This window comes from Magnolia sinica, chromosome 4, assembly GCF_029962835.1.
Source record: "Magnolia sinica isolate HGM2019 chromosome 4, MsV1, whole genome shotgun sequence".
In the NCBI taxonomy this organism is placed as follows: Eukaryota; Viridiplantae; Streptophyta; class Magnoliopsida; order Magnoliales; family Magnoliaceae; genus Magnolia; species Magnolia sinica.
In genome coordinates, this window is record NC_080576.1 from 114725192 (window position 1) to 114995313 (window position 270122).

Consider the following 270122-nt stretch of genomic DNA (forward strand, 5'->3'; position numbering starts at 1 on the left):
GGTTACTCGAAATCTGGGATCCATCGCTAAATCCGATTGCTCTTGAGAATTTTTGGAAGTTATGGATCAGACTGGACCGCGTCGAAAGTCCGATAGCGATGATCTTAGTATTATAGTCACCATGTTGGACTTGACCATCACCTCAAAAATCAAGTCCAGGATGATGTTCGGGTCAATTTGATTGAGTCGGAGTGAAGAGTGTGAGAACGGTGAGAAATTAATGTGCTTTTATGAAATCTGGTCGTGTCGCTTTTGCGACGATTTTAAGCAATCGACCGTTGGATTCTCACCCAATTTCACCCTCGGATCGGGGAAGATGGCCTAGGTAGGTCATAGTGCTTTTGGTCCTGATCGAGATTCGGTGGCCGTTGATTTGTGTGTTGTCCGACACTGATGATCAGTAAAGCGATCGGAGCGAAAACTCAGCCTGACCAAGATCCATGGTCGGTGAGCTTAAGTCCGACCTCGTGGAAAAAGGCCCACCGGAAGTGCTCGTTGGATCGAGAGAGACCTTTTTGGTTATAACCTAAGTATACCTTGGCCCTGGGGCTATTTTCATCAATGTTAGGCCTATATATAGACCTTAAAACCCTAACTCTCTTTTCCATACGAATTTCCTAACTCTAGCTAAGAAAGAGAGAGGAAAAGAGAGAGAAAGTGAGAGAGAAGTTGGTGAATCATCTTCAGATTTCTTTCCTCTTACTCTACATCCTTAAACCATCACCTTTGAATCATTTTTCCAGCGATTCTAAGTTCCTTCTTGGGTAAGTTAACCTAACCCTAATCTGTTTTAAAGCTTAGAATAGTCTATGTGTTGTAGTAGCTCATTTCTATCCTTGTCTTAGGTTATCTTGTCACCGTTGATGAAGACATATCGTCTGAATCAGTTCGGTGCTCTATTTCTTGTTTAAGGTGCGGACTTTAATTGTATAGGTTATGGTTTTCAAGGCTTTCAATGTTGGCTAATGGTTTATTCTTGTTATGGATGGAATTCACATGTCAAATGCTATGTTTATTTTGCATTCCTGATATGTATGTGTTATATTGAGATTTGCGTATTCTATGTATGTGTAGAAAGTACCGTATACGTATAAAATATGAAACTGTGCTTGCCATGATTATCAGTCGTGTACCTATGCTAATTGTATGTGTGATAACTCCTTGGTAAAAGGAATTGTCCAAATGCGTGTATTTCAACATACGTCATGTATGTTGTACTATGTAGTCTAAGTGTTTGTAGAAATGTCTGAATGGTTTAAAGTGTAATATATCAACCTAGTATGGGCGTTGAGAAGCGATTCTCAACTCTCCCATTAGTGTGTATGATTTCCTTCATGCAAGTTACATTCCTTGTTGTTTAATTTCAAGTATTACTTATGTGAAAATCCATGTTAAGTTGATATTCTTTAAATGCTCATGTACCACATGATTTGAGTTGTTGTTCCATTACTATCCTAAATTGTTGATATGAATATCTGTTGTAGTGGAATGTGTTTGGGACTATGGAATAGTCCAGGAAATCGGTAATCAGTCTTGAGTTCATGGCTGAGGTTGCTTTCGCCACAAAGGACGTGATTAGACGAACCCGAGTCGTATTAGAGTTGTCGGCAGTGGTTTGGCCACGCGGAGTGTTTGCGCACTCTATGTCGTTCAACCCAACGTGCGCTCGTGCTAGTCGAGTTCGTCAAGTAACCCGATTGTCCGATGTATGTTCACCATGTATGGACGCTATTGCTTGAATCTAGGGTACCGAACTTACCAATGAAATCCTGTTAACCATGGTACCTTGATCCACTAAGACTCATGAGCCGGACATAGTGGTATGGGACACCGTGGTCGAGCTGTCGGCCTACGCTGGGGTGACGAGCCTCCCCGTAGTGACCAGTGAGCAACCAAACTCGTGAGCTGACTATGGTGGTATGGGATACTATATTCGTACTGTCGGCCTACATTGATTGGTGACGAGCCATTTGTAGTGACCTCGAGCATACCTGGATACCGCATTGAGGTGACGAGCCTTATTGTAGTAACGAAGGTATGATAGGCGTGCATTGATTGGTGACGAGCCCTTTGTAACGACCTGAAACCATATGATCGTATGAGATGATCTAGGATTGACGACCCTAGAATGGATCACTGTTTGGACATTGATATGAGGAAGGTATCTTAGCTTTCCAATCCTACTGTATGAAAAGGACTAATAACAACTTGGTAATCATGTTCATGCACCGCATTTACATGTGCTTTGTAGACGTGGCGCACTTTGAGGCGATGTTATGCGTAACGTAAGATGAAGACGCTGAGGGTGTACGCGTGAGGGCACGCATCATTCTACATACATCCTTGCATTAACATGAGTACTTAGGACATGTTTGATTATTCTGCTTTATCATTACTGCTTGATTGAATTGATAACATGTTAACCTTTGCTTTATTGTTCCACTGAGTTGATCACTCACTCCCACGTTCGGGGCGATGTTTAAACACCCACCGGACTCTGTCTTAGTTGCAGATGTTGATGCGACCTCCGAGGCAGAGCAGAGATCGAGGATGATGAGGCCGCATTTTCTTTCATGCGGTTTTAGGCGGGTTCTAGTGAGCCTGTTCTGATGCATGGGATTATGGGATTTCTTTTGGAAATAGATATTGTCATTTGATACTTGTAATTTTGATAGCAACACTCGTAAGTACGAACTGGTATGTATATGTATTTCGGATTTGCACATGTACACATATATTTCTTTAAGTCTTACGCTTGTGTTCTTCACTTATCCCTGAATTATGTTTGCATTTTGGCTTAATCTATTCCATGTTCTATGCACTTATACAGACAACATACATCCATCATTCAATATGTTGCATAAGTGATGTTTTGAAACTCGGGAGCCGAGTTATGCTCGACCCCCGAATTTCAGGGCGTTACAAGTTGGTATCAAAGGTTCAGGATGCCCTCATCACTCAGTACTCGGGGTTTGGAGCCCCACCGAGCACGTGGAGTCCTACCGATCATGAATGCAGATCCAGTCCGCCTCAGACGCAATGATGTGTCAAGCCTTTTCCATTACTCTTACGGGGGATGCAAGAAACTGGTATCGATAGCTCAGGCCGAGGTTAATCAGTACCTTCACCGAGCTCAGTAGATCGTTCCTGACTCAGTTCATCATCGACAAGAAGAGTCGGAAGCCATCAACTCACTTGTTGACCCTCAAGCAGAGGAGTGAGGAGTTATTGAAAGATTACATCTCCTGGTTCAAGAAGAGGCGCTGCAGGTGGACAACTACTCGAATAAGATGGTGTTGTCCGCGATGATCAGTGGACTCAAGGAGGGCAGCGCTCATACATTTTACCAGTTCATTTTAGGGCTTAAAAATGTGCCAGCTACAAATCTCAGTTATACCACACCATATGAAGGAGTGGTGATTGAACGGACTATTGAGGGTTGAATATTGCATATTAGACCCCAATTACTACTTGAATTTATGAACATAACATCGCTTAACGGTTTATTTTAATCGTGTTTGTAATGCAAGGTGAATCTAGGAGCGTGGACTGGAAAGGATGCTAAAAGCATGGATTTAACGCTCAGGCATCACGAAGGCATTGGATGGGACTCCATGGGACCAAGATCAAGGATTTACGCGCCAGAGATCAGAGAAATTCCAGCCACTCACTTCAAACAGGCCTGAAAAACTTTCAGAATGCAAGATCACAGGGTTCCCACTATCTGTTTGCCTCGAGACTTCATATATGGCCTGAAGACCATAAATTAACCATACATGAAAATTTTGAGTCATTGGATCCCTGTGGAAATGGCCCAACGGACAGATTAGCCCCTTAAATCCTAACATGGGGCCCACCTGATGTATGGACATGCTTCAAGTTTGGTTTCAACGCTTACAATGAGATGGATAAACATATGGTCGGTGTGGATTTTATAAAAACATCAAGGTAGAACCCACCTTAAGTGATTGGCGTGCACATAGTGGACGTCCACTCGCATTGCACCGAACTAATAACGCAGTCAAACTGCGTTTGATCGATCCTATTCATAAACGGCAACTGCCGTGTTTTGCTTCTATGAACAAAGGGTTGCGGGTGATTTTTGTGGGCCACCACCTTGACGCAAAGATTTGATCTGTACCGTCCATCAGAATTCTACGGCCCATATCACCAAGATCTAGGTGATAGAATTTCAAAATACAAGCGAGGATTAGTCCCCAACCGTTCAAAAGCAGTTAGACGGCCGTAAGATCCAAAAGTTGGGCCATATCAAAAGCACTCCAAACCATCTATCTCCCCCAGGAATTTCGTCACGAAGGTAATGGACGAAGTAGATTTCTAAATAGATGCTGATTATGGGCCCCACCAAGCATCGACGCGCGCTCTGTTACGCATGTCTAAGACTGACCGAGAAATTCGGGAGGTTGTGGCCCATTGTCTTCGATTATCCATCGTGTAGGCCACTTAAAAACGTCCCAAGGGACAATATTCTTTTGGAAAGAATCACAGGAACAGGGGAGTTTGGAGGATCCGATTTTGGCTGCGAAAGGAGGGTGCTGCGCAAGCCTTCTTCACCGCGTTTGCTTTCGCACTCCAGCAAACAGGGTCTGTTCTTCCACCTCTAGCCGACCTCAAGGCTGCTATAAAAGAGAAGTTTAGAGAGAGAGGGGGCCAGAAGGAGGGAGAGAGAGTAGAGTTGTTTTTTATTTTTCTTTTTATTTTTCTTTTGTTTATTTTATTTTTGTTTAAGAGATTTAGCCTAATCATGTTGCTAGGCTAAACCTCTTAGCGGGATGAGAGATTCTTTGCTTATGCCTTGTGTTTAGATTGAACTGATGTTGATTTAGGTTTAATTAAGGGAATCTTTATACTTATTAATGGTCTCTTGTGACTAAAATTACAATGGGTCTGCGTTTCCATTTTATGTTTATGATGTCAGGAAGCCCTGTTGTTCACCATCGTCTCCTGGGCATGGTCGGATGACAGTACCCATCCTAACTTTTATGCATTGTTGATTGGTTGGTAATTAGTTTAATTCTGTTGTTTACTTTGTCTCCTGGGCATGGTTTGGTGATGAAATCCATTCTAATTCATATACCTTTCATCTCTTTAAAATTATATCAGAGGAAGTTCAGTTTAATTTTTATGATTTTTTGAAGCAGGCATAAGATCTCCCTGATCTCTACAAGTGGATCCTCTAAATCCCTAGTTTCTTATCTCTGATTTCTCTTAAGTTTTACATTAACCTCTCACCATTATTCATCAATTTATATTTAATTTAGATTTCATCTTAGGCTAGTTCTATTTCTACCTAGTTTCAGATAACGTATAGGTTTCAGTCCCTTAGGATTCGACCTCGGTCTTACCGAGTTTATTACTACATCACAACCCTGCACTTGGGGAGTGAACAGTCAGCAATGACATTAATGCATTACTCCAATAATGCATGACTAGAGTTATGCCTAGTGCACGATCTCTGGGTAACTGCCAAATATTGCGCCCGCGTAATCCACGCATGATGGCTATGACCGAGCCGAGATTGTTGGACACATTCACTACGACTCTCAGGTATAAATACAAGTCATTTCTATAGTATAAGGTACACAATCTCTCAAACCCTCACCCATACTCTACTCTACTTAGGCCTAGTTCCTTAGCCTGACTTAGGCATCAGAGGGTCCCCTGCTTGAGACAGCTGGGTCTCCTGTGTCTGTTCCTTTGTGCAAGACCAAGGTTCACTCTGAGCACTGAAGGCTCAGCGAAGGGTGGTATAGATTTTTGCATCAACATTTTTTGACACCGTCTATGGGAAACATAACAAAAAGAGTAGAAGAGCTTTACCATGGTGAGCGGAAAGAAGAAGATACTCCTAGTAGTGACCACGGAGCTCGAGTTGAGTGGACAATGTCACTCGTCCTCACTCCTCATACCAAGTCAGCTCCGAGCAGACCGTCTCAACGGATCCAAAGCTGAGGAAGTAAATACTGGGCCCTATAGAATGAAGTCCAGATGTTAAGGGATGAGATTAACTGAATGAAGGAATAATAGGTGCCTCCCAACTAAGAAGAGGTGGCCCCAGAAGCAGAGGAGCCGTTTCTTGTAAGTTCTCGAGCCAAAACGTCCCAAAACTAGTCTGCTTAGACTCCAAATCCTACGCAGCATGCTGAGCCGACCTACATCTCTCCAACCTCAGCGTTAGTCCCGATTGACCTCCACCATGAACTGGAGAGAAGGAGAAAGGGAAAAATGGCCGAGGCCGAGGCTCCTCAAGAAACCGTGGTAGAGAACCGGAACCCATGGGAAACTCAGTTGGATGAGCTCCTGAATCAAATCAAAACTCTACAGCAGAACCAGCAGACTCCCGCCTCGACCGCAGTAGAAGTGATGAAGGAAGAAACTGAACCCCCTTTTACTAGTGAGGTCATGATTGTAGAGATGCCTCTGAGGTTCAGGATGCCCTCATCACTCAGTACTCGGGGTTTGGAGCCCCACCGAGCACGTGGAGTCCTACCGATCATGAATGCAGATCCAGTCCGCCTCAGACGCAATGATGTGTCAAGCCTTTTCCATTACTCTTACGGGGGATGCAAGAAACTGGTATCGATAGCTCAGGCCGAGGTTAATCAGTACCTTCACCGAGCTCAGTAGATCGTTCCTGACTCAGTTCATCATCGACAAGAAGAGTCGGAAGCCATCAACTCACTTGTTGACCCTCAAGCAGAGGAGTGAGGAGTTATTGAAAGATTACATCTCCTGGTTCAAGAAGAGGCGCTGCAGGTGGACAACTACTCGAATAAGATGGTGTTGTCCGCGATGATCAGTGGACTCAAGGAGGGCAGGTTCCTGTTCTCGATCGAAAAGAACCCGCCTTCAACCCTTAGTGAGCTCATCAGCTGCACGTAGAAGTACACTAATGCTAAAGAGTTCTTTATCTCACGTAAAAGCAATTAGACTACCTAGTCCTTATCCAAAGGGAAGAGGCGGAGAGATGAACCACCACAGCATGCGGACAAGAGAAGGTCAGATGAAAACGCTGCTCAGGATAGAAGGTCGAGTAGGAAAACTGAGAGGAAGTTTAATACATACACCCCTCTCAACACGTATCCTGAGTAGATTCTTCTGGACATCTGAGACCAGAGATTATTGCATTGGTTAAACTATATGAAGACCGATGCTGGTCAGTGGGACAAACGCAAGTACTGTCGCTTTCATCGTGACTATGTCCACAATACCAGTGACTATGTCGACCTAAAAGATGAAATTGAGACCCTCATTCGCAAGGGTCATCTGCGGCAATATACGAAAGAAGAAAGACAGGCTCGGAAAGACGATCAGCCTCGCCGAGTCAAGGAAGAAGCCACAGAGATCCAAACAATCTATGGCGGCCCATTTAGGGGCAAAGATTCGAATCGAGCTCGTAAGGCTCACTCCAAGAGCACCGACCCCAAGCATTACATCCACTTGGTCGAAAGGCTGAGGAAAGAGCTCCGAGTAAGCCCTTGTAGTCTCACGTTTATGGAAGATGACGCGCTCGGAATCCAACATCCCCATGATAATGCCTTAGTCGTGGCGATGACGATAGCCAATCGCAAAATCTACCGTATCTTGGTTGACACCGGGAGCTCGGCCAACATACTCTACTCTGAAGCATTCGAAAAAATGGGGATAGACGGATCGCCCGTCCGACAAGTGAAGACCCCGTTACATGGATTATTCAGAGACAAGATGATCTCCGAGGGTACCATTTCCCTCCCGGTGACAGCGGGAGAAGGGTAGAATGAGGTGACCATCCCTTACTGTTAGTGGATTTCTTGATAGTAAACGTGCCATTTGTGCACAATGTCATCCTAGGGCGGCCATCCCTTAATGCAATGAGGGCAGTCATCTCCGCATATCATCTGATGAAGAAGTTCTCAGCCAATGGAGGGGTCGGATATGTCCAATGAGACTAGCGCGAGGTGCGAAGGCGCTACTCGATAGCAATAAGGAAGGGCTCGACAAAGCAGGCCCTCACTATAAATATACTCGACCCCACGGACTCTACAGAAGACTCCCTCACCGAGGACTTGGTGACTATCCCACTCGAGGATATGGATCCGAATAAAACAGTTCAGCTCGGGTTGTTGTTGAATTTCGAGTAGCGAGATCAGATGCTGGCTTTTCTTCGAGAGCACAAGAATGTCCTTACATGGTCACATGAAAATATGCCAAGCATCCCTTTGGAGATCATGGTTCACAGGCTGAATATGGACCCAGAACACAGATCGGTGAAGTAGAAGAGGAGAACGTTCTAGCCTGAGAGGTATGTGGCCATAGCTGATGAGGTATGTCATAATCGAAGGCAAAGTCGAAATACTTCTCAAGGATGACTTCATCTTGGTTAAAAAGTCCAATAGGAAGTGGCAGGTCTATGTTGATTATATTGACCTAAACAAAGGCTGCACTAAGGACAGCTTTCATCTCTCCAGGATCGAGCAACTCGTTGATAACATAGTCAGACATGAACTCTTGAGCTTTATGGATGCGTACTCAAGCTACAATCAAATTTCTATGCACCCATATAACAAGCAGAAGATGATCTTCATCACAGACAAGGGACTATACTACTACAAGGTTATGCCATTTGGCTTGAAGAACATTGTTGCAACATATTAAAGGTTGGTGAACTAGATGTTTGCTCAACGGATTGGTCGAACTATGGAAGTCTACGTCGACAAATGCTCGTCAAGAGTACGAGAGCATCCGATCACATCTCAAACCTCGGAGAGACCTTTTTAATCCTCCAGAAGTATCTCATGAAGCTGAACCCCGCTAAATGTGCCTTCGGGGTCGGCTTGGGCAAGTTCCTTGGGTTTCAGGTTAGCTAGAGGGGCATCGAGACGAATCCCGATAAGATCACGGCGTTGCTTGACATGAGCTCACCTCAGACTATGAAAGAAATCCAGTGCCTCACGGGATGAGTTGCCACGCTCGCATGGTTCATATCCAGAGCCCCTGACAAGTGTCTCTCCTTCTTTTAGTAGTTAAAGGGTCATAAGAAAGTGGAATGGGCCCTGGAATGCGAGCAAGCTTTTCAGTAGTTGAAGTAGTTCTTGGGGTCATCGCCTCCGCTGACCAAGCCTGAGGAGGGCGAGCACCTATTTCTCCACTTAACAGTCTTAGCCTCAACTGTCAGCTCAACGCTCATTTGGGAAGTAGAAGGTAGACAGCGTCCTGTCTACTACACGAACAAAGCGATGGTCCTTGCCAAGACCAGGTACCTGTGCATGGAGAAACTAGCCCTCAGCCTAGTAGTTTTTGCTTGGAGGTTGTGCTCGTACTTTCAGGCACATTCCATCATCGTCTTCATGGACTCTCCTCTTCGACAAGTCCTTTAGAAGCCTGAGGTGTACGGGTGACTCACCAAGTGGGCGATAAAACTTGGAGAGTTTGCCATTCAGCATCGTTCCAGGACTGCGATCAAGGGCTACGCTGTGGCCAACTTTATAGCTGAATTTAATGTTCCAAATAGTGAAATCAAAGACGCAAGTTTAGAGGCCACCCCTGTGGCTCCCCCAGCTCTTCCTCTTCTCATAAGTACAGAGTCAGGAGAAAGTAGATGGACTCTTTTTGTGGATAGGTCATCCAACTCGAAATGAGTTGGGGCAAGGGTCATCCTAGTTGCTCCTGACTCAACCACCATCTAATACGCAATCAAGCTTGGCTTCAGGGCCTCCAACAACAAAGCAGAGTATGAGGCTCTACTGCCTGGACTCAAACTAGCCGTTAGTCTTGGAGTTCAGCTCCTCGATGTGCATTGCGACTCTCAGCTCATCGTGAACCACATATTAACACAGTATGAGGCCAAAGAGGCAAGGATGATAGCTTACTTAGCCAAGGCCTGGAAACTGACAGGGAAGTTCAAAGACTGTCATAAACCAGATCCTAAAAGCCGAAAACTCTTGGGCCGATGTTCTCGCAAAACTGGCCTCAACCATAAAGGGGAAGATTCCGAGGATCGTTCCCGTGAAATTTTTTGATAGTCTGAGCATCGACCGAGCTGACCGAGCCGACCAAGGGATGATCAACCCAGTGCAGACAACTCTGAGCTGGATGGATCCGATCACCAAGTACCTCACCACGGGTGAAGTTCCTCAAGATAAATTGGGGGCTCGACATTTAAAAGTTAGCAGCATGCTACGTGATACTAGGCGACACACTGTATAAGAAAGAATACTCCCAGCCGTACCTCAGATACCTCCCAACCAACGAAGCGGATTACGTGATCCGGAAAATCCACAAAGGCATTTACGGAAACCATTCCGGGGGCCGAGCCTTGGCTCAGAAGATATTTTGTTAAGGGTATTTCTGGCCAACGATCCGAGAGGATTTCAAGAACTTCGTCTAAAGATGTGACAAGTGTCAGAGATTCACTGTTGTGCCGAGGCAGCTTGCTGAAGAGCTGACCCCTATGAGCAGACCGTGGCTATTCACGCAATGGGGGATCAATATCATTGGGCCTTTGCTTCTCGGAAAGAGGTAGACCAAGTTCGCAATCGTGGCTGTCGATTACATCATGAAGTGGGCTGAGGCCGAGCCGGTTGTTAAGATTACTGAGCAGAAGGTGACAAAATTCATTTGGAAGAACATCATCTGTCGGTTCGGAATCCCACGCACCATTGTGCCCGACAATGGGAGATAGTTCGATAATGACAGGTTCCGATGCATGTGCCGGGGGCTCGGCATTGCCAACGCGTATTCATCGCCTTGTTATCCCTAGTCCAATGGGCAAGTGAAAGCTATGAATAAGGTCATCAAACATCACCTTAAAATAAAGTTGGAAAAAGCTAAGGGCAATTGGGCCGATGAGCTATCGTTTATGCTTTGGGCATATAGGACTATACCTCAGTCATCCACAGAGGAAAACCCCTTCTCATTATCATACAGCTCAGAGGCAATCGTCCCAATTGAAATAGGGCTCCCCATTGCGTGAATAAGAAGTCATCATGAAGAGCAGAACGCCGACCAGATCGCGACGAACCTAGATCTACTTGAAGAATTATGAGACACCGTCAAACTCCGAGTCGTGGCTTGGCGCCAATAGGTGGCTCGGTTCTACAACTCTAGGGGTAAGACGAGGCGATTTTGATGAGAAGATCTAGTCATTCGTCACACCTTCCAAAATATTGCAGAGCCTGGAGCAGGGTCCCTCGGGCCGAACTGGGAGGGACCATATTGGGTGGTCAGCTCGGCTAAGCCCGGGTCCTACCGTTTAGAGGACTTGGAAAGACGTCCATTGCCTCACCCGTTGAACGCCGAACACTTAAAGATCTACTATCCCTAGGGAAAAAACTTTATTTCCTGTATAGATTGGACCTGCTAGCCATGATGGCTCTAATAAAAAGCTCATTTGCTCTTCTATTCTACTCTTCTACCTAGTTTACTACGTGCTCACGTGTAGAGATGATGTCCTTCGATGAACCCATCCCCAAACTCGAAAATCGGGCTCACAAAATTCTCGATCGCCGAATCCGGTGCCGACGGCCTCCGTAGTACCCCATTCTCGGATCCTAGCATCCATACACCAAATTTCAATCCTGATATCCTACAAGGAGGATTTTTCAATGTACATTTATAATGAGTATAACCAAAAGCATAACCCACGAACAATAACCACAAGAACACCATCACAAAATTCACTATGATAAAAAAACTTTTGGATACAGTGCGTATGAAAGGGAAATATAATTTGACGAAAGCAACAAAAGAAATCAGCTACATACTCCAAGTTCCACGCTGCTGCAACCTAACATCACCTGCACGCATCTATCGTGCATAAGCTTATAGAAAGCTTAGAGGGTGGTGTAAGTGTGTGCACAAGTAAGTGCCAAGTATTCAATACAATGTCATAATCATACAATATCGAAAATACTAGTAAGATCATGAGTCAAACAATATCAGAGTACGTAATACAAATCAGTTATGCAAATGAGAAGTCATAAAGAACCAAATATCAAATGTCAAGAATGCAATATAATATACAATTCCTTAGGAGTTCACAAATACCGTCAGCCATTTCTAAACCATATAAATGCAGACAAGAGCATGAATTATCATAGTAAATGAATATTGACAAGATCATAAATCATACGATAACAGAGTAAGCAAAAATACGTAAAAGTTCATGAGTCAATCAATGTCAAAATATGCAATGTAGAACAACTATGCAAATGAGGAATCATAGATAGCCAAATATCAGATGCAATACAACATACATTCCTGATGAGTAACACAAATAGCGTCAGCCGTACCTAGGCCATATAAATGCAGAGACACAATAACCCAAAATGCCGTATGCCGCGGATGTTATGCAATATGCGGTGCGAATGGAATGACCATGCAGGAGTGTGAAGTCGGAATGATGGTACGTAGTATCGCAAGCTATGAGATCCACTACAAGGGACTTTTATCCAAACTAGTCCCATACGTAAATTTGGATAGTCAAACTCAATGTGGTAAACTCCTTATCTCAGGTTAGTCACGCGCCTCAACGAAATCTTGGCCATTGCGACATAAAAAGATTACAACATTCTTCACAATGCATAAAAAGGAAATTATAACATCCACACAATCCCACAATCAATCAATCACCATAGGATCAGAAATGTAACACCCCGTACTTTCAGTACTCAGGTGTTACCTTTTAAACCCACACTAAACTAAAAATTATTTGGGTTAACCAAAACGTGAACTCGACATACGCAGGATGGGGATTCCCATCAACATTAGAGCCATCCATCAGGGTCTCAAGGAGCCAGAATACTCCCTACGACAATCAGGAAGGTGAGACCACTCGAACACTCAAAGTTGAAGCCATTATGCTAGTTAATTCTGGTGCAACACACTTGTCACTAACACTTTAGAATTCGTTAGCTACAAACGAAGCCTTCATCATAACTAATACCCTATATTAACCGTTGAAAAAGTTTGTCAGGCCCACCTGATCGGTGGATCACGACCTATGGGCCAATGATGGCCCAAGGATGTATGGAACGGGCCACCCAAGACTCACCATCAACCCAAGGTGAACCAGGATCCTTGGGTAATGTCCCCTAATACAAATGAACGGAGTAGATCATGGTAATCTCACTTCAGTGGGCCTCTACGCAATGCATATATACAAAGAATGCTTGGGCACGAGGTGTACTAAACCCACTGGCTCGGTCAAAGTAGCGCTGACCGAGCATTTCTCAAATATCTTCCGCCCTTCCTGTCTCTGTTTTCAAACCGACCCACTTCAAACCTGTAAGCGGGCCACCACGATTGTTTTCCGAACATTCTAAACCGTTCAAATCCTTCATGGGACTCACACGATCAAAACGGTATAGCCGTTTGATCACTTGTAAACGGACGAAGGAGATTGAATGCCACCGTCCAATCCGTGCCAAAAACCACCCGACCCGAGCCTGTGGTAGAAGGGAGAAAAAGAACCGCCCTTCCCCTTTAAGAAGGATGAATCTTAGCCATCCGTTGGGGAAACAATCCCAACCATTCCCTCTCTCTCACTCCCTCTATAAGATGGGCCCTGTAGCCCTAGGAAATTCGTATCAAGAGGAAGAAAGAGAGAGTGTAAGAGAAAGAAAAACAGAGAGTTGTTCTCTCCTCCACAGGTGACCATTTCTCCTTCCATTTCTTTCTTTCTGTTTTAGTTAGGTTGAGGCCATAGTGATGGTTATATTAGGATGAAGGATGGCCAATCAATGGCCAAGCTTTCGGGTAGAAAGCAGACCGATAAATACCCTTGTGTTGATTAAGTGGTCCATTTCAAGCCTCTGTTTAGAGCTGGGACTGACCAAATGATGGTCGGGTCTCAGGCAAACACCAGGCCTGAATGTGGCCATAGATGGGTTGAAACCAGCCAAGTAATGGCTGTGTTCACACCTAAAGCAAAGCATTTATGTAGGTCCCTGTTTTTAGGCTAGAACGGAGCCAACCGCTGGGTCCCTGTTTGAAACCGAAACTAAGCCAATCCATGGCTCTGTTCCGGGTTAAGAACCACCCCATCTACAGCATCTGTTTCGGGCAAAAATCTAGCCAAATTATGGCCATGCGTCAGGCCATGGACAGGGTGGAACGGAAGCTTCGTTTTGAGCTCTTTATAGAAGCTCAAAATCAGCTCAGCTTCGACGGGAGACCAGCTAATCAATGGCTGAGAGTCAGCCCGAGAAAATAGCAAGTTTAGTCCCTGTTTGGAGCTGAACACAGGCCGTCCATCAGGCCATCAAATGTCCCTATTTCGGGTTCTGTTTAGGCTGGGTATGGGCCCTGATTTGAGCTCTCAGACCGGCCTTGGATCATCTTCAATCCGGCCTCAGGGCTGATCAGAAGATGGGCCATGAGTGGGTCCCAAACCGGACCTTAAATTGCAGCAACCAGGCCGAGGGAAGGAGAAAAAGATGCTGCTTGTGGGGGGAGGACTGTCCACGTAGGCTGATGGGCTGACTGCTGGCTTGGGCCTGCATAAATGCAAGTGGGCCTCAGTTGTGGGCTGCCCTGACCACAGGTCCTACATTGACCGTGGGCCCCACCAACTAATAGTGGGTTGCACCATGGTAGGCCACCCCGAGCAGCATGATTTGGACCATCCATCAGGGACGATGGCCCAGCAGCGAACCATGGGCCGGACGTCCTTCAATGACGTCCAGCGCTGGATGCCCCTTTTTAAGAACACATGTCTACGTGTGTAGCGTGTGCGCATGCACCGTCCGTCCACACAGTGGGACGTAGGTGGGGTACATTCAGGCCGTCCATCCATTTCGGCTTCGAACTTAGGGCCCACCTTGAATTGTATACGTGGAAGGTCCACGTAGAACCCACCTGGGAAAAAGAAAGAGTGGTGTACGTACACACCAGGACGTGTAAACAGTACATACCGCTCCTCTTCCAATCAGTTCACGTAAACTGATTTGTAAAAAGTTGAGATCTCATAAGCTATGATGAGTCTGGGAAATCCGAATGGTCCACATGAAGCAGCACCTCATAAAACCCCTTAGTTTCAAATTTTACTTTAAACCGAAACTTCGGTGGGCCGCAAGGAATGAAACAGTTTCTTCCTTTAAAATTGAAATTATTCTTGCTATGGCCCACCAGAATCTTGGGTCATGGTGAAAACTCACGCCCTGAGGTTTCTTGGGATTCTACATCTTATGGACCGTTCGGATTTGACACCCATGTTTACGCGAGACCCACACGTGAAGTAAATTGGTGGTGCATGCATGCACCAGGGAGTGAAGATATGTCAGCTCACGTAAGCCACTGCAAAATTTCAAGATCTCCCCATGGCTGATGAATCTGAAAAATCCGAATGGTCCACTTGGAGCAGAACCTCATAAAACCACCTGGTTCCCATTTTTAGGTTGAACCAAAACTTGGGTGGGCCATGATTAATGCAAACAGTTTCTTCCCTTGAAAGTGCATTTATCTTTGCTATGGCCCACCAGAATCTTAGATCAGGATGAAAATTTACCTCCTAGGGTTTCTTGAGATTCCACATCTTATGGATCGTTCAGATTTGACACCCATGTCACAAATATGAAGGTGCGCAAGTGCCTGGGTGCCTAGGTGGGCGTGCCTCATATATTTATGCATGGTGATTCCTGCACGTGTGGAACACGTGCACACTGAATATAAACCGTCTAAGGTCGGGATGCAGTGGCCTGGACACACATCCACACCGTCCACACAGAACTCGTGTGATACATGTATAATATACATATATATGTACATACGATACCCTAGGTTACAAATATCATATACATGACGTATACAGGGATACACTGTGTGATGTACATGAGATAGAAGTAGTGTGCTAGCTCACCCATATGACGGTGGGCCATGTATGTGGGCCCCACCATGATATAAATGCTTGTCTGCACAGTCTGTGCAATGGACCCCACCAACTAAATAATAGTATATTACGCCCACTTATTGAGACAAGTATTATTAGGCTTGTACCCTCTCAAATAAACACCAAACCATCATGATTTGGGCCATTCGACCAACCATGGCGTCCTAGAATCTTAGAACTTATTAGCTAATGCAAGGAATTTCTCTAGGAATCTGTTCAAGTGACGTAGAGACGCTAGCTTCTCAAGAGGGCTCACACCAAAGGATGCCCTACAACTTGTCTGGTGATGATTCTTCCCCTTGAGCTTTCCATCTTCTCATTAGCTTAAGTTATAGTTTTTATTTAAATTCATAATTGATATCTCTCTTATAATCACATGTGTTAGCTGGTGGAAATTGAATTGTTGTATTATATTTTTTATGATTATCTTGTATAATTGCTCATGCTTGTGGATTGCTTATGGAACTTAAACTGGTACATTAGTGGAAAATTTTCATATATGAATGTACACCCATACTTGGGTTGTAACTTGACTAGTTGTGATCGTAATGGACCTTCAACTTGGTTTTTATTGAGTGATGGTCTAGATGGGTCATTGATGTGGGCCTACCATCCAGGGTTGTTGTGTCCAATGGCTTTCAAGGATAGTCTTTTATCGCACAGTTCTGATACTCGCCCTATGTGGCCTACTTTGATATCGTCCTATGTGGCTTTGTTTTAGTATTTTCCTTATATGGGTTCGATGTTTTATATTGTCCAACCATGCGATGGTAAGCCCCATATATTGTAATATGATTGGCCACTAGTCGATGGGATTCCATTAAACATCCTAAGGTGGTAGTCTCATGGGTCGGGGATGGTGGCAATGGGACACTATGCCCGAGCTGTCGGCCTACGCTGGGCCATGTGCTCCCCGTAGTGACCTTTGAGCTTACCTAAATTGGCTGGTTGTAAATGGACTAATAATGACTTGGCTAATCATGCATACATGACATATTTCGATGACTTGGATCACTCTGCCCTGCGATTCGCTGAATGTTGCGCTTATGACCAGTCATTCGATGATGATATTGACTCGGATTATCATGCTCTGCGATTATGCTGAATATTACGCTGATGACCAGTCTTATCCCTGGGTGACGACCCCAATGTCTGTCCGGATGTTTTTCTCGGGACATTGCCCGTTCGGATGTTTTACCCGGGGCACAGACCGTCTGGTTGTTTTACTCGGGTCGATCATTACATTCATGCATCCATGCATCTAATAAGACTGCATTTACTCTGTTTTGGTTGTCTGTATGTTTTATACTATTTCTTACCTAATGCGGCGGTGTGTAATCTTGAGGGGAATTCACACTGAGTTGGTCACTCATCCATCAAATATAAAACCGTACAGGTAGTACAGGTGGCTTAAGTGATTTACATGTTCAGACTTGATAAGGAGCAGGGTACAATCACCAGGAATGTATGACTGTATGCTTGGAGGAGTTATGTGATCTTGCGGCTTATATTTATATGCTTTCCATTATTTCTCATGTAATTAGATCATGTAATTCTTGTATTTGTAAATTTTGGAGACATTGGTTTGTATAAGTCATTATGGGCATATTTGAATGATAATGAAATTTTTCTTTATGTCGATTTGTTCACACTATGCTCATTTGCTTACTCTGATGAAAGAAAAAATATATATACTCGAATTTGACCATCCTTTAAGGTTAACACTCGGGTTTTTAGGAAACGGGTCGTGTACTCGGGTCCTGAAAAGTTGGGGCGTTACAGATATCACCGAAATTTAGTACACTCCAAATAGCACTGCCCCTCTCCCAGCAGCACAGTCCAAGTGAGTGTAAGAAACCTTACTATCCGCCTAGCCAATAGTCTACCAATACCTATCTGGCATGTTGATAGCGAACTCATTCACGAGCTGGTCAAACTCAGCCTAGTAATGCCCCCTACCCTCGGGCGGGTAAGGCCACACCTTCTCCCAACCGACCACGACACAGTGAGAGACGCAGCCTCCTGGTATTCGGCACTCGGGCGCTCATGTATCCACTTGGTCTCAACGTTGGGGCGTCCTTTGGTACCAAGAGGGTTTATGAATTTTCACCTAAGGCCATCTATGGTAACCCGATGCTAGAACAAATTTTCGGTGTCCCATCTGACCATCCACCATATGCCTGTGGAGGCTACGGCCTTGATGTCGCTAGGGCACACAATACAAGATGCATGAGTCATACAATCCAGTCATGTATCAATCCTGCGCATACCGTGCGCTCATGTGAGACCATCTCCACCTATCAGGGAGTCTCATAACAACCTGCCCAATGACATATGAAATAATTAACCACATCTCATAACAAATATGTAGATGATGCGTATGGGCATGTATCATGGTGCTAAGCTGTTATACACTCATAATCGGTATCAACAACCGGTATCGACAATCGACCTCGATAATGTGGACATTTAACCAACATTGCCCTTAAGGAATGACCCACATAGTGCCAAACATATAATGGGCCCACGGCCTCACACAAAGGCCTGATATACAACACAGTGGGCCTTAGTCAAGGGCCACATATACATAATAGGTAGGCCCTGCTCATGGGCCTCAAATACACGACATGTGGGCCCTACACATGGGTCTCGAATACATCAAATGGGTCATGCATCATGGGCCACGAATACATCACAATGGGCCTTTCTCATGGTCCTAACATACATCATAATGGGCTCCATAGCCTGGTCCTCAAATGCATACCAATGGGCCTCATCGCATAGGCCTCATATACATCATATTAGGCCTTAAACACGGCTGAATGCACATCACAACGGTCCTCAAATACGGGCCGCATATACATCGCATTGGGCCTCAACAATTGGCCTCGATATTCGGCCTCATTAATCAGTACCGATAATCAACATATATAAACAAGGCGGGGTCCATAGATAGACAACCAATCAATAATAATGTAAAGATCGGCTCTCGGCCGTGGTTATATCAATCCGATAGCATGGAGCCATCTGTCTATGGCGAATGGGCTGTGGCGAATGGGGCCCACTTATTTGGGTTAACTCACGAAGAGAATGGGCCTAACAAGGCCTAAGGAAAGGTTACAATGAGGACATCTAACCGTCATTGCCCATCAATGTGGATATTCAACCAACATTGCTCCCAAGCAGAGGCTTATGTAGAGTCAAACATAAGGTGGGTCCAAATATCCAACAGGTGGGCCTACACATCACGGTGGGTCAATACATTGGGCCACACCATTAGCCTAATATGCACATCACGGTGGGTCGCATCATTGGGCCGCATCAATGGGCGTCAATCCAATAAGTGGGCCGCATTAATGAGCTGCACTAATGGGCCTTATACACATTAAGTCGCACCTCGATAACTGGGCTGAAAACATGTCATAATGGGACACGACATACGGGCTGAAAATACGTCGCAATAGGCTTCGACCCATGAGCCGAAAATACATCTCTGTGGGCCTTACCAAATGGGCCATAAACACATCCTAATGGGCCTTGCATCAATAGGCCGTACTAATGGGGCTCATGCATATTAAGTGGGTTGCATCAATGGGCCGCACTAATGGGCCTCATACACATCAAGTGGGTTGCGTCAATGGGCCGCACTAATGGGCCTCCTACATATCAAGTGAGTCGCATCAATGGGCCGCACTAATGGGCCTCACACACATCAAGTGAGTTACATCAATGGGCCGCATAAATGCACAATAGGTAGGCCCTGCACATACAACATATGGGCCCCACCAGATGGTTAGTGATATAGAAGGCATACATCTAGTGGGTCACACATCCCACGGATGTTGTGAATAAAACGTACATCGAGGCTGGCCCTATATGACCTGGACGGTTAGGATGGAACATATGAGGTGGGGTTTGCTCACGGGTTCCAAATACATTACAATGAGCCTCAACTCATGGGCCCCAATACATTACAATGGGTCTCAACCCATGGGCCCTAAATACACTACAATGGGCTTTACCATATGGGCCGAAAATATATCACAATGAGCCTCAACCCATGGGCCCTAGTACATCACAATGGGCCTCATCACATGGGCCTCAAATACATAACAGGTGGGCCCTGCACCTGGGCCTCAAAACATGTAACAGGTGGGCCCCGCTCATGGGTCAAAGATACACCATGATGAGTCTCCATTTATGTCAAAGTGGGCCTCTCGATTAGGCCACAAAATACATCAAGTGGGCCTCATGGAAGGACTACAAAAAAATACATCAAGGTGAACAATCTGCCCACATGTTCAAATAGTGGACGATGTCGATGTACATCAATGTGGGGCGTGCTGCCAACAAAGAAGCAGCTAGATGGCTGTGCAGCTGGCTGCACTTAGGAAGGCAAAGTTGGGTACCACGTAGGGCCCACCACCATGCATATATTATATAGCATATAATATATAATATATAATACATAATATATAATATCTAATATAATATATTATTTAGTAGTGGGACCCATAGCACTTGCTGTATTCATATGGCAGCAGGTCCCACCACCAAACATATGGACGGCATGGAGGGGATACATACATTATTGGGGTCCCACCGTCTAGTGATGTGGACGGTGAGGACAGAACACATGCACCATGGTGGGTTCCACCGTCCCACGCTGTGGATGGTGGGATAAAACACATACATGACAGTGGGCTCCACTATCCGCCTGGATGGTGCGAATGAAATACTTGCATCACTGTGTGTCCCATGTGAGGCCTGCCATAATGTTTCTATGCCATTCAACCCGTTCACAAGGTCACACATACCTGGATGAAGAGTAAACATAAATTTCATATTGATTCCGAAACTTTTGTGGTGACCCAAACGGGTTCCAAGGGCAGACGTTCAATCAACACTGTTTCCTATGAGGCGGGCCACCTGAGTGTCATATCGGCCTGAGCTTTGGAGGGGGTCCACTGCAAGAAGGGGTCCATCACATGAACGGCGTGGATGAAGAATACACATCATGGTGGGGCCCACGGCTGGGACCGTGGGTCCCTGGTCGTCCGCCAGCCAGCACAGGACGCCTGCGCGTCCTCTCTCTCTGTCAGCAGCAGCAGCAAAGCTACTGTGTTTTTTTTTTTTTTTTGAAAATCTAGAATTCCCGAGGTTTTTCCTACGCGGGGCCCGCTTCAAGTGAATCCAACTCAGCCATTACGTCCCATGGCTCAAGACAAGCCAAACAAGTCCAATATTGAGTATTTTTCGGTGTATAGAAACATCGGAGTGAATTTTAACGGTGAAGGCCACTGTTTTCTATGTTTTGGCCCGCCAAATAATCAGATTGGATTCATTTTTCGGCTCAACGCCTAAAATGAGCTGTAGGATGGAATAGACGGCGTGGATTAGATTGATGCATCAAGGTGGGGCCTGTAGGAATGACCCTCCCAAAAGCCTTAAGAACCCTTTCCTTCCCCTTTTTTTTGCTGCTATGAACCACGTCCAGCGTCCCTAGACGCTAGACGAACAATGTTGATATACAATCCTTCAAGGTGGGTCCCACATGGACATGGCCCACCTGATCAATTAATATTTGTATTTTCCCATCTCTCTAAGGTAGGGCCCACGTGGTTTGGACGATTGGATAAGACATACATCAAGATGGGGTCCATCTGAGTGGACCACACATACCAAAAAAAAAAAGAAAGAGAGAGATAAGCACCCACCTCTAAATCGACTCCTTAATTCCTCGGGTCCTCAAGTCTTTTAGGATCTTTTTCAACGGTGGAGATGAGCTTCTAATGGCAGGATTGAAGGGGATCTAAGGTGAATATAGATAGAAATGGGAGAGCTGTCATGGACGTTTTCAGCTTTTCTCTTGCTAGGGGAGAAAATGCAGCTTTTCTCTTGTTAGGGGAGAAAATGAAGAAGAAGAGAGAGAGAGTAATTAATTCATGTAAGGCCATAAATGCTAGGGTTGACTTATAGAAAAAATAAATGCCATAATTACTTGTAAGCATTTATTACTTACCATGGGGTGATGACATCACCCCATTATAACCTAGGAAATGGTGCCATTGTGATATGTGGGCCCCGCAAATGTGTGGTCCACAGCTATTACAATGTGCAAGCTACATCTTATGACCTAAGCGTCGCATTGACGCACGAGACGCGGCGTTGGAATCACGGCGTCGGCACGGTCGCAATGGTGTAAGTCTCGGGTTGATCGGACTCAGATCAATAGGACGTGACTTAAGATTACGCGCAAACGCCGATAAAAAGCTCATTTGCTCTTCTATTCTACTCTTCTACCTAGTTTACTACGTGCTCACGTGTAGAGATGATGTCCTTCGATGAACCCATCCCTTAAAGAAGGGGTCGGCTCGTCATTCGACAATAATCTACAAATCAGTTGTGCTACCAAGGGCCATCTCTCATGTGCAAAGGTAAAACCTTTCGATGAACCGATCCCTCAAAGAAAGGGGTCAACTCATCATTTGACAAATTCGATAAAACATTCATACGATAAAACAAAAGATGTCTTTTCATTAATTGGATGTCCGATTACAGCTTGTCCATTACAAAAAGATAAAGATAGAGATTTGGATGAGTCAGCCCAAGGTTAGATCCACGGGGAGCTCGGCTTCAGGAGCCTTCTCGGCCTCGATTGGAGCCTTCTAAGCTTCGACCATTACGGGAAGGTCTTCTGCCTCTGCATCTAGAGATTCTTCAGCATCCTCTATCGCCAAGACATCAAAGTCTAGCTCGAGGTAAGCACCTCGAACTTCGTCCATGCACGCTTTGTAACCAGTGTTGTAGGCAAAGTTATAGATCTTCTCCAGATCATCGTTTCGCTCCTTGGAGGATTTGAATTCCTCCACGGTCGCAGCGGCCTAGGAAGCAGCTAAAGACTCGACTTCTGAGCGCTGTTTGGCAAGACCCTCAGCAGTTAGGGCTTCTAACTTGGAGCGTTGCTTGGCAAGGCCTTCAGCAGCCTCGCGCTTAATCGCTTCAAGCTCGATAGCCAACCGATCATTGTCCGCCCTCGAATCCTTCAGGTCGGACTCAGCCGAGTCAGCATGAGCCTGCAGCTCAATGATCTCCCTTTAGAGCCCCAGCTCCCTCAAATGGCCCTCTCCCGATTGGACCTTCAGCTTCTCAACCTCCTCGGCTAAGGCCTTCAATCTCTCCTCCAGTTCGGCCTTCTCTCCCTCCAATCGAGTTACTGTCCTCAACCTCTCCAAGGCAAGGATGAGTGACGACAGCACCTAAAAGGGTTCAGAAGGTTAAACCAACTAGTAATCGAAAATTGATAAATAAAAGATGAGAGAATGAGGCTAAGAAACTTATCGTGTAGCAACATGACGCAAACTCGTTTATCACCTATCCGAGAGGACAGGTCAGAGAGCAGGCGATGGACGCCTCTGTCACGTGCTTGGCCACTCACTCGGTCAACAACGACATATGGTAGCCGGGCGCAAGCTTTTATCCCTTGGAAGGGACCAGGTCTGCAGCGCGCCCAATGCCGCTAGCCACAGAGGCCTGATCCTTAGCCTAGGGCACAGTAGGGCATACCAGCGCGTCAGTCCCGCCGGCCATCAGCTTCGGGACGATAAAGACAAGGTTGGGGTTCTTAGCGTCAACCAACGAGTTGTGAGAGAAACCCAGCACTGCGGATTCTCCCACTATCTCCTTTCACATCCCAGGAGGTGGGGAGAGGAAGGCCTCGGAGGCTTGCGCTAGTGCCGGTGCTGGTGCTGGCGCTAGTTCTGGTGTTGGCTCTAGTGCAGGCGCTTGCGCTGTGGCAACCTTGGCAATAAACAGCTCGGCCATGATGGGCTTGGCTGTCGAAGTCTTCTTCTTCCGGGCCGTTATCTTGACCCAGGTTTCTGGCACTGCGGCCAGGATGACATTGAATGAGGGGCGGGCTGACCCCACTGCCTCGGCCATACCTAATTAACAGAAGGGGTTAACTTTCGCAACTCGGGATAAAAAAGGATGAGTAAAAAGACCAAGTCGTGAAACCTACCAAGGCGATGAGGAAATGTTTGAATCTACAGAAACAGGACGAAATGAGATTGTCCGGGCTGATTTTATAATGCCAGGTGCAACCCTCCTCGCTGAGCAGCTGAGCCCTGGCAATCTGAGTTTGGAGGTGGGAGGATAGTTCTGACGGCCCCTTCAGATATTTTACAAGTGAGAATGAATGTAAGAATAATGAACGAACCAAAAGATGAGAAAATTCAAGACTACGCAAGTCTACATGGAGTTACAAACTCTGTCGGTACTCGGACTCGGAGGTGTTTGAGTTTGGACGCTGGATGCTCCCACTCCCCCGAGGCCCAAAACCATTTTCCCTTCCAGTCTTTATTGGAGTAGGGTAGCTTGGCGAAGAGGCCCGAAGTGTATGGAGCCCTGGCCAAGAAGTAGTACCAGTATGGCTCGACCTTGTCGTGCTTTACCTGATACAACGCCAGGAACTCGTTCGACGAATGCTCCTGGCTTTTCATCTGTCATCAGATGATGTACGGCGATACCAGGATGCGTCACGCGTTCGAGACGAGCTGACTCGGGGTCAGCTTCAGCCACGCCAGTAACTCGCGCACGAAAGGATGAAGCAAAAACTGAAGTCCGCACTAAAGGGCGTAGATGAAGACTGCTACTTCCCCACCAGAGGGGGCTCTGGGTCCATCCAGGGCAGAAGGGGCTTTGATGTGTACTGAGTCTAGGATCTGATACTCGGCTCGAAGTTGAGAAATTTGGGACTCTGTCAAAATGGAGCCCCGTGGGACTCTTGCCTCGGATTGGCCCCCTGAGGGCCCTACCAATGATCTCCTAACAGGGTCTTGAGGGACCCTCTTTGCCCCCTTTACTAGGCCCTTAGATTTCACTTTGGTACTCTTCTTGGGTGGGGGATAGAGTGGGACAACCTCGAGAGTACCCTCCGAGCTCCGGCGCTCGGAGTCTATGCTCTTGGGCTCCGACCCGTTTTGGACCTCGCAGACTTCGTCCGAATTGCTTGACATTATGAAGGAAAAAGGGAAGCGGTGGAAGACTCACAGAGCTCTAGGTGACTTCCTCCGACAAGAACTCTCCTTTCCGGTAGACTTATCCGAGTAAAAGCCTCTTCTCCGACAAGAAAAACCATTTCTTTGGTAGTAAGATGTCTTAGACGGAAGAGCAGAGATCAGGAAAACTCGGGAAGATTAAAATGCAAGAAATGCCAAATGATAGCACCTCGGAATTTTTATAGCCCGAGCCCGCCGCCTGCAATCATGACTTACAACTGTCGCTGAAGTTGAAACTGCTTGGGTCCGAGTCCAATAATACACGGGGTGAACCGTGATACACGCAACCAAGCGACATCCCGACTCGTACGCATTCGACAATCAATGTGCCGACTGCCTCTTCGCATCTCTCTGACCCGTAGGCTGTCAGTACTTAATGCGACATCGTCTCTTTGCATTTCCAAATCCACGTGGCACCTTCCGGTTCTCTCAACCGAAGCGCCTTGACATCATTGTCCATGTGTATGACACTCAGCGGCCCAGGTAGAAGAAACAGATCTCTGGGCATAGACTTCGAGAAGTATAAAGGCGATGTTGTGCTCGAAGCTGATGCTATGCTCGAAGTTCATCATTGTAAGCAAAGCAACAGTTCGCCTCTTCATAGTTCGATGCATTTCTCCGGGCTTCGGCTTGTTACCCCATATTACTTTCTGAGTCTGAGCTTGGACTTAGAGTATGGGGCTTCTGTTAGGAGTAAATCTGAGCTGAGCCGCAGTGAGGCTAACTGCAACATTGATGAGTTAGGCCTCGTACTAATTAGAGCCCGAGGCGAGGCATGCTTTCGGCTCGAGAACTCTTATAAAGTCGCAATCTCGATGCAGAGAGCACAATCAATAAGTGCCTCGGAGCAACAATCATACATCCGAGCCGATCCGTTCTTCATTCTTGACTGACTAGATCCTTCTACTCAGCGTATGAGAGAAGTGATAAGTTCACAGGACTTGGAGAATATGGAATGGATCAACTCTACTAACATAGCCCGGACTTGCTAGGTGCCGAGCCCTGAGCTTGGGTCGATGGGTAAGATACGAGCCATGAGATCAACTCGGTTGAGAATCTAGTCAGCAGTGACATGAATGCATTACCCCAGTAACGCATGACTAGATTAGTTATGCCCAGCGCACGATCTCTGGGTAACTACCAAATATCGCACCCACGTAATCCTCTCGTGATAGCTATGACCGTGCCGAGATTGTTGGACATGTTCACTATGACTCTCAGGTATAAATACATGTTATTTCTATGGTAGAAGGTACGCAATCTCTCGCACCCTCACCCATACTCTACTTTACTTAGGTCCAATTCCTTAGCCTGACTTAGGCATCAGAGGGTCCCCTGCTTGAGACAGCTGGGTCTCCTATGTCTGTTCCTTTGTGCTGGACCAGGGTTCACTGCGAGCGCTGAAGGCTCAGCGGAGGGTGGTACAGATTTTTCCATCAACAAGGTATGTATTTTAAGTGGGACCGTAGCTATTGATTCTTATATTATGTTTCAACTTTCAACTTCTAATCACCCATAAGCTACCTGCACGATGACCTCACCATGGACGGGAAATCTAGAAGAGAAAAGGAAAAAGGAAAAAAGAAAAGAAAAAGAAGAGAGACTGTTTGCATGGTTTAACACTTCTCCTTTAAATATAGAAGATCTACTTTAACCATTGTTTTGTGGGCCATCAAATGCAATCTTTCGATCTTGGAATAGCTCTGCGTCTCATCGGTTACCAACGACTATCATCAAATAATCCAATGGCTATAGTCCCGACCTAAATAATGGCCATGCATGAGGATATATTATAGCGCTATTGATACAATCATCCAATTTGGAAGATTTTCCTTAGGTGTCGCCCATCCACGGGGAGGCGCGCGCATGATCATATAAAAGGTTTAGACCGCTGCAACATGACTTCAAATTAATTCTCCGGCTACCATGCCAACTTTAAATTTTTTTTTTCAAAAAAACGAGAAAAAAAAAAAAAAAAAACACACGACCAATAGACGAGGTTGAATTGAAGCAAACCTCCTCCGGAGAGGGGTTTGATTTGGATTTGGAAGGTACCGGCAATAGGGCTTATGATGGAGGAATGCCAATACCATTCATTAATATCAGATGAAGGATCTATTTATTCGTGCACATGTGGTCCACTTTTCCATGGATAGATTACGAACATTCAAGTAGAATACGTGCATGTCACCATCCAAATGTGATGGCAACATTAAACATTAAACAAAGGCACCATGCACCAAACATCGGGCTTATCCTGTATGTAGGTGGATGACATTAATCTCACGTGTCTGATCGTTTGTGGCCAATCCAATATATGCATGCTGACAAGTATAATACCTGTTGTATAAAAGCGAGTTAAATTAGTCTTTACTTTTTCTTTTTTTTTTAAAAAAAAAATTATTCTATTTATGAAAACCCCTCTATTTTTCTACACAGTAAAAAAAAAATAAAAATAAAAATAAGAAGGGAAAAGAAGAAGAAGAAGAAGAAGAAGAAGAAGAAAAAAACTAGAGAAAATTGCGGTCAAACACTTATATTTACGGTGTAATTATAGTTATCCACTTATATATTAATCATGTAATTACAGTTATATATTAAGTATTTTTTTAATGCTTTCTTTTATATGCCTGGTTGCAGATTCAACCGAGATCTGTTTGGATACCACCAAGTTACTTTTTAACTTATGTTAAGTCATTAAATTACATTTTCATTTAAGTTAATTTCATAAGCATGATTATAAAAGTAATTAGCGTGCTTAAAGCTACTTATTCCCATTAAGTTTTTTTTTTTTTTTTAAATAACTTTTTAACTTTTCACATCTCTCTCCATATCAAAAGAGGCCCCACGTGATGGACTGTCCAAACTGAGGGTGGGGCCCACACAATGGACGCTTCACATCGAAGGTAAGTCACACATGATGGAACACCCATATTAATTGCAGCCCACATAATGGATGGTCCACTTATTGGGTGGCCTTTTGTACACATTCAATGTAAACCATTTGTAAGTTCTTTTATTGGTTGAATGTTAATCCTTTGTAAGTTCTTTTATTGGTCCATTATTTTCACACAAGGGGCCTGCTTGATGAGTGGACCAACCTAAGCTTGATCCAGGTCTTCGGTAAGGACATCTAATGAATGATTGAAATGTACCAAAAATAAATAAAATTGTTTTTACATCTCATCATGTGTAGATCATGTGTCAGTGCACATGCAGCATATGTTGCTCGTGAATCTAATCATGCATATTTATTTTTATTTTATTCTTCATTTTTTAAAATTAAATTACCATTTTAGACCACAGGCAAAGTACCAATTGCTACAAATGATCGTAATGGTTCGATCTAAGGACATAGAAAATCAAATAATAATCAATGATTTATATTCAATTCCATTTTCTAATGTCTATATATAGCATAATCTTTATAGGAAAAAAATGACCTTACGTTGGTACCCTGGCGGTGCCTTATAACCCATGCAAGACAGTCTTTGACACGTCATGTGGTCTTGTCGGTGAACCATGAATTCATTTCACTAATGCAAGGACTATCTGCCAGTTTGGATACTATTGAAAGTTAGCGCCACATGATATGGACAATGACATTGATGGTGTGCCTCACATAATAGATGACCAACATCAAAGATGGGCCCTGCATAATGGACGGTGCACATTAAAAATTGGCTAACAATGAATGACCCACATCCAAGCTAAACCCCACATGATAAATGGCTCACATCAAAGGTGAGGCCCACACAAATGAACAGTCCATATCAAAGGTTGGACACACACGATGGACTATGGATATAAGGGGTACCAAACAGACAAAAGAGTAAACACTTATGATGTTAAAAATTCTACTTTTTGGCTGATAAGTACATTGTTTATTAAATATATTTATTTATTGAATAAGTAAAAAACCAAGATAAGTTTCCTGTGACATTAAGTTTAGAGTCTAAACATCCTCCTAAATGATGAAAATACACTATTAATAAAACCTAGATTCTTTTAGGATGCCAGCATCTTTCTGCCGGCCGGGGTCGGGCATTGGATGCTACGGCAGATCTGAGCCGTCTTAGCTGGGTGGCATTTTATTTATTTCTTTCTTTCTTTTTCATTTTTAGGCAGCCCCTGTATATAGGTGAAATGGTATGTTTGTTGTTTTGTTTTGTTCGTAGAGTTGCCATGGTTAGGTATACGATAGACGGGAGCCTTCATTTTATATGTGAGGCCATCCAAAAGGAGTATATTTGGATTTTCATCATAAAAGTAAATGGTGGTGCGCTCCTGCCTTTAAAATAAAAATAAAAATAAAAATAGAGCCCTGGACAGTAAATACATCCTTCTAGAATATCTATCTGGCAATGGGAGGGATGTTCGGGGGTGAGTCAGAGTCACGCTCACAGGCCGACCCTGAATTGAAAATGCGAGGTCAGAACATGAGCCCGGGCCGACCCAAGGCCAAACACAAAATGGAGCTAGTATCTTAGACCAAGTTTTTCAAGTCTGAGGCTGACCAGATTGAAAGTTTGTCAAGCCTGAGCCCAGCCCATTAATCAATTTCTTCATAATTAGGGCTGGCAATGGAAGATCGACTGCTGGCAATGACTGTACATTAGAACCTTTCCAATACTTCTCTTTCTTTTCTTTTTCAATATGGGCCTGGTTGGACTGTGCTTGGGCTCAAGAATCTGCTCCCTGGTTGGGCCCGGTCCATCATGTTGGCGCTACCAGGAGTGAGCTATCGTCCAACAGTTCACCAAAATGATGACCCTAACCATTAATTTATGGAATTGAAAATGTGATGCATCAAAAATTTTCCTTTTGAAGGTCCAAATTCAGCTAGAAAAAGGATCAACTATCCCAAGGACAGGATCTTTCAATTTGGCATATTCATGGATCATCCACCTCATATAGTGGGGCCATCCATTGAACAGTTTGAATCATAAAGGGTTAAATATTATGACATAGTGAAGCTGAATGCGCTTAGAAGACCAATTTATCCTTTGGGTCCACTCCCATCTTAGAAATATCTTGGGTAGATGTTATAGCTTACCTACCATCTCTCTGGTAAGAGGAAAACAGGATTTCTCTGCTTGTGGCAAGCAGAGGATCCAGATTCCACTGGTAAACATGGCTGATTTTGCCTGTTGATTTTGGACCGCACACTATTTGCTTGTACCTGTCCATTCAATGGCCACTAATTAGATGATTGAGACTGCTTGATTAGTGATATCCACAAATGTGGCCACAATTTGGATGGACTAGACAACCATACATGTGTGCGATGTGTAAAATTCATTCAATCATGTAGCATAGTCATATGAAATATAAACACAATAAACTAAGAAATAGATACTTTGAAACTCAAGATTACATGCCACTAAAACAACAACGACGACGATGAAGATGACAATAATAACAACATTGATAACGATAAGGACAAACTCTTAATAGGATTGAACACTGCCAATGGTGGGTGTCTGTATTGCACTCTTATATTTCCCCCAAAATAACCCATGACAACCACACTGATGAAACACATCAAATGATTGACAGTACAATTCCCATTTCTTACCATATAATTAGTAATAGTAGCTTTACAATTATGGAGGTAAGATTAACCTTCACTTAATAATCGGGCCCTATTTCGTCTCTCTCCATGTATCCCAACGCCAAGAAATATGTCATGGATCACTTGCATTTCTCGAACAACCTCTCTCATCTCCATCCGTTCTCTCGGTGATTCTGTAGAACACGCCACTCCAATTTGAATAACTGAAACCAAGCATTCCTGAATTCTACCTCTCATGGCTCTCCTAGTTTCAATGTTGTTGAAAGCTTCATCATCTAAGAGAAGTTGTGGATCTGTAATCTCCATCACTTGCTCTGGCAAAGCCATCTTAGCAAATTGATGAAGGCTGAGACTGTCTATGAACATGTCGTCAGTAGGTCGCTTCCCCGTAAACAGCTCCAACAAAAGGATCCCATAACTGTACACATCCCCTTGGGTAGAAGCATCGCCACCTAGCCCATACTCTGCAATTCATACATCTACTTCTTTTATTATGAGGGTTAGCGATATGGGAAAAGTTGAAGAGGCTAATAAAAAAATTTAATCTAGCAACAACAGATTTTGTAGCTTATATTCATAAAGACTCCAATCCATGCATAGCACTTCCATAATCAAGAAATTACTAGCATAACCAGAAGCTTGTTGGAATTATAGCCATGCAGGCCTGTTACAATTGGTAGATTTGTAACTGTTATCACTTGCAATCTTTTTGGGAAGGTGATTATAATTCACTAATTAATGTAAGACAGAGCCATTTTGATTCTTGGTTCCGTAAGTGAGCATTTGGAAACCCATGAAAATTGATCCAATGTCAAGGATGCAATATCTCTTTGGAAGAACTTAATTGACTGTTGGTGATTAGCTATTACCAGTCTCACAATAACAGTCGCCTCTCCAGGTTTAATTATAGAAAACCTAAAAAAATTATCAATCCATCCAATGATTAGATGAGGAAGGATTCCTAATTAGTTAGAAGAATTCAAAGGGACAAAAATTCATTTTAACCGAAAGAATATTTGATTATTTTTTTTTTTTAAATTTTTTAATAGCTTTGCATCATTCAAGTTTGCTTTTATTAAGATGTCTTCTGTTTTCCTATTTATTGTTTTGAGGTTGAATCATTTGGACTTAAAATTGTTAATCATTATTTTAGCTGTCAATAGACTAATTTAAGCTTCATAATGGGACTTGGTTACATAATAATCAGGGCCACTTTTGATGCATGCAACCCTTTACATTGTGTTCCATTTTCTTTGCTGAAAGAAAACAAAATAAGAAGGGTTTTATCTTCAAAAAAAAAAAAAAAACAATAGTATTCATTGTAGCGAAAATCTACTTAACCGTCTTCCCAATGGACGTAGTCACTTCAATGACAAACCACTTAAAATCTATTGTTCTCTTACTAACACATTTTCAATGACCTTATAATAGTGACCCTACAACTGTGATCTTGCATAAAAATTTACAATTAAAATGTATTTGTTTGAAAAATAAGAGAGGTGAAAATGAATATGAATAGGGACTTTACCTGGGGCAACATACCCAACAGATCCTTTTATTGCAACTGAGCTGCTTTGGCTTTGATTAGAGTTGTTGTTGATTCCAGGAAGGATTTTGGTCAACCCAAAATCACTTACACGGCCAGTCATGTCATTGTCGAGAAGAACATTGCTTGGTTTTAGATCGCGATGAACGATTGGTGCGTGGCCATGGTGATGAAGATATTCCAATGCAGAAGCCACATCTATGGCTAAGTTTAGTCTTTCAACAAGGTTCAAATTCCGCAATTGATGCTGCCCGTTAACACTTGGATGCAACCATTTCTCCAGGCTCCCATTAGGCATGTATTCAAAAACTAGAGCTTTGAAATCATTACCTTGGAAATCGATGCTGGAACATGCGGTCAAGATCTTGACGAGATTCCGATGTCGAATATGTCTCAAGGCATTACATTCAGCTGTAAAACTCTTTAACGCACCCTGTTGTTGAAGGCTGAGCACCTTCACTGCAATAATCCTTTCATAGCAATCCAAGACTCCTTTATACACAGAACCATAACTTCCAACTCCAATCAAGTTGGATAAAGAAAACCCATCTGTTGCTTTAAGGAGATCTTTGTAAGAAACCTTTAAATGGGGGTCATCGAGGGAAGACATGGAGGGAGATTTCTCTCTTGACTTTCTTATCCAACAAATACTTGCATACAAACATGATAACAGAATTAATAAAAGCCCCGAACTAATCACCGGGATTATGACCTTGAGACGAATAGACTTTCCCCCTTTCTTAGAACTTTGGTCGGGGCATGTAGGCAGGTGGAATGTTGGAATGCCCCCACAGAGATTTTTATTTCCAATGACCGAAACAGCACTCCTGTTTTTGAAGATACCTTCTTTTGGCAGTTCACCCTCTAGATTGTTGAAAGACAGATTTAGAGACTGTAAGAACACAAAATTTCCTAAATATTCTGGAACATGACCAGATAAATTGTTAAACGAAAGATCTAAATCTTCGATCCCTCCCAAATTCCTTAATGATGAAGGAATCCCTCCTTGAAAGAAGTTGCCCGCCATATAAAGCTCTACCAATTTATGATAATCGCCAAGCGTGGTAGGAATTTCACCTGACAATTTATTCTCTGAAATATCCAACCCTTTGAGATTTTTCATGCTACCCACTTCTGCTGGTAGAGACCCAGTGAAAGAATTATGCGACAAGTTAAGGTATGACAATCGGGAGGAAAGACCAAGAAGAAACTGTTTGGGTATACCACCGACGAGATTATTTTCACCAAGGAATAGGTCTTCCATGTGTTTCCAGCTTCCAAGACTTAAAGGTATGCTTCCATGTAAATTATTGTCCTGTAAATGAAGTCGGCTCAGATAAGTGATATTTCCTAAAGAAGCTGGTATTTCCCCTGAGAAATTGTTCGAATACAATGACAACTGCTCCAGATTTCGCAATTTTCCAATACTGAAGGGAATGTGACCGGCTAAATGATTACGAGCCATTGTCAAGACATTCAAATTGATTAAGTTGTCAATTCCTATTGGGATGCTTCCATATATTTCATTACTCCCAAACCACAATTCAGTGAGGCGAGTCGAGAAATTAGCAATGGAGCCAGGCAACAAACCACCCAGTTGATTCACTCCAAAGCTTAATACTTCCAGACTGCTGCAATTCGTGAGAGAATTGATGAATCCCAAGTCATCCTTTTCACCCTGACTTCCTAACTGATTAGACTCGACATTTAGCAGCATCAGATCGGTAAGGCTTCCAAGATATATTGGCACGGGTCCGCTAAAACTGTTATTAGAGAGATCAAGTTGCATGAGGCTTGAAGCATTTGCTAGTGAAACTGGTATAGGCCCTGTGAATTCGTTCAACCCCATGTAAAGATTTTGGAGGTTGGGAAGGGTGAGTCCTAAGTTCCATGGGAGGATTCCACGCAGTTGGTTTCCTACGACTGAGAGGGTAGTGAGAGAAGAGAGGTTGTAAAGTGAGGGCGGAATCTCACCTGACAATTGATTCAAACTAACTCGGAGTACGTTTAAGTTCCACAGCCAGCCAAGTTCGTCTGGGATGTTTCCTCCCAGACTGTTTCTGCTCAAAATAAGATGGGTGAGAGATGAAAGGTTTCCAATGAATGGTGGGATTCCTCCTGTCAGATTGTTAATGCCGAGGTTCAAAATACGAAGTTTTGACAGAGAGCCGAGCTGAACAGGAATAATACCTTGGATGTTGTAGTTACCGTTTAAATCGATAGCTTCGATTTCCGAACAGTTTATTAGACTGGTCGGAATTTCTCCGCCAAGAGAATTATAGCTGAGATTGAGATACCGCAACCGGAACAAATGGCCTACTTCCTGTGGGATTCTGCCATTTAATGCATTGTTTGAGAGATCAATTGCTCTGAGGAAGCTGAGATTTGCAGTGGAAGAGGATATCTGGCCCACCAAGCCACAGCCTGTAAGGCTCAAGGCCGTGACCCTTTGATGATGCCTACGGCTGCAGGTGACCCCACTCCACTCGCAGAAATGGAGTGAATGGTTCCAGGAGGTGAAGACATGGAGAGGATCTCCAATTATTGCATTCTTGAAGGCAAGCAGAGCGAGTCGATCCGTTTCATTCCGCATGGTTGGGGTGATAACGGCAGCTTTAGATCCTACCAAGTGAATCCAAGACACCAGAGAAAGAGACAGAACTACCCATAAATTCATTTTCTTGAAGATCTCCCCCACTAGCTATCAGAGAATAACCACACACAAGCAAGCGAAAAAACAAAAGAAGAAATGATCGTTAAGTAGCATGACAAAATGCATAACATGTATTCCTATTTATACAGTGCGGAGACGTGTGTGGAGGGTTAAGAAAGGAACGGTAAACAAGATAGACACAGGAAATGAAAGGGATTTTTACATAAGGCCGCCTGCCTATTCGGCTATGGACAGAATAACCACACAAAAGCAAATGATCACGACTCATTTGCAACCATTAACCGTTGTAATTAAAAAACCAAACAAGCCCAAATCATCGCATTCACATTCGCATTTTGAAACTGTTCAATAGTATCTGTCATACGTGGCAAAATTGAGGATGGTTTTTCCATGTTTTCACATTGGCATTTTAAAACTGTTTAATAATATACAGTACCTGTCATTGTATGTAGGAAAAAATGACGACGACCATTTGTCCATGTTTGAGTCATTGGCTGAACTTGACTTACTTAATCGTCGGGTGGTACACGCATGATGTGATCATATTTCCTAACTTTTTTCACACGCCTGTGAAGTAATAGTCATCTGATTTTTTATTTGGCTGAGGAGAGATAAATCGATTTGGCAGACTTGGGGTGGTGTGTTGAGGTCACCAACTTCTGTGGCCCCATCATTATGTATGTTTAATATTCACATAGGTCATTTATTTTGTGAGATTATTTTTGGCCGTGAGCCCAAAATCAAAGCAGATCAAAAGCTCAAGTGGACCATACCATAGAAACTAATGGACACCGAATGCCAACCATTGAAAACTTTTTGGGGGGATTAAGCTGATATTTGTGTTTTCCATTCATCCAGCTTGTGCGACTTTATGAACAGGTTGGATGGCAAATTAATAAACATCATGGTGGGCCCTCGGAAGGTTTCAACGGTGAGTGTCATTGTCTTCACTGCTTTCTGTGGTGGGGTCCACTTGAGCTTTGGATCTGCCTCATTTTTGAGATCATGCTCTAAAATAATCTCTCAAAATGAATGGATGGTGGGGATATAACACATATATCATTATGGGCCCACAGAACTTAGTGACATCCACGCACACCACCCAACTCTTCTAGAAAGATTGCCGTCTAACTCTACGCCAAATGAGTTTTCATTGCAAATACCAGGCTTTGAAATTATCTCACATGGTCAGAGGTGCTTAAATGAGAGGTGGTAGGGTGGGAATGGGCAGGTTTGACGCGTGCCATTAGGGGTGTCAAGGGTTAGTCCAGGCGAAACTCAGCTCTGTCCAGTCCCATATTTTTCAACAGAGATCTGACCCAGTCCGCTTATATAACAAGCCAAAATAGTCCAGACCAAGTTCACCTTAAACTGTCTATGCTGGGCCTGAGCCCAAGCCCGAGGGGTGGTCCCACTGGGAGAGAGATGGGGCATGGGTTGAACCAGTAACATCAATGAAGATATTTACATATTGTATATCTTACAAAATTGCCTCTCCAAACTTTAAAAGGCCAGCCTAACTGATTGCTGTGCACAGTCCAAAATTGCTGAATCTTAAGCCTGAGAACTGCCCTCGGGCTTCCTACTCCAGGCGAAGCCCTGTCCAAGGCGATCCAGGAAGGAAAGCCCGATGGGTCAGCTAGTCCCGTTTGTGGCGTGGCACTTAAGGTCTAAGGCCCAAGCATGGTCAAACCCTTCGTGGCTATAGCACAACAGGCCCAAGCCCAAGCTCAAAATTATTGCTTGGGCCTAAGCTAGTGCTCGATCCGCCCGTCCAAAAAAATTGATAAAAGGGGTAAGGAGGCCATCCCCTCTTTTCTATTTCTGTCCCAAAGAATACTTCAGATTTAAGAGAGCGTCATTTTCTTTTACATTCCAACTTGAGCTTTTGTCTTTGAACGCGGATAGTGTAGATAGAAGCATGGTAAGTAAACTCTCTGGGCCCACTGTGATATATGTGTTTTATCTACACCGTTCATCCATTTTTCCACCTCATTTTAGGCCATGACCACAAAATTAATGAATATCCGAATCTCAAGTGGACCACACCACACGAAACAGTGGGAATTGAACGCTTACTGTTGAAAGCTTCTTAGCGGCCACAAAAGTTTTGGATCAAGCTTATATTTATATCTTCTCTTCATCCATATCTATATGACATTATGAACGGGTTGGATGACATATAAACATCATTGTGGGTCCAAGGAAGGCTTTAATGGTGGATGTGCTTTAATTTTGGGCTCATGCCCTAAAATGAGCTGAAAAACGCATAGATGGCATGGATAATGACACATACATCACAGTAGGCCCTACAAAGTTTACTCACGACTCTAGAGCCACACAAACCACGTCCTTTTTTCTTTTTAGTTGGCTGGGTTCTTTACACCTAGGGGTTTCAATATTGGGCCAGTTAGAGCCGGGCCCAAGCTCTGTCCAATCTGAGCGCGGCTTTGGTGGATCCCAGGATCCACCTAGGTGGGTGTGATCCCTGACCGGTTGTGATATGTGTCTTATATCCATGCTGTCCAACGGTTTTGAAAAGTCATTTTAGTTCATGATCCCAAAAATGAAGCAGATCCAATTCTCAGGTGGACCATAATACAAGAAACGTTAATAATTGACTATTAAAAATTTCTCATAGGCCACAAAAGTTTTGGATCAAACTGATATTTGTGTGGTCTCTTCATCTAGGTCTTTGTGACCTTATCAACAGGTTGGTTGGCAAATAAACATTCAGGTGGCCTCCATGAAGCTTTTAATGGTGGGGATTTAATCACTACTGTTCCAAGTCACTTGGGAAGAATATGGACTCTTGGAAAGGTCTTACTCTTGTATCTCTTATACAATCACCCTTTCTCTGGAGATGTAAAATTCTGATCTTGATCCATTTCTTTCATTGGATATGCTAACTGCACAACCTGTTCTCCCACTTACCACTGACTACCATTAACATAATATATGTACCTTACACTGCCACACATTTGTACTTTTCATGTTAATACAGTCAAGTGTTGTAAAATCCCAAATGAGTGGATGGTTGAACCACCACAAAATGGGTAGAGGTCTGGTATAATAAGTAAATGAGTTCTTTTTATTTATCAAACATAAGCTCTTTCATTTGCTTATTTGGATAGAAACTTCCCAGCCACTACCCCTTCTTGACTCTGTTTAGTAACCAATTACTCCTGGCTCTTCATCTTGCTGTTGTCTTTTTCTCCCATTGTTACTTTATGCAACAAGTGCAGCCCTTAGAAGAACACAGTACAGAATGTCAATTTCTCTATTCCTTCTGCTCCCTTTGTAAATCCATTTGCTCTGAATCAGGAAGCTAATTAAAGCTTGATGCGACTTCTTTTTACTGTCAGTTTATGAAGGGGAAAAATCCTTTTACAAGGAAGAGGACAAAGTGGTTCCTGTAAATATGTATGGGGAATCAAAAGTGGCAGCATGAATAGTTTGTTTCATGAAACTGGGCAAACTATGCAATTTTGAGTAGTATCATCTATGGGCTGCAGAAAATTTCACATGTTGCAAAGTCTCTTCCAATCCAGGTGCACAAATGATAATTCCCATGCTTTCTGTTCTTGAACTAGCGTCTGCCCAATTGGAGTTCGAAGTGTTTGAGAGCTGGCTATTGTTTCAACTAATTTAATTATATGTGTAGGGTTCTGACAAGCATCTGATGACAAAGGCAGCAATATACAACAATCATATCCAGATCTTCCAAGTAGAGTAGCATGAGGCCTTCGTTCTTCCACATGCTCGTGTTATTGAGGGAGATAAAAATGTTGGCTTGTCTTAAATGTACTATTATAAGTAGCACTAAATTATGTTCTTTAATTGCATTAAAGTTACTATCATGTTACTTCTACCAAGTTTTTCGCTGTTAAGAATGAGATGATCCGAATAAATCTCATAATCAGAGTTGGGAATGACATCAATGTAAGGTCGACTCTTCTTCTTCTTCTTTTTTTTCTTTTTTTTGTTTTGTTATTGTAGCAGAATACATGATCATGAGAAATGCTTGTGTTTTTTATTTCTATCAGGTGAAAGAAACCAACAAGAAATCTACTGCTGGTTCTAATTTAAAAACATTTCCGGCGGCTTCAGACCGTCGGGAATTTTAACTGGTTTATGTTGCGACGGCTTATAAGCGTCGGTTAATCTTTACGACGCGGCAAAATAAGACGTTCCTAGCAACCGTCCGGAACAGTCAGATTGCTATTTGAGCAGTTTTCAACTGTCGTTTTTTCACTGTTTTGCCTTAATGAGCCCCATGAATGTTTCAACCACGGCAATTTAATTCCCAATATTACCTATTAGTTTGGCTTATGTGAGCATTGGATCAGCCTCATTTTTCGGCTAATTTCCTAACATGAGATGGAAAAATAGATGAACCATGTTCATATGGGCTCACCTTGAAATGTGTCATCTATTATGTGAAGCCCACCATTAATTTCCACCACCCACCATGTGAAGGCCACGTTTGATGTGGACCATCCATCATATGGGCCTCGCCTTTGATGTGGGTCGTCCATCATGTGGAGCCCGCCTTGGATGTGGGCCATTCATCATTAGGGGTCAACCTTTGATGTGGGTCATCCATTATGTGAGGCCCACCTTGACATGGCCATAAATCATGTGGGGCCCACTTTCAATATCCACCGGCCATCATGTGAGGCCCACCTTTGATGGGGATTGTCCATGGTGTGGGTCCCACCCTCAATGTGGGCCATCCATCATGTAGGGCCTGCCTTGGATGTGGGCCATTCATCATTAGGGACCAACCCGTGATGTGGATAGTCCATTGTATGAGGTTCACCTTCAACGTCCACTGCCCCATCATGTGGAGCTCATCTTTCATGTGGACCATCCATCATGTGGGCCCCGCCTTCAATGTGGGTCATGCATCATTCAGGGCTTCCCTTTGTTGTGGGCCATTGATCATTAAGGGCTGACCTTTGATATGAATCATCTATTGTGGGCCTATGTTAATATGGGTCATCCATTACGTGGGGCCCACCTTTGATGTCCACCATTCATCATATGTGCTCCACCTTTAATGTGAATCATCCTTAAGGTGGGGCCTCCTTTGACATGGTCATTTATCACATGGAAAGATGAGATAGGGAGGGAGAAGAGTAGAGAGCAAAAAAGTTAAAAAGCAAGAACAAAAAGTTAACATAAGTAACTTTCATCACATAAGGTTTTTTTTTTTTTTTTTTGGTTAGCTTGTAAGTACACCTCACATGAGTTACTTTTACAACAACACTTAACAAACTAATTTAACTTTAAAAAGTAATTAATTTAATCTAAGCTAAAAAGCTACTTATTGGGTGGTATCCAAATAGGACCTAAATGACTAACAATGGAAAGGCTCTTCTTTTTTTTTTTTTGGAAATTGCCCAAAACATAGGTCACTGCACAGTAGTCTCTAAAACAACTAGAGTAAGGTCAAACACTTATATTTATGGTGTAATTATAGTTATCTATTTATTAATTATATAATTACCATTATACCTTAAGAATTTTGTAATGCTTTCTTTTATGATTCCGGATCCTCTGCTTGTCACAAACAGGTTTTTCGTGTTTTCCTTCATTGTGATTGGTCCACATATATCATTACTGACATTGTCAAGCGTTAAAAGTAGTCTATGATGATGTGGCCCACTCACATTGCAACAAAATGGTTTTTCCTGTTTGTGGCAAGTAGAGGATTTGGATTCTTCTTTTATATGCTTGGTTGAAGATTCAACAAAGAAAATTTATTAAATGATCGAAATACACTTTTAATAAAAATCTAAGTTCTTTTAACTTTGCTAGCATCCAAAGCACCTGCACAGTAAATACTGTTTGGAATTCATCATTCTAGTAGATCTATCTGGCAACCGTGGGGATGTTAGCGGATGAGTCACAGTCACACTCACAGCCTGAGCCTGAACTGAAAATTCGAGGTCAGAACTTTAGCCCGAGCACTAATACAAAATGAGGCTAGTATCTTAGGCCTGAGACGAACACAATTAAAAGTTTTTCAAGTCTGAGGCTGACTATATTAAAAATTTGTCAAGCCTGTACCCAGCCCATTAATCAATTTCTTCATAATTAGGTCAGGCAATGTTGGGTCGACTGCTGGCTCACTGACCCGACGAGACACACATGCCCTCACAGGCACGCGTATAAAAACATTCCATTACAAGAGTGCTTGATACAGTGGCAGAGATGGGTCGATGCCTACTAAAGCTCTTGGAATTGAACCTTCCCAATGCCTCTCTTTCTTTTCTTTTCTTTTATTAATATTATTATTTTTAATATGGGTCAGGTTGGGCTGTGCTTGGGCTTAAGAATCTGCTCCCTGTTCGGAAATGGTCCATTATCTTGGCGCTACCACGAGTGGGCTATCGTCCAACAGTTACACCAAAAGGATGATCCTGGCCATTAATTTATGGAATTGAAAATGTGATGCATCAAAAAAATTCCCTTTTATAGGTCCAAAATCAGCTAGAAAAAAGATAAAAAACTATTCCGAGGACAGGATCTTTCAATTTGGCAGATCCATGGATCATCCACGTTATACACACTACACCAAAATCATCAATCTGGTACAGTTGAGAATTTGGTTCAAAAACGGCTCTAAGCCGTTCCCGATTTGACACGGTAATCTTCCGTACTAGAGTCATTGTGTTATGCGTTGTTCTTTCTACTATTTTGTTGGTGTCTCCCAATTGAGTGTTTTATTTTCTAATTTCTTATTATTTTCTTTTATTATTTTATTTTGAAACAGATGGACGGAATGGATTCGATTAAAAAACTCTGAGTGGACCCCACAAGGCCCAAGACGCACGTTGCTCTATCTGCCACAGACCACCGATGGGTTTTAAACGCTTCCTTGCGCCAAAAGCCCTACAATGCCTCATTTCGCATCTCCATCTTTATACGTCTCCGTCTCCGTCTCCCTGTCTCATTCTCCATCTCCCTTCCGATCTCAACCCTCTCTCTCGATCTCCCTCTCGTTCTGTGTAACAGGTGTGGAGCCTCTAGCACAAGTGGTGAATGCGCCAACTGCTGCAGATCAGGGCTAAGCTGCTACTCCAGCAGTGGTCGCAGAGGTCATTGCTCTAAGCCTTGTGCTAATCTGCTTGCAGCCGCTAGGACGAAGAATCGTGGCCGTCGAGTTCTGTAATGGCATCAATGACCTCAACAATGTCATCTTTCCGGAGGTCCGTGGAAGCTCTACTGAGGTATTTTTGTAATTCCGCCATCTTTCCTGCCTTTTTGTCGTTGTAATCGGTGATTCAGGAGTTAGGAAGTCAAATCCGCTCTCGAGGTTCACCAGGAATGAGTTTAGGTCGACGATTGGGGTCAAGTTCGCAACTCGGAGCTTGAACGTCGACGAGAAGGTCACCAAAGCTTAGATTCGGGGTACGACTGAGCAAGAGAGGCGATCTTCTTCAAAACCCCTCTGTTTCTAGTTTTCTAATCAGTGTGTGTGTGTGTGTGTGTGTGTGTGTGTGTGTGTGTGTGTGTGTGTGTGTGTGTGTGTGTGTGTGTGTGTGTATCTTGGCATGATTTTGTCTATGTGAAGTTGTAGATGCTGATTTGGGTTGGCAAGAAATGCTCTTTCTTTTATAGTATTTAGAGTTTGAGATCTGTAGCATTTTCCTGATGTGGATTTTTGGGAGTATATTTTTTCTTATTTTTTAAGTTATAAAATGGTATAGATCTGGAATTATTAGTTGATGCTTCTTCCATGTGGATTTTTTGGAGTATATTTTTCCTTTAGTTTTTTCTTTTTAGTTTTTTGATAGTTTGTTCTATCAGTTCTTGATCTAGGTTAGTTGATTTCATAGACACATTTACATTTGCTAGGTTGAGTTCCTCACCTTTGTGACTTTTTTCTTTAACGTACTTGATAACTCATGTTTGATCTGTATGTTGGGACCTCTTTGATTGATATGTATGTAAAATGTTGTTAGATTAATGATGCACACATACTGTTCGATAAAATGCTCATGAGAGATGTTTCTTCCTCGAACGCTCATCCGATCAAACTTTGCACGTCTTTATCATGTTATGGCCTTTAATCCGAAGTGTTCTCTGGAGCAGATCTTTATGTGGGTCCCATTTGCCACCTAATGATGAGTATTTGTAGCTAGATCATTAAAGCATGATCTAGCCCTAAGCTTACTCCTCGACACAACACAGCGTAGGTCTATAGGTGGGTCCTGCTGAGCATCAAGTCAGCGTACTTAAGTCATTCTCAGCTTGGAGCTTCTTTTCAACTGGGCGTCATGAGATCTCAATTCCGTCTTTCATAAGTTGTTTCTTACGTGATATCACTTGAGTCTTTCAGGAGTTGTTTCTTGACAACAAGATTCTATCTTCAACAATATGCAGTTCATTGTCAAACGGGTGCTCCTGGAACAATAATTTTTTTAGCTTGTATCAAAGGGCCCTAGCCCTACACTGACCCTGAGTCTGTGCCCCCAGAATGGGTCAATGTCTATATTAAAGCTCAACTTGTGGCCATTGTCATGCCTTAAATCAAACTGTCCCGATTAGATTGATCATCATCCAAGAATCAGAGTGGTTGTAGAATCCTAACCTTTGGCTAGTGAACACCAGTTTGAAGTAGTCAGATCACTGGATAACATTTGCTTTAACAGGCCATTAAATTTCCGTCTGCATAATTCTCAGTTTATTGTCCATCTATCATAATTTGGACAGTTTCGCCGATTTGGCTACTAGTTGCCATGAGATCTCTATGAGTTGGGGCTAGCAGATTCCAAACTTTTTTCCATTTGAGTTTTTTTTTTTTTTTTTTTTTTTAAATTTATTTATTTAAATCTTAGTTATCAAAGAAAAAAAATCGCATTTGATTGAGAATTTAGAATCAAGCTTAGGTATGCTGAAAGCAACCCACAATATGCTGAATCCAGCATTTTCTTGGTCAAATTCCTACAACTTCAGGTATCTACCTAACAATAATAACAACCAAATTATGAAAGAGTTGATTGTATGAAAGAGTATTTGAAGAATCAGTTTGTCATAAGCTCCTTTTTATTTTCTTTTTCAGGTTTAGGCAGCAATTCATGGCAGTGGTGGTAGTAGAACTTCTGTTTCTGAGGGCGTGGAAGCATCTGCCATTTATATTCACTTTAAGGCAGCAGCGGGTGAGGTAATAGATCCTCTGTTTCAAGTTGACTGCTTCATGTACACATTAGCAGGATACCACATGCTAACCATGGGATGGCTGCTTAAGTTATACTTTTCTTTTCCTTTTCTTTTTCCGTTAGCTATTTGAGCTGACTTTATTGTTGGTTGGTTTTTGTCCTTCACAATTAGCTTTTCTTTGTTGAGTTTTATACATTGTATTGAGATCATGTTTCAGATTAATGAGATTTTTTTCCCACCATTTTTTATGATTTCTATAGCTAATTGATTACACGTGTGGATTGAGCAATTTTCTTACCTTGCACATTTCAGATCTCACTTCCACGAGGCACATTGGCACGTGCAGGAAGGTAGAATTCAAATTTGTACTTTTGCAACTGTATGTAGCCAGGATAGGGTTTTGCACTTCCAAAACTATTTAGTATTTATTGGTTGACCTTTCCAAGCTCTGAGTGATCTCATGACAAGTGAATTATCTGTTGGTTTTATGATATTTATAAGTGGGAGTAGGATTCAATCTTGATAAATCATATTATTAATTATAATGTTAAAAAATGGATTATAAGTGGGAGTAGGATTCAATTTTATGATATTATGTTTTTGGCACCAAATATCAGTTTGTAAAGGCAATATTGACAGGTAAAAGAAAATCATTAAAATTGTTTAGGTAGTACATAAGTTTTCCAAAAAGAGAGAGAAATTTAGATTTTTTGCTAATGGTTTGTGTTTTATGTTTTTATGCAGCCCTGTATGAAGATTCAGTTTAGAGTCTCATCTTTTGCAATTCACTTACTTGAGAAGGGAACACAGGTTAGTTTTTTCTTCTATATCACATGATTCTACCCATAAAAAATCAAAAAAAGAAAAAAAAAAGAAAAAAAGAAAAGAAAAGAAGACAAGCTGATACAGATGCACTCAGAAATTGTATGTGTCATATGTAGGCCCAAAAAATTTCAATGACATCTAAATTCAAAAAAAATTTAAGGTCTAATGAACTTGAGCACACTATCTTCTTTCTTGTTGGCCCGCTTTTAATCAGCTGTGCTGTTTTTTTTTTTTTTGGTAAATGGGTAGTAGGCAAATCATAGAATGGGGCTCTCCTGTTCCTGAGTACTTGCACACAACCTTTCTTGAGGTTATGCCTCTGGATTTTTTATTGGTTTTTCATATAAGAAGTTATTTTTCTCTAAGATTCTTAAATTTGTTGGTTTTGGGTTTTCTATGAAAATTTTTGTTGTGTTTTGTGTTTACTTTCATTTTGTCTTCTAGTGGCCATCCTTTTCTTTTGATTCTTGCATGTTTTGTACATGGGATTTCAGGTTTTGGTTTATTTTTATTTTTATTTTCTTCAAGTTATGGGCTTTTGGATATTTGATGGGTTTCTCAAACATTTTGGAGAGTAGTCATAACTTGATTTCTTTTAGTATCACAACTTGCTTTTGCTATCCATCTGATTCCTCCTGGATATGTGCATGCCTTCTCATGTCTTTATTTTTAATTTTATTTTGTTTTGGTTTCGCAGGTATTTCTAGCTTTCAGTCCTTGACCAATGAATCATCAAGCTTTGCTCGTATGAGCATGAGGTTTGAATATAATGCTCTGAAGTGATGAGTCATAGAATTCAAGTATTGAAATGAATGGTTCTCTAGTTTGACATATTGATGCCTGCTATCTATTGAATTAATCCTCTATTGGATTTGATGAATTGGTAAAGTAGTCACACCAATTTGGTTCTTGTTCATACCTTCTTTTTTGTTACTTAATTGTTCTATTGAATTTGAATTTCATATAATATAATTTTTTGTGTGTTTGCATGATCCATGTTTGGCTTCTTTGACATGGACCAGTTGCCTGTACGACTTTGCTGATATGCATGAGTCTTTGGTACATGCCTGAATTGGCCATGGATTCGTCGCTTCTAGGGCCAGTACTGATTGCAACTGGGCAAGTCTACTCGATATTGCATGATATTTAAGCTATTCATCTCATCTACTTATTTGCATAGCTGTTGATACAGAATGTACATGTTTCATGTATTAATTTTCCCTTTAGACCTTGATAGAGATATTTTTGCTGCTGATCTTCTTTTATCTGGTATACTCGTATTGTGTATTACTTGGAGTGGTGCATATGCAGTATTCCATCAAGTTCTGTTGTCATATTTGCATTCTGTTTTTAATTGTGATCCAATCTAGCTAACATATGCTCATTTGAATTCTTTATCTGCCATTTTTGCAGGATTAAGAAACACATCATTTGCAGGTTAGTTCTCATTACACAAATTGTATACGTAAGGCAGTAAATTTTGTTAACTTGACATGTTCGACAAAATGCCAATCTTCTACTAGTTGTAATAAATAAAGGAAGCTTGATTGTGAACATTGTACGTTTATTCTTCTATAGACATGAACACATAATTATATAAAGTTTGCTACTAGTATGCTTATCTGTGTCCTTTTTTCTTTTTTCTTTTTTCCTTCCACAGACAAGCACACAAATACATATATATTGTATATTGAAACCTCTAACAGTCTGTCAACGATCACAATACATGTTTAGACTGTCAGTCCACAATGTATGCTTACCTAAGAATGGGTTCCTTCTCAGCAAATCTTTTGCTTTAACATGATTTTTTTTTTTTTTCAGTCGGTAAATGTCATTCCTAGAGTGTACTGCTCCACTTCTTACTAGAATGATAAGGTTCATTATTTGCACTGCAGGTAGGAAATGAGTGCATATTATTTGGAGCATGCTACAGTTAATCATATCCAAAAACACTTCAAAATTTTGAAGAAGAACCTCGCTCCTTACTTTCATTGGGCTAAATCGGGTCAGGATACTGCTGAGAATGTGCCATGTGTGTGCGAGAGACCTAGGGCATTCCTCAGGTGGGCCTGCCATGTATGTGCCGAAGCCCAAATTTCCGGTATGTATGCTCATCAGATGGGCCATGTGTACAAAGAAAGGATGGTTAGGAGAATTGATCAGTGGTCCACACTTGATGAGTGGATTGGTCTGATTTTCAGGTACATTTTAGGAAGTTGGATTGAGATCCTACTTTCATGGGTTGCCATAGGAGCACTTAAAACCATTGCACTTAATGGAGACAGTTTCTAAATAATTATGTTTGTTCTAGGGCTGATGAATGGAATGTCAACAAATGGGCATGGGAAGGGGCATTAAAAGTAATCAGCAGACGGGAGGAGTGCATTATCAAGCTTGAAGATAAAACCACAGGTTCAATAATCTTTTAGTTACAATTAAGAGGAAAAGAAATTGATGCAGTCTTAGATGATACCATTATTTCTATTGAGCACATGGAATGTTTTAAGCAGGAGAGCTTTATGCTCGAGCATTTCTGAGAAACGGGGAGCCACATCTGGTGGAGCCTGTGATTGACAGCAGCAGGTTTGGTTCCGTTTGTTATTGGAACTGGGGTTAGTCTATGATATCTCAATACTCAATCAGATGGGAAAATTACAGTTTCCTCAATTATGTGTTTGCCTTAAGTTCAAATTACTGATATTTTAATAGGGTAAATGATATCGTCAGTTAAATTGTAGGTCAGCAAGTCTTTTCTCACACGCTCCACTCACATCCTTCTGGGCCTTCCTATTGCCTTTTTAGAGCCTTGAACCAACTCTCTCCTAACAGGTGCAGGAGAATCTTCCCATGGTGGGGCTGATTTTGTAGCCATGGACACAGAAGAGGGGCTGGGAAGGTGGGCCAGAAGCAGCCAGTTTATAGGAAAGTCCATTGATACATTTGGGCGGAAAACATCACAGTATAGAGGTGTTACAAGGTCTATAGGAGCCCTCTCTCCTCTAGTTTTTTGGTAGAGTTTTTTGAACAAAGGAATTGCATTTATTTATGATATGCGTCTAAAATCTTCTGAAGGGCTTTTTTTTTTTTTTTTCTTTTGGCAGTGGCGTTTTCTTTCTGTTGAAGATTTCTGTGCTTCCATAGGCGGTATTTTATAAGATAAAGAGACGAAGGGACGGAGGTAATGACAGGAAAAAATGGAGTAAAGAAATAGTTGGTTTTTGCTCTGTCGCGATTTAGGTGCAGTGTTTGTCGCCGCCCTCGGAGGCCCACAAGATGAGTGTTTCAATCATCGAAACCATTCATGTTCTGGAATGTATGATAAATGAGCCAGAATGAGTGTTTGTGACTGTCCATGTCTATTTTTGAGTTCAGAACAATGAAAAAATGATTTTCAATTGGTCGCATTTAACTCCAAAACTCAGGAAGTGGATTGCGCCCTGTCCCCTCCTCGAAGATTATCCATCCAGACAGGTCTCTCTGTGGCCCACCGTGATGTACGGGGTTTTATCCATGCTATCCATTTTGTCGGATATGAGCCCAAAATTGAGAGGATGTAGATGGTTCCAACTACATGAGGCCTCAGTTCGTTTTGCGTGACTCATGACCATCGTCCATCGCCGCCAGTGGGCCCATATGCTGGGTGTCACGATGATTGGAACCGCTGATCTATTGTCTTGTTCTTCTATTTGTGTAATTATCTAGCATATAGTACAAGTAGATTACATACAACACACTCTCTCTCATACAATGAACAAGGGTTTAAAATTGTTCTTAAAATTCTGTCCTAAAATCTGACCGTTGGCAACATTAATAAGCATTCAAAACTTTCGAAAATTGTGCCTAAAATGTGACTGTTGGCACCAGAACGGTTTAAAACCGTTCCTAAAATTCCGTTTCTAAGAATGGAAACGGTACCCAAAACGGTTTTGAACCGTTCCTGTTTTTCTGCGACGCCTCATTTAGAAACGGTTTGATGCCGTTCCTGAAGCATTTAGGAACGGTTTTAAACCGTTCCTAAATGACGATTTTGGTGTGGTAACAATGGGGGCCTACCAATGAATAGTTTGGATTAAATATTTTGAGATAGTGAAGTTGGATGCACTTAGAAGACCAATTTCTCATTTGGGTCCACTCCTTAGAAATATCATGGGCAGATGTAATAGCTTACCTACCATCTCTGCAAAACATGGATGATTTTGCCTGTTGAGTTTGGACCGCACACCATTTGCTTTTAGCTGTCCATTCGATGGCCACCAATTAGATGGATGGGACTGCTTGATTAGTGGTATCCACAAATGTGGCCACAATTTGGATGGACTGAACAGCCATGCATGTGTACGATGTGTAATTAGGCAATTTGATAACAGTCACAGATGCTAGCATGATTTTGCATCTACACCTCAGTGGGACCACTCATAAGATCCTCTGCTTAGGATAGATCTGTACACGAACCGAGTTAGCTCGGTTAATTCGCTTGACTCAACTTAGAAAAGCTCGACTCAACTCGGCTTGAAACTAGGTTCGAGCTGATTTTGAGCTCAAAAAAAGTTTGAGTGAGTCCGAGCTAGACTGAGGTCGACTCAACTTGGCTCGAGCTTGACTCAGTTCTAATCGATTCGACTCAGTTCGGGTTCACTTAATATAAATATTTTGTAAGTATTTATATATTTATATAAATTATAAATTATATATTATATATATTAAAAACCTTAACACATAAACTCGAACTCGAAGACCAAGCCAAGTTCGAGCTGGGGTAGTTTGCTAGCTGAGCCTAGCCGAGCTAGGCCAAGCTCGACTCGGTTTGGCTCGTGTACAGCTCTACTTGTGGATACACCACTCACTGTGCTCCCATTTTCCTTTTGTGCAAGTGAAGCCCATGAATTAGTGATCCAGATCATTGGCGGCTTGCGTTGGGCTGCATGTTGGATGGTCTGCGCTATAAAAAGTCCCAGACTGCATGCATGGTCCGTTCAATCCCTCTCTTGAACCTTTTTTTTCTTAAGTTGAAAGGGGAACCCTACTGTATTTTTCTTTTGATTTCCATTACAAGGCCACAAAATAGAAGTTATTAAAGTGATTTGAGGCGTGATCCACCTTTTGTAATGGTGTCATTCTTTGTAGTAAAATTCATTCAATCATATAACGTAGTCATGAAATATAAACACGGCAAACTCATAAGTAGCTACATTGGAACTTAAGAATACTTGCCACTAGAGGTAAAACAACAACAACAACAATAACAACAATAATGACAAAGTCTAATTAATAGGATTGAACACTGATAATGGTCTCTCTCTCTCTCTCTCTCTCTCTCTCTCTCTCTCTCTCTCTCTCTCTCTCTCTCTCTCTCTCTCTCATATTTTCTTCAAAAATAACCCGCGACAACCACACTGGTGAAGCACATCAAATGATGGAAACACAGCTCCATTTTCTGACCATAACTAGTAATAGTAGCTCAACAATTATTGAGGTGAGATGAACCTTCACCTAATAATAGGGCCCTATTTCGTCTCTCCATGTATTCCAACACCAAGAAATATTTCACGGATCACTTGCATTTCTCCAACAACCTCTCTCATCTCTATCCGTTCTCTCGGTGATTCTGTAGAACACGCCACTCCAATTCGAATAACCGAAACCATGCATTCTTGAATTCTTCCTCTCATGGCTCTGTTATTTTCGACGTTGTTGAAAGCATCATCATCTGAGAGAATTTGTGGATCGGCAATCTCCATCACTCGCTCTGGCAGAGCCATCTTTGCAAATTGATGAAGGCTTAGACCGTCTTTAAACATGTCATCGGTGGGTTGCCTCCCTGTAAACATCTCCAATAAAAGGATGCCATAACTGTACACATCGCCCTGCGTAGATGCATTGCCACCTAGCCCATACTCTGCAGTTCATACATTACTTCTTTTGTTATTAGGGTTAGTGATATAGGAAAAGTTGCAGAGGCTAATACAAAAGCTAGCTAAACTTGCTACAACAGATTCCGTAGCTTACATTCCTAAAGACTACAATCAGACTCCAATCATAGTGCTTGCATAATCAAGAAATTGATAGCATAACCAGATACTTGTTGGAATTATAGCCATGTAGACCTGTTACAATTGGTAGATTTGTAACTGTTATCAGTTGCAATCCTTTTGGGAAAGTGCTGGTATTTCACTAATTGCCATCAAGGTAAAACAAAGAGCTGGTTTGGGTTTTGGTTCCATAAGTGAGCAATTGGAAACCCATGAAAATTGAACCAAGGATAAAGTTGCAAGAGCTCTTTGGAGAACTTAATTGGCGATTAGCGATTACCAGTGACACAATAACAGTCGCCTCTCCAGGCTTAATGATAGAAAGCCTAACAACAATTATCAATCCATCAAATGATCAGATGAGAAAGGGTTCCTAATTGGTTAGAAGAATTCAAAGGTACAATAATTAATTTTAACTGGAAACATATTTGAAATTGATTTTTTATATAGCTTTGCATCATTCAAGTTTGGATTTATTAAGACATCCTCTGTTTCCCTATTTATTTTTTGAGGGTTGAATAATTTGGGAGTTAAAATTTTTAATCACCTGATTATTTTAGATGTCAGTAGACTAATTTAAGTTTTTTTTTTTTTTTTTTAATAATTCAAAATTATTTTTGTGTAGTTACATGATAATCAGGACTACCTTTGAGGCATGCAACCCTTTATACTTTATCATTTTGTAGTAGTTTTAGACTTTCCATTCTGTTTGCTAAAGAAAGCAAAATAGGAAGGGATTTATCCTTAAAACAAAATAGTAAAATATTCATCGTACCAAAAATCTACTTAACTGTCTTCCCCATGGACGTAATCACTTCCATGAAAAACCACATAAGTTCTATTGTTCACTTACTTACACATTTTAATTGACATTATAATTGTGATCTTGCATAAAAAATTACAATGAAAATGTATTTGTTTGAAAAATAAGAAAGGTGAAAATGAATAGGGACTTTACCTGGGGCAACATACCCAACAGATCCTTTTATTGCAACTGAACTGCTTTGGCTTTGATAAGAGTTGTTGTTGATTCCAGGAAGGATTTTCGTCAACCCAAAATCAGTTACATGGGCAGTCATGTCATTGTCGAGAAGAACATTGCTCGGTTTTAGATCGTGATGAACGATTGGTGCATGGCCATTGTGATGAAGATATTCCAATGCAGAAGCTACATCGATGGCTAAGTTTAGTCGTTCAGGAAGGTTCAAATTCCCCAATTGATGCTGCCCATTAACACTTGGATGCAACCATTTCTCCAAGCTCCCATTAGGCATGTACTCAAAAACCAGAGCTTTGAAATCATTGCCTTGGAAATCAATGCTGGAACATGCAGTTAAGATCTTGACGAGATTCCGATGTCGAATATGTCTCAAGGCATTACATTCGGCAGTAAAACTCTTTAGCGCACCCCGTTGTTGAAGGTTGAGCACCTTCACTGCAATAATCCTCTCATCACGATCCAGAATTCCTTTATACACGGAACCATAATTTCCAACACCAATCAAATTGGCTAAAGAAAACCCATCTGTTGCTTTCAACAGCTCTTTGTAAGAAACCTTTAAATAGGGGCCATCGAGAGAAGACATGGAGGAAGATTTCTTGCTTGATTTTCTTATCCAACAACTACCAGCATATGAACATGATAACAGAAATAATAAAAGGCCCAAAGTAATCACTGGGATTATGACCTTCAGACGAATAGACTTTCCCCCTTTCTTAGAACTTTGGTCGGCGCATGTAGGCAAGTGCAATGCTGGAATGCCCCCACACAGGTTTTTATTTCCAAGGACTGAAACCACACTCAGGTTTTTGAAGATGCCTTCTTTTGGCAGTTCACCCTCTAGATTGTTGAAAGAAAGATTTAAAGACTGCAAGAATGCAAATTTTCCTAAATATTCTGGAACATGACCAGATAAGTTGTTGCGCGACAAATCCATATCTTCGATCCCTCGTAACTTAACGAGGAAGGAATTGCTCCTTCAAATAAGTTGCCTGCCATATAAAGCGCTAACAGGTTCTGGCAATTGCCAAGCGAGGTAGGAATTTCACCTGACAATTTGTTCTCCGAAATATCCAACCCCAAGACATTTTCCATGCTGCCTATTTCTGTTGGTAGAGACCCAGTGAAAGAATTACGTGACAAGCGAAGGTAGGACAATCGGGAAGAAAGACTAAGAAGAAGCTGTTTGGGTATACCACCAGAAAGATTATTTTTATGAAGGTATAGGACTTCCATGTGTTTCAATTCTACTAGGCTTAAAGGTATGCTTCCATGTAAATTATTTTCATATAAATGAAGTTGGCCCAGATAAGTGATGTTTCCTAAAGAATCTGGTATTTCCCCTGAGAGTTTGTTCGAAGACAATGACAACTGGTACAGATTTTGCAATTTCCCAATGCCAGAGGGAATTGGACCGACTAAATGATTATTGGCCATCATCAAGACAATCAAGTTGATTAAATTCTCGATTCCTATTGGGATGCTTCCATATATTTGATTATTCCCTAACCTTAAAATGGTGAGGTGATTCGAGAAATTAGCAATGGAGCTAGGCAACATACCACTGAGTTGATTGAGTGCAAAGCTTATTCCTTTGAGACTGGTGCAATTTGTGAGAGAAGTGAGGAAGCCCAAGTCATCGTTTCCACCCCGGCTTCCTAGTTGGTTAGCCTCACCATTTATGCGGATCAGACCCGTAAGCCTTCCTAAATTTATAGGCACCAGTCCACTAAAACTGTTATTAGCGAGATCAAGTTGCTGAAGATTTGTCGCATTTGGTAGTGAAACTGGTATAGGCCCTGTAAATTCGTGTGCTCCCATGAAAAGATCTTGGAGGTTGGGAAGGGTGAGTCCTAAGTTCCACGGGAGGATTCCGTGCAATCGATTTTCTGCGACAGAGAGAATAGTGAGGGAAGAGAGGTTGTAAAGTGAGGGAGGAATCTCACCTGACAATTGATTCGAACTGATTTGGAGTTCTTTTAAATTCCACAGTCGCCCGAGTTCGTCTGGGATGTTTCCTACGAGACGGTTTCGGCGCAAAATAAGATTGGTGAGAGATGAAAGGTTGCCAATGAATGGTGGGATTCCCTCCGTCAAATTGTTAACGCTGAGATCCAAATAAGTAAGCTTTGACAGATAGCCGAGCTCAACTGGAATTTTTCCTTTGATCTTGTAGTTACCGTTTAAATCGATAACTCTGAGTTCCTTGCAGTTTATTAGACTAGTCGGAATTTCTCCACCAAAAGAATTATAGCTGAGATTCAGATACCGCAACCGGAACAAACGACCTACTTCCAGTGGAATTTTGCCATTTAATGTATTGTTTGAGAGATCGATTTCTCTAAGGAAGCTGAGATTCGCTGTGTAAGAGGATATGTGGCCCACCAAGCCACGGCCTTTAAGATTCAAAGCTGTGACCCTCTGATGACGCCTACGGCTGCAGGTGACCCCACTCCACTCGCAGAAATGGAGTGAACTGTTCCACGAGTTGAAGACTCGGAGAGGATCTCCATATATTCCATTCTTGAAGGCAAGCAGTGCGAGTCGATCCGTTTCATTCCGCGTGGTTGTGGTGGCAGCGACTGGTTCGGATCCTACCAAGTCTATACACGACACCAAATAAAGTGAGAGAAAAACCCATAAATTCATTTTCTCAAAGCTCTCCCCCTAGTTGAGAATAACAACTAAAAAAGAAAAATTGAAGACAGTTTATGTAGCACAATAAGAAGCAGAGCATATATTCCTATTTATAGGACGCAGAGGCGTGTGTGGACGATTAGGAAATGAATGGTAAAGAAGAGATCGACAGTGGGAACATGAATACTTCTTACACTTAAGGCCAGTTTGATTTTCCCAATTGAATGCGGATCGTCTGTGCTGAAGGCGGGAGCGGTTTGGGTGTATCCCTGGATCCGCCAAGATCGTTGGATACATAACTGTGGGGTCCACGTTGATGTATGTGCCTTGCATCCATACCGTCCATCCATTTTGACTACTAATTTTATGGCCTGATCCCAAAAAACAAGTAGATCCAAATCAAATATTAGGTGGACCATGTCACAGGAACCACGTGAAACAGTCGTGATTGAATCCCACCATTAAAAGTTTCATGGGGGCCACCAGAATGTTTATTTCCCATATGACCTTTTGATAAGATCACAGGGACATGGATGAAGAGACCACACAAAAATCAGCTTAATCCAAAACTTTTGTAGCTAACCAGAAGTTTTTAATAACCGATTAGCACTGTTTCCTATATATTATCGAAGGTCCACTTGAGATTTGAATCATCTTCAAACAGGATGGACAGCGTGATTATAAGTCACATACATCAAGGTGGGCCCCACGGACAGTGTGATTATAAGTCATGAAGACCTGATGAAGGTAAAACAATATCAATTTGATCCAAAACTTGTACGGCCCCAGAATTTTCAACAGTAGGCGTTCAATTCCTTAGCTTTCTGTGGCCTGATTTACTTGAACTTTGGATATCCTTTGATTTTGGGATCATGCCTTAAAGTGAGTTGACAAAACGTATGGACAAGGTGGGCAGGAGAACACATACACTACACTGGGTCTCACAGCATCCTTACACCCTGTGGCCTCGGTGGGTCTCACAAAGTCCTTCCACCACGGTGGATCCAGTAGAATCCTTACACCACCAAAACCTACTACATGGTTTAGCCAAGTGACCCCGACACCAGCTGGCTAGCTGGTGTCAAAGCTCTGTGAGACCCACCATGATGTTTGTGGATTTATTCACGTGGTCCATCTATTTTTTCAGCTCATTTAGTGCGTGAGTCTAAAAATGATGTAGATAAAAAGCTCCAAGGGTACCACACCATAACAAACAGTTGAGATTAAATTCTTAATTATATCATCTTCTGGCCATCAGCAAAAGTTTTGAATCAAGTTGATACTTATGTTTTTCCTTTATGTAGGGTTATGTGACCTGATGAACTGGTTAGATGACAAATAAATATTACAGTGGCTCCTAGGAAGTTTTTAACGGTGGGAGTTTAATAACCACTATTTTCGACTAATGTGGTTCACTTGAAATTTACATCCACATCATTTTTGGGCTCATGCTCAGAAATGAGCTACCAAAATAGATGGACAGTTCGGATAAAACACATGTTGTATTAGATATCTTAAATCTTGTTTGATATGGAGTTTGTCAATGTCATCGACTAACTATTTGATGTCACCTTCGATGACATCAAACAGAGCTCGATGACATCGAGTTTATTCTGAATTTCTTTAGTTGGTCGCTGGATATATTGGTGTCATTTTTCAATAACATTGAGGGGTTTTTGATGACATTGAAAACATGTGTGATGCCACTGAAGCTGGGACAAGGAATCGAGATTTTCTGCAAAATTCATGTCTAGTCGTTGGACTCTTTTAATGTTTCTTTGATGACATTGAAAGTTTACACAGATACATTTGCAAAAACGTAAATTTTGTGATTTTGGTTTCTTATTCCGATTCTATTTCTTTCTAAACCTATATAAAGGAGTGTATGCGGGATTGAGAGGTATTCCAAGATATTTTAAGAGGTTCTAAGTGTTTCTAAAAGAGTTATAGGGTTTCAAGAGATGAAGAAAAGATGAGGTTTGAGGATTGCTCAAGTCGGATAAGTCCTCTATCTTTGTAATTTATACTTTTATAGTAGAATTTTTTGTCGCTTTGTGCCGTGATTTTTTCCCGCAAAGGTTTTCCACGTTAAATCTCTGTGTTCTTTTGTGTTTGCTTGGTGCTCTTTGATTGTTATTTTAGATCTAAATCTGTATGATTCCGCAGCACAAATCCCAACAACACATATATAATAGTGATGCCTAAATAACTTTGACAATAGCTAGTTGGCTAGGGGTGGGGTCATCAGCCAAACCCCGTCCAAAACGAATGCCCTGAAATTGAGTTGGCAGCACCCAATGCGATTCCAAAGAGAGAAGAAAAGTGGAATGTTTTGCCGTGTGGAATTTCAATGGACCCCACCATGATGTATGTGTTAGATGCACATGTCTAATTTTCTACGTCATTTTAGGCATGATCCGGTAAAAGAGGCGGATGCAAAGCTCAAGTGAACCACACCTCAGGGAAGACTGGGAATTGGACGTCTAGCGTTGAAAACTTTTTAGGGCCAAAGATGGCACAAATCAAGATAATTAATATTTGTGTCTACCCTTCATTTAGATTCGTGTGACCTTATGAATAGGCTCTATGGAAAATAAATGTCAAAATGGGTCCTAGAAAGGTTTCAATGGTAGTTGTTCAATCTCCACCTCTTTCTCAGTCGTTCGATCTCCACCTCTTTCTCCATTATAGTCCACCTGAGCTTTGCATCTGCTTCATTTTGTGGCTCATTCTTTAAAATGACTTGGAAAAAATAAATAAAAAATGTGGATCTAACACAAATTATGGTAGGTCCCATAAAAATTCCACACGTTAAAACATTTAGTTGACGCGTCATGCAGTACTATTGGGGAGAGAAAATCGGTGTATGGAAAATTGGAAATACATTAAATGTCCCCCTTGGAAATTCGTATGTATATTCATTTTTGTTCTTTTTAATTTTTCTCTGACTGATGTCAGCGATGACATCAACACTGATGTGGACTAATAAAAAGGAAAGGCACATTATTTCCCTCTACCTTCAACTATCTGCACTCTTTTGCAAATGTGCTATTATTACTTTTCAATTATTGTCTCCGAAACTACGTAAATCATATATGAATTTAAGGTATTTCTATATGCCCAAAAACGTAGTGGCCCATCATTATGAATATCATATGTGAATTTAATGTATTTTTATATGCCCCAATGATGATGAATATGTTTTGTTAATAAGGCTGATAAGGTCACAAAGATTTGGATGAAGAGACCACACAAATATCTGCTTGACCCAAAACTTTTGAAGCTTACCAGAAGTTTTAAATAGTCAATTACCACCATTAATTTCTTATATTATGGTCCACTTGAGATTTGGATGTGCATTTGTTTTTTTTTTTTTTTTTTATACAATGCCTTAAAATAAGCTTTCAATACAGATGGATGGTGTGGATGCAGTCATATACATTACAGTGGGCCCCACAATTAGGGGTCCCACACACCACAGTGGATCTAGGGACTCCCCTAATAGCTGTCCGATTAGATGCGGCCCTTAACCTGGGGCGCTCATTAATGTATTTATTCTATACCCATGCCATCCATCAATTTTTTCAAATCATTTTAGGAGACAAGCCCAAAAATAAAATAGATCTCATCTAGGTTTATGCGACCTTATCAACAGGGTGGATGGAAAATAAATATTAATTACATAAACATTAAGTGGGGCCTTAGATTTGGATCTTCTTTATTTTGGGGGCTGTGGCCTAAAATGATATAAAAAACAGATAGACAACATAATATAAAAATAGATAAATCAAGGTGGACCCCATGGAACGGGCCCGTCTTGGGTGAGTACGGTGCCATACCTAAGCTGTCCTGGCCTTCACATGTGGGATGTGCGTTGTCTATCGAAACTATCCTTTTTAATGGGGCGTTATAACTGTTCACGTCCGATATAATCAAATGAATGGGGCCATCCATCTTAGCGCAGTTTAGCTGCCAACGAGTCGGTCTTACCAGAACTAGGGTGATCAGGGTGCGGGGTCCGGGTCTGGGTTTTAGGATCCGGATCTGATCAAGCTCGGATTCTTTTCAGGTCTTTGGACGTTAGCTTTGAGTCGAGTCCAAGTTAAGGGCATTTACAAGCTCAGTATACACACGTGTGTCACTCTGACACATTTGTGGTTTACACGAGTTATCATACATGCGCGTGGTTTAATAAACCTTTGTCCTTTGTTGGAATAATTTATATATTAATTTATGTTACAATTAACATTAATTTGTCTGGACGCAACGACCGACCTAGACCGACCTTGTCTTAATATGGTGGACCCCACCCAAAGATGGAATCTCACCCAAGCAAGGGTAAGCTCATAATTTCAGTCCGACAGCGACATGTATTGCCGTGTTAGAGGAGTTATTAATTACTTGACTGGACTCGAGTAGGCATAATTAGCCGTGTGAGCGGAGTCATGGACTTGACCGTACTCGAGTAGACTTGAATGGCCGTGTGAGTGAGGTCATTTGCTTGAGAGGATTCGAGTAGGCTTAATTAGCCGTGTGAGTGGAGTCATTGACTTGACCCTACTTGAGTAGACTCGAATGACTATGTAAGTGAGGTCATTTGCTTGACAGGATTCGAGTAGGCTTAATTAGCCGTGTGAGTGCAGTCATTGACTTGACCCTACTCGAGTGGACTCGAATGACTATGTAAGTGAGGTCATTTGCTTGACTGGACTCGAGTGGACTTGGGTGGCCGTATGGGTGAAGCCATTGAAAGCCGATTGCGTCCCACCCGCCCCTCCATTGGAACGTGCAGACGTGTGGGAGCCCACCATGATGTACAGGGAATTATCTACCTTGTTTACTCCTCTTCTCGTGTCATTTTAAGGTATGAACTAAAAAATGATGCTAATCGAAGCCTTAATTGGAAGACACCACACATGACTCTTGCTTTTAATGCAACGTAGATGATTTGTATTTGACGCAGGGATGAACGTGAGGTCGAGCACCGTCTTCCTCAAGGGATAAAATGTTCTGAGTCCATGGAACTTTTTTTGACTCCTCACAGTTACTTCTCGAATGCACAGGAAAGAAAGCAAGTAAAATAAAAAATAAATTATATAAATTTCGAAATTGAATGATGATTGAATAAAAACGAGTTCACAACCCTTTAGATATGAGTATCAAGCAATGGTAAAAAAATCAAAATCAAACTACAGCTAAAACTCCTAGAATTCGCAACTTACTATAAATAGGAAACATAGTAAACTTACTATTTATATTTATAGACGGTTGTGATGTCTACTAGTGTGTAAGGTTTTTTGCCAAAAATAGTAAGTGTCCTATTTGACTTCACCAAACAGTTGTCCTAATTATTCTAAGCTCTTTTTACGTTGGGCTCAACTTCAAAAGCCCGACGGATGAAAATTTATAATGAAACTAAAACTTACTATTTGTAGTAAAAAAATAAAATTAAAATAGGGAAACGATCATCGATACAGGGGTATTTCGCAAATCCAGCTTGCGCAACCCAGCATAGCGGGGTTAGTTGGCTAAAGTAGCTCATTCTACCCAAAAATTATATATTTTATGTCCGATAACTCATTCCGGATTACGAGATACACCTGATTTAAGGTCCAATGGTCCGGATCACTTATATTGTTGACCGGGCCTTTTCTGATCCACCTTGGCCATGTAACTGTCTACAACCCTCTCTACATCAGTATTTAATGCAACTCAAGCTTACCTTTTGGTGTGGTTTACTTGAGCGTTGGATCAGCCTTTTTTCTAAGTTTATATCGTTAAAATGATACGAGAGAAAGGATAGCATGGCTAAACATATACATCATGGTGGACTCAACACAAATCTGACTTTCTTAGCTAGATACAGGCAAGGGTAGCGCACAATCCATGCATCTAAAGTCATTGGCTTTACTTGAATGGTGGATTAGGTGTTATCGGGTAATATTTTATTGGGTCTTGCCCAATAAGTGACACTCACCTTGATATGTATGTTGTATATTCACACCATCCATCAGTTTTACAGCTCATTTTAAAATATGATATAAGCCTAATCCAAGATCTTCAGTAAGCCCCATAAAGGTTGTGATGGTGGGTGTCCCCATCCTCGTGGGTCCCTTTGGTGGGGCACACGTGAGTTTAAGATTCAGCACGTGTCCCAGCAAAAAATGGTGGATGGCGTGGAGGTCACAAAAACATCACAATGGTCTCATAGAGCTCGTTGCGTGCACCCTTTACCGTGTCAATTATTATGGTCTGGCCACATAACAGTGGGCCGCTTCCGCTGGCTATGCATCATTTATTAGTGGTGGTGACTTTTCCAATATACAAATGGCATCAAGAATCCAAACCATCTAATTTGCTAACCCAATTGTGGATGGTCGGGTACATTGGCTTATCATTACGTCGTCATCGTAGTTAGAACTTAGAGAGAATGTATAAATATGTAGGTCAGATCAGCTTAAATGGAAAATATTTATTGTTGCTTTTGTTGGAGAGGAGCGCTCCGCCATTAGCATTATTCTTACATATTATTTATAAGTAAACAAGACATACGACACAAGTAGGATAAAAAGGTATTGTACTAACTAGTACTTCCTGTCCTCGTCTTCTTTCTTGTTTCTCCTTGCCTCACGTTAAGTGTTGAGGTACAGCTGTTTCTCCTTGCCTCACGTAAGTGTTGACGTACAGCATGAGCAACACTTGCAGGAGCTTCTAATAAGGCAACAACTTCCTTGGTCTGCCCACTGCGACATTCGGTAATTTTTTTGCCCGTCTTACAATATAAAGCAAAGTCCTCACAATTGTTCTTAATGAGGTGGTACACGTCGAAGCCTTCCTCAATTATTGATTTGGCACGCTCAAGGACTTTCTCTGGCGGGTCTGAGTCAGCCGTGGTACATGTTCCGGCTCTCGTGTTCCGGCTCTCATGTTCCGCCTCTCATGGTCTGAAATGGAGTATCGGTAGCGGTAGATTTTGCCTCCGGCAAGGAAACAATCTAAGCATGTGATTAGAACTCCATTGCTTGTCCTGTTCAACAAACCTCCACACTTATTGCATGGTTTTTTGCGGATCAATAAGTGGATAACAGCTTCAAGTACTTCAGGTATTTGTCCTCTTGCAAAGCTGAACTGAATGACCTTTTCATCGCCCATATATATTCCTAGGTAACAATTGAGAAGTGATAATTAGATAAGCATCGGTTCTAATGAGGAAATGGGATCCTTTGATATGCTATGAATCGCTGTGGACGGACCAAAAATCAGATTGGTGGCCGATAAATGCTTAGATAGATTGTTGAGGAAACTAATGCACATTCATGTGGTTAAAACAAATAATAATAAATAAACAAAAAATCGTCACTAAATCATTCCAAGATGAAAACATTTTAGGGCATGCTTCATCCAAGATGAGAATCAACAGAAAAATGGTCTGGATTACTGAATCGCAAGCTCTATAATTTGTTATGAATACAAAATACAGGCTGACTCGGCTCTACTCAGTACTCAACTGAGTAGGTCCCGACTCGTCCAATAGGACTAGACTCGAGAATCAGTCCGAGTCATTGAGTCTGAAAACCATGAAAAGGGCCTTACGAGTATTAAGTAAAAACGGACCATGATGGCCGTAGACGAACGCCCTCCATGTATAGATGTGATCACCAGGTTTGAGCTGCCACCTTTGGATCTCCTGTCCGGTGAACGGTTCAATGAGCGAACTCATCTTTCTCTCCTATAACTCTGTAATTCTTCTATTGGATCGGTATTTATAGAAATTAGTGGCATGTTATAAGGTATATCTTTCAGAGCATACAGATAGAGACTGTAGACCTTCATAAGGAACATTTTGATACTGTCCATTGATTGTGGCCAAGAATCACCGTCCTCAATTCCTTCCCACATTTTGGAAAGTTGGGAGGGAATCGGAATTCATATGTGGATAAGATTGCACATTTGATAACGGGACACGCAAATTCATCTGTGGCAGTAAGAACACGAGATTCGGTATTTGGGTCTCCCACCGTCCATGGATGCTAGGCGGAAATCCAGGTGACAGTCACAGTAGGAAAGTAGCTTGGGTGGTAATGGGCCTTGCGGCCTGACCATCCAAACCCAGTTTTGGCTTGGGCCGGTATCTCCCCCCGCATGCATGGCCCGATCATCTTTCGATTTGGGCTTGTGCTCAAGTCATTTCAGCCCAACCCAAGGTGACTTCACGTGTATATCCTACAAATACTCCACCCGAATCCTCCGTACGAACCCATTCATCTCCAACTTGGACCATTTGTTACGTTCTACTTCTTTGTGCACGTGTGGCTCACTTGATCAACTGATAAATTAAGGGCATTCAAGTGAAAAAAAAAAACTATTTTATGGAAATGGATTGGCTACTCCCCCTGCTACCAGCCAATGGCTGGTAGTCGGTCTTCTGTGGGCCCCACCATGATGTATGTGTTTCATCCATGCCGTCCATCTATTTTATAGATCATTTTATGATATCCCAATCTCAAGTGGACCACATTACAGGAAACAATGTTGAATGAACGTTGACCATTAAAAACTTTTTGGGGACCACAAAAGTTTTGGATCAAGCTGATCTTTGTTTTTCCCCTTTATCTGGGTACGTATGACCTAATCAACAGATTGGATGCCAAATAAACAGTACAGTGGGCCTTAGGATGATTTTCATGGTGGATATCCAACCACTATTGTTTTCCTGTGGTGTAGTCCGCCTAAGATTTATATCCCTGTCAATTTTTTTTTTTGGATCAAGCTATAAAATTATCTGTAAAAGTAGGTGAAACACATACATCATGGTGGGGCCCACATAGTACCGACCACCAGCCACGGGGCTGGTGGCAGGGGGAGTAGCCGATCAGTTCTCCTATTTTATGCACTTTCAGAAAGTGCTAGATCAGGCCTAGGCCCATGTTAGGCTTGTGCCGAAGACCTACTGTTGGCCTTGTCCGGGCCTTTCCTTTGCCAGCCAAACTGGGACCATTTCCAACTCTAGAGGTACAACATCTCGAGGGGACAATAGGCTAGGCTGCCTGGTGGGCCGAGCAGCATAGCCATGTAGGGCCGGGGCTTGGGCCACTTAACTTGTCCCGGTCCCGGGCTGGTCCCAGTCCTGAAAATTAATTTAGGTTGGTACGGTCAATGATGAATGACCTAACTTAAGATAAAGAAAGTGCCACACATATATCATGACCTTAACGGCGTCGTACTATAGGCATATCAACAGTTGGCCACTAAAAATAAAAAAATCCTAGAACTATCTTAATCATTTACTAAATGCTTTTTGTAGCTGAATGTAAGCCATTACTGACCTTTTCTTTTGGTATCCATTTGTTTGTTTGACACAGTTAAAAGGGATCTAATTATCAGAACAATGTGGCATTTCAATTATGATCCGTGCACTTCCTGGCCTATCCAACGAATGGTTTAGATATATTCCATGTATGCCAGATAAGCAGCACTGATTTGGAGGCAACGTTATTTACTATGCCTCCACAAGCACTGGATCCGGTCCCAAATAGAAATCCCTGCCTATGTCAAAAAGAAGAAGGTTTCGAAATTGAATTCGGATAAAGGCTTGGATGATCGTTTTATATCATTTTAGTGACGCATTCACAATGCATGTAACAAAACTAGACAGCAATCTGGGCAGTCTAAATCGTGAGCCCAACTAAGCACACTTGTCAGTTGATCTTAACCGTTCAATTCCTCCAGCTAAATTCGTCATACTGACCAATTGTATCTAACTGTTCATTTCATGGACATCAGTTGGACGGTCGGGATCATGCATGCAGCTTTTCTTTGATGGTGAACTAAGACAGTAGTATCGTTTTTCACGAGTAGTGTTGACCTGACGACAGAGTATAAACCGAATGAGAAACTGATTTGGTGGGCCTGGGAATCGGTTCGAACTTATCATTAGGGAATAGGGGAGCTATTCGGTACTCTCGCAGTCACTGATATTTGATGTGTGAGCACTAAAAAACTGTATATTTGGCCTGCACTAGCTCAAACTAAAATGTCCTAACCGTGAGATCCACTATTGATAGGCCATCATCCATGATATAGACCGAGTGGACAATCCCAACCTTTGATTAACATGCATCCGTTGGTTGAATCTGGACCTTTGTATTCATTTCCACTGGACGTCCACTAAATGCTCACTGATGAGCCAGATTAGAAATTAAATTAATTAATTTTAGATTTACAAGCCATATAGATTGGGATCGGTGCTTTGTACAGTTTAATTTGAGTTATGTCTATGTGGACTGTTCAATTTCTCAGTACTCGCATATCTAACCTGACACTCTCCTAAAGTTTCTAAGTTATTCACGTGCAATAATTGAGTCAAAGATTTGAAATAAAAAACTTTACAAAATATTATATGATTAATACGATGAAATTTACATTTCAGTGCTATTTTCTCAAAAGTTTTCAAAAAGCTGCACCACGGAATAAAGCCATGTGGGTGGGACTCCGACCGTAGGGCCCACCTAGATGTATTCATTTGTATATCTATGCTGCCTATCTGTTTTTCAAGTTTATATCAGGTCATGGTCCTAAAAAAAAAAAAAACATATACAAATTTCAAATGGACCACACCAACAGAAACAGTTGTCATCAACTATTAAAAAACTTTTGTGGGCTACAAAAGTTTTGGATTAAGTTGAAACTTGTTTCTTACTTTCATGAAAGTATGTATGACCTTATCAATAGGTTGGATATTAATAAATATTATGGTGGTCCTTAAGAAGTTTTTAATAGTGAGCATTCAATGTCCATTTTTCCTGTAGTGTTGTTAGTGAGGCTGGGCACATGGGTGCGCTTACGTTTTTTCCCAAGGGGCTGAGATGATGTTTAATAGATACATCTTGCATATAAACACTTGTGCATATAGGCTTGTGATAATTTTCATCATCAGGTTTGAAAATGTAAGCATGGACTTTAACCACCCGTCTATGGATGTTCTACATCATGACGGGTGAGAGATACATCAAACTCGCCCAGGGCGAGTTCTAGGATTCTCATTGCCAGTATGAAACCCAAAAAAGGAAGGATTGTATAAGAAGAAAGCCCGGATAAAACATTTGCCACTTTCTTATCACATAATGATGAGATGACATGACCATGACAAAGATCATCATTGTCGAAACTTCAATTGAAAATATGCTTATCTAGGTCTCAACTCAAATAAAAAATATTTATTGATTCTCATGTTGGAGATGCATGCACCATCACTCACCATTACTCTTTCATACTATTTATGAATAGACATTACAAGGTATACGACATACATAAGATAAAGAGCTATTATCATATATTTCTTAATGTTCCTAGCTAGCCTTATTAGGCCACGTCCATAGACCTACTATTCAAGGAAAAAGAGCCTGGCACTTTTTGCCCCTGTGAAATTCGGCGCCTCTTTTTGCCCGTTTTATAATAGAAAGTAGAGTCCTCACAATGGCCTAGATGATACTTTCTTATCAAGCCAGTATAAATTCTCTTGATCGAATCAAAGAGGAACGTCGTCGGTATTCGCCACCGACCATTGGCCTTTGTCATCCCAGCACATTTAATTAGGAAGTGATTCCTCTTCACACAACGCAAGTTGTAACAGTACATGCAAAAACAGGCAGTGTACAAACAATGATGTCAGCATGCATGACATACACTGCCTTCGTCAGCAGCTCGTCTCATTCTAGTTCCTGAGGTGAACAATAAGGTTGATCCAAGACTTATGTGGACCATGCCATAGGAAACAATGGCAATTTGATCACACACCATTGAAACCTTTCTAGGTCCATGAAAGGTGTTTGCATTCCATACAACCACCAGTTGATGCAGTGAGTCCAAATACGATGAAGGGACAAACCAGATATAAGCCTGATCCAAAACCTTTAGTAATATGCCCAGAAAGGTTTCAATGGTGGGTTTCTCCATCCTTCGGTGGGGTACATGATTTTAGGATTAGTATGATTTTTGGGTTTATGTTGCCAGCCGAAATGATGGACGGCCTGGACATCACAAAAACATCACAATAGAGCTCTTTGGTTGCAAGCTTCCTTTATCATGTCAATTATTATGGTCTCGCCACATAACGGTTGGCCTCTTCTGCCAGCCATGCAACATTTATAAATGGTACCCCAAATAATAGTCCAGCAGAGATGTCACCGTCCATTGAAAATTTGAGCCCCAAATTGACCTTTCGCACACGTGTTTCTAAGTCAGCTTTGTTGGACCATAGGATCCCGATCAGTGAGATTTTTGCCTAGTAACCAAAATACTAGTTGGCCTTCTAGATGAATGGCACCGATCATCATGTGGCAGGGCAGAATTGCCAAGCCTCTAAATAGCGATCTGCCTCAACATATCTAATTTAGAAAAAAACCGTGACTAAGGAAGCACACCTTGTGGTTGAGTTCGTGAATCAGTCCATCTAACTCGGTTTCATTTCTCTCCTGATTTTTATTATTTTTTACTTTTATGATTCCACCTAGGTTTCTTATCAACTATATAACTATCTCAAGCGTACGAGCAGTCATGCATACTCGATTATTTGGAGGCCAGAAGAATTCCAATGAGTTTATGAACATGGTCAGTTGGGTTGGGGCACATGGGCTTGTCCTGAGATGATGTTTAATGTACATATCTTGCATATGAGTGGTTAGATAGCACATAGAGGGTTGTAATATTTTCATCAACGGGCTTGGAAATGTAAGTGTTATGGGAAAATCCGAGCCGATCTAGACAAAAGTCGATGAGAAGAACCTTGGACTGATAGTAGTTCACCCACATTGACCTATTCATAACAATCTAGGTTAAGCTTCCAAGTTCTCTTGTAGAGCTTTGACATCGACCTAGAACCCAGAAGATGCCATTACACATCCCATCCATTGGCTCTGACCAGGATCAACTTGCCCATAAGCTCGGACGGTCGTGAGTGAGGCTTAGATTTCAGGGTCAACTCGGATGAGAACATGGTCGATTTCTAGGTAATAGCTTACATCAGCGAACGCGTAGCTCTCACCTAATGGCAGAAATCATGCCGAGATTGACAGGCACGTTCACTCCAATCGAAAGGTATAAATAGGAAACATATCTACAGGAACAGGTATGTAATATCTGACACCCTAAGCCTACTCTACGCAACTTAGACCCAGATTCCTAGCCCGACTTTGGCATCGGAGGGTCCTTTATTCTAGCCAGGGTTTTCTTTATCCTTCTCTTGTGCAGGCTATAAGGGTCGGTTTAAGTATTCGGAGCTCAACAAAGGGTGAACCAGATTTTAGCATCAACAATGAGCATGGACTTAACCATTAGTCTATGATGTTCTACATCATGATGGGTAAGACATCCATCAAACTCCACTACGGTAGGTTCTAGGATTTTCATTGCCGGTCTCAAATCCAAAAAAGGCACTACAGGAAATTGCTCTTTTACCGATGACATAATTCGTCGTTATTTTATCTTTTTTGTGGGTAATGATTATTACCGACGAAATATGTTGTCGGAAAGATCGCCGCAATAAGACCGTGGCTAAAGGCTTTTCCCGACGAAATATGACTTCGTTGACAGTGATAAAACAAATACCGACAACTAAAATCATTGGCAAAATATGTTACTTTTGGTAGGAAAAAATAATATATTTCATCGGTAAATACAACTTATACTGATGTTGAAGGTCGAATATACATGTTAGACCCTAGTTATTACCTGCTTTTATGAACATGATACTGTTTAATGCCTTATTTTAATTGCAAGGTGAATTTAGGAGCCTGGACTGAAAAACAGGTACTAAAAGCATGGATTTAACGCTAAAAAATCACTAAGGTAAGGGATGGACTCCAGGGGACTAAGATCGAAGAATTTACACGCCAAAGATTCGAGAAAATCCAGTATTTCATGCTAAAGAGGCCTGAAATTCGTTTAAAATGCAAGATTAAAGGGTTCCCACCATCCGTTCAGTTCGAAACTTGATATTTGGCCTAATGATCATAAATTAACCGTACATGTCGAATTTCAGCCATTGGATCCTTGTGAAAGTGGTCCAAATGTCAGATCAGCCCATGAATTATTGATTTGGGACCCACTTGATCTCTTGATATGCTTCAAACTTTAGGTCGACCCCTTAAATTAGCTGGAAGAACGGATGGACAGAGAAGATTTCTCATAACCATCACAGTGGACCCCACTTTGCATGGTCTGTGCATGATGCGCACGTGCACTAGCTGTGCACTGCACCTCTAAACAGGTCAAACCTACGTTAACCCGTCTCATCTTCAAAAACAAAACAGAAGAGAAATTTCTAAATTTTTGCTGCGCAAAACAGTGCCGTTTGAAAGTCGGTGGGCCTTCATCATGGCCCACGCGAATGATCCAAGCCATCTATCATGCAAAGGGGATCGAAAGAGTCAAATACACGCTGACCTTTGTTAACCATGCACACGCACGTGCCAGCTACAGAGGTCACAAGCAAGCTATTCTGCATCATCCAAACCTGTTGCAGCGTGATTTCTTCCATGGGTCACGCCGAATCTAATCCAAAACCATCCGTTCCCAATCGAAATTTCGAGGAAAATTCAATGGACGGAGTGGATTTCACTTTTGATGCTTACTAGGGGCCCACCAAGCAGCGCAGTAAGGAGCAGCCCTGTTTTCGCGTCTGGACGCTGCCCGGCTTTTGCGGCCCACTGCGTGATCTTTGGGGTGATTGGATGGCCGATCTGGACCGTCCATTCGTTGTAACAGGTGGGCACGACTCCATCCATGAAGGGTGAATCAAAGGCAGATTCTCACCATCCGGATACACAAGCTATTCGCATGAGTTGCGTAAACAAATCCGGAAGTTTCTAAACACGCCTTGCTGCATAAACTTTTCACAATCTGTTGTTGTGCGCAACTGGACACCTTTCCACCTACTCTTTCTGCGCATGCCATCACACTTATCCACTGCTTGCATTGCCTATAAGAAAGAGAGAGAGAGGACGTGAGACTGCGACGTTAGTGAGAGAAAGAGGGAGGGAGAAAGAGAGTATTTTTAAAGTTTTTATTTGTTTTATTTACTGTTTTTTTATTTTAATTATGATTTTTGAGAGATCCGTCCCAATAATGTTGGGCTAAGAGGTGAAGCTTGTGGCGTGATGGGACTGATTCTACGGCTTTGATTCATGTTAAACTGAATTTATATTGATTTTAGTTTGATTAGTAGGAATGCTTTCAGTTTTTAATGGTTTGTTGTGACTGAAATTACAATAGATTTGCGATGGCTTTGAGTATTTTATTTTCATTATTTTGATTGTGAAGTTAAGAAACCCTATTGTTCACCATTGCTCCTTGGACATGGTTGGATGATGGAATCCTTCCTAACATTCATACATCTCTTAGGTGGTTATGGATTGGCTAAATTTTGTTGTTTGCTTTGTCTCATGGGCATGGTTTTGTGATGAAATCAATTCTAATTCTCATACATATCTTCTATTTAATAATTAGATCAAAAGGAAATTTATATTTGTGTTTTAATGGATTATCTTCCAACTTGATGAAGATAACACTCTAAATCCAGTTGTGTTCTTAAATCAAGCGTAGATTCCTCTGAATCCCTAGTTTCCCACCTTTGAATTCTACAAGTTTTAGAGTAATGTTTCACCATTATTCCCTCGTATTCACTTGATTTAGATTTCATCTTCTTCTAGTTCTGGTTATTTTCAGATTATGCACAAGGTTCAATCCCTATGGATTCGACTTCGGTTTTACTGAGATTATTATTACATCACAGCCCTATACTTGGGGTGGTGAACAAGTTTTTGACGCTGTTGCCGGGGATTGATGGTTACATTTTTCTGAAATTAATTGGTTTTAGAATTAGGTTAAGATTAGGATTTTACTGACTTTAGGTTAAAGTTTTTCTGTTTTATTTTTAGAAATTAACCTAACTTTCCTCTTTTATAGGATTCTGAGATAGATCTTCTAAATTGGTAATCTCTTTCTAATTTCTTTACTTTTTCTATTTTTAGAATTAGAGTTTTATTTTTAAAAATTTTCTAATTCTAAGATTTTTTTTAGAAACTGACTTAGCTTTCTATTTCTAGGTTCAAAACCTTTCCTTTTTAGAAACTAACTTTCTATTTTTATTTTTAGAAACTAATTTCTTTTGTTTTCTTTTATAAGATTCTAACATATGAACTTCCAACCAGGTAAGTTCTTTCTAATTCTTTTTCTTTTTATTTCTAGATCTCTTATTGCTGTAGAATTTTTTCTTTTATTCTTATGATTAGATTTAGAGTTAGGGCTTTACCATGTATATGCAAGAGTGGAAACGTCAGTATGCTGAGAAGAATAATATATATTGGGATGATGATTATGATATAAATCAACCTATGTCTTAAAACTTTTCTGAAACCATCATCGAAAACCGACTGGAATATAATGCTTCACCAGTTAAAAAGTCCTTACGCGATCATATGTAGGAGAACAATTACACCCCACGGATTAATAAAATAATACATGAGTGTTGGGGTTATCATAATTATGGGAGTGAGGACTATTATCACTCATCAGATAAGAAGAAAACAATACGTGATTATATTATGAGTGATAATAAGTATTATCAACCATCAGATTCTCCCACCTATGATCCGTATGACTATAACCAATGGAAGCATCAATGTTGGGCAGATGAATCAGCAATATATCATAGTGATAATTCTCTTGAGTCCTCTACCTTTGAAACCCAATCAGAAACAATTCAAGAGGATTCACTTCAGAAACTCATGAAAGCACAAGGGCAGTTCAATCAAATTTTTAGATAATCATGTGAATTACTCAAATCCTCAATTCCAATAATTCAGTACCACCTTATGAAAAAGGAAATGGCTAGGTTACCCCAGCCTCATCCCAATATAGAAACACAATGCGAGGAAAGTGATCCTAACTCACTTGTGGAAAAAACTAAAATTACAAATGAGGAGTTGGTGTCCATTAATGAGCATATGGTTCAATTTCCCGATGAGTCGATCTCAATGACGGTCCAAAGGAATGGTCAAGAGACGTGGGTGTCTTTAAAATGATAGTGACACACTGCACTCACATGACACACGAGATTTCAATGATGAGGTAGAGGTTAGTTTATTCGAACCTCAACCGAATTTAGGAATAAAATGTGAGGAAAGTGATCTCATCCCAAGAGTGTACTGCATTGAACTAGATGATGATAAGTATTGGGATAAGATTCATATCCAAGATTCACTGGATTCAATCTCAAGTTTGGCCCATATTAATGATCAAAAGGTTCAGGAAGCTGTCGTCCATGGTGATTTACTCCACCTATCTGACATAACTGATTTAAATGTGGAGGATGAACCACTTTCAACTAACCCTTCTAACATTTGTGATGCATGTTTGGACCACTCCCCTGAATTGAATGATGATATGATTCGGGAGATGGACGATTTGCTTGATATGACTCTGGAATTTGAAACTACCCAGTTGAGGCTACAATCTAAGCTGTATACTCTAGACGATTCAATGCCTCTACTGAGAAGCTTCAATGAACAGAGTCTTTACATCAATTCTTCTGCTATTGATTTTCAATTTGACTATGCAGGGCAAGAGCAAGAGAGCATGCGTCCATCAACTTCCAGAGACGATAGATTCCTTAGGCAAATCATCATAAGCTTCAATATGGAAAATAAGCCACTCTCAGCTGAATTTCCTAACTCTTTGAATGAATGCTTGACACACTTTGTGGATCTCGACAATCCTATGATAAAAACAAAAGTGGATTCCGTGCAAGACAATATCTTGGTAGTTGTTACTAACTGAGAGAACCCTTACTCTGAAGCCCCTTCTTCCATAGATCTTGATCGTTTACCATTAAATGAGGAGGAGCTGCTAGTGGAACCGAAGTCTAAAACTTCAAAATGAATCGAGACTACATGACTTTTTGAGAAGTTTTCTGAGTTTTATTTACTTGTAGTCTCTGATTCACCATGGGATACTAACTTTGAAACTTTTTCTGTCATAGGTGAATCATATATATTTTGGATACCTCAAGCAAATTAACGACAAATTTTTGATGAGGTCTATAAATTTCTCTAGACATTCATGCTCCAGAGTATCCAAGCCTATTGCAAAAAGGACTTTTGGATGATCCCGTTAAGAAACTTACTGAGAAATTTATCCAGATATTGGCCAGAAGAGGAACCTTGCGGCATGACTGAGTAGTTTTTTTCCTACTTTTGTAGGACTAAGATAGTTTTCTTGATGCAGTTCTAGGATAGTCGGCTTTATGCCGTTAGTATAGTTTTCTTTTCTTTGGTTTCACTCATGTGCTGACCCGTTCTCACACTGCGTTCGCTTTGGAAAAAGCTTCTTGATTCCTTCGTCCACTTCTCCCTTATTTTCGTTGTCTCATGTGCATTACATGCTTACATATTTTACATTGGGGATAATATAGATTTTAGGTTGGGGGTGGGAGATTAGGTTACCTAATCAGTGTTTTCTCGGTCTTGAGAAAAAAATTGTGAAAATTTTTAAAATTTAAATTTTTCTAAAAATTCTTGTGCATTCGAAGTGATTTTGACGGCCATCGTTGATTTAGAATTATAAAGATGCGGAGTGTTGGGGATTTACATCTCTTGGATTTAGCTATCCAATAGATTCCACAGTTGAGTTCGAATTATCAATCCATGATTAGAAGTTTTAAACATTGATTGAATCATGATTTCACATGTTACATCTCGCTTACATATTAAGGTTTTAGTACGATATTGAAGGATTAACTTGGTAATCACTAAGCATGAAAGGAACCGGCCTGAGAAATTTTACCATCATGTTTATAAAGAAGAATTGAAAGGGTTGGTCGAATAATCTTCACCATAGGTTTACTCCTTATAAATGAAGATTTGATTTCCCAAGGTTGACATTTGGAAAGGAGTGGGCAATGGTCTTCACCATAGGTTTGCTCCCTATAGGTGAAGATTTGATTTCTCTCATTGACGTTATTTTTAATGGAAAAATTAAAAGTTGGTAGAATAAAAGGATGATTTGTGAGGCAAGTTTTGGTTTGGGTTTTGGTTGTCCTAAATACCCGTTTTGATTATCAATGTTATCATGAAATTGACGATTAGATCTCTTAATGATGATAAGCCGAGATTATAGCGTACACCCACGGAACTTGATATTTAGAATTTTTCTAATTGATGGATTAATACTTTGAATTTGATTATGAAGTTTACCGTGCGCTTGATTCTATGAAAAAGTAATACCCAACATTCATGAATCTTAGAATTCTCATATTTGGATTATTTTTCAAAAATCACTCGAGTTTATAGAAATTGTCCTGTAATTCTAAACTTATATTTCGCATACTTTGCTCGGGACTAGCAAAATGCTAGTTGGGGGTTGTTTTGAGGGTCGAATATTGCATATTAGACCCCAGTTATTACCTGCTTTTACGAACATGATACTGTTTAATGCCTTATTTTAATCGTGTTTGTGTTTCAAGGTAAATTTAGGAGCCTGAACTGAAAAAGGGTACTAAAAGCATGGATTTAATGCTCAAAAGTCACCAAAGCTAGGGATGGACTCCAGGGGATCGAGATCGAAGAATTTACAGGTCTGAAATTCGAGAAAATCCAGTATTTCACGCTAAAGAAGCCTGAAATTCGTCTTGAATGTAAGATCACAAGGTTCTCACCATTCGTTCAGTTTGAAACTTGATATTTTGCCTAAGGACCATAAATTAATTGTACACGTTGAATTTCAGCCATTGGATCGTTGTGGAAGTGGTCCAACGGTCAGATAAGCCCATGAATTATTGATTTGGGGCCCACTTGGTCTTTGGATATGCTTCAAACTTTGACTCGACCCCTTAAATTAGCCAGAAGAACGGATGGACGGAGCAGATTTCTCATAACCATCACAGTGGACCCCACTTTGCATGGTCTGTGCATGATGCGCATGTGCACTGCACCTCAAGACAGGTCAAACCTACGTTTACCTGGCTCATCTTTAAAACACAAAACAGAACAGATATTTTTGAATTTCTGCTGCGCGAAACAGAGTGCCGTTTGAAAGTCGGTGGGCCTCCATCATGGCCGACGCGAATGATCCAAGTCGGCTATAATGCAAAGGGGATCGAAAGAGTCAAACCCAAGCTGACCATTGTTAACCATGCATACGCACAGGCCCGCTATAGAGGTCAGAAGCAAGCTATTTTGCATCGTCCAAACTTGTTGCAGCGCGATTTCTTCCGTGGGTCACATCGAATCCGATCCAAAACCGTCCCTTTCCAACCGAAATTTTGAGTAGAATGCAATAGACGGGGTGGATTTCACTTTTGATGCTGATCAAGGGCCCACCAAGTAACGCAGCAAGGAGCAGCCTTGTTTTCGCTTCCAGAATATTAAAGGGAGCTCTTCCTGTCGACAGTCGGGTTCAAATCAAAGGAGTCCACCTTACTTCCAGATGTTCCTGTGTAAGATTGGCCCCACTTTTAGCCCGCAGGAGGAATCCATCCCTCATTTGTTCTTACTTGGGTAGCAGGCAAGGAATATCTGGCGTTATTTCTCGGTTCAATGTGGTATCACTTTCTACAATCACCTCGCTGTAGAGGATAAGCTTCGTCACTGGAAGGGCGCTGATGCGCCTGGGGCAGCTTCTGCTATTGTTAGGCGTGTCATTCCAATTCTGATGTTGTGGGAGCTCTGGTCGAGCGGAAATGGGGCCAGATTTAATGAGCATCCTATGGTGGAGCACGCCGCTATCGCCCATATCAGGTGGTGGGCATCTCAACTGCTTGAGGGAAAGGTAGACTCTCAACAGAGGTTCTATGAGGCCAGATCTGTTGGCATTCCTTCCACTCGCCTCTCATGTGACTTTCAAGTCATAAAATGGAATAGACCCGCCGCAGGATGGGTGAAATTGAATGTTGATGGTTCGGCATGTGGAAATCTTGGACGTTCAGGGGAAGGGGTGGTCTGTAGAAATGAGGATGGCAAGTTGTTGTTTGCCTTCACCGCGGGCTACGGGGTGGGCACAAACAATAAGGCGGAAGTTCGAGCAATTTGCGATGGTATTGTTCTCTGCTTGGAGCGTCGTCTGAGACAAATTGTAGTTGAATCAGATTCTACGGTGGCGGTAAGCTTCATTTCCTCCATGTCGCCTGTTCCCTGGCAATGGCGACTGTGGATTATCAGAATCAAGAGGCTGGGGCAAAGCAGGTCCATTGTGTTAACGTCGATCCCAAGAGAGGGGAATGGTCCGGCAGATGGCATGGCTAGGGAGGGCAGTCAGAAGCAGGTTACAAGAGTGATTAAAGATGTCAGGGATCTCACTCCTCTGGTTCGTGGCCTTCTTTTTCTTGACCGAGTTGGCCTCGGCTCTGTTCGTCCTTCCCACTCTTAGTTTTCTGCTGACCTTTGCTGGTGGTACTTTGGGGGGGGGGGGGGGTGTGCGGGGAGGGGCCCCCTGTTTAGTGCCTGCTAAGGCCAACTGTCAGTAAAGGTCCTGGCCGTCGGTAAAGCCTTTACCGACTGAGGCTTTACCGGCAGTTAGCTAACCGCAGGCAAAGGTTTTGCCGGCAGTTTTATTGGACTTTACCGGTGGTTTTGGCTGCCGGTAAAGGACAGTTTTCTTGTAGTGTTTTACCCTAACCCAACATGACTCCATATGTACACTTATATAGGGAGCTGATAATAAGAGTACTCATGCACACTTATAGGGAGCTAATAATATACAAGAGTCTTTAAATTGTCCTTTCTTTCTTGATGGCGCCCATTTTATTATTTGACTTGCTTGACGGGTCTAGCAGGGCTATTCAATATTGGCCCACGGCAAACCTAGACAGCATGCCTTGATTTGGAGCTGGATTGGGCCCCCGGGCAAGCCCATACCCTGCCCTCATGTGTTGAATGGTGATTTTGATGGAATATAATATCATGGGAATTTGCTAAAGACGATTGCCCTAAATCATCTCTTTGCTTTTAATTAGGACCTGATTCCTCCTCGCACAACTGCATGCATGCAATAAAAGGCAGTCGACAACCAAGATGCGTACGTGACATCTACTGCCTTCATCAGCAGCGCCATCTCATCCACTGCCTTCGTCAGCCACTCACCACTGGTCAGGCCCTTTTTCTTTTTTTCTTGTCCGAATGTATGTACAGCCAAATTTCGTATCTCTTTTTTGCTTCTAAGCTTTAAATAAGGCTGATTGAAGACTTTTGTGGACCATGCAGACCAAAATGTTCAATTAATATTCTGTTTGTACGTACCGTTCCCAATCTTTAAGGCTGCCAAATTCAACCAATCTCCAGCATTAATTTAAGATCCTATTATTTAGACCAAAAGCTTGCACTGAGAATATCATATTAACCATCAGATTTTTTTCCCTTCAAAATTTGGACGAAGGATCAATTTAATCCTATATTTATTCTGCATCAAAATGAAGTTCCACAATTTGGATGGTATGGATGGTTGTAAGCTCCTGCCATATAAGGAGATGAGGGACCACCATTTTTCTATGATGGTGGGAAGCTATGGACTGCCTTAACATGATGCAAGGCACAAGGAGGCCTGATTTGCGCTAAATCAAGCACTAATTACACAAACATGCATGAGATCCATCCATACATCATTAGGTGCGCCAACACAATTTCACAATGGGTCCTAAAAATCAGTAAAATTCAAGATCTAGGTGGGCCACAACATAGGAACCGTGAAATTCACATGGCACGGGCCACATGAGTCATGGAATGTCCTGATTTGTGAGGAATCCATTCATACTTGTGTGGTGCATCAGATGAGTGGTTTGGATGATATATACACACACCACAGTGGACTTCACACACAATTTGGATGATTTTAATAGTGGGACTTATCTTCAACTGTTTCCCATGGGTAGCTCACCTGATTACTGAATCTAACCTCTTTTATTTATTTATTTATTTTATGTGCCACTGGCACAAGGATGGACACGATGAGGTTGATCAACATCTTCCTCAAGGGAATAATTACTCCGAATCCATGCAGCTTCGCAGAACTCCTCACAGATATACGATAAAAACAAATTTACTCCTTTTAAATAGTGATATCAAACAAACTTCAACACAAATTGCCTAAAAACGTTGCTTACTATAAATAGTAAACTTACTCTTCATATACTATCATGATTTCTACTAGACTTCATGGGTCTCCTAATTTTTCTAAGTCATTTTCATGTTGGGCATGACTCCTAAAGCTCAAAAAATAAAGAGTTGTGATCCAACTAAAACTTACAGATTACTATAAATGGTAAAAATGAAATTAAAATGGACTTTCGACCGTCAATTTGACAGAATCTCGCAGTAGGGTTGGTTGGCCAAACTAGCTTCTCTTATCCCAAGATCATATATTGCAAGTCAGCTAACTCATTTTGTTACGCATGCTTTAGGGTTCTGACGGTCCTTCTCACTTCCGCCTCCAATCGGGCCTTCTCTGGTCCATCTTGGCCATGAAATTAGTATCCACAACCCGCTACATCAACCACCACCAAGGGTTCCATATCAATGGCTATATATACATATCAAGAAATGAGCAGTCATATTCAATTATTTGGAAGCCGGAAGAATTGCAATGAGCTTACTGAATATGGGCAGTTAGGTCGGGCACATGGGCTTATGATTTTCCACCAGGCGATGCTTATACTTTAGCTTGCATGTGAACGGTTAGATGGTGCATATAGGCTTGTGATATTTCCATCAATGGGCTTGGCAATGTGCGTGTGGACTTGAAACCATAGCTCAATGGATGTTGTATTTCTAGCTCATCTATCCATCACTCCATATACACATGATAGACAACCATCAATAAACTCCACCCGAGCTAGTTCTTGGATTCTCATTGCTGGTCCCCAAACCAAGACAAGGTAACTAGCAAGATGAGATGATCATCCATCATCATCATTACCACTGTCATCATGGGAGCTTGGAATAGAAAATAGTTATTGATGCTTATGTTGGAGATGTACACCCCACCACTTAGTATTATTCTATCATATAATACTACTTATTAGTAGACATTATAAGGCATACGAATAGAAGTAGGATAAAAAGCTATTGTCATCTGCTATTAGATGTTGTATAGACAATCATCTTGATGTAGCTCACTACCTGCAAGGACGGGGCATTCCACACACGTGATATGTTGGCAAGAAAAGTGGAAGTACCATGACTTCCGATACAGATGGATTATCTGATCACACCAATAATTCAAAATCTGTAATACATAATTACTGTTAGATAACTAAAATGAGATGCATGAACTCATTTTCAAGTGGCAAATCAAACATAGCTATGGTTTTAGGAGTTGTCTGAGTCAGATAATCCACTCGGATTTGTACCAGACCGGCATGGACCACGAATCTTAATGTTGACTGAGTAGCCTCCGGCTGGTCCGGTACTACTAGAGACCAGATGGATCGGTCTGAGTCGCTTAGTTTGAAAAAACATGAACGCAGCCTAAGCTTACAAGAAAAAAGGGAACCATGAACGTGACCAAAGAGTAAGAAAAAAGGAACCATGATGGGTGTAGAGGTAGCACATCCTCCATGTATAGATGTGATCACTAGGTTTGAGGTCTCCGGACATTGCGTCCGGTGAGCAGATTCATTTCTCTTCAAATGTGGATAAGATTGCATCTCATCAACCCTATGGATAATGGGACACAGAGATTCATCTCTGAAATCTAGGCATGATGCTAGGACGGGGCTGGGCTAGGGCTAATGATGAATGGCCCAACCTATCCCATTAGCCTATTAAAATCTTTAATCACTCAACTCATTTCCTTATAGGACTAGCATCAGAGGCAATGTATTTTCAACCTGCTAGGGCTAGGACAGGACTAGGACCAAGGCTTAAGGTATTAGCGCTGGACCAGAGCCAACTCAGTCCCCGGCCGTTGCCAACCTACAACATCTTCACACCTCTAAATGGCATACCATACGCACACCACATTAGGGTAGCAATGGGCCTCAGCCTTAAACCCTTAGGCCTTATCCCTGGCCATAATGGGGCATAAAACGCCTTCGCTCCATAGGCCCATTGGGCCGGTCAGGCCACGGCCAACCCTTTTAAGGAAGAGAGTTAAATGATCAAAGGTCTAAAGTAGTCCAATCTAAGAATAATTTTGATATGCGGTCACAAAGATTGATCATGTAAATATTTTAGATCAAGGACACTGAGCTCAACAAGCATTTTTAAACCATTCGTACACCTTTATTTCAAGCTGATAACAATTGCCTTTAAATTGTCCTTCCTTTCTCTGCAACAAGGGCCCACTTGATTATTCGACCAGGCCAATGGGTTGTCAGGACTATTCAATATTGACCTTTATTTCAAGCTGATAACAATTGCCTTTAAATTGTCCTTCCTTTCTCTGCAACAAGGGCCCACTTGATTATTCGACCAGGCCAATGGGTTGTCAGGACTATTCAATATTGACCTAGCTGGATGACACAAGGAAGGTCTTGTAGAGGTCAAATACTATCTTCATCAAGGATAACTACTCTAAATCCACGGAGCTTTTTTAGACTACCCACGAAGATACTTCGAATCTAAGAGAAAAAATAGAAATTAATTCTATAAAATTGGAAATATTTTTATTGATTGATAATTATTTAATGTGTATGTGTCCCTATTATACCATTAATATAGAAAAAAATAAATTAAAAATAAAATTTGTAATTACCAAAAATTTCAAAATTCTAACTCTAATAAAAATCATAATTCTAGTAAAACTCTTCTAAAACCTAATTTCTAAAAATAAAAATTCCAAATAAACTTTTACATACTAACATGATTACAAGTTATTTTTTAAAAATGAAGAAAATCTAAAACTCTAAAAATAAGAAAATATTAAAAAAAAATAGAATTATTAAAAATAAATAAATAAAATTCCTAAAAAATCGTTTTTAAACTGAAAGTGCACATTTTCTGACAAAACGGACAGTTGCGACACATTTTATGGGTCGAGTCACCTCACATGGCCTGTTTCAGTAAAGATCAATAGGTTGTGAGCCCTGTAATGATACTCAGATCAAAAGTTAAGGTCAATTTACCGTCTACCTTCTTTTGGCCCAACCATGAGAGGAATGTAGTGATGTAGAGCGGGTCGCGGACAGTTTCATGGCTAAGATGGATCAGAAAAGGCCCGGTCGACGACAGAAGTGATCCGGACCATCGGACCTTAGATCGGGCGTATCTCGCAATCCGGAATGAGTTAGCTGACGTAAAATATATGATTTTGGGGTAGAACGAGCTACTTTAGCCAACCAACCCGGCTATGCCGGGTTGCGCCGCCCGGAATTGCGAAAAACCCCTTGATTGACGGTCGTTTCCCTGTTTTAATTTCGTTTTTACTATAAATAGTAAGTTTTAGTTTGATTATAACTCTTCATCCGTTGGGCTTTAGGAGTTGCGCCCAACATGAAAAGAGCTTAGAATAATTAGGGGAACGGTTTGGTGAAGCCAAATAGGACACTTACTATTTTTGGCCGAAAACCTTGCGCACTAGTAGACATCACGACCTTCTATAAATAGTAAGTTTACTATTTATAGTAAGTCGCGGATTCTAGGAGTTTGAGTTGTAGTTTGATTATGATTTCTTTCCCATTGCTTGATACCCTTATTTAAAGGGTTGTGAACTCGATTTTATTCATTCATCAATCAATTTCGAATTTATTAGAATTTATTTCTATTTTTCGCTTTCTTTCCTCGTGGATTCGAGAAGTCTCTTGAGGAGTCCAGAGAAGTTCCGTGGATTCAATAGTTATCCTCTTGAGGAAGACGGTGCTCGACCTCACGTCCTCCCTGCGTCGGTTTGGTATCAAAGCGAGGTTTCTCCTGGATTGATGGCTTCTAACGACGGTCGGCAACAATCCCATGGGCGGTGCTCAGGGAATTTACCTTTAACGGCGGCTTTTCAAGTAGGAACGAGAGAATCAACAAGCCATGCAAGGGCTGCAGGCTTTCATCGACCGCATAGCGGATCTCTTGGCGGAAAACCTAAGGCAACTTTGTGTTCCTGGTGGCAATCCTCCACCCCCAATTAATCGCCCTGATCGCAGGATAGTACCGATAGTGCATCCAAGGGTCATTCCTGAGGAAGGAGGCTCCAGTGAGGAGGAAATCGACGACATACTCTTTCAACACCCCAGACATGGCGGCGATCGAGTAGATCGAACGGATCGAGAATTCAAGATGAGGGTTGATATTCCTAGCTTCAATGACCAACTACACATTGAGGATTTCCTCGATTGACTTTCTGAAGTTGAGCGATTTTTTGACTATATGGACATCCCTGAAGCAAAGAAGGTCAAGCCTGTGGCCTACAAGTTGAAATGAGGAGCTTCAGCTTGGTGGGAACAACGCAACTCGCGCAACCAGCAGGACGAAAGCACCAATCCGCACTGGCAACGGATGCAGCTACTACGTGCCCGATTCCTCCCTAGCGATTACGATCGTATTATTCCAACAATACCAAAATTGTCGCAGGGTAGTCGGTCGGTGAGAGAATACGCAGAAGAATTTTACCGCGCCGCGCGTAACGATTTGGTCGAGACCGAATCGCAAAGTCGCCCGATTCAACGGTGGATTGCGTATGGCTATCCAGGATCGGGTCCAGATGCAATCCGTCTGGACGATGAATGATGCGATCAAGTTGGCTACTCGTGCAGAAGTACAACTTGAACGTCCTAACACACGGACCTATCCTACTGCAAGGATTCCTGTGGCAGGTCTGCCCCAGGGAACTGCACAGCCTAAGGGGAAGGAGCCCGTAGGAGCACGCACTCAACCTCCTACGTTTGAGAACCGAGATCAGGGGAGTGGGCAAGCTAGACCCCAAAGGGGCGTATCGACTGCTGCTGGTCCAAGTAGAATCCCGAACCCCTATGCTCGGCCAAGGCCCGATAACTGCTATCGTTGTGGCCAACCGGGCCACCTATCAAATACTTGTCCCCAGCGAAAAGTGGCAAACCTCGCCATCAATGATGGTAGTGCTGATAACGCTTATGAAGATCCAAATATTGAAGAACCGGAGCATACCACCGAGGACGAGGCAGATGATTCAGGTTGAATTCAGGAAGATCACGGCGAGTCGCTTGTCGTGAGGCGACTATTATATGCGCCAAGAAAAGAAGTGCATCCACAGCGGCATAACATCTTCCGCACTAGGTGTACGGTGAATCGAAAGGTTTGCGACGTGATCATTGATAGTGGGAGTAGCGAGAACATCGTTTCCAAGGTCATGGTGGAAAAATTGCAATTGAAAACGGAGCGTCATTCCTCTCCATATACAATCGGTTGGATCAAGAAGGTCAGCAAAACAAAGGTAACTGAACGGTGCACCATATCCTTTTCAATTGGCAAACATTATAAGGATGAAGTAGTATGCGATGTGGTCGACATGGAAGCATGTCACATACTACTCGGTCGGCCCTGGCAATCTGACCGTGATGCCACTCATAAAGGGCGAGATAATATATATATCTTCGTCAAGGACGGACGGAAGACCATATTGGCCCCTATGGATCCAGAGGGACCACCTGAAACTTCTAAAGTGGAGGGCCGTTTTCTCTTAACCATACGGGACTTCGTGGAAGAATCAAAGGAAACATGGCAGACTTATGCATTAATTGTAAAAGGGGAAGAACTCGAGCCTACCAACATCCCTGAAATACTAAGGCCCTGCTACATGAATTCAAAGAAATCTGGCCCGATGACCTTCCCGATGGGTTACCCCCCATGCGGGATATCCAACACCATATCGACTTTGTCCCTGGGTCCAGTTTACCGAATCGTCCCCATTATCGAATGAGTCCGAATGAGTGCGAGATTCTGCAGGGACAAGTAGAGGAGTTGATCCGTAAGGGTCTTATTCGGGAGAGCATGAGTCCATGTGCTGTACCAGCTCTATTAACTCCAAAGAAAGATGGGAGTTGGCGCATGTGTGTTGACAGCCGAGCCATCAACAAAATCACCATAAAATACAGGTTTCCTATACCACGGTTGGACGATATGCTGGACATGCTAGAGGGTGCAAAAATATTCTCTAAATTGGACCTAAGGAGCGGCTACCATCAGATTCGAATACGGTCGGGTGATGAGTGGAAAACAGCCTTTAAAACGAAGGAAGGATTATACGAATGGATGGTCATGCCCTTCGGGCTTTCGAATGCGCCTAGCACATTTATGAGATTGATGAACCAAGTTCTGAAACCTTTCATTGGGCGGTTCGTTGTGGTTTACTTCGATGATATTTTGATATACAGTCAAGACGAAACCACCCATATGGAACACCTCAAGAAGGTCCTTCAAGTGCTCACTAAAAATAAACAATATCTCAATTCAAAAAAGTGCAGCTTCATGACTGATAGCCTATTGTTCTGGGGTTTTGTCGTCACATCCACGGGCATTCGGGTGGATGAGGAAAAGGTGAAGGCAATCAGAGAATGGCCGGTTCCTACAAATATTCACGAAGTGCGAAGTTTTCATGGACTAGCGACATTCTATCGTCGGTTCGTGAAAAATTTCAGTACCATTGTGTCACCAATCACAGATTGCATGAAGAAAGGGCAGTTTCAGTGGACTGACGAAGCCGACAGGAGCTTTGCCGAAATCAAGTGTAGACTATCCACGACCCCAGTTCTTGTACTTCCCAACTTCGACAAACTGTTTGAAGTCGAATGTGATGCCTCATATGTCGGAATTGAGGGAGTTTTGTCTCAAGAAGGTAGGCCGATAGCCTTCTACAGCGAGAAACTTAGCGATGCACGTAAGAAGTGGTCTACATATGAGATCGAGTTATACGCGGTGGTCCAGGCACTGCGGCACTGGCGACATTATTTGATTCAAAGGGAATTCATACTTTACACGGACCATCAAGCTCTCAAATTCATTAATAGTCAAGCTAACATTAACCGTGTGCATGCTAGGTGGATCTCGTTTTTGCAGGAATTCACGTTCGTACTAAAACATAAGTCAGGGCAACAGAACAAGGTAGCTGATGCACTGAGTCGCCGCGCAACTTTGTTAGTCACCATGAGCAATGAGGTTCTTGGGTTTGAGCACCTCAAGGACATATATGCCAACGACGACAACTTCAAAGACGCATGGGTTAGATGCTAAGAAGGTCATCCCGGTGACTTATATATGTAAGAAGGGTTCTTTTCAAGGGGAATTAACTGTGCATCCCTAAAAGTTCGTTAAGGGAATAAATCATCTAAAAGCTACATGGAGGTGGACTTAGTGGACACCTTAGGCGAGACAAGACGCGAGCTCTTATAGAAGAGCGGTATTACTGGCCGCAATTAGTACGTGATGTGGGAAAAGTAGTTCAACGTTGTTATATTTGTCAGACTTTCAAGGGGCAATCTCAAAATACGGGCCTCTACACCCCATTACCTGTGCTTGATGGCCCTTGGGAGGACTTATCTATGGATTTTGTGCTTAGCCTCCCATGAACACAACGCGGCATGGATTCGGTGTTCGTGGTAGTAGATCGTTTCTCCAAGATGGCGCACTTTATTCCATGCAAGAAGACTCTCGATGCAACACACGTGGCGAATCTATTCTTCAGAGAAATTGTGCGGCTACATGGGGTTCCTAAGACTATTACTTCTGACCGTGATACGAAGTTCATAAGCCACTTTTGGCGGACTTTGTGGACTCGATTCGATACACGACTTTAGTTCAGCAGCGCCTACTACCCACAGACTGACGGTCAAACTGCGTTGGGAAACCTCCTTCGATGTATTTCAGGAGAAAAACCGAAGCAGTGGGATTTGGCTTTGTCTCAAGCGGAGTTTGCATTCAACAACATGGTGAACCGCTCGACAGGAAAATCTCCGTTCCAAGTTATTTATGGACGAGTCCCTCGCCACACACTAGACTTGGTCCCTCTGCCCAAGCTCCCAGGCATGAGCATTGCAGCGGAACATATGGCTGACAAGATCATGGGCATTCATGCGGAAGTACAAACCAAGTTACATGCCTCGAACGAAAAATACAAGGAGCAAGCCGACAAGCATCGGCGACAAAAAGTGTTCGAGGTGGGTGACCAAGTAATGGTCCATCTGCGCAAAGAACGATTTCCGACCGGAACGTACAACAAGTTGAAGAATAAAAAGATTGGACCGGTACCAATCATCCGAAAGATCAATGACAACGCTTATGTTGTTGATCTTCCAGATGACATGGCGATCTCACGGACTTTCAACGTCGCGGACTTGTTCGAGTATCATGAACCAGCGCATGATGAGAACTCGAGGACGAGTTCTTTTGAAGTGGAGGGGACTGATGTAGAGCGGGTCGCGGACAGTTTCATGGCTAAGATGGATCAGAAAAGGCCCAGTTGACGACAGAAGTGATCCAGGCCATCGGACCTTATATCGGGCGTATCTCGCAATCCGGAATGAGTTATCTAACGTAAAATATATCATTTTGGGGTGGAACGAGCTACTTTAGCCAACCAACCCAGCTATGCCAGGTTGCGCAGCTTGGAATTGAAAAAAATCCCTGGATCGACAGTCGTTTCCCTGTTTTAATTTCGTTTTTACTATTAATAGTAAGTTTTAGTTTGATTATAACTCTTCATCCGTTGGGTTTTAGGATTTGCGCCTAACGTGAAAAGAGCTTAGAATAATTAGGAGAACGGTTTGGTGAAACCAAATAGGACACTTACTCTTTTTGGCCGAAAACCTTGTGCACTAGTAGACATCACGACCGTCTATAAATAGTAAGTTTACTATTTATAGTAAGTCGCGGATTCTAGGAGTTTGAGTTGTAGTTTGATTATGATTTCTTTCCCATTGCTTGATACCCTTATTTAAAGGGTTGTGAACTCGATTTTATTCATTCATCAATCAATTTCGAATTTATTAGAATTTATTTCTATTTTCTGCTTTCTTTCCTCGTGGATTCGAGAAGTCTCTGTGAGGAGTCCAGAGAAGTTCCGTGGATTCGGAATAGTTATCCTCTTGAGGAAGACGGTGCTCGACCTCACGTCCTCCCCTGCGTCATGTAGCCATGACAGGTTCTATATCACAGACCAGCCTCGACACCATACCTAGAATTTGGAGCCTGGGCTGGGCCCTCGGGCAAGCCCATTCCATGGATTTATGGGGCTTGGGATCATGCATGCTATCTCCAATTGAATTCATCCCACTGACCAATTGTGTTTAACCGTTCATTTCATAGACATCAGTCGGACGGTTGGAATCATGCATGCAATCTCCCTTTTATGGTGAACTATCATCTTAGTGTCATGATTCTCAAGTTATGTTGACTTGACAGCAGAGTATATACCGAGCCCGAAACTGATTTGGTGTGGCTGAGAATGGTTTCCAACATATTGGTTGGGGAGAGGTAGTTATTGGGTACTCCCGTAGGCTTTGATATTTGATGTGCAGGCCCTCAAAAAATTTATACTTGGCCTGCTGTGCTGATGTAGAGCAGGTCATGGACAGTTTCATGGTCAAGATGGATCAGAAAGGCCCGATCAACTATAAAAGTGATCTGAACTGTCAGAACTTAAAATGTACTTATCTCGCAAATCGGAATAAGCTATCGAACATACCATATATGATTTTGGGGTAGGATGCGCTACTTTAGCCACCCAATCCTGCTATGCCAAGTTGCCCATGCTGAATTTATGAAATACCATCAGATTGACGGTCGAATTCATGTTTTAATTTTATTTTTACCATTTATAATAAATTTTAGTTTGAGTATAACTCTTCGTCCCATTGGACTCTAGGAGTTGCACCCAACAGGAAAAGTACTCACACCCAGCTCCATAGCTCAACTGGCAGACTGAGTGGATGTACCTCGTTTCAACACTTGAGGTCTTGGTATCGATCCATGGTGGGGGTGGCTAACATGGTGCGTGTGTGTACTGACATGGGAGGTTGGCTTTGATTCACGTCTGTTTTCTTGTGTTGTGGTCCACCTGAGATTTGGATCTGACTCATTTTTAAACCCATGTCCGTACGTGATCTGAAAAGGTAGAGGAATCTGACTCATTTTTAAACCCATGTCCGTGCGTGATCTGAAAAGGCAGAGGAATGACCTAGATAAAATACATACATTGTAATGGGGCTCATAGAGAGCCAACAGATACCAATCTCTTGGCAGCGTCATTGGGTAATCCGAGTCCTTTTGGCGAATCATATCTGAGCCGTACCGGATTGTGGACCCCACATTTTGGGGGAGATGGACGGAACGGAGATGCACCATCTAGATCCGTCTAAAACTAATTTAGACTCTTATTTCTATCTTTGAAGCAGGGACATCCCATCATCGTGTTCAGGTCCCTCCTAGTATTCAGACACGACCAATGTCGACATGTCTTTATAGAATTCGCTGGCACTTGAAATCACTACAGAGTGCCTAGCCATCCAAACAAGCTTTGGAAAAAAAAATATATGGTTTGCAAATAACTACATTGTTAATTAATTCAATTTAGACAGTTCAAAAATTATAATATAGATGTATCATTAATAATAATAAAAAATTAGAATAACTATCAAATTTATTAACATTTATTTAAAATGAAGAAAAGAAATCATCCAATTACTCTCATTCGTAAACAAATATCTATTTGTTCAACTCACCCAGTCTGAGGAATGCAAATAGTGGACTCACATGCGCACTTGAGCTAATGACCTTATTGTTGAAATGGGGTGCGGCTTCAGTGGATCCCTGGATCCACCGAGGTGGGTGGGACCCTGACTGTGGGGCCCACCGTGATGTAAGCGACTACATCGAAGTCATCCATCCATATTGAAAGCTTATTTTAGTGCATAATCCAAACAATGAAGCAGATCCAAATCTCAGATGGACCATGGTATAGGAAACGGTGGTAATTGACTATTAAAAAATTTTTGTGGGCCACAAAAGCTTTGGATCAAGATGATATCTGTGTGGTCTCTTTATCTACGTCTCTGTGACCTTATCAACAGGTTAGATGGAAAATAAACAATCTGGTGGAATAATGAAGTTTTTAATGGTGGGATTCAATCACAACTGTTTCTTGTGGTGTGCGTTACTTAAGATTTGGGTCAGCTTCATTTTTTGATCATGGCCTAAAATGTGCTGTAAAAATGGGTGGACGGTGTGGATTTAATGCACATACATCACTGTAAGCCCCCACAGTCAGGGGTCCCACCCAGCTCGTGGATCCGGGGATCCACCGAAGCCGCGCGGCCGTCGAAATGCGCCCTGCCTACCACGGAGCGGATTAGGTATGACCCTAGGCTCACCCAAGAAGGTGCGGCCCTTACCGTAGGGCCCACCTTGATGTATGTCTTCTGTATCCATGCCGTTCATCTATTTTTTTCAAATTATTTTAGGGCATTATCCGAAACTCCCAATTTTGCCTGGCCTGATCCCAGCCCATTGAGAGGGACAAAGCACAGACGGCTTTTGACAAATGAGGCCCCATATCTGTAGCGCAATAGATGATGTGGCGCCACTGTATAGTTATCCCAGAGGCTATACTCATTATGGAAGGCCTGTATGGTGACTTAGACCTTCTAACCAATAGATCTGACGATGAAAATCTAGAACCTTTGTTTGGTGTACTCCACCCACTTGAAATGGCCCGTTTCTCCCTTACTCTTCTCACTGTCCGTTTGTAGCTGCTGTTTGATAGATTAGCTAGTTCTGTCCAATCAGCTAAATTCTTGGCTATCATTAATCAAAAGTGGGGGCATTTCAAACTAACGGTTAGGATGGGCACAAGATTTTGACAGAGGCCGATTACCTCAACTGATCGTATCCATGGGGCCCACTCACCATATATGTCTTCATGATCAATGGATGCATGCTTAACAATGATATAGAAGCATTTTTCATCATAATTTAGAAAGAAAAAAAATTAAAAGGAGAAAATTACATCTTTTGTTTTTTGGTGAATAAAGCATTCTTATGCAAACAACAACATATGCGCGAATCTGTGGAATATATTTTCGATTTCGTTTGGGATTCTTTCCCATATATATATATATATATATATATATATATATATATATATATATATATATATATATATAGCTTTATTGGGAGGTTTTTATGAGGGTTATAAGGTGTGACAGATCAAGCTAATCTTTGCAGTGACATCAGCAAGACTGCTCATATGATTAATCTCATCTATCTATGTATATTTACATGATTTAGAAATTTGTTTTTATTGTTTACGTTACTGGAATTAGAATCTCGGTCATTTTGTATTATATGCAAATCTGATGTGTGTAAAATCAAAGGATTTACGGGCCTTTACATTGCCTGTCTTACAATATAAAGCAAAGTCCTCACAATTGTTACCGATGAGCTTATACTCTCCAAAGCCCTCCTCGATGCATGCAGTGGCGCGCCCAACAACTATATCTGGCGGGTCTGATTTAGCAACGCTACATGTACGATTTCGGCTCTTGTAAAACAGCTTCCTTGAAACAGAGTATTCGTAGCGGTAGAGTTCCCTTCCATCCAGGAAACAGTCTAAGCATGAGACTGTGACTCCATTATTTGTCTTGTTTTTCAGAGCTCCACATTTGGGACATCCCAAAGAGGGGGATATTGACTTGACAACATATCCAGCCACGCACTTTTGGCCATTTGGTTCAGTGAAATGAATGACCTTGTCATCGCCAATATATATTCCTAGATGACAATAGAACAGTGATAGTAAGTTAAGAAACACTAGTTTGATATGGAATACGGGAATCCCTCATGTTCATCATCTAATGCATTTGGCAGATCTAAAACTCAGGTGAGCCTCAAAACTATTGGAACATTTCTTCGTCATGGTGATTCACATCAGATGAACATATTAGATGGCACATATAAATCATGGTGGGGCCACAACATGATGGTTGCCTAATACAAAGTTAGGCTGATCCACTCATTAGGTGGGATGCACTGGTACACAAATGCTAAGTCGTACCACCGGCTCCACATTGATTTGATGTTGTGTCCCACCCAATAAGTGCATTTGCCTGATTTTTGTTTAAGACAATCATTGTGGTGTAGCCCAAACATGGCTATTGTTTTACGACTCGTCTTAGCCAGCTAGTCCACTTGGACTTGGACTTGGTCAAGACCAGCATCGGTCTGTTTTTTCGAGTCTTGATCTTGGGGTTGACTCAGGGAAACTAGTTAGGATATTGAACCATGCAACCCGCATGGTCAAAACCGTGCACATATGCAATCCCTAGAGTTTAAGATTTTGCAAGTGGGAGCCATGGTTAGGCAATCCAGACTGTTGATATGCTATGGATCGCTGTTGATGGACCACGGTCCAAACAAATTTCGGGTTGGTGGCCTATAAATGCCAAGATAGTTGGTTAAGAAAAATAATGCAGATTCAAGTGAAAAACATACGTCACTCAATTGTTCCAAGCTAGAAACCTCTTTTAAATTTTTTAGGCATGCTCCATAATGAGAATCAACAGACCAACCGACTGGACTGCCAACTTATGAGCTCTATTGGTTAGAATTACAAAATAGGGGCTGAGTCGGCTCAACTCTACTGAGTAGCCCCTAACTAATCCATTACAACTAGACTCGAGACCGGATGAATCCGTCCGAGTCACTGAATCTAAAACCATGAACACAGCCTAAGAGTATAGGAAAAAAAAAAAAAGAACGGACCGTGATGGGCGTAGATGTATAAAGTCCTCCATGCATAGATGTGATCACCAGGTTTGAGGTCTTCCCTCTCGATCTTTTGTCCCGTGAGCAAGTTCATCTCTCTCTCTCTCTCTCTCTCTCTCTCTCTCTCTCTCTCTCTCTGTTATTGTAACTCTCCTAGTTGGATTCGTATGCAACTCGTGGCATCTTATAAGAATATATTTCAGGCTATAGGGCACACACAGAGAGATGTCCATTGATTGAGGCCAACAATCTCCATACTCGATTCCTTCACACGTTTTGGAAAGTTGGCTGGAAAGTGTGGATAGGATTCGATCTCACCACCCATGGATGATGGGACACACAATTTCATCTCTGGCAGTAGGAGCACGAGATTGTGTCCTTGGGTCTCCCACTCGTCCATGGATGGTAGATGGAAATCTCCTTTACAGTCACAATAGAAAGGTAGCTCAACGGTGGCAATGGCCCATGCAGCCTGACCACCTAAACCCAGCTTTTGACTGGGCCGGCTTGGACCCAACATTCGTGGCCTGATCATTGTTCAGTTCAGGGTTGGGCTCAAGTCATTTTAGCCTAACACAACTTGATTCCATGTGTACATCTTTAAACTACTCATGCACACTTATAGGGAGTCGATAATAAGTGTCTTTAAATTGTCATTTCTTTCTTGATGGGGCCCACTTTATTATTTGACTTGGCTAATGGGTCTAGTAGGGCCATTCAAATTGACCCACGGCCAGCCTAGACAGCATGCCTTGATTTGGAGCTGGACTGGGCCCTCTGCCAAGCCCATGCCCTGGCCTGATGGGGTTTGGCCACCCAGCCTTGTGGGTTGCACATTGTCCGGCCTCCTTGTGCCACACATGTATATATCATGACCTTACCGGGCCTACTATAGCCCTATCAACTATCATAATTATCTAATAAATGGACATTTTGTTACCGGACGTGAGCCATTGCTGACTCTCTTTTTTTTTGGCGTTCATTTGTTTGTTTGGTGCAATTAAAGGGCTCTAATGGTCTGAACAATGTGATATTTCAATTGTAGCCCATGCACTGCCTGGCCTATCAAATGAATGGTTTAGATTTATTCCATCTATGTCAGGTAAGCAGCACTGACATCGGAGGCAACAGTATCTACTGTGCCTCCACAAGCACTGGATCCGGTCCCAAATAGGAATCCATGGACATTTCAAATTTTAAAAAAAGGTTTTGATCTAAAAATGGTTTCAAGTTGAATTCGGATCAAGACGTGTATTATAATTTTCCATCATTTTAGTGACCTATTGGCAATACATATAACAAAACTAGAAGGTAAACTGGACCATCTACATCGTGGGCCCAACTAATTAATCACACTTGTCAGGTGATCTTAGCCATTTAGACCAATTTTGTTTAAGCGTCATTACTTAGACATTGATTGGATGGCTAGGATCATGCATGCAACAATTCTTTTATCGTGAACTAGAGTTCACGGCTAGGATATGATGTCATGGGGATTTACTAAAGACCATTGGCGCTTACATGCATCTCTGTTCTCAGTGATGGTGATTTTGATGGAATATGATGTCATGGGAATTTGCTAATTACCATTAGCCTAAATCATCCCTTGCTTTTAATTAGGACCTGATTCCTCCTCGCACAACTGCATGCAATGAAAGGCAGTGTACAATCAAGATGCGTACGTGACATCTACTGCCCTTGTCAGCAGCGCCATCTCATCCACTGGTCAGGTCCATTTTTCTTTTTTGTAGCACCAATCCGAGTGAATGTACAGCCAAATTTAGTATCTCATTTTAGCTCCTGAGCGTAAAATAAAGGTGATTGAAGACTTTTGTAGACCATGATGAATAAATTCCAATTGATTTTTCCGTATTATTCTTCATCTAAAATCAGGTTTAAATAAAGAATATATATGTGTATACAAGGAAATATTATTAAAAAAAATCTAATTAGAATTAATTCTAATTAAAGTATTCCTATATATGGATAATTACAAGGAAAAGGAAGTGTACAATCGTGTTATCTGCGTCACTGCGTGACATCCACTGCCTTCGTCATCAGTGCCATCTCATTCTAGTTCCTAGCTTAAAAATAAGGCTGATTTAAGAGGAATCCATTCATCTAGGTGTGGTGCAGTGTAAAATCATTACAAAGACCTTTAAAATCACATGGGGCTGCGTGAGTTGTGGAATGTGCTGATTTGTGAGGAATACATTCATCCTGGTGTGGCACATCAGATGAATGGCTTGGATGATATATACACACCATAGTGGACCACACAAACAATTTAGACGATTTTAACAGTGTGACTTATCTCCAACTGTTTCCCATGGGGTAGCCCGCCTGATTACTGAATCTGCCTTTTTATTTTTTATTTTTGGCTACCACCAAGGGTTCCATATCAATGGCTATGTCAAGCATATGAGTAGTCATATTCAATTAGTTGGAGGCCTGAAGATTTCCAATGAGCTTAGTGAATATTGGCAGTTAGGTCGGGCACATGTTTTTATGATTTTCCCTCTAGAGGGCCTGAGATGGTGTCTATAATTAGACTTATCTTGTATGTCAACGTCTAAATCATGCATATTATAAGCTTGTTGTGATATTTCCATCAGCAGGCTTCGCAATGTGCCTCTGGACTTAAACCATCGCTCAATGGAAGTTCTATTTCTAGCTCATCTGCCCATCATTTCATGCAAACATGATAGAGGAAATAACTATCAGACTCTGCCAGGGCAAGTTCTTGGATTCTCATTGATGGTCCTAAACCCAAGATAAAGGAGGGTTGTGTTAGATAGCAAGCCAACATAAAACATTTGCCACTTCCCTTTCACATGATGATGATCATCTTCCTCACCACTGTCATGTTCAGAGCTTGGATTGAAAATATGCTTATTTAGGACTTTTCTTTTTCTTTTTCTTTTTAATTATTATTATTTGGGACTAAGCTTGGATAGAAAATATTTATTAAAGCTCATGCTGGATATGTATGCCTGACCACCCAGCATGTTTCTTTCATTGTATGTATTAGTGGACATTATGTCCCTTTGCAATTTCCACTGCCCATTTTTTGTTGCATAATAGTTCCCACACACTGCACCAATAAGTATTTTAGACTTTAGCGGTCTATTTTAATTAGAAAATGCTGACCCAACAAATAATGTCACCGCTTTTGCACCATGTGAACAACCAATAACATCTCTCATTCGTATGTGGACAGCGAGAGATGTCTCCCTTACAAGGCTTTGTTGCAAAATGTGATAGACCTTACTTCTTGCTTGAGAATTTCCCAAATGCCCGTGTCTATATAATTAATGCATTTAATAAACAGGCCAACAGTTCTTGCCTAAACCCAACCCACAACTCATTCCCTTCTAACCTAACTCAAACCACTTAACAATTCATCAAGACTGACCCAAGCCAAGCTAAAATTAGGTTTTGAGAGTAGAATATGAAGCTAAGGCTATGCATAACCTAGACCAAAATTGTAACACCCTGTCCAAATCGAAACAGTGTCCTGAGACGCCCACGTGTGAATTGGAACAGGACCGCATGAATTAATCACACGTACGGGTGAATTACTAGTAAATCAATTCAGATTAAGCCACTAATGTGATTCAATCCAACTACATTCGGGCCGAGCACGGGCTGGTCAAGTCCAATAGTACTTGGCGGCTCCCTGTATGAACCATACACCGCTCGAGGTAGGACAAAATTTCGAAACTTGGGGAGGCCAAGGGCATAACTGGGCTTGTGGTCCATCATAGACATCAAGCTCAGATAATGCCCAGAAATGGACAAATCGTGTCATCTAGTCGACACTTGTAAACCATAAGTCGCCCCACTCAAAACCAAATTGCTGAAATTTTAATCAATTAACCCTATGACTTGAGTCAGTGAATATAGACTTTTCAGCCGTCGGATCTCTTCTAAATTCACACCGAAGGCTAGAAATATTTTCCTTCACTCGCCCACAAAATCTGACCCTTGATCGAGGAACGGTGACCGTTGATCGTAAATTGGACTATTTCGATAAAACACAGCTTCCGTTTGTGATCAAAACTTTGCCCAGCCCTTCATCGGGCCATGGGACATGTGTCCCACAAATCAGATGGGCCAGGGGGCTATCAGGGCAGCCATAATAACCAGAATGGGCCCCACAGGGCCATTGGAGGCAATTACCATAGTGCAGGGCCAACTAAAATAAATTTCTGGATATTTATATCCAGTCCTCTCTCTCACTCTCGTAAACTCCAACAGTTGAGAGAGAGAGAGAGAGAGAGAGAGAGAGAGAGAGAGGTGATAGGGTAGGTGATTGTGGGTCAGTGGTGCTTAGGATTTGGAAAACCCCCGCACCTACGCCTTCCATTGGCCAGAAAACGCCGACCCAATCGCCGTTGGAGTAAAACCCAGTTCAACCTGAGGTAAGATTGAGCTCCAATCCATCCCCATCCAATTTCTAACAACATGCAAGTCACACCCCGAACTCGAAAACCAGGCTCACAAAATTCTCGATCGCCGAATCCAACGCCGACGGCCTCCGTAGTACCCCATTCTTGGCTCCCGGCACCCATACACCAGGTTCTGATCCTGAAATCCTACAAGGAGGATTTTTAATATAAATTTGATTCATAATGAGCATAACCCACGAACAATAACTACAAGAACACCATCACAAAATCCACTATGATAAAAAACTTTAAGTACAATGCATATGAAAGGGAAATACAATATAATGAAAGTAACAAAAACTCCAGAAGCTTGATTGTACGCTCCTACTGCTATTATACTACGGCTGCGACCTAGCATCACCTGCACGCATCAATCTTGCATAAGCTTATAGAAAGCTTAGAGGGTGGTATAAGTGTGTGCGCAGTATAAGCGTACTCATAATGCAAGGTCAGAGTAATGCGGAATCATGATGATGGGTATATGAATGCAATCAGCAGCACCAAGGCTATGCGATGCAGAATATAAATGTTATTGGCCATATCAAGGCCATGCGATGCACGATGCAAGTCAAGCATGCCAATCCACATCCACATATCAATGCAGCTCCTCACTAGAGCATCAAATTAGTACGGTTCTCAGTCTGGATAATCACCGGAGTCTAGTACACTTTACGCCAGCTTGTCGCCCCTATCCGAACGCACAACTGGGAGAGTGGAAAAGACCTCACTATCCACCTGCCAATATCGGGCCCAGCTCGTCGATAGCAGACTGATTCGTCATGCTAGTTAAACTCAACCTAGAAATTACCCCCTTACTCAGGTGGGTAAGGCCACACCCTTTTCCAACCGACCATGACACAGTGGGAAACGCGGCCTACTGGTATACGACCCTCATGCACTCGTGTATCCACTCGGTCTTGACGTTGGAGTCATATTCGGTACTATTGAGTTTAGGAATTTTCACCCAGGGACATCTATTACGCCCCGATGCTAGAAACAGTATTTCTGGTATCCAATCCGGCCACCCATGATGTTTCTATGGAGGCTATGGCCCTGATGTCGCTAAGGCATACAGTAACGACAATCACACAAATGCAAGTACATGAATCACACTACCAGTCATGCAACAGTCCTACGTGTACCACGCACTCATGTAGTGCAACTCCACCTATTAGGGAGCCCATAAACAATCTGCCCGAGGGCATATGCTATGATCAGTCACTCCTCATATCAAGCATACATATGATGCGTATGATCATGAATTATGGATCTATACTAAACATGTTATATAGTGACCATTCATAGCGAAGATGGGCCTAGACAGCCTACACACTACAAGTATGGGATTAACAATGGGCCTTAGGGAGAGTGACAATGCGGACATTTAACTAACATCATCCTACAATGTGGACGTCAAACCATCATTGCTCCTAAGGCATGGCCGCCAAAACATCATTACATAAACCATGGAAGAATCATATATTACAATGGGCCTTAGGTACATCCCGTTGGGCCTCGACCCAAGGGCCTCAAATGCATCAAATGGGCCGCATAGCATGGGCCCCCTATATACATCAAGGTGGGCCTAATCACATGGGCCTCGCATACATCGCAATGGGCCTCATAACATGGGCCCCATATCTATTAAGGCGGGCCCCAATAACAAGCCTTATACAAATCAAGGTGGTCCTCAACAATGGGCCATAAGTATGGTAAGTGGGCCACACCACATGGGTCACGTGAATATCAAATGGGCCACACCCAATTATAAGTGGTGATAAGGATGTCCACCATTAGAATTACTAAGGGTTTAATGGTGGACATTCAAACCCACTACTTTCCTGAAATGTGGCCCACCTAATCCTAGATTTGCCTTATTTTTAATTTCAAGCCTTAAAAGGAGCTTTCAAATGGTTGGACGGGTTGGATGCAATATATGCGTCATAGTGGCTCCGATAGGGATGGATATCATAGATGTTACACATACCTCATGGTGGGGACCACACTGATGGAAGGTGTGGAGCACACACGTCAGTGGGTCCCACGTGGAGCCCACCACAATGTTTATTTTCCACCCAATCCTATTGATAAGGTCATAAAGACCTGGGGTCCCACCGTAATGTTTATTACAACCAACCTGTTGATGAGGTCACACGGACCAGGGGCCCACCGTCATGTTTATTTTCCTCCAATCTGTTGATAAGGTCATGTGGACCTGGGGCCCACCGTAATATTTATCTGTCATCTAAACTTTTCATAAGGTCACGTGAACCTGCATTGAGGAGGAAAAAAAAACAAATTTCATATTTGATCCGAAACTCGTGCAACCCACGAGAGTTTCAATGATAGGCATCAATCCTCACTGTTCCCTGTGATGTGGGCCACCTGAGCACCACATATGGCTGATTTTTGGGCAGCCCACAGCCCTGAGGGGGACCTATCAAATGGACGGAGTGGATGCTCATCACACATCATGGTGGAGCCCACGGCTGGGACCCATGTCCCTGGTCGTCCTCCCACATGGCAACGCAGGACGCTGCTAGCGTCCTCTGTCAGCAGCAGAGCAACGCTGCTGTTGTTTTTTTTTTTTGAAAAACATGTATTTTAGAGCTTTTTCATACGTGGGGCCCGCATCAGGGAAATCCGCCCCACCCATTGGTCTCTATAGCTTGATACAAACCCATCAAGTCCAATATTTGATGGGTTTTAGTGTACCGCAATATCAGGGTGTATTTCAACAGTGAATATACTATTCTCCACACTATGGCCCACCAGAAAGTCAGATTGGGCTCAAATTTCTGCTCAACGCCTAAAATGGGCTAAGAAACGGAATGGACGGTGTGGATTATCTACATACATCAAGGTGGGGTCTGCATGAGTGGCCCACCCCCATGCTTAGTACACCCCAACGTCAGTTTACACTTCATTGTTAGCCATGTCCTAAGCTAGTTCACACTTCTCTGTTGAGCCACTTCCAGTGCCTTGGGACACTGGACGATGTGGAATAACACAAGCATCATGGTGGGTCCCACATGGACGTGGCCCACCATGGATGTATATATATTATATATATATATAATATAAATATATTACATATATTTAGATCTAGTGGGTGGGATTTCCCTGATATGTGGTGGGCCACTCCATCTGATGGATGGAGTAGATCTAACACAATTCGGTGGGGCCCACAACATTTTAGGGAAAGAGAGAGAGAGAGAGAGAGAGAGAGAGAGAGATACGGTGATGGAAGGGGCCCGCCACTATGGGCCCTACATGATATAACTCATACATCAAAATGGGTCCCACCAACAAGTGGGCCCTAAAAATAAGAATTTAACAGTGGATCACCCACCTCTAGGCCTTCTCCTTGGTCCCTTAGTCTCCTTAGCTCCTTGCCTACACTTTTGATGGTGGTTGATGAGGTTTTGATGATGGGGATGAGAGATGAGAGGGTGGGCCACACTTGTTGTTTGGGAGAGAGGGAGCTTGGACGTGAGATGTTGCTTAGGAGATTTTTGAGAAATGAGGGATGATGGGATGATAAGGATGGGTGATGGGTTGAGTGATGGGTTGTAAGAAAGGGATGGGTGGAGTGATGGATCAAGTGATGTAAGGGTTGACTTTGCGTAGCTTGTGTAAGAGAGAGGTAAGGATAAGGTATGGGTTGCTTGTACTTGACTTGATGTGTGATGTATACTTGATTGATGGGATTGATTGATTGATTGATGGGATAGGTCAGAGATTCTCTTGGAATTAGTACGTGCAGCGTTTTCGTCGAATTGAACGCGGGCCCACATCTTTTGACCTGGGTATCGAATCAGTGCGCGAGTCGCGACATTGGGACCGCGGCGACGACGTGGTCGATAAGATATAAGTCTTGGTTCGAGCTGACTTCGGTATGCGGGACCCGGCTTAGGATCGTGCGCAAACGTTGGATTCGGGTCAAGAGTTGCCGAAATTTGACCGGGAGGACCACGGAAGCATACGGAACAGTACGGTCTAGGATACGGGTCTTACAATGCATGCAACTTATCCCCTACTCCATGTAATGAAGGGCTCCTGCACGTCGAGTTTGCGAACTCGACGACGTTAGGATGATTTCAGCGACTTCCGGTCAATAATAGGTGCAGACCATTACCTTTAGGTGGCCGATTATCATGCCTAGTGTAGGTTTAGTGAATGTGTGTGGTGCAATGCTATTGCATTTTGCTGGAATTTCTTTGGAACGCATGATTGGAACTATAGGTATAGGATTTCCTAAAAATGTGGGAAGGAGTTTAGGCCCGAGCATCCCCAATTGCTTGAAATGCTGATTTGCATGTCTAATTGGGGTGTAAGCCTTCAATTTCTCCGAGTATTGCTGTTTTCCTGTTAAATCTTGTTGCATGTTATTTATGCTAGAAATTATAGGAATGAATGTTGACAAATTTCTAGATTGCTGAATTAATTGCATACAATTCCCACTACATGACTGATTTGTATGATTCATGCTAGCATATGTGAAATTAAATTGCTATGAATGGGTGTATGGCTATCCATCTTGTTAAATAGTTTGAATGTGATGAACATGACCCTTACAAATTTAATAGAGTTTAGTGTTTGCTGTCCGGGTACTTTACTTGCTGAAATTATGCTTATCATGTGTGAAATATCCCTAAATTTGATGATACATGATGACTATTAGTGCATATGCTCCTTATGGATTGGTCGATTAACTGGAATCACTTGGATGACCTTCTGTTAGATTAGCCCATGAGTAAATCTAGCCTGACTAGTTAAACTGTAAGTTGTTGGTCGTAGTTGGACTACACGAGACGCCGTTCTCAGGCCGATTAGTTTATGGTTCAGCTTGTCGGGGTATATTAGCTCACAATCGGTCATCCTTGTATGTTAAACTTATTTGAACACACTTGTATAAACCCGAAGTACCCTAAGACCTCCGCACCCACTGTTAATTGTGATTTACGGCCCACAAGACTCATGAGCTGGGGAGGGTGATATGGGACACTATGCCCATGCTGTCGGCCTATGCTGAGGTGACGAGCCTCCCCATAGTGACCAGTGAGCACCTAGACTCGTGAACAGGGGATGGTGGTATGGGACACTGTGCCCGTACTGTTGGTCTATGCTGGGGTGACGATCTCCCCATAGTGACCGCGAGTAGGACATTAAAGTCTCAACTATCTTCGTCTAATCTTAAGAATTTCGAGATTGACGAACCCACGAGGGCTAAGGATCACGAAAGTCATATGACCACGACCCTTGTGTCGCGCGATCAAGTTAGGGCAATACTTCTGCTAAGGGTATTTCGGTTTCCCTAACCTGCTGGGTGAATAAATCTAATTAATCAACTGGACTAACATGTTACATGACATCACATTATCTATTGTGGCGATTCGACAGTTGAGGTCGCAACTGAGAGAGTGTTGGTCATTACAATTGTTAGATGTCGTCGCTTGAGTGAGTATTGATGGTGAGAGGCATGCATCTATTATCAAGCCATGCATGGCATTAATCAATAGTACTTAGAATTCTATGATGTATGTTGTTCACTAAATTTATCCTATGTATGATAATTTTTGTAGCTTATTGCTAATGGTACCACTGATGTAGCTACTCACTCCCACTCTGGGACGATGTTCTAAAACACCAACCAGAATCTGGCGTAAATGTAGGAACACTGGAGCAGGACGTGCTAGAAGATGTCGGTGCAGACGATGAAGATGAGCAGGCGTACTTTCAAACTTTTGGTGGACCCTACTAGCTCGATGGATGGCAGCAGGATTGGGCCAGAGCCCTGATCATTTTGGGGAATGATATGAGGATGGGACTGGATCCCTAGTCGATGACATTACGGGAGTTGGATTTATGTTATGGATGATGGATTTATGTTGGATAGTTTATTTCATTAGTAGTACATGTATCTTTTAATTAGCTTATATGTTAAGCATGCTTAGTTTAATTCTTCATTATCTGCTAATACCTGATATTTATATGCATTTAAGGCTCTTTAGGGCACATGTGGTGCTCGGGAATTCAGCAGCCGAGTTCCTACTCGGCCCCTGAATTTCGAGGCGTTACAAAAATATGGATAGATATATGACGCAGGGATGAACGTGATGAGGTTGATCACCATCTTCCTCAAGAGGATAACTGCTCCGAATCCACGGAGCTTCTCTGGACTCCTCATAGAGACTTCTCAAATCCACGAGGAAAGAAAGCAGAAAATAGAAATAAATTCTAATAAATTTGAAATTGATTAATGAATTCCAATAAACGAGTTCACAACCCTTTAAATAGGGATACCAAGCAATGAGAGAGAAATTAAAAGCAAACTACAACTAAAACTCCTAGAATTCGCGACTTACTATAAATAGTAAACTTACTATTTATAGACGGTCGTGATGTCTACCAGTGTGCAAGGTTTTCGGCCAAAAATAGTAAGTGTCCTATTTGGCTTCACCAAACTATTCTCCTAATTATTCTAAGCTCTTTTCACATTGGACCCAGATCCTAAAGCCCGACGGATGAAGAGTTATAATCAAATAAAAACTTACTATTTATAGTAACAATGAAATCAAAACAGGAAAACGACCGTCGATCCAGGGATATTTCACAAATCCGGCTTGCGTAACCCGACATAGTGGGGTTGGTTGGCTAAAGTAGTTCGTTCTACCCCAAAATCATATATTATATGCCTGATAACTCATTTTGAATTGTGAGATACGTCCGATCTAAGGTCCGACAGTCCTGATCACTTCTGTCGTTGACCGGGCCTTTTCTGATCCATCTTGGCCATGAAACTGTCTGTGACCCGCTCTACATCAATATGTAAGTAAATAATTTTAAAAAAAAAAACACACACACACAAACAAACAAACAAACAACAATTCTTCTTTATGTTGTTTAGAGTTTCAATTACGTCAAGGCGTGTAGTGTTCAATCCAAGCCCAACTCATTACTACATTGGATCCATTTCTATCCCGAGCCCAACCTGCCACCCATTTAGCTGGTCCTGAATCCACCTCAGAAGTGGACCCGGGGGTTAACCTGACCCATTGCCACACCACGTGTTAATATTTATATAGACACATATTTGTGGTGAAAGTATACGGATGGACTTCTTGATCAATGTACCCTTATATTTGTTGGCTGTCTCCATCCAAATGAGACCCCACATACAATTTGGACGTTTGGTTGGCTCTCTGTTACTCCCATATAAAGAGATGAGGCACCATCATTTTTTAAGATGGTGCAAAGCTATGGGCTCTGTTAACATAACTGCTGCAAGGCACATGGAGGCCTAATTTGCACTAAATCAGGCACTAATTGAAACAAATGTGCATGAGATGTACCCTCTCCATCAGGTGCGCAAGCATATTTTCACTATGGACACTAAAACTCAATCAAATTTAATATCTAGGTGGGCCACATCATAGGGAACGATGTATAATCATGCCTAAAACCTCAAAATTCTTGTGGTGCAGCCCGCATGAGTCGTGGAATGTCTTGATTTTTTAGGAATCCATTCATCATGGTGTGGCATTCAGACCAGTGGTGTCGATGATATATACAAAAAACAGTGGACCTCACACAAACTTCAGATAATTTTTAATAGTAGTACTTATATCTAGAGATGGACACGTGCCAAACTGAGTTGAGCCTAGCACAGCTTGTCTCAGTTTGGCCAGCATCCTACCCCAGCTCAAACTCGGCACAATCATTGAGCCTAACTGGCTAACTTGGCTTGGTTCAGCTAACAGCTTGGGCCACTTCGAGCTGAGTAAGTTCAAATTCGAGTTCGATGTTGTACATAAAATGCAATGCATAAAATACAATCCATTCTAATTAACAATCCAACAAATTCACATATATATTTATTTAGAGGAATGCTCACCTGCGCACCTTTGTACACGTGTCTTATGTACAAAATCTGAATGGTCCATGTGATGTAGCACCCCTTGAAACCTCACAAGCCCATCTTTAAGCCTAATACAAAACTCTAGTGGACCATGGAAATAGGAAGGAAACAATTTCCTCCCTTGATTTGCATTTATCCTTGCTATGGCACACCAGAGTTTGGTATTGGGCTGAAAGTTGGGCTTATGAGGTTTCAAGGGGTGTTGCATCACGTTATATTATAATATATAATATATTTAATACTTAAATTGTACTTCCATGGATAGCGGCCGGCCATGCTACCATAGATAATGAGATAGGAGAGCAAGTGTTACTGAGGCAGACAGAGAGGCTACGACGGTCTAGACGGACGAGCGTGCATGATAGTGAGGGGATAAAATGGAGGCAGGGATGGCCGGATGGGTGCACGGGGCGGTGACTTGCTTGGACGGAGGTAGGGACGTGCTTGTGGGTCGAGGCTTACCAGTTTGGACAGAGACAAGAGAAATGGGAAAGGGAGCTAAGGCTCGGGGCGCTCGAACACTCACTTAGGCAGAAAGCGAGAGAGAGGGGGAGATGAAGGAGGCTAGGGGCCACAGAAGTAGGGCTCGGGGCAAGGTTGCTCACACGAGCATTCATTTGAATTCAAAAGGGGGGGAACGGTTAGGATTTTAATTTTTAAAATTCCTACTTATACTAAGTGACCAAGTCACCAAGCTAATACGACCTGAGTTGAGTTCGAGTTGAGGTCTGAGCCAAGTCAAGCTCGGACTTGGCTCAAAAAAATTTTAAGCTCTAAAAACCAGCTCAACTCAGCCCGAACCTAATTTCGAGTTGAGTCAAGTCGAGTGAGCTAGCTAAGCTAATTCATTTCGTGTCTAGCTTTACTTATATCTCCAACAATTTTCCATGGCATAGCCCACCTGAAGCCTGAATCAGTCCAAAGATTGCATATATCAATGGCTATATATATCAAATATATGAGCAGTCGTATTGGATTATTTTGGGCAATGACAATTCCATGAGCTTAGTGAATATGGCCAGTTAGGTGGGGCACATGGGCTCACTATCCTCCCACAATTGGGCCTAAGATGATGTCTAATAGATTTATCTTGCATGTGAACGGTTAGATATTTGTGCATATAGGCTTGCTGTATTTCTGTCAACAGGGTTGATCGAATATCTAAACAATGCATCTTTTATTTATATATATACAAATGGTCAGATATTAGCGTTACACGTGTAGATAAATTCATGAGCATAAGTTTCATTTGAACCATCAAATCTTGGCAATATGCACTTGCTATCACACGTGACAGATCAGACAACCATTATCATCGATGAAGCTTAAATAGAAAATGAAGCTTAAATAGAAAATATTTATTAACACTGGCATTCACTCAGTCCCTCCAACTTATTCTTACATGCTATGCTATTTAAAGTAGATATTACAAGGCATAAACGTGGGATAGAGAGTTATTGTCACCTACTCCAGCTTCTTGTCATTTTATGCAATTGTCATTACTTCACCCACAAGGCCTATCACAGTACCAGGAATGAAGCTTTGTGTTGCTCCATTAGCAATATTACTAATAAGGTTGATTGTCTGCCCACTGCAGCATGGGGCCTCTGCTCGTCCCGTCTTACAATAGAAAGCAAAGGACTCACAATTGTTTAGGATAAAATTATACTGTCTGAAGCCGTTATTGAGGCATTCATTGGCACGCCTAAGAACTACCTCTAGTGGGTCTGATTTAGCCATGCTACATGTCTTGCCTCCAACCCCGAAGACAAACGGGATCCATGAGACAGAGTATTCATATATGTAAAGTTGGTCTCCATCAAGAAAACAATCTAAGCATGAAAGAATGAGTCCATTGGTTGTCTTGTTTTTCCCAGCTCCACATTTATCGCAGTGTCTATAGCAGCCTCCAGATTCTATCTTTTGGCCAGTTGCCGCATTGAAGTGAATGACCTTGTTATCGCCCATATATATTCCTAGGTTACAATAAGAGGAGAGTTAGGTAGGCATGCTTTCTAATATAAACTTTTAAATGTAGCATGAAAATTTTCAATTGGGTTATGCTCATGCATACAAGGTGTGCCGGTTGGCTTTATGGTGCATGAGCTCCTCATCATCCATCAGGTTCACCACCTAGTGTTTGGCCTTGACCTTGAACATCACACTGATCCAAAACTCAGGTGGGCCTTGAAACAATGTTAAATCATGCCTAGAACTTGGTGAGGCCCACCTGAGTTTCAAAACAGTGTAATCTTCATGACGTCTCTTCATCATGGTGATTCATATCAGATGAACAGAGATTGGATGGCATGTATGGCCTGCGACAACATAATAGTCACCTGATACAAAGCTATGATGATCCACTTATTAGTAGGGATGCACCATTATGTGGACACCAAGTCATATTATTTACTGCTCATTGATTTAATGTTATTGACACAACAAGTCCTAGCATGACTTGCCTGGCATACGAAAATAGCCTCCTCAGAGATAATCAAATAATGTGAAAGAGAAAGGAAATTCAAGCAATGACAGAGAAGACCGAAATTTTATATGGAAAAGTTCCTACCAAAAAGATAAATCACAACACAAAGCTATAAACAATTTACTATAATAAAAAAGTTACAAGGAATGAAATAACTTATAAATTTGAAAATCCTAACTTTCTCCCTCTTTAAATGCTATCAAGCTCTCACAATTTTAATCTCTTATATTAACCTTAATTCCATATTAACTCAATTTGTATAATCCACGTATCAAATTAGAAACAAAACCGCACACTCAAGTATTTCAATCGTTCGCACCTTTCATCGATTGAGACATCAACAAAGTATCTCAATTAACCTAAATAGACCTTAGTTGACCGGGAACATCAAAACATACTTCAGTTAAAAGATCAAGAATTCTTCGGTTAACCAAACAGAACTAATAGATTAAAGATGCTCCATTAATAAATGTTGTGTCCTGCACAATAAATAGATTTGCCTAACTTTTATGTAAGACAATCATCGCCATGCAGCCCATTTGCAAGGACAGGGCATTTGACAGGTGATGTGTTAGCAGGAAAGTGGATGTATCATAACTTGTTAGAAGTTGGCATATCCAATTACTCCTATAAATTTCCCAATATCTAAAGCAACAATAACTTTCAAAAAAATAAAAAATAATAAAAATAAAACTAAAAGGCAACAACGTAGACTTAAACTTTATAATGCCAAACATGCCAAAAGAAATCGCGAAGGCCTAGTTTGGTTGCCAACAATTATTCTGTAATACATAAAATTAAATAAAAAAATAAATAAGTAAAAAATAAATAACCAGTTAATTAACAGTACTGGCAACGGAACACGACTATTGTCCTATTACTCGTCCGTGTCAGATAGTCCACTCGGGACCGGCATGGGTCGGTACCACAAGTCTAGATCTTGGGGGTTGACTCAAGCCAACTAGAATGTGTTGAACCATGTGACTCGTCTAGTCAAAACAATCAGCTGCCCATACTTATAGCGCACAGACACCATCCACGTACATAAGTGGAATCCATGGTTAGGCAATCCAGACTGTTGATATGCTATGGATTGCTATGGATGGACTATGCTCCAAGAATGTTTCAAATTGGCGGTCTATAAATGCTTAGAAAGACGGTTGAGAAAAATCTTGCAGCTTCAAGTGAAAAACTTAGGTCACTCAATTGCTCCAAACCAACAGCGGTTTTTTCTGGCAAGCTCCAACAAGATGAGAATAAACAGACCCACCGTCTGGATTGATGAATCATGGGCTCTGTTTGTTAGAATAACAAAATAGGGGCTGATTCTGATCAAGTCGACCGAGTAGCCCCCGACTTGTGTGGTAAGACTGGACTTGAGAATGGACAAGTCCGTCTTAAGTCACTGAACTGAGTCTCAAAAAAGATGAATTAAAACAACCTAAGAGTATGGGGATTAAATATTTAAAAATAAATAAATAAAGACCATGATGAGCGTAGATCTGAATGTTCCTCCATGCATAGATGTGATCACCAGGTTTTGAGTTGCTCCTTCAAAGAAGTTTGACTTAAGGATCTACCTGAAGGATTACCCCCCGTGAGGGACATCCAACATCACATAGACCTCGTCCCTAGGGCTAGCCTGCCCAATCACCCTCATTATCGGATGAGTCCGAAGGAGTGTGAGATACTTCAGGGGCAAGTGGAGGAATTGATCCATGAGGGTCTCTTGAGAGAGAGCATGAGCCCATGTGTCGTACCAGCATTATTAACGCCAAAAAAAGATGGAAGCTAGTGCATGTGTGTTGACAATCGGGCAATCAATAAAATTACCATTAAGTATCGGTTCCCAATACCACGGTTGGACGACATACTTGATATGCTAGAAGGGGCCAAGATGTTCTCTAAACTAGATTTAAGGAGCGGGTACCATCATATTCGTATCCGACCCGGTGATAAGTGAAAAACGGCATTCAAGACTAAGGAAGGGTTATATGAGTGGCTGGTCATGCCCTTCGGCCTATCGAACACACCAAGTACTTTTATGCATCTAATGAATTAAGTTCTAAAAATGTTCACTGGCTAATTTATAGTAGTATATTTTGATGACATATTGATATATAGTCAGGATGAGGCGGAGCACAGGAAACATCTCAGGCAGGTACTGCAGGCTCTACAAATTAACAAGTTGTACCTCAACTTGAAGAAGTGTAGTTTTTTAACTGACAGCCTGTTGTTTATAGGATTTGTTGTAACGTCCACAGGCATTCGTGTGGACAATGAAAAAGTGCGAGTTATTAAGGAGTGGCCCATCCCGAAAAACATTCATGAGGTGCAGAGTTTTCACGGGTTGGCGACCTTCTATCGTCGATTTGTGCGAGATTTTAGTACCATAGTCGCGCCTATAACAGATTGCATGAAGAATGACCGTTCCAGTGGACCTATAAAGCTGACAAGAGCTTTCATGAAATCAAGCATCTTTTGTCTACAACACCGGTCTTAGTGCTTCATAATTTTGACAAATTGTTTGGGGTTGAGTATGACGCTTCATACGTCGGAATTGGGGGAGTATTATCACAGAAAGGCAGGCCGGTAGCCTTCTACAGCGAGAAGCTCAGCGAAGCCCGAAAGAAGTGGTCGACTTATGAGCTTTAGTTATACACAGCTGTTCAGGCGCTGCGACATTGACGGCATTATCTGATTCAAAGAGAGTTTGTTCTGTACACTGACCATCAAGCATTAAAGTTTATTAATAGTCAGACTAACATGAATCATGTGCATGCTAGATGGTTTGCATTTTTACAGGAATTCACGTTCGTTCTTAAGCACAAGTCAGGACAGCAGAATAAGGTGGTTGATGCACTTAGCCGTCGTGCATCACTACTTGTTACGATGAGCAACAAGGTGGTCGGCTTCGACTGTCTCAAGGAGCTGTATACCGAGGATGAGAACTTTAAAAATTCTTGGGTGAAGTACCAAGAAGGTCACCCCATTGACCTTCATATATATGACTATTTTCTCTTCAAAGGGAATCGATTGTGCATCCCCCAAAGTTCTCTGAGAGAGCAGATTATTTAGGAGCTACATGGAGGTGGCCTCGGTGGACACCTTGGGTGAGACAAGGCTCGAGCTCTTGTGGAAGAGCGGTATTACTAGCCACAATTAGTAAGTGATGTGGAAAAATCCGTACAACGTTGTCATGTTTATCAGACCTCCAAGGAGCAATCTCAAAATACGGGCCTCTACACCCCGTTACCTGTGCCTGATGGTCTTTGGGAGGATTTATCAATGGACTTCGTGCTTGGTCTCCCACGAACACAACACGGTATGGATTCGATTTTCGTGGTGGTAGATCGTTTCTCTAAGATGGCACAATTTATCCCATATAAGAAGACCCTCGATGCAACACACGTGGCAAATCTATTCTTCAAGGAGGTCATACGGCTACACGGGGTCCCCAAAACCATTACTTCTGATCGTGACACGAAGTTCATTAGCCACTTTTGGTAAACTTTGTGGACTCGATTCGATACACGACTTCAATTCAGCAGTGCTTACCACCCACAGACTGATGGGCAGACCGAAGTTGTGAATCGCACGTTGGGAAACCTCCTTCGCTGTATTTCAGGAGAAAAACCGAAGCAGTAAGATTTGGCCTTGTCTCAAGAAAAGTTTGCATTCAACAACATGGTGAACCGCTCGACAGGAAAATCACCGTTCCAGATTATCTATGGACGAGTGTCTCGCCATACGCTTGACTTGGTCCCTCTGCCCAAGCACCCAAGCACAAGCATTGCAGCAGAACATATGGCAGACAAGATCATGGGCATCCATGCGGAAGTGTGGACCAAGGTACATGCCTTGAACGAGAAGTATAAGGAATAAGCGGACAAGCACCGGCGACAAAAAGTGTTCAAGGTAGGTGACTGCATTATGGTCCATCTACACAAAGAGATATTTTCGACCGGGACGTACAACAAGTTAAAAAATAAGAAGATTGGACCCATCCTAATCATTCGAAAGATCAATGACAATGCTTATATTGTTGATCTTCCAGATGACATGGTTATCTCATGGACTTTCAATGTCACGGACCTGACCGAGTATTATAAACCAGCACAGGATGAGAACTTAAGGACGAGTTCTTTTAAAGTGGAGGAGACTGATGTAGAGCGGGTGGCAGACAGTTTCATGGCCAAGATGGATCAAAAAAGGCCCGGTCGACGACAGAAGTGATCCGGACCGTCGGACCTTAGATCGGGTGTATCTCGCAATCCGAAATGAGTTACCTGACGTAAAATATATGATTTTGGGGTAGAACGAGCTACTTTAGCCAAACAACCCTGCTACGCAGGGTTACACAACCCGGAATTGTGAAAAAGCCCTAGATAGACGGTCGTTTCCCTTCTTTAACTTCGTTTTTACTATAAATAGTAAGTTTTAGTTTGATTATAACTCTTCATCCGTCGAGCTTTAGGAGTTGCGTCCAATGTGAAAAGAACTTAGAATAATTAGGGGAACAGTTTGGTGAAGCCAAATAGGACACTTACTATTTTTGGCCGAAAACCTTGCGCACTAGTAGACATCACGACCGTCTATAAATAGTAAGTTTACCATTTATAGTAAGTGGCAGATTCTAGGAGTTTTAGTTGTAGTTTGATTCTGATTTCTTTTCCATTGCTTGGTACCCCTATTTAAAGGGTTGTGAACTCGTTTTTAGTCATGAATTAATCAATTTCGAATTTCTTAGAATTTATTTCTATTTTTCTGCTTTCTTTCCTCGTAGATTCGAGAAGTCTCTGTGAGGAGTCCAAAGAAGCTTCGTGGATTCGGAGTAGTTATCCTCATCATGTTCATCCCTGTGTCAGTTTGGTATTCTGAAAAAACTACTTTTGGTGTCTTGCGTTTTAGGGTTCTCTCTCTAACTCTAACTACCCCACTGGATCGGTATTTATAGTAATTCGTGGCATCTTATAAGAAATATCTTCAGGGCGCGCGTTTATAGTAATTCGTGGCATCTTATAAGGAATATCTTCAGGGCGCGCACGCGCGCACACACACACACAGAGAGAGAGAGAGAGAGAGTACACAACGAACATTTCCAGCTGTCCATTGATTGAGGTCAACAATCTCCAAAATTCCTTCCCACGTTTTGGAAAGTTGGGTGGAGTAGGAATTGAAATGTAGATATAATTCGATTTCACCACACATGGATGATTGGACACAATTTCATCTCTGGCTCACAGTCACAAGTAGAATGGTATCTGAACGGTGGCAATGGGCCATGTCCCTGACCAACAGAACACAGCTTTGGACCAGGCCGGCTTGATGCATCTTGAACGTTTTGAGTGAAAATTAGGTATTTCATCACGTTTCGGGCCATGCATGCTGGTTCAGGGCTGGATCCAAACCATTTCGAAGCTTGGGCTTGGGCCTACTGTGCTAGGCCTATGTTAGAATTGGGACCTAGACCTCAAGTGTCGGGCCTAGTTGTCACTCACGTAGCTTTTACTCGTTAATGATTTTATATCGACATACACATGATATAATTATCAATACATTTAGAATTATTTTTCAATAATCCAAACTATTTATAGGCAGGATTTATTATGGATGAAAGATATCTGCCAAAAATAATTCTAAAATTGAGGCTTTTAAAAACATTTAGTTACATAACTCTTTTATTATAGGGTTGACCTTGTGTTGAGTCTGGTCATTTTCAGCCTACTAGGGTTAGGAACAAGTTAGAGCCAAGGCTTAGGTGCGCACACGCATTTTCACTATGGACACTAAAAATCAATTGAATTCAATATCTAGGTGGGCCATGTTGAACGGTGTATAATCATGCGTGATACCTCAAAATTCGTTTGGTGCAGCCCACATGAGTTGTGGAATGTCCTGATTTTTTAGGAATCCATTCATCATGGAGTGGCAGTCTGACCAGTGGCATGGATGATATATACAAACAACAGTGGACCTCACACAAAATTAGGATGATTTTTAACAGTGGTACTTATCTCCAACTATTTCCTATGGTGCAGCCCACCTGACTACTGAATCAGTCCAAGGGTTGCTGGGTTAGGAACATTTAAGCTAGAGTTTTGAGTCATGTGTTCAATTTCTTAATTAGTATCCGTGCATCTTGTATATATCATACTCTCCCAATGTATCAAGGTTTTTCATGTACAATAGTGCAACAATATGGTTAAGATTGAAATTGGCATTGGTAACTGTCAGGTCAAGCATGGAAGACTGGCGAGTCAAAATGAAAATTAAATTAGTTGTTTTTCTTGAGTAGCTTTTACTCGAAGATAAGAGTACAAACTTATTCGGAAACTAATTCGCTATGGCAGAGAATGAACGCAAAAACTAATGCTCCCGTATCTGCTGAGAATTGGTTCCAACACATCATTTGGGAATGGAAGACTGACTAGCAGAATGAAAATTAAATTAGTTGTTTTTCTTGAAGATAAAGAGTACAAATTCGTTATGGTAGAGAATGAACGCAAAAACTGATGCGCCGGTATCTGCTGGGATTTGGTTCCAACACATCATTTGGGAATGGAAGACTGACCAGCAGGACGAAAATTAAATTTGTTGTTTTTCTTGAAGATAAGAATACAAATTCGTTGTGGCTGAGAATGAACGCAAAAAACTGATGCCCCAGTATCCGCTGAGAATTGGCTCCAACACGTCATTTGGGAATGGAAGACTGATGACTAGCGGAATGAAAATTAAATTAGTTGTATTTCTTGAAGATAAGAGTACAAACTTAGTCGGAGACTAATTTGTTGTGGCTGAGAATCAATGCAAAAACTGATTCTCCATATATATCCGCTGAGAATTGGTTCCAACACATCAGTTGGGAATGGAAGACTAGCTAGCTAGAATGAAAATTAAATTAGTTAATTTTAAATTTATGTGCCATATAGATTGGTATTCATGACTTGTAAAATTTTATTTGAGAGCTAGAGTTTGAGTGAGTGTTCAATTTCTTAGTATCCCTTTTTCAATGTACCTAGGTTTTTCACATGCAATAGTGCAATAATACAATTAAAACTTAAATTGACACCAGTACCCATTGGGGCAAGCATGGATGTCTATTAGAAGAATTGCTCCATTTTACATGATAGTTCAAAAACCCAAAAACTCACCCCAACTTGATGTCCAACCATGTCGGCTTCAACCATAGTCTCTTTTTTTTTCTTTTTTTCTTTTTTTTTTTTAAAAGAAAATGATCTATCATTTCATATGATAAAGACATGTACAGGTAAAAGATTTCCCGAACTGCCAGCCTGGAGATAAAACAAACCCAGGTGGAGCACAAGGAGAAGACGAAGGACTTTACAAAAGAACCTACACAAAAAGAAGGCTAACTAATCTCTCTATTGGCACCCAAGCCAACTTTGTCAAGGAAAAATAGGCTCTTGGTAAGAAGAGGAAAGGTCCTTGACCACTGTGATCACAACGTTTAACTGGAGATCGCTACCCGAGTGCGCCAAGCTATCCACTGGAGCATTCCCTCTCTTAGGATGACATTAAACACAAAGGTGCCCAACTGCTTTAAATTTTTTATCCTTTTCAACCAGGGGTTCCAGATCCAGGATGGGTGGGATCTACCATTAAGCATATCCGCCACCAATTTTGAATCCATTTCCACCTCCACCATACTTAACCCAAAGGATCTACAAAGAGAAAGACCATCACAAACTGCTCTTAATTCTGCTCTATTGTTAGAACTGACACTTATCCAACATAGAAAGCAAAGATGAGAGCACCGCTATCATCTTTGCATAGCCCCCCTCCGCCTCAGAGCCTGGGGTTCCCATGAGCTGAGCCATCTATGTTCAACTAGTTTTACTTACATGGCTTAATATTAACTAGCTAGTTGAGTTTGGTTGTACCAAACATCATGAAATTTAATTATATTTTGTAATAAATTATGTTTGTTAATCATGAAATGTCCTAAAATTTCGATATATTCTGCACAACCAAACCTAACCTAAATTATATACGTATATAGTCATCTTAGAAAATTATTAAAGGTAATAAAATAAAGTTGTTCTTTGCATACTCTCTATTGGGATTTATGCTGCGGAATCACACTAATCTAGATCTAGGATAACAATCCAAGAGGCCAATGTAACACCCCGAGTTTTTGAACCCAAGTAAATGACTTGTTTTCTAAAAATTCAAGTGTTAACCTTTAAAAATACAAATTCCACATATATATATATATATATATATATATATATATATATATATATTGTTCTTTTTTTTTTCCTTTCAAAGTGAGCATTTAGGCGGAATAGGAACAAATCAAGCATAAATGGAATCTTCATACACATTCAAACATACGAGCAGTTGCCTATAATAACTTATACAAACCAATGTCTTAATGTTAACAATTACAAGAAATACACAATTTACCACATAAAAAATATTAAAATACATATAAACTAAGCTGCAAGATCACGCAGCTTCTCTTGTTAGATACAACCATGCATCTTTCACAATTGTACCCTGCTCCTTATCAATATGAACATGAATATCATCTAGGCCACCTGCACTACCTGTACGGTTATATATTCGTGAATGAGTACCTAGCTCAGTGTGAATTTTTCTCAAGATTACATACTGCCGCATTAGGTAAGCCTAGTTATAAAAGGAAGACATTCAAAACAATACATGATACAGTCTTATTAAACACATGAGTGCATGAGTGCACATCAACTAGGGATGCTCATCCAGTTGGCTTTTGGGTGAAACTCATGCATATGACCGGTCACCAGTGAAAGTACATAGTACATGCATAGTACCAAACTTACTGAAATTGGGTCATTAGTCGATGGTCTGGGAGCTAGGAAAATGATACCACAACTAAGGGCACGTGTTACAGCATCCAAAATTAATCATTCGTCATCGCCCATATGCTATGAATGCATGATTAGCTCAACCGTTATTATTCCATTTACAACTAGTCAGTTTAATAAAGCGTAAAAGTCACTACGGGAGGTTCATCACCTAGCGTAGGCCGACAACTGGGACATAGTATCCTATTTCACCATCGCCGGCTCATGAGATCTCCACTTTAGGATGTTTAATGGAAGCCCATCGACTAGTGGCCAATAAAATTCAATATATGGGACTTACCATCGCATGGTTATGTAGAAATAAATCATCAAAACCACATATGACAAATACATCGAAGACATGATTTTAATTAGTCAAGGTTGAGTTTAGTTGTACTGAAAATCATGAAACTTAATTATATTCTGTACTAAATTCAACTAGTTAATCATGAACTATCTTGAAATTTCAAATAATAATAATAATAATAAATAAATAAACTAAAAAACCAACCTAAATTATAAAAATATATAGTAATTATAAATATTTTTAAAAAATGGTAGAAGTAATAAAATATTGTTTTTTTTATTCCCACATTAATAATAGGGTATTTGCAAATGACCACATAAAAACAATGTGATTTGCAAATAACCACAATGTTAATTCAATTTAGATTGTCCAAAATCGTAGTTTATTGTTTAGATGTATCATTAGCAAAATAAAAAATAAAAAATCATTAGAATAACTACAAAATTCATTGGCATTTAATTAATGGTTAAATTTTTTTATAAAAAATATCAAATGGTTCTTCCTATCTAATTTGGAGAATGATGCTTTTTTTTCACACGCACACACAGCACACCCACACATGCCCAAACCTATAGTGGCATTTCACCACCTATGGGTATTTGAACCCTTGACCTGATGTTGAAACTCTTGTGAGTCTACCACAAATGGAAAATGACTTGTCAAAGGTAAGTTCAACAACTTAATCAGTTTAGCTTAATTTAAATTATTGCATGCTTACAATTTCAGAGTGTCTGTGATCGAGTGTGCATGCCCAAACAGAGTATCAAATAAATGAAAAATGGGTTCTTGGTGTGTTAGTGCACACATTAAAATATATTAACAGTACTCACTGTGAAAACATTTTTGGATCAGACCTACCTTGCAAGCATCCGACTGTTCACAGATTTTTTGGGACAGCCCGATCTCTGGAAACAACGAGAACAAGAAAGAGCAAATGATATAAGTATTGGATGTCAATTAGAACATCTGGTGTGGCGCTCAAGTTGTTTTGTAGGATAAGCTTATCCTAAGCAGATTTGTTTGTCATTGTTCTCCTTGAAAAGAGGTGTGAAAGGGACAAAGCAGGACGTGGATTATCTGCCACCTGCAACCATAGATGCTAGATGTGGCCAACCATAAAGTTTGTAAGAAGTTCACCCTGTCTATCCATTTTTGCCGGCTCATGTTTGGAAATGTAAACCAATGTTGGGAAACTGTATAACTTTTTCTTTATATATATATATATATATATATATATATATATATATATATATATATATATATATATATATATATAAAAGATTAATAATATAAAAAATACTTCTAACACAAACAAGCAAATCATCAAACATATACTATGCAAGAGACACTAAGATTTTTCGTGTAAAATATATATCCTCCGTTGTGAAAGGAAAAAACCACGAGACCTAGTCCGGCACAAATTCATTGTAATCAAAACAATTGAAGTACAATCATCAAGAGACCTCTCTTGGATATTTCAAATACGCTACTCAAAGATGGATTACAAAGAATATCAAAGAAATGAATTCTCACCAAGGATTGTAGAAAATTCCCAATACAACCCTTAGAGAAGATAATCTTGTAGATGGAGCTTCACCAAGCAAGATCCGGAGATTTCGGTTGTAGAGGCTCTTATTCTTCGTTTCTTACAAAATTTCATTTTCTCTTTTTCTTCTTCCTCTTTTTTTTTTTTTTTTACAAGAAAGGAAACTCCTAATGTTGCTCTCACTATTTTTAAATAAACGACAATTTTCTCTTATTTTAATTGTTTGAACAAAATATCAAAATACTTATCAAACATCCACCATAGGTAGGCATAAGCAATCCAAGTACAAGGTATGCATACAGTCATCTAAAGCATGCCTTCATAAATTAGCATAAGAATTATGTAGATGCATATAGTGCATACTGAATGTCTATAATTTTCACATGATGATGATCATTATCATCCTCACCACTGCTTGGAAATATGCTTATCTAGGACTAGGCTTTAATAGAAAATATTTATTGAAGTTTGTAGTGGAGATGTATAGCTCACAAGTCAGTACTATTCTTCCATTCTATTTATTAGTAGACATCAGGCATACCAACGATGTGGGATAAAAGCTATGGTTACCTACTCTTTTTTGTTCCTCCTCCTTAGTTCAACAAAAGTGTTCACAGCTAGAACAACACCTTTAGTTACTTCTCTGGCAAATATAAGACTTCTATTAGGTAGGAACATACATTATCATCGTTTTTTATCTAATTGTTGGATTATTCAATTTTGGAAATCAGGTGAGCCTCATTATAATTGTAATCATTACAAATAGGTTTGGGGCAAAGCACCTGGAACATAATCTATATACAATTATTTAGGTGGATATGAAATACCATGGTGCACAGGTTCAGAGAAAAATGCGATGGGTAATCTTCTCTAGCCTTCCTTTTCTATAAATACATGCTTGGGTCTCATCACACACAAATAAAATCATAGCTTTGTTGGGAGGTTTTCATAAAGGATATAAGATGTGGAAGATTAAGTTCATCTTCAAGTTCATCTTCACAGTGACATCAACAAGACTGCTGGCGCTGTTAATCTCATCCATCCATGTATATTTACATGATTTAGAAATCCGATTATTGCTTACATTACTTGAATTAGAATCTTGGTCATTTTGTATTATATGCAAATCTGGTGCGTGTAAAATCAAAGGATCTTACAGTCAGCCTGGCCCAGCTTCCCTCTCTTTGCATTGCCCGTCTTACAATAGAAAGCAAAGTCCTCACAATTGTTACGGGCCAAATTGTACTCTCCAAAGCCCTCCTCGATGCATGAAGTGGCGCGCTTAATGACTATCTCTGGCGGGTCTGATTCAGCAACACTACATGTACCTCTTCGGCTCTCCCAAAACAGCTGCCATGAAACAGAGTATTCATAGCGGTTGAGTTCGCATCCATCCAGGAAACAATCTAAGCATGAGACTGTGACTCCATTGTATGTCTTTTTTTTCGGACCTCCACATTTGGGACATGGCATAGAGGGGGATATTGACTCAACAACAAATCCAGACACGCTCTTTTTGCCATTTGGTTCAGTGAAATGAATGACCTCGTCATCGCCAATATATATACCTATATGACAATGGAGCAGTGATAGTTAGTTAGGAAACACTAGTTTGATATGGAATATGGGAATCCCTCATGTTCATCATCTATTGCATTTGGCAGATCTAAAACTCAGGTGAGCCTCAAATCTTTTAAATCATGTCAGATGAACAGATTGGATTGCACGTATAAACCATGGTGGGGGCACAAAATGATGGTTGCCTGATACAAAGTTAGGCTGATCCACTCATTAGGTAGAATGCACTGGTACACAGACGCTAAGTCATACCACCGGCTCTACACTGATTTGATGTTGTGTCCCAACCAAGATGTGCATTTGCTTGATTCTTGTGTAAGAAAATCATTGTGGTGTAGCCCAATTAAACATGGCTATTGTTTTAGCTAGGACTCGTCCTAGCTAGCTGTTTCACTCAGACTTGGTCAAGACCAGCATCGGTCTGTGTTTTCAAGTCTTAATCTTGGGGGTTGACTCAGGGAAACTAGGATGTTGAACCATGCGACCCGTCTGGTCAAAACCGTGCATATACGCAATTCCTAGAGTTTAAGATTTTTCAAGTGGGACCCATGGTTAGGCAATCCAGACTGTTGATATGCTATGGATCGCTGTTGATGGACCACGCTCCAAACAAATTTCAGGTTGGTGGCCTGTAAATGCTAAGATGGTTGGTTAAGAAAAATAATGCAGATTCAAGTGAAAAACATACGTCACTCAATTGTTCCAAGCTGGAAACCAGTTTTCTTTTTTTTTTTAAGGCATGCTCCATCCCAGATGAGAATCAACAGACCAACGGACTGGATTGCCCAATTATGAGCTCTGTTCGTTAGAATTACAAAATAGGGGCAGACTCGGCTCAACTCGACTGAGTAGCCCCTAACTCATCCATTACAAATAGACTCGAGACTGAATGAGTCCGTCAGGGTCACTGAATCTAAAACCATGAACACGGCCTAAGACTATAGGAAAAAAAGAAGGGGGGGAACCATGATGGGCGTAGATGTATAACGTCCTCCATGCATAGATGTGATCACCAGGTTTGAGGTCTTCCCTCTCGATCTTTTGTCCCGTGAGCAGGTTCATCTCTCTCTCTCTCTCTCTCTCTCTCTCTCTCTGTAATTGTAACTCTCCTAGTTGGATTCGTATTTATAGCGCGCAACTCGTGGCATCTTATAAGAATATATTTCAGGCTATAGGGCACACACAGAGAGATGTCCATTGATTGAGGCCAACAATCTCCAAACTCGATTCCTTCACACGTTTTGGAAAGTTGGCTGGAAAGTGTGGATAGGATTCGATCTCACCACCCATGGATGATGGGACACACAATTTCATCTCTGGCAGTAGGAGCACGAGATTGTGTCCTTGGGTCTCCCACTCGTCCATGGCTGGTAGATGGAAATCTCCTATACAGTCACAATAGAAAGGTAGCTCAACGGTGGCAATGGCCCATGCAGCCTGACCACCTAAACCCAGCTTTTGACTGGGCCGGCTTGGACCCAACATTCGTGGCCTGATCATTTTTCAGTTCAGGGTTGGGGTCAAGTCATTTTAGCCTGACACAACTTGACTCCATGTATACATCTTTAAACTACTCATGCACACTTATAGGGAGTCGATAATAAGTGTCTTTAAATTGTCATTTCTTTCTTGATTAGGCCCACTTTATTATTTGACTTGGCTAATGGGTCTTGTAGGGCCATTCAATATTGACCCACGGCAAGCCTAGACAGCATGGCTTGATTTGGAGCTGGACTGGGCCCTCTGGCAAGCCCATGCCCTGGCCTTATGGGGTTTGGCCACCCAGCCTTGTGGGTTGCACATTGTCCGGCCTCCTTGTGCCACACATGTACATATCATGACCTTACCGGGCCTACTATAGCCCTATCAACTATCTTAATTATCTAATAAATGGACATTTTGTTACCGGACGTGAGCCATTGCTGATTCTCTTTTTTTTGGCGTTCATTTGTTTGTTTGGTGCAATTAAAGGGCTCTAATGGTCTGAACAATGTGATATTTCAATCGTAGCCCATGCACTGCCTGGCCTAGCAAATGAATGGTTTAGATTTATTCCATCTATGTCAGGTAAGCAGCACTGACATCGGAGGCAACAGTATCTACTGTGCCTCCACGAGCACTGGATCCGGTCCCAAATAGGAATCCATGGACATTTCAAATTTTAAAAAAAGGTTTTGATCTAAAAATGGTTTCAAGTTGAATTCGGATCAAGACGTGGATTACAATTTTCCATCATTTTAGTGACTTATTGGCAATACATATAACAAAACTAGAAGGTAAGCTGGACCATCTACATGGTGGGCCCAACTAATTAATCACACTTGTCAGGTGATCTTACTCATTTAGACCAATTTTGTTTAAGCGTTCATTACTTAGACATTGATTGGATGGTTTATCGTGAACTAGAGTTCACGGCTAGGATATGATGTCATGGGGATTTACTAAAGACCATTGGCGCTTACATGCATCTCTATTCTCAGTGATGGTGATTTTGATGGAATATGATGTCATGGGAATTTGCTAATTACCATTAGCCTAAATCATCCCTTGCTTTTAATTAGGACCTGATTCCTCCTCGCACAACTGCATGCAATGAAAGGCAGTGTACAATCAAGATGCGTACGTGACATCTACTGCCTTCGTCAGCAGCGCCATCTCATCCACTGGTCAGGTCCATTTTTCTTTTTTGTAGCACCTATCCGAGTGAATGTACAGCCAAATTTAGTATCTCATTTTAGCTCCTGAGCGTTAAATAAAGGTGATTGAAGACTTTTGTAGACCATGATAATTATTGGAATAAATTCCAATTGATTTTTCCGTATTATTCTTCATCTAAAATCAGGTTTAAATAAAGAATATATATGTGTATACAAGGAAATATTATTAAAAAAAAATCTAATTAGAATCAATTCTAATTAAAGTATTCCTATATATGGATAATTACAAGGAAAAGGAAGTGTACAATCATGTTATCTGCGTCACTGCGTGACATCCACTGCCTTCGTCATCAGTGCCATCTCATTCTAGTTCCTAGCTTAAAAATAAGGCTGATTTAAGAGGAATCCATTCATCTATGTGTGGTGCAGTGTAAAATCATTACAAAGACCTTTAAAATCACATGGGGCTGCGTGAGTTGTGGAATGTGCTGATTTGTGAGGAATACATTCATCCTGGTGTGGCACATCAGATGAATGGCTTGGATGATATATACACACCATAGTGGACCACACAAACAATTTAGACGATTTTAACAGTGATCTCCAACTGATCCCATGGGGTAGCCCGCCTGATTACTGAATCTGCCTTTTTATTTTTTATTTTTGGCTACCACCAAGGGTTCCATATCAATGGCTATGTCAAGCATATGAGTAGTCATATTCAATTAGTTGGAGGCCTGAAGATTTCCAATGAGCTTAGTGAATATTGGCAGTTAGGTCGGGCACATGTTTTTATGATTTTCCCTCTAGAGGGCCTGAGATGATGTCTATAATTAGACTTATCTTGTATATCAACGTCTAAATCATGCATGTTATAAGCTTGTGATATTTCCATCAGCAGGCTTGGCAATGTGCCTCTGGACTTAAACCATTGCTCAATGGAAGTTCTATTTCTAGCTCATCTGCCCATCATTTCATGCACACATGATAGATGAAATAACTATCAGACTCTGCCAGGGCAAGTTCTTGGATTCTCATTGATGGTCCTAAACCCAAGATAAAGGAGGGTTGTGTTAGATAGCAAGCCAACATAAAACATTAGCCACTTCCCTTTCACATGATGATGATCATCTTCCTGATCACCACTGTCATGTTCAGAGCTTGGATTGCAAATATGCTTATTTAGGACTTTTTTTTTTTAATTATTATTATTTGGGACTAAGCTTGGATAGAAAATATTTATTAAAGCTCATGCTGGATATGTATGCCTGACCACCCAGCATGTTTCTTTCATTGTATGTATTAGTAGACATTATGTCCCTTTGCAATAGACAATTCTGTAGTCTAAACCTATAAGTTCCACTGTCCATTTTTTGTTGCATAATAGTTCCCGCACACTGCACCAATTAGTATTTTAGACTTTAGCGGTCTATTTTAATTTGAAAATGCTGGCCCAACAAATAATGTCACCGCTTTTGCACCATGTGAACAATCAGTAACATCTCTCATTCATATGTGGACAGCGAGAGATGTCTCCCTTACAAGGCTTTGTTGCAAAATGTGATAGACCTTACTTCTTGCTTGAGAATTTCCCAAATACCAGTGTCTATATAATTAGGGCATTTAATAAACAGGCCAACAGTTCTTGCCTAAACCTAACCCACAACTCGTTCCCTTCTAACCCAACTCAAACCACTTAACAATTCATCAAGACTGACCCAAGCCATGCTGAAATTAGGTTTTGAGAGTAGAATATGAAGCTAAGGCCATGCATAACCTAGACCAAAATTGTAACACCCTATCCAAATCGAAACAGTGTCCTAAGACACCCACGTGTGAATTGGAACAGGACCGCATGAATTGATCACACGTGCGGGTGAATTACTGGTAAATTAATTCGGATTAAGCCGCTAATGTGATTTAATCCAACTACATTTGGGCCGACCATGGGCCGGTCAAGTCTAATACTACTTGGCGGCTGCCTGTATAAACCGTGCACTACCCGGGGTAGGACAAAATTCCGAAACTTGGGGAGGCCAAGAGCATAACTGGGCTTGCAGTCCATCGCAGACAAAAGGCTCGGATAATGCCCAAAAATAGACAAATCATGTCGTCTAGTCGGCACTTGTAAACCACGAGTCGCTCCACTCAAAACCAAATTGCTGAAATTTTAATCAATTGACCCTATGACTTGAGTCAGTGAATATAGACTTTTCAGCCATCGGATCTCTTCTAAATTCACACCGAAGGCTAGAAATATTTTCCTTCACTCACCCACAAAATCTGACCCTTGATCGAGGAACGGTGATCGTTGATCGCAAATTGGACTATTTCGATAAAACCCAGCTTCCATTTGTGATCAAAACTTTGCCCAGCCCTTCATCGGGCCATGGGACACATGTCTCATGAATCAGATGGGCCAGGGGGCTATCAGGGCAGCCACAGAGAGAGAGAGAGAGAGAGATGGACGCTAGGGTTGAAACTTCTTCCTTCATGAATCGTGCACAAAAACACCATGCCAGATCTCCAATTGAGAGAGAGAGAGAGAGAGAGAGAGAGAGAGAGAGAGATAGAGAGAGAGAGAGATTTCCATTTGAGATGGATCCGGTGGGTGGTTCTTGGCCGGAAAACGCCGACCCAATCGCCGTTGCAGTAAAACCCAATTCAACCTGAGGTAATATTGAGCTCCAATCCATCCCCATCCAATTTCTAGCAACATGCATGTCACGCCCTGAACTTGGAAACCAGGCTCACAAAATTCTCGATCGCCGAATCCGGCGCCGACGGCCTCTGTAGCACCCCATTCTTGGCTCCCGGCACCCATACATTAGGTTCTGATCCTGGGATCCTATAAGGAGGATTTTTAATATAAATTTGATTCGTAATGAGCATAACTACAAGCATAACCCACGAACAATAACCACAAGAACACCATCACAAAATCCACTATAATAAAAAACTTTAAGTACAATGCATATGAAAGAGAAATACAATATAATGAAAGTAACAAAAACTCCAGAAACTTGGCTGTATGCTCCTGCTGCTACTATGCTACAGCTGCGACCTAGCGTCACCTGCACGCATCAATCATGCATAAGCTTATAGAAAGCTTAGAGGGTGGTGTAAGTGTGTGCGTAGTATAAGCGTACTCATAATGCAAGGTCAGAGTAATGCGGAATCGTACTGATAGGTATATGAATGCAATCAGCCGCACCAAGGCTATGCGGTGTAGAATATAAATGCTATCAGCCATATCAAGGCCATGCGATGCACGATGCAAGTCAAGCATGTCAATCCACATCCACATATCAATGCAGCTTCTCATTAGATCATCAAATCAGTACGGTTCTCAGTCTAGATAATCACCGGGGTCTAATACACTCTACGCCAGCTTGTCGCCCCTATCCGAATGCATAACTAGGAGAGTGGAAGAGACTTCACTATCCGCCTGCCAATATCGGGCCCGGCTCATCGATAGTGGACCGATTCCTCAAACTGGTCAAACTCAACCTAGAAATTTTCCCCTCACTCAGGCGGGTAAGGTCACACCCCTTTCCAACCGACCACCACACAGTGGGAGACGCGGCCTACTGGTATACGGCCCTCACGCACTCATGTATCCACTCGGTCTTGACGTTGGAATCATCTTCGGTACCATCGGGTTTAGGGATTTTCACCAAGGGACATCTATTGCGCCCCGATGTTAGAAACAGTATTTCCAGTATCCAATCCAGCCACCCATGATGTGTCTGTGGAGGCTATGGCCCTGATGTCGCTAGGGCATACGATAACCACAATCACACAAATGCAAGTACATGAATCACACTACCAGTCATGCAACAGTCATGCGTGTACCACGCGCTCATGTAGGACAACTCCGCCTATCAGGGAGCCCATAAACAATCTACCCGAGAGCATATGCTATGATCAGTCACTCCTCATATCAAGCATACATATGATGCGTATGATCATTAATTATGGATCTATATTAAACATGTTATATAGTGACCATTCATAACGAACATGGGCCTAGACAGCCTACACGCTACAAGTATGGGGTTAACAATGGGCCCTAGGGAGAGTGACAATGCAGACATTTAACCAACATCATCCTACAATGTGGACGTCAAACCATCATTGCTCCTAAGGCATGGCCGTCAAAACATCATTACATAAACCATGGAAGAATCATATATTACAATGGGCCTTAGGTACATCCCGTTGGGCCTCGACCCAAGGGTCTCAAATGCATCAAATGGGCCGCATAGCATGGGCCCCATATATACATCAAGGTGGGCCTAATCACATGGGCCTTGTCTTGAGGGTCAAATATTGCATATCGGACCCAATGCCGGATTTTACGTACACGATAATGCCTAATATTATAATTTAATCGTGTTTTTGTTGCAGGATGTAATAAGAAGCTTTGATTGAAAAAAAGTATTAAAAGCATGGATTTAACGCTCCGAAGTCACCAGAGCAAGGAATGGACTCCAGGGGACCAAGATCAATGGATATACACGCCAGAGATCCGAGAAAATTGAGAAACTGCAGCTCAAGTGGCCTGAAAGTTAGTCAGAATGCAAGATCACAAGGTTTCCACCATCCACTCGGCTCGAAACTTCATATATGGCCTGAGGACCATAAATTAACCGTACACGTCAAATTTCAGCCATTAGATCCTCGTGGAAGTGGCCCAACAGAGAGATCAGAGGACAATAACCATTAAGAAAGCATCTTGGACATCCTTGGGAGATCTGGACCCAAACTGAACTGATGGAAAGAGCACGAAAAACGGTGGATATTTGTCAAATTTCACTTATTTTGGATGGTGCAGTAGGGAGGAACGAACGACGGACGTTTCTAGAAGGCAGAGTGGCAATTCTGTAAATATAATGAAATCCATATGCATGCATGCACGTAAGCTAGAGATTTGCTTCAATGTTCGGTATCGACTCATCACAGGTTGATTGTGTGGCCCACCTAGAGTTTGGATCTACTTCATACTATGACCCATAGGCTTATACTTTATTAAGAAAATGATGAGTGGAGTAGATCTTCGAAAATACCATCAGAAGTGGGCTCCACCTATTTTTTGCAAACTTTCCAAATAGAGCCATGCTGACGGACGTGCCATCCACTAGGTTTTTACAGTGGGCAGTCTGATCACTGATCCAGACCGTCCATGTGACTCACGTGGTTTATCTTCACCAAGAACTAGGTGACGGAATTTCAAAAGGGAGCGAGTATGGGTTCTCGGCTGTTCAAACGTAGGTTGGACGGTGGCATAAAATATCCCATGGGCCACGTGAATGCAAGTCCAAACGGACCATTCTCAATTGAAATTCTGAGAGGAATCTGGTGGATGGAATGGATTTTCCAAAAGTCATCTTAAGTGTGGCCCACCGAGAGTTCAGCGTCAGCTCGCGTACAGAGCCTTCGTCTGTGAAAGACGGCCGCTGTGGGCAGGTTCCATTATCCCGATCACGGTCGGATTAATAATCCAAACCGTCCAATGTGTATCTCATCCAAAAACTTCCCCCCGAACGTTGTGTTTTTGGAAGGATATCAAGGAAAATGGTGCTGTTTTGGCATGGTTTTTGGGCTGCGTAAATAGAATTACACAAGGAATATTTGTGGTGCGCTTCAAAGTCGGTTGCTGTGCATTCCACCGACTGCTTTACGCACAGACTCTCCACCGACTCCAGCGACGGATTGCAACACTTATAAAAAGGAGAAGAAAAGAGAGAGTTAGGGAGAGCTGGGAGCTTGGACGTGAAGCACAGGACAAAGTTTGTTTTTTTTTTTGTTTTTTGTTTTTTATTTTTTTTCCTTTTCCTTTCTTTTGAGATTTAGTTAATCAAAATTATGTTTGGCTAAACCTCTTAGCTAGGGCTAAGAGGTGAAGCTTGTAGTCTGATGGGAGAGACTTTGCTTGTGCCTTTTGTTTAGACTGAAGGGATTTTTGATTTAATTTTATTATGAGAATATTTTTAGTTTTTAATGGCTTTTTGAATGAAATTACAATGGGTTTGCAATGGCTCTAAGTATTTCTTTTCCCTTATTTTGATTATGATGTCGGGAAGCCCCGTTGTTCGCCATCGTCTCCGGACATGGTTGGATGTCGGTACTCTTCCTAACCTTCATAATCATCTAATTGGTTAGGAATTAGTTTAATTCTTTTGTTGACTTTGTCTCCGGGCATGGTTTGGTGATGGAATCCATTCTAATTCATATACTGTCATCCCTTTGAATTTATATCGAGGAAGTTCAATTTAATTTTCATGATTTTTGAAGGCATAAGATCTCCCCGATCTCTACAAGTGGATCCTCCGAATCCCTAGTTTCTCTTCCTTGAATTGTTTAAGTTTTAGATAATTATTCCATAAGTATTCCTTAAATTCTATTTGATTTAGATTACATCTAGTCTAGTTCTAGTTCTACTTAGTTTCAGATAACGTACAGGTATCAGTCCCTTGGGATTCGACCTCAGCCTCACCGAGTTTATTACTACATCACAACCCTATACTTGGGGAGTGAACCAGTTTTTGGCGCCATTACATCGCAATGGGCCTCATAACATGGGCTCATATCTATTAAGGCAGGCCCCAACAACGGGCCTTATACAAATCAAGGTGGGCCTCAACAATGGGCCATAAGTATGGTAAGTGGGCCACACCACATGGGTCACGTGAATATCAAATGGGCCACACCCAATTATAAGTGGTGATAAGGATGTCCACCATTAGAATTACCAAGGGTTTAATGGTGGATGTTCAAACCCACTACTTTCCTGAAATGTGGCCCACCTAATCCTAGATTTACCTTATTTTTAATTTCAAGCCTTAAAAGGAGCTTTCAAATGGTTGGACGGGTTGGATGCAACACATGCATCATGGTGGGTCCGATAGGGATGGATGGCATAGATGTTACACATACCTCATGGTGGGGACCACACTGATGGAAGGTGTGGAGCACACACGTCAATGGGTTCCGTGTGGGGACCACCACAATGTTTATTTTCCACCCAATCCTGTTGATAAGGTCATATAGACCTGGGGTCCCACCGTAATGTTCATTTACAACCAACCTGTTGATGAGGTCACACGGACCAAGGGCCCACCGTCATGTTTATTTTCCTCCAATCTGTTGATAAGGTCACGTGGACCTGGGGCCCACCGTAATATTTATCTGCCATCCAAACTGTTCATAAGGTCACGTGAACCTGCATTGAGGAGGAAAAAAAAAACAAATTTCATATTTGATCCGAAACTCGTGCAACCCACGAGAGTTTCAATGATAGGCGTCAATCCTCACTGTTCCTTGTGATGTGGGCCACCTGAGCACCACATATGGCTGATTTTTGGGTGGCCCACAGCCCTGAGGGGGACCTATCAAATGGACGGAGTGGATGCTCGTCACACATCATGGTGGAGCCCACGGTTGGTACCAATGTCCCTGGTCGTCCTCCCACGCGGCAACGCAGGACGCTGCCAGCGTCCTCTGTCAGCAACAGCAGCAACGCTGCTGTTGTTTTTTTTTGAAAAACATGTATTTTAGAGCTTTTTCATACGTGGGGCCCGCATCAGGGAAATTCGCCCCACCCATTGGTCTCTATAGCTCGATACAAACCCATCAAGTCCAATCTTCGATGGGTTTTAGTGTACTGCAACATCAGGGTGTATTTCAACAGTGAATATACTATTCTCCACACTGTGGCCCACCAGAAAGTCGGATTGGGCTCAAATTTCTGTTCAACACCTAAAATGGGCTAGGAAACAGAATGGACGGCGTGAATTATCTACATACATCAAGGTGGGGCCTGCATGAGTGGCCCACCCCCATGCTTAGTACACCCCAACATCAATTTACACTTCACTGTTAGCCACGTCCCAAGCTAGTTCACACTTCTCTGTTGAGCCACTTCCAGCACCTCGGGACACTGGACGATATGGAATAACACAAGTATCATGGTGGGTCCCACATGGATGTGGCCCACCATGGATGTATATATATATATATATATATATATATATATATATATATTATAATATAAATATATTACATATATTTAGATCTAGTGGGTGGGATTTCCCTGATATGTGGTGGGCCAACAGCATGGATACAATATATATATATATCATCGGGTGGACTGTCAACAATGAAAGAGAGAGAGAGAGAGAGAGAGAGAGAGAGATGGTGATTGAGGGGCCCCTCCACTCTGGACCCCACATGATATAACTCATACATCAAAATGGGTCCCACCAGCAAGTGGGCTCTAAAAATAAGAATTCAACGATGGATCACCCACCTCTAGGCCTTCTCCTTGGTCCCTTAGCCTCCTTAGCTCCTTGCCTACACTTTTGATGGTGGTTGATGAGGTTTTGATAGTAGGGATGAGAGATGAAAGGGTGGGCCACACTTGTTATTTGGGAGAGAGAGAGCTTGGACGTGGGTGTTGCTTGGGAGATTTTTGAGAAATGAGGGATGATGGGATGATAAGGATGGGTGATAGGTTAAGTGATGGGTTGTAAGAAAGGGATGGGTGGAGTGATAGATCAAGTGATGTAAGGGTTGACTTTGCGTAGCTTGTGTAAGAGAGAGGTAAGGATAGGGTATGGGTTACTTGTACTTGACTTGATGTATGATGTGTACTTGATTGATGGGATTGATTGATTGATTGATGGGATAGGTCATAGAGATTCTCTCAGAAATTTGTACGTGCAGCATTTTCTTGAATGTGGGCCTACATCTTCTACCCTGGGTATCGGTTCGGTGTGTGAGTCGCGGTGTTGGAACCGCTGCGACGGCGCAGTCGCCAAGGTACAGGTTTCGATTTGATCCAACTTTTGTAAGCAGGACTCGGCTTAGGATCGCGTGCAAACCTCGGATACGGGTCTAGAGTTGCCAGAATTTGTTTAGGAGGACCACAAAATCATATGGAACGGTACGGTGTAGGATACGGGTCTTACAATGCATGCAACTTAGCCCCTACTCCATATAATGCAGGGCCCCTGCACGTCGAGTTTGCGGACCCGGCGATGTTAGGATGATTTTAGCGACTTCTGGTCAATAATAGGTGCAGACCATTACCTTTAGGTGGCCGATTATCATGCCTAGCATAGGTTTAGTAAATATGTGTGGTGTAATGCTATTGCATATTACTGAAATTTCTTTGAAACGCATGATTGGAACTATAGGTACAGGATTTTCTAAAAATGTGGGAAGGAGTTTAGGCCTGAGCATCCCCAATTGCGTGAAATGCTGATTTGCATGTCTAATTGGGGTGTAAGCCTTTAATTTCTCTGAGTATTGTTGTTTTGCTATTAAATCTTGTTGCATGTTATTTATGCTAGAAATTGTAGGAATGAATGTTGACAAATTTCTAGATTGTTGAATTAATTGCATACAATTCTCACTATATGACTGATTTGTATGATTCATGCTGGCGTATGTGAAATTAAATTGCTATGAATGGGTATATGGTTGTCCATCTTGTTAAATAGTTTGAATGTGATGAACATGACCCTTACAAATTTAGTAGAGTTTAGCGTTTGCTATCCAGGTACTTAACTCGTGGAAATTATGCTTATCATGTGTGAAATATCCCTAAATTTAATGATACATGTTGACTATTAGTGCATATGCCCCTTATTGATTGGCCGATTAAATGAAATCACTTGAACGACCTTCCGTTATATTAGCCCATGAGTAAATCTAGCCTGACCAGTTAAACTATAAGTTGTTGGTCACAGTTGGACTACACCAGACGTCATTCTCTGGCCGATCAGTTTATGGTTCAGCTTGTCGGGGTATATTAGTTCACAATCGGTCATCCTTGTATGTTAACCTTATTTGAACACACCTGTATGAACCCAAAGTACTCTAAGACCTCCGTGCCCACTGTTAATTGTGATTTATAGCCCACAAGACTCATGAGCTGGGGATGGTGGTATGGGATACTATGCCCATGCCGTCGGCCTACGCTGAGGTAACGAGCCTCCCCATAATGACCAGTGAGCACCTAGACTCGTGAACAGGGGACGGTGGTATGGGACACTGTGCCCATACTGTCAGTCTATGCTAGGGTGATGATCTCTTCATAGTGACCGTGAGTAGGACATTAAAGTCTCAACTATCTTCATCTGATCTTAAGAATTTCGGGATTGACGAACCCATGAGGGCTAAAGATCACAAGAGTCATATGACCACGACCCTTGTGCCGTGCGATCAGGTTAGGGTAATACTTCTGCTAAGGGTATCTCGGTTTCCCCAACCTACTGGGTGAATAAATCTAATTAATCAACTGGACTAATATGTTATATGACATCGCATTATCTATTGTGGCGATTCGACAATCGAGGTCACAAATGAGGGAGTGTTGGTCATTGCAATCGTTAAATGTCGTCGCTTGAGGGAGTGTTGATGGTGAGAGGCATGCATAATATCATCAAGCCATGCGTTACATTAATCAACAGTACTTAGAATTCTATGAAGTATGATGTTCACTAAATTTATCCAATATATGATAATTTGTGTGGCCTATTTCTAATGGTACCACTGAGTTAGCTACTCACTCCCACTCTGGGACGATGTTCTAAAACACCAACCAGAATCTGGTATAGATGTAGGAATACTGGAGCAGGACGCTCCAGAAGATGTCGGTACGGACGACGAAGATGAGCGGGCATACTTTCAAACTTTTGGCAGACCTTACTAGCTCGATAGATGACAGCAGGATTAGGCCAAAGCCCTAATCATTTTGGGAAATGACGTGAGGATGAGACTGGATCCCTAGTTGATGACATTACGGGAGTTGGATTTATGTTATGGATGATGAATTTACGTTGAATAGTTTATTTTATTAGTAGTACATGGATCTTTTAATTAGCTTATGTGTTAAGCATGCTTAGTTTAATTCTCCATTGTCTGTTAATACCTGATATTTATATGTATTTAAGGCTCTTTAGGGCACACGTGGTGCTCAGGAATTTAGGAGCCGAGTTCCTACTCGGCCCTTGAATTTCGAGGTGTTACAAAAATATGGATGGATATATGACACAGGGATGAACGTGATGAGGTTGATCACTATCTTCCTCAAGAGGATAACTACTCTGAATCCACGGAGCTTCTCTGGACTCCTCACAGAGACTTCTTAAATCCACGAGGAAATTAAGAAAGCAGAAAATACAAATAAATTCTAATAAATTTGAAATTGATTAATGAATTCCAATAAACGAGTTCACAACCCTTTAAATAGGGATACCAAGCAATGAGAGAGAAATCAGAAGCAAACTACAACTAAAACTCCTAGAATTCGCGACTTACTATAAATAGTAAACTTACTATTTATAAACGGTCGTGATGTCTACTAGTGCACAAGGTTTTCGGCCAAAAATAGTAAGTGTCCTATTTGGCTTCACCAAACCGTTCTCCTAATTATTCTAAGCTCTTTTCACATTGGACGCAACTCTTAAAGCCCGACGGATGAAGAGTTATAATCAAACTAAAACTTACTATTTATAGTAAAAATGAAATTAAAACAGGGAAACGACCATCGATCCAGGGGTGTTTCGCAAATCCGGCTTCGTAACCCGACATAGTGGAGTTGGTTGGCTAAAGTAGTTCGTTCTACCTCAAAATCATATTATATGCCTCATAACTCATTTCGAATTGTGAGATACGCCCGATCTAAGGTCCGATGGTCTTGATCACTTCTGTCGTTGACCGGGCCTTTTCTGATCCATCTTGGCCATGAAACTGTTCGTGACCCGCTCTACATCAATATGTAAGTAAATAATTTTAAAAAAAAAAACACACACAAACAAACAAACAAATAAACATTTCTTCTTTATGTTGTTTCGAGTTTCAATTACGTCAAGTCATGTAGTGTTCAATCCAAGCCCAACTCATTACTGCATTGGTTCCATTTCTATCCCGAGCCCAACTTGCCACCCATTTAGCTGGTCCTGAATCCACCTCAGAAGTGGACTACCACGTGTTAATATTTATATAGACATATATTTGTGGTGAAAGTATACGGATGGACTTCTTGATTAATGTACTCTTATATTTGTTGGTTGTCTCCATCCAAATGAGACCCCACATACAATTTGGACATTTGGTTGGCTCTCTGTTACTCCCATATAAAGAGATGAGGCACCATCATTTTTTAAGATGGTGCAAAGCTATGGGCTCTGTTAACATAAATGCCACAAGGCACAAGGAGGCCTGATTTGCACTAAATCAGGCACTAATTGAAACAAACATGCATGAGATGTACCCTCTCCATCAGGTGCGCAAGCACATTTTCACTATGGACACTAAAGCTCAGTCAAATTTAATATCTAGGTGGGCCACATCACAAGGAATGGTGTATAATCATGCCTAAAACCTCAAAATTCTTGTGGTGCAACCCACATGAGTCGTGGAATGTCTTGATTTTTTAGGAATCCATTCATCATGGTGTGGCATTCAGACCAGTGGCGTCGATGATATATACAAAAAACAGTGGACCTCACACAAAATTCAAATGATTTTTAATAGTGGTACTTATATCTAGAGATGGACACGTGCCAAACTGAGTTGAGCCTAGCACAGCTTGTCTCGGTTCAGCAAGCATCCTACCCCAGCTCAAACTCGGCGCAATCATTGAGCCTGATTGGCTAACTCGGCTTGGTTTGGCTAACAGCTTGGGCCACTTCGAGTTGAGTTTAAGTTCGAATTCGAGTTCGATGTTGTACATAAAATGCAATGCATAAAATATAATCCATTCTAATTAACAATCTAACAAATTAACATATATATTTATTTAGAGGAATACTCACCTACGCACCTTCGTACACATGTCTTATGTACAAAATCTGAATGGTCCATGTGATGCAGCACCCCTTGAAACCTCACAAGCCCATCTTTAAGCCCAATACAAAACTCTAGTGGACCATGGAAATAGGAAGGAAACAATTTCCTCCCTTGATTTGCATTTATCCTTGCTATGGCACACCAGAGTTTGGTATTGGGCTGAAAGTTGGGCTTATGAGGTTTCAAGGGGTGTTGCATCACGTTATGTTATAATATATAATATATTTAATACTTAAACCATACTTCCATGGATAGCAGCCGGCCATGCTACCATAGATAATGAGATAGGAGAGAGAGTGTTACCGAGGCAGACAAAGAGGCTGCAACGGTCTGGACAAATGAGCGTGCATGATAGTGAGGGGCTAAAATGGAAGCAGGGATGGCCGGATGGGTGCACGGGGCGGTGACTTGCTTGGACGGAGGTAGGGACGTGCTTGTGGGTTGAGGCTTACCGGTTTGGACAGAGACAAGAGAAATGGGAAAGGGAGCTAGGGCTCGGGGCGCTTGAACACTCACTTAGGCAGAGAGCGAGAGAGAGGGGGAGATGAAGGAGGCTAGGGGCCACAGAAGTAGGGCTCAGGGCAAGGTCCCTCACACGAGCATTCATTTGAATTCAAAAGGGGGGGAGCGGTTAGGGTTTTAATTTTTAAAATTCCTACTTATACTAAGTGACCAAGTCACCGAGCTGATACGACCTCAGTTGAGTTCGAGTCGAGGTCTGAGCCGAGTCAAGCTCGGACTTAGCTTAAAAAAATTTTAAGCTCTAAAAACCAGCTCAACTCAGCCCGAACCTAATTTTGAGTTGAGTCAAGTCAAGTGAGCTAGCTAAGCTAACTCATTTCGTGTCTAGCTTTACTTATATCTCCAACAATTTTCCATGGCATAGCCCACCTAAAGCCTGAATCAGTCCAAAGGTTTCATATATCAACTGCTATATATATCAAATATATGAGCAGTCATATTGGATTATTTTGGGTAATGACAATTCCATGAGCTTAGTGAATATGGCCAGTTAGGTAGGGCACATGGGCTCACGATCCTCCCACAATTGGGCCTGAGATGATGTCTAATAGATTTATCTTGCATGTGAATGGTTTGATATTTGTGCATATAGGCTTGCTTTATTTCTGTCAACAGGGTTGAACGAATATCTAAACAATGCATCTTTTAATTATATATATACGAATGGTCAGATATTAGCATTACACGTGTAGATAAATTCGTGAGCATAAGTTTCATCTGAACCATCAAATCTTGGCAATATGCACTTGCTATCACACGTGACAGATCAGACAACCATTATCATCGATGAAGCTTCAATAGAAAATGAAGCTTAAATAGAAAATATTTATTAACACTGGCATTCACTCAGTCCCTCAAACTTATTCTTACATGCTATGCTATTTAAAGTAGATATTACAAGGCATAAACGTGGGATAGAGAGCTATTATCACCTACTCCAGCTTCTTGTCATTTTATGCAGTTCTCATTACTTCACCCACAAGGCCTATCACAGTACCAGGAATGAAGCTTTGTGTTTCTCCATTAGCAATATCACCAATAAGGTTGATTGTCTGCCCACTGCAGCATGGGGCCTCTGCTCGTCCCGTCTTACAATAGAAAGCAAAGGACTCACAATTGTTTAGGATAAAATTATACTGTCCGAAGCCGTTATTGAGCCATTCATTGGCACGCCTAAGAACTACCTCTGGTAGGTCTGATTTAGCCATGCTACATGTCTTGCCTCCAACCCCGTAGACAAACGGGATCCATGAGACAGAGTATTCATATATGTAAAGTTGGTCTCCATCAAGGAAACAATCTAAGCATGAAAGAGTGAGTCCATTGCTTGTCTTGCTTTTCCCAGCTCCACTTTTATCGCAGTGTCTATAGAAGCCTCCAGATTCTATCTTTTGGCCAGTTGCCGCGTTAAAGTGAATGACCTTGTTATCGCCCATATATATTCCTAGGTTACAATAAGAGGAGAGTTAGGTAGGCATGCTTTCTAATATAAACTTTTAAATGTAGCATGAAAATTTTCAATTGGGTTATGCTCATGCATACAAGGTGTGCCTGTTGGTATTATGGTGCACGAGCTCCACATCATCCATCAGGTGCACCACCTAGTGTTTGGCCTTGACCTTGAACATCACATTGATCCAAAACTCAGGTGGGCCTTGAAACAATGTCAAATCATGCCTAGAACTTGGTGTGGCCCACCTGAGTTTCAAAACAGTGTAATCTTCATGAGGTCTCTTCATCATGGTGATTCATATCAGATGAACAGAGATTGGATGGCATGTATGGCCTGCGACAACATAATGATCACCTGATACAAAGCTATGATGATACACTTATTAGTAGGGATGCACCATTATGTGGACACCAAGTCATATTAATTACTGCTCATTGATTTAATGTTATTGACACAACAAGTCCTAACATGACTTGCCTGGCATACGGAAATAACCTCCTCAGAGATAATCAAATAATGTGAAAGAGAAAGGAAATTCAGGCAATGACAGAGAAGACCCAAATTTTATGTGGAAAAGTTCTTACCAAAAAGATAAATCACAACACAAAGCTATAAACAATTTACTATAATTAAAAAAAGTTACAAGGAATGAAATAACTTATAAATTTGAAAATCCTAACTTTCTCCCTCATTAAATGCTATCAAGCTCTCACAATTTTAATCTCTTATATTAACCTTAATTCCATATTAACTCAATTTGTATAATCCATGTATCAAATTAGAAACAAAACCGCACACTCAAGTATTTCAATCGCTGGCACCTTTCATCGATTGAGACATCAACAAAGTATCTCAATTAACCCAAATAGATCTTAGTTGACCAGGAACATCAAAATGTACTTCAGTTAAAAGATCAAGAATTCTTCCGTTAACCAAACAGAACTAATAGATTAAAGATGCTCCATTAATAAATGTTGTGTCCTGCACAATAAATAGATTTGTCTAACTTTTATGTAAGACAATCATCGCCATGCTGCCCATTTGCAAGGACAGGGCATTTGACAGGTGATGTGTTAGCAGGAAAGTGGATGTAACATAACTTTTAACGAAGTTGGCATATCCGATTACTCCTATAAATTTCCCAATGTCTAAAGCAACAATAACTTTCAAAAAAATAAAAAATAATAAAAATAAAACTAAAAGGCAACAACGTAGACTTAAACTTTATAATGCCAAACATGCCAAAAGAAATCGCAAGGCCTAGTTTGGTTGCCAACAATTATTCTGTAATACATAAAATTAAATAAAAAAATAAAAAAATAAAAAATAAATAACCAGTTAATTAACAGTACTGGCAACGGAACACGGCTACTGTCTTATTACTCGTCCGTGTCAGATAGTCCACTTGGGCTTGCTAAAGACTGGCATGGGTCGGTACCACAAGTCTAGATCTTGGGGGTCGACTCAGGCCAACTAGAATGTGTTGAACCATGTGACCCGTCTGGTCAAAACAATCAGCTGCCCATACTTATAGCGCACAGACACCATCCACGTACATAAGTGGAACCCATGGTTAGGCAATCCAGACCGTTGATATGTTATGGATTGCTGTGGAGGGACTATGCTCCAAGAATATTTCAAATTGGCAGTCTATAAATGCTTAGAAAGATGGTTGAGAAAAATCTTGCAGCTTCAAGTGAAAAACTTAGGTCACTCAATTGCTCCAAACCGATAGCGGTTTTTTTTGGCAAGCTCCAACAAGATGAGAATAAACAGACCCACCGTCTAGATTGATGAATCATGGGCTCTGTTTGTTAGAATAACAAAATAGGGGTTGACTCTGATCAAGTCGACCGAATAGCCCCCGACTCGTGTGGTAAGATTGGACTTGAGAATGGACGAGTCCGTCTTAAGTCACTGAGTCTGAAAAAAGATGAATTAAAACAGCCTAAGAGTATGGGGATTAAATATTTAAAAGTAAATAAATAAAGACCATGATGGGCGTAGATCTGAATGTTCCTCCATGCATAGATGTGATCACTAGGTTTTGAGTTGCTCCTTCGAAATCTTTTCTCCAGGGTTCGGATTAAACGGATTCAGCTGTTCTTGCTGGGCCCACGTAACTGTCAGTCCTACACCTGGCGTTTCTCTCTCTCTCTGGTAGACGCTGACCCTCCCATTAGTTTGTGATCTAAGGAGAGAAAGAAGAGAAAAGAGAAAAATAGAGAAGAAGAGAGTTTGGGAAATCCTTTCCCATGGATCTACGGTGTCACGCCCCAAACTCGGAAACCGGGCTCACAAAATTTTCGATCGCCGAATCCGGCGCCGACAGCCTCCTTAGGACCCCATTCTCGGCTTCCAGCGCCCATTCGCCAGGTTCCGATCCTGGGATGCTACAAGGAGGATTTTCAACATCAGTTTGATTCGTAATAAGCATAACCAAAGGCATAACCCACAAATAATAACCACAAGAACACCACCACAAAATCCACTATGATCAAAAACTTTCGAGTACAATGTGTGCATAAAGGGAAAATACAATGTAACAAAATAAACAAAACTCCAGAAGCTCCGCTGCACGAGACATATATAAATAAATAAAGACCATGATGGGCGTAGATCTGAATGTTCATCAATCGTGCATAAGCTATAGAAAGCTTATCACCGGGTTTTGTAAGTATGCTGCGCTTATAATCTTTCTCAAAATGCAAGGTTCGATTAATGCGGAATCATGTAATTTGAGCCCACTGAATGCAATCGATCCATACCACAGGCGTTTCTCTCTCTCAGTAGCGCGCCCTGCCATTAGTTTGTGATGTCAGGCGGGTCCGATATAGTTTCACGACCAAGATGCGATGCTAGATGCAACTCAAGCATGCCGGGTTGACCTCATCGAATGTGATTCGGACCGTCGGTGTCTCGCCAATTCTAGATAATCATCGGGTTCACAAATATTTTCGATCTCCGAATCCGGCGCTGACAGCTCCGAAGAACCCCATTTTCGGATCCGGCATCCATTCACCAGGTTAGCTTCACGCGGATCCTACAAGGTCAGGATTTCAACCTTCCATCGATCGGTGTCATAATGCGCATAACGAAAGCATAAGCCACAAATAATAACCACAAGAACACGCACCGACAAAATCGGCTATGATCTAAAACTTATCGAGTCTAATGTGCGAAAGCGAAAATACAGATGTTCCAACGCTCGTGACTTGCGCACCGAACCGATATCCGGTAAGCACAGCATGCAACGATCGTGCGTATAGAATGAAGACAAAGGGGAGGAGGAAGGCAAGGATGAGGATGGTGTGAAAGAGGGTCCGATAAGAGATGTGGCGAGCTGCGACCTTGATCTTCATGAAGTCAATCAGCCCATCATTGCTACTGCCGCCGCTGCTGCTGCTGCACACCCATCCCTCTTGTACTCACTTTTCAAACAAATCCAATGCCCTCATTCAATGTACGACCTCATCTACATCCATCACCGGGGTCATATCACTCTCAAATCGGCTCTGGCACTTTCTCTCCGTCGACCCGTGTCTCTAACTCATATCTCTCCAAGCATCCGCCAAGCCTTCCAAACGTCCAAGCTTTGCGCTCCCTCTCGAATCGGTGGCCCACCTTCCTATGCATCCACGTACGAGCGTCCTCACAAAACATCTCTCATCCTCACCATTCAAGAGCCCATCATCCTCCATCAAGTTGAAGGGCATGGGTCTAAGAACAAACGGTGAAGATGTGGGTGCTCTCACATGTCCCATTATCATTAAATGCAATTATGCCATAGTACACAACCCATACCTCTTCTGCGTGGGACCTCTCATTTTCGACTCTCATTGTGACTCATTTTCAAACAAAGTCCAGCCCCATTAAGTGTGCAGTTCCATCTATCCATCACCGTCATATCCTCCCATTTATCCTCTCATCTTTCTCTCTCATTTGTAATGGTGTCAAGAACCCAAGCAATATGTGCTTTCATCTACCCCAGTGTGCCCATTCATATCATCTATCAGACCGGCGTGGCCCACTCTATCTCACCGGTGATGATCCACATCCATCCATCCTCTTGTTGTAAGGATGGGCCCAATGCATGTCTTAATTAGTCCATAAGAGGATGACTTATAGGTGTTGATCATTATTATATGAATATATAGGGCCCATGATATATAACTTAATATGTATTATATATATCAATATGATATATATATTATATAGTATATATATATATATATATCTTGGTGGGCCACTCCCACGTGTGGGACCCACCACAAGACATGTGTTTATCAACGCCGTCCTGATGGGGTGCAGAAGACGGATGGATTGTGTCTTTAAAAAAAAAAGAGAGTAGGGAGAGGTGGGCCACTCATGCAGGCCCCACCTTGATGCATTTTACGCAATCCAAGCCGACCACCTATTTTTTCGAGATCATTTTAGGCGTTGAGCGAAAAATGATCTCAATCTAACTTATGGTGGGCCATAGTAAACGAGTTCCTACCTTTGATTTACTCCCTAATCTCCTGTATATCTGAAACATCCCAATATTAGACTCTATGGGTTTGTATCGAGCCACGAGGACCAATGGCTAGGATTCACCTGAGGCGGGCCCCACCTAGGAAAAACCATAGAAAAACCGTATTTTCAAAAAAAAAAAAAAAAACGGCGGCGCCTGCCAGCCAGACAACAGACGCAGCTGGCTCTGCGGCTGACGGACGGCCGACGGGCGGCCGTGGGCTCACGGCCCCAGTGGGCCCCACCTTGTGCTTTCAACCATCAACACCGTCCATTTGATAGGTCCCCTGGCCGCATACGTCCACTCCAAAATCAGCCATAAACAAAGCTCGGGCGGGCCATACCATCAAAAAATCATGTGAAGACATTCCTAAACATATAAAAACACTTGGTGGGACCCGTCCGAAATTTGGATGAATCTGAAACTTGGTCTGAACGGTCAGTTAGGTGGGACTCACATATTGGATGGGCTGGATTGTGAATCACAGCTCGGGGGGCCCCAAAACAAAAAAAAAAAAAAAAAAAAATAAATTAAAGCGGCGGCCTGCTCCACTGTGACGGCGGCGAGGCGGGGACCCACGGCTCCATCCGTGGGCCCCACCATGATGTATATTTTGTATCCACACCGTCCATTTGGTGGGCCACTAGTTGACATGGACCCCCCTCAAAAATCAGGTCAATCCAGCGCTCGGGCGGCCCACATCACAAGAAACAGTGTGAATTGAACTCTACCATTGAAACCCTTTCTGGGTCCACAGAATTTTCAGATCCAGCTGAAAATTGTTGTTCCCCTCCTCCCTGGCCCGTGTGACCTTATGAATAAGTTGGATTTCAAATGAACATTTCAGTGGGCCTTACCCAAGGTCCAAGTGACCTTATGAATAGGTTGGATTTCAAATAAATATTATGGTGGGCCCTAGGCCCATGTGGTGGAGCCATATTGATGTAATTATGGCCGTTTATGATATATATATATATATATATATATATAAGGCCCATGAGGTTAGGCCCATTCGACGGATTGGTGGCCCGATGTCGAGGCCCACTCTGATATCTATAAGGGCCATGTTACGAGACCCATTGTGATGTTTTCAAAGGCTCATGGAGTATGACCCATTGCAATGTACATAAGGCCCACTAATGCGGCCCACTTGACTTATATAAGGCCCATATGAGATGGCCCATTTGATGTAACTGAACACTATGGGTCGAGGCCCAATGAGATGTATATTAGTCCATTGCAATGTGTGATTTCCTATGGTATGTGTAATGGTGCTTTATGGCGGGCTAAGCCTTGGGAACAATGTTGGTTTGACGTCCACATTGTAAGGACAATGTTGGTTAAATGTCGCATTGTCACACTCCTTAAGGCCACTGATAGGTTCATACTTATACTCTGCAGGCCGTCTGGCCCATTTCTGTGATATGCAGAGCCCATCCCTATATGCATGTTTAGTATAGAAACATGTTTAATTATCATACTCATCATATGTATGCATGAAGTGAGGAGTGAACGATCATAGCATATGACTTTGGGCAGACTGTTTATGGACTCCATGATATGAGGAGTTGCCCCATATAAGTGCATGGTACATACAGACTGTTGCATGACTGATAATGTGACTCATGCACTTGCATTTGTGTGATTATAGTTACTATATGCCCTAGCGACATCAGGGTCATAGCCTCCACAGATACATCGTGGATGGCAGGATTGGAGACCGGAAATATTTGATTCTAGCATACGGGCACCATAGATGTCCCTGGGTGAAAATCCCTAAACCCGATGGTACCAGAGGATGACTCCAATGTCGAGACCGGGTGGATATATGAGCGCACGAGGGCCGAATACCAGGAGGCCGCGTCTCCCACTGTGTCGTGGTCGGTTGGAAAGGAGTGTGGCCTTACTCGCCCGAGGGTAGGGGGCAATACTAGGCTGAGTTTGACCAGCTCGCGAATGGGTCCGCTATCGACGTCTCCGGATAGGTATTGGCGGACTATTGGTCGGGCGGATAGTGAGGTTTCTTACGCTCATTTGGGTATGCGGCTAGGAGAGCGACAGTGCCATTTGGAGTGTATTGAACCCGGTGATTATCCAGAATGAAACTGTATTGATACATGTTGAGGATTGGCATGCTTGAGTTGCATCTCGCATCGCATGGTGTATATGGCCGATAGCATTCATATCTTGCACCGCATAGCCTTGGTACGGCTGATTGCATTCATGTGCTCATCATCATGATTCTGCATTACTCTGACCTTGCATTTTGAGCACGTTTATATTGCGCACACACTTACACCACCCTCTAAGCTTTCCATAAGCTTATGCACGATTGATGCGTGCAGGTGACGCCAGGACGCAGTCGCAGCCATAGTCTCGCCGTAGTTGGACCGTGCAGACGAGCTTCTGGAGTTTTGTTTCTTTCATCACATTGTATTTTCCTTTTCGATCGCATTGTACTAAAAAGTTTTTGATCATAGTGGATTTTGTGGTGGTGTTCTTGTGGTTATTAGTTGTGGGTTATGCTTGTGTTATGCTCATTATGAATCAGACTGATGATTTGAAATCCTCCTTGTAGTATCCCAGGATCGGAACCTGGTGAATGGGTGCCGGGATCCGAAAATGGGGTTCTACGGAGGCTGTCGGCGCCGGATTCGGCGATCGGGAATTTTGTGAGCCCGGTTTCCGAGTTCGGGGCGTGACAGAAGTTGGTATCAGAGCATAACTCGGGAATAACCAAGAACAACATTACATGTCTGCTATGAATGTTTAAGTCCTAAGTTCGGATAGCCTAGCGATCTTTTATTACAGACCCTTAACGTGCGTGCCTTCGCGAGCCTTTAAGTTGATAGGCACCTTCGCTCTTTCCTGTAGGACATGGCGCGCAGGAGAGTGACTCGATCGACTCCCGCACCACCATCGGATACTTCAGCTCCACCACCTGCGGCTCCCGCACTACCACCTACGACCCCTGCTCCACCACCAGAGATTCCTACTGCCCAGCCTGAGGATGTCGCCCCTTTACAGAGATTCATCTGTCCATCCACGAGATCTGCTCCTCCACGAGGCAGTGCGGACGCCGTATCTGTGAGTGCTTCTCGATTCGGCGAATCTGCGAGCTGTGGCAGCCGCACTCAGGCGAAGCGAGACACTCGGTTGTTTCACCGGCCCGGGCAGAGCAGGAGGAGTGCCCTACTTTGAGAGTTTCGACAGTTTGATCCTCCACGATTCCAGGGCGAGCCAAATCCGACCAGCTGAGAGGTGGCGCTCCGATGTGGAGAAGATTTTTGATACCATGTCATGTACGACCGAGCAGCGAGTTCGGTTGGCGGTGTTTCTTTTTCAGGGCGAGGCCGAGCACTGGTGGACCTCGGTTACCCGCGTCGCAGGACCCGACTACGTCTGGACATGGGATGATTTTGTAGACCGATTCGAGGAGCAGTACTTCCCTGACCATATTCGACGTCAGAGAGCACTAGAGTTCGAGACTTTGGTGCAGGGAGACATGACCGTGGCGCAGTACGCGGCTCGTTTCGTGGCGCTATCGAGGTTTGCGCCATATATGGTTGATGATGAGGGGATGAAGGCCCGTCGTTTCGAGAGCGGCTTACGTTACGGTCTTCGAGGCCGTGTGATTGGGCACGAGCTTCCGACCTTTCAGGCTGTAGTGCGAAGGGATGTATATGAGGCCCAGTGGGGTGGCGCGCAGCGAAGAGATCGAGAGGAGGAGTCGGAAGAGGCGGACCCCCTCAGTAGCTCTCGGCGGCAGCGACCACGAGGTATAGGAGCCACCCACTTGCTAGAGCACAGCACTAGAGGCACCTCCAGCGCCACCCCAGCGACTGTTTAGAGGGACTTGTTTTGGATGTGGTGGGTCAGGGCACTGCCTGTCGAGTGCCCTCGCCCTCATCTGCGGCAGTCGAGAGGATCACAGCAGCCTCACCTACATCCGCCGAGAGCACCACGGCGGCCTCGGCACGGCGGCACCTCGGCGGCGGCCTCGGCACGGCGGCGGCCCCATCAGCGGCGACCACGGCCACCTCGGCCACGAGGCCCCAGCGCGCAGCGGCGGTATAGGCCGCCGCGAGGCGGCAGGCACCGGGGACCTCGAGAGGGGACAGGCACCTCCCGGTTAGATTCTATGCAGCTCAGCAGGACTCGCAGGACCCGCAGTCCTCCGGAGGAGTCGTCGAAGGTATACTTCCCGTCTCTTCATCCATCGCCGAGTATTATTTGATTTGGCGCTTCTCACTCATTCATGTCGGAGGGTTTTTACCGATCGACTGGATGCGAGACGAGTCTACTAGTGAGGGATTGGCCGTATCGACGCCCTTGGGGAGGACCACGGTATTGGCGTTTCTGTCCATCTTGCCGGTTCTTGTCGGTGATATTTTTTTGCCTGCTGACTTGTTTGCTGCCGATGTCAGATTTTGGCGTTATCTTGGGCATGGATTGGCTTGCGAGTATCACGCTATCTTGGATTGCTCCGCGAAGTCACATTTTACATACCAGGCTTGCCACAGTTTCAATTCATCGCCGAGCCTAGAGGAGAGCCGATGTCTTGCTTGATGTCCTGTGCAGTTGAGGAGCCTATGGCCATTTGTATTGATCGGTTGCCGGTTGTTTGCGACTTCCACGTGTTCCAGGAGATTCTCGGATTGCCTCCTCGCCGTCATATCGAGTTTCAGATCGATCTTGGTACTGCGCCTATCTCGAAGGCCCCGTGCGTATGGCACCGATGGAGTTGCGTGAGCTGCATCGACGATTGGACGAGTTGCGTGAGTTAGGATTTATTCGTCCGAGCAGTTTCGCCATTGGGAGCGCCGGTACTCTTCGTTAGGAAGAAGGATGGCTCGTTGAGGCTCTGCGTAGATTACCGCGAGCTCAAGCCGGGTCACGATTAAGAACAAGTACCGTTCCGAGGATAGGCGATTTATTTGATCGGGAGGTGCAGTTCTTTTCGAAGATTGACTGCGTTCCTGGTTATCATCGATTCGTGTCCGAGAGGAGGACATCCGAAGACAGCTTTCAGGAAGCGTTATGGTCATTTTGAGTTTGAGGTCATGTCCTTCGGTGACCAATGCACCCGCGGTCTTCATGCGATTGATGAGCGAGGTCTTTCGTCCATATCTCGATCGGTTTGTTGTGGTCTTCATCGATGACATTCGATATATTCGAGGACCCGTGAGGACCATATGCGACATCTGGAGATCGCCTTGCGGACCCTCCGTGCCCACCGGCTATATGCGAAGCTGGAGAAGTGTGAGTTCTGGCGGGAGGAGGTGAGATTCCTCGGTCACGTGGTGACGAGGAGGGTGTCGCAGTGGACCCCTCGAAGGTTGAGGCGGTGCGTCAGTGGGGTCAGCCCACGAATGCGTCTGAGATCCGTGATTTCCTTGGTTTAGCGGGATATTATCGGCGTTTCATTGAGGGCTTCTCCGTATTGCAGCCCTTGACGAGGTTGACTCGGAAGGGCGCGAGTTTATTTGGAGTGACGCTGTGAGCGAGCATTTATGGAGTGAAAGGACCCTCACGGTCGCTCCTGTCCTCACTCTTCCCTCTGGGAGTGATGGATTCGTGGTATTTACTGATGCTTTGCGTATTGGATTAGGTGTTGTCCTGATGCAGTACGGTAGACCTGTAGCATTTGCGTCTCGTCAGCTCAAGGTTCATGAGCTGAACTACCCCACGCATGACTTAGAGCTGGCAGCAATCGTCTTCGCACTGAAGGTGTGGAGACACTATCTCTATAGGGTTAGGTTCGAGCTCTTCTCTGACCACAAGAGCTTGAAGTATCTATTCTCTCAGTCTGAGCTGAACATGAGGCAGAGACGCTGGATGGAGCTTCTGAAGGATTATGATTTTGACCTCGGTACCACCCGGGCAAGGCGAATGTGGTGGCGGATGCCTCAGCCGTCAGCCACGAGGACTGGTGGCACATATGATGATTCGAAGAATGGAAGATGCTCGAGGATATAGCGAGTACGACTTTGATTTTGGTCCGCAGTCTTCTATCGTTCAACTTTCGAGCTAGTCGATTCAACCCTCTCTTGTCGCAAGGGTGATCGAGGCTCGGCAGACAGATCAGTCGTTGCGGGATTACCGAGAAGAGGCTGGCAGCGCAGGAGGCGCAGTTAGCGAGTTGGTGTCGATGGTGGACTTCGCTTTAGAGGCCGATTGTGTGTCCGGATATTCCTGAGTTGCGCAGAGATCTTATGGCCGAGGCACATCGATCGCGATTTTCTATCCACCCTGGCTCGACGAAGATGTACCGTGATATGAGGCGGCAGTATTTCTGGGTGAAGCGTCGATTGCTAGTTTTGTGGCCGAGTGTGACACATGCCGCGTGTCAAGGCCGATCATCGGAGACCCCCTGGTCTATTGCGGCCGTTGAGCGTCCGATGTGGAAGTGGGAGCACGTATCTACATTTTTTATTTTGGGTTTGGCGAGGACTGAGTGTGGTCATGACGCTATCTGGGTTGTCGTGGACAGTCTGTTGTAGTCGGCAAATTTTCTTGCGATTCGTGCGAATTGGCCCTTTGACCGGCTTGCGAGGTTGTTCCTTGAGGAGATTGTGAGGCACATGGCGTACCGGTCTCGATCGTTTCGACCGAGATCCGAGATTCACGTCTCGATTTGGAGGAGCTTTGAGAGCTATGGCAGCGATTTGCGGCTCGATCACGCGTATCATCCATGCAGACCGATGGCCAGGCCGAAAGGGTCAACCAGATCCTTGAGGATATGCTTGAACTGCGTGATTGACTTCGGTGGTAGGGGATGAGCATCTGCGATTGGTTGAGTTCGCATCAACAGCTATCCGGCGACCATTGGCATGGCTCCTTTTGAGGCATTATATGGCGGACCGTGCGAGATCTCCAAGTTGTTGGACCGAGGTTGGAGAGCGGCGTCTCCTAGGTCCCTAGCTTGTGCAGGAGACATCAAAGGTTATTGATATTATCGGGCGAGAGGATGCGCACGGCTCGAGCCGCGAGAAGAGTGTTCTTGATCGCCGGCGTCGTCCCTTAGAGTTTGATGTAGGGGACCATGTGTATCTCAAGGTCTCGCCTATGAAGGGCATAGTTAGATTTGGAGCGAAGGGTAAGCTTGCCCCGAGATTCATAGGACCTTTCGAGATCACTGAGCGCATTGGCGCTGTGGCCTATCGGCTTGCCTTACCATCTCAGTTGTCTGGCGTCCACAACGTTTTCCATGTCTCTATGCTGAGGAAGTGTGGGTCGAACACGTTCCTGTTATCGATTGGCAGTCGTTGGAGGTTCGTGAGGACGCATCTTACATTGAGCAGCCAGTTCGTATCCTTGATCGGAAGGAGCAAGTCCTCCGAACCAAGGTCATCCCCTTGGTGAAGGTTCAGTGGGGTCACCATTCTGTGGATGAGGCATCTTGGGAGCGCGAGGCTGAGATTCGAGAGCGCTATCCTCATCTTTTTGATGATTGATTGTATGTTGTATGCTGTCTCTGATATTTATATGGCGATGTCTTGCTTCCTCTTCTATTATGATTTATGTTTTCTTGTGTTGATTGTTTAAATTTCGAGGACGAAATTTTTATTTGGTGGGGAGAGCTGTAAGACCCGTGTCCTAATCCGTACCATTCTGTTAGCTTCCGCGGTCCTTCCGGTCAAATTTCGGCAACCTTCGCACCGAATTCGGTGTTTGCGCACGATCCTAAGCCAGGTCCCGCGCACCGACGTCGGCTCGATCTAAAACTTATGTCTTGACGATCGCGTCGTCGCCGCGGTTCCAACGCCGTGACTTGCGCACCGAACCGATATCCAGGTAAGAAGATGCCGATCAGCGTTTATTCCGAACAAACACCGCGCGTTGCGGATTTCGAGGGAATCTCTACACAATAAGTCCCATCAATCATCATTAAATGCAACCTTATCTCAAGTACAACAACCCATACCTCTTTCTTCACAAAGTCAACTCTCTCTCTCTTCACCCATCCCTCCTTTACTCACTTTTCAAACAAACCCATGCCCCATTAATTACACCCATCACTCCATCACCTCATATCACTCCCATCCTCTCATTTTCTCTCTCATTTTCTCATATCTCTCCAAGCAACCCCAAGCCCCAAACGTCCAAGCTTTCTCTCCCTCTCAAGTGTGGCCCACCTTCCATCATCCATCTACACCCTCCCATCTCTCATCCTCACCATCAAGAGCCCATCATCCTCCATCAAAGTTGAAGCTGAGGGGCATTGGAGTCTAAGAGACCAAGAAGAAGGAAGATAAGGTGGGTGCTTTGTCATTATTTTGAATTTCAGGGCCCACTTGTTGGTGGGACCCATTTGGATGTATGTGATCTAATCAAGAGGGCCCATAGTGGCGGGGTTCCTCTATCTCACCGTATATCTCCCTTTATCTCTCTCTTTCTCTCTCTTTGTAATGGTGTGGATCCCACCAATATGTGCTACATCTACCCCCGTCCATCTACACCAGACGGCGTGGCCCACTCTATCACAGGTGATGATCCACACCATCCACTGTTTGGATGGGCCCAATGCATTTTTTTTGTATATATATATACTTATATGTTATATTTTATATAATATATATAATATATATAACTTAATATTTATTATATATAAAATATTATATATATATTATATTTATATATATATATATATATATATATATATATATATATATATATATATATATATATATATATATATATATATATATATATATATATATATATTTGGTGGGCCACGTCCATGTGGGACCCACCACAAGACATGTGTTTATCCACGCCGTCCAGCGTCACTGGACGGGCAACCCCCCTTTGTGTTAAAAAAAAAAAAAAAGAGAGTAGGGAGAGGTGGGCCACTCATGCAGGCCCCACCTTGATGCTTTTACGCAATCCAAGCCGACCATCCTATTTTTGAGATCATTTTAGGCGTTGAGTAGAAAATGATCTCAATCTGAACTTATGGTGGGCCATGCATAGCATGAAACGAGTTCCTACCTTTGATTTACTCCCTAATGCCCTGTATATCTGAAACATCCCAATATTAGACTCTGTGGGTTTGTATCGAGCCACGAGGACCAATGGCTAGTGGATCACCTGATGCGGGCCCCACTAGGAAAAACCATAGAAAAACCGTATTTTCAAAAAAAAAAAAAAATACAGAAGGGCAGCAGCGCTCTGACCGACGCAGGGCCGCTGGCCACGCGACGGACGGCGGGCGGCGGTGGGCTCACGGCCCATGTGGGCCCTGCCTTGGTGCTTTCAACCATCAACACCGTCCATTTGATAGGTCCCCTCAGCCCATACGTCCACTCCAAAAATCAGCCATAAACAAAGCTCGGGCGGGCCATACCATCAAAAATCATGTGAAGACATTCCTAAACATATAAAAACACTTGGTGGGGCCTACCTGAAATTTGGATGAATCTGAAACTTGGTCTGAACGGTCAGTTAGGTGGGACTCACATATTGGATGGGCTGGATTGTGAATCACATCTCGGTGGGCCCCGAAACAAAAAAAAAAAAAAAAAATTAAATTAAGCTGTCCAAAGTACGTGTTCCAATTTAGATGAGGCATGGACCCACGGCTCCATCCGTGGGCCCCACCATGATGTATATTTTGTATCCACACCGTCCATTTGGTGGGCCACTAGTTGACATGGACCCCCCCTCAAAAATCAGGTCAATCCAGCGCTCGGGCGGCCCACATCACAAGAAACAGTGTGAATTGAACTCTACCATTGAAACCCTTTCTGGGTCCACAGAAGTTCCAGATCAAGCTGAAAATTTTTGTTCCCCTCCTCCCTGGCCCGTGTGACCTTATGAATAAGTTGGATTTCAAATGAACATTTCAGTGGGCCTTACCCAAGGTCCAAGTGACCTTATGAATAGGTTGGATTTCAAATAAATATTATGGTGGGCCCTAGGCCCATGTGGTGGTGCCATATTGACGTATTTCTGGCCGTTGGGGAGGCCCACCTTGATATATATATAAGGCCCATGAGGTTAGGCCCATTCGACGGATTGGTGGCCTGATGTCGAGGCCCACTCTGATATCTATAGGGCCATGTTACGAGACCCATTGTGATGTTTTCAAAGGCTCATGGAGTATGACCCATTGCAATGTACATAAGGCCCACTAATGCGGCCCACTTAATTTATATAAGGCCCATATGAGATGGCCCATTTAATGTATCTGAGAACTATGGGTCGAGGCCCAATGAGATGTATATTAGTCCATTGCAATGTGTGATTTCCTATAGTTTGTGTAATGGTGCTTTATGGCGGGCTAAGCCTTGGGAACAATGTTGGTTTGACGTCCACATTGTAAGGACAATGTTGGTTAAATGTCCGCATTGTCATACTCCTTAAGGCCACTGATAGGTTCATACTTATACTCTGCAGGTCGTCTAGGCCCATTTCTGTGATACGCAGAGCCCATCCCTATATGCATGTTTAGTATAGATCCATAGTTCATGATCATTCGCATCATATGTATGCCTGACGTGAGGAGTGACCGATCATAGCATATGCCTTTGGGCAGACTGTTTATGGGCTCCCTGATAGGCGGATTTGCCCCATATTAGTGCATGGGACATACAGACTGTTGCATGACTGATAATGTGACTCATGCACTTGCATTTGTGTGATTATAGTTACTATATGCCCTAGCGACATCGGGGCCATAGCCTCCATAGATACATCGTGGATGGCGGGATTGGAGACCGGAAATATTTGATTCAGCATACGGGCACCATAGATGTCCACTAGGTGAAAATCCCTAAACCCGATGGTACCGGAGGATGACTCCAATGTCGAGACCGGGTGGATATATGAGCGCACGAGGGCCGAATACCGGGAGGCCGCGTCTCCCAGCGTGTCGTGGTCGGTTGGAAAGGAGTGTGGCCTTACTCGCCCAGGGTAGGGGGCAATACTAGGTGAGTTTGACCAGCTCGCGAATGGGTCCGCTATCGACGTCTGGATAGGTATTGGCGGACTATTGGTCGCGGATAGTGAGGTTTCTTACGCTCATTTGGGTATGCGGCTAGGAGAGCGGCAGTGCCATTTGGAGTGTATTGAACCCGGTGATTATCCAGAATGAAAACTGTGTTGATATATGATGAGGATTGGCATGCTTGAGTTGCATCTCGCATCGCATGGCTGTGTTATGGCCGATAGCATTCATATCTTGCACCGCATAGCCTTGGTACGGCTGATTGCATTCATGTGCTCATCACCATGATTCCGCATCACTCTGACCTTGCATTTTGAGCACGTTTATATTGCGCACATACTTACACCACCCTCTAAGCTTTCCATAAGCTTATGCACGATTGATGCGTGCAGGTGACGCCAGGACCCAGCCGCAACCATAGTCTCACTGTAGTTGGAGCGTGCAGCTGAGCTTCTGGAGTTTTGCTTCTTTTGTTACATTGTATTTCCCCTTTCTGTCGCATTGTACTAAAAAGTTTTTTATCATAGTAAATTTTGTGGTGGTGTTCTTGTGCTTATTGTTTGTGGGTTATGCTTTTGTTATGCTCATTATGAATCAGACTGATGATTTGAAATCCTCCTTGTAGTATCCCAGGATCGGAACCTGGTGAATGGGTGCCGGGATCCGAAAATGGGGTTCTACGGAGGCTGTCGGCGCCGGATTCGGCGATCGGGAATTTTGTGAGCCCGGTTTCCGAGTTCGGGGTGTGACACGTTAAAACCCTAGGACCGAACCCTTAACTATCTCAAGTGGTCCAATAGTCTGCCAATACCTATCCGGCACGTCGATAGCGGACCCATTCGCGAGCTGGTCAAACTCAGCCTAGTATTGCCCCCTACCCTCGGGCGAGTAAGGCCACACTCCTTTCCAACCGACCACGACATAGTGGGAGACGCGGCCTCTTGGTATTCGGCCCTCATGCGCTCGTATATCCACTCGGTCTCGACGTTGGAGTCATCCTCTGGTACCATCGGGTTTAGGAACTTTCACCCAGGGACATCTATAGCGCCCGTATGCTAGAACCAAACATTTTCGGTATCTAACCCAACCACCCGCAATGTGTCTGTGGAGGCTATGGCCCTGATGTTGCTCAGGCATACAATGATCATGATCACACAAATGCAAGTACATGAATCACCTTACCAAACATATAACAATCCTGCGCGTACCGTTCGCTCATGTGGGGCAACTTCCGCCTTTCAGGGAGCCCATAAACAGTCTGCCTAAGTGCATATGCTATGATCGGTCACTCCTCACATTAGGCATACATATGATGCGAATGATCATGAATCATGGATCTATACTAAACATGTATAAAGAGATGGGCTCTGGGTATAACGGAGATGGGCCTAGACGGCCCACTTACCACAAGTATGGACCTATCCGTGGGCCTTAGGGAGAGTTATAATGCGGACATTTAACCAACATTATCCATTCAATGTGGACGTCAAACCATCATTGCTCCCAAGGCGTAGCCTACTACAAAATCAATACATATACCATGGGGGAATTACACTACATTGGGCCTTATGTACGTCCTATTGGGCCTTGACCCATGGGCCTCCAGTACATCAAATGGGCCTCATAATATGAGCCTAATATAAATCAAGGTGGGCCTCAACAAAGACCACCAATACATGAAGATGGGCCTCCACAATGGGCCTTAAATTATCTCCAAAATAGTTGGACAGTTGGATGAAACACATACATCATGATGGAGCCCACACTAATAGAGGGCGTGGTTTACAATACATACATAGGTGAGTTCTAAGTAGGGCTCACCATAATGCTTATTCTCCACCCAGCCTAGGGCCCAATATAATGTTTATTTTCCACCCAACTTAGGGCCCAACATAATGTTTATTTTCCACCTAACTTATTGATAAGGTCACCCAGACCTGGGGCCCACAGTAATGTTTATTGCCATCCGACTGCTCATAAGGTCAAGTGGACTAGGGTAGGGCCTACTGGACTGGGGCCCACTGCAATGTTTATTTTCCACCCAAAGTACCGTGGGTTGGGCCCACCATTTATTTGCATCCAATCTGTAGGACGGTCAGGAGCCCACCGTGATGATTTTTTATTTTATTTTATTTATTTATATATGTATAAATATATATTTATATATCACATGGACAGGGGGCCCACCGTGATGTGGTCCATAAATCCAGCCCGCTCATTATGTGTGCCCCACTTGGCTGAGGGTACAGACCAAGTTTCAACCGCATCCAAATTTCAAGTAGACCCCACCAAGTGTTTTTATATGTTTAGACATGTCTTTACATGATTTTAGATGGTGTGGCCCACCTAAGTTCCGTATAAGGCTGATTTTTGAAGTGAACGTGTGGACTGAGGGGACCCATCAATTGCACGGTGTTGATGGTTGAAAGCATCAAGGTGGGGCCCATAGCTGGGGCCGTGAGCCCCAGCCCGGTCGCTCGTCCGTCACCCGCTGGCAGGGCCTGCTGCATGCGCTGACAGCAGCAGCAGCTGCTGTAAGTGTTTTTTTTTTTTTTTTTTGAAAATCAATTTTTCCACGGTTTTCCTGGGGTAGGGCCCGTATCAGATCGATCCGATACCGCCAGTCCAATATGCAGCCTGTTTCTAGCGAATAAAAAGATCCAAGTAGTTTTCAACGGTAAACACTACCGTTTCCTATGGTATGGCCCACCAAGAAAAGGGATCGGTTTCATTTTTCGACTCAACGCCTAAAATGACCTGGGGAACGAAATGGATGGCTTGGATTATGTATGTACATCAAGGTGGGGCCTGCATGAGTGGCCCATCTCTCCCTTCTCTCTCTCTTTTTTTTTTAGGTACACGCCCATGCCAGTTAACACCTCTCTATTTGCAACGTCCAGCGTCCAGAGACGCTGGACGACTTACATATCCAGATCATTGTGGTGGGTCCCACGTGGACGTGGCCCACCAATATTTATACGTATACATATAATATATATCTTATATTATATATATATAAATACATATTATATTATATATTATATACATATATTATATAAAATATAACATATATATATACATATAAAAAGATGCATTGGGCCCATCCAAACAGTGGATGGTGTGGATCATCACCTGTAATAGAGTGGGCCACACCGTCTGATGTAGATGGACGGGGTATATGTAACACATATTGGTGGGATCCACACCATTACAAAGAAAGAGAGAGAGAGAGATAGAGAGAGATATACGGTGAGATAGAGGAACCCCGCCACTATGGGCCCTCTTGATTAAATCACATACATCCAAATGGGTCCCACCAACAAGTGGGCCCTAAAGATCAAGATTTAACGGTGGATCACCCACCTTATCTTCCTTCTTCTTGGTCCCTTAGACTCCAATGCTCCTTAGCTTCAACTTTGATGGAGGTTGCTGGAAGATTGATGGTGTGGATGAAAGATGAGAGGGTGGGCCACACTTGTTATTTGGGAGAGAGCTTGGATATTGGAGCTCTCATGAGATTTGAAAAATTGCTAGGGAATGAGAGGGAGAGATAGAAATAATGGATGAAGGGATGGGTGGAGTGGTGGTTGTAAGAAAGGGAGTGATGAGAGGTATGGCTTAGTTTGAAATTGGTGGAGAAGAGAGATGGTTGTGGTTGAAAATGAGAAAAAGAGGAATGGTGAGGTGGAAAGAGAGTAGACTTTTGAAAAAGGAGGGAATGGGTTGTAGTACTTGAGGTATGGTTGCATTTATGGTTGATTGATGGGACTAATTGTGTAGAGATTCCCTCGAAATCCGCAATGCGCGGTGTTTCTTCGGAATAAACGCAGATCGACATCTTCTAGCCTGGGTATCAGTTCGGTGCGCAAGTCACGGCGTTGGAACTGCGGCGACGGCGCGGTCGCTAAGATATAGGTTTTGGATCGAGCCGACGTCAGTGTGCGGGACCTGGCTTAATATCACGCGCAAACGTCGGATATGGTGCGAAGGTTGCTGAAATTTGATTGGAAGGACCGCAGAAGCTAACGAAATGGTACGGACTAAGATACAGGTCTTACATCGGACCTTTGATCGGGTGTATCTCGCAATCCTGGAATGAGTTACGGCGTAAAATATATGATTTTGGGGTAGAACGAGCTACTTTAGCCAACCAACCCCACTACGCTGGGTTATGCAACCCGGAATTGCGAGAAGCCCCTAGATCGACGGTTGTTTCCTGCTTTAATTTCGTTTTTACTATAAATAGTAAGTTTTAGTTTGATTATAACTCTTCATCTGTCGAGCTTTAGGAGTTGCATCCAACGTGAAAAGAGCTTAGAATAATTAGGGGAACGGTTTGGTGAAGCCAAATAGGACACTTACTATTTTTGGCCGAAAACCTTGCGCACTAGTAGACATCACGACCGTCAATAAATAGTAAGTTTCCTATTTATAGTAAGTCACGGATTCTAGGAGTTTTAGTTGTAGTTTGATTCTGATTTCTTTCCCATTGCTTGGTACCCCTATTTAAAGGGTTGTAAACTCATTTTTAGTCATGAATTAATCAATTTCAAATTTATTAGAATTTATTTCTATTTTTCTGCTTTCTTTCCTCGTGGATTCGAGAAGTCTCTGTGAGGAGTCCAGAGAAGCTCCGTGGATTCAAAGTAGTTATCCTCATCACGTTCATCCTTGCGTCAATTGGTATCAGAGCGAGGATTCCCCTTGGGCCAATGACAAACAACGAAGGTATGAATCAAAATCCTGTGGACGGTGATCCAGGGATTCGTTATCTTTCGAAAAGAATGGAAGCTTTCCATCAGAAGAGTCAGTTGACCATGCAAGGGCTACAGGCAACTCTCTACCGTCTTGCGGATGCGCTACTTCTGCCCCGAACCCTAGGCGGTACTCCACCACCTTTAGTTGTTGCACCACCCATGGTGGCTCCACCACCCATGGTTGCTGTACGACGCAACCCCAATTTTTGTAGAGCACTACTAGTGGCAAACCGTAGGGCTACACCAGATGATTCAAGTTCTAGCGACGAAGGCCTTAATGAGGGTTTTGCCCGACGACCAATCCATGCAGGTGATTATCTAGATCGTGCTGAAAGAGACTATCGAGATAAGGCTGAACTTCATAGTTTTAACAGTTTATTATGTATAGAAGATTTTCTCGATTGGCTCGCCAAAGTAGAGAGATATTTTGATTATATGGACGTACCAGATTATAAAAGGGTAAAATTGATAGCTTTTAAATTAAAATCTGGTGCTTCTGCATGGTGGGAACAATTACAACTCCCACGAGCCCGCCAAAACAAGGCGCCCATCTCATTATGGCCACGGATGAGACGTCTTCTTCGATCACGATTTATCCCCAGTGATTATGAGCAGATATTATTCCAGCAATATCAAAATTATCGATAAGGAAATCGAACCCTCATAGATTACACTGAAGAATTCCAACAGTTGGCTACACGAAACGATCTGTCAGAATCTGAGACACAGAAGGTGGCACGATTTATAAGTAAGTTACGACCGACAATTCAGGACCGAGTTCAGATGTACCCAGTCGAGACCGTGGATGAAGCAGTTCAATTAGCAGGTAGGCCAGAAACACAACTTGCAAGAGCTCCTACTCGTCCATATCCTATAACTCGACCCCCCATGACGGGTCCCACGCAGGATCCAGTGCTGGCACGAGGAAAAGATCCAATAGGAGAACGTCCTCAACCTCCTACAACCACAAACCGTGATACGGGGAGCGGCTCATCCAAACCTCAACATGCAACACCCACAACAGCGGGCTCGAGTAGGATTCCAAATCCTTATGCTCTGCTAAGGTCAAACAATTGTTACTGCTGTGACCAACCGTGCCACTTATCAAATACTTGTCCTCAACGTCCCCGCAACACACTTGACTATAAACGAAAGGGGGCAATAGTGTACAGGAGAAGAGGCCATGGCTTTGATGAACATGAACAAACCACTGAAGAAATAGCAGGTGACGATGAAGTGACGGGCGAGGATCGTAGCGAATTTCTAGTTGTGAGGCGATTACTGTATATCCCATGAAAGGAATTGCATCCACAGCGACACAATATATTTCGTACTTGGTGCACTATCAAGGGAAAGGTCTGTGATGTGATCATAGACAGTGGTAGTAGTGAGAACATTGTCTCAAGAGTGATGGTGAATAAATTGCAGCTACCAACGACGAAACATCCTTCCCTGTACTCAATTGGCTGAATAAAAAAGGTGAATGAGACTAAGGTACTGAATAATGCATTATCTTATTTTCAATTGGTAAAAATTATACGGATCAAATACTTTGTGACGTGGTCGACATGGAAGCTTGTCATATGCTACTCGGTCAACCCTGGTAGTCGGACCGTGATGCAACCCATCGGGGATGAGATAATGTCTATATATTCGTCAATGATAGTCAAAAAATAATCCTTACCCCTATGGCACCAGAGTACCACCCTGAAGCCTCTAAAGTGGAAGGGAGTTCCCTCTTGACCATTCGGGATTTCATGGAGGAATCTAAGGAAACCGATGAGGTATACGTCATAGTGGTGAAAGGCGAGGAAGAGGAACCCACAAACATCCCTCCAAGTTTAAGACTATTACTAAATGAATTCAAAGAAGTTTGGCCTGATGATCTACATGAAGGATTACCCCCCGTGAGGGACATCTAATATCACATAGACCTCGTCCCTAAGGCTAGCCTGCCCAACCGCCCTCATTATCGGATGAGTCCGAAGGAGTGTGAGATATTTCAGGGGCAAGTAGAGGAATTGATCCGTAAGGGTCTCTTGAGAGAGAGCATGAGCCCATGTGCTGTACCAACATTATTAACGCCAAAAAAAGATAGAAGCTGGTGCATGTGTGTCGACAATCGGGCAATCAACAAAATTACCATCAAGTATCGGTTCTCAATACCACGGTTGGAAGACATACTCGATATGCTAGAAGGGGCCAAGGTGTTATCTAAACTAGATTTAAGGAGCGGGTACTATCAGATTCGTATCCGACCCAATGATCAGTGAAAAACGGCATTCAAGACTAAGGAAGGGTTATATGAGTGGCTGGTCATGCCCTTCGGCCTATCGAACACACCAAGTACTTTTATGCGTCTATTGAATCAAGTTCTAAAACTGTTCACTAGCCAATTTATAGTAGTATATTTTGATGACATATTGATATATAGCCAGGATGAGGCGGAGCACAAGAAACATCTCAGGCAAGTACTGCAGGCTCTACAAATTAACAAGTTGTACCTCAACTTGAAGAAGTGTAGATTTTTAACTGACAACCTATTGTTTATAGGATTTGTTATAACGTCCACAGGCATTCGTATGGACAATGAAAAGGTACGAGTTATTAGGGAGTGGCCGATCTTGAAAAATATTCATGAGGTGAGGAGTTTTCATGGGTTGGCAACCTTCTATCGTCAATTTGTGCGAGATTTTAGTACCATAGTCGGGCCTATAACAGATTGCATGAAGAAGGACCGTTCTAATGGACCGATAAAGCTGACAAGAGCTTTCATGAGATCAAGTATCTTTTGTCTACAACACCGGTCTTAGTGCTTCCTAATTTCGACAAATTATTTGGGGTTGAGTGTGACGCTTCATACGTCGAAATTAGGGGAGTATTATCACAGGAAGGCAGGCAGGTAGCCTTCTACAGCGAGAAGCTCAGCGAAGCCCGAAAGAAGTGGTCGACGTATGAGCTTAAGTTGTACGCAGTTGTTCAGGCACTGCGACATTGACGACATTATCTGATTCAAAGAGAGTTTGTTATATACACTGACCACCAAGCATTAAAGTTTATTAATAACCAGATTAACTTGAATCATGTGCATGCTAGATGGGTTGCATTTTTACAGGAATTCACATTCATTCTAAAGCACAAGTCAGGGTAGCAGAATAAGGTGGTTGATGCACTTAGTCGTCGTGCATCACTACTTGTTACGATGAGCAACAAAGTGGTCGGCTTCGACTGTCTCAAGGAGCTGTATGTCGAGGACGATGACTTTAAAGATTCTTGGGTAAAGTGTCAAGAAGCTCACCTTAGTGACATTCATATATAGGACGATTTTCTCTTCAAAGGGAATCGATTGCATATCCCCCAAAGTTCTTTAAAGGAGCAGATTATTTAAGAGCTACATGAAGGTGGCCTTAGTGAACACCTTAGGTGAGACAAGACTCGAGCTTTTGTAGAAGAGCAGTATTACTGGTCATAATTAGTACGTGATGTGGGAAAAGCCGTACAACGTTGTCATGTTTGTCAGACCTCCAAGGGGTAATCTCAAAATACGGGCCTCTAGACCCCGTTACCTGTGCCTGATGGTCCTTGGGAGGATTTATCAATGGACTTCATGCTTGGTCTCCCACGAACACAACGCGGTATGGATTCAATTTTCGTGGTGGTAGTTCATTTCTCCAAGATGGCACACCTTATCCCATGTAAGAAGACCCTCGATGCAACATACATGGCAAATCTATTCTTCAGGGAGGTCGTACGGCTACACGGGGTCCCCAAAACCATTACTTCTGATCATGACACGAAGTTCATTAGCCACTTTTGGTGAACTTTGTGGACTCGATTCGATACACGACTTCAATTCAACAGTACTTACCACCCACAGACTGATGGGCAAACTGAAGTTGTGAATCGCACGTTGGGAAACCTCCTTCGCTGTATTTCAGGAGAAAAACCTAAGCAGTGAGATTTGGCATTATCTCAAGAAGAGTTTGCATTCAACAACATGGTAAACCGCTCTACAGGGAAATCACTGTTCCAGATTATCTATGGACGAGTGTCTCACTACACGCTTGACTTGGTCCCTCTGCCCAAGCACCTAGGCACGAGCATTACAGTAGAAGAAATGGCAGACAAGATCATGGGCATCCATGCGGAAGTGCGGACCAAGCTACATGCCTCGAATGAGAAGTATAAGGAACAAGCAGACAAGCACCGGCAACAAAAAGTGTTCGAGATGGGCAACCGTATTATGGTCTATCTGCGTAAAGAGAGATTTCCGACCGGGACGTACAACAAGTTGAAAAATAAGAAGATTGAACCTGTCCCAATCGTTCGAAAAATCAATGACAATGCTTATGTTGTTGAACTTCCAGATGACATGGCGATCTCACGGACTTTCAATGTCGCGGACCTAACCAAGTATCATGAACAAGCGCAGGATGAGAACTTAAGGACGAGTTCTTTTAAAGTAGAGAAGACTGATGTAGAGCGGGTCGCAAACAGTTTCATGGCTAAGATGGATCAGAAAAGGCCTGGTCGACGACAGAAGTGATTCGGGCTGTCGAACCTTAGATCGGGCGTATCTCGCAATCCGGAATGAATTACCCGACATAAAATATATGATTTTGGGGTAGAACAAGCTACTTTAGCCAACCAACCCTGCTATGCAGGGTTACGCAACCAGGAATTGTGAAAAACTCCTAGATCGACGGTCGTTTCCCTGCTTTAATTTTGTTTTTACTATAAATAGTAACTTTTAGTTTGATTATAACTCTTCCTCCGTCGAGCTTTAGGAGTTGCGTCAAATGTGAAAAGAGCTTAAAATAATTAGGGGAACAGTTTGGTGAAGCCAAATAGGACACTTACTATTTTTGGCCGAAAACCTTGCGCACTAGTAGACATCACGACCGTCTATAAATAGTAAGTTTACCATTTATAGTAAGTCGCAGATTCTAGGATCGAGTTTTAGTTGTAGTTTGATTCTGATTTCTTTCCCATTGCTTGGTACCCCTATTTAAAGGGTTGTGAACTCGTTTTTAGTCATGAATTAATCAATTTCGAATTTCTTAGAATTTATTACTATTTTTCTGCTTTCTTTCCTCGTGGATTCGAGAAGTCTCTGTGAGGAGTCCAGAGAAGCTCAGTGGATTCGGAGTAGTTATCCTCATCACGTTTATCCCTGCGTCAATTTGGTATTCTGAAAAACTACTTTTGGCGTCTTACGTTTTAGGGTTCTCTCTCTCTAACTCTAACTACCCCACTGGATCGGTATTTATAGTAATTCGCGGCATCTTATAAGGAATATCTTCAGGGCGCAGAGAGAGAGAGAGAGAGAGAGAGAGAGAGAGAGAGAGAGCACATCGAACATTTCCAGCTGTCCATTGATTGAGGTCAACAATCTCCAAAATTCCTTCCCACGTTTTGGAAATTTGGGTGGAGTAGGAATTGAAATGTGGATATAATTCGATTTCACCACACATGGGTGATGGGACACAATTTCATCTCTGGCTCACAGTCACAAGTAGAAAGGTATCTGAACGGTGGCAATGGGCCATGTCCCTGACCAACAGAACACAGCTTTGGACCCGGCCGGCTTGATGCATCTTGAACGTTTTGAGTGAAAATTAGGTATTTCATCACGTTTCAGGCCATGCATGCTGGTTCAGGGCTGGATCCAAACCATTTCGAAGCTTGGGCTTGGGCCTACTGTGCTAGGCCTATGTTAGAATTGGGACCTAGACCTCAAGTGTCGGGCCTAGTTGTCACTCACGTAGCTTTTACTCGTCAATGATTTTATATCGACATACACATGATATAATTATCAATACATTTAGAATTATTTTTCAATAATCCAAACTATTTATAGGCAGGATTTATTATGGATGAAGGATATCTGCCAAAAATAATTCTAAAATTGAGGCTTTTAAAAACATTTAGTTACATAACTCTTTTATTATAGGGTTGACCTTGTGTTGAGACTGGTCATTTTCAGCCTACTAGGGTTAGGAACAAGTTAGAGCCAAGGCTTAGGTGCGCACACGCATTTTCACTATGGACACTAAAAATCAGTTAAATTCAATATCTAGGTGGGCCATGTTGAACGGTGTATAATCATGCGTAATACCTCAAAATTCGTGTGGTGCAGCCCACATGAGTCGTGGAATGTCCTGATTTTTTAGGAATCCATTCATCATGGAGTGGCAGTCTGACCAGTGGCATGGATGATATATACAAACAACAGTGGACCTCACACAAAATTAGGATGATTTTTAACAGTGGTACTTATCTCCAACTATTTCCTATGGTGCAGCCCACCTGACTACTGAATCAGTCCAAGGGTTGCTGGGTTAGGAACATTTAAGCTAGAGTTTGAGTCGTGTGTTCAATTTCTTAATTAGTATCCGTGCATCTTGTATATATCATACTCTCCCAATGTATCAAGGTTTTTCATGTACAATAGTGCAACAATATGGTTAAGATTGAAATTGGCATTGGTAACTGCCAGGTCAAGCATGGAAGACTGGCGAGTCAAAATGAAAATTAAATTAGTTGTTTTTCTTGAGTAGCTTTTACTCGAAGATAAGAGTACAAACTTATTCGGAAACTAATTCGCTATGGCAGAGAATGAACGCAAAAACTAATGCTCCCGTATCTGCTGAGAATTGGTTCCAACACATCATTTGGGAATGGAAGACTGACTAGCAGAATGAAAATTAAATTAGTTGTTTTTCTTGAAGATAAAGAGTACAAATTCGTTATGGTAGAGAATGAACGCAAAAACTGATGCGCCGGTATCTGCTGGGATTTGGTTCCAACACATCATTTGGGAATGGAAGACTGACCAGCAGGATGAAAATTAAATTTGTTGTTTTTCTTGAAGATAAGAATACAAATTCGTTGTGGCTGAGAATGAACGCAAAAAACTGATGCCCCAGTATCCGCTGAGAATTGGTTCCAACACGTCATTTGGGAATGGAAGACTAATGACTAGCGGAATGTTGTTTTTCTTGAGTAGCTTTTTCTTGAAGATAAGAGTGCAAACTTAGTCGGAGACTATTTTGTTGTGGCTGAGAATCTATTCAAAAACTGATTCTCCATATATATCCGCTGAGAATTGGTTCCAACACATCAGTTGGGAATGGAAGACTAGCTAGCTAGAATGAAAATTAAATTAGTTAATTTTAAATTTATGTGCCATATAGATTGGTATTCATGACTTGTAAAATTTTATTTGAGAGCTAGAGTTTGAGTGAGTGTTCAATTTCTTAGTATCCCTTTTTCAATGTACCTAGGTTTTTCACATGCAATAGTGCAATAATACAATTAAAACTTAAATTGACACCAGTACCCATTGGGGCAAGCATGGATGTCTATTAGAAGAATTGCTCCATTTTACATGATAGTTCAAAAACCCAAAAACTCACCCCAACTTGATGTCCAACCATGTCGGCTTCAACCATAGTCTCTTTTTTTTTCTTTTTTTCTTTTTTTTTTTAAAAAGAAAATGATCTATCATTTCATATGATAAAGACATGTACAGGTAAAAGATTTCCCGAACTGCCAGCCTGGAGATAAAACAAACCCAGGTGGAGCACAAGGAGAAGACGAAGGACTTTACAAAAGAACCTACACAAAAAGAAGGCTAACTAATCTCTCTATTGGCACCCAAGCCAACTTTGTCAAGGAAAAATAGGCTCTTGGTAAGAAGAGGAAAGGTCCTTGACCACTGTGATCACAACGTTTAACTAGAGATCCCTGCCCGAGCATGCCAAGCTATCCACTGGAGCATTCCCTCTCTTAGGATGACATTAAACACAAAGGTGCCCAACTGCTTTAAATTTTTTATCCTTTTCAACCAGGGGTTCCAGATCCAGGATGGGTGGGATCTACCATTAAGCATATCCGCCACCAATTTTGAATCCATTTCCACCTTCACCATACTTAACCCAAAGGATCTACAAAGAGAAAGACCTTCACAAACTGCTCTTAATTCTGCTCTATTGTTAGAACTGACACTTATCCAACATAGAAAGCAAAGATGAGAGCACCGCTATCATCTTTGCATAGCCCCCCTCCGCCTCAGAGCCTGGGGTTCCCATGAGCTGAGCCATCTATGTTCAACTAGTTTTACTTACATGGCTTAATATTAACTAGCTAGTTGAGTTTGGTTGTACCAAACATCATGAAATTTAATTATATTTTGTAATAAATTATGTTTGTTAATCATGAAATGTCCTAAAATTTCGATATATACTGCACAACCAAACCCAACCTAAATTATATATGTATATAGTTATCTTAGAAAATTATTAAAGGTAATAAAATAAAGTTGTTCTTTGCATACTCTCTATTGGGATTTATGCTGCGGAATCACACTAATCTAGATCTAGGATAACAATCCAAGAGGCCAATGTAACACCCCGAGTTTTTGAACCCAAGTAAATGACTTGTTTTCTAAAAATTCAAGTGTTAACCTTTAAAAATACAAATTCCACATATATATTGTTCTTTTTTTTTTCCTTTCAAAGTAGTATTTAGGCAGAATTGGAACAAATCGAGTATAGATGGAATCTTCATACATATTCAAATATACGAGTGGTTGCCCACAATGACTTATACAAACCAATGTCTCAATGTTAACAATTACAAAAAATACACAATTTACCACATGAAAAATGTTAAAATGTATATAAACTTACGCCACAAGATCGCGCAGCTTCTCTTGCCAGATACAGCCATGCATCTTTGACAATTGTATCCTGCTCCTCATCAGTCTGAACATGAATATCCTTTAAGCTACTTGTACTACATGTACGGTTATATATTCGATGAATGAGTACCTAGCTCAGTGTGAATTTTTCTCAAGATTACATACTGTCGCATTAGGTAAGCCTAGTTATAAAAGGAAGACATTCAAAACAATACATGATACAGTCTTATTAAACACATGAGTGCATGAGTGCACATCAACTAGGGATGCTCATCCAGTTCGCTTTTGGGTGAAACTCATGCATATGACCGGTCACCAGTGAAAGTACATAGTACATGCATAGTACTAAACTTACTGAAAGTGGGTCGTTAGTCGATGGTCTGGGAGCTAGGAAAACGATACCACAACTAAGGACACGTGTTACAGCATCCAAAATTAATCATTCGTCATCGCCCATATGCTATGAATGCATGATTAGCTCAACCGTTATTATTCCATTTACAACTAGTCAGTTTAATAAAGCGTAAAAGTCACTACGGGGGGTTCATCACCTAGCGTAGGCCGACAACTGGGACATAGTATCCTATTCCACCATCGTCGGCTCATGAGATCTCCACTTTAGGATGTTTAATGGAAGCCCATCGACTAGTGGCCAATAAAATTCAATATATGGGACTTACCATCGCATGGTTATGTAGAAATAAATCATCAAAACCACATAGGACAAATACATCGAAGACATGATTTTAATTAGTCAAGGTTGAGTTTAGTTGTACTGAAAATCATGAAACTTAATTATATTCTGTACTAAATTCAACTAGTTAATCATGAACTATCTTGAAATTTCAAATAATAATAATAATAATAAATAAATAAATAAATAAATAAACTAAAAAACTAAAAAACTAAAAAACCAACCTAAATTATAAAAATGTATAGTGATTATAAATATTTTTAAAAAATGGTAGAAGTAATAAAATATTGTTTTTTTTATTCCCACAATAATAATAGGGTATTTGCAAATGACCACATAAAAAAAATGTGATTTGCAAATAACCGCAATGTTAATTCAATTTAGATTGTCCAAAATCGTAGTTTATTGTTTAGATGTATCATTAGCAAAATAAAAAATAAAAAATCATTAGAATAACTACAAAATTCGTTGGCATTTAATTAATGGTTAAATTTTTTTATAAAAAATATCAAATGGTTCTTCCTATCTAATTTGGAGAATGATGCTTTTTTTTCACACGCACACACAGCACACCCACACATGCCCAAACCTATAGTGGCATTTCACCACCTATGGGTATTTGAACCCTTGACCTGATGTTGAAACTCTTGTGAGTCTACCACAAATGGAAAATGACTTGTCAAAGGTAAGTTCAACAACTTAATCAGTTTAGCTTAATTTAAATTATTGCATGCTTACAATTTCAGAGTGTCTGTGATCGAGTGTGCATGCCCAAACAGAGTATCAAATAAATGAAAAATGGGTTCTTGGTGTGTTAGTGCACACATTAAAATATATTCACAGTACTCACTGTGAAAACATTTTTGGATCAGACCTACCTTGCAAGCATCCGACTGTTCACAGATTTTTTGGTACAGCCCGATCTCTGGAAACAACGAGAACAAGAAAGAGCAAATGATATAAGTATTGGATGTCAATTAGAACATCTGGTGTGGCGCTCAAGTTGTTTTGTAGGATAAGCTTATCCTAAGCAGATTTGTTTGTCATTGTTCTCCTTGAAAAGAGGTGTGAAAGGGACAAAGCAGGACGTGGATTATCTGCCACCTGCAACCATAGATGCTAGATGTGGCCAACCATAAAGTTTGTAAGAAGTTCACCCTGTCTATCCATTTTTGCCGGCTCATGTTTGGAAATGTAAACCAATGTTGGGAAACTGTATAACTTTTTCTTTATATATATATATATATATAAGATTAATAATATAAAAAATACTTCTAACACAAACAAGCAAATCATCAAACATATACTATGCAAGAGACACTAAGATTTTTCGTGTAAAATATCCTCCGTTGTGAAAGGAAAAAACCACGAGACCTAGTCCGGCACAAATTCATTGTAATCAAAACAATTGAAGTACAATTATCAAGAGACCTCTCTTGGATATTTCAAATACGTTACTCAAAGATGGATTACAAAGAATATCAAAGAAATGAATTCTCACCAAGGATTGTAGAAAATTCCCAATACAACCCTTAGAGAAGATAATCTTGTAGATGGAGCTTCACCAAGCAAGATCCGGAGATTTCGGTTGTAGAGGCTCTTATTCTTCGTTTCTTACAAAATTTCATTTTCTCTTTTTCTTCTTCCTCTTTTTTTTTTTTTTTTTCAAGAAAGGAAACTCCTAATGTTGCTCTCACTATTTTTAAATAAACGACAATTTTCTCTTATTTTAATTGTTTGAACAAAATATCAAAATACTTATCAAACATCCACCATAGGTAGGCATAAGCAATTTACACATCTACTCCATGAGTAGGTTTCCACTAACATATGCATTTTGGCAACGAATCTACTAAGAGAACCATTCAAGGAAATCCCTAAGAACCCAAGTACAAGGTATGCATACAGTCATCTAAAGCATGCCTTCATAAATTAGCATAAGAATTATGTAGATGCATATAGTGCATACTGAATGTCTATAATTTTCACATGATGATGATCATTATCATCCTCACCACTGCTTGGAAATATGCTTATCTAGGACTAGGCTTTAATAGAAAATATTTATTGAAGTTTGTATTGGAGATGTATATCTCACCAGTCAGTACTATTCTTCCATTCTATTTATTAGTAGACATCAGGCATACCAACGATGTGGGATAAAAGCTATGGTTACCTACTCTTTTTTGTTCCTCCTCCTTAGTTCAACAAAAGTGTTCACAGCTAGAACAACACCTTTAGTTACTTCTCTAGCAAATATAAGACTTCTATTAGGTAGGAACATACATTATCATCGTTTTTTATCTAATTGTTGGATTATTCAATTTTGGAAATCAGGTGAGCCTCATTATAATTGTAATCATTACAAATAGGTTTGGGGCAAAGCACCTGGAACATAATCTATATACAATTATTTAGATGGATATGAAATACCATGGTGCACAGGTTCAGAGAAAAATGCGATGGGTAATCTTCTCTAGCCTTCCTTTTCTATAAATACATGCTTGGGTCTCATCACACACAAATAAAATCATAGCTTTGTTGGGAGGTTTTCATAAAGGATATAAGATGTGGAAGATTAAGTTCATCTTCAAGTTCATCTTCACAGTGACATCAACAAGACTGCTGGCGCTGTTAATCTCATCCATCTATGTATATTTACATGATTTAGAAATCCGATTATTGCTTACATTACTTGAATTAGAATCTTGGTCATTTTGTATTATATGCAAATCTGGTGCGTGTAAAATCAAAGGATCTTACAGTCAGCCTGGCCCAGCTTCCCTCTCTTTGCATTGCCCGTCTTACAATAGAAAGCAAAGTCCTCACAATTGTTACGGGCCAAATTGTACTCTCCAAAGCCCTCCTCGATGCATGAAGTGGCGCGCTTAACGACTATCTCTGGCGGGTCTGATTCAGCAACACTACATGTACCTCTTCGGCTCTCCCAAAACAGCTGCCATGAAACAGAGTATTCATAGCGGTTGAGTTCGCATCCATCCAGGAAACAATCTAAGCATGAGACTGTGACTCCATTGTATGTCTTTTTTTTCGGACCTCCACATTTGGGACATGGCATAGAGGGGGATATTGACTCAACAACAAATCCAGACACGCTCTTTTTGCCATTTGGTTCAGTGAAATGAATGACCTCGTCATCGCCAATATATATACCTAAATGACAATGGAGCAGTGATAGTTAGTTAGGAAACACTAGTTTGATATGGAATATGGGAATCCCTCATGTTCATCATCTAATGCATTTGGCAGATCTAAAACTCAGGTGAGCCTCAAATCTTTTAAATCACGTCAGATGAACAGATTGGATGGCACGTATAAACCATGGTGGGGGCACAAAATGATGGTTGCCTGATACAAAGTTAGGCTGATCCACACATTAGGTAGAATGCACTGGTACACAGACGCTAAGTCATACCACCGGCTCTACACTGATTTGATGTTGTGTCCCAACCAAGATGTGCATTTGCTTGATTCTTGTGTAAGAAAATCATTGTGGTGTAGCCCAATTAAACATGGCTATTGTTTTAGCTAGGACTCGTCCTAGCAAGCTGTTTCACTCAGACTTGGTCAAGACCAGCATCGGTCTGTGTTTTCAAGTCTTAATCTTGGGGGTTGACTCAGGGAAACTAGGATGTTGAACCATGCGACCCGTCTGGACAAAACCGTGCATATACGCAATTCCTAGAGTTTAAGATTTTTCAAGTGGGACCCATGGTTAGGCAATCCAGACTGTTGATATGCTATGGATCGCTGTTGATGGACCACGCTCCAAACAAATTTTAGGTTGGTGGCCTGTAAATGCTAAGATGGTTGGTTAAGAAAAATAATGCAGATTCAAGTGAAAAACATACGTCACTCAATTGTTCCAAGCTGGAAACCAGTTTTCTTTTTTTTTTTAAGGCATGCTCCATCCCAGATGAGAATCAACAGACCAACGGACTGGATTGCCCAATTATGAGCTCTGTTCGTTAGAATTACAAAATAGGGGCAGACTCGGCTCAACTCGACTGAGTAGCCCCTAACTCATCCATTACAAATAGACTCGAGACTGAATGAGTCCGTCAGGGTCACTGAATCTAAAACCATGAACACGGCCTAAGACTATAGGAAAAAAAGAAGGGGGGGAACCATGATGGGCGTAGATGTATAACGTCCTCCATGCATAGATGTGATCACCAGGTTTGAGGTCTTCCCTCTCGATCTTTTGTCCCGTGAGCAAGTTCGTCTCTCTCTCTCTCTCTCTCTCTCTCTCTCTCTCTCTCTCTCTCTCTCTCTCTCTGTAATTGTAACTCTCCTAGTTGGATTCGTATTTATAGCGCGCAACTCGTGGCATCTTATAAGAATATATTTCAGGCTATAGGGCGCACACAAAGAGATGTCCATTGATTGGCAAACAATGTCCAAACTGGATTCCTTCACACGTTCTAGAAAGTTGGCTGGAAAGTGTGGATAGGATTCGATCTCACCACCCATGGATGATGGGACACACAATTTCATCTCTGGCAGTAGGAGCACGAGATGGTGTCCTTGGGTCTCCCACTCATCCATGGATGGTAGATGGAAATCTCCTTTACAGTCACAATAGAAAGGTAGCTCAAGGGTGGCAATGGCCCATGCAGCCTGACCACCTAAACCCAGCATTTGACTGGGCCGGCTTGGACCCAACATTCGTGCCCTGATCATTTTTCAGTTCAGGGTTGGGCTCAAGTCATTTTAGCCTAACACAACTTGACTCCATGTGTACATCTTTAAACTACTCATGCACACTTATAGGGAATCGATAATAAGTGTCTTTAAATTGTCATTTCTTTCTTGATGGGGCCCACTTTATTATTTGACTTGGCTAATGGGTCTAGTAGGGCCATTCAATATTGACCGACGGCTAGCCTAGACAGCATGCCTTGATTTGGAGCTGGACTGGGCCCTCTGGCAAGCCCATGCCCTGGCCTGATGGGGTTTGGCCACCCAGCCTTGTGGGTTGCACATTGTCCGGCCTCCTTGTGCCACACATGTATATATCATGACCTTACCGGGCCTACTATAGCCCTATCAACTATCATAATTATCTAATAAATGGACATTTTGTTACCGGACGTGAGTCATTGCTGACTCTCTTTTTTTTGGCGTTCATTTGTTTGTTTGGTGCAATTAAAGGGCTCTAATGGTCTGAACAATGTGATATTTCAATTGTAGCCCATGCACTGCCTGGCCTATCAAATGAATGGTTTAGATTTATTCCATCTTTGTCAGGTAAGCAGCTCTGACATCGGAGGCAACAGTATCTACTGTGCCTCCACAAGCACTGGATCCGGTCCCAAATAGGAATCCATGGACATTTCAAATTTTAAAAAAGGTTTTGTTCTAAAAATGGTTTCAAATTGAATTCGGATGAAGACGTGGATTATAATTTTCCATCATTTTAGTGACTTATTGGCAATACATATAACAAAACTAGAAGGTAAGCTGGACCATCTACATCGTGGGCCCAACTAATTAATCACACTTGTCAGGTGATCTGAGTCATTTAGACCAATTTTGTTTAACCGTTCATTACTTAGACATTGATTGGACGGCTAGGATCATGCATGCAACAACTCTTTTATCGTGAACTAGAGTTCACGGCTAGGATATGATGTCATGGGGATTTACTAAAGGCCATTGGCGCTTACATGCATCTCTATTCTCAGTGATGGTGATTTTGATGGAATATGATGTCATGGGAATTTGCTAATTACCATTAGCCTAAATCATCCCTTGCTTTTAATTAGGACCTGATTCCTCCTCGCACAGCTGCATGCAATGAAAGGCAGTGTACAATCAAGATGCGTACATGACATCTGCTGCCTTCGTCAGCAGCGCCATCTCATCCACTGGTCAGGTCCTTTTTTAACTTTTTGTAGCACCTATCCGAATGAATGTACGGCCAAATTTAGTATCTCATTTTTAGTTCCTGAGCTTAAAATAAAGGTGATTGAAGACATTTGTGGACCGTGATAATTATTGGAATCGGATAAATTTCAATTGATTTTTCTGTATTACTTTTCATGGGAATTTGCTGGAGACCATTGGCCTAGGTCTTCCCTGCGGCATTTAATTAGGACCTGATTCCTCCTATAGCCAACACAAGTTGTAAGAAAAAGAAGTGTACAATCATGTTATCTGCGTGACGTCCACTGCCTTCGTCATCAGTACCATCTTATTCTAGTTCCTAGCTTAAAAATAAGGCTGATTTAAGAGGAATCCATTCATCTAGGTGTGGTGCGGTGTAAAATCATTACAAAGACCTTTAAAATCACATGGGGCTGCGTGAGTTGTGGAATGTGCTGATTTGCAAGGAATCCATTCATCCTGGTGTGGCACATATCAGATGAATGGCTTGGATGATATATACACACCATAGTGGACCACACAAACAATTTAGACGATTTTAACAGTGTGACTTATCTCCAACTGTTTCCCATGGGGTAGCCCACCTGATTACTGAATCTGCCTTTTTATTTTTTATTTTTGGCTACTGTTGATGCAGAAATCTGGCTCACCCTTTCTGAGCTCTGAGAAATCGCACCGAGCCCTATATGCCTACATAAGAAGAAGACAAACGAGACCGTAGCTTGCGCAGGGGACTCTCTGATGCCAAATTCAGGCTAGGAATCTATGTCTATGTAGTATAATAGGGGGTTTAGGTGAGAGATTTTGCATACCTATCTCTACAAATGAGTTCCTTATATATACCTACTGGATAGAACGATGGCGCTCGTCATTCTCGGCACAACTTTTGCCATTTAGCGGGAACAATGTGTGCATTGAAGTTGGCAGTTACCCTGAGATCGTGCGCCAGATACTGCTCCATACATGCGTTACTGGAGTTAAGCCTTTAGCGTGATTGTAGGGCATATCCCCACCCAAGCTGACCCTATAATCCAAGTCCTACTTATGGTAGCTCGAAGCCATTAACAGGTCAGGTTTGGTCGTGTTGTCAACGAGCACCTAATCGAAGTCGAGTCGACAAATGGGGTGTGTAATGGCTTCTTTTGGGTTTTAGGTTAATGTGAAAGCTCTACAAAAGAACTTGGAAGCTGAGCATTGAGTTGTTCCAATCAGGTTAGCTTAACAGGTGAGTCACTACCAAGCCGTACGTGGCTTCATACATTTAGTTGTGTTGCATGACCTGCTATAGTAAATCCACCCAACTGATTGGGTCGCGCTTTCCTCAGAGTGGGTTGGGATATACGTGTTCCGACAAGGTTATTCAATTGACCGAGCGAAGTTTACTACTATAGGGGTCGGCCCAGATTTACCCATAACAGCTACCATTAAGGGTTCCATGTCAATGGCTATGACAAGCATATGAGTAGTGATCACATTCGATTAGTTGGAGGCCCTGAAGATTTCCAATGAGCTTAATTAGTGAATATGGGCAGTTAGGTTGGACACATGTTTTTATGATTTTCCCTCTAGAGGGCCTGAGATGATGTCTATAATTAGACTTATCTTGCATATCAACGTCTAAATCATGCATATTATAAGCTTGCTGTGATATTTCCATCTGCTTGGCAATGTGCCTCTGGACTTAAACCATTGCTCAATGGAAGTTCTATTTCTAGCTCATTTGCCAACCATTCCATGCATATATGATAGATGCAATAACTATCAGACTCTGCCAGGGCAAGTTCTTGGATTCTCATTGCTGGTCCTAAACCCAGATAAAGGAGGGTTGTGTTAGATAGCTAGCCAACATAAAACATTTGCCACTTCCTTTTCACATGATGATGATCATCTTCCTCTCCACTGTCATGTTCAGAGCTTGGATTGAAAATATGCTTATTTAAGACTCAGCTTGGATAGAAAATATTTATTAAAGCTCATGCTGGATATGTATGCCTGACTACCCAGCATGTTTCTTTCATTCTATGTATTAATAGACATTATGTCCCTTTGCAATGGACAATTCTGAGTCAAAACCTATAAGTTCCACTGCCCATTTTTTGTTGCATAGTAGTTCCCACACACTGCACCAACAAGTATTTTACACTTTAGCGGTCTATTTTAATTTGAAAATGCCGGCCCAACAAATAATGTCACCGCTTTTGCACCATATGAACAATCAGTAACATCTCTCATTCATATGTGGATAGGGAGAGATGTCTCCCTTACAAGGCTTTGTAGCAAAATGCGATAGACCTTACTTCTTGCTTGAGAATTTCCCAAATACCTGTGTCTAATTAATGCATTTAATAAACAGGCAAACAGTTCTTGCCTAAACTCAACCCACAACTCATTATCTTCTAACCTAACTCAAACCACTTAACAATTTATCAAGACTGACCCAAGCCAAGCTGCCATGACCCAAATTAGGTTTTGAGAGTGGAATATGAAGCAAAGGCCATGCACAACCTAGACCAAAATATGGATGGATATGTAAGTAAATAATAATTTTGTAAAAAAAAAAAAAAACACATTTCTTCTTTATTTTGTTTCGAGTTTCAGTTAGGTCAAGTCGTGTAGTGTTCAACCCAAGCCCAACTCATTACTACATTGGTTCCATTTCTTACCCGAGCCCAACCTACCACCCATTTAGCTGGTCCCGAACCCACCTCAGAAGTGGACCCGGGGGTCAAACCTAACCCATTGCCACACTATGCATTAATATTGATATAGATATATATTTGTGGTGAAAGTATACGAATGGACTTCTTGATCAATGTACTCTTATATTTGTTGGCTGTCTCCATCCAAATGAGACGCCACGTACAATTTGGACGTTTGGTTGGCTCTCCGTTACTCGTTACTGCCATATAAAGAGATGAGTCATTACCATTTTTTAAGATGGTGCAAAGTTATGGGCTCTGTTAACATAACTCCCGCAAGGCACAAGGAGGCCTGATTTGCGCTGAATCATGCACTAATTGAAACAAATGTGCATGAGATCCACCTTCTCCGTCAGTTACGCACGCGCGTTTTCACTATGGACACTAAAACTCAGTCAAATTTAATATCTAGGTGGGCCATATCACAGGGAACAGTGTATAATCATGCTTAAAACCTCGAAATTCCTGTGGTGCAGCCCCACATGAGTCGTGGGATGTCTTGATTTTTTAGGAATCCATTCATCATGGTGTGGCATTCAGACCAGTGGCGTCGATAATATATACAAAAATAGTGGACCTCAACAAAATTAAGATGATTTTTAATAGTGGTATTTATCTCTAGAGCTGGACACGTGTCGAACTGAGTCGAGCTTGGCATAGCTAGGCTCAGTTCAGCCAGCATCCTACCCCAGCTCAAACTTGGCACAGTCATTGAGCCTGACTGGCTAACTCGGCTTGGTTCGGCTAACAGCTTGGGCCACTTCGAGCTAAGTTCAAGTTCAAATTTGAATTTGATGTTGTACATAAAATACAATCCATTCTAATTAACATTCTAACAAATTAACATATATATTTATTTAGAGGAATGCTCACCTGGGCACCTTCTTATGTGAGCACATGTGCGCACCTTTGTACACGTGTGTTATGCACAAAATCTAAATGGTTCATGTGATGCAACACCCCTTGAAACCTCACTAGACCATCTTTAAGCCCGATACAAAACTCTAGTGGACCATGGAAATAGGAAGGAAACAATTTCGTCCCTTGATTTGCATTTATCCTTGCTATGGCACACTAGAGTTTGGTATCAGGCTGAAAGTTGAGCTTATGAGGTTTCACGGGGTGTTGCATCACAGTATATTATAATATATAATATATTTAATACTTAAACTGGACTACCATGGATAGCAGTTGGCCATGCTACCATAGACAAGGAGAGAGGAGAGCAAGTATTACCGAGGCAGACAAAGAGGTTGGGACAGTCTGGACGAACAAGCGTGCATGATAATGAGGGGCTAAAATGGAGGCAAGGATGGCTGGATGGGTGCGCGGGGCTGTGACTTACTTGGATGAAGGTAGGGACGGGCTTGGGGGTCGAGGCTCACCGTTTTAGACAGAGACAAGAGAAATGGGAAAGGGAGCTAGGGCTCGGGGTGTTCGAACACTCACTTGGGCAGATAGAGAGAGAGAGAGAGAGAGAGAGAGAGAGAGAGAGAGAGAGAGGGAAAAATGAAGGAGGCTAGGGGCCACAGTAGTAGGCCTCGGGGTGAGGTCGCTCACGCGAGCATTCATTCGAAATCAGAAAAGGGGGGGGGGGGAGTTTTTAGGGTTTTAATTTTTAAAATTCCTACTTATACTAAGTGACCTGATTCGATCTAAGTTGAGTTCGAGTCAGGGTCTGAGCCGAGTCGAGCTTGGACTCGACTCAAAATTTTTTTAAGCTCCAAAAACCAGCTCAACTCAGCCCAAACCTAATTTCGAGTTGAGTCGAGTCGAGCGAGCTGGCTAAGCTAACTCGGTTCGTGTTTGACTTTACTTATCTCTGAAATTTTCCATGGCATAGCCCACCTGAATCCTGAATCAGTCCAAAGGTTGCATATATCAACGGATATAATAAACATATGAGCAGTCATATTGGATTATTTTGGGCAATGACAATTCCATGAGCTTGGTGAATATGGCCAGTTAGGTCGGGCATATGGGCTCACGATCTTCCCACAATTAGGCCTGTGATGATGTCTAATAGATTTATCTTGCACGTGACCAGTTAGATATTTGTGCATATAGGCTTGCCATATTTCTGTCAACAGGGTTGATCGAATATCTAAACAATGTATCTTATATATACACACACACACACACACATGGATGGTCAGATATTAGCAGTACACGTGTAGATAAATTTGTGAGCATAAGTTTCATCTGAACAGTCAAATCTTGGCAATATGCACGTGCTATCACACGTGAAAGATCAGACAACCATTATCATGGATGAAGCTTAAATAGAAAATATTTATTAACACTGGCATTCACTCAATCCCTCAAACTTATTCTTACATGCTATGCTATTTAAAAGTAGATATTACAAGGCATAAACGTCGGATAGAGATTACCTACTCCAGCTTCTTGTCATTTTATGCAGTTCTCCTTACTTCACCCACAAGGCCTATCACAGTACCAGTTATGGAGCCTGTTGGTCCATTAGCAATATTACGAATACGGTACATTGTCTGCCCACCGCAAGTTGCTCGTCCCGTCTTACAATAGAAAGCAAAGGACTCACAATTGTTTAGGATAAAATTATACTCTCCGAAGCCATTATTGAGGCATTCATTGGCGCGCCTGAGGACTTCCTCTGGTGGGTCTGATTTAGCCATGGTACATGTCTTGCCTCCATCTCCTAAGAGAAACGGGAGCCATGAGGCAGAGTATTCATATATGTAGAGTTGGTCTCCATCAAGGAAACAATCTAAGCATGAGATAATGAGTCCATTGCTTGTCTTGTTTTTCCCAGCTCCACATTCATCGCAGCGTCTATAAATGCCTCCAGATCCTATCTTTTGGCCAGTTGCCGGATTGAAGTGAATGACCTTGTTATCACCCATATATATTCCTAGGTTATAATAAGAGGAGAGTTAGGTAGGCACTCTTTCCAATAAAAACTTTTAAATATAGCATGAAGATTTTCAATTGGGTTATGCTCATGCATATAAGGTGTGCCTGTTGGTTTTGTTGCGCAGCACGCCAACAACGCAGTGAGCATAGATCCAAACTCAAGCCTCACTCACAAACGATAAACAAGAAGAAATATAAACTAGAAACAAATCAAAGTAATCCAAATAAACCACAAGACAAGATATACGTGGAAAAACCCTAAACTGGGGTAAAAAACCACGGATGCAAACTTCCACTATAAAGAACGAAGATTACAAGGCAATATACTAACCTCTCCCTTGGAAAAACATAAAAAATCCCTTGCCCACACCTTAGAATAATTCTCTAATATTCACCTTAACCCTAGAATAGCCCTAGGGACCCCAATTTATAGTTTTGGCAACTTCCCTTTCGCACCCTTGCGAAAGGCGACACAATTTTCCACAGTCCGCATCAGATTCGGAAATGAATCTGCGTAACCACGACCAGTCGAGCAGACTGCACGACCTGTCAAGCGGACCCCATGACCGGTCGTGCATGGCCCACGACCAGTCGAGCACCTCGAACCCAAAAAACTGATGCTTGCTGGAGTTTGAGTCGTGCCAGTCCACGACTAGTCACGACCGGTTGAGCGGGTTCCACGACCAGTCGAGTAGGGGCCACGACTGGTCGTGCGCGGCCCTAGATGTGGCTTCACTTCTCAACAATCTCCCACTTGAAGACACATCGTCATAAACCTTTGTCTTCTTCATCTAGAGTGTACCACTTCCCCCTCTTTAAGCCTAAAGACCAATTAAAGCTAAACAGAGCTTCAGCTTCTCCCGTGTGACCGCCTTAGTCAGTATATTCGTAGGATTCTCATTTGTATGAATATTCTCCAGAGCAATCGATCCATCTTCCAATAACAAACGTATGAAGTGATATCTGATGGCAATATGCTTGGTCCTTAAATGAAAGGCTAAATTCTTAGCCAAGTATATTACACTCTGACTGTCACTGTATAACTTGCAATCTGCTTGTTTCTTACCCAACTTCTCCATAAAACCTTGCATTCATACCATCTCCTTGCATGCTTCTATAGCCGTAACATATTCTGCTTCCGTCATACTAATAGATACTATCTTCTGTAACTGAGAGACCTAACTGACTGTAGCACTACCTAGAGTAAAGACATAACCTGTAGTGTTTTTTCTGCTGTCAAATCTGAATTCACATAGACTTGTAGCTTGATTTTTGATCTACCATAGCACAGCCCTACATCCTTAGTACCTACCAGGTATCTAGCTAAGGATCCACTTCATAGCTTCCCAATATTCCTTCCCGGGATTGTTCATGAACCTGCTAACAACTCTCACTGCTTAAGCAATGTCTGGCCTCGTGCTCACCATAGCATACATGAGACTCCCAATAGCTGACGCATATGGGACTTTAGCCATATAATCTCGTTCCTCCTGCGTTTTTGCACCTTGCTCCTTAGATAGGTTGAAGTAGTTGGCTAATGAAGTGCTAACCGGCTTAGCACCTCCCATATTGAATCGATCAAGTACCTTAGTTATGTACTCTGCCTGTGACAAAATTAATTTCTTATTTTTCTTGTCATGTTTTATCCTCATACCTAAGATTTGTTTTGCAGCTCCTAAATCCTTCATGGCAAATTCTCTAGACAGTTGTCTTTTGAGATCTGAGATGTCCTTCATGCTTGATCCGGCCACAAGCATGTCATCAACGTACAGAAGAAGGATGATGTATAACGTATCAAACTTCTTCAAATAGCAACAGTGGTTAGCATAACATCTCTTATAACCGTTTCCCGACACGAAACTATCAAACTTCTTGTACCACTGCCTCGGGCCTGCTTCAGGCCACATAGACTCTTCTTCAATCTGCATACTTTGTTCTCCTTTCCTGGTGTCATGTATCTTGTTGGCTGATGCATATATATCTTTTCTTTAAGGTCCCCATGAAGAAAAGTCATCTTAACATCTAGCTACTCTAAATGTAAGTCCTCTGTAGCCACTAAACTCAAGACCATGCGAATCCTAGACATTTTCACCACAGGTGAAAATATTTCAGTGAAATCGATACCTACCTTTTGTTGAAACTATTTCACAACCAATCTAGCCTTGTACCATTTCGAACCATCATGCTCCACCTTCAGTCTATAAACTCACTTGTTATAAAGAGCTTTCTTACCCTTAGGTAGAGTGACTAGCTTTCTTCGGTTAACCAAACAGAACTAATAGATTAAAGATGCTCCATTAATAAATGTTGTGTCCTGCACAATAAATAGATTTGCCTAACTTTTATGTAAGACAATCATCGCCATGCAGCCCATTTGCAAGGACGGGGCATTTTACAGGTGATGTGTTAGCAGGAAAGTGGATGTATCATAACTTTTAACAAAGTTGGCATATCCGATTACACCTATAAATTTTCCAATGTCTAAAGCATAACTTTAAAAAAAATAAAAAGAAAAAGAAAAGACAACAACCTAGAAATCTTAAACTTTATAATGCCAAACATGCCAAAAGAAATCGCAAGACCCAGTTTGGTTACCAACAATTATTCCGTAACATATAAAATTAAATTAAATTTTAAAAAAAAAAACACAGTTAATTAAAATGCAACGGAACGGCTATTATCTTATTACTCGTCCGTGTCAGATAGTCCACTCGAACTTGCTAAAGACATGGGTCGGTACCACAAGTCTAGATCTTGGGGTTGACTCGGGCAAACTAGAATGTGTTGAACCATGTGACCCGTCTGGTCAAAACAATCAGCTGCCCATACTTATAGCGTACAGACACTATATATGCACATACATAAGTGGGATCCATGGTTAGGCAATCTAGACCGTTGATATGCTATGGATTTCTGTAGATGGACTATGCTCCAAGAATGTTTGAGATTGGCGGTCTATAAATGCTTAGAAAGACGGTTGAGAAAAATCTCGCAGCTTCAAGTGAAAAACTTAGGTCACTCAATTGCTCCAAACCGATAGCGGTTTTTTTCTAGCAAGCTCCAACAAGCTGAGCATTGATGAATCATGGGCTCTGTTTGTTAGAATAACAAAATAGGGGCTGACTCTTATCAAGTCGACCGGGTAGCCCCTGACTCGTGTGGTAAGACTGGACTCGAGAATGGACGAGTCCGTCTGAAGTCACTGAGTCTGAAAATGTTGGAATATTTGGTTGAATTAAATAGACTATTAAAAATCGAGAACCAAAAAATAAAATAAAATTTGAGAAAGAAGAACTTATTGAATTGAGTCGAGGCGTGACTGAGTCACTCGGCTTGAAATCGAATTTGCTCCCCTTGGACAGCGTCCCAAGTGCAACAGGTTTCCAGAGCAATCGACCTCCAGGATACAACGACTATGACCCGGTCCCAGCGGTGCACTCACTGTACACGGGCTCGAACCACTTGCAGTTTAATCCGAAAGTGCTGAGTTGACTCAACGATGAACTCAGCAGAAAATGCTTAAAACCGAATATCAGAGAGTGTTTTATAAGAGAAGGATTTTTCATATATTAAAACTGGAATCGGTAGTCTTTATATAGACTCCGAAGTGGTGCATAAGCACCCTTTACAAAAGGTTAGGTCCGTTGGGTTTAAACCCAACCGAGGCGACCAACCGGAAGGGACGCATCTCTCTGGTTTAAAACGAAAAGGCGCAAGTGCGAGTACACTCCCACATATACAGTCCTGCGAGTACCCATACACACACCCACGCGAGTATACACACACCGCACCCGCACCCGCACCCGCACCCGCGCCCACGCCCACGCCCAGCCCAGCCCGTCCCGTCCCGTCCCGTCGCGTCGCGCACGCGCACACGGACACGGACTCGGACTCGGACTCGGCTCGGCTCGGCTCGGCACGGCCCAGCTCGGCTCGGCTCGATGCGCGTGCGTGTGTGGTCAATGACATAAATTAGAGCTATTGGCATGGCCCCCACAGACCAAATTCACATGCCCCCGAAAGGGGCTCAAGCCCTAAGCAAAAATACTATCTTATATACAAGATAGTTAACTTTGTGAAATCCGATGTGGGACAAAACCCCAAACTCAAAAGTACTACAATTTCAAAAATGGAGGGAAATTACCGAAAATTTGAAAATTCAAATTTTACTACTATTTTAAAACAAAATATAACAATCCCCCACATGTTTTAAAATAAAACCCTTTCGGATTAAAGCGTAATAGTTGTGCAATGATACTGGTGTCACTATAGACTTGAACCGACATTAGAGTAAGCATGACAGGTCTACAGGAATCAGGTGACATCATAATCTTGAACCTGATTCCTTTTGATGTAAATCGCAAGTACATGCCACTCACATAACTTTTCTGTTACAAGTGATTCTGCGATTCGATGCATTTCGGTCATGCACCATTACCTAGATTTCATGAGTGCTCTAGAGAATTCACCTAGATTCTCATAGGAAGCGGCCTCCACCTCCACACCCATATAGGTGAATTCCATCAAGTGTATGCAATAACTGTATACACCACCAAATATATGACTATGGATTCATTAAGAGTTTTAAAAAACTCATCCTTCTGCGTTACTGCTCGCAGTGTACACCATAAAAGGGGCTCATTTATATCTCCTCTGTAGCCACTAAACTCAAGACCATGCGAATCCTAGACATTTTCACCACAGGTGAAAATATTTCAGTGAAATCGATACCTACCTTTTGTTGAAACTATTTCACAACCAATCTAGCCTTGTACCATTTCGAACCATCATGCTCCACCTTCAGTCTATAAACTCACTTGTTATAAAGAGCTTTCTTACCCTTAGGTAGAGTGACTAGCTCTCATGTACAATTGGACTCAAGAGAGTCCATCTCCTCATTCATGGCCTGCTCCCACTTAACCCATGTATCTAACTGTAATGCCTCTTCAAAATATTCTGGTTCACCATTATCTGTAAGCAGTAGGTAATGTAAGGAGGGTGAGTAATGAAATGTGGCTCCTCTCCCGAGTAGACCTCCTTACAACCGGTGTATGCGGCTCTGCCTCATAATACTCCTGTCCATGATCATCTCGTGGCGCTGTAACACCCATGTCCTGTAACTCTTCCAAATCGACAAATTCTTTCTCCTCGGTCTTATTTTCTTGCACACTGTCCTTATACATTACTTTTTTATTGAAGACTACGTCTTTGCTTCTAATGATCTTCCTGTTTTCTATATCCCAAAACCTGTAGCCAAAATCATGCTGCCCGTAGCCTATAAACGTGCACCTCCTGGACTTCATATCCAGCTTGTTTCTGTGCTCTGCATCAATGTGAACATATGAAGTGCAACCTAACATTCTGAGATATGCAAGGTTCACTTCTTTCCCAATCCACGTTTCTTCTGGTAGCCCACCATCTAATAGTGCTGAGAGACTTCTATTGATAAGATATGTGGCAATATTCATAGCATCTGCCCAAAAGGTCTTGGGCAACCCTACATGTAACCTCATGCTCCTAGCGCACTTAAGGATGGTCCTGTTAATGCGCTCAGCCACACTATTCTGCTGCGGTGTCCCGGGAATTATTTTCTAATGTTTGATTCCATTTGCTGTATAATACTCCTCAAACCTCTTATCACAGTACTCTCCCCCATTATCAGATCTGAGACATTTTACTGTTTTACCTGTCTCGTTTTCTACCATAACTTTTCACTTCTTAAATATATCAAATACATCAGATTTATGCTTTAAGAAATAGACCCACAGTTTTCTACTAGCATCATCAATAAAAGAAACAAAATAACGTGAGCTACCAAGAGATAATACTTATGCCAGTCCCCACACATTAGTGTGTACAAGCTCCAATAGATGCGTCTTTGCAGCGCGTCCCGTCTTCTTGAAACTTACCTTTTTTGCTTGTCATACACGCAGTCCTCGCAGAATTCCAAGTCAATAGACTTCAGCTCTGCTAGCTTCACTTTTGACAATAGCACTTTCATCCCTTTTTCACTCATATGTCACAACCTCTAATGCCATAACTGCCCAATCACTCTAATTGATACGATTACGAGTGAACTATACGATCCTGAAGTCACGTATAAAGTACCTTCTTTTTTGCCTCCAGATATCACCAAGGCACCCTTTGATCTTCCAGGAATCACTGGTGAATGTCGTCACATAACCAGTATCGGCCAACTGCCCTACTGAGACCAAATTTTTTCTCAAACTCGGTACATGTCTGACATCCTTCAATTTCAATATTGTGCCGTCTTTCTGATTTATATGAACGTTTCCATTTCCAACAATACTGTACAGCTCATCATCACCCAGGTAGACTCTCCCAAAGTCACCTAACACATAATCACGCAAAACTTTCTTACATGAAGTGGCATGAAACGAAGCACCCGAGTCTATAAACCCAGACTCATTCCTCACATCAAGAGACAAGATCAATGCCTCTGTGTCACTCTCTTTAAATAGATTCACTGAATCCTTCCCACCTTGAGAGCTTCCTTCTTGTTTTTTGAGCGCCCTGGAATCACGTTTTATATGCCCCTTCTTACCACAATATCAACACCCAGCTTTGTCTTTCGGTCCCTTGGACTTCTTCTTCGACTTAGAACGACCGTGTTTATTGCCTCATTTGTTCAGCGATCTTTCTCTTCCTTCAACGTTTAGAGCATTCCCTCAATCCCCTGAAACTCCTGATGCCTTTCTTCTAGATTCTTCGCTGAGAATTAGACCGGCTACGTCATTAAATTTCAGCTTTGTCGACCCCGAAGAATTGCTCACAGCAATCACCAAACCATCCCAACTGTCTGGCAAACTGGATAAGATCAATAACGCCCTGACCTCATCCTCAAGAACAATGTCAACGGATTCTAACTGACTCGTACTGTATTGAACTCGTTTAAATGTTCAGCCACGCTTCCACCATCTGACATCTTCATGTTGAATAGCTGTTTCATAAGATGAACTTTGTTGGACGCAGAAAGTTTTTCATACATGGTGGTTAGGGCTTCCATTAATTCTTTTGTACTTTTCACCTTGGATATGTTGAAGGCGACACTTTTAGACAAAGAGAGTCGGATCGTTCTTAAAACCTTCCTATCCAGTAAAAACTATTTATCATCTGTCATCTTTTCCGGTTTCTTCTTTTTTCCTCCTGGAGGAATATAGAGGTCTTTCTGATACAGAAAATCCTCCATCTGCATCTTCCAGAAGGCAAAGTTTGAACCATCAAACTTTTCAATTCTAGTTTTTCCATCTTCCGTCATCACTCCCAATAAAACTAAACATATAACTCTGATACCAGTTGTTGTGCAACACGCTAACAACGCAGTGAGCCTAGATCCAAACTCAGGCCTCACCCACAAACGATAAACAAGAAGAAAAATAAACTAGAAACAGATCAAAGCAATCCAAACAAACCACAAGACAAGATATACGTGGAAAAACCCCAAACTAGGGTAAAAAAACCACGGATGCAAACTTCCACTATGAAAAACGAAGATTACAAGGCAATATATTAACCTCTCCCTTGGAAGAACATAGAAAATCCCTTGCCCACACCTTAGAATAATTCTCCAATATTCACCTTAACCCTAGAATAGCCCTAGGGACCCTAATTTATAGTTTTGGCTACTTCTCCTGTGCACCCTTGTAAAAGGCGACACAATTTTCCGCAGTCCGCATCAAATTCGAAAACGAATCTGCATAATCACGACCGATCGAGTAGACTGCACAACCAGTCGAGCGGACCCCACGACTGGTCATGTATGGCCCACGACCGGTCGAGCACCTTGGACCCAAAAAACTGATGCTCTTTGGAGTTCGAGTCGTGTCAGTCCACGACTGGTCATGACCGGTCGAGCGGGCTCCATGAGCGGTTGAGTAGGGGCCATCACCGGTCGTGCGCGGCCCTATATGTGGCTTTACTTCTCAACAGGTTTTAAGGTGCATGAGCTCGACATCATCCATCAAGTGCACCACCTAGTGTTTAGTCGTACCTTGAACATCACATTGATCCAAAACTCAGGTGGGCCTCGAAACAATGTCAAATCATGCCTAGAACTTGGTATGGCCCACCTGAGTTTCAAAAACAGTGCGATCTTTGTCATGGTGATTCATATCAGATGAACAGAGATTGGATGGCATATATGGCCCGCGACAACATAATGGTCACATGATACAAAGCTATGATGATCCACTTATTAGTAGGGATGCACCAGTATGTGGACACCGAGTCATATGATTTATTGCTCATTGATTTAATGTTATTGACACAACAAGTCCTAACATGACTTGCCTAGCATGCGGAAATAACCTCCACGATAATCAAATAAAGTGAAAGAGAGAAAATTCAAGAGAAGACCCAAATTTTATATTGAAAAGTTCTTACGAAAAAGATAAATCACAACACAGAGCTATAAACAATTTACTATAATTAAAAAAAAAAAAAAAAAAAAAGTTACAAGGAATGAAATAACTTATAAATTTGAAAATCCTAACTTTCTCCCTCTTAAAATGCTATCAAGCTCTCACAATTTTAATCTCTTATATTAACCTTAATTTTGTATTAACTCAATTTGTATAACCCACATATAAAATTAGAAACAAAACCGCATACTCAAGTATTTCAATCGATCGCACCTTCTATCAATTGAGACATCAACAAAGTATCTCAATTAACCCAAATAGATCTTAGTTAATCGGAAACATGACAACTTACTTCAATCAAATGATCAAGAATTCTTCGGTTAACCAAACAGAACTACGGTGGATTAAAGATGCTCCATTAATAAATGTTGTGTCCTGCACAATAAATAGATTTGCCTAACTTTTATGTAAGACAATCATCGCCATGCAGCCCATTTGCAAGGACGGGACATTTTACAGGTGATGTGTTAGCAGGAAAGTGGACGTATCATAACTTTTACTTTTAACAAAGTTGGCATATACGATTACACCTATAAAATTCCCAATGTCTAAAGCACAACTTTAAAAAAAAATAAAAAGAAAAAGAAAAGACAACAACCTAGAAATCTTAAACTTTATAATGCCAAACATGCCAAAAGAAATCGCAAGACCCAGTTTGGTTGCCAACAATTATTCCTTAACACATAAAATTAAATTAAATTTTAAAAAAAATTAAAAAATTAAAAAAAATTAAAAAAATAGTTATTTAAAATGCAATGGCACGGCTATTGTCTTATTACTCGTCCGTGTCAGATAGTCCACTCAAACTTGCTAAAGACATGGGTCGGTACCACAAAGTCTAGATCTTGGGGTTGACTCAGGCAAACTAGCTTCTATAATTGTATTAGGATCTAGAATATTATCCTTAGTTTTTAAAACTAAAAACCTATAGGCCGCACTATTTTGTGCGTAACCTATAAATACACAGTCGGTCGTTTTAGGACCTAATTTTCTTTTCTTAATTTCAGGTAATCCTACTTTAGCAAGACACCCCCACACTTTAATATATTTATAACTAGGAACATGATTCTTCCATAGTTCATATGGTGTTTGTTCAGAAGATTTAGAAGGAATCCTATTTAGAATATAACAAGCAGATAGAATTGCTTCTCCCCACATATTTGAGGGTAAGCCTGAACTATTTAACATAGCATTCATCATCTCTTTTAGAGTTCTATTCTTACGTTCTGCTATTCCATTCTGTTCTGGTGTATAAGGAGCTGTAGTTTCGTAAACTATTCCATTCTTTTCACATAATTCTCTAAATTGAGAAGATTCATATTCACCTCCTCTATCTGTTCTACGTCTTTTAATTTTTATATTTAACTGATTTTCAACTTCAAGTTTGTATTTAGAAAAAGCATCTAAAGCTTCATCTTTGTTTCTTAATAGATAGACTCTAGTGAACCTAGAGTAATCATCTACAAAAGTTATGTAATATCTTTTTCCACCTCTGGACATGTGATTTCTAAAATCACCTAAGTCACTGTGTATTAACTCTAATAGAATAGATGATCTTTCTATTTGTTTAAAGGGTTTTCTAATGAATTTTGATTCGACACATGTTTCACATTTGTCAAATTCTTCATTAGATATATTAGGTAATAAACCTAATCTTTTCATTTTCTTCAAAGATGTTATATTCACATGACCTAATCTACTATGCCATAGATAAAAAGGTTCAACGATATAAACAGAACTGAATGTCTTCTTATTATTATCATTGGATACATTTATAATGAATAAACCATCGCTACAGTATCCCTTACCAACAAAGGTTCCATTCTTAGTCATTACAAGCTTATCTGAATCAAATACTAATTTAACACCAGCCTTATTGAGGAGTGAACCAGAGACCAAGTTTCTTCTAATGTCGGGCACATGTAGGACATCATTCAACATCTGAGTCTTTCCAGAAGTGAGTTTCAGAAGTACTTTCCCTTTTCCTATAACTGGAGACGTTCTAGCATTACCCATGAACACCTGTTCATCATCTCCTGATACTTGGTAGGAGGTAAACATGCTACGATCCTTGCACACGTGCCTAGTTGCACCAGTGTCTAGTACCCACTCCAAGTTGTTTACAAGGAAGACTTCTGACACCACAGCTACTATCATGTCAGACTCATTGCCTGTTTCTGTAAGGTTAGCTTGCGACTTATCTTTGTTTTTCTTGAGCCTACAGGTTTTGATATGATGCCCAGGCTTTCCACAGTTGTAGCAGTTTCCTTTTTTCTTGAATTGACTGTTTGCATTCTTCTTTTTGAGCCTGCATTCATTTGCATAATGTCCAGGTTTGCCACAGTTATGACAGTTGCCCTTTTTCTTATTATTTGCTCGACTTGATTCCACAAGATTTGCCTTTGAATCTATCTCATTTTTATTTTCTTTTTGGTCCCTGATTCTATTGGCCTCCTCTATTCGTATGTGTACGATAGTTGTTTCCAAAAAAACACCGTTCTTTTTATGTTTCATTCTATTCTTATATTCTTTCTAGGAGGGCGGTAACTTTTCTATTAGTGCTCCTGAAAGAAACACTTCATCCAACTTAATTCCTTCTGTCGATAGTTCATGAACTAAACTTTGAAAATCATGAATCTGATTTGTGACAGGTATATCGTCTGTCATTTCATAATGAAGGAAATTAGCAATTGCATGTTTCTTAGCGCCTGCATCTTCTAATATGTATTTCTTTTCCAAAGCAGTCCATATGTCTTTAGCAGACACGTAAGAAGCATACACGTCATATAGTTCGTTGGATAAAGAATTTAGAATATAATTTTTACAATTATTTTCATCTGTTACTTCATTTTGATTTGCTGGATCTATAGTAAATGATTCAGATAATATGTATGAAACTTTCAGAGTGGTCAGAGCGAACATCAGTTTCTGTTTCCACCGTTTAAATGATTGTCCAGCGAACGGTTCGATTTTGGCTAACTCAGTAGAAGCATTTACTGTTACTGTAGCCATAGTCTATGTAATTCAACAAATTCGATTTCAAGATTGTTGGAATATTTGGTTGAATTAAATAGACTATTAAAAATCGAGAACCAAAAAATAAAATAAAATTTGAGAAAGAAGAACTTATTGAATTGAGTCGAGGCGTGACTGAGTCACTCGGCTTGAAATCGAATTTGCTCCCCTTGGACAGCGTCCCAAGTGCAACAGGTTTCCAAAACAATCGACCTCCAGGATACAAGGACTATAACCCAGTCCTAGCAGTGCACTCATTATACGTAAGGTCGAACCACTTGCAGTTTAGCACGAAAGTGCTGAGTTGACTCAGCGATGAACTCAGCAGAAAATGCTTAAAACCGAATATCAGAGAGTGTTTTATAAGAGAAGGATTTTTCATATCTTTGAAACTGGAATCGGATGTCTTTTTATAGACTCCGAAGTGGTGCATAAGCACCCTTTTCAAAAGGTTAGGTCCGTTGGGTTTAAACCCAACCGAGGCGACCAACCGGAAGGGACGCATCTCTCTGGTTTAAAACGAAAAGGCGCAAGTGCGAGTACACTCCCACATATACAGTCCTGCGAGTACCCATACACACACCCACGCGAGTATACACACACCGCACCCGCACCCGCACCCGCGCCCACGCCCACGCCCAGCCCAGCCCGTCCCGTCGCGCACACGGACACGGACTCGGCTTGGCTCGGCACGGCACGGCACGGCTCGGCTCGGCTCGGCTCGGCTCGGCGCGCGCGCGCGTGTGTGGTTAATGGCATAGATTAGAGCTATTGGCATAGCCCCCCCACAGGACCAAATTCACATGCCCCCTGAAAGGGGCTCAAGCCCTAAGCAAAAATACTATCTTATATACAAGATAGTTAACTTTGTGAAATCCGATGTGGGACAAAACCCCAAACTCAAAAGTACTACAATTTCAAAAATGGAGGGAAATTACCGAAATTTTGAAAATTCAAATTTTCCTACTATTTTAAAACAAAATATAACAGAAAAAACATGAATTAAAACAGCCTAAGAGTATAGGGATTAAACATTTGAAAATAAATAAATAAAGACCATGATGGGCGTAGATCTGGATATTCCTCCATGCATAGATGTGATCACCAGGTTTGAGTTGCTCCTTCGAAATCTTTTCTCCAGGGTTCGGATTAAACGGATTCAGCGGTTCTTGCTGGCCCCACGTAACTGTCAGTCCTACACCTGGCGTTTCTCTGTCTCTCGTAGACGCTGGCCCTCCCATTAGTTTGGTATTCTGAAAAACTACTTTTGGCGTCTTATGTTCTAGGGTTCTCTCTCTCTAACTCTAACTACCCCACTGGATCGGTATTTATAGTAATTCGTGGCATCTTATAAGGAATATCTTCAGGGCAGAGAGAGAGAGAGAGAGAAAGAGAGAGAGAGAGAGAGAGAGAGACCGTACATATCGAACATTTCCAGCTGTCCATTGATTGAGGCCAACAATCTCCAAAATTCCTTCCCACGTTTTGGAAAGTTGGGTGGAGTAGGAATTGGAATGTGGATATAATTCGATTTCACCACCCATGGATGATGGGACACACAATTTCATCCCTGACTCACAGTCACAAGTAGAAAGGTATCTGAACGGTGGCAATGGGCCATGTCCCTGACCAACAGAACACAGCTTTGTACCCGGCCGGCTTGATGCATCTTGAACGTTTTGAATGAAAATTAGGTATTTCATCAAGTTTCAGGCCATGCATGCTGGTTCAGGGCTGGATCCAAACCATTTCCAAGCTTGGCTTGGGCCTGCTATGCTGGGCCTATGTTAGAATTGGGACCTAGACCTCAAGTGTCGGGCCTATTTGTCACTCACGTAGCTTTTACTCGTTAATGATTTTACATCGACATACAAATGTAGTTTAAATATAATTATCAATACATTTAGAATCATTTTTCAATGATCCAAACTATTTATAGGCATGATTTATTATGGATGAAGGATATCTGCCAAAAATAATTCTAAAATTGAGGCTTTTAAAAACCTTTAGTTACATAACTCTTTTCTTATAGGGTTGACCTTGTGCTGAGACTGGCCATTTTCAGCCTAGCTACTAGGGTTAGGAACAAGTTAGAGCCGTCGTTGACTTTTATCTTCTTCTTTTTTTGGTGTCCATTTGTTTGTTTGGGGCAGTGAAAGGGTTCTAATCGTCAGAACAATCTAATACACTGCTTGGCCTGTCAAATGAATTAATGGTTTAGATATATTCCTTGGATGATATATACAAACAACAGTGGACCTCACACAAAATTAGGATGATTTTTAACAGTGGTACTTATCTCCAACTATTTCCCATGGTGCAGCCCACCTGAATACTGAATCTGCCCAAGGGTTGCTGGGTTAGGAACATTTGAGCTAGATTTTTGAGTCGTGTGTTCAATTTCTTAGTATCCGTACATCTAGTATATATCACACTCTCCCAATGTATCAAGGTTTTTCATGTGCAATAGTGCAACAACACGGTTAAGATTGAAATTGGCATTGGTAAGTGTCAGGTCAAGCATGGAAGACTGGCTAGTCAAAATGAAAATTAAATTAGTTGTTTTTCTCGAGTAGTTTTTCCTTGAAGATAAGAGTACAAACTTATTTGGAAACTAATTCGTTATGGCTGAGAATGAACGCAAAAACTAATGCTCCGTATCCACTGAGAATTGGCTCCAACACATCAGTTGAGAATGGAAGACTGGCTAGCCATAATGAAAAAAATTAGTTGTTTTTCTTGAGTAGCTTTTTCTTGAAGACTAATTCGTTGTGGCTAAGAAGGAACACAAAAAACTGATTCTCCATATCCGCTGAGAATTGGTTCCAACACATTATTTGGGAATGGAAGACTGACTAGCAGAAAGAAAAATTAAATTAGTTGTTTTTCTTGAGTAGCTTTTTCTTGAAGATAAGAGTGCAAACTTAATCGGAGACTAATTTGTTGTGGCTGAGAATGAATGCAAAAACTGATTCTCCATATCCGCTAAGAATTGGTTCCAACACATCAGTTGGGAATGGAAGACTAGCTAGCTATAGCTAGAATGAAAATTAAATTAGTTAATTTTAAATTTGTCTGCTATATAGATTGGTATCCATGACTTGTATAATTTTATTTGAGAGCTAGAGTTTGAGTGATTGTTCAATTTCTTAGTATCCCTTTTCCAATGTATTAAGGTTTTTCACAATGAATAGTGCAATAATACAATTAAAACTTAAATTGACACCAGTTCCCACTGGGGCAAGCATGGATGTCTATTAGAAGAAATGCTCCATTTTACATGATAGTTCAAAAACCCAAAAACTCAGCCCAACTTGATGTCCAACCATGTCAGCTTCAACCATAGACTTGTCCTAGTTTTACTTACATGGTTTAAAATTAACTAGTTGAGTTTGGTCGTACCAAAAATCAAGAAATTTAATTATATTTTGTAATAAATTATGCTTGTTAATCATAAAATGTCCTGAATTTTCAATATATTCTGCACAACCAAACCCAACCTAAATTATAAAAGTATATAGTGATCTTGGAAAATTATTAGAGGTAATAAAATAAAGTTGCTCTTTGCATACTCTCAAGGTACAAATGCCCATGGAAAAATTTATGGTTTGTAAATAAATACATGGGCCTTTCTTGACCAATGATCAATGGATGCATGCTTGACAATGATATAGAGGCACTTTTCATCATAATTTAAAATGAAACCTAATTAAGAGGAATAAATTACATTTTTTGGACACTGTCGTATGGCTGCCCATCTTTTAAGCCAAAGACAAATCAAAGCCTGCTTTTGAGATATTTCTATAAATCAGGATGTCTAAAATCAATACGCGTGGTATACATTCTTATACCCAATTTCACAAAAAGGCAAAAATGCCTTTAGTGTAATCCTAACCCCGACCGTATGTAGGGCTCACCATAATGTTTATCATAAATCCAACCCATTCATCTGTTTTTCTATCTCATATTAGGGCATGGGGCCAAAAATAGGCAAGTCCAAAGCTTATCAAGGACCCCACTAGCCCCAAGATGGTGGAGTTCTATCCCCACTATTTCATGTTGTTTGGACAATTAGACCTTTGGATTAGCCTCATTTTTTGGCATATGCGGATGACAAAATAGATGGATGGGTGGATGTTTAATTTACACTATTAAATATTAGTTTGGCTCACATGAGCTTTGGATCGACTTTATTTTTGGGCACATGTCCTAATATGAGTTTGGCCTTCTCATCAAGATTCTTCCAATCATCGTCACTCATAAATATTCGTCGCTCCTCAATAGCTTCATATTCTCATTGTTTAGTTAATAGGTTAATCATCTTAACCTTCCATAACTCAGAATTATTTTTACCTGAGTACTTCTCAATATCATACTTAGAATTTTTCATTGATACTAATCTTTCAGATCCAAAGTTTGCGCCCCAATGATAGCTCTCATACCACTTGTTGGGAGACCGCGGAAGCACACAGAGGGGGATCTAAGATAGCAATCCAATGGGAGCAAACAATAACGAAAAGAACACAACAATTTTAATGTGAAAAAACCATTGCGAAAAAAAAAAAATCACGGCACAGAGTTACAAATATCACTATGAAAGTAGAATTACAAAGTAAAGAGCTTACCAGATTCGAACAACATCGAATCTCACCATTGCTACATTCTTTGAAACCCTATGACAATTTACAAAACCTTAAATACTCTCTCAATCCCGTTTACATCCATATTTATATAAGCTTATAAGGAATCTCAAAAAAAAATCAGAAACAAATCCCGTAAAATCGTAATTCTACATAAATCTGCACCGATCAGTTCAATGGAATCGAACACAGTTTGATGTCATTGAAATTTATCCTTCAATGGCATCGAAGTCATGTCGATGATATCGAACTAACACCCAAACTGTCCAGAGACATAACATGAAAAACCGATTTTCTCCTATTTGCATCGATCCATGTTTGATGGCATCGAACAGCTACCGATAGCATCGAAAAAATACCCAGTTAATCCAGCGACTAATTAGAGAAAATTTGAAAAATCTCAATGGGATCGAGCACTATTCGATAACCTTGAAGTGACATCGAGCACTATTCAATGTCATCGAAGTTACATCGAACAGACTGTCGATAGCATCGACAAACCTTGTAACCGACTTGATTTAAGGTATCAATTACAACAACTTTATTACGATGATCAGCAACATCCAAACACTGTCGATGAAAATTAATGGTTAAAAATATTTTGTTAGTCACTCATATGATCTTGAACTTGTGGCCCATCCAAGACTTAGAATTTCATCATTTTCGGGCAAAGTATATATTTTAATGGATTTATTACAACCATTGTGTCAAACAATACATACTTTCACTAAGTAGATATATTAAAGTTGTAATTAAATTCAAACCCCTATAAATATACCATGCATAGCTACTTTTGGATTATGATTTTGAATCCTGAGTACCAAACATAGTGGGAGAGTTTCAAATCCATGATGTTCCAAATCCACTCTCCTTGACAAACCCTTAAGAAGATATTTGGCGCATGGAATTAGATGGGATTAAGTGGGAAAATATATGATTTGGAAATAATTATATTGTTAATTTAATTTAAACTGTCCAAAAAATTATAATTTAAATGTATCATTCATAAAAATAAATAAATCAATATTTATTGAAATAACTATCAAATTTGTTGACATTTATTTAAAATGGAAAATACAGTAATCCAATTGCGCTTCTTCGTAAACAAGTACCTGCTAATTAAAGATTAAGACGGTTCAACTCACCCAAATTGGGGAATGCGACTAATTGACACACATGGGCACTTGGACCAATGAGCTTATTGTTGAAATAGGGTGTGGCTTCGGGATTCACCAAGGTGGGCCGGACCCTGACTGAGGGGCCCACCGTGATGTATGTGACTACATATAGGCTGTCCATCCTTATTGAAAGCTCATTTTAACGCATGATCGAAAATACGAAGCAGATCCAAATCTTAGATGGACCGTGGTAGAGGAAATAGTGGTAATTGACCATTAAAAACTTCCTGTAAGCCACAAAAGCTGTGGATCAAGATGATACTTGTGTGGTATCTTTATCTAGGTCTTTGTGACCTTATCGACAGGCTAGGTGACAAATAAACATACCAGTCGAATTCATGAAGTTTTTAATGGAGATTCAATCAAGACTTTTTCCTATGGTGTGGTTCACCTAAGATTTGGGTCAGCTTCATTTTTGGGATAATGCCCTAAAATGATCCGTAAAAAAAAGGTTGGACGGTGTGGATTTAAGGCACATGCATCACTGTGAGCCCCCACAGTCAGGGGTCCCACCAACCTCGTGAATCCGGGGATCCACCGAAGCTGCCCCCGTTGAAATGCACAACACCTACCACGGAGCGGTTTAGGTAAGACCCCAGGCTCACCCAAGAAGGTGCGGCCATTACCGTGGGGCCCACTTTGATGTATGTATTCAGTGTCCACGCTTTCCATCTAGCATCATCCCAAACTCCTAATTTTGTGTGGCCTGAGCCCAGCCCATTGAGAGGGACAAAGCACAGACGGGTTTTGACAATTGAGGCCCCGTATCTGTAGATGATGTGGCGCCACTGTATGGTTATCCCAGAGGTTATACCCATTATGGAATGCATGTATGGTGACCTAGACCGTCCAATCGATACATCTGGAAATGGTCCGTTTCTCCATTACTCTCTAGCTGTCCGTTTTTGTAGGCTGCTGTTTGATGGATTAGTTCTGTCCAATCACCTAAATTATTGGCTATCATTAATCAACAGTGGGACATTTCAAACTAACGGTTAGGATGGGCACAAGATTTTGACAGAGGCCGATCACTTCAACTGATCGTATCCGTGGGGCCCACTCACCATATAAGTCTTCATGATCAATGGATGCATGCTTAACAATGATATAGAAGCATTTTTCATCATAATTTATAAAGAAAAATAATTAAAAGGAGAAAATTACATCCTCTTTTTTTTTTTTTGAATGAAGCATTCTTATACACACGACAAACAGAGAGAAAAAGACTCGAGTATCCCATGAGTGTAAAATGACGAAAACACCCTCGGGAGGGAACGAAAGACACCACCACCACACGTGCATGCATGCATGCGGAAGACGCGGATTCCAAAGTTACGAAAATACCCTCCAACGCGAAGACTAATGACAAGCGGCGCCCGATCCGACGGTCGCGAGATCCCTCCGACTAACGTACACACGCAGCCCGTTCTTCATGAAAAGCGTCAGCGACATCTTCTGCTCCACCCGGTGACCGGGGACTGGCTCCAGCTGGTGCCGCAGGAGTACGGACGATGCGATCGTCTTCATCTGCAGGTATGCCAGGTCCTTTCCCAGGCACGTCCTCGGCCCCCCATTGAACGCCATGAACGTGTAACCGTCCTTGGGCATCTCGAACCGATCGCCCGACAGCGAAATCCACCGTTCCGGCCGAAAATCCGTACAATCCTCCCCCCATATTGCCTTCATCCTCCCCACCGAGTATATGGAGTACGTTATCGTCGAGCCAGCCGGCACGACCGTCCCGTCCGGTAGCGTATCGCTGGATACGGCGTACTTCGAGTCCTCCGGCACGGACGGATATAACCGTAGCGTTTCGGCCAGAGCAGCTTTTAAGTAGATGAGCTTCTCCAGCTCCTCGAAGTTCAAAGGCTCTTCGATCCACGTAGATCGGTCCTCTCCACGTGTCTCCTTCAGGACCGTTGATATTTCGGAGAGGATCTTGGACTCGACACGTGGATTTTTCATGATGAGGTGGAAGAACCAGCTGAGCGCGACGGATGACGTGTCGCGGCCTGCGAGCACGAAGTTGAGAGCAATGCGACGGAGGACGGAGCTGGGGTAGGAATTTCCGTTACTATCACGTTTCTTAAAGAAGCGGGAGAGGAGGTCGTCTGATGGCGCTTGCTTCCTGGCCGTGATGGCATCTGTCATGTAATTATCTACAACTTGGATGCTCTTTTTCAAAGTCGCTTCGGTGCCGAACCCGAGGAGCTTCTTCAGCCTCCACAGGAACTCGGGGTAGAGCATGCGCTGGAGGGTCGATTCAGTGGCGGAGTCGAAAGCGGACGCGAAACGGTTGTCGGGCAGCTCGGGCGAGAGCGTCTCCGGGTCTTTTCCAAACGTCAGACCGCAGATGTTATCAAACGTCAGGCGCAGGAGAAGATCCTGCAGGTCCACGTGGACGTTATCGTCAGACGCCTTGGCTAAAATGCGCCACAGGCGCAGCTTAATGGAGCGGTTGACCCAGCGGGCCATGGCCTGGCGGAGCGTGCGGGTCGTGAACTCGAGTGCAGCCGTCTTCCGTTGGGTAAGCCACGTCTCTCCATCGCTATTGAAGATTCCCTGACCGAGGAGATCGTGGAACGCGGCCTGCCAGATGGGGCCCTTGGGGTAGTTATCGAATCGCGAGCGAAGTATGTGCTCCATGTTTTTTGGATTGCACGTGACAGTCACGAGGCACTGCCCGCGTGCGAAGAACGGGAGTGCGAGCGTCGTGGTCTGGTATGTGAGAGAAGCGGTTCTCTTGAGATTGGAAGCGATCCAGTCGTGCATGCGGGACCGGTTCGAGATCAGACCGGGGAGGCTGCCGAGGAGCGGCCAGACCTTTGGACCGGTTAATGACATGGCCAGGAACCAGAACCAGATTGCATATGCTGATGTGGCAAGGACGAGGAAGTAGAAGAGAGTGAGAGTATCCATGTGAGCTGAATAGAAAGAGAGATAGGAAGGGAGAGAAGTGGAGTGAGGAAAGAGAGTGGGTTGGAGTGAGTATATATACGGAGTTATGGTGTATAGCCTTTGGATTGTTTTTTTGGGCGATTGGGAGTGCACGGAAAGAAATGTAGGGAAAAGAGGGGATGGGATTCTTTTTAGACCAAGGTGGTGTTTGTAGGAGGGGTTGTTGGGAAATTACGGTGTTTTGATTTTCATGCACGTAAACGTGACGAAAGTGAGGTTTGTTTTTCTTTAGTCCTCATGACATGGTTAGAGTAGGAGATCACAGCCGCTCATCAGGATATCCCCCATTCTCTTAATGACATGTCTCAGGAATTGGATGAATGAATTAATCAGGTGGGCCACAAGTCAACAAGAAAATAAAAATAAAAAATAAAAAAGGTAGAGGTTGGTGAAATCAACGTACAAGTTTAGCCCACCTAATGATCCTGTTGGCATGATGAACGGATGTGATCAAAGGATGAATTTAAAGACCAGTCCTGAAAGAATTAATTATTTTGGAAATATATGGTACAACCCACTGGGCTGAAGGGATCCAACTAAACTTAAGCCATTTCAAATTTTAGGTGGGCCACTAACGGTGAATAGATAGATTTTAGGGTTACCGTAGATTGTTGTGTTGCGTCCCACCCTACTTTTGGGTCGATAGAGATGATTCTTCCAAAAGAACAACTTTATATTCAACGTACAGATCATGGGTTGGGCCCCACACATCTTAAATCTCCTCGTGCTGCTACATCCGAGTTTCTAATCTTGGGCATTTTTTCAGCTGAGTGTGGACCGCGTCGTGTTATATTTTGAACCGCACGTTTTTAAAGCTAATTTGAAACTTTAGAACTGTCCCATCAAGGACCAATTTTGAAATGGACCATCTAGACTGCGATCGCGTCAGATCAAGACTCTGGATGACTTAACTATGGGCTCCGCTACAAACATAAAACCAGGTATACTATGGACGCGAGTCGCGTGGTGAGGACTGTAAGGGGCCCACCATGATGTATGTGTTTTATCCACACCGTCCATCCATTTTGTCAGCTCATTTGATCCAAAACTCAAGTGGACAGTACCATACGAACAGTGGGGATAATGATGCCCACCATTGAAACCTTCTTAGGGCCCACCATGATGTTTATTTGATATACATTAAGTCGCACACCAGGATGAAGGCAAAACACAAATTTCAGCTTGATTCAAAACTTCTGATGTCCCTGATAAGTTTTCAACGGTAAGAGTTCAATCCCGGCTGTTTTTTATCGTGTGGTACACGTGAGCTTTGGATCTGTCTCATTTTTGAGCTCATGCTCTCTGAAATGAGTGGCCAACCGGATGGACGGCGTCGATAAAACACATGCATAATGGTGGAGCCCGCAGAAGTACCGACACCAACGTACCTTCGTGGTGCCGGGGTCACTACGCAATCCGCGATATTATACCATGTATCCCAGATCATACGATTCCATTTATTAAGTTGTGCTGTCTCATCCACAGGACATGTAACACTTACACGGATCGAACCATTCGATCCATACCGTCCAAATAATACAATCGGATTATGATAGACTATAACCTGAAAATCATACTGACCGAACGATCTCAAACACAAAAATTGGTGGAAATCAAATGGACGGCTGAGAATGTAGCGATCAACGTTCAATTGTTAGCAATGGAAGAGCAGTGAATTTTGGGCCGCTCTCCATCAATAGTGAGACCTACAACATGCAGAGGAGGTACAAAAGGCTGTGGTGAACAATCACTACAGTATAAACTGGGCCTCTTTACGTGTCCTGTAATGTATGTTTGCGTGCGCTGGCGTGCATACCACGAGCATACACACGAAACGTGTGGAAATTCGGAGAAATTTTCTAGACTTTTGCTTGCGGGGGTGGAGTAAGGAGGAGCGGGAGAAGAGCCAGCGCACATGCACAAGCAACTACCTTACGCCATCGATCTTCTAGACCAAGAGCTTCGCCATTTTTACGTACACGTGGACCTCACGTGATGTTACGCCGATTGCCTGATGACCGGTCCACCGTGATGTATGTGTTTTATCCAGGCTGTCCATCTGTTTTGCCACCTCATTTTAGTGCATGAACCCTAAAAGTGAGACAGATCCAAAGCGCAAGTGGATCACACCACAGGAAACAATAGTGATTAGATGCCTACCATTGAAAATTTCTTGGGGGCCACAGAAGTTTTTGATCAAGTTGATATTTGTATTTTCTATTCGTCCAAGTCTTTCTAACGTTATTAACAGCGTGGATGACAAATAAACATCACTGTGAGGCTTAGGAAGGTTTCAACGGTCGATGTCGTTATCACCCCTGTTCCCTGTGGTGCGGTCCACTTAAGCTTTGGATCTGACTCATTTTTTGGGCTAATGCCTTTAAATGATCTGCCAAAATGGATGGACTGCGTGGATAAAACACGTACATCACAGTGGGCCCTGTGGAGTTGGGTCATCAGGCAATCCACGTCCCACCTGATGATAGGATGCGCCAGCTTTTGTAGAATGGGAGATGCACGACGTGGCCCACCCAATGAACGAAGCAGACCCAACGTACATATGTTAAAGTTGGCAGATGTGGGGAGAGTAGTATTCTCATGGATACTCTCGCATTTCTCATCAGCAGTCCCACTTTTTCAGCACATGGTTGGCTCACCTGATTATCAGACCAGACTGATTTTAGGGTCACTTCATATACCCGCTGGTGGCACATGCGATCTTTCTCATACGTGGCACATGTGGGAAGATTAGGATTCGAGATTCTGCGAATAACCAACCCAAATATCATGCATGTTCGACCGTGTATATAGAGGATGATACGGTACATCATGGTGGGGCCCACACAACCCAACCTCACGGGGAGTTCGCATGAGCTCTACCATATAGAACCTTTTCCCATATATGTGTGTGTAACTCGGATATGGCATTTTAGATATGACATGTCGTGTAGTTGATGGGAAGGTTGTAATTCTAACTAGTGCACTTAGGATCCTTCTCTTGCTCGGGTGGTAGACTCTCGGGTGTTTCAACTCTGGGTCAAGGGTTCGAGTATCCATAGGTATTAAAATCCCACCATGGCGTGAGTGTGCGGAGGTGTGTGTGCGTGTGTGAAAAAAAAAAAAAAAAACTAGCACACTTAGGGGGTGTTTGGCGCATGGTGTTGAGAAGGATTAAGTGGAATGGGATTCAAAAAATATAATTATTACATATGACAGGAATTGTCCCCTGTTATCATGGGATAAACCTAATTCCATGCTATGTTTGTAATACGGTGACATTCACTCTTTAGTTTACTGTACATTGAATAAATATACCCACCATCATTTGAAACTGTTGAGAATAACACGTGTTATATCCAAACCGTGTATCTATTTTCTAACCTCATTTTATGGCATGGGCCTAAAAATGAGGCAGATTCAAAACTTATGTGACCCCGAAGAAGTTTTCAATGATAAGTGTTTAATCCTCGCTGCTTTTTGTGGTGGGGCCACTTAAGCTTCAGATCTACCTGATTTTTTGGCCCATGCTCTAAAATGATCTCAAAAAATGAATGGATGGTGTGGATATAGCCCACACATCATGGTGGGACCTACACAACTTGCTAACATTGAGTGGCATTGGCACAAGACCAAATGCAATTCCATCTAATCTAATTCCAAGCTTTTTCTTTTTTCCCAAACATTGAGTGGAATTGGCATGGGGCCAAATGCAATTCCATCCCACCTAATCCCATCTAATACCATGCACCAAACACCCCCTTAGGTTTTCAAGTTGTGATTTAAGCCTATGGATATCCATTGCACCTAATCAGTCTCGGTGCTTACTCGACCTCGGTCCGGATTACTCTAGGCCAAACCTGGACTCATATCGAGTCAAGCATGCTGGACTTGGGTCGAGTTCAGGTCATGTTTATTTCAAAACTGGATCGAATTGGGTCAATCCTAACTCAGCCAACTCGATCGAAAGCAGCTTGCTAACTGAGTAACTCAATACCCTTAGCATATTTGAGTAAACTCTGTGGGGTCCACTCTTATTTATTTATTTTATCAACTCAGTTAATACATATTTAACAGATAATTTTAGGGCTTAAGGCCAAAACAGAAGCATATCCAAAGCTCAAGTGGACCACACCACAGGAAACAATGTTGAACCTCTACCATTGAAAAATTCTTGAAGGCCACATAAGCTTTGGATCAAGCTGCTGTTTGTGGTTTCTCTTCATCCATGTCTTTTTAATATTATGAACAGGTTGGATGACAAATAAACATTATTGTGGGCCCTTGCAAGGTTTCAATGGTAGAAATCATTATTCCACACTGTTTCATGTGGCATGGTCCACTTGAGCTTTATATTTTATTCAATTTTGGGATCAAAGCTTAAAATTAGCATTAAAAATGGATGGACGGTGTGGATAAACCACAAACATTCACAGTGGGCCCAAATGAGTTTACTCTGTACCATAAAAGCATACTGAGTAACTCAGTACTTAATCCGATTTCAACTAGACTCAATGCCCAGCTCTAGTAGCAGGCAATCCACATCTATTATATATGGGTCATGTCCATTTCTATCCCGAGCCCAATCCGCCAGCTCTGCCCATTTAGCTGAGCGCAAACCCACCTCAAAAGCAGGTCAAGCTAGTTGACCCGAGGGTCAAGTCGACCCATGCCACCCTATTTGTTAATATTGATACGGAGTCGGAGAGAAAAGATAGTGTAGAGAAAGAGAGAGAGGTTGGTTAAAACCGTTTAACAGCATTGAAAATGTGAGATGGGGGATTACTGACACCGCATGGGGCGGAAATTACCGAGTCCTCCCTTTATAGAAAGTAATTGATTTTGGTGACGGGTGCAAGCTCTACCCTCCATAGGGAAAGCGACTGAGAAGAGAGTTTCAATTGACATCCGACTGTTACGACATTCGTCTTTATACGTGAAGGATTTATATCATCCTACCAAGAGAAGGTGGACCTGGCATATGTGGACGTCATTCTCTACCTTTTAAATTGTGGGTCCCATCGTTATGTGGCACTGTCCTAATCATCCAATCCGCTTCTCTTGTTTGGCCTTTTTACTTTCTCACTTTCAATGTCATGACCACCATCCTAATTAAGATCAGAACCATCCAAACGGTCTTTGTGTAAAATACCCTCATGCCCCCACCAAGTGATCATCCAAACCGTCTAGAAATACCTATGGTAGGATATCATCACATGGACTTCATGCTAAGGTGAACTATATCTAGGAGATGCTTTCCTGGACCGTTGTTTTTAAATCTAATCAATTTGTATGGATGATGATATATATTATAAGTGAAACTTCTACCAACTGAACATCTCCGTGGTCCTGTTCATCTACCGGAGACTTATCCTTTACATGTGATGCCCATGGTTTGATATAAACCGTTGATCTTATGTGATCCACTCTGGATGGGACCTACCCCAAAGATCATAATCTTTAGATATTTTGCCCTTTTCTGTTGAATATGGATGGTTGCTGTAACTTTTTCAGGCATACTATTGTTTACCACAATAAATAAATAAATAAATAATAAAAATCTTCTGTAATTCTGATTTTCCAAAGAAGCCTCTAACCAAATTTTCTTCGTCTTCATAATTTATTTCTTTTTAAAATAGCGGAGTCAAGCGTTGTGGGGGCCACCAACACGTGTCCCTCTCTTCTATGTGCTGTGTCCGGTTTTAGGTTAGCGGTCATGGAGCTCATGGCAGCGTAAGCAAGAAAATCCATGAGGCCAGCCTGACCAAAAAGTTTTTAGTGGTAGCTGTTCAATATTCCCACTGTCTTGTGGTGTGGCCCACTAGAGTTTTGAATCAGCCTTATTTTTTGAGTTCACCTAACATGAGCTATCATAATGGATGGAGTGGATATAATACAAACGTCCCGATGGGCCCCAACAGTTGCCTAAGTTGAGAGATAAGGGGCCACTTGCCCGGCCTTGTTCCGGTCAACTCACCTTTAAGACCAAAATGAGTCGCACTGAGTCACCGAGTCTTTTAATCATGTTTTTGAAACTTCAAATTAGTAAAGGCCTTCTTTAGTAAAATCAAAATCCCTGCTACCTTGAGGTTGACAGGTAATTTAGGAAATCATCACGGAGATCCCATTTTCCTTAATTAAGACACAAGGTGCTCTGTCAACCTCGACTTTTATACCATAAGGGCTTGATTTCCGGGGTCCCTGGTCCATACTTGACTTTCCTAACCCAATGTGGTCTTCCTGTCTCATACCATGTCAAACAACCACTTGCTCTAAAAGCTCGATCCATTAGAGGATAGTATATCAATGTATATCAAGGAAATTTATCATGTAGCGTATGAAAATGATACACTACAACTTGTTGTATCATAATGTAGTATGATCTAATTATGATGTGGCATCTTAGAAGCACTTCAAGCAAGAAAATTTAAGAACTTCATACACTATTTGCCCCTCCGTGATTGAATACATACCACAGAACGGTATACCATGTATCATTTTCAATTAGCCTTTACCATTTTTATGAGTGTAGATAATTAGGCTGAAATTAAAGTGGACGTATGCAATCTTTAATTTGATTGTTGTAAGTGATTCAAAGGTGGCAGAGACATGCTCATAAATGGAGCGTGGAATATGCTGTGCATATTTTATCTGCTAGACTGGCTTGCATAGGTATATATTGGGGGCATGGGTCCCTCTAACCAGGCCCCATGTGGGTGACATTTCATGATCAGGTCCGCCCTATTCACCATCGAGTTCAAAATTCATAATGATCTAAAACTCAGGTAGGCCACACCACATAAAACAATTAAGATGGGCTCACCCACCATTAGTTGATTAGGGTCCACATTGGTGTCCATTCATCTGGCATACCTCATGGAGATGCAGGCAATCCCTAAAAGTCATGCTATCCCAATTTCCCGGTACGAAGGTGATTTTTTCGATTTTTCTATACTAAGCATAGATTTCTTACCGTTTTTTTGAAATAGATAATCTTCCATTGATGTGTATCTAAAACTTGTTTGCTGGTATGAAATTATTTTAGAAAGCAGCAGAGAGAGGAGGACTCGATCCAAACCGTACCCAAACCGATCCGACTCTATTTCCCTGACCGAGTCGGACGCGGTTCGGGTCAGGCCAACAAGGGATCGGATCGGATCGAGTCAACCCTACTAGACTCGGTCCCGGATCGAATCGAGTTCGGGTCAGGTTCTTTAAAAAAATCAGATTGAGTCGAGTTAGACCCAATCTGGTCCGACTCGACTCGATGCCCACCTCTACTGAGGGGTAAGCTTTTGATTTGCTAGTTTTACACATGCGCGCACACACCCATGCATGCACACAAACATTTGCACACATACATATAACCGCTGATTTTAAGATTAAAAAAGGGGGGAATATTGAAAAGGATAAGTAATCATATACAATTGAATGTAATTTACACTCAACTTCATATGGGGCCCAAATCATGTGTGTAACATCCATAATGTGTGCCCCACCATGAAATGGGACATCCCGAACTCACAAGGATCCACTCATCACATGGGCCACGCCATAATTTTCATGGACAATGCAACTGCCAAAACATTGATTTTCATGCTGTGGCCGACCTGATTGGATTGGCCTGATTTTTTGGGCAATCCATTTTCGTGGTGGGAGGACCTTTTAGATGGGTTGGATTTCACATACACGTGACATTGGCCCAACATTGCATTCGATTGTGCAGTAAAGCTAACTATACGTGATCATTACATCAAAAAGAGGTTATCAGATTAATATTATAGCAAGTATATATGAGGGAAAATGTAGTATGCTATACATATTTATAGAGAAAAATTAAAATCAATAGTGGTGAGATTGATAAAATCAGTACCAAAAATAGATTTGATGACAACCCAAGGCTACTTTGTTTCATTGGCATTCTGTAAAGATCCCGATGTGATGAGATGGCACTGTTTCACGAACTACGAAGCTTGCTCATGATGACATAGCCTTGCTGGCCCACTGCTTTATCCACGTGGGGAAGCTGGAGCCTGAAGAATTTCATGCTTTGAGATGAATGGATGATGATGAAATGCAAACACCTATAGTGTTCTGTGATGGAGTTCGTAGCTTTTCTCATAGCAAAAATGCCACCAATCCATTAGAAAACACCCATACCATCCCTTCCTCGCCCTCTCAGTTTGTTTTTTGCTTGCTCTTTCATTTTTCTTTAAATTCTGTGTGTGTGGGGGGGTGTTAGCACTTAGCTGTTTCCGTCTGACAATCAACTGCAACAACAATCAGTCAATGATTTTCTCGCCTGTTGAGAAAAGGTTCCAGACCACAGTTCCAACAAGATAGAGACCAACTGAGACCTTGAAGACATCATCCCAAGAACCTGAAGATTGCAACATTTACATGCGGTGGTCAGTCGAAGAAAATTGAAAATGCTGCAAGATTTCTCAATAGCTCAAAGATATTGCATTATTTGTAATAACCACATTTCCAAAGGTTGCTTTGTTGGACATGTGACATCATGTGACTAAGGCATGCCGACATGTACTTTAAAGGGAAATTGATGCAACTAAATGCACCCTAGTGCATATATACATTAGTTTAGCAGCAATTGTATTAACATCAACGTGCTTCCTATACTTTTATGCTTTTACAAAGTAGCGGAATGATATGGTTAGCCCCAAAAAATCTTCAGATGAATCATAGAGCTAATTGTCTACTTCAGTGAGCCACCAGAATGACACCAATTGTTCTGTTTTCTTTTTGCTGGGCCTCTCTGTATGTTACTAATCACAATTAGTCTGTGCCATGTCTGATGATTTGGGATCTGACCATAACATTCCCTTTGCAAACTAATACAACTAGATTGTAGTATATCTTTTATGATGTCGACTTCCGTGCTTTTCTATGCAATTCACCTTGCCTAACATTAATGCTTATTTATGTCTCTAAGTTACAAAGGCATTAATCGACCGCAAGAGATAAGACCAAACCATGTTGCAAGATGTAACCCGTGGCTGCTGTTCCAAGGACACCTGCCAGCACTCCAGCAGTATTCGATAGACCCAGTAGCACTCCCTGTAAATAATTCAAAAAGAAGAGGAAGAGAACCCATTACTTTTCCTAAAATATTCACTATTGTTAGATTGGAAAAGCTTGATTTGAGGTGGGGGTTAACAAAAAGTGGAATTTATGGCATGTCAATAACATTGGAAAGAAAATTAGTATGAAACAGATAGACTGTACTTACAGCATATCGAGGGCCTATGTCTTGATGGTTAGAATACAGACCAGATTGCGAGAATGCATCAGTTCCCTATTAAAAAGATTCAAATAATGAGCTTTTATTATAGCTAGCTGATCCAAACAAGCCTTTGAGAAAAACAGGTTTGACTTGCAACACGCCCGTTTTCACAGAGAGTCAATCTAAACCAATGGGATTGGAGAAAGTCTGCATAATGGAAGCTGAGCTGAATCTAGCAAAATTAGACTAAAGAATCCACAAGCATTTCTGTATTTACAAACCTGACTGCACGCCATGCATAGTACTGCCATTGCCGGGGAATTGACGTGGCTCAACTGCGTTAGAAAGAAAGCAGGACCGAGAAATCCAATTGACTGCATGATCTGAAAGTTCAGATGAACACTAAATCAGCAATGCAAACCATGGTTTAAAAACTCGAAAGCTCAACTCAACTCCATGTCAAGCCAATTTGGGTTGACTCAAAAACTTGCATGAGGTTTTACGTGACTCGATTCAATCTTTAATTCTTAAAGTCAATATTATTTGGGTTTTCCAATGTCCCCACTTTCATGGGGACCTCAACAATGTCCCCAAACCTTCTAAATGGCACATGGGGTGACCTATTGTTGATCCAAACCGTTCATTCATTAACTACAAGCAAGCCATGTTGAGAAAAACATGCCGATTGGGTGATCCTAAGCTTCTGATCAATTGCATGAAAATGGCCAGTCAAGATTCACGAAAGAAACAAAATATGTCCAATCATCATCTTGAAACATCTAATAGACATATCCCAATTTGTATATTCTTATGATTCTAAAATAACACTTTGATTTGATAATTCTAATCATGTGATTTATGACTCATAAACAATGGACAGTTGTAATAAATTGACCCCATTCGAAGGGTTAGGATCATTTGATCGGCATGATTCTTGCACCATGGGTCGCTCCTAGTTGTATGAATGAATGAATGGTAAAGATCGACGATACGTCACCCCATGTGCTGTTTAAAAAGTATGAGGACGTTGCTAATGTCCATGTTATTTATAAATGTTTTAAATAGCTATAGAAATATACTCCAGTGCTCTTAGAGCAGAATAGTTATAGTGCTCATAGTTGCATTGGGACACTTAGTCCAATCCATTGATCTAGACTGTTTATTGGGTTTAGCACACATTTCATGGGCCACCATACAAATATCAGGTCAACAAATATGAACCATTTGATCAATGGTCTTCAATATGGATGGTTAAGAAAATTTACACAAATATAGTTCCGATCAACAATTTGATCCGTCTATTTGATAGGACCTATTATGGACTGCTTATGATTCTAAAGAATCACTTTCATTAGGCAATTGTATGCATCCCATCTATCACCAAAATAATGGATAGCTGTAGAAATTAAGGCTAAATCAAAGATGGATTGCATCATTTGATCAGTATGATTTTTGTAAGATAGCCTACAAAATTGTGCTGTGCTTAATGGACAGTTCAGATCGATTAAATGGACTGTCCAAGTGAACCAATGCAACTAGGAGAGCATTGAAGCATTTCTCATAGTTATATATGATAAAATATAAAAATAATGAATGGATATAGATGAAATTTCTACTTCAGTTGTAGCTCATGCTGTTGTGTTTTTTAGAATAAAAATAAATTTCAAAAATAAAAGTTATTTTTAGAAAGTAAATAAATATATTAATTATTTAAACTTTCCATAAATAGTGTGTATAGTCAGTCGGTAAGAGAAGGGGTTTTTGCTTATGCAACCAGGGTTCAAATTTCTTCAAGGACGGTGCAAAGCACCGTCCGCGCACACGCGCGCGCGGCGTGGGCTGTAAGGCTGCTTGGGCGCTTTTTGGCGCTTTATTAGGCGCACTTAGCACTTCGCACGTACGCATCGTCGCAAGGAGCAATAAGAGCCTTAGTCTTTTTGGTATATGGTTCAAACTTTTTTGGGCCATGGTTCAACTGGTATTGAACCGGGGTCTACCCTGATGTTTTATTACCTTTTTTATGATTGAGAGTAATTGTGACATGATTATACATGTGACACCTATGCCACGTGTCGCTTATGTGGATACAGTTTTTCCTGTTGGATAACTGCTCCTGTCTGAATGGGTACAGAAATAATTGCCATAGGACATAGAGTCATGTCCTTTCATGGAAAGACAATTATTTGTTGTGAATGGGTATGGATTTCTTGAAGAGGCTCTTTAGCACCTCTTCAGGAAGAAATCCATAACCTTTCAATTGATATAAATCCTGGATACTATAATCCAGAAGAAGATACTCTTAATCCTTAAGATTATATCATCTTCTGTGCAATTACTCTCGATCTAATCTCTTGCTGAGTTTTTTCTGAACATCTTAAGGCATATCGGTGTCAAAACTAGAGATCTGTTCAACACTTAAATGTGCAAATTTTCGTGTTGAAAATCGAATTGAGAGTTCATTGTATCCTGAAGACAATTTGCAGATTTCCTTCGTTTGCACTTACTGGAATTTCCAAAAAAATGGCAGCAAATCTGTCTTGAGAAATTGACTATTTAAGTCGAGCCTTCAACCCGATAGATTTGATCGTTTCGTTATCATTTTCTTCTATCCTCCGTTGTGTACAAGAAACACTTAAATTTCTAACACATGCTCTTCTACCTATTGTTGCTATTCAAACTTCCAACATCCCTTGTTGTTTCTAAGATATAAAGAATTACATGTTTCTAATCTAGGATAGTTTCAAGGATCATGCAAAATATGGAGGAGGTACATTGCCAACAACAATTCTAAAGATCTCATATCCTACCCGAGGTAGATAATATATGATTTAGGATCTAGCATGCATTTTGGTACCATTTACTAAATGGTCACAACCCTACAAGACCTTGATTCGTGCACTTGGGTGAGGATTCAAACCATACCATTAGTGGAGCACCTCTTGGTATTTTTGGATGGTAAAAGAATTCTTAGACCAAATGGGTGGCCCATCCATAGGTCTACCAGTTGGCTGGTTTGGATGGATTGAGACATTTGCCAATCTTATCATAGGACTGATACCATCTAATATATGGCACTGGATGCACATTGGATCCTACTTTTTTTTATAGATTGGTGTCTAGAAACTGTAAATATCACACAAAAACCAAATGGAATTAAGGAAACATGGAAATTGTTACTGCTGAAACTTGGAGACATTCGACACTTTAGCTTCCAAGATTGAAGAGAAATGAAGAGACAGCATTCACCATCGTGTATTAATCACAGTTCAGAAACAACCAATGAGCTTCTTGGCTTCACCCAGAGGTGCAGCCTTGGCAAGTAGTATGTCTTGAAAACTGATTGGATGCAGAACTTGCTCTAAGAGTCTTCGAATAAAAGTATTCAGTAACAGTAACAGTAACAGCCGCCATAACGGCTGGCCGTATGAACAATACAATACGGACCATAACAGTCTAATTTTTTTTTTAAGAAAAAAATATATTGCCCCCATTATCAGTACATTACAAACCTGTTACAGCCATTACAGGCCCATTACAAGCCTTTTTTTCTTTTCAGATCGGGAATTACAGCCCTGTTATCGCGTAATGAGGTCCCACTGTTAGTGTTACATAACAGTTTTTTAATACCTAGCTTCAAATGAGGGATTTTCTAGAGAAATCCAGTTTATTCTATTTTTCTTTGATTCAAGGGAGTCTATTTTTATTACTTGGTAGCAGATGTTAAGAACCTTAGACATCTCAAAAAAAATTCAGACTTTTCCAATTTATAATCATGCAACACAAAGTAATTTTTCCCCCTATTTTAATCATATACAAGAAGTCATGAATGAGAAAGATGTTAGTGATGAAAGTGGAAGCAGGAAACGAAAGACAACATAAGAATGCAAGTTAAAGCATTTGATCTCCTCTATCGTGATTTTCCATGTAATTCTTAGTGTTATATTTTCTGGTAAAAACTACTAATAAAAAACTCTTGTAAGAACAAAATTCCATATAAATTTTATTTATGTGACAATCAAAACAGCATGCCACCAATCTCTTCCAATTAAACTCAAAGCAGAGAATCAAACCTTGCGAACTGTTGTAACAGATAGCCCTTTACTAACAAGCGTGTCTGCAATCCACCCTCCAAGGTTGGCAGATAATGCCATCGTAAGCCAGGGTAAAACACAGAGTAGGCCAGATTCTGTGAGGTTGAACTTCAAGACCTAGAGTTGATCAGAAGCAAACAGGTTCATCAACGTTTGTATTGCATGATAACATTTGTAAACACTAAATGATGTCTTTACAAACCGGACTAAATAAAACAGATGATGGTGATTATAAATATTCTAGTATCCACATTTTCATCAATAATTTCTGAAATTCTCAAAGAATGTAGTACATTATATAAAACTCAAACAAGGATTAAAAATATTTGTTGCTTGATGGTTGTAAAAATGCTGTTTATCAACTATTTCTTGCATTTTATTTTTTTTTGGGATGAGATTTGTTATCATTTCCTCTAGGGACGGCACCCGTTATCTGCAAATGGGTAATCAAGATAACAAGAAGGTCAGGCATCACAATCAGCATGTCTGTAATTCAAGACTTGGCATGACGTTACACAGAATTATGGTTTAGACCAGGGCTGACTCAACCTGAGTTCTGTTTGGGTGGGTCAGTTTGTCAAGGTCTTCCAGTTGGGTTTAGGGTAGGAAAACTCCAACCCAATTTGAAATAGGGTTCGGTTTGGGTAGAGAAAATTCAGGTCAGCTAAGGTCATTTTGGAATAATCACATGTATTTGGGTCAGGTTAGATTTATGTATAGAGGTTTTGGGTTGTCGGCTGGTTGGGCAACTCAGGCTGGAATTTGGATCCGATCGGGTTGTGGGTTGCGGGTTAGGTCCTCTTGAGGTTGGGTCAAGCTCTCAACCTGACTTAACCCACCCGAGTTGCACCCCTAATTTAGACTAAGAAGAAATAACACTCAAATCGGGATTCTAGAACACCTACAAATGAAATATAAACTCAACTCTGATGTATTCACTTTGTCAATTTTTGTGCATCTTATGTTTGACAATCCCGTAATGTATATGTGATCGTATGATCCAACTCATCTACTAAAAGTAGCCATTGCAATTGTTATGAAAGTTATGCCATTATCAGTTTAAGGGCAAGATGTAGTACATGTCCCATTAGATACTTCTTCAACTTGTTAGAGGATCTCTGCTCTAGCTCCCTCTTATTCATATCTTTCATTGTCCATGTGACTGCCAATCCCCCAATTAATCATTACCTCATTATAGAATGTCTGTCATTGACTGAAAAACTCCTTCAGCTTTGTTATTTCTAGAAAAATACTGTCTCACAGATCAAGATCATCCTTCACCTCCAAATTTGATTTGCCTTCGTACCCTTCAATACCAAGGCATTAATCAAGTTCAGAAAATGGTAGTTTTGTGAAATCTGTGGATTTTGAATCTCCCGTTTGTTTCTTGTTGGGGATTTGCTAAAATCCATGGATTTCAAATCCATGCCTCCATAAATCCATGAATTTGGGGCAAATCTAAATTCCCCAAAAATTAAAGACTTACCAAATCCTCAAAATGAGACACTTACAAAAGCAAGTAAAAAAAAAAAAGTTAATTCCTTTGCAATAAATGCTCCCCAAATCTATGGATTTGTAGTTTAATTCCCAAACAGTGGACTTTGGAATTCGCCAAATCAAAATCCAATGCATCCATGAATTTGACGTGTTCATGGATTAACCAAATTCAGTCTCATTTCCTTGATCCCAAACAGTGTTTTAAATAGCGGTAGCGTGTTGCGTAGCATTCAACCCTCCATAGTGTGTAGCGAAATAGCGTAGCGTGTAGCGTAAGCTACACAATACTTCTATTTTTTTAATTTTAAATATATATATATATATGATAAATATTAAATAATAAGAAAAAAGCAAAATATATAAATGTCACATTCTTCAAAATAAAAATCCCAAAGTTAAAAGCATTAAGTACAATACAAGTATAACGAACATAAAACCGATAGTAACCGGCATTTTAAAAGGAAAAAAATCAGGGAAAAACTGAAAATACCAAGTTATTTTGTCTCCACATTGAAAAAAATTCAAAAAAAAAGGAACAATGGGCCCTTAAAAAAAATTAATGGCAATCATTCAATCACATTGTTTCCCGTGGTGTGGTCCACCTGAAATGTGGATCTAACTCATTGTTTTAGCTCGTTCCATAAAATGAGTGTCCAAAATAGATGGACGGAGCAAATAAAATACGTTACATCATAATGGGGCCCATGACAATGGGGCCCACGACTTTAACATGAGCAGCGTCCCCAAAATAAAGGACACGGATTAGATACTTAGAGGTTGAGTAGCGAGTGGGCTACTGAAGTGACGTCACCAAGTTCCATGGGCCCCATTATGATGTATGTGTTGTATCCACACCGTCCATCCATTTTGAGATATCATTTTAGGGCATGAACCAAAGAATGAGGCAGATAAAAAGCTGTAGTGGACCCCACCACTGAAAACAGTAGGAAAAGTGATTCCCACCGTTGAAACTATCCTAAGGCCCACCATAATGTTTACTTGAAATCCAGCCTGTTCAAATGTTCCAAAAAACATGAAATAAGGGAAAATGCAAATATCAGTTGATCTAAAACTTTTATGTCCTTCAGAAGTTTTTAATGGTGGGCGTCACTGTCCCCACTATTTTCTGTGCTGGGGTCCACTGAAGCTTTAGATTTAACTCATTCTTTGGATATTGTCCTAAAATGATATCTACAAATGGATGGAAGGTGTGGATACAAAACATACATCATGGTGGGGCCCACGGAACGTGGTGACGTCACTTCAGTAGCGAGTCTACGTACTAAACCTGTCAGTAGCTAATCCACGCCTGAAAAAAAGGGTCCAATGCCATTTTAGAAAGGGGAATAGGGTTTCCCGTTTCTATCTGGAACCCAAATCCCAATCTGAGGGTTTCCATTTCGAACCCAAATCTCTGAATCGAACCAAAATTCCCGAGAGATCGCAGATTATTCGCCGGAATTCTCGTTGATTTTGAAATGTTTCATCCATTCAAAAAAAAAAAAGGGGAGGTTTTTTCGTACCTGCGGAAGACCAAAACTCAACTGTTGTCGATCAAGGCCCACCGAATTCTTCTTCCGATCAGGCGTACCTCTTCTACAGGTACCGAAATCACCTTCTTACAATTTTTTTTATATTTTATATTTTATTTTTTGGCATTTACGATGCTCTCCCCAAAATTACAGGTAGCGCACGCTACCTGTGCTACACGCTACGAGGCCGTAGCGTACGCTACGACCCCTGTAGCGCACGCTACAGAGGATATACGCTACCTGCTACGCTACGTAGCGATTTTGCTACGCTACGCATGCTACTGAAAACACTAATCCCAAATAAGGCCTAAAGAAACAGATATCATCCTCAATAATCTAGAGAAGATCAGGGTAGGATCATGTGGAAATATAACTTCCTAAGCAGCAGAATTTGCCGTTGCTCTGGAATGATTTATTTTTCATATCTCCTGTTGGAAGATGAAATATTCTAGTGAGTTTTCTCACATTCTCTTCCAATGGATATTTGACTTTTGTGGATAGTCATGACAGAATGGAACCAGGTTGTCGTGGAGTGGAAGCTCAATTGCACATCTAATTGTGATTGTTTCAATTAGAAATTGACATTGTACTGCAATATGCGAGATGTATAATTCATTTCCTCAATTATATTGACTTAGAAAGTTAGAACCATCCTTCTCCCGACTTTGTTGTTTTCCAGCTGTCATTTTTGGATGATTCATTCAATTCCATTCATCTTGCCATTTTTTCATTTCGTTTGTCATGGGTGTCAATGTATCATGGATGTAAAGTTCCATATTTTGGTGATCTATTATGTCAGTGACATTCCAAAAGGGCGTGTCTTCACCAAAGGTTGCTACTGCAATCCATATATTCATGCGATATAAAGGAACACAATTGATGAATAGAATTGCTATTTCTTATTCTATTCAAACAAAATATAACTCCACCAAGAACATTGACATTATAAAGACCATAAATCAGTTCTGTCGGTAACACATGCATAAAGTAAGTAGAATTAATTACCTGATTGTAGTATGTCGGCATCCATGTGAGGAGAATGAAAGTTCCCCAGTTGTGGCAGAAATGAGAGACTATTAGGGCCCAAACTGGTGGCTTTGATAGGATCAATCTCCATGGGATAGTTTTGACGGGCTCATTGGAAATGCTGTTACTAATGATTAGCTGCTTCTCTTCTGGTCGAAGTTCAGGGTCATCAAGAGGCGAACTGTGTGCCTGAAGTATCATTAACCATAGGAAGAAGAAGTCATAAAAAAAATAAGGACACAATCATTCAATAAATGTAAAAGAAGAACAACACTCATAACTCTTGATATTCTTGATATTGAGTAGAATACAACTTTATAACCGGAAAATTTTTCACATAGGCTCCTCCTGTGTAATATCAAAGAAATTTCAGCTTCACTTGATTAGTTTCAATTTTTTCGTATCTCAAATAACTGAAAACATCACCAATTGAATTCTAAACAGTAAAAAGAAACACTGTAAAAAAGATATTGGTGGAATTTCTGAAAGCATGTGAACAGGTAGTAGAGGACTTCATGAACAGTCTTGGATTGAAAGGACGGTCGAACATTTCCATCTGGAGCAAAAAAGGCTTAGCAAACACTACGGGTTCCAATGGACATAACTTTTCACTCTGATCTCTGATTTTCACCAATAATATATTGTTGAAAAGGCCTCAAAGAGCTTGACTGATTTCGTGGGGGGAAAAAAAAAAACGTTGTTTACTGGCTCAAATTTGCATCCAAAGTTAGAATTTGCTATTTTTAGTAAGTTTCACAATTATCGTTTCTTTACGTGTTTTAGGGTTTCTGCCATCATTGCTTGCATCAATAGATTAGTTTTGGGATTCTGATTGAGATTGTAAGATCCATATGATTTTACTATTTTTAGCAAATTTTCTATTTGGGAAAATAGCCAGGTCTAGTTGAGTTAGGGTTTTGGGCGTGCAATGCCTATTTAAGGTTGTCATATGTGCCTTGTGATACATTCAATTTAATAAAACTTATCAGCTTTAGTTCTCATTTTAGAGGAATTTCTCTCCTTATGGATTCAAGTATACTTGTTAAGGAAGAGACAGCAATCTCTTCCTCTTGCTTCTCTTTACGCAACGCTATGCTAGCATGTTTGGAGGTTGCTATGTTTGCATTGAACAGAAAGCCCATTGACCTAAATGGCCATTGAATTCATTTATTCTATTTATTCCACCGTTTGGCCATGGTTAAAGGACTTAGTAACTCAGACCAACTCATTCAGTCCTGAGTCGGGGTTGTATTGGTCTAACTTGCGTGAGCTAGGGTTGACTTGGGGGGATGAATTGTGGTATCAAACCAGATCAGGTCCTACTGAGTCTGAGTCAACTTTTCGACTTGGACAAGACTCAGACTCGTCTGATTTGTCAAACCATGCGTTTGACAGACTTTCACCTTCTGCTCAATGCATAATGAGGTTTCTGCAAAAAACCAGACAAAGCACCACCTCCAATCTAAAGTGGGTGCTGTTTCAATAGGACACAATTGCTATTTGCACCCTTTTTCCGAATGACACCTTAGCCCTCAATCATATTGCAAAGTTTCCTTTTAACATATAGAAGCACTATCAAGCAATTTAGCCACGGAGCTCATTTAAAGATACGTTGTCATGAGAGGCAACATTAAGAACTGTAATAGGCAATACTTCATTGATGGCAATTGAAGTCTGTTACCTTATTCAGCCATATCACAAACCAAACAGTTCCCAGAGAACCAAAGGAGAAGAACACTGATGGCCACCCGAATTTATGTATCAAGAATGGCGAAAATGCCAGCCCTGTAACTGATCCAAGGTACATCCCACTGTATACCAGTGCTAGTGATCTGCTTCTCTCTGCTACAGGAATCCACTTTGACAGAATGTTATTCATAGCGGGCATTGCAACACCCTGAAAAGAAGATAAAAATCTCAGCTTGAAGCCAGTGAAATACAATTTCTTACCAATTTAAAGCAAAAGATAACTAATTTCAACAGTAAAAGAGAAATCAATTCACAGTTCTTAAACTCTCTGACTCGACTCGAAACTCGACTTGGCGAGATTTTGAGCCGAGTCACTGAGAAACTTGGAACTTGGTCTGACTCCATCCTGACTTGGGATGACTCATCGAGTCAACTCATCCACTTAGTCAAATCGAGACGACATGTGGTGACTTGACTGAGTCACTCGGTGAGTCACAGTGTAGACATTAATAAAAAGTGAAGAGGGGGAGGGAGGCAATCAAAACCTTGACCTCAAAAATGATCACAGATACACTTAACCAGTGCATCGTCCAGTCATTTGACAGAAGTTTTCCATTTTATATTACCTTTAGTAACTCTTATCCATATTAAATTTACATCACTATTACTATTATTTTTAAATTATAATTTATTAAATATTGAATCAATTTAATTCAAGTCTTCGAGTCCATCCGACCTGGGTGAATATCAATTCAAGTCGAGTTTTCAGGTTTTTGAACCATGAATCAATTACTAATCCTTTTTCCCAACAAAAGTAAAGGCAACTGACTCAATAATTTCCCGTCCTAGCATACAAGAAATCATAAAGAGAATTGACAGGTGTGGCATGCAATGGAAGATCCAGTAGCAGAAATCAGTTGCAGTAGAAGATTGATGCAGAGCATTGCAGCACACGTGCGGATGTGGCATGCAATGGAAGATCCATGCCACTGTCAGGTGGGGCCCACCATGAACATACCATGGCCTGGATCCTGCATGGCTGTGCCATGTCTGGCATGCAACCGCAAGCCACTTCTTCTCCTTACCCATTTTCTGCAATGAAATCTGACAGTTCTTTTCCTATGCCGAGATCTTTAGATAAAAGAAATAACTAAAAATAAGGATGTAGTCATTATATGCTTCACAGGCAACTGAGAAATGTCAGTCATATTTTATCCATTTCCATCAAACTAGAGAGAGATAGCAAACAAGGTAACTAACCTCACCAATCCCCATGAACGCCCGCGTGACAAGCAAGAAAGGCAATCCAAGCTTAGCAGCTACAGGTGTTAGAGCTGTAGCTATGGACCACCAAACAACCCCAAATCCCAATACAAGCTTCCCACCAACTGTGTCTGCCCATATACCTCCAGCAATCTATGCTTTGAAATTGCCAATTAAAAGAAACACCATATTAGCACGACACAAATACAAATATGGAAGTGTGTAAATTACACTTTGATGTTTAGATACAATTTTGCCACATGCCAAACACCATATTAAATATAAAAGGCTTAGGGTCGGATTGGATGCACTTGAGAAAAATGGGGTTTCCAGCGATGGGAGTTTCAAAGCCTGCTTTTCAGTCTACTCAACGAAAACCAATCGGATTGGTTTTTATCAAGTCAGCATTTTAGTGCTTATTTTTTGAGTGGGATGGTGAAATGGGGTTTTGCAAAGTGCAGCCAAAGTCCAAATGCACATCAAAAAACCTGGTTTGGCTCAGAAGGGGTTTACACATCAGACACCATTTTGGAGTGTGAGTCCAGATGGGCCCTATCATAGCCTAGATATAAAAGGCTATGACCAAAGTGCAGGAAAACGGGATTGTGCATAATATGTGGAATTGACACTACATCCTATATCTTAATTCTTAAATTATCATATCCTTCAAACTCAGAATAACAAAAGAAAACATACAACTATACCAACTTCAATTTCAGCAATAAATAAAAAATCCGTGTAGAGAAAGCACTATATTTTTTCATAATTCTTTTTAAGTTTTGCATTTGAAGAAAATGTGCGGATAGCCCAATGGTATCATGAGAAATAACCTATGACACCTACATATGGAATAGGTAAGGAACAATCGCATCATGCCTATGCCTTTTCACACTTTGAATTTAAGTGCTAGACACAAAGTCTCTACTCATGGCTCAGTGGTAGACTCACAAAAGCTTCAACACAGAGGTCATGGGTTCAAGTACCCATTGTGGCACCCATTCTGAAGAGTTTGTATAGTCGTAGCCATGAACATGTTGAGAACCCTCTTTGTGGTTCAGTAGCAATAACGCACGAGTTATTATTCTTGAAGCATTGTCATGGCCCCCAAAATCCAAGAGATCTGATTGATCTACCAAACTTTAAGCTATCAAATCATGCTTCGAATTCTTGGAACAGAGTCTCTAGCTTGTAGCTAAGAAAACAAGACAAGTTATCTCATGGATATATCATAACCAACCTGGGTGAGAAGGTAACCCCAGAAAAAGGAAGACTGTATCAAGCCAACGGTTGCGGGATTCCAGTTGTACTCTGCTGACATGGGAAGGATGGCAATGCTCATATTTACCTATCACAGAGAATAATTCAAATGCAATATCAGTGGAAGGTCTTGATGATTAAATGGGACTCAGGAATTGTAAAATCAATCCATTCCAATCATTATTTTCAGAGGAAAACAATCATAAAAGCTAGTTATGTAAAGAAACTGGAAACAAAATATTTATTATGGAAAGGTCAATATTGTGAATCATTGCATGCGTACAAAACTAGCTCGAAGAAATAAAAACTTCCACATGTTCCCATGTGTACAATGTGGACAACACTTCATAGAACTTCTATGAAGTGGACATCAGAATAGCATTTCTTATAAATAAATGGACAAAATCCATCCAATTCACCTAAGTTCCATGCTGATTTATTCAGGGTACTCAAGAAAGCTATGTGAATCCACTCCAAGCACATACACAACCTAAAGAAAGATCATAAGCTTTGCCAGAATCCCTATATCAAAATCCTGTGAGTTGTTACCAGAAACAGTTCCTCAGTATCTAGTCCCAAGAAAATTGCATTATAAACAGAGCAATGCTTCAAGCATGCATCCGCAAATGTCAAACATAAGTACCCCTATGTGTCGAATTGGTGCAATTGAATGAGATCCAGGCAGTTCAACATGTGGGGCACATGCTGAACTATCCCAAACTAAACTATCAGGGTCTTCTAGACATCAGGTGAGTCACACAAGTACGTTGAACATCAGACATTGGTTATGCATATTTAAACGTCCATTATTCCATACACCTCAAAAAGTGTGGACTAATCCTTTTTAGCGCTAGAACTCATTCACCAGGAGCCCCACACGATGATGTTGTTGATGTCTCAAATCTTTTCAGCAACAGGGTCTATCAATGCCATCAACAGACCATTCGATGCTAGCGAACAGCAACTCGATGCCATCGAGAAAATTCGGATTCTCCCAAGTTGGTTGCTAGATTTTTTGGGTGTCCTGGTCGATGACATCGAGATTAGTTCGATGCCATCGAAGTTAGTTAGATGACATCGAGGACCCATAGAAGTGTCATCGAGGAAAATCGGAAATTCCATGTTTTGTCGCTGGAACAATTGGTGTTGTGTTCGATGACATCGAAGTAAGTTCGATGTTATCGAAGTCCCATGGAAGGTGTCATCGAACGATCGCACAGATTTACGCAGACCTGCGTATCTGCGGGATTTGTTTCCGATTCCGATTGTGATTCTCCCAATTGCTATAAATATGAGTGTAATTGGGATTAGGGTTCATAGAAAAGCTTTCAAATTCGTTCCTAAGGGTTTCAAGGGTGTAGCTTGGGTTGATTCAAGGCTTCTTCGAATCAGGGATTCTCTCTACTCTTGTAATTTTCCACTTTCATTGTGATACATGTCGCTTTGTGCCATGGATTTTCCACGTTAAAATCTGAGTGTTTGAGGTTGGACTTGATTGTTGCTATTGGATTACTCCACTTGATTCATCTCTGTGTGCTTCCGCGGTCCCCCAACAGATGGATAGCCAGGTTTTGCATGCTTGTGATGAGTTGGCAGCTGGGGGGTGGTTGCTCTTAGTTTTTTCAAATGGGGCGTACTTGCAATCTAGCATGACTCTTCCAAACACATCCGAACTAATCATTCCTTATGAAAATAATCAAAAGAAACCATCAGCCACAAAAACAAACTATATATGAATGTCAATGCAAGCCGCACATCTATCATCAGAACTAAAAACCAACAAGTAAAAGGGAAGGTCCCATTGTCAAATGAGGAAAATACGGATACTCTGCCAGAGTGTAACGATCCATAGGCATGCAACAACCAATGCACACAAGTGTACATATACCTCAAATTAAACTGTCAAAATAGCGAGCCTCTAAAGATCAAATCAAGTGGAAATTCCTAAACTCCAATTAATGGTTTGAATTCAGGTTGTTGACTATTTTTTCATTAGCCATTCATTTGACAGTCACCCATCGCACAATTAGAATCACCAAAATCATCCATCCAGTTTTATTTTTAGACCAAACTCAATCTACAGTGGGACCCACTTTTTGAACGTTTTGGATTGAGGCACGTGTGTGCCACGTGTAAAGCGGCCTTATGTATGCCTGTGGATTTTTGTACTCTTGAGTATTTAAAATTGAACAACACAAATTCTCAAATAATCAACAATAATAATAAAACACAAATGCAGAGAATAATTCACCAATTTAAAGAGAAATATAATATGTGCACGCATCTTACACAGTATACTTCAGCTCTCGGTTCTGACTAGTGGGCCCCATGGACTGGGAATCCAGACCATTGGTCTGTTTTTTCCCACCATGGATGGACTTGTCCACAAATATCTCCATACAAAAATCTTAACCTGTAGCAACAGTCCACATTCAACTGAAACGGATCCTAATATCTATCAATGGGATGCTCAATTCTAGAAAATTTTGGGGCATGATCCATACATGGCGCGCCATAACATACTGACGGTCTGGATCATCTAGTCATGGGTTCCTCTTATCAGAAGAGAAACCCCGTGTATACAATGCAAAGATGCGGACAGAGGCATCGTATAATTCCTCATTTCAGATCAAACATCAGAAAATTAGCACTAAAAGATAAAGATAATTACAATAATTGCCACTACAGTCTCTTTCTTTGAAAACATGGAGCGATTTTTCGTTTTTCTACTGAAAACGGTAAGAAAGAGAATCGAGGAAGGTCAGAATCTCACTCGATCCATGTTGCAGAGAAGAAACGCTGAGAAGCAGAGAATCACAATCACCCATCGCTTCGGGAACTGCTCCCACCATGCAATCGCTCCCCGCCCCGACTCGTCCTTCTCGACCAGATTCAACTGACTCACCGAGTTGGGCGCTGTGTCAGAGACCTCGAAAGGGTCGGTTTTCACATCGGCGCGTGTCCTGCCGGAGATCCTGCGGCGGAGAGCATCCGATTCGTCTGGGATTCTCGGAATTATCCGATAAGTTTGGGCAGGGAATTTCAAGAGGGCCGAGAGGCGGGTTTCGGGTCTGGTATCGGGGCGGGAGCTGTTCTTCGAGATGCAATGGCGTTTCTGGAGAGAAGAAACAGGGGCGAGAGGGAAGAGGAAGAATCCCGCATTCATGGCTTTCGTAGCGTTTCGGGTTTCGGGTCGCGTCGATTTTTATTTTATTTTTTTTAATTTTTTCGGAAGCGGGTTTTGTGGGGGAAGGGGAATACTGCGGATTGGCTGTGGTTTCGACACTTGTCGGATTGACAAAATGGATATTTTGTTGGCGGGAAGGTGTACGGTAAAGCCGGCAGAGCCGGAATGAGTTAGAACCCCTTCGCTCCTGTAGACGTGGGAGGATCCGTTATCAATCGGGACCGTCCATCTAGAGGACCCAGTTATGGATTGCCATTATTTTGAAATTTATATGTACTAGAAAATCATAGCCCTTGATTTCCTTCATTTTTTCATCGCTTAATGCTGACCATAGCCAGTTTTGTTTTCTACCGTTGCTTTGAAGGCAACCTGGTGGATTTGATAAGATAATCTGATATACTTGAGTATAAAAATGTTTCCATCCATGTTAGGTTTCAATAGATTGAAGGTCCCGATCGAAGCATTGAGCTATCAATTGTACTGCGGGAAGGTGGCTCTACTGTTTGCTGGTTATTCCAGCTCTACTCGGATTCCCCAGGAAAATTGTTTATTGTACGTGGGGAGAAAGCACACGTATTTGACATTCACCCGGAAGCGGACTGGCCGGTGTACCACACATCAGTTATATATCTGCTGTAGGTACGTTGGTGCGAGGACGAGCAGTGACGCTCTCAAGCTTTGAGTTGCACGAACGGTTCAATGGAGATCAGAGTTAGTGTTTTTTATTTTTCGCGCGCGCACCATCCCCCACTCACTCACGCCAGGGTGGGATTTCACCACCTATTGGTACTCGAACTCTTGACCAGGTGTTGAAACTCCTGCACGTCTACCACTGGAGCAAGAGTAAGGAGATCAAAATTACATGCAGTCCACGGTGATGAATTTATTATCTCTACACCATTCATCTATTTTTATAGATTAATTTTGAGTATCATAAAAAAAAAAAAAGTATGAATCGTATTTAAAAATTATCTAGACCATATCACAAATAGCAGCGGAGATAATAATTTTTACCATTAAACAATTCATAGGGCCTACCATAATGTTTATTTTCCATCTAATCAATTCATAAGGTCACAAAGACCTGAATAAAAAAGAAAAACAAATTTTATATTGATCCAAAACTTCTATATCCTTAAAAAGGGTTTCAATGGTGGACGTTCAATCTCCAACTGCTTTTTACATTGTGGTCCACTTGATAGTTAGATCTGTCTTATTTTTCGTCTCAAGCCTTAAGACTAACACACCAAATGGATGGACAGTTTGAATATAACACTTACGTCATGATCAAACCCACGTAACTTACTAATGTGAGTAAAGCAGCCATATAGTTGGTGTGAGGTACCAGCCAATCCATATGGTATTGGGAAGGATTAGGTGGGATGGGATTAAAAAATTAAAAAATAAAAATTATAATTATTAAGTATAGCAGGGATTGTCCCCTGGTACTATGGGATAAGCTTAATTTCATGTTATGTTTGTAATATGGTAGTATAGTGAATGGATATACCCACCATCATTTGAAATTATTGAGAATAACACATATGTGTTATATCTAAATTGTTTATCTGTTTTGTAACCTCATTTTATGAAATGGGCCTAAAAATGAGGCAGATACAAAACTTATGTAGCCTCAAAGAAGTTTTTAACGGTAGGTATTTGATCCTCGGTGCTTTCTATGGTAGGGTCCACTTGAGCTTTAGATTTACTTGATTTTTTGGCCCATGTTCTAAAATGATCTCAAAAAATGGGTGGATGGTGTGGATATAGCCCACACATCATGGTGGAACCTACACAACTTGCTAACATTGAGAGGAATTGGGACCAATGCAATTCCATCTAAACTAATTCCACGCTTTCCTGACACAGACCAAATGTAATTCCATCCCACCTAATCCCATGCCTCAAACGCCCCCTTAGCAAGTTCTGTAGGTCCCATCATGAGTTATGTGCTATATCCAAACTGTCCATCCATTTTTCGAGCTGTCTTAAGGTTATGAAGAAAAATTATACAAACATAACAATCAAGTGGACCACACTGGAAAAAGTAGTGGAGGATTGAACACCTACCATTGAAACCTTTTTGGGGTTCACGGAAGTTTTATATCAATATGAAATTTATTTTCCTCTTCATTTAGGTCTTTGTGACCTTATGAATTGATTGGATGGAAAATAAACATGATGGTGGGCCTTACAAAAATTTTAACCGAGAAAATTATTATCTCCGCTGCTATTTGCGGTGTGGTCTATTTGATCTTTGGATATGATTCATTTTTAGGATGGTACTCTAAAATGATCTCCAAAAATGATGAACGGTTTGGATATAATAAATACATATTGTGGGGCCCATGTAACTTTGATCTCCTTTGAACCGTTCGTACAACTCTGGAGCTTTAGCAGCGTCAGCGTTAGTCTTCGCACGACACGTACCTACACCTGTGTGGTACACCAGCTAATCCGCTTCCTCTATTTCCTCAGTGTTGATCCCGACAAGTGTTAACCAACGGTCTACGTTGGATGTCAACATGTGGACCCTCTGATAATCACTTCGGAGTGATTTTTGACGTAGTTGATATAATTAATGAGGATTGCCTGATTAACGGTCCGATGTCATACACCTGTGACTTAGTTCCATGTTTGAGGCATCATCCTCGGTGGGGACAATCACTTGATCCAGTCGCGACAGACAACCCACGCGAGTGTATATGACGTGGATGGAAGTGGATTGCGTGGTGACCCGGCACTACCGACTTCCGTAAGGTGAGGAATCTGTGGGGCCCACCGTAATGTATGTATTTCATCCATGCCGTCCATCCATTTTTACAGATCATTTGAGATCATAATCCCAAATTTGACGCATATCCGATGCTCAAGTGAACCACACCACAGGAAATTGTGGGATTGAATGCCCACCATTGGGCCAGAGAAGCTTTGGATGAAGCTGATATTTATTTATTTTTCGTCTATGTGATCTTATGAACAGGTTGGATGATAAATACACATCACTGTGGGCCCTAAAAAGTTTTCAACGTTGGAAATCATTGTTCCCACTATTTCTTTGGTGTGGTCTGCTTGAGATTTGGATATACTTCTATTTTGGAACCAACTCCTAAAATAATCTGAAAAAACAGATGGAAGGCTTAGATAAACCATATACATCCATGGTGGGCCCAACAAATTTTACTCAGTACGATAATTCAGTACTGAGTAACTCAGGGACGCGGATTGCGTACTACCCCCGCCCGTCCCTGGCTCCGAACGGGCAGTTCTGTGGACGGGCCCACCGTGATGTATGAGTAACTCAGTGACGCGGAGTTTCATAAAGCTTCAATCCTCGCCGGTAACATGGTATGTGTTAGGATGAGGACCGTTGATCTACTATGGTGCCATGTGATTGGACCATCATGCAAAAATATTAGTAATTTGACTATTCTCAACATCCAATACGTCTGATCATCTTTTAAATGGCTACCATTGCTTATTTTCAAGCTTCTATATGCCATCCATCTATTTATATCCCATCCATCCAATGATTATTATGGTATGATCGTTTCCCATCCAACTGCCAAACAGACGGTGGCCCACCAAATCAGTAGTTTAGATCCCGGTGAACAAGTTGTATGTGTGAGTGGGAGAAGTTGTGTGTTTATTTCATGGGAGCATAGCGCATGCATCATGGTAAGGTTGGCAATGGGCTCAGGCCTGGTTTGGGTAGATCACTAATTGTGGGGCCTACTGTGATGTATGTGCCTTGCATCCACACCCTCCATTGATTTTGACAGCTCATTTAAGGTGATGATCCATAATATGAAGTAGATCCAAATCTTAGGTGGACCATATCATAAGAAACAATCATGATTGAATCCCCACTGTTAAAAACTTCATGCGGTCTACTGGAATGTTTATTTGACATCCGACCTTTTGATAAGGTCACAAACATCTGAGTGAAAAGACCAGAAAAATATCAGTTTCATCCCAAACTTTTTGTGGAAAGGGTAGATTACCACTGTTTCCTTGTATTATGGTACACCTGAGATTTGGATCTATTTCATTTTTTGGATGCTACCTACCTACGGATTCAGAGATCCACCAAAGTCACGTCACTGTCAGCCCGAGCCTGAAACATTTTATTAAGTGAATCCTTAAATAATAATTTATTTATTTTTTAAAAAAAAGCAGCCCACATTAGTCCGTGGCACGACGTGGTCCATTTATTAAGCGGACCCAACCCATTTAATTAGAATTAAGGTCGGGCTGGACAGACGTGAGCCAATCCAGCGTGACCACATTTGAGTCTAAGAAATGGAATATGGGTATATATATATATGGCATGTGGATATATCCGTGCTTAGCATCTATTACCTGTTTTGAGTTGGGTTGGGTCATCTGGCCCTGCCATTGATAAGCCATATGAGCAGGTCAGGTTGGGTAAAGCTGAACCCGGGCCTGACCCATTTATTCAAACAGACGGCATCTATAACCCAAGCAGGGCCAACTATCCATTTAGCTCTGCCAAACTCGCGTCAGAAGTAGGCTGCGGCTCATGGTAGACTTCCCATCCAGTGGCGATGAGCCGAGTTGTCTAGTAGCCTTGGAGCTAAGGCATTGGCAGGAGAGTCAGGCCCGATTAAAATCTAAGACAAATGTCCGGCCAGGATGGGCCTTGGCCAATGATGTATGATATGGCCCAGTCTATCTCTAGCCCACTCAACTTGAGCATAGGACGTGCCATCTAAAATACAATATGCATTTGTAAATCTACAGTAGACTCAAAAGATGGTTAGATTTATTTGATGTACAATTGGTTGCTTGTTTTGAAACAGATAAATATACCTTAAATTGCATTTTAGCTCGAACTTATTTCGTCCTGAACTCTAAAGAAGCATTCGGATGGTGAGTTACTTTAGATAAGCTACTAATGTCATAAGTAATTTATTTTGGTTTCTACTTAGTCAATTAATGAGCATTGAGTATGTTGGGCAGGTAGAATACTCATCAATCAACAAGTCAAAAAGCATATTTAGTTTCCAACATCAAAAGTAATTATCCATGGAGCTTGTTTGGTCACATTCACATCTACCATTCATCATGCGAAACTAACCTTTGATGTGGACTATTTATTGTGCGGGGCCCACCTTGATGTGGGTCATCCATCATATGAGACCTACCTTGGATGTGGCCCATTCATCATTATGGCCCAACCTTTAATGTGCACCATTCATTGTGTCGCGCCTGCCTTTGACGTCGATCTTCCATCAAGTGGGGCCCATCATCAATTTTATTGTCCATCATGCAAAGCCCACCTTCAATATCCATTACCCATAGTGTGGAGCCCTCATTTGTGTGGATTGTCCATCATGTGGGCTCTACCTTTGATGTAGTTCATCCATCAGGTAGGGCCCGCCTTGGATATGGGTCACTCATCATTAGGGTTGACCTTTGATGTGGATTGTCCATCATGTGTGCCGTACCTTGATGTGGAGCGTCCATCATGTACAACCCACGAATATTATTATTTACCTAGCATGTAGAGCCCACTTTCAATGTGGACCTCCATCACGTGGCCCCACCTTTAATGTGGGCTGCCCATCATACAGGGCTTGCCATGGATGTGGGTCATTCATCATTAGACGCTGACATTCGATGTGGACAGTCCACCATATGGGGTCACTTCAATACAGGCCATCCATCATGTGTTGGTCCAACTTTAATGTCCACTGACCATCATGCGGAGCCCACTTTTGATGTAGACTGCCCATCGTGTAGGCCCCACCTTTTAAGTGGGCCATCCATCATAGCAGCACACTTTGAATATGGACTTTTTATCATTATGAGGCAACCTTTGATGTGGGCCATTCATATGTGAGCCCACATTAATATTGGGTCATCCATCATGTGGGGCCTACCTTTTATGTGGACTGTCCACTTCAATATTGATAGTCGTCCATCACATGGGGCATCCTTTAACATATACTCCGAGAGAGAAGTAGAATAGTCATTAGTTAAAAAGCTAAAAATAACTACTAGGTACATGAGTTACTTTTACCATAATATTTATCCAACTAGCCTAACCAAAAGATGTAATTTAATTACTTAACAATAGTTAAAAAGTAAAGATGAGTTATTTCACGGTGGGTAATTGCAATTATGGCTAAGAAGTACATGGTTCCATGTGCGGATAAAGACTAATTTTTTAATCATATCATTTATTGCACTTTGTAACATTGCCATCTCGCTGAATTGGTTATATTCACTTCATCTCGATGGTTAGACCTATTAATGAATTTGATGAATAGGTATTATGATGGCCTCACAAACAAGCATAAGAGGATTCAAACCCAAGACCTCATGTTGGAACTCCTGAAAGTATACAACCGTAGTAAGGACTTTTTTGTATTATTATTATTATTTTATTATTTATTATTATTTTGACTTTTTGGTATTATTATTATTATTTTATTATTTATTATTATTTTTTTAACACACGCACGCACTGCCACACACTTACACCTCAGTATGATTTCACCACCTATAGGTACTCAAATCCTTGACCAGGTGTTGAAACTCCTGAGAGTCTACCACCGGAGCAAGAGCAAGGACCCCACCCAAGCAAGTACTTGAATCCATGGTGAGATACAAACTCATATGCTTTACTCAGTGTCTAAAACAAGCATGATCCATGGGACCCACCATGTTGTATGTTTAAATCAACTCCATCCATAAGGTGAACCCTTGTATTAAACCCCCCGGCCAAAGATCAGCCCAACAGAAAATTCAAATGAGCATGCCAATGAGAACAATGCATAATTGCTCCTAAAGCCTCTAATTACCCCTAGTGTAGCCCACCTGAGTTTGAGTTTTGGGATCAGGATTAATTTATCTGTATCTTCCCTTTTTCCTGGTGAGTTACACCTGATCAACGGTTTATTGAAAGATACACCCATGGTGGCCCCACATAAACCTACAGTTGACATCACATCCGGTCGTTCCCTGTCATGTGGTCCACCTGAATAGTTAACCTCGATGATTTTTTTAATTCTCCACAAACTAGAATGAGGATAGAAACTAATGGACGAAATTGATTTTAGGTATACAAAAGTGTGGGACCCACAAAGATTGGGTGTTTTATGCGTGTTGTAGAGGATTCCAATCCCTCCATCAATTGCACTGGATCATCCTCATTAACTAGGGCTGAAAGTTGGGCACCTGCTCGTCCGTGACCGACCCGATATTGGGTTGGGCTCGGGTAGGATGTATCGAGTCTGATTCAGGCTTAAACTATAGAAACACCATCTTGATAAACTTGGGTTAGGCTCAGGTTGAGGTCTTGGGTTGCTCGACCCAACCCGAACCTAATTAATATATAAATTACTAATAAATTATAATAAAGTGTGAGTCATCTACGTTGAAGGTATAAGAAATTCTAGTGTTATTAGGTCTCATTAGTCCACATCATTTCCAATGACTCAAGCTAATAAGATATGTCAAATTTCTCTCCACCAAATGGATTTTGTGTTACAAAACACTACTTTTAAAGGAATAGTTTTCCTATATTTTAGCTTGTTTGTTTAGAAAAAAATAAAATAAAATTTTGTAATAAATAACTGCATATATAATTAATAAAATTATAGATATAAAAAATAAGACGTATGTTAAAATATAATAATAAAAATATTAGCATGTATCCATCCAATCAACCCAACCATCTTGACCGGGCTTGCTTGGGTTAGGAATTCCCAACCTGTGGTTGGATTAGGTTGGGTTCAGTTGGGTTGAGGTATAGAAACCTTGGGTTGGGCTACGGTTGAGCACCAACCCGTCCTAATCTACCCGACTTTCAGCCCTATCATTAACTCCCATCAAGGGACATACGACCTCACCTGTCCAATACCATCTCAGCACATGACACGTATGGTGACACGTTACATCCACCCACAAGGTGTGGCCCACCCACCTAAAGCTCTTTAATACACGAGAAACATGATACCCCAAAAGAACTCAAAAAAGGTATGGACTTGAAAAGTGGTGTGACCCGTTTACAGCCTTTGATGCATATTGAAACCGAAATGAAGAGTGATACGTATCATTCCACGCACAAACACTTTAAAAGCATGGATTAAAAATAATAATATAATAAGTAGATAATATAAATTACATCGTCTTTGAATAATGTATAGGTTTATAATACTGGATTTTATAGCCGGTCCACTTGCTGATATGATGCTACTGTCCTGCAAGCCAGGCCATCTGAAATTCCAGAGGGTTCTAAACTAGTTTGTGTGTTTTTCACTGCTTCTTAAATGGTGGTGATTCATCACCTGTACACGTTGTAAGGAATCTATTTAGTGGGCCTCACTGATCAATGGTCTGGATTGTTATACAATTGGACTGGATGATTGAGTAGACCAGTGGGCCCCACTTCAGGTGATGCGCTGCACAGTCTATCTGCGCAGCTCTGCGTACTAGGGCTGGAATGCTATAGTTGTCTTACGCAGACAGCAATTTGATTTGAACTAGGATGCAACAACGTGGAGCATGGGAGAGAGAGTTGTGATGGGTTTCAAACTCTCTCTCCACAGACTCTATAAAAGAGAGCTAGGTCCCCAATCCTACACCACAGCAGAAATTCGAGTCCCATCTACTGATTTGCAGAAAGGGTGTGAAGGAGAGGAAGATCCTAAGTTCTACTGGTATTCTTATCCGGCTTCCATGGCAGCGTCTCAGCTAGGTAAGCTATCCGACCCCTGATCGCCATGTCCCATGCACAGACAGATTCGTCGGCCTATTCCGCATATAGATTAAGTCTCATAGTTGGTATCAGAGCCAATGTGCATAGGAATGGATGATCAAATTCGACAATTAGGGCTTTCAAATTCGAAACCCATACAGCAATTAGGGCTTTCTAATTTGGATCCCATATTAGATCAGCATCAGGGATTTTCAAATCTCTGAATCCAGAAATAGCAAAATTAAGGATTTTAATCCGAAATACAAAATTAGGGATTTCGAACCCTGTATACGGCAATTAATTAGAGATTTCGAAAACCAGAATCCCTATTTAGAAATTTCAGATTCAACTTCCTATTAGGGATTTAGACTTTCGAATCTCAGATCGGTAATTAGGGGAAATCCAAATTAGCCCCAAATCCAGGTAATTAGGGATTTCGAAATCCCATCCAGTCAATTAGGGATTTCAAAATCTCAAATCTGAATATTGGGGATCCAGATCTCGAAAACCCTAAATCAAGGAAATTAGGATTTTTCGAAACCCTAAAATCTAGCTAATTAGGGATTCCAATTCCAAATTGATGAAATTAGGGATTTTAATCCCAAAATCCATATTGGGGACTTCAAACCCATAAAAACTTCACCATGATCTAACTGCAATTTGTGAGTGCCGTCCGTCATCATCGAGAACAGGAATTGCAGACGACGGTGATGGCATTCGACCATGTCTGCACCTTCATTAATGGAAGCCATGTCCGCTACTTCTGATTCAATGTGGCGTCTTCGCTTCAGGCAGACAGCGAGAGCCGTGATTGAAGAGTCTTCATCTCTTCTTAGATCCAGGCAGGAGATGATCTCCGTGGTTGATGGAGGCGGTCGGACGATCCTCGACCACTGATTCATCTGCGGCAGCTAGGATTTCATCTCCCTCTCTTTGTCAGCCGCATGCGATGAGTCGAAATCGAATGTTTTTTTTGCGATTTTGGGTTTCAGCACTGATCGGCTCTCTCGTTCTATCTCTCGCTCTCCCTCTCTCTCTTACGGTGAGAAATTTTCGGAGAGCCTCAAGAGGAGTCTAGGGCATCTTGTCCTGTTGAGAATAAAACAGCCGGGTGTGTTGTTTTTTTTTTGGACCTGATTTGAGTCCGTTCGGGTATATGGACCCGATTCCAGGGAGCTTGCTTCCTTTTATTTAATAATCGGACCTGCAGACCCGATTTTGATTATTCAGGTCTGCAATACAGGACCCGAACTGGATGGTTTTGGATCCGGAATATTGAGTGGTGGACCGTGATAACATTCTAAGCCCATACTATCTGTCTATCAATAGAATGACAGGAGCTCAATTTAGTTTCACTCATTTGAACTAGCACAGATCAAATAAGAGTACTGATTCGGCCCTATAATTAGCCCATCACCCATCCTTAAGAGTTGATATGGACCATTGGAATATATAATATGAAACCTTTCCATTTGTTTCACTTTAAGGTTCTTTTATTTCCAAAAAGGGTCAGTACCAACTAACTTATAGGCCGTATCAGATTATTAAGATATAATTCATGGAGAGGCAGGATTATAATAGCAATCCTAAAGTCTATATTTGTAGTTTTGGATTTGGTTGTGTTAGCCACCATAGTGACCTCAATCGATGAAAACTTTACAAGTACAGACTTGTAACATTGGGATTGGAAAGATTGCATACAGTTGCGTTCACGTTTTCATGCCTACGGTAACGAAAACATAGATGATTATCGTATGGCAGTCAAGTGAACGGGTGAAGTAAATGGTGCTAGTAATGTAAAGCTGAAAGACTCATCTCACCCACAGGTGTTGAGTGTTTCAGATTTACATGACTGACATCACTTAGCTTCATGTTCAGGAGGATCACTAACATGTTATTATTACCACCCACAGGAGGATGATAATGATGTAACAGATTCTCACCAGGATGTGATGGTTGGGCCCATCTTCATCTTGGATGATTCAGTTGTCGCCTCCCTTAGAAACTGAATTGGTTTACTTTGCCTGATATTTATTTACATTCACTAAATTGCTTTGTGAAATAATGAACTAATGTGAGTATATGTGTATCTCTTATATTTCAGTCTCAATTCCAACTAATACGCATCAAGTCCCTGCCTTAAATGAGTCTAATTATACTCAATGGAAGAACGCCATTGAAGTTGTACTGGGCTGTCTTCAATTAGATCTTGCCCTGATAACACCAGAACCGCCAAAGCCATCTGATAATGCCACTGAAGCTGAATATAATAGATGGGTTGCATGGTTTAGATCAAATGATACATGCCTGAAAGTCATTAAGTATTCAATTTCTGAATTGATGCAGGCTGTCATGCCTAAAACAGATAAGGCTAAAGTTTTCCTGACTAAAATGGAAAAATATTTTAAGAAATCTGATAAATCTAAAGTGAGCATTCTTCTGAATAAATTGACTCACTTATCCTACGATGGACAAGGCAACATCCGTGAATACATTGTAGAGCAGATCGAAGTTGTTTCTAAGATCCGTGCTCTAGGGCTTGTACTCACTGATGATCAACTGGTTCATTTGATCATGAACAACCTACCTCCCTAATTCGGCACGTTCCTGGTAAACTATAACACTCTAAAGGACATGTGGACATTGGATGAACTCATCACTCAGTGCGTCCAAAAAGAAGACAGGATCAGATAGATGATAAATGTTCAAAATGTTAATATGGTGACTTCAGGACAAGGGCATGGGCAAGGGAATAAAAGTAGAAGGAAGAGGAAACAAGGTTCTAATAATGGATTCTCTGGTCCTCCATCTGGAAACCATGAGAATCAATCTGGAAATGGATCTAAACGCAAACGGGTAAAAGGCAAGCTGTGCTACTTTTGTAAAAAGACGGGTCATCTAAAGAAAGACTACGAATGTTTTAAGGATTGGCTTATAAAGAAAGGTAATCATTCTGTTCTTGTCTGTTTTGAATCTAATCTGACCGATGTGTCAGTAGATTCCTGGTGGATAGATTTCGGAACTACTATTCACATATGCACTTCTATGCAGGAATTACTACAGGCCAGGCCACCAACTGATGCGGAGCACTCAGTATACGTAGGCAATGGTGTCAAAGTTGACGTGGAGGCAATAAGAGTCTATAGGCTTAAGTTGAAGACTGGTCATTTTTTGAATTTAGTAAATACATTCTGTGTGCCGTCTATAAGGCGCAATTTAGTTTCAATTTCCTGTTTGGATAAGTTGGGATATTCGTTCCACTTTGGAAATAAAAGTTTTAGTACTTACTTTAATTCGATTAAAGTTGGAACCGGCTCTTTAGTAAACAACTTATACCAGTTAGACTTGATTGCCTCTCACGTCTATAATATTAATACCTTACATGGAAATGTAGTGAGATCCAAGCGAAGACTAGACTATGAGAATTCCTCCATGTTGTGGCACAGGCGACTATGCCATATATCTCGTGAAAGATTAGACAGGCTTGTGCGAGAAGGAATTTTGCATTTTCTAGACTTCTCTGACTATAAAGTATGCATTGATTGCATAAAAGGGAAACAGACTAGAACGAGAAAGAAAGGTGCAACCAGGAGTGTAGATCTATTAGAGGTTATACATACAGATATCTGTGGACCATTCCCTACAGCCTCATGGAGTGGCCACAAATATTTCATTACCTTTATAGATGACTACTCTCGCTTTGGGTACCTATACCTTATCAGTGAGAAATCAGATGTCATGGATGCTTTTAAAATCTATAAAGCCGAGGTTAAAAATCAACTCGATAAGAGAATTAAAGTTGTCAGATCTGACTGTGGTGGTGAATACTATGGCAGATATGACGAATCAGGACGCAATCCAGGGCCATTTGCTAAATACCTACATGATTGTGGCATTATTGCTCAGTACACTATGCCTGGTACTCCAGAGCAGAATGGAGTTGCTGAGATACGGAATCGCACCCTTATGGATATGGTGCGAAGTATGGTCAGCAATTCAACATTACCAGAATCTCTGTGGGGTGATGCAATCAAAACCGCAGTTCATATATTAAACAGGGTTCCCAGCAAAGCAGTAAGCAAAACTCCTTTTAAGTTGTGGAATGGGAGAAAACCAAGTCTCCGATATCTACATGTTTGGGGTTGTTCTGCTGAGGCCAAAATTTATAACCCGCATGAAAAGAAGCTTGATCCTAGAACCATAAGTTGTTTCTTCATTGGATATCCAGAAAGATCAAAAGGCTATCGATTCTACTGTCCTTCCCACTCCATCAGGATTGTTGAGACTGGGAATGCCAGATTCATTGAGGACACTGAAAACAATGGGAGCACGAACATAAGAAATTTTGTATTTGAGGAACAAAGGACTGTGACTCCTGTCATAGTCAATCCAGATCACGTGGATATTAATAATGCAGTCGATTCTGCAGTCACTGCAGAGCACCACGTAGAACCTCATATACAAACTACTGATGAGGAAAATCAAGATCAGACCCAACAAGCTGAACCATTAAGAAGATCTGAAAGAGAGAGAAGGCCTGTAAATCGAGACGATTACATCGTATACTTACAGGAACACGACTTTGACATAGGGGTGGAAAAGGATCCTGAATCCTTTACACAAGTCAAACAAAGTGCTGATCCTTCTCGTTGGTTTAATGCCATGAAAGATGAGTTGAAATCCATGCAGGACAATAAAGTATGAGATCTTGTAGAGTTACTCACTGGAATAAGGCCGATTGGTTGCAAATGGATATTTAAAACCAAACGGGACTCCAAAGGTAATGTCAAACGATATAAAGCCAGACTTGTTGCCAAGGGTTTTAACCAACGTGATGGCATTGACTTTAAGGAGACTTTCTCACCAGTATCAAAGAAAGACTTATTCAGGATCATAATGGCTCTTGTAGCTTATATGGATTTAGAGTTACATCAGATGGATGTCAAGACTGCATTTCTCAATGGGGATCTAAATGAGAATGTGTACATGTTGCAGCCCGAAGGTTTTGTAGCTACTGGCGCAGAACATTTGGTTTGCAAACTTAAGAAGTCCATCTATGGGTTGAAACAGGCATCGCGACAGTGGTACCTTAAGTTTCATGAAGTAATTTCTTCATATGACTTTGTAGAAAACACTGCAGATGAATGCATCTACATTAAAACCAGTGGGAGTAAGTTCGTTATGATGATTTTGTATGTTGATGACATTCTGTTAGCTAGCAGTGATACCAGGATGTTGAGCGACACCAAGAAATTTTTATCTCAAAAGTTTAAAATGAAAGACCTTGGTGAAGCTTCTTACGTCATTGGCATTGAGATTCGCCGTGACAGAACACTTGGACTGCTCAGCTTGTCACAGAGGGCCTATATTGCTAGGGTACTCGAAAGGTATGGCATGCAAAATTGTGCTTTAGGAAAGTCGCCCATTGTGAAGGACGACAAATTTGGTTTATTTCAGTGTCCAAAGAATGATTTAGAAAAGAATCGAATGAAAGAATTTTCGTACGCATCAGTAGTAGGGAGCATCATGTATGCTCAAGTCTGTACGCGACCGGACATTGCCTTTGTCATTAGAATGTTGGGAAGATATTTATCTAATCCATGAATGCAACATTGGATAGCTGCAAAGAAAGTATTACGGTATCTTCAGAGAACAAAAGACTTCGGACTCACATACAGAAGGTCTGATCAGTTGGAGTTGATCGGATATTCAGATGCAAACTTCGCAGGCTGCGTCGATACTAAGAAGTCTACTTCAGGATACATCTTCATGATGGTGGGAGGAGCTGTGTCGTGGAAAAGCGTGAAACAATCTACCACAGCCTCATCTACTATGGAAGCTGAATTTATTGTCTGCTATGAGGCATCTAATCAGGCACTATGGTTACAGAGTTTCTTTTCAGGTTTGCGGGTACTGGAGCATATCCCGAAACCATTGAGAATATTTTGCGATAATTCGGCTGCTATTTCCTTCTCTAGTAACAACAAGCATTCGTCAAGGTCGAGGCATATCGACATCAAGTATCTTGTTGTAAAGGAAAGAGTTCAGAATCATCAAGTGTCCATGGAATTCATCGGCACTAAGCAGATGATTGCAGATCCGCTCACTAAAGGGCTCCCTATCACGCCATTTCAGGAACATGTAACATCCATGGGAGTTATTGATCCCACAGATGTTTTCAGTTAGTGGGAGTTGAGCGTACTTTGATTTTCACAGACACTTAGAGATCTCGTTTTATACAGTTTGTTTGGATGATTTTGATATAAAGATTTATTTCTGCTTATTTATATATATGCGCAAATTTTGAATAAGTGGAACTACAGTTGTGTCTCGTTGGAGACATGAAAAAGCTTCAGGACCTCTTAAGGATAGGCACATATTATCACACTAAAGTGTGTAATCCTTATACCACATTTCTTAGTTCGTGATCTATGTCGTTAAGATTGAAAGTATTTGTGATCGCGCTTAGACTCACTTCGCCTAAATTAAATGTTGTGATGACTACCGCGTTTCGATACTGACTGTTTTGATGGACCAGATTGAATAGCATTACTCATATTGTCCAACTGTTTTCATTGGTTAACCATTTAGATATTTTCTTAAAATATCAAAACTTGTTTACAAAATTATTATATATATGACTATCATTGACGTTGCTCAATGAGGCCCAAGTGGGAGAATGTAAGAAATCTATTTAGTGGGCCTCACTGATCAACGGTCTGGATTGTTATACAGTTGGACTGGATGATTGAGTAGACCAGTGGGCCCCACTTCAGGTGATGCGCTGCGCAGTCTATCTGCGCAGCTCTGCGTACTAGGGCTGGAATGCTATAGCTGTCTTACGCAGACAACAGTTTGATTTGAACTAGGATGCTACAACGTGGAGCATGGGAGAGAGAGTTGTGATGGGTTTCAAACTCTCTCTCCACAGACTCTATAAAAGAAAGCTGGGTCCCCAATCCTACACCACAGCAGAAATTCGAGTCACATCTATTGATTTGCAGAAAGGGTGTGAAGGAGAGGAAGATCCTAAGTTCTACTGGTATTCTTATCCGGCTTCCATGGCGGCGTCTCAGCTAGGTAAGCTATCCGACCCCTGATCGCCATGTCCCATGCACAGACAGATTCGTGGGCCTATTCCGCATATAGATTAAGTCCCACACACGTGGCATGCATCTATGCCACCCCACAACTCTAAAGAATGGATGGGGTATTCGATGGTGTGTCCCCGAAAGATCACATTTATGATCTGATCTTAGACATTAGATGTCTTCCTCCCCTTATTTTTAGACGTTGCCCTTTTGTTTCGAAAATGCCAATTTCGCCCTTATCTGACTGTATATATGCATGAGGAATTGAAGGGACGATTTGGAGCATAGATGTAAGATCCAGTCCATTCATCATGTGGAGAACATTAAAGACTTGATTGGTTCAAAATCAGGCCTATTCAATCATCAGATGACCCACGCATGTATGATTATATATATATACACACACACACATGTGGCTCACATAATGGGATATTTTAGGCTAGGCATGCTCAAATCGGGCCTGCAAAATTTCAGAGACCATCATAGGTAGAGAGGTACGGCTTTATTTGTCTACAAAAATTATAGACCTAAGAAAAGTACAAGGGCCCATCCTTTAGTTATTTATGGTATGGTGCTCCTGTAGTATATTGAAAATACAGTGAACATGTGTAGAAGCAACCTGTTCATGTTTTGGAAATATCATAAGTGGACCCCACAGCTCAAACTTACTGACATTTTATATATTAGAGATAACAAGAAAAACGTAAGATGAGATGGGGGCCATAGATAATACTAACCACTGATACGATGGGCCCAACTATAAATGTCATGCCCTAAAATCTCATGGAATGAAAGGTCCAAAATCCAATCTTTTGGCTAGTTGAATGTATGCGCGCGGTGCCATTTTTTTGTTCTTGTCCTAAGATCGAATGGTTAGGATTTTCAAATCTTGGGGGGCTTTTGGGCCATACCTCATCCACGATGTTGTCCCCAGATCCATGGTCTGGATCATTGAAACATGGGCCCCACATGTTTAGATCCACTGGTACTAGACAAAACATGTGGCATTTAAGCAGATAAGACAGTCAATGGGTGAGCCACTGCAATAGAACCACCGACACTTATTCAAGAGTATTATGAACCTTACCAAAAGCACGCACTTCAGAAGGTAGAATTCACATACACGTGTGAAAAATCTGAATCATTGGTCAGGTGGTGGCCGAACATGTGGCCGAATATTAGGTGGGCCACATCATTTATGAGGAACACGACGGTTAGAAGAAAGATGAGAAACAGTCAAAACTTGTAAAATATCCCATCCGTGCAAAAGGTAGGACATGATGATGAATCTAGATAAAAATGACACTGAGTCAATTGTCCAGTGATTTTGACGTTGCGTCCACTTCAATGAAGGGATCAGCTGATTTTTAATACTAATTGATCATCATGGCATGTGGCCCACCTTTTGCACGGATAGGATAATCTACTTGTTTGATACCTTAGTGGGAAACAAAGGGCTGCATCGAATATTACGTACATCATTTCTGGAATATTAAATGTCCAAGCATGCTGATTCCAAACGTGTGTGGGAGCCATACAAATCCACACGTATGCACATGTGTGATGTGTCACAATGTGACATATGTACTAGATCTAATATTTTAATCATGCGGGATCTAATATTTAAATCGTGGAAGTACGCAGAACGGAAATATTTACCAATTAGTTAAAAAGAATTTTTTTGATAGGATTGAATGGCCTGTCAATGATAATAACAGACTTTGGCATTGACAAAATTAAAACGTTAGACAACATTTATACCATCTGGCATATATATCAGTCATTTCATGCCATATAAATCAGTCATTTCATACCTCATGTGGGCCACATAATATCAAACCAAATGAATGGCTAGAAAACAAATTTGAATAAAACCATCAATTTACTTTCTACGGTGTGGTTATCTAGACAGTCGGTCCTTGAGTCGCTGTTGATTGATGGGTCATGCTCCACATATATATTTTCTGGATTGGCAGTTGAACGTGGACTGTTCTTGCGTTTCTCTTCTTAACTGTTCTTTGTTGGCTCAGAAATTGAAAGGTAAAAATTGTTTTTGAGACAGTCCATCCACAGTGGGACAAAGCAGAGCAAAAGGTATAGATCAGGGCCCACATCATCATCCACAGTAAGCTCTTCTCCATTTATGGTATCAAACTTACAAATGTTCAATTGGTGTACTTGAGTGACTCATCTGGACCGTTCAATTGTGGATGAACTCTTAGTTATCCGGCGGATCAGAAGCTGATGAGTCTTCAAACAATCAATTAAACTTTAAAGCAAGGGTCCAGAAAAATATATAGCGATTGAGTGGCTGTAAACAAGCTAACGCTACAACTCTTTACCACCTACTCATCCATGAGGTGGCTTATCAGTTGGTAGGTTTAGATTTTTCAGATATTCGCCTGTCTTAGGGAACGAATTGCATGGGTTGAGCTGTGTGGGCGCTCAACTGTGATGTGCACGTGGAGTCCAGGCCCGTGCATGTAGTGTGCCGGCCATGTCACCGTACATCCCAAGAATCAAAAGGTAGCCATTTAGAGGGAGCGAATTAGATGCTTGACCATGGGTCCACCTTCATTTATATTCTTTATACCCGTGCCATCCGTTTTTCCAGCTCATTTAAAGACTAGAGCCTAAAATTGAATCAGTTTCAAATCTCAGTTGGACTCCACTTTAGGAAACCGGGGTGATTGAACACCCACGCACCATTAAAAACTTCCTATGGCCCAGCAAAATCTTGTAGTAATTTTATTTGCCATCTAACTTGTTGATAATGGGTGAAGGGAAAAAATAAATATTAGTTTGAGTCAAAATTTTTATGATCCAGAAAAAGTTTTTAATAATCAACTACAGTTGTGATATATGATAATTAACCACTTGCTCTAAAAGCTCGAATTGATAGATCATGGTAAATTAATCCAGTTATTTCATAACTTAGGCCCTACATCGCATAGGTTAATAACTCGGCTGAATTCTCTCGTGGGTCCCACATTACATGGGTATCGCCTCACATGAGCAACCTGCATCGCAATGGTAGGGCTTGCATCACACAAGCTACCCGCCTCACATGGGCCGCCTAGTCTGAGTATGTCCCTGCATCCTATAGGCTATTTCACTCGAGCCAAATGTGAAAATGCTCTTGAACAATTAGTCACTTGCTCTAAAAGCTCGAACTGATAGACACTACATCGCATGGGTTAGGACCTCGGTTCAAACCTCCTCGTGGGCCCCACATTACATGGATATTACCTCACACAAGCCACCCACCTCATATGGGTGGGGCCCGCCTCACATAAGCCACTCATCTCACACAGGTCACCCACCCTAAGTGTATCCCTACATCCCATACGCTACCCCACTTGAGCCCAATGTGAAAACATCCTTGCATTAAGTCGTTTCTTATGATATGGTTCACCTAAGATTTGAATTTGTTTCATTTTTAGGATCTAACCTAAAATAAGTAGGGAAAATGAATAGACAACATGGATATACAAAACATACATCAAGGTGCACCCCATGGTTTGAGCTGCACCATGTTAGGTGGGGCCGGCCACACCCAATCTGCTCCCCTTTTTATAAAGCTTGCTACCATATTTTTAATTAAGATGTACCGCCCCTCATGATCCAGACTAGCCTGATTTTTTAGCTGAGTGGTCCATATAATTTCCAGCTAAAATGTCTCCATGCACTTTCCATGCTGAAATATTTCCTGAGTGGTACTATTCATGGAGTAGCATGCTTCCAAGGGGAATGACACACATTTGTTTGAACATATGGGATGATAATTATCAAAATGGGTTCAATCTGCATGGGACCATCCTTGATGTTTTTTTGGAATCAAAACCATGCATGTGGTGCACCTCCTCGTGCCACTAAAGACTCAAGAAACCCGATCCAAAAGTCAGGTGGGGAACACTGCAGGGAGCAATATCTAATCACAACTAAAATCCCATGAACGTTTGAATACACGGAATCCAAGGAAAAGAAAGAAAAATGTAAAAATTATCTAATGATAATCTTCACCAGCAATATTATAATATGAATTTTCATGGATTCTATCTTAGGGCCTGGTTTGAATTGCAAATGAAAATCGCATCTTCCCTTCACAACAGTCACTTGAGTGCGTTTGGATTATAAGTTGCTTAAAGATAAGCTACTTATGCCGTAAATAGCTTATTTTAGCTTCTACTTATGAAGTAGATAAGTATTTCGGCAAACAATATACTTCTCAGCATTTTGTCTCTTTCATCTCTCTTGTAAATCTTTTTTCAGCTACTTATGAAAAGTTAAAAAGCTAAAAGAAAATTAATTAAAGTGATTAAGCAATTTTAAGTTACAAAAAATACTTATAACTAATCATAAATCAAATCTACTTATTTGAAATAAGGTACTTATCTACCACTGTAAGTAGAAAAAGTAACTTATTTGGTGGTACGCAAACCGGCCTCTAGTTTCAATACCAGTGAATCCTAATGTAAAAAAAAAATGAAATAATACATTGTGGAATTCGTTATACCATTTGCTATCCAAACAATAGTAAATTAGGTTACACCAATGAAGTATCTTTTATATTTTCCCCTAATTTTCTTATGACGATATATTTGTTGTGGCCCATCTACGTTTTGAAATGACTTTCAATTTAGTATCCCATCGTCGCAGTGGGCTGCACCTGATCATTGGGTTGGATGATATACACAGAACATGGTGAACCCTATATTCCATCCATCCATATATTAGTCCCCTTCTCAATGTCCCCATTGCTTCTTTTGATATGACCCACTTGAACTAGGGATGAGGATGTATTTTGAGATCTAGGCCTAAAATTGGGCATTAGGGACGCATGAAATATTGGAAGGGTTGGATTGCAATCCCACATTAAAGTGGGCCCCGTACAGATCGAATCATTTGTGACCACTCTCCTTCCCAGTTCCCAATGTACCTTTTTATAATCTCAATTGCTACCCACCCGAAAGCGAGGGCGTACCAATTTTCTAGCCAGCATTTGTCGGTAGCCTGTAGCCTTTTCTTTAGTGGCGGGGAAAAAGGAAGCTGCGAGAAGCCCATCCATGGATAAAATAAAAGCTCCCTTCTACTTCTTCTCGAGTCAATAGATTCAAAAATGTCCAAATAATCCTTCTCTCTTTGGCTTAACGAAATTAAAATTACGAAGATAACCTTGAGAGATTGGAAGACCATGTTCACATGTTGTATAGATAAAAACATTGATGCTTTGAGAGTATGCGGTGGCTCGTGTGCATGCACACACTACATGTACTCAAACTAAGCCGTCCAAATAACGGACCCCACATCAGATGGGTCACAAACTAATGCTTACTCATGATTCATGAACTGAAACGCTAACCATGCAGTCAGTGGATATGTAATGGATGGTTAGTATTGGATGCAAAGTACATTCTAATTTGAAAATAGACCATCCAGGGTGGGGTCCACTAGGTGAACACTTCCGATCCACTGTTCTCCCCTGCCAACGTGCACGGTCGAGGTGGCTCTATTGTATTATTTTCCCATACAGGCATACTTTTTTTGTTACAACTGTAGAAGGGTATAGTTGTCCACTCAAGGTAGGATACCTCCCAGAGCTTTGACCAACTTACCCTTGCCAAAAGGTACTATAACAGAAAACCCCACCTCTCTTTATTTATTTATTTATTTATTTATTTATTTATTATTATTATTATTATTTTCATTGCCTGAGGAAGATCCTTTTGCTTTCATGTTTCCTCTCTTTTACTTCTTTTAACGTCTGGTGACAAAGAAATCCACGTCCAGCGGATTGTTTGAGCTTCTAAACTGATGGTTTCCCACCGTGGTGGTCTCTCATCCATCGTGTTCGGGTGCAAGGTTTTTTTTTTTTTTTTTAATGGCAATATGTACGGTCCAGATCATTGTCCCCATTGGTTATGGAGCGTTTGTTTGGATGACCAATATTAATATCTGAACTTACCATTTAAAGTGGGAGGCGGCTTGGCTAGTGACCGCAACACCAGTAAATTAGCTGTGTCAAAGCTCTGTGGGCCCCACTATGATGTATTTGTTTTATACAAACCGTCCATCCATATTTTCAGATCATTTTAGGGTATGCGCCCAAAAATTAGGCAGATAAAAAACTCAGATGAACCACAATACAGGAAAAGTGGGGATTAAATGCTTACCGTTGAAAACTTTCTGGGACTACAGAAGCTTTGGATCAAGCTGATATGTGTTTCTTCCCTTCACGCAGGTCTGTGTGGACTTATAAACGGGTTGGATGGAAAATAAAGGTTACGGTGGGCCGTGTGGAAAGTTTTTAAAGTCGGATGTTAAGTCAACATTGTTTTCCTGTGGTGTGATCCATCTGTCTCTTGAATCTGCCTCATTTTTGGGCTCGTACCATAAAATGGTAAAATGGATGGACGTCACGGTGCATACATCATAGTGGGGCCCATAGAGCTTTTACATCAGCTAGCCGTGTGCCAAACGGCGTCCTTTTAGGTGGTGGACGCTGGCTGTTTTACTTATTAGGATTAAATTTGTATTGAACAATCTTCGCGCTCCTGGGGCACCATCTTTTATATCCAAAATCCACTCTTATCCACCGGTGCTAACCCTTACTTTCACTCTAAATACAGAAGAACGACAGCCTGATAAAAAGCTTGGATGGATCATAACTATGGGAAAAAATCACCTAAAACCCCTAAGTTCATGCCTTGTGGTCCACTTGAGTATTGGATCACGCCCTATGAATGATTTTGATGGTAGCCCCATGAAAACCTATGGTCAGCATCCCATCCCTATTGTTCCCTGTCATGTAACCTACCTGAGTTGTGAGTCTGGCTGATTTTTGACCCTTGATTCTATAATCGAGCATACATCTGATGAAAGGATTAGATTTCACATATACAACAATGTGGCCCCAAAGAGCTTCATTGTTTTACACGCTTCCTAAATCTGGCGCTATAGCGGATTCCATTCCAGCATACCCCGTCTAGAAAATGGTTCCAAACTAACAGTGTAGTCTTGCACGGATTCTATTAACAAATAGGAGTAAGTAAACGACAGGTATAATAATGTAAATAGTATGAGCCCTGAAAGCTTTCCATTACCAGACAAGGAAATGGATCCATACTATCAATACAGTGGACCATCTCTAGGATGAGAGATTGGACAGAAAATTTCACTGGGGGGGTTTCCATAATTACATATTTCATCAACTACTTATTGATGGTAATGGAAATTTAGAACAATGGTTAAGGATACATGCATATATACTCTGTATGCATAAAGAACAATTTTATCCATCTGTGGAGTAGCCAATCAATTAGACGGTTTGGATTGATTGAAAAACTTGTAATTATATGATTTGTATGGTTGATAGTTTGGTACCGCTTACCACTTTAAAAAAAGATTGTTTACGTTCACCGAAATCAGATTGCATACTTGAGTTACTTACTAAGCTTTTGTCGTACCGAGTAATCCATGTTGGCCCACTGTGAATGTATATAGTTTATCCGCGCCGTTAATCCGTTTTTCCAACTCATTCTAGGGGTTCAACCTAAAATTGAATCATATTCAAAGCTCAAGTAGACCATATCACAGGAAACAGTGGGAATAGTGATTTCCACCGTTGAAACTTTCCAAGCGCCCACAGTAATTTTTATTTGTCATCCAACCTGTTCATAAGGTATAAAAAAAAAAAAAAACATGGATTAAGGGAAAAAATATATCAAATTAATCGAAAATTTCTGTGGCCCCCGATAATTTATCAACGGTGGACATTCAATTCACACTGTTTCCTGTGGTGTAGTCCTCTTGAGCTTTGTATATGCTTCATTTTTGGGTTGAAGGCATAAAATGATATGGTAAAATGGATGAACGGAGTGGATAAAATACAAAAATTACAGTGGTCCCCACAGAGTTTAATCCGTACGCAATCGGCTTCCTTACGTTCACCATCTTCGGCGGCCAATAACAGGGGAATTCGACGTACCCACCATTCACGCTCTGGGTACTATGTAACCGATTCGCTCGCATGTTAATGAGGATATATTTCTCCAAACACGTGCAAAAATATTTCACTTGAGAGAAATCTGAACAGTTATTCAGATCGGTAACACAATTAAGCCACCTTAGTTTAATATCTACATAGCTATACATGGTCACATATGAAAACCATCAGTCATATCTTTTATTAGTTGATTTTCCAAATGAAAATATTATCGAACTGTTCTTTAATTTATATATATATATATTTAGAGATAATCACTTACAAATCAATGGATCAGATTTTCTACAAGTTTGGTAATATTCCATATGTCAGGCGAAGCAAAACTTCAATCTCATGCGACAGACTGTTAATATTAGTTGTGAAGGGCAGTTAATTTGGCGGGAGAGTGCCGTAGCGTAACGACATGGATGAAACATGAGATATTTACGTGACGCGGAAAGGAGGATTGCAGAGCCCCACGTGGTCAGGATCTCGCGAGTTACGAGTCATATCGCGGTAAATACAGCAAAGAGTCGCGAGAAGACAGGGGAGGTGGTTTTTTGCGGGTGCTGATTAGGTGTTACCAGGTAACACATTACCCTTACTGTGGGGCCCACCTTGATGATGTGTTGTATATCCACACTGTCCCTCCGTTTATCCAACCCATTTTAGGAGGGTTCCAAAAATTAAGAAGATCCAACGCTCAGGTGGACCACACCAAAGGTAACAATGGTGATTGAGTGTCTCACCATTAATAATTCCAAAGGGCCCATCTTAAGGGTTTTGTAATTTTTATTTGAAATCCAACCTGTTGATAATGTCAAGAAGATCTGGATTAAAGTAAAATATAAATATCCGTTTGATCCAAAACTTTTGTGGCCCACAAAAGTTTTAATGATCATTTATCACGTTTCTAGCAATATGGTCCATCTGAGATTTGGATCTTCTTAAATTTTTGGATCGCATCCTAAAATGATATGGAAAAACAGATGGAAGGCTCGGATATTTAAAATAATAATAAAAAAAAATTGATGGGCCCATACCGTTAAAGTAACAGGCACTCAGGTGTTAACCGGGTAACAGCTAATCGGCTCTTTCTTTCTTTTTCCCTTTTTCTTAGAAGAGTTTCTTTTTTTAAAGAGAAACTTTGATACTCTGTCAGCTGGGAGGGATGATACCAGCAACTTACAAATTGAATACTTGATACAAATTAAACTATCCAACTAATGGTCCAGATTAGATCCATCATGAACCAAAAACTAATCTTATTTGATTATCTGCATATTGGATTGGTGGACCTTTACTGGACGGTTAAAAATGAGAAATAACCAATGGTCATATTTCAACAAACAAGTATTGAAAAAACAGCAGAAGAAGAGATTTGAAATACGAAAACCAATCTGATTTTTGGGTGGTAAAGTTTCACAATTTAGTCGGATTGATTTGAGTTAATATATCCCACGTGTGCAATTTTTGAGTTTCTGCGTATCAAACTTCATACGCTGCGAGTATCAACTAACTCGCCCAGACTTTTTTGGTAAACAGTACAAAGGAATTGTGTGATCGACAATTCTGACAAATGGGACCCAACTATCCGCAATCCAGACCCTTGATCTGTTTACTCCAACAATTCTGACAAATGGGACCCAACTATCGGCAATCCAGACCCTTGATCTGTTTACTCCCACCCTGGATGGATTATTATATAAAAAACTATTCATCATTACAATATTCTAAGCCATCATCTGACCATTCTGTCGAATGAGGAGAGTTGTTTTCTTGTTAACCGTCAATTTTCTAGATCATAAATCCAACGGTTTATATTATCCCCTCAAGAAAATTTTGAAGGAAGGGTTCAGCTACAATTGGATGCAACACGTCAGGTGCAATTGGAAGTGTGGGACCCATGGGATGCATAGTTTGGATCCTAATACATAGGTTACACCACGTCTACCGTAACCCTCACTCGATGTAATTAAATTCCGTGCGTCGAGAGGGAGTTCGCTTGTCTGTCGCGGCACAGGATCCAAGTGTGTGTTGCCACTTAAACTCTTGGTCCGGATTCCATGGTATGCTGCCGGGTGACACATTCTCAGATGGTATGATGATCGGAACCGTCCATGCTTTCCTTTATGTTATAGAGGAGCTCTTTTTTCATAATCGTGCTTCACTGATGATCCTAGACTTTGATTTTCAGAGTTGAATATGAGCCATTGGAAAATTTCTGTTCTTTGTTCTAAATTCATCTATAGATAGTGATAGTGATAGTCACAGCTATCCGTTCAACATACGTTTTTGACGTTGGACCGTATAACACAGAGTCTAACACATACACAGTTCCGATCATAGGACCGTTGAATAGGTGGGGCCCAGTGGCGGAGACCCGATCTGGATCCTGACTCACGTTTCGGACGGAGGCAAAACGGACTCCCTCCAGAAGCATAGGATCCTTTCCCGCCAAAGCTAACCGATTATCTTCCGGCCAAAATGTGATGCAAAAGACTAAAACGTCCTTTTATCTATAAAGCAATTCCCAACGTTGAATCTGGTTTGTACAATTGAGACAATAGCTAGGTGACCTTCCCGATTAATCCCCACCGTCCACGGTCTTACTCATGTTTCAGTTAATCAGATCAACCGTATGGATAACCAACATGTGGGCCCCACTTGCATATAAAATAAAAAGCTCCATGTCCGCTTACTGGATGATGATACGCGCTAGTTACTCATCGACACCACCCCGATATTTTAATCATTCGATTCATTCCACGATACGATACGAAACCGATAAATCCGCCTGAGATGGCGATGCGCCCACCGACTGCGAGCTCTTATTCCTCGGTGGGGCCCACCAGCCTCTTTATCAAAACCCCACATCCTTCTATTATCATTCCCCCCACATTCTCTCTCTGCAAATCGCCTTCTCTTCCATGGCCTTCTCCAAGCTCCAACTCCTCTAGCCATGGCGACAGTACGGTCCTTCTTCAACAGCTTCCTCTCCTTATTTCTCCTTCTCTTTCATTTGGGGTGCTTTCTCTTCCCGACCAAAACTCCCCCAACAAAGAAAAGAAAGCTTTCAAAGACCTCTCCTTCTCCTCCTCCTCCTCCTTCTCCTTCTTCTTCTCCTCTTCATCATCATGCCAAAACCCACAAAGCTCTTTCATTTCTCAACCCATGGCCGTATCTAAAACCCATTTTCTCCACCAAGAACCTCAACAAACTGAAAAAGCTTGATGACCCATTACCTCCTCTCTCCACCGTCCAATCTGCCCAGCCCTCTACCCCACCTCCCACCACCTCCCTCTCGACTCCGACCCGCAAAAGGTCATCTGGGTCTTTCTCAGAATCTGACTTCTCCTCTGATATGCATCCGAAACGCTCCTCCTTCGTCTTCCGAAGCGATATCTTCCCGTGCCCGACATGTGGAGAAATCTTCCAGAGAACCCAAAACCTCGAACACCACCAGTCCGCCAAACACGCCGTCACGGAGCTTCTCGACGGCGATACGGCGAAGAACATCGTCCAGATCATCTTCCAAACGGGCTGGAAGAATTCGAAAGAGAACCGCCTCGCGAAAATACACCAGATCCTCAAAATACACAACAGCCCGAAGATCCTCACCCGGTTCGAAGAATACCGAGAGTCGATCAAGATCAAGTCGTCGAGGAACGTCGGCAGCGGAGGGATTTGTAACGAGCGGTGCATCGCCGACGGGAACGAGCTGCTCCGTTTCCAGTGCTCAACGTTCCTCTGCTCACTAGGGAAGAAAGGGAATTCTGCCATCTGCAGCGGAGAATTCTGCAGCGTCTGTGGGATCATAAGGAGCGGTTTCTCACCGAAGCTCGACGGGATTCTGACTATGGCGAGCAGCCGTGGGGCCCACCAGGCAATCCCAGAGGAGATGGAGGAGGAGTTCGCTTTCATGAACGTGAAGCGCGCGATGCTGGTCTGTAGGGTGGTGGCGGGAATGGTGGCACGTGAGGGGGCGCTGGACGCTGTTGTAGGTGCTGACAAGGAAGATGGTGGGTTTGACTCGGTCGTCGCCCGTCACCGTGGGTCAGATGATGAGGAGGAGCTGCTGGTTTTCAATCCAAGGGCTGTGCTTCCATGCTTTGTAATTATCTACACTGTCTGATGGTTTGTTTTGCTGAGGTCGTTTCACTCGCACACACTACACCGTTGTTCATTGCTTTCTTTTGGGTCCTTGTTCTTTGTGGAGTTACAGTTGTTTTCCTATTCCGCACGCGTGCACATGTGTCGTAGTGTGTGAGATCTGAGCTTTCAATCAAGTTGGCTACTCCGTTTAGATCTTCTGGGAAAAAAATTCAGGCTATTTCGAGCCTCAGGTGGGCAGTAGTATGTCAATACAAATGAATTGCTAGAAAACAATTGAACTGTCAATATACTCTGTACGTTGTGGTCCAACTGTCGAGCGGAATTGTCTGATTTTTCTCTTTCTGAAGAGCCAATATTATTTCCAACCTTATGGAAAGTTCGGATGTGACATACGTGTTTCATATTTGCACGTGTGCCTGCGTATGGATGCGTACGGCTGTGCAAACCTCGGTTTTCATTAGGAAGTGAAGTGCGAGAGGTGTGCATGCGTGTTTACTCGCCATTCATTAGGAACGTGTGTGCGAGATCCGACCGTGCATCATGTGGGGTCCACCGTTTATGTGTCATGCCTCAGAAATTAGGTCGGCCTTGACATCAGGTGGGTCATAAGTTTATGGTGCAATAGCAGCAGACGGTCCACATCAATGCGTACTGTGGTCCATCTGATGAATGAACTATTCTGATTCCTGGGCCATGGAAGATATAAGGTGGGTCCCACTTGATGAATGGTCCGGATCTTGCACGTACTTGTAAATGTGGCGATACTAGACAGAGAAGTAACCTTACCGGTTGTCATTAGGAAAGTCCACCTGCTTCTAAAGGAATAGGGTGCTTTGGAATAAGTGGGGTAAATATCTGAATGGGATTGTGAATTTTGGAATTTGATGGTGGCGTGTATTTTAAGAACAAATAGTCAGTTAAACATCATGGATGTATATTTTGGGAATATTAGGAGTAAATTAGAGATGGTTTTTTAAGAAGTTATGGGAAAAATGGCAAAGTATGGGATCATGGAGGGAATCTTGTTAATAGATTAGGAACCTTTGTCTTAACTGCAGTTGTAATACGAGTTTATTAAAGGGGAATTTCTGCCACGAAATTCTTAAGAAATCTCTATTTTACCAAATAATGCCCAGAGGATTTGAAGTATGAGAGCTGCTTTTTGAGGGATGAAATTATAGAATACTTTCATTCAAGTATTTTCTGTAATAAGTGGTGAAAGTTGGGACTTTTGGAGCCCAGGTGACACGTGTATAACATCCAGCCCGTCCAATGTATGCGCATCAGATTGATCAGATCATTAGATGACTTACACTTGAATTGGAATATTTTGAATGGTGCATATTATTTTTTATATTAATTGGCTCACTTTATGATTAGATCCATCCTATTTTTTATTCATCTAATAATAATGTTAGTATACATTTGTTGGACGGGTTGGATTTGAGGCACATATATTGTGGGCCCACAGTTCTCAAATCTCCACTTTGTCCTAATGAAAAATAGAAGGCAGTAATGTAATTTTTATCTTTATATAGCACTGCCCAAGAATATCGGTTTGCAGAGCCCCATTTGATAAAAATCCAAACCTAGAGGAATCTTCTTGCAGAAGAAGTAAAGAAAAAAACTTTGATACTCTGGAAGAGTGTGATGTTGATAAACATGCACGAAGAAATAGTATGTAGTATGTACACCGTAGAATTTACTCAAGCTAAACTGTCTAAAATCTAATTCACCTTTTAGATGAGCCAAAAACCCAAAATTATGCTGATTTTATATCCTAACAATCTGATTGGTTGACATTTAATGAACGGTAGATTGAAAACTCTAATGATCCGAATTCAGCAAACACGTGTCCGCCGATCAAAGGTTAGGATTGTCGAACCAATCTGATTTTTGGATACTGATATTTTTATAGTGGTCGCCCATGTCTGGGCAGTTTAATTTGACCTACTGTATTCCATGCGTACAGTTTATGGGTCCCTGCGTATCAACCTTCACAGTCGCTCGAGTATCAAATGCGGCGCAGATGACTAGTGTCGGTCAAGGACATTTTGGGAATAATCGGTCCGAAAAATACGGTTAAATTTACAATCTCAGAGAGAATGATGAGGGGCATTTTGGGAGGACTGGTAGCATACACCGCAAGAGCACTGAACATTTAATCTATAAGGACACTGGGGGCCACATGTATGGTGATGTCGGCTGATGAAGACGTACTCCTCTATGAAAGAGCAAAAGAAGCCAACGTCTCTGATCCATCGTGCTGGAGGATTTGTCGCTCAACCAATCCACGATGGGACCCACGAGGGTTCATACATGGAAGATCCGACCATTCATGGTATCGGGCTTGCAATGGTGTGGACAACCGTATAAATATCAAGTAAAAAAGGTCAATCCTATTCATCGTATTACCGGTCTTTAAATGGACACCTAAAAGTGAAAATATCCAATGGTCCATGTCCAGCAGGAAAAATTAGGCGGCTCAGATTCTTCCATAGGGTCTAATTTTTGTGCAATGCCCCATCAGCAATATCCACTATTAGATGAACCGTTTGGATAGTAACAGGATCCATCCAAAGTTTACTTCTTGGACGGTCATGGTCATGATCAGGGGCAGTGACGGCAACATGGACGATCCAGATAATCCGACAATCTCTGATGGTGTCCCCAACTTTGACGGGATCCATGGGGCCACTGCTAGGTTCTTTTAAAGCTCAAAACCCAAAAGATTGGATCCGAGTCGATGTCCAATCGGGTCGGGCCGACTCGGAGACCCGGACAAGTCTTAGAATATTAATAATATTCAAAGACTTGAGTGAGTCTTTACTTGACTCAATATTCTAATAATTAATTTAAAATATTTACTAGTGTAGAAAATTTTACTAAAATCTTGTCAGTTGACTAGGTGAGTCAAGCTGAATTGCTTCGTGTCAATGAAGTTTTGGACCCGATCTGACCATCTTGTTGAGTCCCAAGTTAACTGAGTTAGACATGACAACGAGTTTCCAAGAGATTTGGCTTAAAATCTAACTGAGTTGGAGTTGACGCAACTGAGTTTCAAGTCGAGTCATTGAGTTATATGTGGATGGTTTGAATCCTGTTCCATGCTTCTTCTTGCTTTTTTTTTTTCCTTCTGAAAACATATACCATGAGCTAACTGGTTAACTCATTTGAGTCATAGTTGGTCACATTGAGTCAACTGAGTCAAGGACTAGACAAGTTTTGGCATGTGAAGACTCAGTCATGCTTGAGATCAAGTTTCTTAGTTATGTTAGGATTTTTTGAGAAATACTAAATTTTAAAAGTTTTTCAAATCATATTTTAGATTTTAGCCCTAATTATTTTTGTTTAGATATTTTAAAGTTTCTAAATAAGGATAAACTAGCTAAATCCTATAGCTTGGGAATGCCACGGTTGTAAGCTCGTAAGAGATTCAACATGAGATTATGGGTTCAAGTACCTATTGTTGTGTGAGTGCGTGTGTGTGTGTGTGTGTATATTTAATATATAAATCTTATATATAGCTAGGATTACCATGATCAAACACTTGGAGAAATTATTAATTTGTTAATGCCTATGATTAAAGATCTTTTCTCAATCTATTCTAAATAAAGATGAGAGTTAATATGTAAGCTCCAAGGTAAAGCTACTCATCTAAAATGAAGCTCACAAGTATGGAAGCATTTGTTTGGCAACATACATTCATTATTAACAAGAATCCAAATCACAATTACTATGAAATTTATGTAATTTAAATCCTAGGTAGTACTTGGCACTCTATGTATGAATTACATGTGAATTCAAAATTTGAATTTGGCTCTTTTTCTCCATGTATAACATGCATTTTACTAAATTCTTTGTAGTGGCCTATCATAAGGTCTATGTGAAATCCACCCAATTACCAAGTGTGTTACTCCATATTAGCCATAGGGCTTAAAACTCAGCTTGGTTTGTGATTTTAGTGGACCATACGATTAAAAACAATATATAGAGATACCACTCCCAATTGTTTCCCTTCAAAATTGTCTAACTTGAATCGTGAATTGGGCCAATTTTTGGGTGCTACGGTTAAAATGGAGTGACACATTTAACTATCAGGGTAAATTTTATGTAAACATTAAGGTGGGGCATATCAATTCTTGAGGCTTTTTTATGTATAAACGTCTTAAGGGTAACCCATTTAAGCCTTAAAAATATTATGGGATATGGCCACAGTGATGTTTATATAAAATTTACTTCAACTTCCAAGTATCTTTCTTAATTTAAATTGTAAGGCCTGAATATCAAATTGCTTTGTGATTCAAGTAGGTGATATGAAGGAAAATAGTGACCCTTGCCCTCAAAATTATTTCCTTTTGTGTACCCATATGGATTGAAGATGGGTTTAATTTTTTGTCTGTATGCCTATATTTCAACTTTTTATCTAACGATTCAAGTGGATTTCATATAATTGTCATGGTGAGCCCTAAAAAAATCAAAGGTGGGGTGTCTCTCTCCTCGCTTTTTTCCTTGTGGATTTCATGTGTACATGATAGTAGGGTCCAACAATTCTTGAAGCAACTACGATATTGATTTTGATGTTGACGTCATGGTAAATGGTTATAATGGAATTTACAACCATATCTATTGGCAAAGAATCCAATACCATTGAAAGGGTGATAAATAAAATCCATTTACCACCATCACACCACTCTTCGAAAGCACTTTATGCCATTGCCATCAATTTCCTCCCTTTACCACCATTTCTATGGTGCCATCCCCTAATATAAATGAGGGAATGAGAAAATGATCTCTCTCTCTCTCTCTCAAAAAAAAAAAAGAAAAAGAAAAAAGGGAAGAAGAAAAAAAAGAAGAAAAGAAAAAAAAAATAAGGGCTCTCTCTCTCTCTCTCTATTATTATTATTATTATTATTATTATTTTTATCTTCTCTTTGTAAGTGACATCTAGGAGAGAAGGTTATGGACATTCAGGGTCTCTCTCTAAAATCCTGAGATATGATCTATTTATAAGGATGGAGAGACACCGATATGGTACTCTACATCTGATAGTTTTTTGTATGCCTTATTACATTGAAAAGCGAAAATAATGCCTTAAACATGTATCTAATATGTAACTCTACATCCTATGGTTCCCTATAGTTCTTCGTATACCTTATTACATGGAAAGGCCACAATTTTATCTTAAACATGTATCTAATATAATACTCTACATCTTATAATTTTTTGTATGCCTTATTACATTGAAAGGCCATAATCTTCCCTTAAACATGTTTCTAATGTTTGATCCAATGCCCTTTATAATTATCATGGCCATCTACTATTTATTCAAGTCTCATGCAAATGAAAGTGATAAACCACAAGATGAACAATCAGGGTGCATTTGGATTATACTTTAGATAAAAAGGATGTAAAAAAGGTAATTATTACAAATGTATCATGTTTCTTTAAGAGAAAGGTAAAGAAATGAATATTAATCATTATAAGTTTTACATTCTATTTTATTATAAACTTTCTATCTAAACATGTCAAACAGTGTATTTTTGCATTGATGTGACATTTTAATAATGGTTAAGTGCAAGGATTATCATTGTGAACATACCATTTCATGTCTAAACACCTAAAAATAGAATCAAAGTAACTTGGTATGCCAAAGATAAGATTCGATGGGTGTAATTATTATACCTTTGCATGCAGTTACCGTGATAACTTGTAATCGAAACAAGCCCTTGGGGAGTGTACTTTGATCCCCTTGTAAATATGGGTAAACGAATAATGATTATTTACGTCCGCGTTCATAGGAGACTTCCCAATGCCAGATTGGCAATCACCTTTTTGAGTGTACTCTGTCACTATACTCAGGGTGGAAAGCATAACTAGTGCGGGGTCCACTATGATGCATATGACCTATCCATGCTGTCCATACCCTCCGCCAGATTATTTTATAGCATGATCTGAAAAATGAGGCTAGTTGAGAGCTCAAATGAACCACACCACCGAGAACAGTGGGAATTGAATGCATATGGTCGTAAAATTTTAAGGGCCCTAGAAGTTTTGGTTCAAGCTAATATTTGTTTCCCCTATATCCGTGTCTCTGTGACCTTATAAAAAATTTAGATCACAAACAAACATGTGGGCCCTAGGAAGGAAATATCTTTCAATAGTGGGCATTTGTAGGACGACTGTTTCCTATGGTGTGGTCCATTTGGGCTTCAGATCTACTCATTTTTTGCACATGTCCTAAAGTGGTTTTATAAAACGGATGGACGGAATAGATAACTCATATACATCACTATGGATGTCACATTTAAATCTAGAAAGAAATACTCACTAACTCTCATATCTTTGCAAACACGCATTAAAATCAATAATAACATACTCACGCGTATTTACACAGGAATTCAAAAATCAAAACCCATGTATATCATGTGTAATCAAAACGTTTTTAATTGTTAAAAAAATAATAATAACAGTTGGAAACATTTATAAAACCCTTTATAAATTTTCGAGTGCTAAATTTATTTATTTATTTATTTTTTTCCACACGACATGGAAACCATGACCTCAGTTTTGAAACTCATGGAGTCTACCACTAAGCCATGAGTAGGGGTCCATAGGCATATTCTAAGTACTAAGCTGAATGGTAAAAACAGCTGGATGAATATCTGGTCTGAAAGATCTAACTCATATGATAGCTTTTAGGAATTAAGCAAATCTCTTGGTGAACCATGGAGGGCCTCAATCCGACTTTGATGTATGTACGTAGCTACTTTACTTTTGTTAGCCATAACATGACCTCATAAAACATATCAAAGAGCATGTAAGTATGACCTTGTACTATTCCCCTGTTACACCCAGATCCATAGCTCAACTGGCAGACTGAGTGGAGATACCTCTTTTCGATACTTGAGGTCTTGGTATCGATGGCGGGGTGACTAACATGGAGTGTGTGTACTGACATTGGTGTCTACTAACAAGCTAACCCAGAAAAAAGAAAAGAAAAAGGTATTATTCACATGTTGCCATATTTAAGAATTAACCAAATCTAATAAATATATTAGTTAATCATCCTTCTTTATGGTTGAAAAATGGGCCGGCCCTGGACCTGAGCTGGGTTCAGAATAGTGGGCTGGCTATATGCGAAAGCCCTTTGTCATGTACATTGGCCCTGGTCCAGGCTTTGCAATGCTTAGCAAAAGCTGGCTCATTGATAGTAGGGTAGGTAAAGATTTGGGTCCGAAAACTCCGGACGGTGAGAATCACAGTAGATGGCTCATGTCTCCAAAGATCCAGTATCCCATGTTGGATATGTAGGCCTTACTGCCTTCTTTTTCTTTTTTTCTTTTTTGCTGAATGTGGAACGTCTATTCGTTGTCCTCTCAAGAAAATTTCTAGAGCACGGTACAACACCTAGGGGTGATTTTGATCATCGATCCAGATGGATGAATTATAGATGACCACTTCATCTCTTTTCGTCCTAGGTTTATAGCCTGGTTGGATGGCCCCGTCTAACATAGTGCAGCCCAATTCTAGAACACGATTAAGGGCCCTAAGTTTTAAGCCCAATAACCAATTGGGCTGGACATGGGCTTGCATCACCCCAGAGTCGGTTCACCCTTGACTCGAACTGGATGAGTCCCAGCTTGACTTGAAACTGACCGACTTGGTCAAGTTGCTGGGTCTTTAACCATGGGCCTCACCCAGCCCAAGAACAATTACTTAGCTCAAAGGCCAGGCTAGGCCTTGGTTCCTTTGCTCATTCGCTGCACATTTGGACATGGCAGCTCGGCCCAGTTGCAAACCTACTGTCCTAGGCCTGATATGAACTGGTTGGATGGGCGGAGGTTTATAACTTTATCCTTCCGGCCCTTTGTTAGGCCCAAAAGGCCCACCCAAATCTATTTGGGGAACAAAGTTGAATTATATTAATCCCCACATGAGGACATACACATGGTCCAGTGATATGGACCGTTGGTCTGGATGGACAATACTCCAAAAAAAAAATCCTCATTAGGACCATTCCAACCTTTCTCTCTCAGTGACCAACAGATGAGAAATACAGCAACGGTCTACGTTCAAGTAAAAAAAAAAAAAAACCCGCAAGATTGATCACTAGGACAATCCAGTTTATGGTCCGTAAACAGTAAAACCCCAACAGACCGATGGTCAGGATCAATGAACTATGGCCCCACACACACAACTAACAAACTCGAATATATTGTACAGACACTTGGATAGAGGAAAGAGAAATTAGGAAGAAGAATACCATTGCAATTGACGTGAACATACGAGGAAAAACAAACATTGAAAACAACAAATATCCTCCATGATTTTTGCATGCCCCCTCAACCGTTAAAACATGTACCCCATCCAAATTTCATTCTATGATTAAATTACTCTTTTATAATCACAAATTAACAACATGCAACATCACACTGCAACGACCCCACCTGACTCTATCTGACCCACCACCGATTCAACGGCGATCAGGGCCTCTACCCATACAGAGACACAAAATCACAACCTATATATGTATATATAAAAAAGATAGATAAATAGTCATATTGTCATGTGACATACACAAACAATACCGATTTGAAAAAAAAAAAAAAAAACCAAATATGGTAGCTTAAGCTTTCTCCTTTTTCAGCGGCACCCGTCCATCAGTTCCAGCCAGAATCTCATACTTATCCTTCCTAGTGAAGCTGGTGCACTCGAACCCCAGCGTCCCACCAAGCACTCGTTGCACGTAGTTGGCGACCTCAATGGCTGATTTGCCTCCGGTGCAAGTTAGCTCAGTGGGCAACTGGTTCAAGAACGTGATCTCGTAAGTAGGCCTTGGGTTCATGAAGAAAAAGTATGGGTCCATCATCTTCCACCCTCGAACGGTTGTCCCATGAAACATGCTTTGCTTTGTAGTGACTGCCACTGGGACGATCCTGTCCGTTAATTCTGCGAAGAGGGCACTGAACCTAAGAAGGAATGGTTCTCTACAGGTCGTCCCTTCTGGACAAATCACTAGATCGCCTTCTTCAAGCAACTGTTTGATGTGGGCCGCATCTTTCTCCCTTTCCCTCGTTAAGGCCACAGTTTTGATGGGTGCGATCAGCTCTGAGAACTTGCTTATACTATAAGTAACACAACTTATCTTTCGCCCTAGTGCGACCGCACATATGATTGGGTCTAACATGGTTCGATGGTTGCATACGAAGAGGACGCCACTCTGGCCTTTTTTAGGGGGTGGTGGAGGGTTGCCTTTGATGATGAGCTTGATACCGAGGATCTTGTACATGAAGCGGACGACACGTTCTGGTAAGGGAAGATCAAGGTAGATTCTGATGAGTGAGAGGACGATCCCGATCGGCATCCATAGGAAAGTGAAGAGGGCCATCAGAGGGGTGGGCCTCTGGACCAATCGACCGTCGTGAACGACAATCCGGTTCAGGAGTTTGTTTCTCGTCACTGGCGCGCATTTCATTTTCGGCACTATGAACCCTTCCTGCACACATACATGCATTCATAAACACACATATGAACTTTTAGTACGTGTGCCATTTACTGTCCAAGTAGAATTTGTGTTGTTGAAAATAAAATAAAGAGAAATTGGGATGAAAATGATGGGTTTGCTAGCCCCACATGCACAGCATGCCAGCCAACCTTGCAAGTGTATTTGACATCTGAAATGTTAATAAGGTGGGTCCAACCGTAACTTATACATTATAAATATGGACTGTTGGCATTTAAAAAATAAAATAAAATTACCTGTGCATTCCTTTAATAGAGTGGTCCACCTAATGAGTGTGTACCAGTCTGATTTTATTAATTTATTGTCATTTTTACAGTTTGTGCCACCGTATCTACTGGGCACATGTGTGGCACGTAAAGGTGCGCGGGCATACCTCGGAAATTTGAATTTAAGTGGAAATGCAGGACTGAGAATGAATATTGATAATGTTTAAAGAGCTCTCACGCGCAAGTAGAAGAATATGGGGCCCACCATGGCCCGTTTATGCCATCCAACAATGAAAATGGGATGCACCGGAAATGAGGTAGATACAACCATTGGTGGGTGCCACGTGAAGTTCGAGGTTATTGGATGGTTGTCCATTTTTCTCCATCGTGTGGTCCACCTGGTGATGATCTGATCAGTGTGATTATTGGGGCATCCCATTTTCGGGGCGGGGCAAATCTTTTGGATGGGTTGAGTACCATATATATATGTGCCACAACGGGCCCCACCATCTAGTCATGTTTATGAGACATTGTCAATCATACAATCATGAATTGAATGAAAGGGCACACTTCAATTGCGCACATCTCCCACAATTTAAGGACGGTTTGCACGAATCTAGAAAATATTTTTGAAAAGATAAATTTTCACAAGTCCATTTCCAAATGGGTGTACACCAACTAACGTGAATAAAAAAGGATCACACAAAAGCAGTGGGAATTTGAGGGGGAAAAAAGAAAGGCCCAGGAAGTTCCTTTAGTCAGAAGCTGTGTGGGAACCACGGAGAAGCCCGTAACAAATCCAGTCTGTACATCAGTTTTGCAAGACCACAATAGAACAGCCATCTTAAAAGCAGACATATCCAAAACTCCCGTGAGCCACACCATACGAAACATCTGAAATTGAACTCCCACCGTTGGAATTTTCCATTCCCATTCTTTCGTGTGGTGTGGCCCACTTGAGTTTTAGATCTGCATATTTTTAGATTTTCAGTCCTATTGTGGTTTTACAAAACTGATGGACGGAATGGATTTAGGCCCCACACATCTTCCGGCTACGGGAACTTCCTGGCCCGGTGCACAGCAATTCGCGTCTCTGGTTCTAACCGAACATGAAGATTGAGTGCAAGGATCCATCACCGTCGAATCTTGGATTGGATGGTGATGCTGCATGCATAAATGGCCGGTGTGTGACCCCACACAAAGAGCCAAGTCAACCAAACAGGTAAGGAGAATTTCCACGTGGACCCACAGGAATGGTAAGAATAAACCCGAAAAGACACGTGTTGACGTTCTTTAACAAGACAAAATTAAGGGGAACAAGACAATTGTGATTGTTCATCTCTATTTTTAGATGGTGGTGACAAATCCCTCGGACACGTGGCATACATATAAGTTAATCCACACCGTCCAAATTCTATGGATCAATGCGGATTGAATGTCTACTTACCAAAAATTGCATTGAGCAGAACAATACTCTTTTCCTGATTCAATTACTCTGAAATTCAGATGTCCATGCAATAACAGTTTTACAACTCACAAAGAGCCAAATGAAACAAAACCAACCATTTTCAACGGGTTTTTATGGAAAAAAGAAAAAAAAAAAGAAGAAAAAAACCCAAACACCTGAATATATGACAGCAAACCTAGACTGATTTGAATTTTCGAAAGGACACTGATGGACTCCAGCACTGTGGGGACCATGAGATGCCTTTATGAAATCCCTCCCATCAAACAGGTGTTACACACCATGACTATCACACTAACAAAAAAATCAAGCAGATCCGATCATCAAATGGGCCACATCATAGAAAACAACATATACCTCCGTAAGATTTTCAATTCCACTTGCAGACCTGATAATTGAATCAGCCTAACTTTTGGGGTTTTTATTTATTCATTTATTTATTATTTTTTTGAACAAGCACTCCCACACCCCACACACTCACACACCCCACCCACGCCACATGGGTATTCGATCCCTGGGGTGAGTCTTTTTGGGTAGTTGATCACCATGTTGGGGTGTGCCTTTTTGGACGGCCTAGATATCATACACAAACCACGTCGACCCCACAACGCTCACCTTACCACCTTTTCTTGTCTTAAAAATAACCAAGAGAATTGTGGTCATTGTGACATGCATCTGCACAGGCACCGGATTTTTTGGAAAACTCAAAAAATAGTCTAGGCCTTTTTTTTTTTCATAGATTCAGTTTTTGTTTGTTTTTTTAAGGATTTTTCTTTAATATAAAATCCCTTATTTTTAATAGTAATTTTTGTACTTGGAAAATGCCTAAAATGAAGAAAATAAAGGAACTTTAATTACCCATTAAAAAGCCAAATTAAATATGTAACAAGAAATTCGAAGTGAAAGATGGTTTATAAATCACTAACCTTGCAAATGGACATAAAATCAAAATCAGTCTCTCTATCACCAATGCCCAAATCCGGCAAGTTCTCACCGAATTCCCTCTCAAGGGCATCTCTCTTGTGCTCCCCGACGAGTACGCCCGGTTTCTTGATGAACCCAGTCGCCCTTCCTGATTTCGTAACCTCCAATTCAGTCCCTAGCACCTTGTCGGCACCGAGAAAGCTCTTCACAAATGGCTCCACCATAATTCTTGGATTGGCAGTAACAATGTATCGCTTCCCAAATGCACTAAACACCCTCCAGCTCTCCGGGTGCACGTCTTCGGCGTAGAACCTTGGCAACACAGACCTTGATACAATCTCAATGTCTCTGATCTTCAATCCCGCGAAGGAGATGAATGCAATCATCTTGATGGCCAACGATTCAGAGGCAAATATGTATACGAGGAAGATGAGAGGGACCGACGCCAGGAGGACTAGTCCTCGAAGAATGCTACCGGCTTCTATGGCGATGAGCATGAAGTAAGGGAAGGCGCTACGGGATATGAGGAGGGTCCCATCAAGATCTGCAGCGACCGTCTGGTTCGATCTCCCTTCCGAGCTGCATTTCGAGATTGGATCAAAATGGTGCAACCCCATCATAGCACACCCACAGAAAGATGGATGGATAGGGATAAAGTTAGAGAGAGAAAGAAAGAGAAGGTTGGTGTTGTGGAGAGAGATGGTGGGAATTTAAATGGGAGAGGGAAGGTTTCTTAAGTTGTTATTATGATGGGATTAAGGGCTGAGATGATAACAAAGGGAGAAAAAAAAAGGGGGGGAACCTTTTCTTGCAAGTTTTAACGTGGTTTTGGCTACTTGTATGTATAAATTAGAGCAGGTGTGAGGAGGGCAAGTAGTTGAACTTCGAACCAACACAGCCCTAATTTGAATTGGCTTACTTTCTGGACGGCGCGCTTTGAAGCTGGCCAGTTGGGTGTTTGGCTCGAGTCGATATGTAGGTGGTGGACCCATCTCAGTCTCGCTTGGACCTGGCTTAATTAAAGATCTTGAATCATCGAAATTTCTTGGACTAGACTCCATGGCTCGGTGCCATTTGAAAAAAAATGGTGGTGGCTCAACCTCTTGACATCTGGCATGCATGAAAGCTGATCCAGACTGTTGGAATCGGGGCCCCTATTGGGGATGGAGCATATCCTGTTAATCATACTGATTGGACGATCCTAACCATCAAGTTTTACTGGTGGTGGAGATGGCAGGAAGGAAAATAATCCGACAGCCCAATTCAATAGCTATTATCATTTGGTATTAATTGTTGGGTCAGTGTGTTTTAAGGCTATGCTCCATCCAAAACAATGGTCCCATGATTTGGGCAGTTTGGCTGGCGTGGATGTGTGCCACGAGTGAGATGGACGAGTCACCACATCTTAGGAAACAGTGCAAAACTCACACGGATGTAGCAAAAATTACTTTGCTATATTGAAGAAGGTTCCTCTTCATTAAATAAATAAATAAGAGAATGGATTAATTAGTAAAAACATTCCTTCTCATAGAAGAAATCAAACTTTAATTCAACTAGTATAGAAAATGCCGCCTTCATGACATACCCCAATTCAAAATACATGCCGCATGAGATTCGTTTCGTTCCTTATGTAAAGAGCTCACATGCAAAGACGGTCGTCCATCTTATCTTTTTCGTACTTACCATAACTAAATTATGATCCAATAATCACGCTTTTAAGAATGGTCATCGACTTTCATTTTTTGAGCCAAATGCTGCCACGTGTCAAAAATTCTAATGCTTTGTCAGGTAGACACGTAAAACATAAATTCATCCAATTTTAGTTAATAGTAATTATACATTATAATTCTTTATTATAATCTTTAATCGGTCCTTGATTAATGATATATGCATGTGTGGGTCCCAAACGAATTGGGTCTGAGGGCCCACTCAACTTTTTTTGTGGACCATCTTCTCATGTCCCCCTCACATGCCGAATACTCGGCCGACCAAAATTCAGGTGGGCCACACCATGGGGAAACTTTGAGATGTGTCGAGCCTATTATTGTTTTTATATACTATCTGATCTATTCAGAAGATGTGGCCCACCAGATGAATGGACACCCCAACCCCAAAAAGTAGGCCGTTCAAAAATTGACTTGGTGCACGCCACATGATCGATCTTAGAAGTTTTAGGCCTGATTTAGAGGTCTTGGAAAACATGAGGAGGCGCACGCAATGGACGGATTGGATGTTACCCACACACTACAGTGGGCCCCACGCATTGCGATGTGTGTTAAGCTTAAATCCAGCCAGGAAACAAGCAGGTTGTGAGCAATGTTCATCCGTAATTCGGGCTCATGCATCTTGCGTTGCCTAAAGACATGAGACCAAAACAGAAAATGTTTCCAAAATGAGAACTCTGAAATTCCATTTCGATGCGTGCATAGGGATTCCCGCCCTCATGACTTTGTGAAATGCGCGTGGGCTCAACCTTTTCTGTTTTCCGCAGAAAACGCAAACTCGTTTGATAATGGAAATATTTTGGTGGGCCCAAGATATAGAAAGATAGTAGATAGCTAGCCGAGCCATATTGGATTTGACTAAGCTTGAGCTACTTGATGCTCTCTCCCATTAAGTCCTGTCCCCCTACAACGTTTGTACATTTAGCTTATTCTACAAATACAGCCTCTGGGCCCACTTTGATACAGGGCACACATCCACTCCGTCCATTTATTTCACGTCTCCAAGCCCACCCAGTAAATTTAGACCGATCCTGATTAAGATGGGGATTCCCTTCAAGATTTTGTGTGGGGCCACCGTGTTTAATTTGTGCATGTCATCCAATCCGTTCATCAGATGCGTCCTACCAGGATGAATAGACAACCCAAAAACAGTCCGTTGAAAAATTCAGACGGGACAAACCATGAGGTTTTAGACGTTTTGGGCAAGATTTTTACACGGTGGGCCCACATGAATTTTGAATCGGCATGGTGAACTCGAGGGACGCACCTGATGCACGGAGTGGATGTCATGCACACACCACGGTGGGCCCCACACACAATGCTGTAGATAAGCTTAGTCGACAAAGAGGAAAACGTATGACTTAGGTGAGAAAGAACACCAACTTTGGGAAATTTATTTGGATGGCGTGTGTCTGTCTTTACTTTTCTATCGAAATCTCAACTCTCCTTATTATCTTAGGAAAGTCTTGAAAGGGGTAGTTATCTGTGTCAACTACCTCTTTGTTCTGTCCTTTTCCCTTCCAAGGACGTAACCCTCATGAATAGCCATCCAATTGGGTGGGCCCCACCGTCTATTTTCTGTAGCCCAAAATCAGGATGGTTTGTACACTGGGCTTGCTACATTTATGTAGAAGAAAGAAAGAAATTAAAAGTTTTTTTTTTTAAAAAAAAGAAAAACACAGAGAGAGAGAGAGAGAGAGAGAGAGAGAGAGAGAGAGAGAGAGAGACGGCTTCATATATAATGTACACGAGTGGCACTGTAAATGATCTAACCAATCAAATTTAGGCCACTCACACATAGATGTTGGGTGTCACATTATTAACGGTGCAGATTTTTGCTAGCCTGCCACATTGGCATGTGTGGGGGAGTAGGAATCAAATAGTCACTCTCGCGAGTAGCTTAAGTACTTCTGAAAATCTGATGGACCTCGTGCCTTAGAATTCAGTGTCCTCCAAGTGCAAGCACGCAACGTGTGACACGTGTCTGATCTGTGAGCTTTCACTCAAAACTTTGGTAATTGATAGACATTCAAAAGCATAAATAAAAAAATGTGGATATAGAAAAGGGAATGCACTCGCGAGAAGGCCTACATGGGCAATCGTTTGGTTCGAGTGGGCCCATGGTTCCTTCATATGACCGTTGATCACATCGGACTAACCCAATACGTAGAATGTTATGAAAATCTGAAAGACTGAAATTCTTCAAGATTAAAACATCCTACCCATCAAGTTTTGTGACTTTTTCTGGACCTTTGCTGGACACGGATCGAAGGGTTAGAAATCTCTGATATAGGAGGAATTTGGGAAATCCATGCATCAACCTTAGTAGAGCCCATAAGATCAATGGTCTGGATCACCAAACAGTGGACCCCATTTATACACAACTGAAATACTGAGAGGGTATTTTGGTCCTTTGGATTAAGGGGCTGCTCCCATTAGGGTCTTTTGGTTAGTTCCTTGAGAGGATGTACAATAGCAGATGTTGGGTGTGGTAGCTGCTATATTTGGAGTGACTTTTGGTGTGCATGTAGTTGTAGCTTTCTTTAGCGTACCAAAACGTACATAATTATTTATACGTTGTTTCAACAGCTAAGATAAGAGATAATATATATGCATTTTGTCTGGTTGTCCACAACTAGGGTTACAGTTTAAATACACTCTCTTTTATGTGGTCCCACAACTAGGGTCAGGGTTAAAAATACTTCCATTTGTTGTGCATGAGTTATTAAGATGGCCTGTGTAATTAAAGAGAAATGATCACATACAGCATGCAGTCATTTCTTCCATGCAATCGTGTCACATACATAAGATAGGTTATTGGTTGAAAAAGGTGGGCCACACCATAATGATCGCCTGGTGCCAATATAAGGCTGGTACACTCATTGAATCAGGATACAACATCAAAGTCAATGGACAGCTGATGGTATGAGTGAATGTACTGGTGTGGCCTACCTTATAAGTAGATAGGCAAGATTTCTTGCGAAGATGATATTCATGGTGTGAAGCAGCATGTGCACGGATCAGATATACATGAAAAAATAATCTAAATCCATTTTTCCTAGTCGTATTACCTACTTGAGCTACTCCAAAATGCATCATGCGATAAAGTTGGTTACACAGCAAACAACATGGAAGGGTGATGTATTGATCAAGACCGTCCATTTAGTGGTAACTATCATGCATGCATGCATGGTCCATGTTTTGAAAGTCACACCTATTGGACGATCCTAACATTTCTTTACTTCACTTCCTAGCAAGTGACAAAATGTGTTGACCGGCGTTAAGCATCACTTTGAAGGAAGCTTGACAGATGGCTAGGATCGTTTTATATGTGTTGACCGGCGTTAAGCATCACTTTGAAGGTAGGTGTCGAAAATGTTGTCAGAAAAGTCTTCACCGCCTTCGACCGGTCGTAGGGATTGCTCGACCGGTCGTAGGGGTCATCTCGATCGGTGGTAGCCCGCTCGATGTGAGCTCACTTTTTGGTGTCCGGGCCGCTCGACCAGTCGTGGGAATTACTCAACCGGTCATAGGGGTCCCTCGACCAGTCGTGGACTCGGCTTGACTAGTCGTGGTTACGTAAATTCGTTTCCGAATTTGATGCGGATTGCGAATTCTGTGTCGCCTTTCGCAAGGGTGCGAAAGGGAAGTTGCCTAAACTATAAATAGGTGTCTCTAGGGCTTTTCTAAAGTATGAGAAATTATTCTAAAGCATTCTAAAGGGTTATAGGATTATCAAAGGGTTTAGCAAGGGTGAGACTCGAGGTTGTTCGAATCGGGTAAGTCCTCTCTCTTGTAATTTTCTTTTCATAGTGAATTTTCTGTCGCTTTGTGCCGTGTTTTTTTTCCCGCAAGGGTTTTCTATGTTAAATTTGTGTTCTCTTGTATGTGCTTGGTATCATTGGATTACTATCATAGATCTAGATCTGTGTGATTCCGCAAGCCAAAATCCCAACAAGTGATATCAGAACAATCGTTGGGGCACATATTTGAATCTGAGGGATTAGTAATAATGGCGAGCACCAGGTATGATATTGAGAAATACTCAGGGAAAAATAATTTTGAGTTATGGAAGATCAAGATGATGAGTTCTTTAATCAAGCAAGGCGAAGATGGTGCTCTTGAGGAGCGAAAGTCTACTATGACTGATGATGATTGGAATACTCTTGATAAGAAGGCTTTATCATCAATCCATTTATGTCTCATGGATGAGGTTCTCTACAATGTCATGAGGGAGAAAACTGCGGCTAAGTTATAGGCAAAGTTAGAGGATGTCTATGCGAAAAAATTCTCTGAAAATCGCCTACACTTGAAGCGGCAGTGGTATAACTTCAAAATAGCAGAGGGGGGAGATCTGGAGGCTCACATCAGCAATTTTAATAAATTAGTTTGCAAATTGCTGGATATGGAGGAAGTAATGAAAGATGAAGAACAAGCATGTATGTTGTTGAATTCTCTTCCAGCGTCGTATGAGTCATTTAAGGACACTATGTGCAGCACGAGTAAAACCCTTAGTGTCGACACCGTTATCTCAGCCCTTCAAGGGAAGGCTATGAGAAAGCTAAACGGCTATATGGGGACATCTTCTGATACACTGTTTACAAGGGGTAGGAATTCTGAACAAGGTACGGGTTCTTCAGGTTCTAGATCCAAATCCAAGGATAAGGGAAAAAGAAAAGTAAAATGCTGAAATTGTGGGAAGGAAGGACATATGAAGAAGGATTGTGAAAATCCTAAATCAAAGAGAGAAGATTCTGAAGCTTCGTACAGGGAGGCCAATGCTGCCACGTCAGATGGATCGAGTGGATGTGATGGTAATGTTTTATCTGTGTCTACTATCAGGCGGCCATACGATGATCATAAGGACGAGTGGATGCTAGACACAGGAGCATCTTTTCACATGACTCCTCATCGGAGTTGGTTCACCAGTTACAGAGAGTGCGATGGTGGACAGATATTTATGGGCAATGACATTGCCTGTAATGTTGTGGTTGTTGGTTCGGTGCACATCAAGATGTTTGATGGGGTGGAGTGTACCTTGACTGATGTCAGGCACGTTCCTGATTTGAAGAAGAATCTGATTTCTCTTAGTGTACTTGAGGTAATGGGCTGCAAGTTCACATGTATTGATGGTGCTCTTAAGGTATCTAAGGGGACACGGGTAATCATGAAAGCGCAACAACTTGGTAATTTGTACAGGTTGATCAAGAGAACTTCAAAAGGTGGCGCTGCAGTAGATGTAGAGGATTCCACCTCTGCACGTGTGTGCATGTTGGGCATGGCCACATGAGCGGGTAGGGCAAGAAGGCTGAGACGTGCGGACAGGGGTACAGAGTAGGTGGAGCATCCACCTGTGGGAAGAATCACACGGCATGATCGCAAGATATCGGCGAGGTACATGGACGACTCCAATATTGCAGGGGATTCATCTTCTATTCAGATGGCTCTAGGTGAGCCTAGTGCTGAGAAGTGGAAGGTAACTATGGGTGATATGATGGATTCTTTGTACCAGACCGACATATGGGAGCGGGTGGAGCTTCCAGTGGGTCAGATGCGTTGATGCAGGTGGATCTTCAGGAGGATACAGTATAGATACAGGGCAAGATTGGTAGTGAAGGGTTATGCTCAGAGAGAAGGGATCGACTTCTCAGAGATATTCGTGCCGACGGTATAACAGGTGTCTATTAGATCCGTGATTGGCACTGGTTGGCCAATGTGATCTTTAGCTGGAAGGATGGATGTGGACTCTGCACTTCTGCAAGGGAAAGTGAAGAGCAGATCTACATGAAGCAAGTAGAGATGTTTGAAGTTAAAGGGGCTGAGAAAAGACTTTGCAGGAGGTCGTGGTTCGACCTATCGCCTAGGCAGTGGTTTGATTCCTTCATGATGAGTCAGGAATTGATGACATGTAGATCGCTAATTATGACATTTCTGAAATCAATGTATTGAAGACTCGGTTAAGTGAGACATTCAAGATGAAGGATCAGGGGGGCTGCAAAGATGCTTCTCGGCATTGAGACTGAAGGAGGAGTAGGCTTTGGTAATCACAGGAGGAATACCTTGTTTGTAGGTATTTATTAAGGATGTGATGGGCCAGGTAAAGCCGAAGAGCGTTCTCTACGCGTCTCTCCTCAAGTTTTCCTCATGACATGTCCCAAAACAAATGAGGAAAAGCAGGATCTTTCATGAGCTTTATTCAAATGCGGTTGGCAGTGTATGCCATGGTTTGGATTAGACCGGTTATTTCACAGGCTATCAATGTTGTGAGCAAGTACCCCGACAAGCAATATTGGGTAGCAGTGAGATGGTAAGAAAACAACGTCTTTCCTTTTGAGAAGACAGGAGCAAAGGTGGTTGAGCACGTGGATTTTAATCCGGAGATATGCTCACCTAGATCGTTCCTACAGAGAAGTTGAAGTTCTGTGAAACTTCTCTGGGCTTGACAATGGCGTAAAAGAAGGACAGAGTGTGCACGAGAAGTATT

At 41.6% G+C, this 270122-nt stretch overlaps 11 protein-coding genes and 2 long non-coding RNA genes across 14 annotated transcripts; 2 read left to right on the forward strand and 11 right to left on the reverse strand.

Annotated features, from left to right (window-relative positions):
• Nucleotides 1–30287: 30287 nt before the first annotated feature.
• On the reverse strand, nucleotides 30288–34815 carry LOC131243966 (putative receptor-like protein kinase At3g47110). The gene is made up of 2 exons (XM_058243628.1): nucleotides 32049–34815; nucleotides 30288–30984 (listed from the first exon to the last, which is right to left on the reverse strand). The coding sequence occupies exons 1-2, from the start codon at nucleotides 34741–34743 to the stop codon at nucleotides 30566–30568; spliced, it is 3114 nt and encodes a 1037-aa protein (XP_058099611.1). The 5' UTR covers nucleotides 34744–34815; the 3' UTR covers nucleotides 30288–30565.
• An 8809-nt stretch (nucleotides 34816–43624) lies between these two features.
• On the forward strand, nucleotides 43625–44856 carry LOC131244659 (uncharacterized). The gene is made up of 3 exons (XR_009170441.1): nucleotides 43625–43707; nucleotides 43814–43915; nucleotides 44656–44856. It is a non-coding gene; the product is annotated as an uncharacterized LOC131244659 (long non-coding RNA).
• Nucleotides 44857–49874: 5018 nt separating this feature from the next.
• LOC131244316 (putative receptor-like protein kinase At3g47110) lies at nucleotides 49875–54414 on the reverse strand. The gene is made up of 3 exons (XM_058243946.1): nucleotides 52778–54414; nucleotides 51724–52742; nucleotides 49875–50632 (listed from the first exon to the last, which is right to left on the reverse strand). Exons 1-3 carry the CDS (start codon nucleotides 54412–54414, stop codon nucleotides 50241–50243), a joined length of 3048 nt encoding a protein of 1015 aa, XP_058099929.1. The 3' UTR covers nucleotides 49875–50240.
• A 6646-nt stretch (nucleotides 54415–61060) lies between these two features.
• On the reverse strand, nucleotides 61061–62177 carry LOC131244660 (protein LEAD-SENSITIVE 1-like). The gene is made up of 2 exons (XM_058244157.1): nucleotides 62017–62177; nucleotides 61061–61562 (listed from the first exon to the last, which is right to left on the reverse strand). Exons 1-2 carry the CDS (start codon nucleotides 62120–62122, stop codon nucleotides 61243–61245), a joined length of 426 nt encoding a protein of 141 aa, XP_058100140.1. The 5' UTR covers nucleotides 62123–62177; the 3' UTR covers nucleotides 61061–61242.
• A 27496-nt stretch (nucleotides 62178–89673) lies between these two features.
• LOC131244317 (protein LEAD-SENSITIVE 1-like) lies at nucleotides 89674–91200 on the reverse strand. The gene is made up of 2 exons (XM_058243947.1): nucleotides 91104–91200; nucleotides 89674–90113 (listed from the first exon to the last, which is right to left on the reverse strand). The coding sequence occupies exons 1-2, from the start codon at nucleotides 91198–91200 to the stop codon at nucleotides 89674–89676; spliced, it is 537 nt and encodes a 178-aa protein (XP_058099930.1).
• Nucleotides 91201–104815: 13615 nt separating this feature from the next.
• LOC131244318 (protein LEAD-SENSITIVE 1-like) lies at nucleotides 104816–113804 on the reverse strand. The gene is made up of 3 exons (XM_058243948.1): nucleotides 113719–113804; nucleotides 107450–107514; nucleotides 104816–105454 (listed from the first exon to the last, which is right to left on the reverse strand). Exons 1-3 carry the CDS (start codon nucleotides 113802–113804, stop codon nucleotides 104964–104966), a joined length of 642 nt encoding a protein of 213 aa, XP_058099931.1. The 3' UTR covers nucleotides 104816–104963.
• A 3922-nt stretch (nucleotides 113805–117726) lies between these two features.
• Nucleotides 117727–119356, reverse strand: LOC131243968 (protein LEAD-SENSITIVE 1-like). Its single transcript, XM_058243630.1, has 2 exons — nucleotides 119212–119356; nucleotides 117727–118236 (listed from the first exon to the last, which is right to left on the reverse strand). The coding sequence occupies exons 1-2, from the start codon at nucleotides 119306–119308 to the stop codon at nucleotides 117812–117814; spliced, it is 522 nt and encodes a 173-aa protein (XP_058099613.1). The 5' UTR covers nucleotides 119309–119356; the 3' UTR covers nucleotides 117727–117811.
• Nucleotides 119357–135091: 15735 nt separating this feature from the next.
• Nucleotides 135092–189598, reverse strand: LOC131243967 (protein LEAD-SENSITIVE 1-like). The gene is made up of 2 exons (XM_058243629.1): nucleotides 189424–189598; nucleotides 135092–135730 (listed from the first exon to the last, which is right to left on the reverse strand). Exons 1-2 carry the CDS (start codon nucleotides 189557–189559, stop codon nucleotides 135240–135242), a joined length of 627 nt encoding a protein of 208 aa, XP_058099612.1. The 5' UTR covers nucleotides 189560–189598; the 3' UTR covers nucleotides 135092–135239.
• On the reverse strand, nucleotides 168056–169602 carry LOC131243969 (uncharacterized). Its single transcript, XR_009170232.1, has 2 exons — nucleotides 169508–169602; nucleotides 168056–168532 (listed from the first exon to the last, which is right to left on the reverse strand). It is a non-coding gene; the product is annotated as an uncharacterized LOC131243969 (long non-coding RNA).
• Nucleotides 189599–195239: 5641 nt separating the features above from the next.
• Nucleotides 195240–197114, reverse strand: LOC131243970 (cytochrome P450 86A1-like). Its single transcript, XM_058243632.1, has one exon. The coding sequence runs from the start codon at nucleotides 197053–197055 to the stop codon at nucleotides 195496–195498; it is 1560 nt and encodes a 519-aa protein (XP_058099615.1). The 5' UTR covers nucleotides 197056–197114; the 3' UTR covers nucleotides 195240–195495.
• Nucleotides 197115–204839: 7725 nt separating this feature from the next.
• On the reverse strand, nucleotides 204840–221912 carry LOC131243971 (sodium-dependent phosphate transport protein 1, chloroplastic). 2 transcript variants are annotated; one of them, XM_058243633.1, is made up of 10 exons: nucleotides 221461–221911; nucleotides 218668–218775; nucleotides 217428–217583; nucleotides 216160–216375; nucleotides 214458–214667; nucleotides 210403–210540; nucleotides 206614–206715; nucleotides 206339–206404; nucleotides 206082–206166; nucleotides 204840–205471 (listed from the first exon to the last, which is right to left on the reverse strand). In XM_058243633.1, the coding sequence occupies exons 1-10, from the start codon at nucleotides 221851–221853 to the stop codon at nucleotides 205374–205376; spliced, it is 1572 nt and encodes a 523-aa protein (XP_058099616.1). In that variant the 5' UTR covers nucleotides 221854–221911; the 3' UTR covers nucleotides 204840–205373. The 2 variants fall into 2 exon arrangements, with proteins under 2 accessions (XP_058099616.1, XP_058099617.1); XM_058243634.1 differs by lacking the exon at nucleotides 217428–217583 and having other exon boundaries at nucleotides 221461–221912.
• A 26640-nt stretch (nucleotides 221913–248552) lies between these two features.
• Nucleotides 248553–250813, forward strand: LOC131243973 (uncharacterized). The gene has a single exon (XM_058243636.1). The coding sequence runs from the start codon at nucleotides 248640–248642 to the stop codon at nucleotides 249810–249812; it is 1173 nt and encodes a 390-aa protein (XP_058099619.1). The 5' UTR covers nucleotides 248553–248639; the 3' UTR covers nucleotides 249813–250813.
• A 7284-nt stretch (nucleotides 250814–258097) lies between these two features.
• LOC131243972 (glycerol-3-phosphate 2-O-acyltransferase 6-like) lies at nucleotides 258098–262577 on the reverse strand. The gene is made up of 2 exons (XM_058243635.1): nucleotides 261917–262577; nucleotides 258098–259292 (listed from the first exon to the last, which is right to left on the reverse strand). Exons 1-2 carry the CDS (start codon nucleotides 262532–262534, stop codon nucleotides 258423–258425), a joined length of 1488 nt encoding a protein of 495 aa, XP_058099618.1. The 5' UTR covers nucleotides 262535–262577; the 3' UTR covers nucleotides 258098–258422.
• Nucleotides 262578–270122: the final 7545 nt, after the last annotated feature.

What these genes read in the sequence shown, in the direction of transcription:
- LOC131243966 (XM_058243628.1), bottom strand. Translation starts at nt 34,743, where the DNA reads ATGAATTTATGGGTAGTTCTGTCTCTTTCTCTGGTGTCTTGGATTCAC. An exon ending in TGTTGGGTATGTTGCCCCAG is followed by an intron (nt 30,985 to 32,048) that starts GTAAAGTCCCTA and finishes TATGAATTGCAG; the next exon opens with AGTATGGGCTAGGTGGCGAT.
- LOC131244316 (XM_058243946.1), bottom strand. Translation starts at nt 54,414, where the DNA reads ATGAATTTATGGGTTTTTCTCTCACTTTATTTGGTGTCGTGTATAGAC. An exon ending in CTTGGCAATTGCCAGAACCT is followed by an intron (nt 52,743 to 52,777) that starts GTTAGCGCTTTA and finishes ACTTATTTGAAG; the next exon opens with GAGCAATTCCTTCCTCGTTA. An exon ending in TGTTGGGTATGTTGCCCCAG is followed by an intron (nt 50,633 to 51,723) that starts GTAAAGTCCCTA and finishes TATGAACTGCAG; the next exon opens with AGTATGGGCTAGGTGGCAAT.
- LOC131244660 (XM_058244157.1), bottom strand. Translation starts at nt 62,122, where the DNA reads ATGAGTTCGCTCATTGAACCGTTCACCGGACAGGAGATCCAAAGGTGG. An exon ending in GTTCGTCTACGGCCATCATG is followed by an intron (nt 61,563 to 62,016) that starts GTCCGTTTTTAC and finishes ATTGTTACCTAG; the next exon opens with GAATATATATGGGCGATGAA.
- LOC131244317 (XM_058243947.1), bottom strand. Translation starts at nt 91,200, where the DNA reads ATGAACTTGCTCACGGGACAAAAGATCGAGAGGGAAGACCTCAAACCT. An exon ending in ATACATCTACGCCCATCACG is followed by an intron (nt 90,114 to 91,103) that starts GTCCGTTCTTTT and finishes ATTGTCATCTAG; the next exon opens with GAATATATATTGGCGATGAC.
- LOC131244318 (XM_058243948.1), bottom strand. Translation starts at nt 113,804, where the DNA reads ATGGCTCAGCTCATGGGAACCCCAGGCTCTGAGGCGGAGGGGGGCTAT. An exon ending in CTCTCATCTTTGCTTTCTAT is followed by an intron (nt 107,515 to 113,718) that starts GTTGGATAAGTG and finishes ACTTCTTTGAAG; the next exon opens with GAGCAACTCAAAACCTGGTG. An exon ending in TCAGATCTACGCTCATCATG is followed by an intron (nt 105,455 to 107,449) that starts GTCTTTATTTAT and finishes ATTGTAACCTAG; the next exon opens with GAATATATATGGGCGATAAC.
- LOC131243968 (XM_058243630.1), bottom strand. Translation starts at nt 119,308, where the DNA reads ATGAACCTGCTCACGGGACAAAAGATCGAGAGGGAAGACCTCAAACCT. An exon ending in ATACATCTACGCCCATCATG is followed by an intron (nt 118,237 to 119,211) that starts GTTCCCCCCCTT and finishes ATTGTCATATAG; the next exon opens with GTATATATATTGGCGATGAC.
- LOC131243967 (XM_058243629.1), bottom strand. Translation starts at nt 189,559, where the DNA reads ATGGGAGGGCCAGCGTCTACGAGAGACAGAGAAACGCCAGGTGTAGGA. An exon ending in GAAGGAGCAACTCAAACCTG is followed by an intron (nt 135,731 to 189,423) that starts GTGATCACATCT and finishes ATTGTAACCTAG; the next exon opens with GAATATATATGGGCGATAAC.
- LOC131243970 (XM_058243632.1), bottom strand. Translation starts at nt 197,055, where the DNA reads ATGGATACTCTCACTCTCTTCTACTTCCTCGTCCTTGCCACATCAGCA.
- LOC131243971 (XM_058243633.1), bottom strand. Translation starts at nt 221,853, where the DNA reads ATGAATGCGGGATTCTTCCTCTTCCCTCTCGCCCCTGTTTCTTCTCTC. An exon ending in GGGGTTACCTTCTCACCCAG is followed by an intron (nt 217,584 to 218,667) that starts GTTGGTTATGAT and finishes TTCAAAGCATAG; the next exon opens with ATTGCTGGAGGTATATGGGC. An exon ending in TGCCGACATACTACAATCAG is followed by an intron (nt 210,541 to 214,457) that starts GTAATTAATTCT and finishes GATCAACTCTAG; the next exon opens with GTCTTGAAGTTCAACCTCAC.
- LOC131243973 (XM_058243636.1), top strand. Translation starts at nt 248,640, where the DNA reads ATGGCGACAGTACGGTCCTTCTTCAACAGCTTCCTCTCCTTATTTCTC.
- LOC131243972 (XM_058243635.1), bottom strand. Translation starts at nt 262,534, where the DNA reads ATGATGGGGTTGCACCATTTTGATCCAATCTCGAAATGCAGCTCGGAA. An exon ending in ATTTTATGTCCATTTGCAAG is followed by an intron (nt 259,293 to 261,916) that starts GTTAGTGATTTA and finishes GTATGTGTGCAG; the next exon opens with GAAGGGTTCATAGTGCCGAA.